Source organism: Setaria viridis, chromosome 1, assembly GCF_005286985.2.
Source record: "Setaria viridis chromosome 1, Setaria_viridis_v4.0, whole genome shotgun sequence".
Lineage (NCBI taxonomy): Eukaryota > Viridiplantae > Streptophyta > Magnoliopsida > Poales > Poaceae > Setaria > Setaria viridis.
This window is the reverse complement of record NC_048263.2, coordinates 9,421,342-9,695,734: the sequence shown is the minus strand read 5'-3', so window position 1 is coordinate 9,695,734 and position 274,393 is coordinate 9,421,342. Positions and strand designations below refer to the sequence as shown.

At 49.5% G+C, this 274,393-nt stretch overlaps 27 protein-coding genes, 2 long non-coding RNA genes, 4 other non-coding genes and 1 pseudogene across 47 annotated transcripts; 17 read left to right on the top strand and 17 right to left on the bottom strand.

The window, feature by feature from the left end:
• Nucleotides 1-33,350: 33,350 nt before the first annotated feature.
• Nucleotides 33,351-34,962, bottom strand: LOC140221588 (uncharacterized; annotated as a pseudogene).
• Nucleotides 34,963-40,957: 5,995 nt separating this feature from the next.
• LOC117842077 (uncharacterized) lies at nt 40,958-45,205 on the top strand. Its single transcript, XR_011897684.1, has 5 exons — nt 40,958-41,919; nt 41,996-42,167; nt 42,265-42,331; nt 42,510-42,977; nt 44,140-45,205. It is a non-coding gene; the product is annotated as an uncharacterized lncRNA (long non-coding RNA).
• Nucleotides 45,206-50,420: 5,215 nt separating this feature from the next.
• LOC117838408 (AUGMIN subunit 4) lies at nt 50,421-54,112 on the bottom strand. Its single transcript, XM_034718431.2, has 13 exons — nt 53,907-54,112; nt 53,786-53,833; nt 53,617-53,706; nt 53,055-53,405; nt 52,789-52,888; nt 52,573-52,618; nt 52,252-52,345; nt 52,066-52,137; nt 51,895-51,953; nt 51,673-51,741; nt 51,494-51,545; nt 50,767-50,844; nt 50,421-50,689 (listed from the first exon to the last, which is right to left on the bottom strand). Exons 1-13 carry the CDS (start codon nt 54,042-54,044, stop codon nt 50,612-50,614), a joined length of 1,275 nt encoding a protein of 424 aa, XP_034574322.1. The 5' UTR covers nt 54,045-54,112; the 3' UTR covers nt 50,421-50,611.
• Nucleotides 54,113-55,935: 1,823 nt separating this feature from the next.
• On the top strand, nt 55,936-58,280 carry LOC117842132 (butanoate--CoA ligase AAE1). Its single transcript, XM_034722524.2, has 2 exons — nt 55,936-56,301; nt 56,611-58,280. The coding sequence occupies exons 1-2, from the start codon at nt 56,089-56,091 to the stop codon at nt 58,132-58,134; spliced, it is 1,737 nt and encodes a 578-aa protein (XP_034578415.1). The 5' UTR covers nt 55,936-56,088; the 3' UTR covers nt 58,135-58,280.
• An 814-nt stretch (nt 58,281-59,094) lies between these two features.
• Nucleotides 59,095-64,216, top strand: LOC117863595 (metallocarboxypeptidase A-like protein MCYG_01475). Of its 3 annotated transcripts, XM_072292415.1 has the most exons (12): nt 59,095-59,419; nt 59,971-60,028; nt 60,121-60,231; nt 60,501-60,653; nt 61,311-61,380; nt 61,466-61,521; nt 62,134-62,259; nt 62,902-63,041; nt 63,193-63,265; nt 63,350-63,424; nt 63,506-63,797; nt 63,896-64,216. In XM_072292415.1, exons 1-12 carry the CDS (start codon nt 59,292-59,294, stop codon nt 63,910-63,912), a joined length of 1,299 nt encoding a protein of 432 aa, XP_072148516.1. In that variant the 5' UTR covers nt 59,095-59,291; the 3' UTR covers nt 63,913-64,216. The 3 variants fall into 3 exon arrangements, with proteins under 3 accessions (XP_072148516.1, XP_072148515.1, XP_034603293.1); XM_072292414.1 differs by having other exon boundaries at nt 59,097-59,419; nt 63,506-64,216; XM_034747402.2 differs by having other exon boundaries at nt 59,099-59,419; nt 60,516-60,653; nt 63,506-64,216.
• A 393-nt stretch (nt 64,217-64,609) lies between these two features.
• LOC117863605 (uncharacterized) lies at nt 64,610-65,839 on the bottom strand. The gene is made up of 3 exons (XR_004642267.2): nt 65,532-65,839; nt 65,073-65,236; nt 64,610-64,954 (listed from the first exon to the last, which is right to left on the bottom strand). It is a non-coding gene; the product is annotated as an uncharacterized lncRNA (long non-coding RNA).
• A 938-nt stretch (nt 65,840-66,777) lies between these two features.
• Nucleotides 66,778-71,253, top strand: LOC117843990 (uncharacterized). Its single transcript, XM_034724781.2, has 2 exons — nt 66,778-67,853; nt 70,083-71,253. The coding sequence occupies exons 1-2, from the start codon at nt 67,347-67,349 to the stop codon at nt 70,929-70,931; spliced, it is 1,356 nt and encodes a 451-aa protein (XP_034580672.1). The 5' UTR covers nt 66,778-67,346; the 3' UTR covers nt 70,932-71,253.
• A 2,331-nt stretch (nt 71,254-73,584) lies between these two features.
• LOC117841269 (uncharacterized) lies at nt 73,585-77,248 on the top strand. Its single transcript, XM_034721710.2, has 2 exons — nt 73,585-74,510; nt 76,066-77,248. The coding sequence occupies exons 1-2, from the start codon at nt 73,983-73,985 to the stop codon at nt 76,915-76,917; spliced, it is 1,380 nt and encodes a 459-aa protein (XP_034577601.1). The 5' UTR covers nt 73,585-73,982; the 3' UTR covers nt 76,918-77,248.
• On the top strand, nt 76,940-79,530 carry LOC117841376 (uncharacterized). Its single transcript, XM_034721730.2, has 3 exons — nt 76,940-77,377; nt 77,481-78,838; nt 79,312-79,530. The coding sequence occupies exons 2-3, from the start codon at nt 77,487-77,489 to the stop codon at nt 79,331-79,333; spliced, it is 1,374 nt and encodes a 457-aa protein (XP_034577621.1). The 5' UTR covers nt 76,940-77,377; nt 77,481-77,486; the 3' UTR covers nt 79,334-79,530.
• A 37,810-nt stretch (nt 79,531-117,340) lies between these two features.
• LOC117836944 (uncharacterized) lies at nt 117,341-119,008 on the bottom strand. Its single transcript, XM_034716506.2, has one exon. The coding sequence runs from the start codon at nt 118,873-118,875 to the stop codon at nt 117,709-117,711; it is 1,167 nt and encodes a 388-aa protein (XP_034572397.1). The 5' UTR covers nt 118,876-119,008; the 3' UTR covers nt 117,341-117,708.
• Nucleotides 119,009-119,610: 602 nt separating this feature from the next.
• Nucleotides 119,611-125,710, top strand: LOC117841388 (choline/ethanolaminephosphotransferase 1). Its single transcript, XM_034721742.2, has 18 exons — nt 119,611-119,943; nt 120,861-120,870; nt 120,963-121,013; nt 121,168-121,245; nt 121,503-121,578; nt 121,661-121,683; nt 121,767-121,867; nt 122,303-122,397; nt 122,945-123,013; nt 123,210-123,279; nt 123,802-123,865; nt 123,952-123,992; nt 124,133-124,217; nt 124,443-124,505; nt 124,615-124,673; nt 124,758-124,810; nt 125,137-125,209; nt 125,292-125,710. Exons 1-18 carry the CDS (start codon nt 119,807-119,809, stop codon nt 125,311-125,313), a joined length of 1,170 nt encoding a protein of 389 aa, XP_034577633.1. The 5' UTR covers nt 119,611-119,806; the 3' UTR covers nt 125,314-125,710.
• A 153-nt stretch (nt 125,711-125,863) lies between these two features.
• LOC117841387 (GDSL esterase/lipase At5g55050) lies at nt 125,864-128,638 on the top strand. 2 transcript variants are annotated; one of them, XM_034721741.2, is made up of 5 exons: nt 125,864-126,465; nt 126,698-126,864; nt 127,502-127,735; nt 127,859-128,108; nt 128,234-128,638. In XM_034721741.2, exons 1-5 carry the CDS (start codon nt 126,210-126,212, stop codon nt 128,452-128,454), a joined length of 1,128 nt encoding a protein of 375 aa, XP_034577632.1. In that variant the 5' UTR covers nt 125,864-126,209; the 3' UTR covers nt 128,455-128,638. The 2 variants fall into 2 exon arrangements, with proteins under 2 accessions (XP_034577632.1, XP_034577631.1); XM_034721740.2 differs by having other exon boundaries at nt 127,502-128,108.
• Nucleotides 127,325-136,715, bottom strand: LOC117841386 (pentatricopeptide repeat-containing protein At2g17033). The gene is made up of 2 exons (XM_034721739.2): nt 136,393-136,715; nt 127,325-129,704 (listed from the first exon to the last, which is right to left on the bottom strand). The coding sequence occupies exons 1-2, from the start codon at nt 136,666-136,668 to the stop codon at nt 128,547-128,549; spliced, it is 1,434 nt and encodes a 477-aa protein (XP_034577630.1). The 5' UTR covers nt 136,669-136,715; the 3' UTR covers nt 127,325-128,546.
• LOC140222214 (uncharacterized) lies at nt 129,996-132,346 on the top strand. The gene is made up of 3 exons (XM_072292402.1): nt 129,996-130,220; nt 131,108-131,971; nt 132,079-132,346. The coding sequence occupies exons 1-3, from the start codon at nt 130,181-130,183 to the stop codon at nt 132,123-132,125; spliced, it is 951 nt and encodes a 316-aa protein (XP_072148503.1). The 5' UTR covers nt 129,996-130,180; the 3' UTR covers nt 132,126-132,346.
• A 1,701-nt stretch (nt 136,716-138,416) lies between the features above and the next one.
• Nucleotides 138,417-144,520, bottom strand: LOC117841385 (serine/threonine-protein kinase STY46). The gene is made up of 16 exons (XM_034721738.2): nt 144,036-144,520; nt 143,834-143,948; nt 143,254-143,339; nt 143,011-143,130; nt 142,288-142,342; nt 141,884-141,994; nt 141,709-141,759; nt 141,227-141,399; nt 141,023-141,130; nt 140,765-140,838; nt 140,509-140,684; nt 140,294-140,389; nt 140,127-140,207; nt 139,964-140,017; nt 139,296-139,430; nt 138,417-139,125 (listed from the first exon to the last, which is right to left on the bottom strand). The coding sequence occupies exons 1-16, from the start codon at nt 144,248-144,250 to the stop codon at nt 139,054-139,056; spliced, it is 1,722 nt and encodes a 573-aa protein (XP_034577629.1). The 5' UTR covers nt 144,251-144,520; the 3' UTR covers nt 138,417-139,053.
• A 4,791-nt stretch (nt 144,521-149,311) lies between these two features.
• LOC117844841 (phospholipase D delta) lies at nt 149,312-152,327 on the top strand. The gene is made up of 3 exons (XM_034725644.2): nt 149,312-150,406; nt 150,516-150,632; nt 150,734-152,327. The coding sequence occupies exons 1-3, from the start codon at nt 149,357-149,359 to the stop codon at nt 152,249-152,251; spliced, it is 2,685 nt and encodes an 894-aa protein (XP_034581535.1). The 5' UTR covers nt 149,312-149,356; the 3' UTR covers nt 152,252-152,327.
• A 2,057-nt stretch (nt 152,328-154,384) lies between these two features.
• TRNAA-AGC (transfer RNA alanine (anticodon AGC)) lies at nt 154,385-154,457 on the bottom strand. Its single transcript has one exon. It is a non-coding gene; the product is annotated as a tRNA-Ala (tRNA).
• Nucleotides 154,458-155,487: 1,030 nt separating this feature from the next.
• Nucleotides 155,488-158,039, top strand: LOC117840979 (uncharacterized). The gene is made up of 7 exons (XM_034721540.2): nt 155,488-155,857; nt 156,340-156,444; nt 156,733-156,819; nt 157,000-157,050; nt 157,146-157,239; nt 157,396-157,480; nt 157,574-158,039. The coding sequence occupies exons 1-7, from the start codon at nt 155,513-155,515 to the stop codon at nt 157,728-157,730; spliced, it is 924 nt and encodes a 307-aa protein (XP_034577431.1). The 5' UTR covers nt 155,488-155,512; the 3' UTR covers nt 157,731-158,039.
• Nucleotides 158,040-158,355: 316 nt separating this feature from the next.
• Nucleotides 158,356-161,078, bottom strand: LOC117840989 (uncharacterized). The gene is made up of 7 exons (XM_034721549.2): nt 160,796-161,078; nt 160,103-160,151; nt 159,660-159,786; nt 159,509-159,579; nt 159,349-159,421; nt 159,010-159,148; nt 158,356-158,854 (listed from the first exon to the last, which is right to left on the bottom strand). The coding sequence occupies exons 1-6, from the start codon at nt 160,962-160,964 to the stop codon at nt 159,035-159,037; spliced, it is 603 nt and encodes a 200-aa protein (XP_034577440.1). The 5' UTR covers nt 160,965-161,078; the 3' UTR covers nt 158,356-158,854; nt 159,010-159,034.
• A 2,338-nt stretch (nt 161,079-163,416) lies between these two features.
• LOC117866487 (transcription factor TDR) lies at nt 163,417-166,209 on the bottom strand. Its single transcript, XM_034750718.2, has 7 exons — nt 165,947-166,209; nt 165,735-165,839; nt 165,536-165,617; nt 165,379-165,459; nt 164,574-165,104; nt 164,042-164,458; nt 163,417-163,934 (listed from the first exon to the last, which is right to left on the bottom strand). The coding sequence occupies exons 1-7, from the start codon at nt 166,093-166,095 to the stop codon at nt 163,689-163,691; spliced, it is 1,611 nt and encodes a 536-aa protein (XP_034606609.1). The 5' UTR covers nt 166,096-166,209; the 3' UTR covers nt 163,417-163,688.
• A 3,361-nt stretch (nt 166,210-169,570) lies between these two features.
• LOC117853709 (probable alpha,alpha-trehalose-phosphate synthase [UDP-forming] 8) lies at nt 169,571-172,314 on the bottom strand. Its single transcript, XM_072291339.1, is given in 3 exon segments — nt 169,571-169,843; nt 169,964-170,497; nt 170,500-172,314. Coding segments are annotated over 3 exon segments (2,622 nt in total).
• Nucleotides 172,315-175,570: 3,256 nt separating this feature from the next.
• Nucleotides 175,571-175,767, top strand: LOC117841806 (U2 spliceosomal RNA). The gene has a single exon (XR_004637388.1). It is a non-coding gene; the product is annotated as a U2 spliceosomal RNA (small nuclear RNA).
• Nucleotides 175,768-178,874: 3,107 nt separating this feature from the next.
• Nucleotides 178,875-179,071, top strand: LOC117841804 (U2 spliceosomal RNA). Its single transcript, XR_004637386.1, has one exon. It is a non-coding gene; the product is annotated as a U2 spliceosomal RNA (small nuclear RNA).
• Nucleotides 179,072-181,294: 2,223 nt separating this feature from the next.
• LOC117846087 (ubiquitin-conjugating enzyme E2 28) lies at nt 181,295-182,244 on the top strand. Its single transcript, XM_034727193.2, has 3 exons — nt 181,295-181,490; nt 181,611-181,738; nt 181,866-182,244. Exons 1-3 carry the CDS (start codon nt 181,421-181,423, stop codon nt 182,112-182,114), a joined length of 447 nt encoding a protein of 148 aa, XP_034583084.1. The 5' UTR covers nt 181,295-181,420; the 3' UTR covers nt 182,115-182,244.
• Nucleotides 182,245-182,367: 123 nt separating this feature from the next.
• Nucleotides 182,368-182,449, top strand: TRNAS-GCU (transfer RNA serine (anticodon GCU)). Its single transcript has one exon. It is a non-coding gene; the product is annotated as a tRNA-Ser (tRNA).
• Nucleotides 182,450-183,367: 918 nt separating this feature from the next.
• Nucleotides 183,368-186,847, bottom strand: LOC117846077 (rac-like GTP-binding protein 6). Its single transcript, XM_034727184.2, has 8 exons — nt 186,669-186,847; nt 186,390-186,582; nt 185,240-185,327; nt 185,029-185,138; nt 184,648-184,711; nt 184,119-184,183; nt 183,914-183,979; nt 183,368-183,824 (listed from the first exon to the last, which is right to left on the bottom strand). Exons 2-8 carry the CDS (start codon nt 186,486-186,488, stop codon nt 183,723-183,725), a joined length of 594 nt encoding a protein of 197 aa, XP_034583075.1. The 5' UTR covers nt 186,489-186,582; nt 186,669-186,847; the 3' UTR covers nt 183,368-183,722.
• Nucleotides 186,848-189,006: 2,159 nt separating this feature from the next.
• LOC117846067 (bifunctional protein FolD 4, chloroplastic) lies at nt 189,007-192,485 on the bottom strand. The gene is made up of 5 exons (XM_034727172.2): nt 192,123-192,485; nt 191,449-191,774; nt 190,583-190,819; nt 190,331-190,498; nt 189,007-189,589 (listed from the first exon to the last, which is right to left on the bottom strand). The coding sequence occupies exons 1-5, from the start codon at nt 192,328-192,330 to the stop codon at nt 189,419-189,421; spliced, it is 1,110 nt and encodes a 369-aa protein (XP_034583063.1). The 5' UTR covers nt 192,331-192,485; the 3' UTR covers nt 189,007-189,418.
• Nucleotides 192,486-193,401: 916 nt separating this feature from the next.
• Nucleotides 193,402-198,250, bottom strand: LOC117862550 (glutamate--tRNA ligase, chloroplastic/mitochondrial). Its single transcript, XM_034746046.2, has 12 exons — nt 197,843-198,250; nt 197,285-197,406; nt 196,813-196,995; nt 196,554-196,672; nt 196,408-196,456; nt 196,207-196,308; nt 195,904-196,006; nt 195,705-195,768; nt 194,807-194,921; nt 194,474-194,574; nt 194,141-194,297; nt 193,402-193,894 (listed from the first exon to the last, which is right to left on the bottom strand). Exons 1-12 carry the CDS (start codon nt 198,213-198,215, stop codon nt 193,664-193,666), a joined length of 1,719 nt encoding a protein of 572 aa, XP_034601937.1. The 5' UTR covers nt 198,216-198,250; the 3' UTR covers nt 193,402-193,663.
• Nucleotides 198,251-201,434: 3,184 nt separating this feature from the next.
• LOC117866286 (cold shock domain-containing protein 4) lies at nt 201,435-202,728 on the bottom strand. The gene has a single exon (XM_034750465.2). The coding sequence runs from the start codon at nt 202,614-202,616 to the stop codon at nt 201,867-201,869; it is 750 nt and encodes a 249-aa protein (XP_034606356.1). The 5' UTR covers nt 202,617-202,728; the 3' UTR covers nt 201,435-201,866.
• A 3,367-nt stretch (nt 202,729-206,095) lies between these two features.
• LOC117864922 (uncharacterized) lies at nt 206,096-211,686 on the bottom strand. 3 transcript variants are annotated; one of them, XM_034748993.2, is made up of 8 exons: nt 211,351-211,686; nt 209,667-209,872; nt 209,177-209,567; nt 208,882-209,089; nt 208,362-208,469; nt 208,101-208,223; nt 207,947-208,010; nt 206,096-206,817 (listed from the first exon to the last, which is right to left on the bottom strand). In XM_034748993.2, exons 1-8 carry the CDS (start codon nt 211,584-211,586, stop codon nt 206,747-206,749), a joined length of 1,407 nt encoding a protein of 468 aa, XP_034604884.1. In that variant the 5' UTR covers nt 211,587-211,686; the 3' UTR covers nt 206,096-206,746. The 3 variants fall into 3 exon arrangements, with proteins under 3 accessions (XP_034604884.1, XP_034604890.1, XP_034604895.1); XM_034748999.2 differs by having other exon boundaries at nt 209,667-209,882; nt 211,351-211,506; XM_034749004.2 differs by having other exon boundaries at nt 209,667-209,861; nt 211,351-211,506.
• Nucleotides 211,687-213,566: 1,880 nt separating this feature from the next.
• On the top strand, nt 213,567-214,531 carry LOC117864894 (peptidyl-prolyl cis-trans isomerase). Its single transcript, XM_034748964.2, has one exon. The coding sequence runs from the start codon at nt 213,679-213,681 to the stop codon at nt 214,201-214,203; it is 525 nt and encodes a 174-aa protein (XP_034604855.1). The 5' UTR covers nt 213,567-213,678; the 3' UTR covers nt 214,204-214,531.
• A 3,624-nt stretch (nt 214,532-218,155) lies between these two features.
• LOC117852855 (uncharacterized) lies at nt 218,156-220,323 on the bottom strand. 2 transcript variants are annotated; one of them, XM_034735173.2, is made up of 4 exons: nt 219,838-220,322; nt 219,637-219,699; nt 219,374-219,445; nt 218,156-218,930 (listed from the first exon to the last, which is right to left on the bottom strand). In XM_034735173.2, the coding sequence occupies exons 1-4, from the start codon at nt 220,192-220,194 to the stop codon at nt 218,583-218,585; spliced, it is 840 nt and encodes a 279-aa protein (XP_034591064.1). In that variant the 5' UTR covers nt 220,195-220,322; the 3' UTR covers nt 218,156-218,582. The 2 variants fall into 2 exon arrangements, with proteins under 2 accessions (XP_034591064.1, XP_034591144.1); XM_034735253.2 differs by lacking the exon at nt 219,374-219,445 and having other exon boundaries at nt 219,838-220,323.
• Nucleotides 220,324-222,203: 1,880 nt separating this feature from the next.
• On the bottom strand, nt 222,204-228,498 carry LOC117857246 (uncharacterized). Of its 6 annotated transcripts, none has more exons than XM_034739791.2 (13): nt 228,155-228,498; nt 225,560-225,783; nt 225,411-225,465; nt 224,898-225,025; nt 224,668-224,806; nt 224,346-224,583; nt 224,184-224,262; nt 224,028-224,094; nt 223,869-223,926; nt 223,705-223,786; nt 223,160-223,453; nt 222,904-223,074; nt 222,204-222,756 (listed from the first exon to the last, which is right to left on the bottom strand). In XM_034739791.2, exons 1-13 carry the CDS (start codon nt 228,168-228,170, stop codon nt 222,442-222,444), a joined length of 1,866 nt encoding a protein of 621 aa, XP_034595682.1. In that variant the 5' UTR covers nt 228,171-228,498; the 3' UTR covers nt 222,204-222,441. The 6 variants fall into 6 exon arrangements, with proteins under 6 accessions (XP_034595682.1, XP_034595671.1, XP_034595704.1 ...); XM_034739780.2 differs by having other exon boundaries at nt 223,160-223,465; nt 228,155-228,495; XM_034739813.2 differs by lacking the exon at nt 228,155-228,498 and adding an exon at nt 226,975-227,295 and having other exon boundaries at nt 223,160-223,465.
• A 1,732-nt stretch (nt 228,499-230,230) lies between these two features.
• Nucleotides 230,231-233,508, top strand: LOC117833261 (putative HVA22-like protein g). 4 transcript variants are annotated; one of them, XM_034712696.2, is made up of 8 exons: nt 230,231-230,419; nt 231,094-231,133; nt 231,230-231,328; nt 231,412-231,468; nt 231,579-231,642; nt 231,718-231,927; nt 232,015-232,101; nt 232,698-233,508. In XM_034712696.2, the coding sequence occupies exons 2-8, from the start codon at nt 231,102-231,104 to the stop codon at nt 233,085-233,087; spliced, it is 939 nt and encodes a 312-aa protein (XP_034568587.1). In that variant the 5' UTR covers nt 230,231-230,419; nt 231,094-231,101; the 3' UTR covers nt 233,088-233,508. The 4 variants fall into 4 exon arrangements, with proteins under 4 accessions (XP_034568587.1, XP_034568593.1, XP_034568615.1 ...); XM_034712702.2 differs by having other exon boundaries at nt 231,091-231,133; XM_034712719.2 differs by lacking the exon at nt 230,231-230,419 and adding an exon at nt 230,514-230,566.
• The last annotated feature ends 40,885 nt before the right edge of the window (nt 233,509-274,393 follow it).

Below are 274,393 nucleotides of genomic sequence, written 5' to 3'. Positions count from 1 at the left end.
AAAAGAGTCGATGGTGACGCAAGGAACATGATTTAGACAGGTTCGGGCTAGATCGCGTAAGACCCTACGTCCTGTGTGTTGGTTGTATTGAACTTGTGTCTGTTGTTGTACTTTGGAGGGGGGTCCCTACCCACCCTTATATAGTCGGGGGAGCAGGGTTACAGGGCGGATTGTGTATGAGTCCGAGTTGAGTACGTTACAGAGTCCTACTCTAACTCGGTAGAGTAGTTTCCTTTTGTCCTGACTAGTCTTCTGGGAGTCCATGAAACCTACGCGCCCTGCAGAGTAGTCTTCATGCCCGACTAGATTTTGGGTACGTTCCCTTGAGTGGATCCGTACAAGTCTTCTGGTGGGCCTAGGGGTGCCTAGCCAACAAGCCCCCGAGTACTTTGTAGTCGAGTGGAATAGTTCCGAGTACTTGAAGATGTTGCCGGAGTTTCTCCTGATGCTCCTCGAGTACTGCTCGATGCGGCCAATCTTCGAGTACCGGAACTGTTGCGTGACTGGAAGGTACTCTTAGCAGTTCCCGATGTTTACTTCGAGGAGTCTTGGTCTTGAAACTTTTTTTATATGAAGTAAGCCCCCGAGCCTTAGGTTGAATCGAAGAATCAGGCTGAGGGTCAAACTTGTAATTTCGCTTCGACTTATCTTAGTCTTCAGAAAAAGAAAACTTTCATCCAATGGGTACGGTATATGCAGCCCCCGAGCACTTGGGCGAGTACTTGTAGTCGGTGAAGGGATCAATGCCTTGGTCAGATTAGCCGTTGGACACTTTATGGTGGTAAATCTGAGTCATATCTGATCGTTGCTCAATCAACGGGTGGAATCCGGTAATTTTGCCGATATAATAGGGGGGCCAGCTAAGTATTGGCCTGCCTGTTTCAACAGATCTGTAATTTGCGCATTTTTTGCAACCCTAGCGCTGCTGCTCCTGTTTGCACCGCCGCTGCCATTGTTACCCTCACCTGATCTTTTGAAGAGAAATCGATGCGTCCTTCTTCATCCCCTTTTTTCCGCAAGATTAGTTGATGCGTACCAAGATGGGCTAGAAACCTGAGAAGATCCAGGGGGAGGCCACGACTCCTTGGGGTGCTCTTCGAATTGCCACACATTCCCATATGTGGGCCTCCACTTAAACTCCACCCTTAGTTGGAGCAGTGTCGCATCAACCAACGCCTGAACCGCTGGTTCCTTCATCACAGAATGCTTCCAGGTGACCCCAGGCGGCCCTGACGAACCAGACTACTTTGTGAAGCCTCTTAGTCTTGTAGAGATGAGTTGGCGAGAGTGTTGAAGCTCTGTAGAGCTGAAAAGCTTGAGTGGCTGTGGATAGCTGACGAGTTGTGATAACTCAAAGAGACTTGATGGAATCAAGTTGAGAGCAGAGCACTAGGGCTCGCAGAGCCGAAGAGCTCGGGTGGCTATGAATAGCCAACGAGTTATGATAACTCAAAGAGACTTGATGGAATAAAGTCGAGAGCGGAGTGCTGGGGCTCGCAGAGCTGGAGAGCTCAAGTGGCTGTGAATAGCCGACGAGTTGTGATAACTCGAAGAGACTTGATGCAATCAAGTCGAGAGCGGAGCGTTGGGCTCTCAGAGCTGGAGACCTCGAGTGTAACACCCGTAGAATTTACTAACTCTAATCACCTGCTAAAAATTTGTTTCAAAATCTTTCGACCGTTGAGCTCCCGAAAAATCTTTTCATTCCCGACGACCCCGCCGTCCCGGCACCCAACGTCGACAGTCATCTTTTCCGTTCCCTGCAAATTTCACCGCGTGCCCATCAAATCCGTTGCGCGTCCCGACCGATTCCACAATTTTCACTGATTTTCCCCTCCCTTTTTCCTTTTCCCTTTTTTCCCTCCCCTTTTTTCCTCTTTTCTTTTTTCCCTTCCTTCCTTCACTTTCTTCTCTCTAGCTTCTTCCTTCTTTTTCCTTCTCTCCTTCCCTTCCTTCCTGGCGCCTGGCGCTAGCACCTGGTGCTGCTTGCCCGTCCCCGCGCCACGCCTGGCCGCCCTCGCGCCCGGCCCCGCGCGTGCCGTGCCACGCGCCGCCGCCCGCGCCGAGCTGCTCACCTGGCCGCCCGCGTCCCATCGCCGGCCGCCGGTCGTCGCCCCTGTGCTCCTCGTCGACCGAGCCGGCCCCCACCACGCCATTCACGTGGAACTCCGCTCCGGCACGCCACCGGCCGGGATTCTCGGCCTCCGCTGACGCTTAGTTCCGATTGCAGCCCAGAGTTTGACTGGACTGCAACTTGGATTTGTATCGTTGTTGGTTTAGTTCTTTTTTGGGTGTTGCTTGCCCGCCCGCTCCTTCAGAAGTTGTACGGTTTTTGAACCATCTATTGAATAAATGTGTTATCAGCCTCCTGGACTGATATTTGTATCACATTTAGTCTCTACTTATGTGAGGATGCTTCAGGTGGTATCAGAGCCGTCATTGGCTGTAGGACGCGACCATTAGGATTGAAAAAACCTTTTTGACTAAAATAAATGATTTAGAAAATTTCTTGCTTCCCTTGCTCATTTGCAAAACTGATTTACACCTCGATTCTTTCCAGATGGAAGAAGAAGGATGGGTCAACAGCCACTGCCTGGAGGAGCCCGGTTTTCCCAGGTTGTTATTCGCCTGCATGGACCGCCTCGAGATTTATGAGCGCCCGGAGTACACCAGCAGGGAGTATGAAGACCGTGGGACACTCCGGTGTGAGATGACCATCTACGTCGGCAGGAGCAATCGCTACCCCGACATTCAACCATAGAATGTGTCTGCCACTGGTTTTCGGTGGAAAGACACTTACCAGGTGGCAGCCCGTAAGGCTCTGCGCTACCTGTGCCAGATTTATGAGAGGCACATCGGCCGCACACAGATGAGATTTTACCCGCCTGTCAAGAAGAACCACCCGGTTTGGCTGGCCCGGGTTAGGACTTTGGAAGGACGTGGACAACGCGAGGATGACCCCACCGTGCTCCACATGGCTGCCTACCTTCTCACCTTGGATGAGCTCTATGATGAGCAGATCGCACAACTGAAGCAACAGATTCGTAGAGCCAAGGACGCAAAGGTTATGGTGAGGAGGCTCTAGGTGAGGTTGGCAGCAGCTGAGGCACGAGCAGCGGCCGCCCAAAGTAACGAGGCCGTCGCCATTGAGGCCCTTAAGGGGGCCGAGGATCGGCACTCTCAGGAATTGAAGGATGCCCATCTCGCGAACCGCGCGAGAAGGAAGATGCGGGTTGTTGAGGACGACGAGGCCCCGATCTTGGATGGGATTCCCATTGCCCAAGGGTCCGGCAAACGGAAGAGCCCTGATGCTCTGCCAGCGCCACCACCTACGGAGACTTCCAGGAGAGACTCTGAAGTCGTCGTCCTGCCCTCGGTGGAGGATGATGTGCTGGCACTCCTCATCCTGCCTGAAAACCACTCCGCTCAGGATGAGGAATCGCCCCACGAGTAGAATGCCCCACCTAGAGTTGTACCCCTAGCCGAGAAGTCATCCTGAGTATAGAGTTGTACCCCAGTTTTGTTGTTGTACCGGTCGTGTACTGCGTGTTTTGGCTTCACCCCAAGTTTTGTAACCGCCCCGGTAAAATAATAAAATCATTTGTGCTGGTTATTTGTTAGTCTGTGTGCTTGTCAACAGGAGGTGGATTCTGTCTTTTCTAAAACATGAGCTAATTAACTAAACATCACTTTAAGTCCAAATCCAAGTCTCATGAAAGTTCTCTCAATCTGCAGATGCCTCCCATGCGTGCCACCAGGACCTCCCCAAGTCAAGCTCGTGCCACCCCTAGTGCAGAAAGACAGCCAGAAGGGCACGGACCACTACCAGTAGTGCACCATGAGGAGCAGGAGGTGAATCAGCCTGAGGGTAGGGGAGAAAGCCAAATGGGAGCACAGCAGCCACCGCCCCCACTGGTCATTGATCTACTGCAAGTGATGAACAACCAGACCCTTCTGCTGGAAGCCTTGGCCAGTGCCATTACTCGCTAGAGACCCCGCGGTCAGAGCATGAACAAAAAGTTGACGGACTTCCTCCGGACCAAGCCACCCACTTTTGGCGGGTCTGTCAACCCTCTGGACGCAGATGACTGGCTGCGGGTCATTCAAAGGAAGCTAGAGCCATTTGGTTGTGAGAGCAGGGATAAGGTTCTCTTGGCTGCCTACCAGCTCAATGGGACTACTCTAGCTTGGTGGGAGAACTACTACATCGCCACCCAGGATGCCTCCACTATCACCTGGGATGAGTTCATGACAAAATTCCACCGCTATCACATTCCCGCGGCCACCATGAAGCGCAAGGCGGATGAGTTCCGTGAACTGCGCCAAGGCAACAAGTCTGTGGAGGAGTACACCTATTAGTTCATGGAGCTGGCCTGTTACGCTCCAGAGAAAGTGGACAAGGACGAGAAGAAGTAGGATATGTTCAAGAAGGGTTTGAATGCAGAACTGAGGACCCTGCTTACTCCTCAGATCTACCCCGACTTCAACACTCTGATGAACATGGCCATCCTGACTGAGAGAGCCAAAGCAGACGAACGAAGGGACAACAAGCGTCGGTTCCTGGAAAGCAAGGCTCACCAGCAGGACTGGTTCCAGAAGCCGAGGAGCTTTGGTCACCCATTGCCCAGATCCCAAGCTTCTATGCAGTACCGAACCCAGTCCCAAAGCCTCCAGTTCTCATCAGCCTAATGTCCCATTCAGAAGCCAGATTCCTGTCAAGACCCCACAGAACAATGCCAGCCAAGTCACCAACAATAGCAGGGCATGCTTGAACTGCCGTGAGCTAGGGCATTTCATCGCCAACTGCCCATACGCCACCAAGCCAGCAACGTCGGCCTTCTCCAACGCAGTAACGGGACCGAGGGCAGCAGTGTCAGGAGCCAACCGTGTCCCAATCCGTAGCAACAACAACCCCAGCAACAACACTAGCCAGTAGATAAGGCCGCCCCAGTAGTCATTTGGACAAGCACGTGTCAAGCACATCAGCGCGCAAGAGGCTCGAGAGGCTCAGGGCGTGGTACTCGGTGAGTTTCTAGTCAGCTCAGTCTTGGCAACAATACTCTTCGATTCTGGAGCATCACATTCTTTTATATCATCAAGCTTTGTGGATAAGCACCACATACCTATAGTACTACTAAAGTTACCCCTATTAACCCAAACGCTTGGAGCCGACATCCAGTGTCGACTAGGTTGTTCCCGGGTAATGATCAATTTAAGTGGGGTAGAATTCTTAGCAGACTTAATAGTACTTGAGTCTAAGGGGATAGATGTGATCCTTGAAATGGATTGGTTAAGTCTACATGATGGTCACATAGGGTGTGCAGATAAGATAGTACATCTGGTCAATCAGGACGGTATGCAAGTAACTTGTCACACTCGGGGGAGTGGACCCGACCTGATGGTTTTTAGTATGGAGGCCAAGGCCATAGAAGGAGTCTAGGTAGTAAGTGAATACCCTGATGTCTTTCCTAAAGAACTACCTGGAATGCCCCCAGACAGGGATATAGAGTTTGTAATCGACCTTATTCCTGGAACCTCCCCTATAGCCAAGAGACCCTATAGAATGGCAGCATCTGAGTTGGCAGAGCTGAAGAAACAGTTAGGGGAACTGCAACAGAGTGGCTTTATCAGACCTAGCTCATCCCCATGGAGAGCCCCAGTGCTCTTTGTCAAAGAAAGATGGGAGCATGAGGATGTGCGTGGATTATCGTGCACTGAATGAGGTCACTATCAAGAATAAATATCCTCTCCCCAGAATAGATGATCTGTTTGATCAGCTGAAAGGAGCCAAGTATTTCTCCAAAATAGGTTTGAGGTCAGGATACCATCAGCTCAAGATCAAGGAAAGCGACATCCCAAAGACAGCCTTTGTCACCCGCTATGGACAATTTGAGTTCACAGTGATGTCTTTTGGACTGACCAATGCTCCTGCTTACTTCATGAATCTCATGAACAAGGTGTTTATGGAGGAGTTAGATAAGTTTGTCGTAGTCTTTATCAACGACATACTTATTTACTCCAAGAGTGTCCAAGAGCATGAACAACATCTACGGGTGGTGTTAGAGAAATTGAGAGCCCACCGACTCTATGCTAAATTCAGCAAGTGTGAATTTTGGCTCAAGAAAGTGGCATTTCTGGGTCATATTTTGACCACAAAAGGAGTAGCAGTTGATCCTGAGAAAGTTGAAGCTGTTTCCAACTGGCAGTAGCCCACCAATGTTAGTGAAATCAGACGCTTTCTTGGTTTAGCTGGGTACTATCGGAGGTTTATTGAAGGATTTTCCAAGATAGCCCAGCCCATGACGGGACTACTTAGGAAGGATAAGAAACTCACTTGGACAGGGTCATGTGAGAGGAGTTTTCAAGAACTGAAGAAAAGATTGACGACCGCCCCAGTATTAACCCTACCGGATATTCAGCGGGACTTCGTCATCTATTGTGATGCGTCCTGACAAGGGTAAGGGTGCGTCCTTATGCAGGATGGGAAAGTAGTGGCATATGCTTCTTGCTAGCTTAAGCCTCATGAACAGAATTACCCAACCCATGATTTAGAATTTGCAGCCGTAGTGCACGCCCTCAAGATCTGGAGGTACTATTTAATTGGGAATAAATGTGAGATTTACATGGACCACAAGAGTCTAAAATATATTTTCACCCAACCAGATTTGAATTTGAGGCAAAGAAGGTGGTTAGAGCTGGTCAAGTATTATAATCTGGAAATCCAGTACCACCCCGGCAAGGATAAGTGGTAGCTGATGCCTTAAGCAGAAAATCCTATGGACAGATCAGACCCAAGGATACCTGTTTGCAAGAGGAAATGGCTTGGCTAAATGTGCACATTATTCCTCAGAATACCAGCTGCAAGCTAAGTGTTCAGCCCACTTTGAAGGATAGAATCCGAGAAGCCCAAGGTTCAGATCAGGACTTAGTAAGGATTCGCAAGCAAACCGGAGAGAATAAAGCCCCAGGATTTAGAGTGGATAACAAAGGAACCTTGTGGTACAAGGATAGGATTTGTGTATCCAAGGAAGGTGATTTCCGACAGACCATCATGGATGAGGCCCATAAGTCAGCATACTCCATCCATCCAGGATCCACCAAGATGTATATGGACTTAAAGAAGAAGTACTGGTGGAATGAGATGAAAGCGGACATAGCCTAGTTCGTTGCTCATTGTGATATTTGCCAAAGGGTCAAGGCCGAACACCAGAAGCTAGCAGGTTTGCTGCAACCACTACCCATCCCGGTTTGGAGATGGGATGAAATTGGTATGGATTTTGTAGTAGGTTTACCCAAGACTCAAAAAGGAAATGACTCCATATGGTTAATAGTGGACCGACTCACTAAAGTTGCTCACTACTTACCTGTACGGACCACTTACGGTGGAGAAAGACTAGCTCGGCTCTATGTGGACAACATAGTAAAGCTACATGGTGTGCCTAGCAGAATTGTTTCGGATAGAGGAACCCAATTTACCTCTAGGTTCTGGAAAAGTCTGCATTAAGTCATGGGCACCAAATTGGATTTCAGTTCAGCCTATCACCCCTAGACCGATGGCCAAATAGAGAGAGTAAATCAAATTATGGAAGATATGTTGAGAGCATGTGTCCTTACCTATGGCAAAGACTGGGAACAGAGTTTACCCTATGCAGAGTTCTCATACAACAACAGTTACCAAGCCAGTTTAGGCATGTCGCCATTTGAGGCCCTCTACGGAAGGAAGTGCAGGACCCCGTTGATGTGGTCAGAACTAGGAGAGCGCACTCTAGTGGGACCTGCCTTTATCAAAGAGGTAGAAGACCGAGTGGCTGAAATCCGAGAGAAGCTGAAGGCAGCGCAGTCTAGACAGAAGAGCTACTCAGATAAAAGGAGATGGGAATTGAGTTTCAATGAAGGAGACTTCGTCTACCTCAAGGTCTCCCCGATTTGAGGTACCCGAAGATTTCAAGTACAAGGAAAATTAGCCCCTCGATATATAGGACCGTACCAGGTGCTAAAGAGAGTTGGAGTTGTAGCATACCGTATCCAACTGCCCGAAGAAATGTCAGATATACATCCAGTATTTCATGTCTCCCAACTAAGAAAATGCTTGAGAGTACCTGAAGAGCAAGTACCGGTGGAAACGATAGACTTGCAAAAAGATCTCCAGTATCAGGAGGTACCTGTTAAGATTCTAGACACTGCCACCAGAAGAACGAGGAATTTGGTGGTACGGAATTGCAGAGTCCAATGGAGTAGGCATAGTGAAGAGGAAGCTACTTGGGAACGCAAGGATGCGTTAAAGAAGGAGTTTCCCTATCTTTTCAGGACTCAGTTGAATCTCGAGGATGAGATTTAATGTAAGTGGGGTAGGTTTGTAACACCCGTAGAATTTACTAACTCAAATCACCCGCTAAAAATTTGTTTCAAAATCTTCCGACCGTTGAGCTCCCGAAAATCTTTTCCATCCCGGCGACCCTGCCGTCCTGGCACCCAACGTCGACAGTCATCTTTTCCGTTCCCCGCAAATTTCACCGCGTGCCCATCAAATCCGTCGCGCGTGCCCGACCGATTCCGTAATTTTCGCTGATTTTTCCCCTTCCTTTTTCCTTTTCCTTTTTTTCCCTCCCCTTTTCCTCTTTTCTTTTTCTCCCTTCCTTGCTTCTCTTTCTTCTCTCTTCCTTCTTCCTTCGTTTTCCTTCTCTCCTTCCCTTCATTCCTGGCGCACCCTTCCTGGCGCCTGGCGCTAGCGCCTAGCGCCTGGCGCTAGCCGCTCGCCCGGCCGCCCGCGCCTGCGCCCAACCCCACGCCTGGCCCCGCGCCGTGCCTGGCCGCTCTCGCGCTCGGCCCCGCACGTGTCATGCCGCGTGCCGCCGCCCGCGCCGAGCTACTCGGCTGGCCACCCGCGTCCCATCGTCGGCCGTCGGTCGTCGCCCCTATGCTCCTCATCGACCGAGCCGGGCCCCACCACGCCATTCACGCGAAACTCCACTTTGGCACGCCATCAGCCGGGATTCTCGGCCTCCATTGAAGGCCGCCGGTTGTCGAGCTCCTCCCGGCACCTATAAAAAGGGGGCCGAGCCCCTGCCGCCTCCACACCACCACCGGCGCTGCCCCCTTGCCTACCGCCCACACCCCCGTGGCCCCTGCTCCTTGACTGTGCCGGCACCCCCCCTCCTCCAACACCATCCACCCGAGGTGAGGCCTCAAATGGAGTCCCCTCGACCTCCTCTACCCCCTCCACCACTCGGCCACCGGCAGCGTGGCCCGGCCGACCCCCCCCCCCCCTGTTTCCTCCCTTCCCACCTCCTGTACCGGACCAAGGAAGAAGAAAGGGAAAATCTCCCTTCAATTTGGATCTAACCCGCCAGTTCCCTTATTTGCAAACCGGCCCTTCCAACTCCCTCAAAGAAGTCTCGCAGATACGCCCTCCTACCTTTTATAAATAATTACAAATAGGTCCCTACTTCTCGCAGTTCAGTCCTAAACCTTGTTTTAAGCCCCTAACACTCCTTTAACTCGTCATTTCATGCGTCAAACTTCCTCCAATTGATCCCAAATTCGACCATGGCCTCCTACCATATACTTACACCGAGGCAATTTCATGAAAATACTCACTCCTTCAATTTTCCGTTCGCATTTTCTATTCGTAGCTCAATGGGAAAAATTTTAATTCTCTTTTATTTATTGTGTGCTCGATTTTGTGTGCCGTAGATCGCGGAGTACCCGAGGAGGAGCACGAGGAGGAGTTTCACCGCGAGCCCGAGCTCGAGGACCAGTACCGCGACCAGGAACTCCCGGAAGGCTTTGAGAACGACAAGTCTAGTCTCACCCTTTGATGCATATTTATCCTAGTTTTTCAAACACAACCTATTATCCTATTTTTATAAAGTGCATATTATTTTACCGCTGAAACATGGTTGGATAGCCACCCGTTGATTGTTATGATTATTCCTTGCTTGTCCTATAATTATCTCTAAATATGACTTGCTCTGTTTGGATGATAATTACTGCTAGAATGCTCAATTCAATCATGACCACAATGTGTTTTGTTAAAGAATAAATGTGTGAGTGTTTTAAAAAGGGAAATTGGGTTCTTTGGAGGTAAAGGAAAGAGATGCTTAGATGAGATGGATGGGTGTTTCATGTGTGAAATGCCATTATGTTGGGCTCGTACCTTGGTGGTTGAGCAAGGTTGGGAGATATCCATGTTGTCATGGTTAAGGACCGAGTTGATGTGTCATCTTGCCTAACCCAACCTTCGTGCAACCACTCAACCATTGTATGCGGCAAAGGCTTAGCATAAATCCCACTAGCTAAAAACTGTTAGTCTTCAGGTGAGCTGGTGAGCAACGGGAGCCCATGGAAAAGGAGTAAGATCTTTGTGACTTAGGTCCCGGTTACGACCTCGTTGGTAGGTCGTTAACCCCTTGGTTGCTTCCGTGTGGACTAGTCAGTCTTAGCTAAGGTGGGTAATGGCTTTGTTAGGATCCGCACCGGCACTAAGGTGATCGTGCTGCGGTACCCTACTTGTGGGAAAAGTGTACGACCTCTGCAGAGCTAAAACCTATTCGGGTAGCCGTGTCCACGATATTGGACGAGTTACGGCTTGGTCACATAACTAGCACTTGGAGATGGATGGTTTTTATGGCGTGTGTTGGATTTTGGAAGTGTCCGGCAGTTGTGCCATGAGCTATGGCGGACGGGGAGTCCGATAGCAATAAAATTTGGATCCTTTGTGTAGGATCAACCCCACTTAATGTTCCGGTTACTAAAGGAAATGCTTTGCGAAAACTCTTTTGAAAATGAACCCTTGCATGTGTTGAAAATCTAGCTTTATTGCAAATGAACCTTAACCTCATCCTTGTTATATCCTGTGCATATTCTTGCTTGTATCCCCTTCCGTGGATGGGGTTGAACTTGTTGAATACTTTCGTACTCACCCTTGTTTTGTTGCTTTAGAGGAAGACCCGGACTACATCGCCGAGGATCTCGAGTAGAAGGTCGTGCCCGCACCCAACGCTGCCTGTGGTGTTGGCCTTTGCAGGATGCTTCTGCTGATGCTTAGTTCCGATTGCAGCCCTGTAACGACCGACCCCTAATCTCTCCCAGTTAGGTTTTGATCTCAGCCCTTCACCTCAGTCAGTTGTGCTGTTGACCGCACCCAAGTGCTCAGTCTTCCGCCAGTTCCGACCCCTGAGATCCGACCCCTACCGCTTCGTTCCTGTTCCCGACCCTGGCGAGTCCAGCCATCCGTCGGATCCTGCTAATCTTCCTCACCCGTCCGATCTTTTCCCCGGTGGACCCGCGAGATCTTTTCCAGATCCCCCGCATCAGCCGCACTCGAGTTGCATGGCCGCCTCAGAGCTTTCCTGCCACGTGGCTCGTCTTCTCCGACGCCACCGCTCAGTTTTGTCTCTGGCAAGCGACCGAGTGGGTTCCCGCGCCCTTTTCCCCAATAGCAGCGGAAGCCCTCTGCACCCCTTTCTGCAGAGCCTCGCTCCCCGCGCCCATCATCACGATACCAGATCTCAGCCCCGGAGACCGATGTCGCCCGTCTTTTCCGTCCTTTCCAGCAACAGTTGCGCCGCCCGGTCGTCGCTACACGACGATTCCCCCACCGCCAACCACGACCGCGGCCGCGACAGTTCCTTTCCCCCGCCCTGTCAGACGCTGCCCGACAATCTGTTGTTCCGCGCTCTCCCCCGCGCCGCGTCCGCTTGTTCTCCCACCTGTGCGCCCTCGATCCTAGCGCCGTTTAACTGGTCACTTCTATCACCTCTTCCGCACGGCGACGCCCGCTTTCCGCCAAATCTCAACTACCGGTCTACCCGCGCCTACGCCGCCCTGACGGAGTAGCGCAATGATCGCTGGCGTCACCCCCGGAGTTCTGTTGCACCGCCCGGTTTGCTCAATCGCCGCCACGGCAGAGCACTCCATTGCTTCTCCCTGGCCTTCGTGTCACTTCCCTTCTCTCTCTCCGCGACGCTTCCGTTCCTCTGCTCCCGCAGCTATAAAAGGAATGCCCCCATCGCCGGAGTTCCCTCCGCCTTTGTTGCCCTTAGTTCCCTCTAGCTCCCTGCTCAAGCTCCTAGTGCCATCCGCCCAGTCTTGAGAAGTTCTTCTCCCAGTTCCTTCTCAGTTCATCCAAATCACCCCGCAGCCTGCTCCCTTGTGCTGCGCAAGAGCTCTCTTGTGATCCGCAAGAAGCACCGCCGCCGGAGCATCGCCGGCCTTAGTCCCTGTTCCAAAGCTTTAGTTCCGTACCCAAGTCTGCCTCTTCCCGACCCCAAGCTTTCCTTTCAGGAAGAAGGTGAGTGCCGACCCTAAGTCTGCTTCGCCCGACCCCTTCTACCCGCCCGACCCCAGTTCCGTCTCGTCCGACCCTGTCTGTTTGCCGACCCTTGTCCGCCTCACCCGAGGGTCTGGCTATGATCTTTTTCTTCAACTTGAGGGTGTAAGTGTAAAACGTGGGAACCCCTCAGCGCCTACGTCTGAGGATCCCTGTTATCACATCCTCTAGTTCAAGGATCAGACCACTAGTTCCTTCCTACCCTTACCTGTTGATCATCATCAGCTCCCTCAAACAGTCTCCACCTCCTGCTCTTTGTCGCAAGTTTCTGGGATCAGGAGAGCCAGTGTTGCTGTCAAATCAAAACGTTTAAGCTAACCCTTGCATTGCATTCGTGTAGAGCTGCACCTCGCTGACGGCTTCTACGAGCTGCACCCGACGCCCGAAGAAGAAGCAGTAGCCGAGTTCCTGCCCGCTGAAGTCGAAGCCGCCCCCGAAGTCGAGCAGTTTCCACCTTCCTTGTTTGCAGGCAAGCCCCGGTTGCATGAAGATCCTATGTGTTCTTGTCAAACTTGCACATGCCTTCCGAATAGCACGTTTGTGCATTTACGTTTAGGAGTTGTGTGAAACCCTAGATGCATGACTTAGTAACCCTTGATATGAGCACTAGCTGTTGGACCGATTAGCTGCATTGCTTAATTAGGAGACGGTAAAAGCCGAGTGATCTCCTGTCACTCGCGAGTTGTAGGAGTTGCATGTTTTACTCTCCTGTTACAACTGTAAGGACGGTGGACGGGGCAGGGTTTGGTAACTCTTTGGTGGTTGGATGGTTGCCCCGTCTGTCTATGAAAACTTGCTAAGGCCCGACAGTGGTGGTGTTCGTGATCAAGTGTTTGAAAGTACTAGCCTCATACTTAGTATGGGATGAGGAAGCCTAATACCTGATTGAACCTAGACGTGAACGGTCGCCCCATTGTTCTTGGAACGGAGTTTCCCCTGCTGGTTGTCGCACGTGGTGGCAAAGAGTGGTCACAGGACGGCAGAGGCCGGGTCTGTGGAGCCTTGCACCAAAGGAAATGGGCCCGACACGGGTTAGGGGATCGATGGGGAAGGTCGACACAGGAAGCGACCTCCGGGTGCGCGGATGTCGTGGGGCTAGGTTCACCATGCATGGTTAAAGAACTCGAATCGATTCGTCTGCCTCTCACAGTTTGAGATTACTTGATCGCCATGTCACCCTGAGTAAATGAGGAATCTGATGATGGCAATGTTGTTGTTTCTATCTATACACTTGTTTGGCTCGATGTTTGCTTAGAATAGGTTGCACAACCTAGACTGGTAAGTAAATATAGAACCGGAGCTAAAACTGGAAAACAGGTTGCTTAGTGCTTTTGGCAAATCAAACCCCTCAGCCAAGAATCCTTGCATGTCTAGTTGGAAGAGTAGTTGGCTCCTCCCCGGTTAAGTCTTGTTGAGCTTAGTAGCTCAGCCTTGTTGTGGCTCCTGCTTTTCAGGTGAAGTTGCAGTTCCCGACCCCTCCCTTGTTGGTGCTTGGCCGCCCCAGCTCCCGCCAGGCTGGACGGTCGAGTGGGACCCCTCCTCGGACGGTGAGGAGAGGATTCAGTGATGTTCTGGCTGGCCTCGCCCGGACGTCCGACCCCGACGAAGTCTTCCGCTAGTGTTTTCTCTGTTGTTCTTTTGTTATAAAACTCTGGTGTTAAATTTTCTTCATGACCGAACTAATTGAGTAAGATTGCTTAAACTCAGTGGACTTGTTGTATTCTCTGTAACCTCTCACCTTCACGTGGGTTTGCTGAACTCGATCCTGTTTTAAGTGGTTAAATCGGACGAAATCCGACGGCACTTCGTGTTAACTCGGTTTAGGCAGTGGTGTCGCATGTTAGGCGGCTTAACCCTGCTTAATCAAGCTAATTCGAGGTGGTTCCGCCACAAGCCTGGAGTCCGACTGGACTGCAACTTGGATTTGTATCGTTGTTGGTTTAGTTCTTCTTTGGGTGTGGCTTGCCCGCCCGCTCCTTCGGGAGTTGTACGGTTTTTGAACCATCTGTTGAATAATTGTGTTATCAGCCTCCTGGACTGATATTTGTATCACATTTAGTCTCTACTTATGTGGGGACGCTTCATTGAGTGACTGTGAATAGCCGACAAGTTGTGATAACTCGAAGAGACTTGATGGAATCGGAGCGCTGGGGCTCGCAGAGCTGGAGAGCTCAAGTGGCTGTGAATAGCCGACGAGTTGTGATAACTTGAAGAGACTTGAAGGAATCAAGTAAAAAATGGAGTGCTGGAGCTCGCAGAGCTGGAGAGCTCAAGTGGCTGTGAATACCCGACAAGTTGTGATAACTCAAAGAGACTTGAAGGAATCAAGTCGAAAGCGGAGCGCTGAGGCTCGCAGAGCTGGAGAGCTCGAGTGGCTGTGAATAGCCGAGCGGAGGCAAAGATATTATTTGCCAAAGAACTTTGTTGTTTATTAGACTGTGGGTGAAGACCCGAGTAACAGTCTGCTACAGGTAGTAGCGACACGGATGCTCTATATTCCAAGAGTTTGGTACTTCTTCGCCTGAGAGTTCCTGTAGTCGGTACGACCCAGACCCTATGACCTTGGATATGATGTAGGGACCTTCCCATGGCGAGTTGAGTTTGTGCAGCCCTGTTGTGTCTTAAATGCATTTGAGGACCATGTCACCCACGTTGAAGGAACGTTCTTTGACATTACGGTCATGATAGCGTCATAGTCCATCGAGATATCCGGCTAACTGAACCAGTGCTGCACATCTTGTTTCTTCCAGACTGTCTAGGTATAGGTGCCTTGTTTCCTCTGATACTCCTTCATCATACTGCTCAACTGCGGGAGATTGCCACATGATGTCTGCAGGGAAGATGGCCTCTGACCCATATACGAGGAAGTAGGGAGAGTGCCCAGTAGGCTTGCATGGTTGAGTGTGTAGTCCCCAAAGAATATTAGGTAATTCTTTGAGCCATTTGCCTCCTTTCGTGTTGCCGATGTCATGCAACTTTTTCTTCAAAGCTTCGAGTAACATGCCATTGGCACGCTCGACTTGGCCATTGGCCCTTGGGTGAGCGACGGAGATGTATCGTACGTCAATTCCGCTGTTCTCACAGTATTCCTAGAAGTCGTGATTGTTGAAGTTGGATCCCAAATCAGTGATAATCCTGTTGGGGAAGCCGTAGCAATGTACGATTTCATCCAGGAAGTCAAGGACTCGGTCGGCCTTGGGGCAAGTGACAGGTTTGACTTCGATCCACTTGGTGAACTTGTCAATGGCTACGAGTACTCGATTGAACCCTCCTGGCGCAGTTGGGAGTTGTCCAATCATGTCAAGCCCCCAGCATGCAAAGGGCCATGTTAGAGGTATTGTGATGAGCTTGTAGGCGGGAACATGCTGTTGCTTGACAAATAATTGGCAACCTTGGCATCTGCGGTCTAGCTATTTTGCATCGGCCAGTGCCATGGGCTAGTAGAAGCCTGCTCTAAATGCTTTTCCTACGATTGTTTGTGAAGAGGCATGGTTCCCGCATATTCCTTTGTGTATTTCTTCCAAGATCTCTTGACCTTCTTTTTGGGTGACACATTTCATGAGTATCCCTAAAGATGCGCTCCTTCTGTAGAGCTTGTCTCTGACTAGAACATAGATCTTTCCTCGTCGTGAGATTTGTTCAGCTTGGTTCTTGTCAGATGGTAGGTTTTGTTCTTTGATGTAGTCGATGAACGGTGATCTCCAGTCAACTTCGATCATCCTGATCTCTCGGTTGGGTTCTTGAGGTTTGGTGTTGGTAGTTGCTGGAGTAGCTTGTTCTGGTATAGAAGGCTTGCGAAGCTCGTGTGCAAAAATACCTGCTAGAACTTCTGCACGAGTTGAGCCCATTTTTGATAACACATCAGCAGCTACGTTGTTGTCACGGATGACATGGTGAAACTCAAGGCCCGAGAACTTGTTCTCTAGCTTGCGGACTTCCTTGCAGTAAACGTCCATATTTTCCTTGTTGCGATCCCACTCATCATTGACTTGGTTAATGATGACTAGCAAGTCACCATATACCAGTAGTTATTTGATACCGAGTGGTATTGCAAGACGAAGGCCATGTAAAAGTGCTTCGTACTCGGCTTCACTGTTTGAGACTTCCCAAAAGATCTGGAGAACGTATTTTAGCTGTTCACGTTTTGGAGAAATCAAGAGTGCTCCTGCGCCGGCACCTTCAAGCTTGAGGGAACTGTCGAAGTACATAACCCAATGTTCTGGCCTTTCAACTGGTGTTGGTACTTGGTTTTCCCTCCACTCTGCCATGAAGTTGATCAGAGCTTGGGATTTGATAGCTATTCTGGGTTTGAAGTCTATAGATAGAGCTCCGAGTTCTACTGCCCACTTGGAGATTATACCCATTGCATCCCTATCATGAAGGATTTTACCAAGCGGAAAGTCGGTGATGACGGAAACGCTATGTTCTTGAAAGTAGTGTCGCAGCTTCCGTGAGGTAAGAAAGATTGCGTGGAGCAGCTTCTGCACCTGTGGGTACTGAGTTTTGGAGTCTGAGAGTACTTCACTGATGAAGTAGATGGGTCTCTGGACTTTGTACTACTGTGCTGACAACATGAGTAGTAGCAACTATGTATAGGAGCAAGTCCTCGTTTGGAGATGGAGACGTGAGGATTGGTGGTTTTGACAGAAAGTCCTTGAGCTGTGTCATGGCTTTGTTTGCCTTCTCTGTCCATTGAAACTTGTCTTGTCATTTGAGTAGCTTGAAGAAGGGTAATCCACGTTCTCCAAGTCTTGAGATGAATCGATTGAGGGCTGCCATGCAGCCTGTAAGCTTCTGCACGTCCTTGATGCTAGTTGGAGCTTGCATATTTGTGATGGCAGAGATTTTCTCTAGGTTTGCCTCAATTCCACGTGGCTAATGATGAATCCGATTAGTTTTCCCGAGGGTACACCGAAAATGCATTTAGTAGGGTTGAGCTTCCACCAGAATGCTCGTAGGCTTGCAAAAGTTTCTTCTAAGTCTGCGACTAGATCATCCGGATTTCTTGTTTTGACGACTACGTTGTCTACGTAAGCTTCTACGTTGCGGTGTAGTTGCTTCTCGAAACACATCTGGATGGCTCGTTGATAGGTCACACCAGCATTTTTTAGCCCAAAAGACATTGTTTTGTAGTAAAATGCTCCAAACTGGGTGATGAAAGCTGTTTTGGCTTGATCTTGTTCTTTGAGGGTTGTTTGATGATAGCCTGAGTACCAGTCTAGAAAGCAGAGCAAAGCACACCCAGCTGTGGAGTCGACTACTTGGTCGATCCTGGGTAGTCCAAAGGGGTCGTTCGGGCAATGCTTGTTGAGGTCTGTGTAGTCGACGCACATCCTCCACTCATTGTTCTTCTTGCGAACGAGTATAGGGTTGGCTAGCCAATCAGGATGGAAAACCTCTTTGATAAACCCTACCGCGAGTAGTTTTGCTAGCTCTTTTTTGATTGCATCTCTTCTGTCCTGGGCGAACCTTCGTAGTCGTTATCTTTTTGGGGTGGCTTTAGGGTCGACGTTTAATGAATGCTCAATTAGGTCCTTGGGCACACCGGGCATGTCAGTTGGCTTCCAAGCAAAGATGTCGTGGTTAGCCCGAAGAAAACTGATGAGTGCATTTTCCTATTTAGGGTCTAGCCCTATTCCAATCAGGGCTGTCTTGGATTAGTCACCAGTCTGGAGAACGATGGTTTTGAAGTCCTCACTTGCTGGTTTCACCTTAGTCGATCCCGACTTGTTTTCTGGGATCTCGAGTTCTGTGGGGCTGAGTTTTTTTTAAAGCTATGAAGACTTGTTGTATGGGATTGGGTGCTTGAGAAGTCGCTACGATCTCGACAGCTTCCGTGTCACACTCGTATGATCGCCTTAAGTCTCCACGTAGTGTTAACTCACCCATAGGTCCTAGCATCTTGAGTACTAGGTACACGTAGTGTGGTATGGCCATAAACTTGGCCAGGGCTGGTCGTCCGAGTATGGTGTGGTAAGAAGTTTCAAAGTCGGCGACCTCAAACCTGATATACTCAGTTCGGTAATGTTCCTTGGTGCCAAAAGTGACTGGTAGGACAACTTGTCCTAAGGGTATGGCAGCATTGCCTGGGACAATTCCGTAGAAAGGTGAATCTATTGGAGTAAGCATGTCTGTGATGTCGAGGCACATTTTCCTTAGTGTCTTGGAAAAAATGACGTTCAGTCCGCTTTCGCCATCGATGAGTACTTTGGTAAGTCTTGAGCCTGCGACGACAGGATCGAGTACCAGAGGGATTCGGCCTGGTTCTGAGAAATTGTCCATCGGTCCTTTCTGCTGAAAGTTATGGGTACCTCAAACCATTTGAGTAGTGTAGGAGTTGCTGGCTCGATAGCCATAATCTCTCGAAGTACTAGCTTATTGGACCGCTTGGACGCGGTACCCAGGATTCCACAAAAAATGATGTTATCGTCTTAGAGGCAGTTTGGAACTCACCTTCACCTTCATTAGCTTCGTTGACCTTTCCTTTACCCTTGTCCTTCTTCTGACCAATGCCTTCGGGAGGGGGTGGTGCGGGTAATTCTTGCATTACTAGACGCATGTTGTAGCAATCAATCGCCGAGTGTTTGCTGTTTGGGTGCCATGGGTATTGTTTCTTGAGTAACTCGGTGAAGGAGGGCCCGTCATTGCGTTTGTGTGGCCCTTTTTTGCCTGAGTTGGTCATAGCCGCGACAGTGTTGTTGGGTTTGCGCTTTTTTGTCTTCTTCATCTGCCCATTGTTGCACCATGATTTTGAGATCTTTGACGGTGGCTGGACGATGTTTGCCAAAGTCTTGGTATGTTCGACGATCATAAAGTCCATTTTGAAAGCACTCGATGATGTCTGCTTCTGAGATGTCAACTATTGTAGCCTTCTTTTCAAAGAAACAGCGTAGGTAGTTGCGAAGTGTTTTGCTTTCTTTCTGTTTGACTTGGCTTAGGTCAATTTTGTTGCCTGGGCGAGACATGGAGCCTGCGTAATTATCAGTGAAAGCCTTCGTCAAGTCTTCCCAGGAATCAATCGACTTGGGCTTGAGTGACTCGAGCCATGTTAACAGCGCAGATTCCATGCAAATGGGGAAGTGAATGACCTTTGTATCATCGTTACCCCTAGCTGCTTGAACGGCTAGTGAGTAGCATCGTAGCCATTGGACTGGATCTTGCTTGCCATCATACTTGATAATCCCCGTCGGTTTGAACTTCTCAGGTAGTTTAGTCTTCATTACCCGTGTGGTGAAGGCGGGGAAGCGATCAAAGTCATCGGCTTTGCATTCGCGTTCGCGGCGACAGTTGTTATTGATTACTGCTCTTAGGTCACTGAAAATTGAGGCTTCGCGATCGGTTTGAGGGCTCTTTGCAGAATTGGTGCAGCTAGCCTCTCCTACGTCTCTGTTTTGCCTTGGGGCCTCACGTTCAACTCTATTTTGCCTTTGGCTATGTTGCCTTGGCTGGTTGACTACTTCACTACTGTTTCTTGGAGCCTCGTGATTGCCACCGTAGACTGAGACGATTTGCTCTTTCGAGTTACCACCATTGACTCCTTGTCAAGTAGTTTGCAAGCTTGTGCTGTGAGTTGTGCTATTAACTCGTTGCCCCTTTCCGCAAGTTGTGCTGTTAACTCATTGTCTCTATCACGAGGTATGAGAGTTGATATGAGATTGATCGAGGCAATTTCTGCAAGTGGGGTGTTGTGCTCTCGAGCTTGTACTGCGTCGAACACTCTTTCGAGGTTCACAATAGGAATGTTCGTGGCTAGTAGTCGGCGATGATCTGCTTGGGCAGCACTGCGTGCCCTTCTTTGATTTCTCTATTAAGAGGTTTCATCTTGCGAGGCATTAGCTGACGATTCATCTTGTGAAACGTCATCGAGTTGTCCAACCCATCGAGGAGTTTTCTGGTGGCTGGCACCCGCGTCGTTGTTTGGTGACGTAATGACGATAATTTCTCTGTCCAGGTAGTAGCTTCCAGAGCTTGATGTTGCAATCTCCGTAGTGCTTCCCTCTTCACGGGTTGAAGTAAGCGGGATACCTTCTTGATACGGAGGTTGTCTATGTGAGCGACAAGGTGCGACTCGTAATTTTGGGCAAGGAACGATGGCTTCATCCCGGGTCAATAAACAAATCTACCTTGCGGAGTCGAAGTAATTACCAAGCCTTGAGTTGGGCCTGACAAAGGGATCTCTTGGATAGAGTCTGAATCGTAGTCGCAATTCTTAGCTGTCTCCAGTCCGGATTGGACTCGAGTAAGGAATTCTTGGTGGATCATGGCTGCGTTGCGGAGTTCGTGCGGGAATCAACTTCGAGTTGAAATCGACTTGCGGGGTGACTTGGTCATCAGCCTGTGTAGGCTAGTCCGAGTCAAAGTCGAGTCCGAGCTGTAGTCGAACTTAGTGTTGTTGACGTTGAAATTTTGGATTTCCTCGACGAGATTCTCTATTTCTTGATGAAGAAAATTTTCATCGAGATGCTCCTTTTCCTGGTTGCCGACGATGTAGTATTGAAAGGATCCAACACCGTCAGCGATGCAAAGCCAGGAACCAAAGACAAAAGTTGTGCCCGCCTCGAAGGCGAACGCAGGCTTGATGATGACCGGTGCCATTGATCTCGCGCAGAGAAACTCGACGACTCCCCCTACCTGGCGCGCCAGCTGTCGGTGTTTTAGACTGGCAACCTGCCTAGGATGTACCCCAGGTGGTCTTTTGTGCAGTGGGTGTCGTCAAGAATCAAGGAGTCGATAGTGACACAAGGAACACGATTTAGACAGGTTCGGCCACTAGATCACGTAATACCCTACGTCCTGTGTGTTGGTTGTATTGAACTTGTGTCTGTTGTTGTACTTTGGAGGGGGGTCCCTGCCCGCCCTTATATAGTCAGAGGAGCAGGGTTAGAGGGCGGATTGTATATGAGTCCTAGTCAAGTACGTTATAGAGTCCTACTCTAACTCGGTAGAGTAGTTTCCTTTTGTCCCGACTAGCCTTCTGGGAGTCCATGAAGCCTACGCGCCCTGCAGAGTAGTCTTCATGCCCGAGTAGGTTTCAGATATGTTCCCTTGAGTAGGTCCGTACAAGTCTTCTGGTAGGCCGGGGGTGCATAGCCGACAGGTCGAGCAAACCCAAGCAAGGCTCGACACACTGTGGCTTTGAAGCCTACAGGTATAGCTGAGAGCACCAGAGCTTGGGTAGCTGAAGCATTTTATTGGCAGCCGGCCATTGAAGGGGCTGTTCGCTTCAGCTTATAAGCCGGCTGAAAAGCTGAAACGGTTGATTTGTTGTGAGTGGAAAATACTATTTGGTGGCTGATAAGCCGGCTGAATAAGCTGAAGCGAACAGGCCGGAAAATTCTACAGGGAAGAAATCATCTAGCAAGCCATCTGTTGTTGAACTCTCTTCACATGCTGTCTCTCCCACACCTACACCCGTTGCTACAGCTACTCCCACCTGCAAGAGTGGAGGAGTGCAATGACAGCAGACCAAGAGATGGTTGAGAAGGCTGCAAAACTCAAAGCTCGAAAAAACTTAGAGGAGCCCGACAAACAAGGTAACGAGTCTTTTAATTCATTCCTTTCTTTTTATGATGATTTGGTTGTTAAGAAAATTAGTAAGGTGGGAATTTCTTTAGGCTCAATAGATGCTAGAACTTGTAAGTCAGTTAGCAACCTTAAGAATATTGAATGCAGTAGGCTTCGGGTTGCACCTCAAGTAACAGAGTTAAATAGAAATAATTTAGTCTTCACTCTAGAAAATGAAATTGATATAGATGATGAGCTTAATATCCTTGCACTAAACCAGTTTTGTGGTGAGGTGGTGGAGGGTTTGAGTGATGGGGAGGGCAGTGATCTTTTTGATCTACAAGCCGTTCCTAGAAAGAAAAAATCTAGTTCAAAAAAGAAAAAGAAAGAAAGTAAGAGTGGATCAAAAAACAACAAGAATAACCGATGAAAGGAATATTTTGGAATTGCAATGGGTTTGGAGAAAAAAATACAAATTTATTTCAGACCTTGTTCGTGAGAAAAGTTTAGATTTCGTGGCCTTATCAGAAATTGGGAGGAATAATTACTCACAAAATTTCCTCAAAAACCTTTGTGGTGGGAAGGAGTTTTTTTGGCATGGCAAAGCTCCTCACGGAAGATCTGGTGGCATGTTAGTTGGAGTTAATCTACTAACGTTTGATATTGGTGAAATTGAGGAAAGTGATTATTTTATTAAATTTAAAGTGATAAATAAACAGGATGGCTTTCGTTGGGTGTTGTTGTGTGTGTATGGGGCAGCACAACAACAGTACAAAGAGGCATTTCTAACAGAGCTGGTCCAGTTATGTACTAAAGAAACTTTACCTAGGGGTGTTTTCTTCCACTGACTTATTTTTAGCACGTGTCACATCGAATGTTTAGATACTAATTAGGAGTATTAAACGTAGACTATTTACAAAACCCATTACATAAGACGAATCTAAACGGTGAGACGAATCTATTAAGCCTAATTACGCCTAATTAATCCATCATTAGCAAATGTTTACTGTAGCAACATATTGTCAAATCATGGACTAATTAGGCTTGATAGATTCGTCTCGCCGTTTAGATTCGTCTTATGTAATGGGTTTTGTAAATAGTCTACGTTTAATACTTCTAATTAGTATCTAAACATTCGATGTGATGGGTGCTAAAAATAAGTCAGTGGAAGAAAACGGGGCCATTCTAGTAGGTGGTGACTTCAATATTATACGTGGACCGCACGAAAAGAATAATGCCAACTATAATGATAGGTGGCCGTTCCGGATTAACACAATAATAGATGCCTTTAATTCTCTTCCAAGAGAATTAGAACTTTCAGGGCGCCCGTTTACTTGGACCAATAGCCTAAAGGTTCCAACTTTCGAAAAGTTAGATAGACTCCTATCTTGCACGGAATGGGAGCTGGAATTTCCGCATACCACAGTACAAGCACTAACTAGAGAAATTTCTGATCACACTCCATTGTTCTTAAATACAGGTGAAACAACTTCAGTTAACAACACTCCGTTGTTCAAGTTTGAGCTGGGATGGTTGTTACTTGAAGGGTTTTTTGATACGGTTAGAGATGTCTGGCAAGGAGTGGCTAAAGGCAATACTCCCTTAGAGACCTGGTAAACAAAAATCAAATGCTTACGATAATATTTGAGGGGTGGGCCAAAAATATTAGTGGTTCTTATAAAAAAGAAAAAAAGAGGCTCTTGAATAAACTGGATGAATTAGATAAAAAGGCAGAAACTACACCTTTAGACACCAATGAGCTTAATCTTAAACACGCTCTTAATAATAGACTAGTAGAATTGCTACGAGAGGAAGAATTAAAGTGGTACCAGCCAGCGAAAGCTAAGGATTTGCTTGAAGGAGATGCGAATACAAAATACTTCTAGTTAGTGGCTAATGGAAAGCACAGGAAAACTCGTATCTTTCAGCTGGAACAAGAGGAAGGTTTAATATGTGGTGATATTGAACTTAAGAAATATATTACCAAGTATTATAAAAAGTTGTTTGGTCCTTCATATAACAACTTTGTGTCTATGGACGAGGCAATCCGTGATGATATTCCATAAGTTTCAGCTGAAGAAAATGAATTCCTAGTCACACCACTTTCGAAGATTGAGGTAAAAGAGGCTATTTTCCAAATGAAAACAATACTGCTCCTGACCTTGATGGATTCCCGCCAGAGTTTTATCAAGTTTTTTGGAGTGTGATAAAGGGGGACTTATGGCTCTATTTGAGGAATTCCATAAGGGCATGCTGCCTCTTCACAGCCTCAACTTTGGAACAATAATACTACTACCTAAACGAAGTGACTCAAAGCAGATTCAGCAATATAGACCTATCTATTTGCTAAATGTTAGCTTCAAAATATTCACTAAGGTAGCTACTAATAGGATTGTGAAGGTTGCCCAAAGAACTATTAAACCATCACAAACAACTTTTCTGCCTGGAAGGAATATTATGGAGGGTGCAGTGGTACTTCACAAAACAATTCATGAGCTGCATACAAAAAGACAAAATGGATTAGTATTTAAGATAGACTTTGAAACAGCGTATAACAAAGTTAAGTGGGATTTCCTACAACAAACACTTAGAATGAAGGGTTTTAACCCAATGTGGTGTGATTGGGTTAAAGCATGTGTTCAAGGGGGGTAATGTGGGGATAAAAGTGAATCAACAATTAGGACAATACTTCCAAACCAAAAAGAGGCTTAGGCAAAGTGATCCACTATCCCCCATACTTTTTAATATTGTTGTGGATATGTTGGCAATAATCGTGGCTAGAGCTAAAGAGGATGGTCAGGTGAAAGGGGTAGTACCTCATCTAATCAAAGATGGCTTGTCTATCCTCCAATATGTAGATGACATAGTTCTTTTTATGGACCATGATATTGAACAGGCAAAAAACATGAAGCTTCTATTATGTGCTTTTGAACAATTATACGGTCTTAAAATTAACTTTCAGAAAAGCGAAATCTTCTGCTTTGGGCAAGCAAAAGCCTATGAATCTCAATATTCACAGCTTTTCGGGTGCAAATAAGGCTCTTACGCCTTTCGCTATTTAGGGATCCCAATGCATTATAGAAAGCTAGGAAACAAAGACCGGAAGGAAATAGAGGACAAAATAGAGAAAAGGTTAATGTCGGAGTTATGAGCCCGGCAGTCCACCTGGGGGTTACCCAAATGGTTGATTTGTAGGCGAGGGTGGTCATGAGAACATGAAAGGGACACAAGGGTTTTAGACAGGTTCGGGCCTCGAAAGAGTAATACCCTATGTCCTTTGTGTTGGTGGATTGTATTCCTCACTGGTTTGATTGGGTTTCCTTTGCCCCTAGGGCATCCCTTGGCCGCCTTATATAGGCTGATGACCAAGAGCTACAAGTCGGTTTGAACTTAATCTACTTGGTAGTTACATGGATGGTAATCTAAGTCGGATTACAATACGCGTCCCATGAAGCCCGGGTAGATTTGGAGCAATTCACGATGATATGCAACATGGTGCAACAAGGAGTTCCGGCTGCTTGGTTCAAGATGAATCTTTTTCCATTCTCTCTTGAAGATGAAGCACGAAGATGGTACACACTTGCATCTGTTGAAGTGAAGGGAAGTTGGGATGAGTTCGTGAAGAAATTCTGCATGCGTACAATATTTTTCCTTAAGCGAAGTCTAAGATTTAAGGAAGCGATGATTAATTTCAAGCAAGGAGAAGATGAAGGGATCGATGAAGCTTGGAACCGATTTAATGGACTATTCGAGTAAGGCCCAAACTTGGAAATTTCTGGTGACATGATGTTGCATTCATTTTATTTTTCACTAACCCCTTACTCTTCCCAATATGTAAGAATGTGTGCAGGAGGTGATTTCATGGAAAAGACGATTAGAGAAGCCACACAGATCTTACAAAGGATAAGCAATGCAAAAAGAGTGGAATGAGAATGGTAGAAACTCTGCCAAAACTCTGCCAGAAGGAGCAAAATGACAAAAGCAAGCTTGAGATGCTTGCTGAAATTTTTGAAAAAGATGAACCAGAGCTCAAGGAAGATGAGCCGGCCTCACTACAAATCAAAGAACCACTTCCTGAGGTAAGAGAAGTCATTACACATATTAAAACTCATGAAACTAACATGAATGCAGGCCGAACTTTCGAGAATGCTAGACCATTGGCGGAATTCAAACAACTTGGCTGGATTCCAATTGATTTTGGCCATCTAAACAGCCACATACGACATAGGAAACATCAAAGCGAAGCTAGAAGAATTGATGATATATTTCATCAAGAGATGAGTGGGGAGTCGATCCAGAAAATATTTGAAGAAGAGGAGGATAGATGGATCAATCAAAATTATATTTGAGAAATAAATAATGAGGCCCGATAAGAACTGAACCATGATGAGCCTAAAAGATCCCTCTATATAGCATCATGCACACTAGTTGGAGAAGAAGAATTAGACTCATTAGAAGAACTTGATTGGTTGTTGCCTGACGAAGAAAGAAAGACAATAAAGAGAAGAGCTAATGAGATGGGAATCACTCCCGATGTGAAGACAACTGCAGAAAAATTTCAAGATCTCTTCTCTAATAATTCTAGTGATATAGTTGAAGTTTCAGAGGATAAATTTTAGAAAACAAGAGCACAAAATGTGAAGAACCCGGCATATTCATGCCAATCGGCTAGCATACATTTTGCACACATGGAAGCCCCCTCTACACAGGTTTATAGCTTGTATGCTATTGAAGCTGGAACACCAAAGAATCAGGACATGGTAGTGCTCAAACATGAAGAAAAGAGTGAGTCTACAACAAACAATCTTGATGACATGTGGCACATGGGAGATAATGAAGGTAATACAAAATACTTTGAAGATGCAGATGCAGGTGCGATCCCAAATAATGAAGACTTCAAAGGAGAGGTGACTGTTAATATTGCTAATGAACTGCATGATCCATATGATGGAGAGTTGGAGGAATTGCAAGATAATGATGAAGAACCACCTCCAATTGTTGAGATCAATCTATTTACAACTCCAGTAGACGAACCAAAAATCACTCTTGATGAAAAAGCTCCAAGGTTAAGGTACACATTAAACTCTCAAGGTACTATTGGTTTTTATGATGGTATCTTGAAATGCATATGTTTAATCAATAGTATGGATGATAAATTAAATTCTATGCCTTGCACCTATATTTATCATGTTGATAGGCTAGAATTTCTTGAGAATGATAAAGAGGCAATGATTGTGTTTGAACCTATTGTTTTTATGCCTTCGGAACCTTTGTCTTGTGGAGATGCTAGTGCTATGCAAGAAACATATGCTATATTTAATTGCACCATGATATTCTTTTGCAAATCAATTATGGTTGTGATTATGGATGCTTATGTTTACAATAAGTTTTTGCAAATCTCAATCTTGCTTTGCGCTTGGTCAAGCTAATGACCTTAAATGAGCACTTGTTGGGAGATTGCTCGAATTTCACTAACCATGCAGGATCATGAGATCCAAATGATGTGGTGAAATCATGCCCAAAGAAGTTGCAAGTTGGATCATCAACATTTCGGGATGAACGTTGTTGTTGCAATCACTTTTCTGCCCATGATCAGAGATGTACAACAGAGGAGAATTAGATATTCAGAAGCTTCATCAAGCCTTCATTCCAACGTACTAAGAATTGCTAATTTTGGAGATCCGTATAAACAATTATGATTAAATATTTCAACACTGCGCGTTTTGAAATCAGCTCGGGATAGAACGCAGTGCCGGAGTAAAACAGACGTAACTCTTTCATCCGGAGTTCGTTTTGGGTGAATGACCACTTATCGGAAAGGGAATTTGATGCAATTTGCAATGGAGTAGAATTTTAGTACATCTTATGAACTAGACGTAGAGGAATTCAGTGGAGAAGAGGCAGCAGCAAAGAATGACGAAGAAGGAGATGACGATATGAGAGAAAATAGCTTGGGCAAGTCTTCCATTGAGCCTAAGTAATCATGTACAGTATGGGTAGTGAATGAAAGCTGCATGGACACCTTTAGTTCTTACATAAAGAACAATGGCTTTGCAACAATGAGAAGGTATGTGAGAAAGTTGAGCTCTATGACTATAAAAGAAACGCTTTTCGGGAGGCAACCCGTTCTTTGAGTTTTGTTTCTTTTAGAAAATGAAAAAAAGAGCACATCACCATCTCATGATGATTAGCTTGTGTCTAATAAATATAGGTTTTGTTTTATCTTTAGACCATCATCATGTTCATATTTATTTTTCTACATGCATTGCATTTTGCCATCATCATAATGTGTGTATTTTATTGCATTCCATTCATGATTTGCATATAGTTGGCGTGGTTATTCCATGCTTTATGATGAATGCTTTCATATCCATGTCAGTGCCCCAGGGTATTTTTCCTTTAGCATTCTTGTGTAAGTGTGGTGTTTAAACTTGATTGCAGACCATCATCATTCGGTTATATAAACCTTGCTAGCTTTCCATTATGTTTTCATGTTACATTAGTTAATTTATAAGCTTTGCAATGCGCTTTGTTTTTATTGTGCTATAAAGAATTACTAATCTTGGGATAAACATGGTGTTTTGACTTTGGTTATTTAATATCTATGGTTATGGAGAAATTCAGCAACCTAGTTGTAAACATGGTGTTCAAAACTAGGCGTAAACATTGTCTTTGCTTGTATACTTTCCTCTCATATGCATTTGCACCTTGCACTCATGTACACCCATTAGGTTTTTTATCTTTGTTTTCACTAGACTAATTATACCACAAGTTAAGAATCCTAGGATGTGTTGTTACTTGTTGGCAATTGTTTCTACTCCCAATCGTCACCCTAGGAGTAGTATGTGCGCTTGAATTGTTTTGCAGGCATGATGAAGAGGCTCTCACGATAAAAAGATGATAAATAAGAGGGATATGATTCGATGTAATCAGATTTGGAGGCAATAAAATTTGAACCATTTTGGCACCACCAATATTCTCCCGCGAGATGTTCATAAAGTTCTACGGTGATTGTGAGGTGCGACCTAGGAAGAAGGCCATCCAAATCATCAACATGAGAGCCTACTATGATGCCATCACCTCGGTAAAAGCAAGAATTATGGATAAGAAGCACCAATTGCCACCATGTTAATTGTTGGTGCAGCAACGATGATGACCTTGAAGCCGAAGGATGCGTGACATGGTGCCCTAAAGACCACAAGATCAAGATCATCAACATCTCCAGAGAGACGTGCTCGAAGCTGCTATTGTCATTAAAATTTTGCATCACCTCAGAGGCAAACAATAGAAAATTTTTAGATATTCATAATCCCTATGAAGTTTTCTTTCCAATGAATCAAGCGGCAAGGCATTTGGAGATTCCTACAAGCGGTTATGGCCAAATCATCGAACGTCGCACGTCCTGAAATCAGTTCTGAACAGCACACTGTGCTGAAATAAAATGGGCATAACTCTCTCATATGAACTCCGTTTTTGATGAATGACCACTCATTGGAAAGGTAATTCCATACACATTTCAATAGATCTATACTTTGGTATATTTTCTATTCTGGATGTAGGGAAAATCCATGAAGAAAGGTGGTTGCAAGTTGATGGTAGCTGAACAAAGGAGATGAAGATGACGACAATGAGGAGAAGCTTAAGTGATGCTTCCATTGAGCATACACGATGAAATTCTAAAGCTTAGGATGGAATCACACCCTCGAGAGTATTTTCACATGGAAACACAGAGATGTTAGAGGGGAACCACGATGGACTATAAAAGACAGCATCAAGCTGAAGATCACAAGATGCTCTGTCTTCTTCTTCATACCTAGCAAAATGCTAAGCATGGGGGAGGACTTGCTGGACTAAAATGACACGTGATGTACAAGGATTATGCACCAAAAGATGTTATGCTTGGCACAATGCTTAAGCATGGGGGAGGCTCCACTACACTTCATCACAAGCATCAACAAGATGGTAAATTTTTCTTGCACATTCTATTTCCATCCCTTTCTAAATGCCTATATATATATAATCCTTCAACCTTCAACTTGGTGTGATAATAACATGGCTACTAGGAGGACAACCTAGATTTATTTTTATTTTCAATAAAAGGCATGATCATGTGCTCACCTTGATGTTTTATATTGCCTTTGCTTATGGAAAAATTATGAAAGTTGTCGCTTTGTTTTACCTACATGATGTTATATATGCTTTGACTAATTGCTCTCTAACAAATGATCTTAAATTGATTTAAATAACAGCTCTTTTAATTGTGGAGGCTAAATGACTATATTCTAGACCCACATTCATTCAGTTGCTCTCTGATTTAAGTTTACTGATGACCTGATAACTTGTCTTGCTTTTATTGAAACTTAATTCTTATTCTATCTATATTTGTGAATCTCTTGCAAAGTTCTACCTACTAGAGTCTTTATACATGCATGATCTTCCATGATGAAACCTTTAGATTGCAAACTTATGTTCTGATGAGTTGGATTAAAATTAATTTCTGTGGTATGAGACTTAGAAGCTGACCATTCCTTTGTGTAACCTTTTATTGCTAGCCTTTGTGTCCATGCATTATGAATTTCCACATCGGGAATCTCGCAAACCTCGCTGGGCATCCAACCTAAACCCAAATTATCATTTTTGTGACTACCTCCTTGACCACAACCTATTATTGAGTATGAAAAAAATACTTCGACAAAGATCCAGAAGATATATCAATACGTTTTCAAGAAAAATAATATTTAGAGGCATCTACCAGTGCGTGGAATAAAAATTGGAGGAAACGGAGGCAAGAAGGGCTAGGCGGATCGGCCTGGGTGGTTTTCACCCCTGGACGCTCTGAATTTTGGCGTGGATGACCTTCCAAAGGAATAGAATAATTTTTTGGTGAAGATTGAAGATTTTAGTACTTACCTCAGCAGTTTATCTTTCTTCCTCTTTCATGCTCGAGGATGAGCATCGCCTAAGCATGGGGGAGGAGTCATCGCATTATCACTAACTACTGCTAAGAAAACTACTATGTTGCAAGAAGTTCTAAGGAGTAAAAAGAAAAAAAATGTGGAAAAAGAAAGAAGGAAAAAGAAGTAAAGATGAAAGAAAAAGGAGTGAAATAAATAAATAAAGGAGAAAAAGAATATTGTGCTCCTCAGTTCTCTAAGCTTCATTAAAAGTTCCCAGTGCTTTCAAGATTAAGGATTGATCCATACTCATTTTCCAACCATGTGCAATCTGATAACGAGGACTTCATTTGTGCCTCAGGATTATTTATTTGCCACTTGCACATGTCCACATATCTAAATGTGTATGTTTCATCTCTCTCCCTCTCCAACATTTATTTTCCATGGCCTTTTTGATAAATCTCAGTGAATCCAATAGATCTCTCTCTTAGTTTGACAATATTTCAGATAGAATGTTTTGCTAGGATTATTTTTTACCTACCAAGCTCCACATAAGCCTTCTACTTTCATACATGAGTAGAATAGAGTGGAATTAATCTAATATAGGCTTGAGTGACTTGATGAGATAAGTGTTTCCATGAGTTTTTGCAACAGAATCTCACTTATGTTGGATATACATCTTTTTGAAAAACTCTTCACGATGAAACAAGGTAAGGGTCTGAGGTTCACTTAAGTTTGAAGCGCATTGCATTTATTTTATTGTGGCTTGCTCTTTATTGTTAGTCTATCTTCCATAATGAAAAAGAAGCTGGTCACAACTTGAACTCTAACACCATTTGAGAGAGAGTAATATGTCTTGTTATGTATAACTGAGTGCAGGGATTACATCGGAAGGCAACGCTGATTTCCTTCTATGCAAGAATTCACTTACTCGAGGACGAGCAAGGTTTAAGCATGGGGGGATTGTTGAAGCTCATTATTGACACACTTTTAGTGCTATTTAAGTGGCGTTTTCATACATATTCTTATACTAACCCGCTACTTGGCACTTGAAATAACCCCATTATTGCATATGTGTTGTATTTTGGAGCATATTGTAAAATCATAGGAAATACGACATAATTGAAGGGTTTTTCTACTTTGGATATTGGAAGACCCAAACATCAATATTGAACTGTAGGCCCGCAGGAAGAGCTGAAACTTGCACGGGCTATATCTTCCTCATCCAAACTCTGATTGGGGCGAATTACTAGATAAAATTTCATAGCTCGATGAAATCTACAACTTTCGTATGAATCACTTGAGCATTGGAGGCCAAAACAGGGCAGGCTGATCGGCCCAGAGGGGTCCAGGCCGATCGGCCTGGCCCATTTCTAGCCCTGATCATCATGCCCTTTCACCAGGAGGTTGCCTACGATGTTCCTAGGGTTATTTTCCAGATACTTGGCCTTGAAGGCATCCCAACCAATGCCACCGACTATAAATACCCAAGACATCCAACAAGAAGGGAGATCCCGACAAGTTTAGACCTAGCCGTCATCACCACAAGATGAAAAATAGAGATTAGATCAGATCCCCGTGATGACCAATGCCAGTAGGAGTTAGGAGGTAAGAGGAAGTCCTCAGGCCGATCGGCTTGAGGAGCCCTAGGCTGATCAACCTAGGGTGTTCCTGCACCCCCTCACCGCCATCTTCAGTGACGACGTTCACCAAAGTCTCCTTCACCCCATTTTGCGTCAGTCTCTGTAAGATGATAGGATAAAGTCTCTGTTCATCCCTAGGATTGTTTGGATCCTGATATGTAACTGCTACATGTACTTTATGCTTATTAATTCTTCATGGTCTATGTCATTGCAATACTTCATTCATATGTGTTTTGATTAACCCATGTTCTTAGTAAAGTTTGTGTTAATCGTGGTGATTAGCTTAACTCTACGGACGCTTTGGTACAGATGTGTGAGCGAGGTTGTTGAGTACCCCTATGTAGTGACGGTATGCAGGAGGGAAAGAGCAGAGCAAGCACATAACCGGTGTGAAGCTAGTGAAGGCAACACCCCTTTTGTGTAATAGATGCATATTCATGTGAACCTAGATCCTAGGGAGGGAAAGCATATGTATCTTTATTTTCTATCTTGTATCACCCTTTGCACTTTATTAGTTTAGATTAGTTTGTCTCTCTACACAACTTATATTGCCTAATTCTATTAGTAAGATTAGTATAAAGTGAGAGTCAGCATCCCACTTGTTCCACGGATTGACAACCTTGGAGGAATACTCTAAGGGAAAAGCTACAACTGATCCGTGCACTTGCAGTTCACAAATGAGCATGCTAACTGCCGTCAACAACTGCCTGGTCAATATCAACTGCACCAAGTTGAATAGCATACAGAATAGAATCATTTTTCTGTAACGCTCTGAGCTGTGTATTAGTGATAGTGGGACCAAGAGTAGCACTGGTCTATATACCTTGGAGTCTAACAATAGTGTCTTCATGAGTGAACATCATCCACTTGTGTTTCCAGTGAACTTGCATTAGGCTGTGACATTCTAGCCAATCCATTCCTAGTATCATATCAGAACTACCCATGGGAAGAATCTTGAAAGTAGTGTGAAATGTTTGGCCCTAAATTCCCAGATCAAGTGTGGGAGTTTATGAGTGCACCATAAGATATTTCTATTACTACTTTAACCTAAATAGGTTGATCTAAGGATTGGCATCCTAGAACTGTTGCTGCCATCCCTTCATTGATAAAGCAATGTGTACTTCCAGAATCCATCAACATAAATGCTTCCATATTGTTGATAAAGCACCTCAATCTCATGGTCTTGACCCCTTCAGTCCCGTTGATAGCTTGTAAAGACACATAAGTCATCGGCTGAATCTGAATCTTCATAATCTTGCAAGATATTGTCGGCACATAATTTCCAGACTCCTTCAATAGCATTCAGGGATACTGCTGGTGGACATTTGTGAGAGGGATTCCATTTTTCACCACACTTGTAGCATAGGCCTTTAGCTCTTCTATATGCTTTCAAGGCAATTAGCTTGTCTTCCACAAGTTTTGAGTTGACAGAGTCAAAGCCCTTTTTTGTCTTCAGGAGAGAACACTGAATGGGCTTTGCTGGTAGTAGGAGTCATAGGTAGGCTTGGATACTTGCTTGCATCAGGTTGAAATCTTCTAGCATAAGTATTGGTTTCAGATCTTTTATATTCTCTTTTTGGATGTTCAACAGCAACTTCTTCGTGCAATAATGCTAGAGAGCTCGAAGTATCCAAATCATGGGGACGATGAACAATAACTACTAATCTAATTTCATCTTTTAAACCATCAAGGAATTGGTAATCATGGAAGGTGCAAGGGTGGGATCATGTGCTAGGAGCTGGTGAACTAAATCTCCAAAGGTTTCAATGTACTCCATAACTGATGTTGTTTGATGAATACGAAAGAATTGCCTAATCAACTGATTATGTTCATCTCTATCAAACCTAGCACATATAGCAGCACAGAGTTCTTCCCAAGATAAGGAATCTAGTCTAGATTGGATAGACTGTAACCAAAAGACTGCAGATCCTATGAAGTGCATCGTAGCAAAACTAACCCACTGGTGTTTGGCTAAGGAATAGATACTGAACAGGGTTTCAAAACTAACCCATAATTCTGGATTGGATCCGTCAAACTATGGGAAATTGAGCTGAGGAAAAGTAGCATGTAATTGGGAAGCAGAACTCTGATCACTGTGTGCAACATCACCCAAATTGAATGAGATTGGAGAACAATTGCGGGTAATTTTTGCACCTGTGACCGGAGATGGAGGTGGGACGGTGTAAACCATCCCAAATCCAAACCCCCGGTGTGAGTTGTCGACGTGGTGTTCGTCAGTCCCTGACGTTGATGTCGCCTCCTTGGAGGTAGCCACCAGGTGGGCGGTGGCCGACACCTGTTGAAGCACCTTCGCCAGAGATAGCGGCGACTCCGGGTGGTCGATGAGCGAGCTAGACCTCTTGGTGGTGGAGAAGAAGTCGGCGGTGAGCTGCTCAACATGCTCTCCGAGATTGGAGAGGGCTTGCTTCAGATCAAAGACATTCTGCTCAACTTCAGGCTTCCATGTCTCGAATTCCTCTTTTGCGGCGGTCAACTCTCACATCGCCATCTTCAATTTGTCGATCCCTTTGTTGCTCTTGCCGAGCATGGCGAGGATCTTGTCGAACTGCTCATCGGTCTTCATCTTCATCGTGATTTGGAGGCGAGTCTGATATTCGTGTGGCGCTAGGATCTTGTTTGTGATACCAGTTGTTACCGTACTTCTAATCGAGTTGCAGATAGCACGATAATTTGGTGGAACCGGGTTCCCTCAGGCAACGGCGGCGACCGTCCCTACCAACGCCGGTGACGAAGCACTCGGTTCGATTCGTCAGGTACAACGAAGTTCAACTTCTTCTCCACGCAAGGAGCCAGCTTAACGACTATCTCTACTGGGCTTCTCGCTTACATGGGCCTAATCTTAGTTAACCCAGTCCGGCCCAAACAGCATGGCGTTTACCTTCCCTTGGCGCCTTTCTCCTTCCCGCCTTCCCTTCGCTGGAGGCGGCTTCTCTGCTGGTGCTGCCTGTACAGGAGGGTGACAGTATAGATAGCTAAACGGGCGGCCCGGCCCGGCCGGGCACGGGCACGAATAGGCCCGGCCTGTTTAGGACCGCCTATGTGTCGTGCCAGGCCGGGCCGGCCCGCGTGCCGAAAGAGCGGCCCAGGTCCGGCCTGCTAACTTCTTACGCAGGCCGTGCCGGCCCGCTGGCCCGGCGGGCCTTAACAGCCTCACCGTGCCCATGCCAGCCCGTGTAACGTTTTAATAAAAACCCCTCACCAGAATCTAATATATTCAAAGGAAGACATTTTGAATAGGTAAAAACTCACAAATTCAACTGATTCAATATATTCATAGATTCAACTGATTCACAAATTCACCAAGATTCACACAGATTCACAATCACAATAACACAAACAAATATGAATATTATTTTGAGCTGTTTGTATTGCTGCCTCATTAAAAACCTTTGTAGGTAAAAACTCACACCTCGTGAGAAAACCCTACAAAGGAAAAAAGAGTACAGCCAGCTCATAAGTTCATTGTTCAGATACACTATACACAATCACACAAGTTCACAACTCAACTGACAACTCACAACTCACAAGTCACAAGATCTACACAAGCACAACAGCACAAGGCTTCTCACTTCTGAGTTCTATCTTGCTCCTGAACACTGACAGAGCACCAACAGGGCAGCAGGCATCTAGCTTCTGTAAAAAATGATAGGAGGATTAGAGATCTTCAAGTAACAACTAACACAAGTATACTGAAGTAACAACTAACACAAGTATACTGATTAGAAGTAAATGAGAGTAGAAAACTTACTCATCAAGATACAAATCCTCAAATGACTCTTCAAGTTCGGTATCATCGACGGTATGCTGCAGTCTTGCATCTCCTTGCTCCCAATCCTTGATCAAAGCCAAGATCTCCACCATCTCAAGGGTCAAACGACATCGCCGCTCCTCAATGATCCTGCCAGTGGTACTAAATGCAGATTCTGAAGATATAGTAGAGACAGGCACAGTCATAACATCCCTAGCTAAGATAGATAGAACAGGATATGATAACTTATGCTCATGCCACCAGGTCAATATGTTGAAGTCATCATCATATTGATTGATAGTGTCACTGTCTAGGTAAGCAGACAGTTCAGAAGCAGCAGCAAGAGAGGCACCAGTTTGAGCAGCTTGCAACAAAGCACTAGCAGATTGTCTCCTAGACAGGGAGGAGGAAACAGAAGTAGAACCCAGGCCAGCACCAAGGCTAGCAGTAGAATAAGTAGATGAAGCAGCCTGGGAACCAAAGATCTTACCCCAAGCAGTCTTCTTCTTACCTGCAGGGCCTGGCTGAGTGGCCCTCTGCATCCTCACAGAACCATACTTAGCTTCATATTTGCCAAAGATTGTAGACAATTCAGCTCTTACATCAGTTAAGTAACTAGAATAATCCTTACCAGTTAGCTGAGACATCAGCTGAAGCACATTGCTAAAACCAGTAATCTTAGCTCTAGGATCCAATATAAAAGCAAAGGCATAAAGCATAGGTATATCAGCCCAATAAGATAAGAACTTAGACTTCATGGGTGCAACAACATGTTTCAGATCAGCATCATCAGCATAGAAATTAAGGTGCCCAGCTATCTCAAGAATATGATGCAAGATTAATGGAGCAGTAGGATAGTAAACACCAGACAGAATAACAGTAGAATCATAGAATTGTTCAAGAAATATCAGAATCTTTTCAGCAATATACCAGTGTAATTCTGTCAGAATTGTTTGACCTTCAACCAAACCATATTGAGTGGTTATGAACTGATGGAATGTGGTCTTATGGGGCAATAGATACTTCAACATGAGATAAGTTGAATTCCATCTAACATCCATGTCCAAAGCAAACTTACGAGGACGGACACCAACAGCAATGCAATATGACTTGTATGCCGCAATACGTTGGTTAGAACAATTCAGGAATGAAATTGCAGTTCTAAATGAACTAAGCATAGGAAAACATCAAGGCCAGCCTTAACAATAAGATTAATGATGTGACAAGCACAACGCTGATGAAAAAAAAGTCTACCCATGTAACCAGTCAGTGAAGGATGAAGCTTACCAATGGCGGCAGTGTTTGCCGATGCATTATCCAGTGTGATAGAAAATATCTTATCATTTAAACCATAATCAGTAGCAACAGCTGTAATGCGCTCAGCAATATTATCAGCATTATGAGAAACATCAATTAAGCGAAGGCCTAAGATCCTATTCTCTAGTTGCCAATCAGCATTCACATAATGAGCAACCACACTAAGGTAATCTTCCTTAGCATTACCAGACCATATGTCAGATGTAAGAGCAACAGAGGAAACAGATTGCAAAGAAGTCAGGAGTTTAGTACGACACTCATCAAAATACTTAACAAAATCTCTGGTGGTAGTTTGCCTAGACACACAACTGAATCTAGGATTATGAGCAATATTAATATACTCCTCAAATGCATCAGACTCACCAAAGCATAAAGGAAGGTCTAGTCTAGCAATCAATCTGCACAACTGGATACGAGCAACATCAGGATTGTACTCCCACATATGGAGAGAGCCATCAGGATTGTACTTGAGTTGGGACTGAGCCATACGTGAAGCACCTAGCAAGACTGGGCACTTTGGAAGGTGTCTATGCAAGTGTCCAGTACCACTAGCAGACTTACCAGAATAAATTTTCTTGCAATGTAGGCACTTAGCACCAGTTCTTACCCTCTTGTTATTCTTTACCTCGTACAGAGGCTCAAAGTCATCCCACACCTTAGAGGTGCAAGAACGAGTCCTCTTGCTGCCCGTACTCTCCGAGCCCGGACCATCACCAGAGCCAGCAGCAGCAGGTGCTGGAGAATCTCCAGGACCTGGCTGAGCATCGGGGACGGCACCACCGAGCAGCGCCCGCCGATCCGCCTCCAAATCAGAATCATCATCTCCGGTCTCCCCCATCAACCGCAACTCATCATTGAGGCAGGTTGGATAGTCGTCGTCCATCCTCGAGCACACCCGGAACCGGAACACACCCTCGAGCCCTCCACCGTTGACGTCGTCGCCTCGGCGGCTCCGTTCCTCAACGACTCTCGGCCCCTGTAGGAGACCTACACGATAAAAGAGAAGAAAGTGAGGGAGGCGGATCTGTGAGGTGTCGAAGAACGGAAGAAGAAGAGGAACGAGAGGAGTGAGGAACTGAGGATGGTGTTTACCTGCGCAGCCGGAGCCCGGAGCCGGAGAAGACGAACCGCAACGGTGGGGAACCAGGGAGTGAGGCGGATCTGCGAGGGTCGGGGGGAGGAGGCGACTAGGTGAGGAACCGAGGGAGGCGGAGGGCCGGAGGGGCTAAGGGAGAAGCGGGGTTACGGGGAGGGAGGCGGATGGGTTACCGGCGAGCCGGCGGCGGGCGAGGACGCCGGATCTGAGAGGGGACTAGGGGAGGAGCAGTTACAGGGGTAGGGAGGCGGAGCCGGCGGAGGGGCCACCAGCAAGCCGGCGGTGGGCGAGGACGCCGGATCTGAGAGTGGAGGAGCAGTTACGGGGGGGGGGAGGGAGGCGGAGGGGCCACCGGCGAGCCGGCGGCGGGCAAGGACGGCGGAGGATCTAGCCGGGAGGGAGCGGGGAGGAGGCGAGGAGCCGGGACCGGGAGAGAGCGAGAGAGAGATAGAGGCGAGGGCGCGAAGCGGCTCGATGCGGGGGGCCGGGGGCGAGAGGAGTAGGGTTTCAGCCGGGGGCGGTCGCGCGCCGGCTTATATACGGCCGTTGGCCGGGCCGAGGCAGGCCTTAACAGGCCGTGCCGACCGTTGCTGGCCCACGGGCCAAATGGGCCAGACCGTGCCGTGCCAGCCCACGTGCTGAGGTAGCGGCCCAGGCCCGGCCCGTGATGTAGGCCGGGCCGGCCCGGCCTGCAAGGCCGTCGTGCTGGGCCGTGCCTGTACCGGGCCAAAATGTCGTGCCGTGGGTTGGCCCACGGGCCGCGGGCCAAATGGAAATCTATAGGTGACAGAACGAAGCACCCCGCCCGGCCGAACTAAAACCCATCGCAAAGATCGCACATCCATCGCCGCCATGGCCGCCGGCGACGATGACGACAGCGTACGTCCTCGAACACGCCGCGGTTACCTTCGTCGATCATGACGACGGCAAGGGCCGTCCCATTCATGGCGATCGCCGTCCGTCGGAGGCTGGCGAAGGGTTGTACCCACCGTGCAAGATGGCCGAACGTACCCTGGGGTGGGCCGGGCGACCGCCGACCGGTCGGAGCAATTCAGTTCTTGAACGGCTGAGCGGAGGGAGAGAGGGGTTGTGCATGGCCGATCGCTCAGGAATATAATTGAGGGGCTGCCGGCGGCGGCGTCGTGGCCGCTCTCAGGGCGCGAGAGCCATCAAGGTTCACCAAAGAAGAAAAGAACCCAGCCCTTCTTGCTAGCCTACTAGCTAGTACTACGTACATAGCCGTTGAACTCAATTCGAGTTCGAGTCGGTTCCCTCCCGGCTCCATCCTCCTTTCATTCCCCGCCTATATATCCACCCCGCCCTACTTCTTCTTCTTCCCCCTCGCACGCTTCCCCCTCCTGCTTCTTCTTCTTCTTCTTCCCCCTCCAAGGCTCCAACCCTTGCCCTTCTTGCCACGTCCTGCTCCGTCTGGCTCTCAGCTCCATGGAGATGGATATCGCGGACGCTATGACGGTCTGGGGTTTCGGCAAGCCGTGCGTCTGCAGATGGTTCTGTTCGGCCTGCCGCGGGAGGACCTGCGTGATCTGCTGTCCTGATCACGCCGCTCGCCACCATGGTGATGCCGGCGCCGACCTCCTCGGGGTACGCTTCTTTCTTGGGCGGGATTCTTGTTGTTCTTGGGCGTTGGGCGTTCTTGGTTCTTGGGCGTTGGGCGTTCTTGGGCGTTGGGCGTTCTTGGGCTTAGGCGAAACTCTGACGCGCTTGTTCTTCGGCACGCGATTGTACGCGATTGTTCTTGCTGCTTCCATTTTGCTTTCGTTTTATTGCGACAACTTCCTCTCTACTCGGTTTAAACATTTGATCCTGCTTTCGTTTTCTTTTTCGTTTTTCTTGCTCCCCTTTTGGTTAATGATTTGATCTTTGCTTTCGTTTTATTGCATTGCAGATCCACATGTACAAGGACATGCCCGCGATTCTGGCTAGGCAGGTAAAGGTCTCCAATCTCGGGTTTGATTGGCGAGGGATTCAGAGGAAGAAGGACGCAGGGCAGAACAGAATTTTCATCCACCGGCAGCCGGCTGATATGCGGCTAAAGGGCAGATGCCACAATTGCGAGGACCGTATTCGGGCGAAGAGTGACTACTGCAGCCCCGCATGCAAGGCAAGCTGATTCCTTGTTTTGCAGTTGCAATATCGATTTCCCGCAGATTTTGTAATGTTCGTTTTGTTCTCGTGCAGATTGTGCGTAAGCCCAATGGGAAGAATGCAAACTTGGTTCGGGATCTAGTCAACGTGGAATTTGATGAAGAACCCGTTCGAGATGTATTCTGCCTAGGCTGCTTACGTGCATTTGCTTCTGCGCACTGCGCAAACCACACTCTTCACGTCCATGGTGCGGATGCAGAAGGCGGCGCCGCCCCCAACCACGCCCCCGTCCTGGTAGAGATCGTGGAGCAGGACGGGTGGAAGCTCATCGCCGAGGACGTCATCGGGCAGCCCGTACACTTGGAACGACTCAAGGTACGTGATCATGGTTCGCTTACACCCTGATTAATCTACATGTTGGGGTTTCAGAGGACCATCCTGATCAATCTATTGCAATGCAGAGGATCACAGCAAACGGTGTTCAGATGGTGGCCGTCTGCAGGCGCGACGTGCCAGATACCCAGGGCGCCAACAGCTGCGCGAACCTCTCATGCAACGAGTCAGTCGACCAGGCAGGCGACATCTGCTGCGTGGAGTGTTTGTTCGGGGTCTAGCTTTTTGGCAACGAAGATGAGAAGATGAAGACGAGGAGCCCCAATCTCCTCCGCAGGATTCGGACGACGAGGAAGATTAGAAGATTCTGCAGAAGCAGCTTTATTTCCCCCTTTGTTTTTGGTTACTCACAGTTATGATGTGCAGTTTGTCCCCCAATCGGGTGTCCATAGGAGTATAGGGCCATAACTGGGTCAATTTTTTCCCCAATTGGGCAAATTTAGTAGTTGAACCCGTCGGTGTTGTTCGATTTGAGGCTACAATTGTGCCATTTCGTTTTTGGATCCAATTCTTCAGTACCTGCTATTCTGCTTAGCCGGTCGGATTCCGGCGCCAGCCCTTCCCGGCTTCCGGCGCGCTGCAGTGTCGGTGCTCCCTCCCACGGTGGAGCACCGCGCCGACCACCATGCTCGCGGGGCGCGCGCAGCGCGCAGGATCCACCCGGCTCCTTTGCCGATGGCCTGGCAAAGGCGGTGGGTGAAGCGGCGGCGCTGTGGTCCAACGGCGACGAGCAGCACGCCATCCGGCTCGGTGGGACAACGGCGACGGGCGCCTGCCCGATTGCAGGTGCGGAGGCGGCGCAGCTTCTTGCTGGCCGTCACACGCTGGCGGTAGCACGCCAGGTGTTTGAGATATTGCCTAGGCAGGTTAGTATATCGCCTTCCAATTAGAATGTTGACAAATGCTTCTTCACGTGCCTGTGAACATTCATTTCTCTTTCAGGCCGCATAACGATCATTGGAAAGCTTCTGCAATAATGTACCGGAAGAAGATTTCTACCCTTCACTCTGGTGCTATATACAAGGGACGACGGTGATCTGAATGTCTCCACTCACCACCCAAAGTGAGCTGCTGGAACACCTCAAGTTCCAGTTTCTGAAGAATCAAATCCTTGGTGACCATCTCGTTTCAGCAACTGTCCATGAATTTGATTCAACCTCCATTATTTTCCATAAGGTATTCCTTTTGATCATTCTGTGGCTCTACTGCAGGCATGAGGAGGAGAGAAGGAATTTGATCATTCTGTGTATTTTTATTTTATTTTATTTCAGGCATAAGGTATTCCTTTTGATCATTCTGTGTATTTTTTTCTTTCATTTGCCATAGGAATTTGAATTAATTGAGTTGGCACTTGCCCCATTTCTCAACCACTTTCAACACAGCAGGTGAGAATATCGCACTTCTGTGTTGTTCATGTTCTAATCATCTATTAAGTGACTTTTTTTCTTTGTAGCAGTTTCACAGCTGGACAGCTCGGGGTTATGGAATTCATCAGGCATTATCAATTTTTCTTGGTTGTGGCATAATTTTTCCGATGACCAGCATATGGCATGGACAAATGATATAGGCTCTGTTTCTCTTGATGCTTGCACACACTTATTTTGTATTGCCATACGCTTGTTCCATATGTAGCAATATAGAGACAAGATTGAAGGAAATAAATTGAATCTAGAAGCGTTCATTGAAGAAAAGGCGGTTCATGCCAACCGACCCTTTGTTGTATCCAACGGCCAATGTGACCACTGTATGAGTACTTGGGGGATCATCTTATCTTGTTGTTGATGGAGGCGACGATCCAGTATAAATTGAGGGACCTGCAGCTCATGGGATAAGTCAGGTATTTCAGAACATACCAGCGTGGAGTGATGGACAGCCTTCTTCAATAGTAAGACATGAAACACTGGGTGAACAGTGCATCCATCAGGTAGTTTCAGTTTATATGCCACTTCACCAATTTTGTCTATAATCTGGTATGGCCCAAAGTATCTGAAAGATAGATTGTTAGATGACCGAGCTGCCAAAGAAGTCTGGACATATGGCTTGACCTTGAGATAGACATATTCTCCCAGTTCAAATGTTCTATCTGTTCTGTTCTTGTCAGCTTGCTCCTTCATATGTTTTTGAGCTCTGAGGAGATGCTGGTGTAAGAGTTGCTGCATCAGTGCCTTGTCTTTTAACCATTGTTGCAAATCAGGTATCTGTCAATGTTCCACACCATCTATGCCCAACTGCCTTGGCTCATGTCCATACAGAACCACAAAAGGAGAACTGTCCAGTGTAGAATGATATGAAGTATTATACCAAAATTCTGCCAGAGATAGCCACTAAGACCATTTTGTAGGGCAAGCATGAACAAAGCATCTTAAATAAGTTTCCAAGTACTGATTTACTTTTTCTGTTTGCCCATCTGTTTTTGGGTGATAGGCACTGCTCAGGTTTAGATCTGTGCCAACCAACTTAAATAACTCTTGCCAAACAGTACTAGTGAATATTTTATCTCTATCAGAGATTAAAGCAGCTGGCAAACCATGTAACTTGAAAACATTGTTCCTGGTTTGAAGATGCAAAAGGGTTATTTTAAATCCTAGATTTGTAGTTGCAGAGCTCCCCATTTTGCTTAGAAATTTAATTTTATTGCTCTGGTAGTACAAGAAGTAAGGATTCCTGTTATGTGAAGATCGTGATTACTTTGATGTAGCTATGGGATCCTCTTATTCCTTTCTGAAAAAAGACCAATTATAACTGAAAGAAGTATAGTGAAATATTTTTAGAAATACCAATTTTGCAGACTGGGAATACAATTTTGCAAAAATCTTACTTTGAATTAGTTTTATGAATGTAAACTCATGCCTTCATTTGCCTCCTGCTCTTTCTTGTTTTAGATTTTAGTGAAGTTGATGTGCCCTACCATGGAGTCTCATATAGTAGTTAATCCTTTTATTCCCAATTCAATGAGATTTCCAACATGATTTCTTCTTATAGCATAGCATATTTTATAGACTCTATAATCAATAAATGTTTCTATCACTGTGTTGCGGTGACAATGTACTGACTCTTGTACTTTACGTACAATTTAACTATGACAGGAACGTACTCGAAGAGGCTTATGAAACCCAGTATTAAGGAGGTACACACAATGTTGTCTTCTCCCTTAAACATCTTCTGGTAATGTTTTGAGCAATGTCGCAAATAGCCCGCTATAGCTGCTGGAGACGTGTGCCCCATCTGAGTGCCTGCAAAGTGGGTTAGATGCAGATTAAGAGAATCAGTTATGCGCTGCGATCACAATTTACAAATCATGCGAGCCCAACTATTGATTCGCTGCCATATGTACAGCGCATCCTTCCAACCAATGGAGCTGAATCGCTAGAGGCCCTTGGCTTCAAGCAAAGAAAAGATCAGTGCTAGGGCATTCAGCTTAATGAGACCACAACAGTGATGCCTGCACAACATGACTGATGTTCCCAGTGAGGCAAAGAACTTCTCTGTTTTTTTTTTAACTTTTCTTTTTGCTGCCAGAGCAATTGACCTGCTGAAAGACAAGGACTCTGTTTTTACACATTAGCTTCAAATTGCTACAAATAATCAAACAGGAGAGGTATAAGCAAATACTAGAAAAACAGAGGCAGCTGCGGATATCTGGACATTTTCACAATTCCGCATGTCATATCATAGCTGCATCTGCATGCCTGCATTACAGTACATTTTGTGAAGGGAAAATGAGCAGCCATAACAATGCTGATGCATTTGACAGAACCGGAAGTGATCAGGCAGTTCTTCAGAAAAGGAAGTTGGTTGTAAATTAGCTAATACCTCTTAGTGAATCAAACAGTATGGGAACCGACGCCCTCGCAAATTAAGCACTAGATAGAGATGGTTATGCAGCAGTTCATGTGGCATAGGTGTTATTGTGAATGCCAGCCAAAAGGTGCTGAGATATGCCGCAACAAAATTTCAGTAATATTCCAACATTTGATCTCACACCCTCGGAATCACAACTACGCAAAACAATGGTTAAAGATGACAGAATATTGTTATCAAGCATAGGAGTCAAGCAACAGCGATCTCCAACTTTTTAACATAAAGAGTTGAAGTGTGAATTTTTGTAACAGCAGAGGACAAGAGAGTCTATAGGCCTTCTGATTATGATTATCCTCACATCTGAGGTCTTCCCCTTTTTTGGTCCTTCACGGACGTGCTTGATGGCCGGGGGGGACCTCATCGGATAGCTAACGGCCTCCGCCGCCGCCATGCCGTCGCGTCGCAGCATCAGTTCACCGCCACCGCCTTCCCTGACGCCTCACCTCCCTCCGGATGAGATAACCTCAACCCGGCGCGGAAATCGCCGTCGCGCGGCGGGGCGGAATCGGTGGGCACGTCGGCGCGGACGCCGTTCGTTGCGCTGCGCGCTCGCCTGGGTGTCCATGGCCGCCGCCAACACGTTTTGCAGAAATCCCCTTATTTGAATCGCGATTAATAATCGCGATCCAAACTTTTACACAAAACCTCCAGTTTGGATCGCGGCAAATAATCACGATTCAAATCAGGTGTGTTTATGTAAATATTTGGATCGTGATTATTGATCGCGATCCATTTTAGGAGGTTTTATATAAGCTTTGGTCCCTGAGTTTCTGCAGAGATCCCCTCGTAGCCTGCGGCCTCCTAATCCTTCTCCTTCCCTCCCGGCGGCGGCCAACATTCGCGGCGTTTGAGCCTGATCTCCTCCTTCTACATCCGCTTCCGGGCCTCGTCACCCGCTGCGCCTCCGTACGCGGCCTCTTCCTCCCAATGTGAAGGGAAGCGAGGCGGTGGTCGGGGTCCGGGTTGGGCCGCCGGCAGATGACTCAAGCGGAGTGCTCCATTCCTCGGGTAGTGGCGGCGGTCGGTGCAGGGGACCTCGACGTCATGGCTGCTCTTGGGCGTGGGCGCGTGGCCAGGGCTCATCTTGCCTCTTCCGCAGCAGAGGCCTCTAGGACGCCGGACTTGGTCAGTCTCCCCTGCTTACTTCACCTCACCGTATCAAAAAGAAGCTCAAAGACTGAGCTTGGCAGGCAGAGGTTGGTGTCGGATTCAGAGATGGAGATCGTCGGTATACTGCGTCAATGCAAGTATGCAGCGTACCATCATGGATATCTGAATTTTAAGTAAAAACAAACTATGATCTAGCAACTGATGAAATTGCCATGTCACACGTTAAACTGGATCTCGGCTAGCCCATTTCGTGCCATCGTCCTGTGAAGCAACGGATCTGATCATCTGAACGCCTAAAAGCCCCGTAGCTTGAACCAAAAGAATACAGACACTGACCTACCAACGTTTCAAGTGGTGATTTTGCAAAACTCATGTTTGCTATGGTAATTTTGCGAAGCCTATTGTTTGTGATGGCGAAAATCCAAATTTCACGTGACGGAATGTCGCCCAGCATCAACCAGAAAAGAAACAAAAAGAAACGCCGTGACTTGCCATTCCTCTTGTCGATTCAGCTGCTATTAAGCCCACAAAGTACATGTTATGGGAAAAAAAAAGATGAAGCTGATGGTGTTTTCTTATAGGTAACAAGTACTGATCTCAAAGAACAGCAACATCATAGTAGACCCACTGTATGCATCACTGCTAGAAAGTATAAATTCTCAAACATGCCTGATGCGAGAAAAACAGTAAATAAAGAGTCACACTCCTCACCTGCAACATGTTTTTTCGAAACGAACCAGAAGAGCTGCCGATTATATTAAAAAGAAGAATAAACTCAGACTGGATAAACAACAAAGAAACAACACCAGTCGGTTAGATAGGGGCATCAACCCGCACCGTACCACACTAACGCACAACTCAAACTCAACTCAAGCACACAACATCTACCGATTGGATTGGGACATCAACCGGGTCTCTCTCAACTCTACCTGATCGGATTGGGACATCGACAAGAGCCTCAACGAAGACTCCGCCTGGTCGGATTGGAACATCGACCCAAGCCTCCACGAACTCTGCTCGGTCGAATTGGGACGTCGACACAGGCCACCACACCACCAGCGCCACATACGGGAATTTTTTTAATAAGGAAATGGAAAGAAAGGAAAAGAAAGAAAGCACCCCCTCAGGAGCCACCATCACCAAAGCAAGCTGCCTTGCCGGGAGTGCCTAACATCACCTTCAAGAAGGTCGAGACGTCGAAGATCTTGTCGATGCCAGCCCAAAGTGGGTTGGGTTTTCACCTGCCTCGTTCGACAAGGAAGCCAGACAGGAGCCAAGGCCCGTGCAAGAGATGCCCGACGTCACCTTTAGGAAGGACATGACGCCAATGGTGCCATCGACGTTGTCCCAAGGAGGGATGGGTTTTCATCCGCATCGTCACCATGGCGTAAAGAGACGGCCAGCACCACCAGCCCCACCACCATAGCACTGTTGGTGAGCCTCGCACGGTCGCAGTCAACGACACCACCACGGCGACGCTGGAATGCGCCCAAGCACACCATTGTCAGCCACACCACCACGGCGCCACCGACACACCGCTGCACAGCACCTTGGAGCCCGCCCGCCGTAGGGGCAGGCCGTGATGCCACTACGGGCACCGCCGTAGCCCGTCCCTACATGCCGGCCATACACGTCGCCGCGGCTGGAAACATCCGCTGCTGCCTGGAAGGCAGCCGCCACATGCCTACCGCGAGCGCCACATCCGAGCCACGCCCGCACCGGTCGTCGACGCCGTCCTAGCCGAGCCATGCTGCCCGAGCCGCAGCCACAGCGCCGCCGGCGACTAGGCAAAGCTCCGTCGGCGTGGAAGGCCGCCGTAGCCAGGCCCGCCACCGCCGCCGCAATCTCCGACACGCTGAGGCCTTGGGGAAGCAGATCCAGTGGCCTAGGGTGCGGATCCGGCCACGGCCGGCCGGCGACCGGCGCCTCCGCCATGGCCGCCACCAAGGAGAGCGCGAGGGGGAGGAAAGGAGAGGAGGAGGGAGGTGGAGCCCCGCCGTCGCCTTCCTTGCGGTCGTGCGGGCTTCCGGCGGTCGCTTAGGCGACGGCAAGGAGGGAGGCAGCGCTGGAAGGAGCGGCGGCGCTGGCTCTCGATTCCGCCCGAGCTGCCCCAAGGAGGGCGACGCGGGGGCCTATCCATTGATTTTCTTTTAGGAATGTGTATCCTCCACTGCAACATCATGCAGACTTGAAGTCACCATTCAAAGGAAACGGATGGATCCGTGGGGAGGTGTGTGGAGAGGAAAGGGAACAATCGGGGGGGCGTGCGTACCACATGATGGCGCAGAGGCCTTTGCCGGCGACAGTGTGTCAGCGCTTGTTGTGCGGGATGGTGTAGCCCATCGCCGGTGCTCGCCTCATCAGTCGTTGGCGCCATGCAGCTTGTCTGAATCTGAACCCTCATCGTCCATGGCGGCCGCCGCCGCTTTCCATGGGCTTCCGCGGAATGCAGCGCCAAGGGGCAGACGGTGCTCATCCGCTTTCCATGGGCTTCCGCGGAATGCAGCGCCAAGGGGCGGACGGTGCTCGCCGCCGGTAGAGGATCTCGCCAGCTGCCATGTCCCCCGGCTCGAGATATTGCAAATACCCCCCCCCCTTTAATTTTACATATTGCTCCCTGGTTTGGATCGCGATAAATAGTCGCGATCTGAGTTTTTACAATTACCCCCTTATGTTTTACATATTACCCCCTATTTTGGATCACGATACAAATATTTGCAGTTTGACCCCTCGTTCGGAACTTCAGTTCGGCTCTGTCCCTCCGCTCCTCCTTAGGCCCGTCCGCGGACGACCGGTGCCGCCGCTGCCCTCCCCACCTTCAGTGCCAGCCGGGAGCGCCAAGACCCGTATCGATCCGAAGCATTGAAGCCCCCAGGATCCCATCCCTCCGGCAGCAAGTCCCGGACATGGCGGACATCTGAGCCGAGCGAGCACGCCGAGCAGCGGCGCGCGCGCTTGAGTTCGCGCGGCGAGCCATGGCCGGTTGGTCGATACCGCACCTTCTCCCTATCCTTTGATGTTATGCAACAGCACGTCTATGAAGATGCTGATCCTTGTCCATGAGTAAATTTCTCTGCTCACGCCCGCTTGTGTTGGTCGTTTCTGACGAAACATATGGCATTTCTCAAGCATCAGTTTTGATCGAGCGCTGTCAACTCTAGCACTGTGCACCTGCAGTTTGTTATTTTTTCTTATATATACATTTTGCGTCATGTTATGCAGGTTCAGCCCTCTTTGTATCCAATCCTATCACCATGCATAAGTTACAACGGCATTGCCTCCACCATATCAAACTTTGACAAACCTGCCTTGTGTTCTGAATCCTGCTATTTCCTTGAAGCAATTTCTTCGAGACATCCAGCATGTTGTTCTCATGTATCAACAGTATTCTTCTGTGATCGCAGCTGTACCAAAATGTATTACTAAGTAGTAGTTTATATTTTTTTGCTCCATAAACTGAAACTGCTTGAATATGGCATACTTTGTGTGCTACTGATCTTGTTCACTGAAACAGAAACAAGTGGTTCTTCATGAAGATAGCATTTCTCTTTCAGGCAGCATAATGATCTTTGCAAAGCTTCTTCAACAATGTACCAGAAGAAGATTCCAAGTTTCCAACCCTTCACTCCAGTGCCATCTACAAGGGACCACGGTGACCTGAATGCCTCCACGCACCATACAAAGTGAGCAGCAGACAGAACACCTCAAGTTGCAGTTTCTCAAGAAACAAATCCTTAGTGAGCATCCCGTCTCTGCAACTGACCAGATTCTTCGCAATCAAGAAAGGTGATGCCGTGGTCGGTGCGGGCGACTGCTCAAGATCTGCCTCGACTTCATGACTGCACAAACAACAGGAGCCATTGCAAGAACAAACACACTTGAGATGTGATGAGTAGTGATCCCTCGTGTATTGTATAGCCATGAACTAACGATATCAGTGATCAGTGATAATATAGGAGTATGCCATACTGTATTTCTCATTCAGTCTGATGTTCTACTGTGCACCTTTTATGGCGTAATACTCTTAACTACTCTGTTCTGTATATTTTCCGCAGGGTGAATGCATCATCAATATGTCAAAGGACATAACATTACTCTTTAGACAATACGCTTTCAACGGACATACTGGTTTATAGGATATATAAAAGCACAAAATAGACTTATTCTGGGCAAAAGTCAGACTCAAAGCTCAAGTGAATATCATTTTACCATAGTCGTGCATGCTAGCACAAGCTAGAATAAGGTGTGACTAAAGGCTAGCAACCTCTCTTTCTTGCATTCAAGACAAGACATTTAGGAATCACAATTATCTGCAACTGATCATCATCTGGATGATACAATCATTGGCAGTGCTATTTTTCAATCTAGAAGATAATTTTTTTAAAAAAATGATGCGTAGAACAAACAAAACGTAACATTCTCCATATACATCGCGTGTTCAGAATAAACTTTACATAAGAGCGATCCAGCCTGATCGGTCTGCAGCAACAAAACAACACATCGTCAAGTCAAATCACTATGACCACAACCACTTACTTACGTCCACAGCATTCAGGTAACAAACATGGCTTCCAAGAAAAATGGATTTTAGACAGCTGCGTGATCATGGTGAGGTTTCAGATCCATTTCCACCTGGTGAATTGTCCACTGCATACCCTCCAGTTTCTGCAACTCGGCCAGTTTAGCAATGACCCATCAGCCACATGTTAATTAATGGAAAGAAATAATTTGAGCCAGATTACCTTTACAATCTCGTGGTACTGCCTTGCAATCACATCAAAATGTGGATCTACACCCTGATACTCACGTAATCGTGAAATCTGACACAAGACAAAATATTATTATACCAAACAGTTAAATGATGCGTAGCGAATACTGGATTCAATGATTCTTTCACACAATGGATGAATGGATGCTAAAAGATGGCATCCCTTCTTTCTCCATCAATCATAAATAGGCAGTGAATACTGGATTTGATTATTTTTTTTCAGACAGAATGGATGCTAAAAGATGGCATCCGTTCTTTCTCCAACATGCAGACAGAATACTGGATTTGATTATTTCTTTTCAGACAGAATGGATGCTAAAAGATGGCAACTGTTCTTTCTTCAACATGCAGTTACAAGTGGTAACTACAGACTACCACATGCCTGATTCTTGTTATGAGACTGCATACCTCCTGAAAGAAGTAAAATGTACACCAATTCTCCTAAGCTGAACTTTGTTCAATCATGCATGATTAATATATAACTGGTGCCTCTGATGTTTGCTTCTCCATGCAATCTCAAGGTATCACTGAATTCCTCATGTGTTTGTTTTTTACTCAAAAGCAGCAGCTAGTATTGGCTCTAGTGAACTTGTGGTCTTTACAGTCCTCTTTGTGAGCGGAAGCCAAAATTTTGAGAACTTTTGGCTATTTAGGACTAAACATAGAAAAATTACGAGAAATAGAGGAATCTTGTATCTTACCGCTTCATTATAGGAGTTGGATGCTTCTTTTGTGGCCTCTACAAGATACTTCCTGCAAAGGCAGTTGATATGTTAAGACGGTTCTTCATTGATGTGCTAAACAAATCAAATCCATCAAGAGAATAACAGGTGTGACTTAACTGTTACATCAACTTAAAGATCAAGTGCCTTTACTTTACCTGATCCTGTGAAGTGCTGGTACTGTATCCTTGGTGTAGGTGTCACGCAACAGATGATGCTCTAGATAGCTAGAACCAAATTAAAAAAATGGTAACTTGATCATTTAAACCTTTAGCACTTGAATAATAAAAAAAACAGTTGTACAAGGGAGAATCAGCTACATGAGTATAGCACAACATATGTTATACTACGGTCAATGATGTAGATCAGTAGATGCGAACCTTAATTTAGCATTCATTGTCCGACACCTTTTAATAAGCCAGGTCTTCTTCAGATCATCCTGTTAGCCAATATAAGAGGTTGAGCACTAAAAAGCAATACTAACAATATGAAAAGATTCCATTTTTTCTACAAAGAAGTTTAATCACAGAAAGGTACATGAGAAGGCTTACATATTGGTGCTGATGCTCTAATTTCTTGTCTTTAACAAACTGTATAAGCACAGCAAGAATTTGCTCCAGTACCTTTTGAATTTTGAGAGCCATAAGTAATTTGCTAAAACTGAGAAAGAATTCGAGCTAAGATAAAGTGGGTGAACAGATCAAATTTAATGAATTAGGAAAAACATACACACATACATTATAGTGTTCTGCAAATTTTCTATCCATTGAAGCAAGATCCTCCAGTAAATGTGCCTCTTCCTTCTCTATCTCTTCGATGATTAATTTCACCCTGTCAAATGGGAAGAAAAAATAATGGTAAATACTTTTCCCAGACACCTGTTCAGCCTAACTCCACATAAGTTTCAATTCCAAACAAGATGGAAAATTGGGAGCTGACACCAGGATAAGTTAGCAATGTTAATGGGCTTGCCCCAGAGAATGGATGGTAAGATGGTATTGATACAAAAAAAATGTGCTCAAAACAATCTGACGGAAATGTACGACAAGAGAGTTCACCTTTCTGGAAGCCTGGCACTTGAGATTTGACTGATGGATGATGAATCTGCAGCAAAGATGTTAAGATGAGATAACACAATAGCCAAAACAAGAATTCTGAGTGTTTTGATCTTTCTTAAATCGAGCTACCAAGGATATTTTGTATAAATAAGGAGGAAGAGAGGGTGACAATTTATATGCAAATATAATATCTATTCATCCCTTTTAGTAACTGACCCCTTTCATCCATAGCAAATAGATCAGCTAAAGCATCACACTTGGCTTCTAACCGGGCTTCAATCTCCCTAGCCAAAGTTCTCTGATAATCAACCATGTCCTGCAATCCATACCAAAGCAGATGCTTCAAAGGTGAGATGGCCATTTTTTATTTTGATTTTTCACTCTTTGACCAAAAAAGATAATTCATATTTTGCAAGGTACGTATTGGAATTACGTTCACCAAATCAAACAAGGCCGACTTAGAAAATTTGAACTGTTCTTACCACAGACATCGCTGGCTGCTCTTGTTGCACCTGGTAGAGATAATCAGATGTGATTCCGAGAAAACGATCAGGAACACCAACTCCAGGTTCAACTGCCTCCGAATTACCACTCCCATAGGCAGCACCAACAGTCACCGCACTAGCAGTGCTGCTATAATTATTGTAACTTGTCGAGATTGAACTTGAGCTGGGTGTGGCACTCGTCAAAGTACTATCAAATGAACTCCTTGACAAGGTGCTCAGTTTTTCAATCTCCTCCTCATGGACCTCCCCGTCCTGCGAGAGCAGTGGGAGCCTCAACCTCTGTGCTGCCTCTGCCACAGCCAAGCGGTGCTCCAAAGACTCATAAACCTGGATTCAGAACTGACATAGTAAGCTCGGTGACTAAATATCATTTTTGTCAGATAATTTGTTGATTACTATGCCAAATAAATGGAATCAACAATGAGGAATGTCCACCATCAATTAATCAGTCAATGAAATTGCTCACATTTCAAGCTCTATTTGCACCAGTCAATGAAAAATGGGGACTTGTCGGGACTAGCATGGGAGAATGCAGAACCTGTGGGGAGCAGTTGAGCTTCTTGCCGGCGCCGGCACCGCCTGCGGCATGGTACTCCTCCACCATGGCCACCGCCTCCGCGTACACCGCCTGCCGCATCGCGCCAGATCTGGTCAGAACACGCCCAACCCTAAAATGCAGATCCGACAAGCGGACAGGGGTGACTCACCAGCGCCTCGAGGTAGAGCGCGCGCTCCGCAGCGACCTCCTCGCGCGCCTGAAGCGGCAACAGGTTCAGATAAGCAGCGGAAAGTGCGGTAGGCGGGGGGAGCGGCGTGGGTTCGGCGTACCTGGAGGAGGTCGGAGTGCGCGGAGTTGGAGAGGAGGGACGCGTCGGGGGCGAGGTGGTGCCGCTGGAGCTGCTCCACCAGGTGCGCCACCTCCGGCGGCGGCGGCGGGAGGGACGCTGCGGCGGCGGCCTTCGACATTGCGCCGGCGAGGGTCGCGGCGAGTTGGTTGCAAGGTTAGCGTTTGAATCCGGTTGGAGAGGTGGGGCTTGTGAGATCAGGGGTGGTTGGTGGCCGTTGGATCGGGAAATAGACGGGTGAGATCGCGGCCGGCAGTTTCGTTCATCCCGAGAAACTTGAACTTGAAGACGGCGCTCGTGTGGTGTGAGATGAGGAATGCTAAGACACGTTTTACCTCTCATTGCATCAAAGGAAAACATGACCAATCACCTCTCAGTCGATGGCAACAAAGGAAGCACATTGATCCTAGTCCTGAAAGAAGCAAGGTGATCTTCAAGAATTTGTTTGCTTTGATGTCGATCAGGCAAAGAGTTTACATTTTCCTCTTATAAAACAATGGCTAGATAGCTTCATGTAATCTCTCCTCTCGTAAATATCTCATTTTGTACTCTTTCCTTACTTTTTTAATAGGTTAACCCTTCATGTTTCATCGAAAAATAGAGGAAGCTGGAATTTATGCTATATGCTTATATTATTTCAATATAAATGGATGTGAAAGTGATGCCGAGCCATCAAACTTGAGTTTACAAGTCAAGAACTTAATATATCCTAGGGAACGATATCTGAAATGGACCTGTCTTGAGAATATAATGGACTTTAGCATAGGTGTAATTATGAATTTTACAAGTGATCTGATATCCGAAATGGACCTGCCTTGAGAATATAATGGACTTTAGCATAGGTGTAATTATGAATTTTACAAGTGATCTTTAGCGGTTAGGATATCCACAAAATGGTGGCACTGTGAGAGATAAAGAAATGGCTATCGTGGTTTTTTTCTTTTTTAAAAGATGCAATTATGGAATCTCCACTAGCCTAACATTTAGGGGTTGTTTGGGAGGGATTTTCCTAAAATGGCTTCACCAGTGAAGCCAAAGCCCCCTCCACTAGCAATTATGAAGGCCAAAAATAGTAGCTTCACCCGACTTCTAGGTCATTTTAGCATCAACTTACGAAACAGTTTCACGCTACAGTATCTCGTTTTGCGCAAAATAGATTAAGTCAAAGTCGAAATAAGCCTTCCCCAACAAAACCTAGTACTTGCATATTGGGGGCGATATGGAACACTTATTTGTATAAAACACTTTGCGTCTTTTCATTAGGTTTTTTAAAAATACATTTGAATAAATTCTAGATCCATCGCTGCCTGACTGGACGAAAAGATACTAGAGGCATAATGCTAGGCTGGTAGAATTCATCGTGGATGCAAAATTATGAATCCTTCGAGTCGTCTTTAGTGATTGTGTGGAAGAAAGGGAAGCATAAGTATTTCATGGGTTAAGATAGCTGCAAACCGGTAACATCATGAGAGACAAAAGAAACACAATAGCATTCATGGTTTCAAAAAAAAATGCAATTATAAACTATCCACTAGCCTAGATTTTAGTGGTTGAACGATAGGATGACAGAACATATCTGTATAAAGACACTTTGTATTTTTCCATTAGCTTTTGAAAAGGATTTTTGATCCGTCACTGCCTAACTAACGAAAAGACACTGGAGGCAAGAGAAGAAAGGCCATTTCGTAGGATGAAGACAGCCTAGACAACGATACCAACACAACCACGGAAGACGAGAAACACGACGGCGTAGTGCATGATAAAATTGCATTTCTACAAGACTACAAGTGGCTTTTAGCGGCGCCACGTCACTAAGAGATGGGAGCGAGGAGAACTGCTTTCTGTTGAACAACATATTTGTCCCATAACATACAGTAATCACTAGTCCTGCACTGCTGCAGGATGACGACGACGGCTGGTGATGGATGGCGACGCCTGTCGTCAGCATCGTGTTCAGCTAGAGTGCTCGGCAATTACGCGTCGTCGTCTCCCTCTCTGCTCCACTCACTCGATATATTCCCCTGGGAAAGGAAAAGGAAATCTCTCCTCCATATATGCCTTGTTCAACGTTGGCTCTTCTATCCCTCCTCCATCCGTCGTCGCCGCGCGCCCCCGTTCTCTTCTGACTCGGGACCCCAGGCGCTGGCCGGAGGCGAAGGGGGGCGATGGAAGGCACCGTGCTGTGCGCCGCCAACCACGCGCCGCTCACGCCCATCAGCTTCCTCGAGCGCACCGCGCTCGTCTACCCGGACCGCCCCGCCGCCGTCGACGCCTCCGGCCCCGCCGCCGCGCCGTCGCGCACCTGGAGGGAGACCCGGGCGCGCTGCCTCCGACTCGCCGCCGCACTCGCCGGCCTCGGCGTCGCGCGCCATGATGTGGTAAAATCTCGAGCCTCATCGCTTCAATTGCCTTCCGTTTTCACCCCCCTCTGTTTTCTTCTGTTATTACTATGGAGCAGTAGATTCAGCAGCAGCCATTTCTTACCCCTTCCTCTGCCTCCTCCGAGCAGCAGTGACTTTTACTGCCTCTCAAAAGTTCAATCTTTTCACCGTTTAGCTAGTGTGCAGTGGATTGAGAGTACATGTTCTTGCCAAAATCAATTTGTTATTCTTATAAATTTGTGTCTGCTTCCCTGCCTAGGAATAATTCAGAAAGCTACAGCAATTGTCGTTGTTGTTGCTGTGCAGGTCGCCGTGTTCGCGCAGAACATCCCCGCGTTCTGCGAGCTCCACTTCGGCATTCCCATGGCCGGCGCCGTGATCTGCGCGCTCAACTCGCGCCTTGACGCCGGCATGGTGTCCGTCCTCCTCCAGCATTCCGAGGCCAAGGTGTTGTTCGTCGACGCCGCGCTGCTTGACACCGCCCAAGAAGCTCTCCGTCTCATGTCCAAAGCCGGAGCAAGGTCCCCCACCGTGGTCCTGATCAAGGAGGTCCTCGACGAGCCAGCCGTCCCAGCTGACCATCATCAGTATCACGAGTACGAGGCCCTCCTGAGCAGCGGCGGCGGCGGCGGCTCGCCGGAGTTCGTTATCCGGTGGCCTGCCGACGAGAACGAGCCGATCGCGCTCAACTACACGTCGGGGACGACGTCGCGTCCCAAGGGCGTGGTGTACAGCCACCGCGGCGCGTACCTCAACACCCTGGCGTCGGTGCTCCTCAACGATATGGCGGCGATGCCGGTGTACCTGTGGACGGTGCCCATGTTCCACTGCAACGGGTGGTGCCTGGTGTGGGGCGTGGCGGCGCAGGGCGGCACCAACGTGTGCCTGCGCAAGGTGTCGTCGGCGGGCATCTTCGACGCGGTAGCGCGGCACGGGGTGACGCACATGGGCGGCGCGCCGACGGTGCTGAGCATGGTGGTGAACGCGACGGCGGAGGAGCGGCGGCCGCTCCCCGGGGGTCGGCCGGTGACCGTGATGACCGGCGGCGCGCCGCCGCCGCCGCAGGTGCTGTTCCGGATGGAGGAGCTCGGGTTCCTGGTGATCCACTCGTACGGGTTGACGGAGACGTACGGCCCCGCGACGGTGTGCACGTGGAAGCCGGAGTGGGACGCGCTGCCGGCGGCGGAGCGGGCGGCGATCAAGTCCCGGCAGGGGCTCCACCACCTGGGGCTGGAGGTGGACGTGAAGGACCCGGCGACGATGCGGAGCGTGCCCGCCGACGGGCGCACCATGGGGGAGGTCATGTTCCGGGGCAACACGGTGATGAGCGGCTACTACAAGGACGCCGCGGCGACGGCGGAGGCGATGGCCGGCGGGTGGCTGCGGTCGGGGGATCTGGCGGTGCGGCACGCCGACGGGTACGTGAAGATCCGGGACCGGTCCAAGGACATCATCATCTCCGGCGGGGAGAACATCAGCACCATCGAGGTGGAGGCGGCGCTGTTCGCGCACCCGGCGGTGGCAGAGGCGGCGGTGGTGGGGCGGCCCGACGAGTACTGGGGCGAGACGCCGTGCGCGTTCGTGACGCTCAAGGACGGCGCCGCCGCCGCCGGCGTGGGAGCCGAGGAGGTGATGGCCTTCTGCCGGGCGCGGCTGCCGCGATACATGGCGCCGCGGACTGTGGTGTTCGTGGCGGAGCTGCCCAAGACGGCGACGGGGAAGGTGCAGAAGTTCACGCTCCGGGAGCAGGCCAAGGCCATGGGCAGCATCCCCCGATCCAGCTCCAGCTCCAAGAAGGGAGGAGGATCAGGGACGAGGAGCAAGCTCTGACCAATGTACTCGGCTGTCATCTCACTCCACCTATACCCGTGCGCGTGATGTAAAATCAGTTCGTGGCAGTAAGCTCTGAACTGTGATAAACTATCATCTAGCGACCTGCATTGATTCATGGCAGTAATAAAAACAAATTTACAGCACGTGCTAATCCACCACCCCCAACCTCATCCGAAGCCTTCTCTGAGTGCTTAAATGGAGGTGCATCTGAAAGCAATGGAAGCGGACCTTGTTGGCATCAGGGACAACTGTCCCCCCCTTTTTTTTTGTCAGTGCATTCTGACCTGCACTCGAGCTACCTATCGATCTCGTATTGAGGCCTTGTTTACTTCCCTCCAAAATCCCAACTTTGGCATTATGCAAAAAGAAGATTTCCCATCACATCAAACTTGCGGTACATGCATGAAGTACTAAATGTAGATGAAATCAAAAATTAATTGCACAGTTTTGTTGTATTTTGCGAGACGAATCTTTTGAGCCTAATTAGTCAATGTTTGGACAATAATTCACAAATACAAACGAAACGCTACAGTGTTGCTACAGGAATTTGGGTTGCCCAAAGTTGGGCAACTAAGGCCTGCATTGCGGCGCACAAGACTGCAAAGAGAAACAACGAAAAGGGGTTGGCAGCTTGGCATGGACACAGCCAACGAATGCTCGCACTTTCATCACACTTCCTGTGCTTCGATCCCTCTAAAATTTTTCTTCAAAATGGTGTTGCTTGGACCCTAGATGCTAGAATCCGCTTTTATAGTTGTTTGTAGGATAGATTCCTTTTATGCCCTTGCTATCTAAGAAGAGCGGAGAATGGCAAATCAAGTGATTATCCAGAAGGATGATGGGCAAAAAGGTAAAATACACGTGCATAAGCTGGTGGAAGCTAATCTTGAGCAGCTTTTAGGATTCTTATAATCCTCAAAATAGACTTGGTAATAATTTTAAACTGGATGGATTGTGAAACTGCCCCAAACCCAATCAAAAACTTCCCCGCTGCGGTAAACGATCCCGATCGGTTTGCTAAATTTGACAACAAATCCACTTCACCCACCTCCAAGAGCAAGAGAGCGACAGGTACACAGGGGCTCGCCGCCGACGAGCCTCCCCGTCCAACTCACAGAGAGGGGGAACGGGAGCAACCAAGGCCGCCAGCGGCGATGGCTGCCTCGCCTCCTCGTCCTCCTCTCCACCTCCTCCTAACCCTAGCCCTGGCTCTCACCGTGGCCGCCGCAGGCAAGATCTCGGCCGACCGCACCCCGATCTCGCGCGACATCTACCACTCCAGGTGAGCCCGCTGACCCGCTCCGCTCCGCCCGCCCGGCGTCCTCGCGCCCTCTCTGGTCACCTGAATTGCCATCTCGAGCTCGTCGGTTCCGTCCTTTCCGACGCCAATTCGCCCGGCCCGCCAGTAGTAGCTGCCCACTCAACAAAATGATGGGTGGATTCGTCACAGCTCACGCGTGATTGTTTTTACTGAGATGTACTCCCGCTCGCGCGCCATAATTTGGGCCTGGCCACCGTAAATTCGTCTTGTTTGTACCGCCTGACGCGGGCTTCAAGTTTCAACCCTGGCTTGGCTGGACTGAGCGTATCCAACCCCATTTCTTCTTAGTTTGTTAATAAGTACAAGCTAGGGTTGTGTAGAAATGCCATGCTACATGCATTTATTGGCTTGCCAGTTGCTAACGGATTGGCTACCCATAGTTTAGCGATTAGGACTTGAGAATCCTTCACCCATCTGTTTTGTTCGATAAATCTAGTTGAAATTGAATCCTGAAAGCTGCTCCCAGTAATCCTGAAATCTAGTAACTCGATTCTTCCTTCTTTCCTTGCTAGTGACTCCCTTCTTCGTGAAATCAAGGATTTGGTTGCTCGGCATTCCAATAAACTGAGTGTGAGTGCTGTGCCTATTCCTGTCCAATTATTCGTTCACTTTGCTTTGTTTTCAGTAGTCCCCTATATTCAATTCTGAACAATGTGTTGCAGATGGACACTATAAGAACAAGTAACAAAGGCTATTCTGCGGAGCTGTTTGTAGTTACTTTTAATCCCGTGAAAGAGAGTGTGGATAATGGATCAAAGGTTCATATCCTTCTGGTAAGTTTCCATCTAATATATCTTCACTCATTTTCTTCCCTAATCGTATGCATCATTATGCTTCCCTCAATCAGTTGCACCGCACAATTGATCCAATATCTCAAGATCAAATATGAGCATTCCACCCAAATATTCTCCGCCATCCCACCTCAGTTGAGAGGGCACACAGCATAAAATAAAATGAGACTAATAAAGCATTCATTTTGGCTTAATACCTTTGTGTTGATTTGTAAATTAAATTATTGATATCTTGCGGTTTTGACAGAAAGGTTATTGTCTTCCAGAGCTTTGGGCAGCACGGCAGAGAACTTATTACCTCTGAAGTTGCATTACGCCTTCTCTATATTTTAACGGAGAAGCATAAGATTGCCGGTGTGGATCTTTCATCCTTTGAGAAAGTGCTAGACAACCTTGTGATCAAAGTAAGTCCTTTGAACTTATTTTACATTCAGTCTTGACTAATTGTTAAAAAATTTATGGAACACATTTTGCAAATGTGCCCTTTGTTCTGCTATGCTCTGCATTGGACTAGCATAATTTATTTTCTATGATATGGAACCTAGGGACAAATACATTTTTTTCTTGAGGGGTGTTGCCCTTATGCTGGCATTATGATCTTGATCTACATTTTGTTGTACCCGCGTTGTAAAAAAATTTAGTGCACTATTGTTAAGTGCTATTGAAAGGGCATGCTTGGCGCAGTGGTAGAGTCTCTCCACTTGTGTCCTGGAGGTCCTGGGTTCAAACCAGATTTTTTTTTCCAAATTTTGCAAGGTGGGGGCTGTCTAGAAATTTCCTTGTGTGGGAGCTTCCAGCACTGGGTACACCCAATATATACTAATTAAGGCTCTTGATGGATAATCAGGATGATTATGATGTTGTTCTAGTTTTAACGGGATGGATTTGTCCTGGATAGTAGAAACACTTCCATTGCATGGCATCATTAGTATTGTCACCTTTACTACTGTATCATGTTCTTACACTTGTTTCCGCTCCCACTATTTTGTTTATGTTACTTCTGTTCTAAATCATTATTTCATTACAGGACTAATGTTTTTACATGTATCTTTCTCTTTAAGGTGGTGCCAATGGAAAATTTGAATGGTCGTAGACGCGTTGAAGAAGGGGAGCTTTGTGATAGGAGAAATGGTGATTGGTCTTTTATTTACAAATCCATTCACTAAAAGCAGTTTTTGTGCCAATTTTTTTTAAATATATATTTTCCCTTTGGCAGGAAGAGGAGTTGATCTTAATAGGAATTGGAGTGTTGACTGGGGAAAGAAAGAAAAGGTCAGTATCTTGGTAGTTTCTCACTGTGCACTGGGTGAAAAATCTAATTCCTCTTGGCGTTTGTTGTATGCTGATTCTTTTAAAGTATATCTTAAACTGAATCTTGACTACCACTAGTTCATTTGTGAATTTCCATGTTTACCAGTTAGTTCTGTGTAATTACTTGACAAGCTTCTGTACTTATTGTCAAACATATTAGAGCATTGCCCTTGTAAGCTCATCCAGGAATAGTTATTTTTAGTATAAAGCTATATCTATGCAGACTTGGACTGGATGAACTTTGATCATGCACAGCCTTGTATGTTCAATTTATGGTTGGATGATCAGAATTTTGCGGATCTTTTATGAATGTTTTTGTGATCATACATGTACTATAGGATTGCCCCAGAAAATTTGGCTGATTGACATGTATGATCACTAATTTTAAACTGGAGATTATATCTATATAAAATTGTACTTATGCATTTGGCATGCTTTACCATGTATATTCGTTGGTGATAGGTTCGTTATTGTTTTGTCTACATGATCCTTTGTTGTTGTGTCCCGTCAGAGTTTTACAAATATGCATACTATTAACATATTGATTTTTTTGTGTGTTTTCTTATATTATAGGACTATGACCCATATGAGGAAAATCCTGGCATAGCTCCTTTTAGTGAACCTGAGACCCAGATCATGAGGGAACTATCCAGGTCATTTAAACCTCATGTTTGGGTGAATGTGCATTCTGGAATGGAGGTAATGCTATTCTTTTGTTCTGTTGCTATCCTGTGTGCGACACATAATAACAAGTTAGATCAGAGTATTTATGCACCTAAGCCACAAAAGGATGGCATTTTGACCCTTCAGGAAAGAAGATACTTCCAAGCATGGTTGCCATCTAGGCACTTATAAATTTTGATTACTATTTTTTACTCAGACTGCAACGTACAAAATATTCTGTTTTTAATCATCATGTGGTCATATGCTAGTTTGTCATTAACTACACTCAAAGATAGAATAAAAAAATGATATGTATGAGTATTACAGATACCATTTCCCTTTATAAATGTAGCAAACAATATGCATATGGTTATATATCAGGTTCTGTCTCATGATATACAGCTAGCATGAAATGCTATGGTGTGTGGTTAGTTCATATTATTTATGGAGTGCAACTACCACCAAGATTAATTTGTGGAGTTCTGAAGATAGGTGATGGGACTAGGAGCGTGCTTTAGCAAAAATCACATTTCAACAATGATCTTAAAATTTAAACATAATAACCAAGGAAAGCCAGCATAGAAAGAGACTTGCAGTTGCACATAGCCCTACTGCTGTAGTTCTTGATTCTGCTAATTCATGTCTGTCTCATCTTATCATTCTCTTCTTCAACCGCAGGCCTTATTTATGCCATATGATCACAAGAATACCACACCAAATGGAGCATCTGCTCATTTGATGTGGTCAGTTTTGGAGAATTTGAACCATCGCCATTTCCAAGATAGCTGCCTAGTTGGGTCAGGTGGTGGATCTGTTGGGTATGTACATATCACACGTTTCATGTTTTCATATTTTTCAATTATATTCTTTTGTTGTTTGTCACCCTGTGAAGCTCGTTGACTATATCGCTTACTCTGAGAAATTGTATTGACATTAAACTATTTGTTTTTTTACCCTTTCCCTTACCAGATATCTTGCACATGGGACCACGACTGATTACATGCATGATATTGCAAAGGTGCCAATGCCGTTCACCTTTGAGGTTGGTCAATCTATTATCTCTGTTTGGAGTAGCACAGAACTGTATGGACACAATAGCACTAAGCTCATTTTTGCGGATATTCAGATATATGGAGATGAGAAAGCATCCACTGACGATTGCTTCAAGATGTTCAATCCTGTTGACAAGACAACATTTGATGTAGGGAAATCTAGCATCCCTGTTCCTACAATATTCTTAGTGGTGTTATTTCTGTTTGATAACCATCATTTCTGTCAACAGAGAGTCATCAACAAGTGGTGCATGGCATTTCTCATACTTTTTGAGGAAGGCTTGCGAAACCTGCAAGATTCCCAGATAGTATCACAAGGCGCACTGGACAACTGGGTCCCAATCGGAGGAGACGTTGAGAGAAATGTGGAGCGGAAGAGTTCCCGTGAGAGGAGGAAGCTGGAAGGGCTTGACCTTGGAATGCAGGAGCTAAGAACGTACTTTCGGCTATTTATGGTATCAACATTCTTGTTGATGTTCATGTTCTGCACAAGGATATCAAAGAACAGAAACAGAGACTCAGGTAACGCCTTTGATCCTTGAATACCAAGAAACTGATGATTGGAGCTCGCTGCCCAAATGAGTTTCAGTTCCAAGAGTGATAGCCATCTGTTGCCTCAGATGAACAAAGCGCGTGAAACATTCAACGTTGCAATGCAACGTTGGAATGCAATTCTGCGCCCTGCCATTTGGAGTTGGAGACAAGGCTGCTAGGATCAGAATGGTATCAGGCAGTTCCTGTTTAGGTTACAGTAGACGCCAGATGGTTTGGTTAATCATTAACAGATTGTACCTGTAAGTTGTAAAATTGTCCATATCAGCTTTCGCAATGCATAGGTTTTCTTACATTTCTGAAAGTCAGTGCACCCAACACTGGATTTGAAGGCTAAATTTTGTGCCATGAATTGATTAGTATCTCACTGCTTGAGTGATTTGTGATGAGTCGGGTGTGAAACTGTGATGGCGTAAATTACAGAGTGACAGTCATAAAAACCATCAAATTTGGATTTTAAGCTCCACAAATATGAGATGACGGGATGTTCGCTTGTATAATTTTTTTTTATCGGAACGTCGCAAAATTTTGTAGTATAAGAATTGCAGGCAGGCAAAGTTTGACTCAGATGAGCAGAGATGGATTGGGAATTGACAGGACATCAAGCAGGGTCTGGACCTTTGGTGCGCTTGTTCAGAGTTGCAAGCCTCTTTTTATGCGTGCTAAATGAGCAGAGATCTGCAATTCTTGAAAAAAAAATTACAGAATCAAATTCATATCAATGTGTTCTGATGGTCAGGGGTAGGATCTTAAAGAAAAGCTTCCATGGCTCCAGCAGAAGATTGGGAAGAAAGATTCAATCTATTGCTTGCCGTTCCAGTTACAATAGCCTTTACACATGTAGGCCAATGCCTTTGCCCTTCATCATGTAATAAGTCCACGAACAAGCCCTCTGGTAAACCAAACAACTATCCGAACTAACTAGTCTTCCCATTGCCAAACTCTAAACAAACTTGTAACAAACTAGATACCATCCTGTCATGCCTGAACCTGCAGACCTTGCCACGACCTGCATACTGCACGCCTGCCGTAACATCTAATCCTGCTGGCTTCTTGCACTCTCGTTCGCCTTCATTAGGGACTTGACGCTGTACATCAGTTGCCAGTTTATTGTCATCGACCATCATCTGAACAACAATTGGAGTTTTAAAGCTTGGTCAGAAGAACTAGTTAAAATCACGGAGCAAATCAAATGCGACCAAATAACTTCTGTCAGCACTAGCTCTAGTATTTTTCTGCTTTTACCTTCAGTGTCTCCTCATCTTCCCCCTTGTCTTCCTCCTCAACTTCATCCACCTCATCATCCTCATCTTCATCCTCACCAACCTCGTCGACCTCATCGTCATACTCTTCATCCTCTTCCTCCTCGCCCTCTTCTTGCTTGGGAACTTCCTGAATGATTCCGGATTCTGAATACATATTGCAGGAGTGTATGTTAGTGTATTTTATTGCAAGGAAAAATGAGTACAGCAATTAATTTTTATGTCACATCAGCAATTTTGCTGACGTGGCATGATCTTTACGAGAAGAGAGGGCTGGAGCTTCACGAAATGAGAGGAGTTTCATCCTCGTGAAACATATTTACCTAGTTTGCAGCAAGTACTGGTTCGAAATCAGATCGGATAAACCAAAGCTTATAATCCGAAAGGACCATACATAACAATCTAGACAGGAAAAGAGAAGCAATCGAACGAAGGAACGAACCTTTCTTACGATTTCCATCTGTTCCTTAACCGAGAGATGACGAAAGGGAGACAACATGCCAACGAGGCCAGGGATGTCGTAGTTGGCGATGCTAATAGCTCCATCAGACAACGGCATCAACCGCCCAGCGAATGGATGGATGGATGGAGCCCGTGGCTGCTTCCGCCTGCCATGGTTGGGCTGCCGAAGAGCGGCGGAAGAGGATGATGCGACGCGCCGGCGGCGGGGTTGCGCCCGGGAGGCAAAGGGAATTAATTATTAGGGGACGGATCAAATCAGAGCTACTGTGCGTGCGCTAGAAAGAGTAATTTTGGAACTTGGGCTCCTTTTATTGGGCCATGCTTTCCTCAGTGCAAACCACCGACCGGGTGTAGCTAGACAGAATGGGCCGGCCCCTGTGATTTGTGCCATGCTTTTTCTGTTTTTCTTTTTACCTGAGCAACATTTTATTACCATCATAAACAAAAATGTTGCTCCCGTAAAAAAACAGAAAAAAGGCAGAGATCAGCTTCCAAAAGGAGAAAGATCAAAAAAAATTTTATAATCATGACACCGGAGAGAATGTGATTAGGGTACGTACTTAGCTGGCACATGTGAGTCGTCGATCATGCACCGCTCCATTACATTACTGAGTACGTAGGAAGCCAGTGTCAATCTCCTACCCCTAACAATAGTCTACAAACACTCTGTGTATTTTACGTTATCCCAAAGATGCCTTCGTTGAGCGGGTGTTTGTTTCTTTAATCCCTCCTAAAATTCCTATCACATCAAATATTTAGATATTAATTAGGAGTATTAAACATAGACTAATTACAAAACCAATTGCACAGATGGAGACTAATTTGCGAGACGAATAGACTAATTACAAAACCAATTGCACAGATGGAGACTAATTTGCGAGACGAATCTATTAAGCCTAATTAGTCCATGATTTGATAATGTGTAATGATGGATTAATTAGGCTTAATAGATTCATCTCGTGAATTAGCCTCCATCTGTGTAAATAGTTTTATAATTAGCTCATCTTTAGTCTTCCTAATTAGCCTTCGAATATTTAATGTGATATGAATTTTAGTCCAGACTAAAAATCCTAGCTGAGTAACAGCTACATGGAGCATATGTATGGCTGACTTGTTCAGAGCTTGCTTGCATTCATGGGCTGTCTGAACCGAAAGACCGAAACCAGTGGCGCGCGGCTGCGAATAACCGGCCAGAAGTTTCCATGGAAGCATGCAATTTGATTACTGATAAACAACTCCTATCCTACTTGGGGTTGAGTCAAAAGACTTCGCTTCCATCAGATTATAGTATGGTTACTCATCCCAGATGAGCTGAAACCTGCACATGCATTTCACATGCACAACGCGGCAGCCGAGCTGGGGAGATCGATGACCCACAGCCCTTAATGGAACATTTTTTTTTCCTTCTAGTTTCGAAACATTTTCTTGGTGGGGGTTCTGACGCCTGACCCATACGCTTCACAACTACTGAGCGAAACAAAAAAAGTTCCATTATATTCGAGCTAGGTAGATGGAGTGCACAGCACGATCGTCCTCAAAACTTGCGCCTTGGTCAGCTTTCAACAAATTGTTGCCTGCTTCCAAACAAGACGCCACTTTCTACTAGGTAAAATTTTTACGAGTCGTGACAAGGCAAGGCATGCACCAAACATTGCATTGCATCGCAGCACATGGCATGGCTCACGCCAAGTCTTCCCTCCACCAACGCATCCCTCCCTCCGTCCAAGAAACCTCCCTCCCTCCCTCCCTCCCGCGCAACCGGCACCAAACTTCGTCCAGGAGTTAGCGCGCGGCCATGAAGCAGCCGGGCAAGGCCACCGCGGACGCGCCGCCGCCGCCGCCGTCGGGCCTCCTCCCCTCGCGCCGCCGCCGCCTGGCCGCCGTGCTGGCGCCGCTCCTCCTCTTCCTCGCCGCCGCGCTCTCCTTCCCCTCCACGCTCCGCCTCCCGCTCCTCCTCGCCGCCCTGCCGCCGACCCTGCCTCGCCAGAGCACTCTTTCCTCCCCGCCCGCGCCCCGGGTCGCCGTGTGCCTCGTCGGCGGCGCGCGCCGGTTCGAGCTCACCGGCCCCTCCATCGCGCGCCACGTCCTCGGCGGCAACCTCACCCGACCCGGCGCCGCCGCAGTCGACGTGTTCCTGCACAGCCCGCTGGACGGCGACGCCTACAAGCTCTCCCTCCTCGCGCGCGCCGCCGCCGCCACGGTCAACCTCGCCGCCGTGCGCGTGTTCCGCCCGGAGCACGTCGAGGAGACGGCCGACCGCGCGCAGGTGCTCACCGCCGCCAACTCGCCCAACGGCATCCAGGTCAGTATAAGCTCCTTGTCCCTCGCCTCGCTCGCATGCCTTGCCGTGCCTGCTGATTGCGTGCATCACCATGAACGCTGAGATCAGATTAGATTAGATTACTACATCGTGCCATTGCTTGCTTCTTCGACATGCTCGTGCATCTGAAAGATCATTATGCTTTTCGTCCTGCTGCGATCTTGCTGGTCAGGTGGTGCATGCTTTTCTTCTTCCTTGGTTAATGATCTTTATTTTAAAAAAAAATCTGTTCCGGTTTCACGATAGCTAGTAGCTAGATTTAGATTCCCTTGGGAATTTGGCATTGATCGTTTTCGTTTTGTGCTGCTACTTTGGGGGTATTTAACTCACCCCTTAATTAGATAGCAGATGGCGATGTTAATTGGTTAGCCGATCCATTGGTTGCTTGGGATAGACGACGATGAATCTCGCGAGGCCTACAGTTTCTTATCTCTAATCCGTGGATCCGGGTCGGTTCTCAACTGTTCTTCCTCATGTAGATAATAAGCTACAGTAAACCGCTGCAGCATGCTTTGATTTGGGTAATTAAGCATGGAACCCCAAGATTAATCTAGTAATAACCGCTGACCGACCTGACGTGGGCCCTGTCGTCGTCCTCTCCCTCTGGCTGGCAGCGTAGTTTTCTTTTCTTACACAATACTAGTAAGAGTCAAAATTAACATAATTTTCTTTGCTTTTTTTACAATAGTATATACTATTTTTTTATAAAAAAAAATAAAAACTGAAGTCAACGTGGCGTGTTAGAGGGTGGTGCCGCCGTCGCTGTTGGAATCGAATAGGAAGAGAGGGAGGGGTGGCCCTGAGTTGTGGTCATGTCCATGGAGCCTGCCTGCCTGCCTGCCTATCATCAACAACCACCACCCACAGAAAATAATCGGTAGATGCCTCACGGTTGGCGCGTGCTTTATTTACGATACTAGTTGCTAAAGATCGCAAAGAGATCGATTAAAAAGGAGAGGCCGATCGACTAGGCTCTGCCTGCTTAAAAAGGGGAAAACTACCGCTCAGATGAAAGCTTAGCTGCTGATTGGTGGATGGATCGAGCGAGCTAGCCGTGCCCGTTTGGTACAGAAATTAACCACACGCACGCATCGCGCGCAGCAATCTACTCCCTCCATCTCGAATTATTATTCGTTTTGGATTTTTCAGATATCCACCTAGTTATATGGTATGTCTGGATACGTAGCGAAAAGTAACGTACCTAGAAAAATCAATTTGGGACGAAGGGAGTAGATTCGAGCTTGGTAACCCGAAAGCGGCAGGTCAGGAATTAAATTGAAGGAGAAAGAGATGGCTGGGCTGCAGACGAGGATGGGAGCCGACGACGATGGGCGCCATTTCGATCGTTTGTCTGCTGCTTTACTTGTTTGGTTTTAGTCCGTGTAATTAATGTAGTAATAGCTTCTTGGATGCGACTACGCAAGCATTGTAGGAAGCCTAGCTAATCACTCTAAATCGATCGAACGGCGACGTGTCTGACCAAGTGTCATCACCGGCGGGCGATAGGTCGGTCGATCTGAGCCAAATATAGCTAGCTCTACTAGGTCTACGGCTGACGACGTCAAAGTTCAAAAATGTCGCCGTGTCCTTTTCTTCTTTTTCTTAAGAGTTCGTAGGAGTCAATCAGGTCCCAATACGATTTTGTGGAATTTTTACCTGCTTTGTGATCAGATTTCTGCCCGGGTACGTCCTTGGGGAACAAATTAAAGCATATGAGCACGTGAAAGCTGAAAATAATTCAGGAATACCTAGAGAAGATGCTTCTGCTTGCAAAGTCCGAGTCATGGAGAACTAAAGCAGCAGCACCTGGCTATCCAATTCCCTGCCCCTGCACTGCAACAAAGCCGATACGACGTAGTACTACCACTCAGAATAGATGCTTTAGTCTGTCTCTCCAAAGTCCAAACAAGTTGCTAAATTAGGCCTTGATTCGAGTGTCTTTATGCTCAAGGGAAAGCTCAACAACTCACTTCTTCTTCTTTTTTTAGAAAACTCTATATTTAGTTGTATACATGAATTTTCGATGATCAATTCATGAATCTTACAAGTCCTAGCTAGATTCGACACTTGTCGTTGTTCAACCGGGATGAACTTTGAGCGTGCTTTGACTTGGCTGAGCCATGCATGCATTGCATCTGGATTATTACTGCTCCTGTTAACTGTTCTACACAAAGCATTCAGTACATCAGCTGATGCATTTTTTCGGTGCAGGGCTTGCTGCAGTACTTCCGGCTGGTGGAGGGCTGCCTGGACCTCATCCGCGACCGCGAGTCCCGCGGCAACTTCACCTACGCCGCCGTCCTCCGCACCCGCGTCGACGGCTTCTGGTCCGCGCCGCTCCGCCTCGCCGACCTCCTCCCCGCCGCCGCCAACACCACCGCAAACGACGATTCCCACTACGCCGTCCCGGAGGGCTCCCGCTTCGGCGGCCTCAACGACCGGCTGGGCTTCGGCGGGCGGCGCGCCACGGAGGCCGCGCTCTCCCGCCTCTCCATGCTCCCCCGCCTTGCCGCTGCGGGGTACCATGGCCTCAACTCCGAGGCCGCGTTCCGCGCGCAGCTCGACGTCGCCGGCGTCTCGGGCCGCGAGCGCCGCCTCCCGTTCTGCGTGCTCAGCGACCGCGTCTACGCATTCCCGCCCGTGGCCGGGTACGGCGTCCCCGTGGCGTCGCTGGCGAGCCCGGGGCCGCTCAGCGGTGCAAAGTGCAGGCCGTGCCGCCCGGCGTGCCGCGGCGAGTGCGTCGCGCGGAGCATCGACGCGCTGGATAGCGGGTGGAGCTGGACCGAGCACCGGAACGGGACGGACGTGGAGCTCTGCGACGCCTCTGGCCCGTGGGAGGATGGGTGGGAGGCGGTCTTCGACGCGGCCGCCGGCACCGGTGCCGCCAAGGAGAGGAGGAGGGTGGCGAGGATGGGAGCCAGGGAGTGCGTCGCGGAGATGGAGGCGTTCAGGGCACGGACCGAGCGCTGGGACGCGCCAAGCCCCGCCGAGATTTGCCGGATCGGGCTCAGAGCCCGGACACCGGCGGCGAAGGCGACTACCTCCGGCGGCTCGGCGTAGTCTGTTGTCGGACGGTGACAGGACTAACCAACCTTGAGTCCATAGGAGAGTTGGGACCGTGACAGTTGGCTCTCTTTTCAGTTTGCCCCCTCTTAGTGTTAGCCAGAGGTAGTTTGACAGGATAAAAAACCAGGGGGCAATCAGAGAAAAGCTGGATCAATTGGGATAGAGGCATATATATATACATATACATAATACATGCATACTTGAGATATTCTTCTGTACAAAATTTGTACAGTTAGCACTAGAGTTTGTATCTGATATGGATAGAGAATGCAGTGGCACATGCATACGTGACCATCATCATGTGTTGAATTTTTTATATTTTCTGAGTTGGAACACAGTGAACATGCCAACAAGTCTTGCTTTGGCGAGTTCAAAAGTTTGCAAAAATTCACGTGTGAACCTACCAACAAGCAGTTTTGCTTTTGTGTGATAGACTGGCAGTAACATGTCAATTTATCATGCCTGTTTGCAAGAAATTAAAGGGTGGGTGGTCAGTGTTGGTCTTGGTCGGCACATAATCATATATCAGATGAGGCATCACATCGGTCTTTGCTGTACCTAGGTTGCTGCCAATGGATGCACATTCTTTTGGACATGGATGGAGGGAAGAAAAGGGCGGCAGTTCAGCTGCTGGCTGTTGCCCCATCACACCAACATTGATCTCATCTCGTTCGATCTGACATGCGTCCCCATCTAGCTTCCTTTCTGCTCAGTTTACGCCTCCTCGATTGGTCGATCCTTTCTTCTTCTTCTTTTTTTCCTGAAAACATTGACGCCTGACTGATTTTGCGAGCCCTGCCTGCAGGTAGTACTACTCTCTTTTGTGCCGTCACTGTCAAAAGCATGGTTTGGGTACTTGGTAGTGAGCACAGCAGGCGCTGGGTTTCTTGGAAGCTACGACGCATGGTGGCACACCAACTGAACAAAAAACCATTCTTCGATCAGCGTTCTAGGTTGGACTAGATTGGATTGGGGATGATGGATCGATCTAAGCGTTCCATGGCGGCGAACGCGTAGGAGCCGTATGCTGGCAACGAGAAGCTCTGCAGCCGGCACGGCGATGCCTTCGTGTTCCTGGCCGGGCGGCGCGACGCCTCGCTGGATCTGGATGGAGATGGAGCCCGGCGCAGCGCATCGACAAGGGCACAAGGCGGACGGCGGCACAGCGCGCGAAGACGTACCGTGGAGACTTAGTCGCCGCCTGCTGCAACTACTCAGGCCGATCTAGACCGCACGAGGCAGATCCAACGACCAGGAGAGTCTAAGCGCTGCTGGGATCGTCGACGGGAACTTCCGAGCGCGAGTTCCTGGAGCCCTTGCACAATACGCGCTCGGCGGCGGCGGCGCTATCAACGGACGGCGTTCCCGTTGCCGGACGGGCGCGCGGCAGGAGCCGCTCGTGTTCCGGGCCTGCACGGCGGCCATGAGGCCGCGCTGGACGGCGGCGCGGACCTGGATCATCAGCACATGCCTCGACGGCTACTGGACCACCCAGCTCGTCCCCAATGGTTCAACTTCGTGGTGGCCTTCCGTGCGCAGCTCAGGGAGGCGACCGTCCCCCGCCCGGGAGCTAGCCGGTCCTTGTGATTTGGGCCACGAGGTGGTCCGTCATCGATCATAAAAAAAAGATTATATCATGATGACAGATAGACCAGCTTCCAGAAATATTAAGAAGAGGGATCGTCATCGCCGTGGAAGAAATTAACAAGTTGGGTTGTGTAAAAAGTTCAGAAGAAACAAATAAGAGGTCGGAAAAAATAACAAAGCGATGTGAAGTCGATCATGCACCGGTCCATTACATTACTGTACAAATCATCTGCAAGTAGTTGCAGATCACCTCGCTGGAATCAACCAATTAACAAGCGATATGGAGCCTGGAGTTGATCTTTGTTTCGTGCACGAGCATGAACAACGCACGACGCGCGTACATACTCCTCCCCCTATACATTGCATGTATACTACTGTATACTGTACTATGCAATGTGTTCATTACGTTATCCCAAAGATCCCTTCAACCAACTGTTCGCCGGTGCTTAAAAGAAAAGAATTAACAGCTACGTGGGCGTCCAAGATGTTGCATGGCTGACTTGTTCAGAGCATGCATGCTTTGCATTCATGGGCTGTCTCCGAAACCAGTGGTAATCTTGGAACTTTCCATGCAACCAATTACTATTGACTAATGGAATTCGTATCCTACTTGGGTTGGGTTTGCGGCAGCCGAGCAGGGGAGATGAGACCAACATTTTTTTTTATTTCTTGTAGTTGTGAAACATTATCTTGGTGGAGGCGTGGAGCTCTGACGTCTGACTAAACGCTTCACAGCTACCGACGAAAAAAAAAACCATGTTCCGTTTAGAGTTTGGTAGATGGAGTGCACAACACGACCTCAAAGCTTGCGCCTCGGTCATGGTCAGACCAAAGCTTCACCGCTGGTGCCGAGTAAATGTCTTTTTTTTCTTAAAAAAAGAAAAGAACAAAGTTGCCTGAAACAGAAATAGACATACTCCGTAAAAGCAAGCATGCTAAAAATCGCAGAGTTTTACCAAGGCGTGATGCTCGTGAGATCAAAGCAGTACGAGACGCACACGTATACTTGTTGGGACGTCCATGACCATGGGAGAGAACAGGTTTAGCGACCGAGGATGGTTACGAGTCGTGGCAAAGCCCGGCTGGGGATGGGAATATGGGATTGGGCCAAGTCATCCATCCCCTCGACCCCCCTCATCAAGGCACCATCCCCCTCTTCCCTCCAAGAGTGAAACGAGACCTCCCTCGCTCGCAACCGCCACGGCAACGGCAGCAGCCGGGACAACGCGCGCGGCACCACCCGCCGGCCCAGTCCACCACCCCCCACGTCGGCGTCCCCATCCATCGTAACCTCTCCCCTACCTCTCCTTCCTCCCTCGCCACCACGCACGCACGCCATGAGAGCGCGCGGCAACTGCTCGGTGATCACCGTGTGGCGTAGTAGCCTAGCCGCGCGCTAGCAAGCAGCGTGCCCGCCGACCACGTACGTCCTGCTTAGCGTGTCGTGTCGTGTCGGCCATGAAGCAGCCGGGCAAGGCCGCCGCGGACGCGCCGCCGTCGCCCGGCCTCCTCCCCTCCCGCCGCGGCCGCCGCCTGGCCGCCGTGCTGGCGCCGCTCCTCCTCTTCCTCGCCGCCGCGCTCTCCTTCCCCTCCACGCTCCGCCTCCAGCTCCTCCTCGCCGCCGTGCCTGCTTCAACCCTGCCTCGCCCCCGCACCACCGTCGTCGCCTCCAGACCCCCCTCATCCCCGCCCGCTCCCCGGGTCGCCGTGTGCCTCGTCGGCGGCGCGCGCCGGTTCGAGCTCACCGGCCCCTCCATCGCGCGCCACGTACTCCACCAGAACCAATCGGGCGCCTCCGCCGCCGCGGTGGACGTGTTCCTGCACAGCCCGCTGGACGCCGACGCCTACAAGCTCTCCCTCCTCGCGCGCGCCGCCCCCGCCACGGTCAACCTCGCCACCGTGCGCGTGTTCCGCCCCGAGCACGTCGAGGAGACGCCGGACCGCGCGCAGGTGCTCACCGCCGCCAACTCGCCCAACGGCATCCAGGTCAGTTTGCCATCGCCCTACCATCAACCGCCGCGGCAGTATGGGTAGATGCATCACGGTTGGCGCGTGCTTTATTTACGGCAGCTGCTAAAGATCACAAAAGGGATCGATTAAAAAGGAGGTGCCGACTAGGCTGTGCCTGCTCAAAAGGGAAAACTACCTCTCATAGTCTCATCAGATGAAAGCTTAGTTGCCCTTTTGGTACAAGAGATTGAAGATTAACACACGCACGCACACAGCTTCTCGAGCAATCTAGCTAGGTTGGAGCTTGAAAGCGGCAGGCCAGGTAGGTGACGTCGTCCCTCGCCGGGAACTGAAGAAGAAGATGATGGCTGCTGACGAGGATCGGAGCCGACGACGACGACGGCGCCATTTCGATTTCGATCGTTCTTGGATGCGACTACGCAAGTACTTAGGTCGGTCGACCTGACCTAAATAGGCCCTTTTTACTTCACCCCCAATTCCCAACTTTAACACTATGCAAAAAGAAGATTTCCCATCACATCAAACTTGCGGTACATGCATGGAGTACTAAATGTAGATGAAATTAAAAACTAATTGCACAGTTTTGTTGTACTTTGCGAGACGAATCTTTTGAACCTAATTAGTCAATATTTGGACAATAATTCACAAATACAAACGAAACGCTGCAGTATGCTACAGTGCTGGCACAGTAATTTTGGCACTTCCAATTTTAGAACTAAACAAGACCTAGCTAGCTCTACTCTATGTGGTGAGACGTCAAAATCCGAAAATGTCGCCGTGTCCTGTCCTGCCCGGCCTGCTACGGTGTACACGCCAGCCGCCCATTCCCAGTCAAGACGGTCCGTGTCAAAATGCTACGTGCAGAACAACGAGCACACGGCATTGCAGGTGCAGAGGCAGCAGCTACACGGTACTCCTTTCAACGTCCTTTTCTTCTTTTTGTTAAAATTTCGTAGGAATCAGTCAGGTCCCGATAGGATTTTGTGGAATTTGCCTGCTTTATGATCAGATTCCTGCCCCGGTACGATCCGCACGTGAAAGCTGACAATCCTACAGAAGATGCTTCTCTGCTTGCAGTGTCCCCAGTGCAAGAAAGCCGATACAACGTAGTACTACCACTCAGAATAGATGCTTTTTTAGTCCGTCTCTCCAGATTAAAGTAGTTGCTAAATTCGAGCAGTGCGTCTTCATGCTCAAGGGAAAAGCTCAATGAATAAAAAGGAAGCAAACACAAAGCATCCAATCCAATTCCAAACAAAATTCTGCAAAACAAAGTGGACTACTGTTGAGTACATCTCACTTCTTCTTCTTCTTTTTGTTTTTTTAAAAAAGAAAACTATACATATTTAGTTGGTTACACACATGAATTTCGATGATCAATTCATGAATCTTTTAAGGCCAGATTACAAATCCTAGACCCGCCACTTCTCTCGCTGTTTAACCGTGATTACTTTGCATTTCTTTTTTCACTTGCCTGAACCATGCATGCATCTGGATTATTACTGCTCCTGCTTTTACACAAACAAGCATTCGGTTCATCAGCTGATGAGTCGCTGCAAAAATGGTGCAGGGCTTGCTGCAGTACTTCCGGCTGGTGGAGGGCTGCCTGGACCTCATCCGCGACCGCGAGTCCCGCGGCAACTTCACCTACGCCGCCGTCCTCCGCACCCGCGTCGACGGCTTCTGGTCCGCGCCGCTCCACCTCGCCGACCTCCTCCCCGCCGCCAACGCCACCACCGCAAACGACGACGCCCACTACTACGCCGTCCCGGAGGGCTCCCGCTTCGGCGGCCTCAACGACCGCTTGGGCTTCGGCGGCCGGCATGCCACGGAGGCCGCGCTCTCCCGCCTCTCCATGCTCCCCCGCCTCGCCGCCGCGGGGTACCGCAACCTCAACTCCGAGGCGGCCTTCCGCGCGCAGCTCGTTGTGGCCGGCGTCGTGGGGCGCGAGCGCCGCCTCCCGTTCTGCGTGCTCAGCGACCGTGTCTACGCGTTCCCGCCCGTGGCCGGGTACGGCGTCCCCGTGGCGTCGCTGGCGAGCCCCGGCCCACTCAGCGGCGCCAAGTGCCGGCCGTGCCGCCCGGCGTGCCGCGCCGGGTGCGCGGCGAGGAGCGTCGACGCGCTGGAGAGCGGGTGGAGCTGGATCAAGCACCGGAACGGGACGGACGTGGAGATCTGCGACGCCTCCGGCCCGTGGGAGGACGGGTGGGAGGCGGTCTTCGACGCGACCGCCGGCGCCGGCGCCGCCAAGGAGAGGAGGAGGGTGGCGAGGATGGGAGCCAGGGAGTGCGTCGCGGAGATGGAGGCGTTCAGGGCGCGGACCGAGCGCTGGGACGCGCCAAGCCCCGCCGAGATTTGCCGGATCGGGCTCAGAGCCCGGACACCGGCGGCGAAGGCGACTACCTCCGGCGGCTCGGCGTAGTCTGTTGTCGCACGGTGACAGGACTAACCAACCTTGAGTCCATACGGACGGTGACAGGCGACCGCGCAGCTCGTGCTCCGTCGCGCCGCTAGCTCGCGCATATGGACGGGTTCAGTAAATGACCGTGGCTATCAGCAGGGTACCAGCGCCTCGGCTCACAAGCCACACGGGATGCTGGCTCGGTGGGTGGCCCACTCCTAGTCCAATGGCCCAAACTGCATACAACCTCGTACACAAATAAGTAGCCCATCATCAGCGGCATGCGACATGTTGTGCATGGGTCAACAATTTGGGCCACCAGTAAACGAATTTGGCCCATTCGATTTCTTTCGATAGGTGGGTAACCGACCGATAGATACATAGGAGGAAGCCGCCGCTTCGCCGCTCCCGCACACCTGACCTCTCGCCGCCTCCGCCGCCGCCTCTCCTTGCCGGTCGCGGGTCTCCAGCGTCTTCGTCGGTAAGGCACCTCATCACCTTACAAATCCCCCGATCTATCCTCACAGAGGTCGCCATGTCCGCCGATCATCTAATTTAATTTCCCGATCTGCTGCTGTCTCAAGGTCGCCATGTCCGCCGCCGCCGCCGCCGGGGGGTTCCCCAACTGGGTGCTTCTGGAGCCCTACGTCTTCCGCAGGGACGACGACGAGTCCTTCCCGGACGAGACCCATGCGCCCATCAGGGCGTCCGGCACCACCTCCTGGGGCGCCGACTTCCGCATCGCCTTCTCCCTCGCCGAGCCCCCGCTCATCTCCCGCCTCTACGCGCAGCTGCCGGGCGTCCCGGGTCCCCGCAAGGCGAGGCCCTTAACCATGCTGAAGACCCACCGCCATCTTGCCCTGCTCGTCGTCATCTCCCCGATGTCTGATCAACCTGCAATTCACAACTTCTTCATCTTCAGAGCCGACGAGAACAACCCTTCCTCATCATCCTCGCTTAGATTGCTCCCCCATTGTACCGACACCAAGTTTGATTATTCCCGCCGCGATCACCGCCTACCTCGTCGTCGATCTTCCAGTGCTACTCCCCGCCTGCTGAATATGCATTCCTTGGGCCTATGGTGCGGAGACAAAGAGGAGTTCGTGGTGGCACAGCTCAATCTTTGCGTACCCACCATTGGCCGCAGCCGCATCAAGGCCTTCGCTGACATCTGCTTGCTGCGCTCCTCCGATCAGCTTGGCGGCAATTGGGAGTCCATGCGTGTGCCAATCCTCAACCCCTCTGCTGATGATCTCTGGAAACTCTCCCAGTGGCAGAACACCGCCATCATCCCCTTCCAACGATGGCTGTGCTGGATCGACTACAAACGAGGCATCCTCTTCTGCGACGTGTCCGATAAAGTGCTCGCCCCTACCGTCTCCTTCCTCTGGTTCCCTGAGGACAAGCCCTCTCTTACCAGAACCCGGAAAATAACCATGTGCGGCACCATCGCTGGCATGTCCGTCGTCGACCACGGCCGTTTGCTCAAGTTTGTCAAGGTCGCCCGCGATGATGGCCTTTACTATGAAGCGCTCAAACCCGGCACTGGCTTCACCATCACCTGCCACACCCTCGTGTTAGCAGGCGGCAGCATGGCGTGGAAGGAGGACTACACTGTCACCTCCGGTGACCTCCCTGACTGCTACCAACGCGGCATCCCCATGCACCCTCAAGTTGACATTGACAGGCCGCATGTGGTGCACTTCCTTTTCATTGAGTTTTTTGGTTTAGCCTACGAGAAGATGTCGGTGCTCTCCATTGACATGAGCACCAAGACCGTGGTGTCATGTTATCTGTATATGAATGGGAATGAGATCCTTCGCCGCGGCGATAAGTGCTGTCAACCCGACGTCGACATTGACTTCGTCATATCAAAGTGCTTGGCTCCCTCTCCATTGCCCTTCCCTGCTTGTGAGTTCCCCAGGTTCTGCTATTTATCAAGGTATGTGATATTGCTGCTGCATGCCCTTTTATAAATAACTCAATAGATTTTGATTCTGCCGGCCGGTTCCATATTTGAATATTGCTGCAAAAGTTTGTGTCCATGGCTTCAATCTTGCATTGTTGGCATCTCATATGTTGTAGTGTAGCCTCTTTCTCCAACCTGCAGAATACTAGCGTAGCCTGCAGCCTACTAAACATTTGAGCCTTGAAGCTTATGATTGGAACATAAGAGCTGCCTGCCAATATATATATGCCTTCTTTTATATGCTGTTGGAAATTACTAGCAGTTAATTGGAAGTCAAGTATACTACCATTTAACCTTCAATGTTGTCTGTTTGTTTGCAATTCTTTCCTAAGTAAACAACTTACTTCGGCTGTGCATTGCTAATCCTTCTCTTGGTCGCAGTACAGAAGCAAGTTTAATTTGAACATCTTCCATCTAGTTCATTTTTATTTATTTATTTATTGCAGGAAGAGGAAGGATATGGAATAATGAGTCACGGCTGCCAATAGTACTTCATCCTACTTGTCGTGCTTTCTTCTAAATGGTCAAAACTGAAGAAAGGCTTCTGTCCTGATCTCTCGTCAACAAAACTGAAGGAGCTATTTTGTGTTGTGGCCTAGGAAGCATCTATATATCTTATGGTCTTTACTTTCATGCTCTATGAACGGATAAGTTAGTTGTATCAAGTCTATCGTGTGCTCTGTATGGTCGTCAAAAACAAGTTCGTCGTGTGTTCTGTATGGGGGTACCGCGGCCTCAACTCCGAGGCGGCCTTCCGCGCGCAGCTCGACGTGGCTGGCGTCGCGGGCCGCGAGCGCCTCCTCCCGTTCTGCGTCCTCAGCGACCGCGTCTACGTGTTCCCGCCCGTGGCCGGGTACGGCGTCCCCGTGGCGTCGCTGGCGAGCCCCGGCCCGCTCAGCGGCGCCACTGCCGGCCCAGCGTGCCGCTCTGGGTGCGCGGCGAGGAGCGTCGACGCGCTGGAGTACGGGTGGAGCTGGACCGAGCACCGGAACGGGATGGACGTGGAGCTCTGCGACGCCTCCGGCCCGTGGGAGGACGGGTGGGAGGCGGTCTTCGACGCGGCCGCCGGCGCCGCCAAGGAGAGGAGGAGGGTGGCGAGGATGGGAGCCAGGGAGTGCGTCGCAGAGATGGAGGCGTTCAGGGTGCGGATCGAGCGCTAGGACGCGCCAAGCCCCGCCGAGATTTGCCAGATCAGGCTCAGAGCTCGGACACCGGCGGCGAAGGCGACTACCTCCGGCGGCTCGGCGTAGTCTGTTGTCGGACGGTGACAGGACTAACCAACCTTGAGTCCATAGGAGAGTTGGGACCGTCTCTCTTGCCCCCTCTTAGTGTTAGCCAGAGGTAGTTTGACAGGATAAAAAACCAGGGGGCAATCAGAGAAAAGCTGAAGCAATTGGGGTAGTGGCATATACATAATACATGCATACTTGAGATATTCTTCAGTACAAAACTTGTACAGTTAGCACTTAGCACAGCTTTTTTTTTTTGAAACGAGCCGGCAGGAGATCTGCTGCTTTATTAATAAAGAAGAATGCCGAGAGGCGAAACAAGATAGGAAACTTTACATGCTGTACACTGCAAGCTTAGCTAGCGGTCTGAAGAAATAAAAGGAACAGACACCCCTATATACACTCAACTACGCCTTGCGGAGTCAAGAAACCGCTCCAGGTACTTAGCACCTGCCGCTACCCACGTGATTACCTCGTCCTTTACCCGGGCCACTAAGCGAGGGATGGATTAGCACAACTTTGGATAGAGAAGCATACGTATGAATTTTACATGCATACGTGACAGTTTTTTTATGGTCGTGGGAGAGTTTTTTGAGAAGCACGTATATACATGAGCATCATCGATTTTTTGAATTTTTTTACTTTTCTGATGTGTTAGAAGACAGTGAACATGCCAACAAGTCTTGCTTGGGTGAGTTCAAAAGTTTGCAAATTTTCACGTGTGAACCTACCAACAAGCAGTTTTGCTTTGTGTGGTAATAGTAACACATATCTCAAGTATAATGCTTGTTTGCAAGAAATTATAGGGTGGATGGTTAGTGTTGGTCTTGGTCGGCACCTAATCATATATTAGATGAGGCATCACATCGGTCTTTTGTGATCCTTTTAAATGTTGGCTGTTGCCCCCGTCGCACCAACATCTTGCTTCCTTTCTGCTCAGTTTACGCCTCCTCGATCGATTGATCCTTTTTTTTTTCCTGAAAACATTGACGCCTGACTGAATTTTCGAGTCCTGCCTGCAGGTATCACTACTCTGTTTGTGCCGTCATTGTCAAAAGCATGGTTTGGGTACTTGGTTGCGAGCAGAGCACAGTAGGCGCATTTGGGTTTCTTGGAAGCTACTCCCTCCGTTCCAAATTACAAGTCGTTCTAATTTTTATGGAAAGTCAAAGCATCTCATATTTGACCAAATTTATACAATAAAATACTTAATATTCATGATACCAAATAAGTACCATTAGTTTCTTCATTAAATATATTTTCATAGTATATCCATTCGGTGCCATAATTTGAAACGGAAGGAGTACGATGCACGGTGGATGCATGGTGGTGGCACACCAACTGAGCAAAAATCATTCTTCGATCAGCGTTCTAGGTTTGGACTTGATTGGGAATGATGGATCGATCGATCTCCGGAAAGGACAATTGAGGGAGCTGGCTTGTGGCCATTGCTGCTCATCTGCCAGCAGCCCAACCGAAACGAGTACCAGGTCCCAGCGGCTGCTTTCTCCCCGTGAAGCAACCCCACTTCTTCCCTCGCCGTCCTAGGTTGCATTGCATGACATGACGTCTCTATCCATCCATGATCCATGTCCTTCCCTAAGGCATGACACTGACAGTGACATTGTCTGCGCCCCAAAACAACGACCTGGATCCTCGGCGAGGGGCCCGGCAGGGTGGTGCACGGCGGGCGTGTTCCGGCTCGACGCCGGCGCCGCCGCACGGTTGGACTCCGGCGCCGGCGCAGAACGCGCTAGGGGCAGCTCGCGCTCCGTCGCCGCCGCTCGCGCATATGGACTGGTTCGACGGCCGCGCACGGGCATTCGGGCAACGATCGAGCGCCTGCTCATGGGCATGGCGACGAACCGCGTAGGAGCCGTACGTTGCCGACGAGAAGCTCTGGAGCCGGCGGTGCTTCCTCCATGTTCCTCCGGGCGGCGCCACGCCTCACTGGATGGACGAGGCGGACGGCAGCGCAGCGCGCGAGGAGGTACCGTGGAGACTTAGTCGCCGCCTGCTACAACTAACCAGGCCGATCTATGCCGCACGAGGCAGATCCGACGACCAGGAGAGTCTAAGGGGGTGGACGGTATTTCATTTACCGTCCACCCCCCAGGACTGGGACGTCGCCGCCGGGATCGTTGAAGGGAACCCCCGGGGCACCTCCGCAGCTGCTACAAGCAGGTACGCGTCCACGGCACCTCCGAGCGCGAGTTCCTTTAGCCCTTGCACAATGCGCGCTCGGCGGAGGCGGCTCTATCGACGGACGGCGTTCCCACTGCCGAACGAGGCGCGCGGCAGAAGCCCCTCGTGTTCCAGGCGTGCACGGCGGCCATGAGGCCGCGCTGGACGGCGGCGTCAGACCTGGATCATCAGCAAACGCCTCGACGGCTTCTGGACCACCCAGCTCGTCCCCAATGGTTCAACTTCATGGTGGCCTTGCGTGCGCAGCTCAGGGAGGCGGCCGTCCCCGCCCGGGAGCTAGCGCAAGTTCAAGTTTCCGTTCTGCGTGCTCGGCGCCCAGACGCGGCGTGCCCATGGCGTCGCTGCTGAGCGCGTCGCTGAGCGGGCCCATGGGCCGGGCATGACGCCCGCGGTGGAGCCGGTCCGAGTGACGGCCGGAGCTCTGCGACGCCATTGGCCAAGAAAGTTCTCATTTCATTCATCGTTCATGGCGGAGCACGTCCGGCCGGCGTACCGCTGTCCGGCCGACGAAGGAGACCGCGATGGTGTCGCACTACCAAAACTCTGAACCGGCGTTGGATTTCTTGGAAGCTACGATGTATGGCGCACGAACTGAACTAAAACGTTGTTGGATCAGCTTTCTAGTAGCTTGAACCCGACTTTTTTTTATTTTGGTCCTTTTCGCGAAAAAATTTCACAAATAGGCTCTTGGCGAAACCAATTCTAAAAATGGACCCTTAGCTTGGCGCCAGGATGGCTGGCGCCAAGCGATAACATCTTGGCGCCAGCCTCCATGGCGCCAAGGTCCCCGCTATGCGTGCCCACGTGGCGGGCGGGACCTTGGCGCCAAGGCTTGGCGCCAGGGAGGCTGGCGCCAAGCCTTTTACCACATCATCGGGTCTCCTTCCTTTTGCGTGTCCGTTTCCATTCCCAATCTTTTCAAATCGCGCCGCCACCCTTGGAGACCGCCGCCGCCCTCGGAGTCCACCGCCGCCGCTGCCGGCCGCCCCCGCCCGCCCGAAGCTGCGTGCCTGGTCGCTCGGAGCCGCCCCGCGCCCGCGCCCGGCCAAAGGCCGCTCGGCGGCCGAAGCCGCCCTGCCCGGCGCCCCCCGTGCGGGCCCCCGCGGCCGCGCCCGCCCCCGTCCGGTGCCCGCCCGCCTGGAGCCGCCCCTTGCATGGCCGTCCGGAGGCCGCCCGCCCCGCGACGCCGAAGGCTACCCGCCCCACGCCGCCGAAGGCCGCCGGCGCCCGGAGCCGCCTGGCTCGGCGCCCCCCGCCCGGGCCCCCGTGGCCGCCCCGCGCCCGCGTCTGCCCGAAGGGCGCCCGCCCCCGCCCGGCGCCCGGAGCCGCCCCGTCCGTCCGGAGGCCGCCCGCCCCCAGCCTGGGCGCCCACGGCCGCCCCCACCGGTGGCCCACGGCCCGGCACCCACGCCCTCCACGGCCGGAGGTCGCCCGACCCCCACTCGGTGCCCGCCCCCACCCCTTGCCGCCGGTGTGCACTAGTGAGGTAAAACTCTAAGAAGAGTTATAGTTAACTAGATAGATAAAGAAGGTAAAATTGGTAGATAAAATAGTTAGATAGATAAATTAGAATTAGATTGTTAGGTAGAATTTAGATAGGTAGGTTGTCGGGCATACACCCCAGGTCCATGAGTAGGCCTTGGACAGCCCACCAAGGGACGTACTCGGACAAGATCAGAACAAGGATAGGCGTATCCTTCTCGGACTAGTCAAGTATGTTTATGGAAAACTACTTGGGCTGTTACCGAGTAGAACTCTGTAATAGTACCCGACTAGAACTCAGACTTGTAACCCTGCCCTCCCATATATATAAGGCCGAGCAGGGACCCCCCTCAAACAGACCCGAACAGACAGACATCATCTCAATACAAACCAACATACAGGACGTAGGGTATTACGCGATCTAGCGGCCCGAACCTGTCTAAATCGTGTTCCTGGCGTCACCATTGATTCCTTGATTCTCGACAACCCTTACCGCATAAAAGACCACCTAGGGTACCCTATAGGCGGGTTGCTGATCTAAAACACCGACAACTGGCGCGCCAGGTAGGGGGACTCGTCGAGTTTCTCAGCGCGAACTCAATGGCAAAGGTCATCATCAGGCCCGTCTTCTTCATCGAAGCCAGCGCCACCTTCATTTTTGGATCCTGACTTTGCGTCGCCGAAGGCTCGGGATCGTTCCGGCGCCAGATCATCGACGCTCAGGAGAAGAAACTAGAAAATCTGACCAGAAAAAACCAAGATTTCAAAGTCGATGAGTTCGAGTTCAACTACGCGTCGGATTCAACTTCGCCCCGGACTACTCCAACCCTCCGCTCAGGGGTCGGGCGCACTCGACCCCAGGACTCAGGGTCGGGCGAGGCAGAGTTCCACCCTCAAGGGGCCGGGCGCATCCAACCTCGGGACTCAGGGTCGGGCGAGGCGGAGTTTCACACACAAAGGGTCGGGCTCAGCCGACCCCAGAACTCAGGGTCAGACTCGTTTTGGACTCGTCGATCCCAGTCAGCATCCAAGTCGGTTTCGACTTGAAAGCGGTCCCGCACGGACTCCGCAACGCAAGCAAAGTCCACCAAGGTTTTCCTGCTCGAACCCGAGTCGAACTCGGGCATGACGAAGACGTCGACTCTGACTCGTCCTCAGAGATACCATTATCTGGTCCAACCCAAGGGTTGGTAATAACTTCGACATCACAAGGCAGATTCGTCCACTGGCCGGGATTGCGACCGTCTCTTCTTGACCGTGACTACGACTCGCGCCTTGTCGCTCATATAGACAACCTACCATATCAAGAAGGCGTTCCGCTCAACCGCGAGGAAAGTTACACAGAGATCGCAACATCAGGCTCCGGAAGCTACTACCCGGACAGAGAGATACTTGTTATTACTCAGAACAACAACCCGGGTACTAGCCAGTACAGAACCCCCAGGTGATTAGCACAAGTCGACAACATCTCTGAAGATGAATCTACCGCTGACGCCCCTCACGGTGAAACCTCCGAGCAGTGCAACCAACGAAGGGCGCGCAATGTGTTGGGGAGAAATATTAACGATCCCCTAAAACACCATTTAAAGAAGCAGACACGGAGGCCCGGGCCTACCTCAGCGTAATCAAAGCTCCGCCTCGCCCGACCAAGGCACCAGGATCAGGAAACGCCCGACCCCCCTCCGCAAGGTTTCCGCCTCGCCCGACCGCGACCCCAGGGTCGGGGACGCCCGACCCCTCACCACGGAGTTCCGCCTCGTCCGACCCCAAGCGAAGGGGTCGGGCGCGCTGGGGCCTCCGGGGCCGGGATCCCCCTCGGATGCGGTCCACATGGGCAAGACAGACAAAATCCTGTGGGTCCCCCCGTCGGCCTCGCCATAAATGCGCCGCAGATCTGGCGGAGGGTAGGGCGACCGCGCCCCTCACGCAACCCAGCGCAAGTACCCGTGCACGACCGCCCTGTGCAGGCTACAGTGCCAGCGGCCGGCTCCCATTCGTCGCAGGGTACTCATGGTCTGCGCCGACCGGAGCAAAGGAGAGAGCGGCCTGTCCTCGGGCCCCACACACCCTCGGGTCCCGCGCACCCAGCAGCGCGGATGTGACGCTCTCCCTCTCAACAGCCATCGCCTGAGCAGCGGCATCCACCGTCCTCCCTAACAGACGCCGGGGAAACGACGGAACGCCCTCATCATGATCTGGCACCTACGAGCATCGAAGTAGCTATATGCAGGGAGCAACAACACTTGGCGCACGGTGACCTCCTCCTCCGGCATGCGCGCCAACACTCGTCAAGGGCTGGCAGAGGCATCGGACGCCTAGGATCTTGCTCCTCCTTCCTGCCGTACCTTTTACCATTCTACGCCTGATTCTTTACAGTCCTTTTTACCCGATCCCAACTGTAACTCCGGCCACCCCCTTGCGATATAAAAGGAGGAACCCGAGGCCGGAGAGGGGATCGGCTTCTTCTCCCACAAGCCATAGCACACAACAACTCTTCCTGAGAGCGTGAGCACCAAAGAGACTTGGGATCAGTCCCTCTCTCGGTGATCTGTAACCCCCTACTACAGAACCCCGCGTGGGCAACACGAGCATCCTCGATACTGGACGTAGGGCTTCCTTTGCCCGAACCAGTCTAAATCCGTGTCTCCCGCGCAACCACCTGAGGCTTACGCGCATAAAAGAAATTTACTAGTCTAAGTCTTGATCCGCTGATCTTGACAACGATAGTTGGCGCGCCAGGTAGGGGACCTTTGCGCGTGCATCTCCAGCCTCAGATGGCCAATCACGATAGCAGCTTTGCTCCGGGCTCTCTGATCCGTTTCGGGAGCCTGGACTTCCTGGCCACCGGGGAAGGGATCGAGCTGATCCCTGTCCTCGTCTTGCCCGCTCGTCCTGCAGCCCTCGGCCCCGCGGCCAGGACGGCGGCGAGCGGCCGGTCGCCTACCAGAAGGACCTCGCCAGAGGAACAGCCCTTCGGGCTGCGCAACACCACGAGGGCTTTCGGACGCCTCCTAGCGCGGACCTTGACCACGTCGCCTGCAAGCAACGAGCCCGTAGGTGCGGCAAGGACGATCTCTGACGCCGGTTCCAGCAGCGGGAGTCCCCACCCCTCGCGCGAGTGCCTTGTGGTCGACGCACACTCCGAGGGGTCCAACGGCGATGGTGCCGAGGGGAGACAACGGGTTCCCCCCTCGCGCGCCGCAGCAACAACTGGAGCCCTACCCAGGGCCCCAGAGTGCTCTCAGCAACCAGAAGCGCGCGCGGGTGCTCGCCAAGAGGTAGAGCACCCCCACCACGAGGGGGGAGCGCGACAACGGGCGCGCGACGTCCAGGAACGCATCTGTGCGGACGGAGAGCGTCCGCCGCTCTTTGCCCGCGCTAGCCAAAACGTCGCCGCCGCGGCGGTGTTGCTCCGACAGCTCCCCGAGCCAGCGACGCCCGAGGAGCGACGGGCACGCCAAGAGATGCGCAACCTGCTCGAGTGCGCTGCCGTCCAGCAGGCGGAAAGTTCAGCGTCTCAGCGACGCGGGCAGAACGCCAGCCGGGCGACCCAGGGCACGCCCCCGGAACGGCGGGGGGAGAGTGTCCACCAACCCCCTCCGGGGGCGAATCAGGCCGCGTCCGCCCGACGAACCCCGCCACCCGCGGTAGGCGAGGCTCGATCCGTCCACCAGCGCGTTGGTCTCGTCCGCGACGCCCGCGACACCCTGAACGCGCGGAGACGCTCCCGCGCGGGCAGGGAAGATGGGGCGGATCGAGGCTACCACGTTCACCGTGGCGGGCGCTACGACAGCGGGGAAGACCGCAGCCCGAGCCCCGGAGCGGCTGGGCCTCGGGCCTTCTCCGCGCGCATCCTAAATGCGCCCTTTCCGCCGCGCTTCAGGCAACCCACGAGTGTAGCCAAATACTCGGGGGAGACAAACCCTGGAGTATGGCTCAGCGATTACCGGCTTGCATGCCAAGCTGGCGGGGCGGACGATGACCTGTTTATCATCCGCAACCTACCCCTTTTTCTGGCAGACTCCACGCGAGCCTGGCTAGAACATATCCCTTCAGGACGCATCCGCAACTGGAACGACCTGAAAGAGGTTTTCGTAGGAAACTTCCAAGGGACGTACACGTGCCCCGGCAACTCCTGGGATCTCCGGAGCTGCCGCCAGGGGGCGGACGAGTCCCTCCGGGATTACATCCGGCGCTTCTCCAGAAAGCGCACCGAGCTCTCCAACGTCGCCGACACCGACGTCATAGGAGCCTTCCTAGCGGGGACTTCTTGCCGGCCCCTTGTCCACGAGCTAGGGCGCCGAGGCCCGCGAACCATGGAGGAGCTCCTCAACATCGCCACTAGCTACGCCTCTGGCGAAGAGGCTGTCGGAGCGATCTTCGATCGTTCCAAGGGCAAGGCGAAACGGGAGGAGGACGCCGACGAAGGCACCTCCAACCGCCAGCAGAAGAAAAAGGGCAAGCAGCGGCGCGAGGCCCCCCTCGTGGCCGCGGTCGAACGCAAGCGGGGGCAGCCGCCCCCCGAAGGCGCTCCCGGCTTCTTCGACAAGCTGCTTGAGGGACCGTGCTCGAATCACGAGTTCCCCGTCAAGCACGCCTACAAAGACAGCAATCTCATGAAGAGGTTCTTTGTGGGCAATCCGATGAAAGGTGACCGGAAGCGGAAGCCCGATGAGGAAAAGAAGGGCGACGAAGAGAAGGAAGACGGCTTCCCTAAAGTTGACGGCTGCTTCATGATCTTCGCGGGCTCCGCAGCGTACGACACCAAGCGCCAGCAAAAGCTGGAGCGCCAGGAGGTCTACGCGGCCGAGCCTGCGACTCCGGCCTTCCTCGATTGGTCCGGACCGGCCATCACCTTTGATAGGTCCGACCACCCTGGACGCGTCCGGCATCCAGGGCGCTACCCTCTCGTCGTCGACCCCATCGTCGGCACAACGCGTCTCACCAAGGTACTCATGGATGGGGGCAGCGGCCTCAACCTCCTCTACGCCGAGACCCTCGACGCCATGGGGATCGATCGCTCCCGCCTCCGTCCTAGCAAGGCACCCTTCCATGGCGTCGTGCCAGGGAAGCAGGCGACGCCTCTCGGGCAGATCGACCTACCCGTCACGTTTGGGACCCCTTCCAACTATAGGAAGGAGGTCCTCACCTTCGAGGTGGTAGGGTTTCGCGGAACCTACCATGCCATCTTGGGGCGGCCGTGTTACGCAAAGTTCATGGCAATCCCCAACTAAACCTACCTCAAGCTCAAGCTGCCAGGGCCCAACGGGGTCATCACCGTCGGCACAACCTTCCAGAAGGCATACGAGTGCGACGTGGAGTGCTGCGAGTACGCCGCGGCCGTCACCCTCTCGAGCGACGTGGCGGTCCAGCTTGCGGAGGCGATCGAGGACCAGCTCGACGCCAAGCAGTCAGGTACCTCCTTTGAGCCCACCGAAGGTATCAAGGAAGTCCCTCTCGATCCCGGCTGTTCCAATGGTGGGGTTGTGCGGATCAGCGCGGCCCTATCCCCCAAATAGGAAAGCGCGCTCGTCGGCTTCCTCCGCGTGAACAGCGACGTCTTCGCGTGGAAGCCCTCGGACATGCCAGGCATCCCGAGAGAAGTCGCCGAGCATTCCTTGAACATCAGAGCCGGCTCCAAACCAGTGAAGCAGGGCTTGCGCCGTTTCGACGAAGAAAGGCGCAGGGCCATTGGTGAAGAGCTCCAGAAGCTCCTGGCGGCCGGGTTCATCAAGGAAGTGCGCCACCCCGAGTGGCTAGCCAATCCTGTCCTTGTACCAAAAAAGAACGGAAAATGGAGGATGTGTGTCGATTATACCGATCTCAACAAAGCGTGTCCAAAGGATCCGTTTCCTTTGCCACGCATAGATCAAATAGTCGACTCAACCGCCGGGTGCGAAACCCTCAGCTTCCTCGACGCATATTCCGGCTACCACCAGATCGCGATGAAAGAGGCCGACCAGCTCGCTACCTCTTTCATCACCCCCTTTGGTCCCTACTGCTACGTTAAGATGCCGTTCGGCCTCAAAAACGCGGGGGCTACCTTCCAACGATGCATGCTGAAATGCTTCGGAGATCTCATCAGGCAGACCGTTGAGGCCTACGTCGACGACATCGTTGTAAAATCCAGGAAGGGCGACCAGCTCGTTCCCGACCTGGAGCTAGCCTTCGAAAGGCTGAGGGATAAGCATATTAAGCTTAATCCCGAGAAGTGTGTGTTCGGTGTCCCAAGGGGCATGCTGTTAGGCTTCATCGTCTCTGTGCGCGGCATCGAGGCGAACCCAGAAAAGATAGTGGCCATCAGCGACATAGGGCCGATCCGGAACATAAAGGGAGTGCAACGCGTCATGGGATGCTTAGCATCCCTAAGCCGCTTCATCTCGCGCCTCGGCGAGCGGGGTCTTCCTCTCTATCGGCTCTTGAAGAAATCCGACCGCTTTGAATGGACCAGCGAGGCCCAGGAGGCACTTGACCGACTCAAGGACCTCCTGACAAAGGCCCCGATTCTAGTCCCGCCCGCCGACGGCGAGACCCTTCTGCTCTACGTCGCGGCGACCACCCAGGTGGTCAGCGCGGCCCTAGTAGTGGAGCGGGAGGAGGAGGGGCACACTCTTAAGGTACAACGCCCGGTGTACTTCATCAACGAAGTATTGTCCGAGTCCAAGGCACGATATCCGCAGATCCAGAAGCTCGTCTACGCCGTCCTCATCACGAAGAGGAAGCTGCGTCACTACTTCACCTCCCACCCGGTAACGGTCGTCTCTTCATTCCCGCTTGGTGAAGTAATCCGGAACCCAAATGCAACAGGAAGGATCGCGAAGTGGGCACTTGAGCTTATGGACCAGGGTATCACCTACGTCCCCCGCACCGCCATCAAATCCCAGGTACTTGCCGACTTCGTGGTCGAGTGGACGGAGGTACAAGCGCCGTCGGCGACAGAGGAGCAGGAGTACTGGACGATGTACTCCGACGGGTCACTGATGAGGGCCCGCACCGGAGCAGGCCTCGTCTTCGTCTCTCCATTGGGCGTGCACATCAGGTACATGATCCGCCTCCATTTTCCTGCATCCAACAATGTCGCTGAGTATGAGGCCCTACTCAACGGGCTCCGCATCGCCATCGAGCTTGGCATCCGTCGGCTAGACGTCCGAGGCGATTCCCAGTTGGTCGTCGAGCAAGTCATGAAGGAATGGAGCTGCCATGATCCTAAAATGGCTGCCTACTGCAACGAGGTCCGTAAGCTCGAGGACAAGTTCGACGGGTTGGAGCTCAACCACGTCGCAAGGCGCTTCAACGAATACGCTGACGAGCTAGCGAAGGCAGCGTCCGGCCGGATGCCCGTCCCCGACGGCGTTTTCGTTAGCGACCAGCTGAAGCCTTCAATCCGTTATCTGGAGCCAGCAGGGGTCGGCGAGGCATGCCCAGCCCTGGGGTCGGGACCCGAGCCAGGGGAGGTCGGCAGCGCGCCACCTGTCCCGGGCTCGAGCACCGGTCCCGAGGGAATCAACGCTGCCTTACCTGACCGGGCCCTGGAAGCCAAGCCATCCGACCCCGTGGTTATGGAAATCGAGGCGGGCCCCGCGGCGGGGGCCGACCCCCCGACCGACTGGAGAGCCCCGTACCTCGACTACCTTGTCCTCGACGCGCTCCCGGCAGACAAAACCGAAGCCCGCAGGATCGCGCGCCGTGCGAAATCCTTCACCATCATCGACCAGGAGCTCTACAAGAGAAGTCACACTGGGATCCTCCAACGCTGCATCCCGATCGAGCAGGGAAAGGCGCTGATCCAGGATATCCACGCCGGGGCTTGTGGTCACCACGCAGCGCCAAGGACGCTTGTTGGCAACGCCTTCCGACAAGGTTTCTACTGGCCAACCGCGGTCGCGGATGCTACCCAGGTAGTCCGCACCTGTGAAGGATGCCAGTTCTTTACCCGCCAAACTCACCTGCCCGCGCAGGCGTTACAAACCATCCCCATCACGTGGCCGTTCGCGGTCTGGGGGCTGGATCTCGTCGGACCCTTCAAAAGGGTGCCCGGGGGCTTTACCCATCTGCTCGTCGCTGTCGACAAGTTCTCCAAATGGATCGAAGCAAGGCCAGTGGCGCAAATCAGGTCCGAGCAAGCGGTACAGTTCTTCACCGACATCATCCACCGCTTCGGGATCCCAAATTCCATCATCACTGACAACGGCACGCAGTTCACCGGGAAGAGATTCCTCCAGTTCTGCGACGACCACCACATTCGAGTGGATTGGGCGGCAGTGGCGCACCCCTGCACAAACGGGCAAGTCGAGCGAGCCAACGGCATGATACTTCAGGGTCTCAAGCCACGGATCTTCGACCGCCTTAAAAAGTTCAGCGGACGGTGGGTTGCGGAGCTCCCAGCAGTCCTCTGGAGCTTGAGGACGACCCCCAGCCGGGCGACAGGGTTCACCCCGTTCTTCATGGTTTACGGGTCAGAGGCCATCTTGCCCACCGACCTAAAGTATGGGTCGCCGAGGGTCAAAGCATACGACGAACAGGGAAACCAGGCGTCACTCGAGGACGCACAAGATCAACTCGATGAGGCGCGAGATGTAGCCCTACTACACTCAGCTAAGTACCAGCAGGCCCTACGGCGTTGCCACAGCCGCAGGATACAAGGCCGCGCCTTCAACGTCGGTGATTTAGTGCTCCGCCTCGTCCAAGATAACAGGGGTCGGCACAAGTTGACTCCTCCATGGGAAGGCCCGTTCATCGTCGCACAAGTGCTACGGCCAGGCACCTACAAGCTGGCAACTCCCGACGGGCAAATCTTCAGCAACGCCTGGAACATAGAACAGCTAAGGCGCTTTTACCCATAGCTTTTACTTCCAAGTTATGCATAATCTTGCCGTCTTTTCCGTTCTTTCGTTTAAGCTCAGGGGCATCCGACCCTGGCCTCGTCCCAGGGTCGCATACCCCTCGGGGGCTACCAGTTTGGCTCAGGCCTTTTCCTGTAAGCTCAGGGGCATCCGACCCTGGCCTCGTCCCAGGGCCGCATACCCCTCAGGGGCTACCAGTTTTGCTCTTTCTTTTCCTCTAAGCTCAGGGGTATCCGACCCTGGCCTTGCTCCAGGACCGCATACCCCTCGGGGGCTATCAGGGGTTCCGACCCCAGCCGCTGGGCATCACCTAAAAAGAAAACGGTTTTTTCTTTTTCAAACCGAACCTCCCTTTCGAAAACCTTTGGATGCAAAAAAGATAAGGATGTGTAAACGGTGCTTAGGCAAGTTGCGATCGGACCGTGGAAAAACCTACGCCCCAGCGGCTACGGCACCTTCGCTCATCAAAACTTACTGACGCACCCGGCAACACATCCTAAAGCTTCCGAGCCCAAAGGAATAACAAAGGGAATCGAGTTCCTTTGTGCAAACAAAGAGTCATAAGAACAGGCCCGTATGGCCAAACGCGGAACGAGTTCAAAGGACTAACATAAGTACAAACTTTTTGGGCGCGAGCCCGGTACAGCTAATTCGCAGAAGGGTCGGCTGGAGCGGCGGCTTCGGGGTCGGCAGGAGCGGCGGCTTCGGGGTCGGCAGGAGCGGCGGCTTCAGGGTCGGCAGGAGCGGCCTCAGGGTCGGTAGGAGGGGCGGCTTCATCCTCCAGGAGCTTCGCGAGGGCCTCCGCCGACGCGGTCACCCCGACGTCGATCTCGTCCAGCTCGGCTTCGGTGTAGCCGGCGCAGTACCCTTCACTCATACCGACAAAGTTAATGCCGGAATAGTGAGAGCCGAAGACCCCGAAGGCTCGCCGCACGCCAAGGCGAAGCGTGTCCACGGCAATCTCGCGACGGCGACGGCGCACCTCGAGGACACGAGCCGGCAGGGAGCTCGATCCCTCCTCCGAAGCTACACCGAAGTCCTCGCAGATGACGCGGACCGCATCTCGCAGGGCGCCGTGCTCGCTGCGCTCCTCGTCGAGCAGAGCCCGCAACTTGGCGATCTCACCTGCAGGAGCCACCCAGAAAACCCCACCGAGTCAAGAGAGCAGAACACGAACGACGCAAGAACGCAGGAACGGAAAGAGCCTCACCGTCGGCTTGGGCCTTCAACTCACGCTCCCGGTCGGCGCTGCGGGACAAAGCGGACTGAAGCCCCTGCACCTGCAAACGGAGTTGATCGTTCTCCGTGCGGAGGGCTCCACGCTCCCCCCTTAGCTGCGCCAGCTCCTCAGCGTCGCGGCGGGCCCGCTCAGCAGCAGCGGCTTTAAGCCCCTCGGCATCGCGGCGGGCCCTTTCCACGACGGCCTGGAACTCCTCGAGGTCGAGGCGGGCCTTCTCGGCGACGGCCTGGAGCCTGGCCTCCGCACGCCGCGCCTCCTCTAACGCCGCCCGCTCACGACCCTGCAGGTCGCGGATGGCCCCCTGGGTGGCGCCAAGCTGCAGGGACAGATCCCTGGTGCGCTCCCTCTCGGTGTTGTAGTGCTCCCAGAGACTCTGCTGCCGCCGGAGGAAATCAGATTTCCCCCGGCTGCCCTCTTGGAGAGCCTGCAAAGCAACATGCCGTTAAAGCAAAAAAGCAAAGAGGAGATGCTCATCACCAAGCGGTAGGAATAACATACCTGGCCACCGGGGACCACGGTGTTGGCCAGAACGCCCAGTGCCGAGGTCAGAGCCGCCTGAACCTGGGCGACGCCGCCATGCATCGCCTGCCACCTATGCCACTCGGCGGTGGCGTCCAGCGCGAAGAGGTGCCTCGGCGGGTCATCACGGGATGACCAGCGGAGGACGGACCCCCTCCACGCCCTCGGGACGGAGGAAGCCGAGGTTGGGGCAGGGGCCGACCCCGACGTCGCCGTCGAGGACGGCACCATGACGCTAGAAGCCGCCGGATCCGCCGACGGCCCCGGCGCCTGCACGCTCGTCGCCGCCGAGGCCGCCAACGGTACCCCTGTGGGCACCTCCGCCTCAGCCGCCAGAGTCACTCCCGCGGGAGTGACCGGGGCGAAGACCCCTGCCTCCGTCACCGCTGCCTCTGCCGCCGCCGCGCCTCCGGGAGCAGGCGCCCCCTCCGCCTCTGGTCCCGCCACGACAGCGGGGGCATCCGCCCTGCCTCCCGTCGCCGCCGCCTCCTCCGCCTCGTCGGCGTCGAGGTCGATCACCTCCCCGGCCTGAGGGCCCGGGGGGATCATGCCCTGAGCTGAAGGGGCGATCGGAGGGGCCGAAGGCGAAGTGGAGTCCGCTCCCCCTCCCGCGGCTGACGTCGTCACCGCTCCACCAGCCGCCTCCGCAGGGGCCACCTCCACGGGGGGATCCGCGGCCGCACCAGGAACCCCGCCGCTCGCCGCGGGCGGAGCCGCGGCCCGTCCCCCGGAGGAGGTCGACGTCCGCAGCGCCTTCTTGGGCGCCAGCTGCAGGGTGAGGCCACAGGGAGAAGTGCTGCACATCGATGGCCAGGCGTCAGCAGAGACAAACGAAAAAAGAGGAGAAGAATGGCACATAGAGAAAGCCAACTCACGCCCTCAAAGCGCAGGGGCGGCGCGCGCGCTTTGACTCGGAGCCGGACGCCGACCCTGGGGCATCTGGCAGCGGCCGCTTGTCGCCGCCTCGCTGCTCTCCGCCAGCGGGCACGGCGGTGGAGGAAGTCTCCACGGACCCCCGAGGAGTGCCCCGAGCGGACTCCTGGGGAGCGCCCCGCGCCGGACCCGAGGCGGCGACGGGGGCAGGCTCTGAAGACCCCCCAGGGGCGCTCCGTGTCGACGCCGGGGGGGCATCCCTTGCCGACCCCGGGGGAGCGCCCCACGCCCGCTCCTGGGGGACACCCTGTGCCGACCCCGGGGGAGCGGCCCGCGCCCGCTCCTGGGGGACGCCCTGTGCCGACCCCGGGGGGGGGGGGGGGCGCCCCGCGCCCGTTCCTGGGGGACGCCCTGCGCCGACCCCTGGGTGGCGCCCCGCACCTGCTCCCGGGGGACGCCCTGCGCTGACCCCTGAGGGGCAGTCCGCGCCGGCTCCTGGGGCGCACGCTGTGTTGGCCCCTGAGGCACAGCCCCAGGGCCCGGGGGAGCCGAAGCCCGGGCGGACGCTTCTGCCGCTTCACCCCCCGCAGCCGTCTGCGGGGGCGCATCGCGAATCACCAAAGCCCCCGATCGGGGGGAACCAGCTCTTCCTCCTCTTCCTCTTCCTCATCTTCATCTTCTTCATCTTCATCATCGTCGTCGTCGTCGTCAGACACGACCGCCCCCTCCGCCGCCGCTGGAGCTCCTTGGCGGCCTTCTTCCGCCTCCTCTCCGTCTCCTTGTCCTTGCGGCGCTTCTGCGCCTCGGCCTGGCGACGGTTGCGAGCCCTCCGCTCGGCATCTTCCGGCACCGGCGGAAGGGAGTCCGCGACCCGGGTCAGCGAGCCCTGCAAACATAAAGCAGATCCGCGTCAGAACAACAAACAGCGGGACACAAGGAAAGAAAAACGATGTCCCAAATCCTTACCAGGTCGATGAAGCCCGGCTCCGGGCGCATCGGCGGATGCCCGGGGATCGGGTACTCGACGTCCCTGTCCTCCAGCGCCTCCCGAAGCCGTTGCCGGATCTCGGAGGCGGCAAGCGCACCCGTCGCCAGGACGGTGCCCTCGGGCGGCGCGTCGGGGGTCATGGCGCCAAGCGGCCGGGCCCGGAGCATCAGCGGCACCACCCGCCGGGCGTGGTACGCGCCGATGACCCCAGCGCCGGTGAGCCCACTCCGCTTCAGCTGCTCGATGGCCTGCAAGAAGTCGGAGAACCGCTTCTTCTCCTTCTCCACCGGCCCGTACGCCCATACCTCGGGCGCCGCGTCGATGGTGCGGCCGGTGAAAACCGGCAGGGGGGAGTCCAGGTAGTTCTTCACGTAGAACCACTGATTGTGCCACCCCTTGTGGGACACCGAGGTCTTCACCGTCATGTACTCCTTGGAGCGAGTGTGACGGAGATGGATCCCGGCACACCCGATCGGCACCGGAGGCGACCGCTGCTGGCTCCCCGCCTTTCCTGTCTTCTGGTACAGGCTCACTGTGAAGAAGTACTTCCATAGTGCGAAGTGGGGCTCGATGCCCAGGAATCCCTCGCACAGCGCGACGAACGCCGCGATGTGCTGGATCCCATTGGGGTTGAGGTGCTGGAGCTCGAGCCCGTAGTGGTGGAGGAGCCCGCGGAAGAAGCGGCTTGGCGGAGAAGCGAATCCCCGCTCGTGGAAGTGGGCGAAGGAGACGACGTAGCCGGCGGGAGGCGACGGGACCTGCTCCGGCCCCGGCAGCTCCCACTCGCCCGCCTCCGTCCTCTCGCAGAGGAGCCCCTTCCGCACGAAGCCATCGCCGGAGGAAGGAGGAGATCGACGAAGGTGGAAGAAGAGCGCGCGGCTTGGAGCGAAGGAAACGAGGCGAGCGCGGATGAACTGAGTAGGAGGCAAGAAGGCTCGAATGCGAGAGGAGAGAGGAACCGGCGCAGCAGGCTCCAGCTTTTATAAGAAGGATACCGGGGAAGCCAAATCGACGCCCCGACCACCATAAATGCGGCGCCAGGTATGCCCCTGCCACGCCCGTTTCCTTTTCGAAAACCGTGCGCACAATCGGCCGCGAAAACATCCTATCTTCCTCGATTCGCGGGACGGCGCTTCCATAACTCCGCTTCCCGGGTAACGCGCCCACGACGCCCCCCACGTTCGGCCCAGGCGCAACAACCGCTCCGCTCTGGCCCAAGGCCCACAGGGAGGTAAGAAAGGGATACGGGGCTGAAAACGCCCCTACGGCCCATTACGGTCCAGAGGTTTGAAAGCTGGCCCAACACGGGTTCGACAGCTGCCTCAGGACATCCCCCGAGCAAGGGGTGAGAAGGGACGGGTCCGCTAGCGGCCAATACCCAGGCGAGTGAAAGCTAAGGGCGTCCCAACCTCACGTTCGAGTCCCGGCCGGTATAAAGTTCATGGTTTTTCCACGGGGAAAGGCGACGAGCCCCCAGATCCGGTCGAACGGGTCCGGGAACTATATGGACTAGCCGGCGGGAAATTGGAGTACGCCACCAGCTTGGCCCGAGCCGGACCCCCCCGAACGGGGACCGGGACTCCACTCGAACTTGCCCGTTTGCAGCTCAAACGAGCACCACGGTTCGTCCAACGCGGATAACATGGCCCAGCTCAACCCCTCCGTCCTAGCGAACGGACGCTTGAGGGGCAGCGATCAAAAAGTCGACCTAGCCCCCCGATCGGTTTCCTGCAACGAGCAGGACCTCGGGGGCTAGTCTCGCAACCAACCACCACGCGTGTGGTCACAAATTGCAAGTTTCCCCCAGCCAGGCTGAAACAAAGCAAGCACAGAACCCGCGGCAAAACAGCGAAAAAAAGCCTCCGGAGGAGCACTCCTGCTCCACCACAGGCTCGGGGGCTACTGTTGGGGAGAAATATTAACGATCCCCTAAGACACCATTTAAAGAAGCAGACACGGAGGCCCGGGCCCACCTCAGCGTAATCAAAGCTCCGCCTCGCCCGACCAAGGCACCAGGATCAGGAAACGCCCGACCCCCCTCCGCAAGGTTTCCGCCTCGCCCGACCGCGACCCCACGGTCGGGGACGCCCGACCCCTCGCCACGGAGTTCCGCCTCGTCCGACCCCAAGCGAAGGGGTCGGGCGCGCTGGGGCCTCCGGGGCCGGGATCCCCTCGGATGCGGTCCACATGGGCAAGACAGACAAAATCCTGTGGGTCCCCCCGTCGGCCTTGCCATAAATGCGCCGCAGATCTGGCGGAGGGCAGGGCGACCGCGCCCCTCACGCAACCCAGCGCAAGTACCCGTGCACGACCGCCCTGTGCAGGCTACAGTGCCAGCGGCCGGCTCCCATTCGCCGCAGGGTACTCATGGCCTGCGCCGACCGGAGCAAAGGAGAGAGCGGCCTGTCCTCGGGCCCCACACACCCTCGGGTCCCGCGCACCCAGCAGCGTGGATGTGACGCTCTCCCTCTCAACAGCCATCGCCTGAGCAGCGGCATCCACCGTCCTCCCTAATAGACGCCGGGGAAACGACGGAACGCCCTCATCATGATCTGGCACCTACGAGCATCGAAGTAGCTATATGTAGGGAGCAACAACACTTGGCACACGGCGACCTCCTCCTCCGGCATGCGCGCCAACACTCGTCAAGGGCCGGCAGAGGCATCGGACGCCTAGGATCTTGCTCCTCCTTCCTGCCGTACCTTTTACCATTCTACGCCTGATTCTTTACAGTCCTTTTTACCCGATCCCAACTGTAACTCCGGCCACCCCCTTGCAATATAAAAGGAGGAACCCGAGGCTGGAGAGGGGATCGGCTTCTTCTCCCACAAGCCATAGCACACAGCAACTCTTCCTGAGAGCGTGAGCACCAAAGAGACTTGGGACCAGTCCCTCTCTCGGCGATCTGTAACCCCCTTCTACAGAACCCCGCGTGGGCAACATGAGCATCCTCGATACTGGACGTAGGGCTTCCTTTGCCCGAACCAGTCTAAATCCGTGTCTCCCGCGCAACCACCTTAGGCTTACGCGCATAAAAGAAATTTACTAGTCTAAGTCTTGATCCGCTGATCTTGACAACGACACAATGCTACTCGAGCCGAGCGACGACAGTTGATGGCTACAAATATCCCCATTACGAATCTTGAAAGGGCTTTCAACGTAGTTCAGGCTCAGGAGCACAATAATCCACTCGCGGCCATCGCCTCAATCAACCTTTTAACTACGTTGATACCTCAGGATAGGGACAATGCAGCCACAACTCAACTCGTGCAGCGCGGCAACGGACTGATCGCACAACTCGCGGAGCAAGCTTACAAGCTACTCGACAAAGAATCACCAATCCCGTCTGTCCCTCGTATCACATCCCATCAAGAAGGTAGTAGGGGAGCTGCAGACAAAAATGCCGCCCCACGAAACGATGATGCAGTCAACCAACTTCGGCAACACAGCCAAGGTCCAAGCAAGCATAAAGCTCCTACTCGACATAAGGATGTTGGTGAGGTCAGCTGCACCAACTCGGTTAAAAGCATCCGCCCCAATCGGAAGATCCGCGAAGTGTCCAACTTCAGTGATCTGCGAGAAATTCTCAACAGTCGGCGCGAACGAGAAGTCGACAGTTACAACCATTTTCCTACTTTCACAAACCGGGTAATGAAAACAAAATTACCCGATAAGTTCAAGTCAACCGGAATCACCAAGTACGACGGCAAGCAAGACCCAATTCAATGGCTACGATGTTACTCGCTAGCCGTCCAAGCAGCCGGGGGCAATAACGACACCAAAGTTATCCATTTCCCCATATGCATGGAACCCGCACCACTAACCTGGCTTGAGTCACTCAAACCCAAGTCCATTGATTCTTGGGCAGACTTGACAAAGGCTTTCACCAACAACTTCGCTGGCTCCATGGCTAGACCAGGCAACAAGATCTACTTAAGACAAATTAAGCAAAAAAAAGGCGAGACCTTACGCGACTATCTGCGACGGTTCTTCGAAAAGAAGGCTACCATAGTTGACATCTCCGAAACAGACGTCATTGAGTGCTTCCAAAATGGACTTTATGATCGATGAACATACCAAGACTTCGGTCGCCGACGACTAGCTGATGTCAAAGAACTCAAAATCATGGTGCAACAGTGGGCTGATGAAGAAGACAAAGAGCGAGAGCGGTTCGGTTCCCACTGTAACCGCGGACGCGACAACAATCACAACAATGAACCAGATAGAACTCGGCATAACAATGCTCGGAACTCCTATCCGAGTAACCACAATCGCAAAAGGAAGCCCGATATTACCGTTGCTGCCATGACCAGCTCCGGAAAAAAGGGACACCGCAGGAACAACGAAGGGCCAACCTTCACAGAGCTACTCAAAAAGCAGTGCCCATGGCATCCGACTAGCAAGCACTCGGCGATAGACTGCTACAGCATGCGCCGAGTTATGCAGGACTTACCCGCACCCCCCCCTAAAGAGTACATCAAGAACAGAGATAAGGGCAAAAATAAAGCCCGCAACGATGAAGATGAGGAAGGCGACTTCCAAACAGCTTCAAAAACCGTCAACGTCATTTTTGGCGGTATCCCAGGCACTGCATCCAAGCGAGCCAACAAACTCGTACTCAGGGAGATCATGGCCATCGAGCCAACAGACCCCACACCGTTAAAATGGTCAGAAGTTCCAATTTCTTTCATTAGAAAAGATCAATGGACAAAATTTTCAGAACCAGGCCATTTCCCACTAGTCCTGGATCCAGTTGTGGTAGGATCAAAGCTAACCAAAGTACTCATCGACGGCGGAAGCGGCCTCAACGTTATCTTCGCCAAGACATTAAGGAAGATGTGCCTCAATGTTACTGAAATGCTTACCCCAACGGATTCACCTTTCTACGGCATCGTGCCCGGAAACGCGGCTATACCACTAGGAATTTGCGCTCGTCGGTTTCCTTCGGGCTAACCATGATATCTTCGCTTGGAAGCCGGCCGACATGCCAGGTGTGCCCAAGGAACTGATCGAGCATTCTCTCAACGTCGATCCCAAAGCTACTCCAAAACGGCAACGACTACGCCGGTTCGCTCAAGACAGACGAGAAGCAATCAAAAAAGAGTTAGCCAAGCTACTCACGGTAGGGTTCATCAAAGAAGTCTTTCATCCTGACTGGCTCGCCAATCCCGTTCTTGTTGGTAAGAAAAACAACGAATGGAGAATGTGTGTTGACTACACCGACCTCAACAAACACTGCCCGAAAGATCCTTTCGGGCTACCCAGGATCGACCAAGTGGTTGACTCCACCGCTGGATGTGCTTTGCTATGCTTTCTCGACTGCTACTCCGGCTATCACCAGATAAGCCTCAAAGAAGAAGATCAAGCCAAAACAGCGTTCATTACACCCTTCGGAGCTTTCTGCTACAAAATAATGTCCATCGGACTAAAAAATGCAGGAGCAACTTATCAAAGGGCCATAATATGTGCTTTGAAAGGCAACTACACCGCAATATCGAAGCTTACGTCGACGACGTCGTCGTCAAAACAAGAAACCGGGAGGAACTCATTGCTGACTTGGAGGAAACTTTCTCTAGTCTCCGCGCTTTCCGATGGAAACTCAATCCTACTAAGTGCGTCTTTGGAGTACCTTCCGGTAAACTACTCGGGTTCATCATTAGCCATCGCGGCATTGAGGCCAACCCGGAAAAAATATCTGCCATCACAAACATGCAGGCACCAGCCAGCATTAAGGATATGCAGAAACTCACAGGCTGCATGGCCGCTCTCAACCGGTTCATCTCGAGACTTGGAGAACGGGGACTACCCTTTTTCAAGCTTCTCAAACGGCAAGACAAGTTCAAATGGACGGAAAAGGCAGATGAGGCATTAACACAACTCAAAGACTTTTTGTCAAAGCCTCCTGTACTCACCGCTCCCTCTCCGAATGAAGACTTGCTCCTATACATCTTCGCTACTACTCATGTCGTCAGCACGGCAATAGTAGTCGAACGGTCTGAACCAGACCACGCTTACAAGGTCCAACGACCTGTCTACTTCGTTAGTGAAGTACTCTCGGACTCCAAAACTCGGTATTCACCGATACAAAAGCTCTTATAAGCTATTCTGCTCACCTCCCGGAAGCTGCACCATTACTTCCAAGAGCACAACATCACAGTTATCTCCGATTTCCCGCTCGGCGAAATTCTCCATAACAGAGATGCCACTGGTAGAATCTCCAAATGGGCAGTTGAACTCGGAGCTCTCACTTTAAACTTCAAGCCAAGGACAGCCATCAAGTCTCAGGATTTGGTCAACTTCATAGCTGAGTGGACTGAAAATCAAGTTCCAACACCAGTCGAACTTGAAGGAGCCGGCGCAGGCGTCTTACTCATCTCTCCCAAAGGAGACCAACTCAAGTACGTTCTGCAAATATTCTGGAAAGCATCTAATAATGAAGCCGAGTACGAAGCACTCCTACACAGCCTTCGCCTCGCAATCTCCCTCGGCATCAAACGACTAATGGTGTACGGTGACTCTCTAGTCGTTATAAACCAGGTCAATGATGAGTTGGACCGGAACAAGGACAACATGGACGCTTATTGCAAAGAAGTCCGTAAACTGGAAAACAAATTCTCAGGCTTGGAGTTTCATCACATTGTCCGCGACAATAACGTTGCCGCCGACGTTTTATCCAAAATGGGCTCAACTCGCACAGAGGTTCCAGCAGGAATTTTCGTACATGAACTGCACAAGCTGTCCATACCTGAACAAGTCACACCACCAGTAGTCTCGGCTACTGACGTCTCTCGAGAAATCATGATGATAGAAGTCGACTGGAGGACACCCTTCATTGACTACATCAAAGATCACCAGTTACCATCCGACAAGAATAAAGCTGAGCAAATCTCTCGTCGAGTAAAGAATTACGTTCTAGTCGGAGACAAGCTCTACAGGAAAGGTGCATCATCTGGAGTACTCATGAAGTGCGTCACCAGAGAAGATGGCCAACAAATACTAGAAGAGATTCACAGAGGAATCTGCGGCAACCACACCTCTTCAAGGACACTAGTTGGCAAGGCTTTCAGAGTAGGCTTCTACTGGCCAATGGCTCTGGCCGACGCTAAACAACTAGTTCAGAAATGCAAAGGTTGTCAATTTTTCACAAAACAGCAACATGTACCGGCCTACAAGCTAGTCACAATACCTCCAACATGGCCATTTGCCTGCTGGGGGCTCGACATGATAGGTCCGTTACCAACTGCGCCAGGAGGATTCAACAGAGTACTCGTGGCAATCGACAAATTCACCAAATGGATCGAGGTCAAACCAGTCACTTGAACCAAGGCAGACCGGGTCCTCAACTTCTTGGACAAAATCGTACACCGCTACGGTTTTCCCAATAGGATTATCACTGACCTAGGGTCAAACTTCAATAATCATGACTTTTGGGAATATTGCGAGAACAGCGGTATCGACGTCCGCTATGTCTCGGTTGCTCACCCGCGAGCCAACGGACAAGTCGAGCGTGCTAATGGCATGATACTCGACACTCTGAAGAAACGACTACACGATGTTGGCAACACCAAAGGTGGCAGATGGCTCAAAGAGTTACCCAATGCCTTGTGGGGCCTACGCACCCAACCGTGCAAGACTACGGGGCTATCACCCTACTTTCTGGTATATGGCTCGGAAGCCATACCACCCGCTGACATCATGTGGCAATCACCATCCGTTGAACAATACGACAAAGAACTTGCAACCGAAACACGGCGAACAGATATAGACAGTCTAGAAGAAATAAGATGCGCAGCACTAGTGCAATCTGCCAGATACCTTGATGGTTTAAGGCGTTACCACGACCACAACGTCAAGGAAAGATCTTTCAGTTCGGGCGATATGGTCCTTAAGCGTATCCAAGACACGTCAGGATTGCATAAACTCAATTCACCGTGGGAAGGTTCCTTACATCATATCAAAGGTTAGGGGACTCGGATCTTACAGACTCCAAGAGCTCTCAGGAGAACAAGTGCCAAACTCCTGGAATATAGAACATCTCTGTCGCTATTACCCATAGCAGCACACGAGTAATCGCTTCAAGGCAATAACCCATGACAACTACTCGGGCCAACTGCCCGACTACCGACTTCAAGATATCTCAACTCCGACAGGAGCTTTCAGCTCAACAAAGATCATTGCCCTGGTTCAAAATCTCCATATCAATATTTCTTTACTGAAACAAGGGTACATCAGGTTACATACGAGTACAAGTACTTGGAATACATGAAGACTACAAGCAACTGCCTACTGGCGGGCTGCATTTAAGCATCAGGCTTTTACTATATCACAAGGCCACTCAGGTCTGCCGACCACAAGAGGAAGGGCCCACACGCAAGGAAGCTGCGCAAAACGCAGCCATGCCCAGGTACCCTACCCAAGGCAATGCCAGGAACTCCAGCATCACCACTGCCTTGACAGCGGCAACGCCAAAACCGGCACGACGCGCCTAGAGGGAACCAAGGCTGCTCTTTTGCTAGGCGCGTCGTGCCGGTTTTGGCAAGACAACGAGCTTCAAAATTCAAAGGCTTGATATTCAAAAGTATCAAACTATTCGGTACAAGAACAAGAGTACACACAAAAGCTCAATGCTCCTCTAGGGAGACAAACTCTGACATCTTGGCTGCGATAGGCTTCGCCTCCTCGAGGTACTGCACATATGCTTCCTCTGTGCAGTTGCGAGCCACGCCATCTCCAGCTGCCGCCAAGTCTGCCCTCGGGTAATAGGACTTCACAACTGCAAGAACCTATTTGCAAACAGTCTTGCAAAGTCCCGCCACTTTACTCGGGGCAGCTCTAGTCGCTCAACTAGCGATTGCGGCCCTGCGCCTTCCTCCACGGGAGCTATGGCGTTCACCAAGTCTTCGGCCGCTCCAGATAGCTCTTGGAGTTCGTCCCGAAGCCTTCCCAGAGTCTGGGCATGGTCTCTGCATGCCACCATGGCCATGGCAAGCATCATGCCATTTTGCATCTTTCGGTCCCGCTGATGCTCGCAAGCAGCCTGTGCTTCCATCAGCGCGGTCCGAAGATGTTCGGCTTCATCTGCCACTCGGTCATGAGCGTTTCTCCAGTCGATGACTTGGCTCATTGCAGCCGCTTCCTGCTTCTTGAGCTCTACAAAGCAAAGAACTTAGGCCACAACCAACTACAGTTGGACACACCGAAGAGTAGTCGAAATGCTTACCTTGATACTTCTTGTTCAAGGACTTGTAGCGGCTCTCCAGTTTTTCCTGCAGAACCGCGTGATCCGCGCGTTCCACGGCAAAGGACTCCGTCCTGACTTCATGAACCCGCAAAGCTTCTGTCAGTCGGGCACATTCCTGCTCCAGCTGATGGCTTCTTTCCTGAAAAAATCCAAGTATGGTGCGGTGAGTTTCAAGCCTCAACACTACTCGGGTCATGCAACAAACTGAACAGGGACATCTACCTGGAAGCTCCGGAAAACATCGATGGCCCTCTAGAACTCCAAATCAGAAGGCAGGCTAAGCACTGGCCTCTGGGTACTCTCCACAAGATGAGGAATCGTACCCAGAGTAGCACCTACAACATTTATCATGTCAGCTACCGGCTACGACTACAATAAAAAGACTACAGAGACATACCTGGAGCAGTCGTTTGTTTGGCTTTTTCGACTACTGCAAACGATCTGCCAGAAGATGATGATAGGGCAGCACTTCCCGAGCCCGATGCAACGGCAGGAACCTCCACCGAGCGAATTACATCTTGAAGCATCGACATAGTAGCTCCAAGACGACCGACGTCAACCTCAGGTACCTCTTCAACAGTCAAGTCCTCCAAAGGAACAGATATTGTAGTCGAGGGATCCGGTACTACCCCTGTCTCTACAGGGATAGTCTCCTCTGCATCTCTGCACCAACAAAGTGTGACCACATGATTTCAAGACAACCCAACATCATTCAAACAGACAAGAAAGCTCACCGGGTTGAATGTGGCGGTAGTCGCACACGCTTCTTCTCGGCGACAAGAGGTCGAGTACTAGGAGCCGTGGGAATAGCCACCGGCGCTGTCTTCTCGCCAAGGTCTACAAAACCGAAGTCAAGACTACAGTACTACTCAAACGAATACAATCGGAAGGGACAATGCTTACCACTGGCGATCACATTGGACAGCAAAGTGCCAGTAGCAAGTACTAGCGACACCTCCTTTGCAACGCCCGCTACTCCAGCAGGCAGCCCCAAGACCGCTTGGTCAGCAATGGGCGGCATGGCAATTGATGGAGTAGGCGCGGGTAGCTCGGGGGCTACGCCAGTTTCTGCTGATGGCGCCTCCAACACCATGTCAACAGACACGTTACTGACTTCTAGGTCGATCACGGCCGTTTCTTCAGAAACAGCCTCATCTTCAACAACCGCTGTTCTACAGCCTTTACGAACAAAAAAACAAAAGTCGCCACAATCAATCACGAGTTCAAATCCATCAGTAACAGATGAGTTCACGATTACATACCTTGGTACCCCGAGACTTCTCAAGAGTTGAAGCAGACTTAGCCGCAGACATCTTGCGGACTACTCTGCGTCTCTTAACAGGAGGAGAAGGCTCGTCCTCCGACTCCTCGACAGCAGCCTCTGACTCTTCTTCCGACTGCGCCAAGTAGCCGGCAAGAACTCGAGACTACAAACAACAAGTCGGTATCAGCAACAAGAATCACAAGTCAAAAGAGAATAAGTCAGGAGTAAAAGACTTACCATTTCTAGCTCGTACCAGGCGTCATACTGACGGAGGGTTGCAGGGATTACTGGTACTCCCTGATAGTTCCTAAAAAACTTAGCCAGCAGCGCCTCTACGTCATCATCGGATATGTCCTCATCGGACATACGCGATGGATCCTTCAGACCTACGTACTCACTTCCCGAGTGAGCACGTTGTTGGAGCGTCTGGACCCTTCTCTTCAGGAAGCTGGCCGCCACGTTGATCCCAGTCAAACCGAGTGCCTTCAACTTGGTGATCTGCTGCATCAGGTGATCGAGCTCAGGGGTGTCCTCGGGCTCGCTCACCCAGTTTTCCGCGTGCTTGGGCGCGTGACCAGTCACCACGGGCAAGCGAGGGTCATGGTTCCCAATGTAGAACCACCTTTTCTTCCACTCCCTGTGGGAGTCGGTCAGGTTATAGTCAATATACGCGCCCGAGTTCCTGAGTTGGAACCCGGCGCCTCCAAAGACTTCCGTCCGTTGGGCACTCGGCTGAGGCTTACAACGGAACAGCTTCCTAAACAACTCGAGGCTGGGAGGAACTCCCACGTAAACTTCGCAAAGGTGTACGAAAATAGACACGTGCAGTACACCATTGGGATTCAAATGGACGAGCTGAAGTTTATAATACTCAAGAATACCTCTAAATAAGTCGGAGGTAGGCACCGCCAACCCCCTTTCCACAAAATGCGCGAGCATCACTGTCTCACCTGGATGCTCCTCAAACTGCCACGCATTGGGGAACGCGGGGTGCCACTCAAGAATCTCCTTCGGCTGAAGGAGCCTGGCTTTGACTAGCGCCTGGACCGCTTCCTCCTTCATCACCAAGTGTTGCCAGGTTGCCCCGGGCGGCGGAGGCGCAGTTTGGTTCGTCAGCCCCACCTTCGGCGCCGGCAATACCAGCTGCTTCCCTTTCTTAGATCTCACCTTGCCGGTCGCCGGAGCCTTTTCCTGAATCATCTCGGGTTTCTTGCCCATCTTGTTGGTGCGCATTCGACGGACTCAACCTCAAGATAGAAGGCGCTCACACTCGGATCTTTCTCAAAAAGAGGCAATAGCGGCGGCGGCGGCGAAACAAAGAGCGGAGGCGCAGAGGAGGAAGAAAAAGAGATCTGATTGCCGTACGGTGTAACAGCAACCGAAAGGGGGGCTTCCAGTTTTATCTCCGCCAGCCCCGGTTTCCACGCGTCAGTTGCGCAACGGACAGATCAATTGCGTATTAATCGACTTAAACATCCAATGACTACTCTATTCAACGGACTGCTGACCACTTCAACGACAAAGATCGCCTAAGTGCTTGGGGGCTGCGGGTACCGTACCCGTTGATCAGTTTTTTCTTTTCCCAAGATCTCCAAGGGTAAAACGGACAAAGGCTGGTTTGACCCTAAGCTTGACTCTTTGACTCAACCTAAGGCTCGGGGGCTACTCCATATGCAGTGCGATTGACATCGCAGTACCATATAAAATTACTCGGGATAGAAACAACTCGAAAGGAGCAAAAAGAGTACCTTCCAGCCACGCGACAGTACTCGAGCACTTCGGTCTGCAACCTCTACGACCAAGCTACTCGGATAGTGCCCGCAGTGCCCAAGATTGTGGCGCACGACTACAAAGTACTCAGGGGCTTGTCGGGCATACACCCCAGGTCCACGAGTAGGTCTTGGACGGCCCACCAAGGGACGTACTCGGACAAGATCAGAACAAGGATAGGCGTATCCTTCTCGGACTAGTCAAGTATGTTTATGGAAAACTACTCGGGCTGTTACCGAGTAGAACTCTGTAATAGTACCCGACTAGGACTCATACTTGTAACCCTACCCTCCCGTGTATATAAGGCCGGGCAGGGACCCCCCTCAAACAGACCTAAACAGACAGACATCGTCTCAATACAAACCAACACACAGGACGTAGGGTATTACGCGATCTAGCAGCCCGAACCTGTCTAAATCATGTTCCTTGCGTCACCATTGATTCCTTGATTCTCGACAACCCTTACCGCATAAAAGACCACCTAGGGTACCCTCTAGGCGGATTGCCGATCTAAAACACCGACATAGGTAGAATTGGTAGATGAAATAGTTAGATACGTAAATTAGAATAGTTAGGTAGAATTGTTAGATATGAAAGTTTATTTTTATGAATTGCAATGATAGAAGGAATAGAGGATACTCATGACACTATTTAACTAGATGGATGTCCAATTTTGTTTACGTAGTTAGATGTATAGTTAGTTACATAGTAAACTAGTTATTTAGTTAAGTAGTTATTTAGTTGAGTAGTTGTATAGTTAAGTACATAGGTACATATTAGGTGACATAGTTAGCTAGTTGTATAACATAGTTAGTTAGTTGTATTTGGTAGTGAGTAGTCAATTGATACTAGCTCATTTCATACTAGAGACCTTGTACTTAGAATGTTTCATTTATTATGGACTAAATGAATTGTGCGTCGTTATATTGATGTACTAGATCGAGAGCGTAGTGAGCATATATCATAGAGGCACCATGGAAAGGGATGAATATGGATGTGTTAAGTTTGTTGCCATGCGATGCGAGGTTGTGATATTTGATGAGAAACCCTCGTTTAGTGAGTTGCTTGCAAGGGCTCGGGAGGAGCTACATTGTCATGGAGATGATGAAATCACAGTCGAGGGCATACTTCACCTAGGCTCCCCTCTCAACATTCAAAGGAAGATGGTCCCAATTCGGTGTGCAGGCCAGTGGGAAAAATATGTGAGAACGGTTATGAATGATCATTCCCCAAGTGTTGAAGTGGTTGTTCATCAGGTGGGAGTTGATCCAAATCCTCGTCGGTTTTCCCGACCCATGGGTCAACGGGCACACTTCGATCCTCCCGTCCCATAACCTGTTATGGACGTGGATGTTGCACCTACTATTCTCGATGCTGAATCTGCCCCCAATGAAGTAGTTGGACATGGTTGTCGGGTTGTTGATGATGTGACGGACTCTCCTGATGAGTTCCTTTTCACTCAGAATGATCCGAGTAAGTGTCTTACCAGTTTCTATTGTTGGGAGCTAACCCTATTTGTTCCATCAATTTCTTCTTTACTCATATTTGTACTTAATGTCGCAGGAGATATTCCAGAAAATATGGATGTGCCTCTAGTTGCTGCACAAGTGCAATGTGGAGATGGATTGCGTGGCTCCAATAGTGTTGAAATTTTCAATGATGAAGATGCATACGAAATGGGAGTGGATCTTGATTCTGATGATGATCGCCCTGTTGGAGAGATGACAGAGAGTGATATTGAGATGTTCAGGCGTATCTTCCTGGACGTCGTCATCCGATAGTTCACGAGTTTAGCGATCTTACTCTTTTCGATCAAGCGTTTGCAGAATGACGTGATGATGAGCTCCTAGATGCTCCTGAAGTTAGTCCTAGTATGGTTATTGAAGAGGGAAGGGTATTTAAGGACCTTCCCGCATTGAAGAGGTGGTTGCAAGCGTTTACGGTGATATGGAAGAGACCTTACAATCCTATTTGAATTATTTCCATTACCATTAACTTAATTTTTCCTAGCAGTAAGATCTAACGTGACGTGCAGCGTGGATCGTAAGAAGAAACGGAAGATCTCTGAGTGGCACGCGTTCCACCAGGCTTACATTGAGGAATGGGAGCAGGTCGAGGACAACGTGGACGAGAACGACGAGCCGCACACAAACAGTGAGTATAGGTAATACCAGACTTGGTACCAAGGTGCGACGCGTCACAGGCTGAGGGTACAATGGACGCAAGATGACTACGCCGACATCCAATCGTCCGACGATGAAGACACGGTGTACGATCAGAGTACTCGTGCTGGAAGGCAGGTGGAGACAGGACCAATCCTGGATAGGATGGTAAGACAATTGCTTCACTTTTCTATGTTATATGTTGAGTTACTTAGTGATTTAGTTAGTTCGATAAGGACTTAATGACTTATTGACTTAACCATTTAGTCATGTAATGACTTAGTGTGTAAGTAAATTAATGACTTAATCATTTATTGCTTAAGTGACTACTGATTTCTGAAAATTTGTTGTAGGGTCGTACGCTCCAAAGCTCGGTTAGAGATATTGAGCATTTTCATCCTAGAGTTACAGACCCCGAGACGCGAAGTTTTCTGGACGTAAGACTCAAATTGTTCTTTCAAATACTTTATTAACACGTTAAATTCTTTCGTTTAACTAGTTTTTCCACAACAGCAACTGTCTAGTCGGCTTCGCCGTGCGGCTGCTCGTTGTGTTTGCAGGACTGCCACGACGCGAGACGTGCACGTTCCATCCCCACGCGAAGGAGACGTTGGTACGTCTAGGCAAGGCACCTCAGCGTCGGAAGCAATTGCATCCGAGGATGAGGACGACGACAACGACGACGATGACCAGAGGCCCGACAAGCTTGGCCCGTCTTAGCTCCACGAGGCTCCCTTGACTTAGCCCACACAGGTTGTAGGCACTAGACTACGTCGTCCACGTTCTCCTTACACTCCAGGCACCGACGCCCTTGGTCATAAGGGTAAGGGTAAGACTAGCAGGCAGTGATGGTTCTTATTGCGAAATTTGTGTTATATGGACTTTCATTCTGAACTATTGTGGATTTTATTATGAATGTTTCATATGAACTATTATGAATGTTTCATAATTTATGTTCACTATTCATCTCGTAATTTTGTATGGATTGCATCAAAAAGTAGGGGAAATTTTGCCGAAATTTCGCTAACAAGTACCCTTTTTATTTTCTGCGGAAATTTCACTAGAGTACAACTTCGAAGTGCATTACATCGCAAGATAAACATAGGTCGTCTACCACTTGCATGTCCATACTTAAAGTGCATCATTACATGACAACATAATAAAAGTCTCACAGTAAAAAATATTATTCATAAATAAACCATAGAACTAGAAACTAATTATGACTACTGAGTGCAACGAGGCCACTTTCCCTTTCTCAAGGCATCGGGATTCTCCTCAACCGCTGCTTTCGCTCGGCGTGCACACTCAAGCTTCTTCTCCCTCTCCTCCTTGTTCGCAGCAACACGCCTCCTTTCCTCCTCTTCCTTGTGCTCCTTTTCCGCAGCCTCCTCTCTGAGCCTCTTCTCGTACACCTCCTTCCTCTCTGTATCCCAGCGCATCATATACTTCAAAAACTCCTTGTCTTCAGGATTGATCTCAGTGTCGATCCACTGCTCAAAATCACATAGCGGTGGAGGGGTCTACAATAAATGCAATTGTTATAAAACAAAAATATTATGGTCAATAATTATAAGACAACAACAATTCCTTACCAATATGTTAATGCGGCGCTGACGAAGTGTAGGTTCAAACGCAAAGTTGAAACACATCCAATACCTCTGCCTATACGTGGCATGTTCATTGGACTTGGCTACCTTGCAAGGATCGCCGCAAAAGCACATAGGCACTGGAACATCACTAGGCAGAGGCAATGGATCGAAGGCATTTCCGGTCAGCTTGGCGCCATAACTACAATTTAGTTTATTTCGTTGTAACAACCAAACACACTTAATAATAAACCTACAATTAAGGTTTTTTCATTTGATCCACAACAATGAGCATATAACATAACTACGTGCGCAGGGGTTACCTTAGTTTCTTAGCTTTTCCACGCCTCGGCATCCTACATTTGCATGAAACCCTAAGTTCAAAAATGCAACAAATATATAGCGAATCGATGTGAAAAAAAAGGTACGAGGGAGAGAGGATACCTTGCTCTTCAAGATCCACGGATCAAATGAAAGTTTTCTAAGCTAGAATGTCGATTCGTAGTAGAGGGCGAAGTAGGGAGAGTAAAAACCCGAGAGAGTGAAGAAGAATGAGGAGGAACTCTCGGGCAGGAAGAAGGGCCAGCTCTTTATTTAAGGAGGCTTGGCGCCAAGTCTTGGCGCCAAGATCTATGGCACCATGTCAGAGGCCCGGCGCCACGTCGGAGGCCCGGTGCGGGGATCTTGGCACCATGAAGGCTGGCGCCAAGATGTTATAGCGTGGCGTCAGCCATCCTGACGTCAAGCTAAGGGTCTATTTTTGAAATTGGTTTCGCTAGGAGCCTATTTGTGAAATTTTTTGGCGAAAAGGGTCAAAATAGCTTGAACCGTGGAGACTTGTCGCGTCCAGCAACTAGTCAGGTCGATCTTGGCCGCACGAGGCGGATCCAACGGCCAGGAAAGACCAAAGGGGTGGACGGTATTTCATTTACCGTCCGCACCCAAGACCAAGAGTCCGACGCCGCCGCCGGGATCGTGGAAGAGAAGCACCGGGTCATGCTCACCTCCATCTCCGCAGCTGCTGGCCTGCTACAACGTGCGCGTCCGCGGAACTTCCGGCCGCGAATCACTGGAGTCCTTGCCCAACGCGCGCTCGGCGGCGGCGTGCGCTATCAACGGGCGCCGGCTGCTCGGACGGCGTGTTCCCGCTGCCGGACGGGCGCGCGGCACGAAGCGGCTCGTGTTCCAGGCGTGCACGGCGGCGATGTTTCCTGGATCATCAGCGAACGCGTCAATGGCTTCTGGACCGCCCGTCTCGTTCCCGAGGGCTTCCGCTTCGGCGGGCTCAACGAACGCCTCGGCGCGCGGTCAACGCCGACTCCGTCGCCGCGCTCTCTCTGCTCTCCGTCCGTGCTCCCGCACCTCGCCGCCGCGCGAGGGTTACCGGGACGAGTCCCACTTCGAACGTTCTGCGTGCACGGCGGCTGGAGAAACGAACGAGTGCGCTCGCACCGTCGCTGGGGTACGGCGTGGCCATGGCGTCGCACCGGTCCTCTGAGCGCGCACGGGCAAGTGCCGCCCGGCGTGTGCCGTGCCACCGGCATCAGGGAGTGCTTGGTCCGGCGGTAGTGACGGACGGAACGGGCGGAGCTCTGAGCAGAACGGCGGGCCGAGGCGTAGATGGTCAGATGGAGGTGTGAAGGCGCGGGACGGACGGAGCGGAGACTTGCTGCCAGGGGCCCGGAGCACCATCTCAAAGTCTAGAAAGCAGTTTAGCCGAATTGTTCATGCAAACGCAGTCCTGAACTTCACAACGCAAATTTCTCATCAATACATTATTTACGGCGAATCCAAAGCCTATATATGCTCTAGCAGGGTTGAATATCTGTTATGGATCATGGCGATCGTTAGGCTGTGCCTTTCTCTGATCATCTACAGAGGTTGACAGTTGGATGCATACTTGTCTGCAACATAAAGACGGCAGATAAAGCCATGAAAGGCTGTCTTGCTTAATGGAAGAACAATTAGATGAGAATGCGAGCAGCCGAGATATCTCTGTCTAAGTTTGTTTTACTCCGGAATATGCTGCATGAGACTTGGATGGAAAATGGTGGACTCCTGAAAATATGCCACATAGACTCCATCTACTCCTGTTCAAGTGTAGTTTTATTTCTTCTATACATAATGCAGTTTTCTGTAAAATAATTGCAGCTTTTGACACTTAAGATGACTGGTAATCCTGCATACCGGTACAAGTACTTGCTGTACGCTGTCACTGTGAAAATCACGACTTCTGTTTTCGATTGCATGGTTTATTCAGTATACTACAGTACCAAGCACATGCGTCTTTGGCTTTCTTCAGTTCAAAGCCAGTGCCAGCGGCCCAACAGAAACAAGTACAAGGTCCCAGAAGCAGCAGCAGCAGCATCGATCGAAAGCTTGCTTTATTGCTTCTATCTCCTCCTGAAGCAATCCTTTCCCCGCTCTTGTCCTTGGCTGCAGGCGTCTCCATCCATGCGTCTTTCATGGCGGACGGGACGGGCGTCAGAAAACATAGCCATGATGTCAGTCGTCCATGCATTACAATGAATCGCGCGCACCACGATGGTCACAATCCTCAGCGAGGGGCCGGGTGTTCCGGCTCGACGCCATCGCCACCGCGCGGTTCGTTCGACGGCCAGCTCCGGCGCCGACCGCGCCAGTTATGGCCAGCCCGTGCTCGGTGGCCCTGCTCGCGGCGGCCAATGCGCGCGTGTTCATGGTGGCGAAGCGGCGCCGTCAACCTGCGGACGACCATGGCGACGAACCGCGTGGACGCGCAGCGTTGCCAACGAAGCTCCGCAGCCGGCGGCGCTGCATTCCTGGACGGGCGGCGCAAGGGCTCACCGGATGAAGTTTCGCGCAGCGCATCGTCCAGGTCAACGGCGGCCCAGCACGCGGGGACGGTCGGCGGCGACGAGTATCGTCTCCTGCTTCTTGATGACAGTGATACTAGAACTGCTGAATGCATAATAGCGTACTACAAATAAAAATGGAACCCCTGATAAAGAATTGGGGACATGGTATTATATGCTCGAAATTTCTTCTGAACAAAACCTGCTCAGTTTCATTGTTCAGATCAGCTATGAAGATATATAGTAGATGCACACTGCAGTGGCATGTGTGTTCATCTAATTCCATTCGGTTCTGTCTGCTTACTTGCGATTCAGTCTGCTTACCGACTGCGCTTTTACTTCCATTCGGTTCTGTTGTGCCCTGTGAATTGTGATTTTGTCCTCCCTTCCATCCTGACACCACGCCGTTGCCGCCCATCAGATCAGTAGATAGTAGATACAGATGTGATCTCGGTAGCCTTGAGGAGGAAGATGAACGCCCAGCCTCGATGTCTTTGTTTCATTCAGATATAACTTGTTGCAGCAATTGGCTATACGTGTCCCCTGTAGCCCAAACACCCTGTCACTGTCACTGACCACTCCGGTCCACCCACCACGATGCCGCTTCCTATACTTCGCTGGCGTACTCCTCTCTTCCGTTTTCTTCATGCTGTTGTGCTTGCTGCAGAGGTCAGTGCTGGGACACCATCTTACCTGATCGTCTTGGTGCCCTCCTCGGTCTCGATGTATTCAGCGTATTATTCGTATGCATTTAGTTTCTGATGCTCGACGCACAGCTCAAAGAAGGCTCAAAGCTGATTCTCCACACAACAATCCATCAAAATCACAAGCCGTTACCGGGAGAACAAAATTCTGAATTCCTTTTTACCACAGAAGAATACACAATAACATAGCATATGAACCTCCCAAGTACATTTTGTAGATGGATATTCAGACAGGCACAGCAAATCTGAAGATCCTCCGGTGACCAAGCCACACTGGTAGTGCTTTCAGGTAGAGCGAGCCCCTTCCATAGCAAGAGATCCCAAACTCTTCCCGAAGATGAACCAGCACTATAGAGCATATGGTCATTGTTCAGTATCAATGAACAGTTCAAATCTGCAATGTGTATGATCAGCCTTGTGCTCTTCTATAGTTTTATCCACTGGTTGATTGATTATCTGCAAAGGTGGGTAGCCAAGTGTTTTTTTTTTGAAATGAGCCAACAAGAGAGCTGCTGCAATATTAAAAAAGAGGGATGCCCGATGGACGTTGTACAAAAACTGTACACTGTACACACTTTACATCCTTGTGGAGAAATACGGAGACTCCACTAGTATACTATACATGCAACTATAAAAATCACACCGCTAAAACGAAAGCCGCTAAATGCTTAGCTCCCGCTGCATCCATATAGCTACTTGGTCTTTAATCTTCTCGCATACCCGCTGCTCTGTTTGCTCTTTATATTTGAAAGTTCTGTGTTTCTTTCTGTCCAAATCTCCCATAGGACCAGAATAATAAGGCTCCGTAAGCCTTTTTTTATGTGCCGTGTTAGCGGCCCCAGAGCTGTCCACCAACTATGGATGGAGTCATGTCCTCCCCAGGTATTCGGGGATAAGCTTGCACATCCTGTCCATGTAGACATCTGCGCCCAAACAGCTAGCCAAGTGTTGAAGCACAAAGCAGAAAACTGTAGCATGAGTTGCAGATATGCTGTTGAACCAGACAGTCATACAAAAAGGCGTGACAGTTCATAGGAAATTAGTCATCATCTCCCTACGAGCCCTTCAAGCCATGGTAGTCCTTTGCCAATGGGAGCTGATGGGAATTGCTAAGGTCATCACAGAAGTGACTCAAAACATACTGAATGACAATTCATTACTAGGTGGGGAAGATGACAGATCCTAATAGGTTGGTGAAGATTACTTCCAGGAAATAAAAGATATTATTGGCAGGGAATGGTAAGTAAGTGATCATGGACCAAAACTACACTTGCCTCTGATTCCCAGGTACACTTGCTGGATGCTGCAGGAAAATCAAGACATCAATATCAACCCAGCCTTGTAATTTTGCATGATTGTACCCAAGGGGACACCATGAAACAGGTAAAAGTGCTACATCTTATTATCAGGTACTGCCTTGGAGTTAATTTATCCAGATCCAATAGACATATTTACAGCAGCAGCTCCAATAGACATTACAACAGTTTCTTACCTTGTACTTTTCACGGTAATCATTGAAAAGAAATCATTCCTCATAGGAAGAACATAACTTCTGTGTTTATGTAAAACATTTCCCAGAGGATAAACATAATACATGTTTGTTTACATCAAGGTGCTACCCACTACATGACCATAGCAAGCAAAGGCATACATGACTAAAGCTTGTGCCATCTCTACCTCTAAATGACTCAAGGTGCAATTTTTTTTTCTGGACATCCCATCCTTACATTTCGGATGAGCAAGAAACAACATGATCAGTCCCCAAAAATATAGCCTGAATCCAAATGCATTCGTAGATATTCATTGTATCAGCCTGACAATGTTTCACTAAATGAAGAAACCAAGTACCAGCAGCAAAGAAACTGCCACCTCTCATTTCCAGATACTCTCCTTCCAAATTCAGTCATGACTTCATCTTGCGCAGCCACTTGAGCGAGTTCTCTAGCTCAGTATATGCCGTGACCTCTGTGAAACTCTTGGTCTCAATGGCATAATCAAACACCTCATAAGCATCGGCAACGCTCCCCGATCGACACAACACCCTGACAAAGGTGGCATACGCCGGCGCCTCCATCTTCATCCCAGCCTGTACCATGGACTTGTACACCTCAACGGCCTTGTCCAGCTTCTTGTTCTTGCAGAGCCCCATGAGCAGCGTGTTGTAGGTGCGCTCATTGGGCTCACACCCCTTGGCTTCCATCTCATCAAGCAATTTAAGCGCCCCAAGCGCATCACCCTTGACGCACATCCCGTTCATGAGCGAGGTGTAGGTGATGACGTCAGGGAAGTGCCCCTGCGCGGCCATGGTGTCGAGGAATGTCCTGGCCTTGGCGACCATCCCCCCGCGCGCGAGCCCGTAGACGAGCGTGTTGTAGGTGACGAGGTCGGGCTCGACGCCGTCGGCCTTCATCCGCCGGAGCACGGCGAGGAGGCCGGCCGTGTCGGAGGCCGCGACGTGCGCCTTCATGAGGGCGTTGTAGAGGTGCGCGTCGGCGCGGACGCCGTGGTCGGCGAGCACCGGGAGGAGGCGGGAGATCTCGCGCGGGTCGCCGCGGTGGCAGACGGCGTCGGCGAGCGCGAGCAGCGCCCCGCGCGGGGCCGTCGAGGAGGACGAGGGGTCGGGCGGGGACGGGGACGGGTGGAGCTTGTTGAGCAGGTCCCGCGCCGCGGCGACGGAGCGGTGGACGGCGAGGCGGCGGAGGAGGAGCGCGAGGGAGTAGGTCGGGAGCGGGACCGCGGGGGGCGCCTTGAGGGCCAGGGCCACCGCCGCGTCGATGTCATTGTCCGCCGTGGCGCGGATGGCGGCGGCGAGGTCCGCGGGGGTCCTGATGGGCTTCCGCTCATCCTGCACTGCCGGGGCCGCGTCGTTGGCGTCAGCGGGGGCAAGGGATCCCGGGGGTTTGGGGCCCTTGTGGGGCTTGCGGTGGGGTTTGGCAGTGTTGGCGGGGCGACGCGCGGGCGGGGGAGCCGGCGGCGGCGCGGAGGAGGAGGCGGCGTGGGGTTTGGACTTTGGGACGAGGGCGACGGGGAGCCTGGCGGCGGCGCGCATGGCGTGCGGCACCTTCCCCATCCTCCGCCTGCCTCCTACCTATTCGCGGGTAGCGGCGGCGACCAGTAGGTTTGGGCGGCGGCGTGGAGGCGTGCGGAGCCAGCCGCAGTGGAATGGAATGGAGGAGACGACAGACGAGTTGTGTTGTGGGCTGGGCGTGTAGCAAAGCGGAAGGCCGGTTTGAGCCCAAGAAAAGAGTTGTGGGCCTGTCCGTGGAGACTGCCCCGACCCAACCGGCGACGACAACGGCGAGTGGCCCGCCGTTCACGCGACGGCAGCTCGCCGGCTCACTGACGGCGCCGGGCCCACTTGCACAGCCGCAGATAGCTCATAGCTGGCCCTCGCTTCAGTCCCCCTCCACTTTCCGCGATTCTATTCCCGTGGTCCCCGGCGATTGTTCCTCTGCTCGTAAATCACCAGACATGCCTGCCAAAATTCTCACTCATACTATATGTTTCCTTTCAAATTTCCTTTTAAAAAAATCTTTGTTAACTTGCTGTGATAAATATTAGGTTTGCGCTGGACTTGCCCTACTTTTCTCATATTCTTTCAATTTTCTATAAAAAAAATTTGGAATTGGATCGAAGCCACACGCCCGCACGTGATTGACTGACTGGCGCCACCCGACAGGAATACCGTAGATGCGGAGGGACCAGATCGCAAAAGCGCGCGGCTCCATTCCGCTCCCCACCCTTCGTTTCCTTTCGTCGTCGTCCCGGCGCCGGCGGCCACCCCCCCCCCCCCCCCCCCCCCCCACCCCACCCATGCCTCATTGAAAATTCCGTCCTCCCCCAATCGCATCGCGGCTCGCTCCCGGCATAAATTCCTCCTCCCCACGCGCCCTCCCTCTGCTCATTCCCTCCCCCCATCCGCCGCCTCATCCCTCCCTCCCGGCTGCGGATTCGGATTTGGGGATTGCGGCAGCGCGCTTCCAAGGGAGAGGGAGAGGGAGATGGGTTACATTGGCCACCACGGCGTCGCCACGCTGCGCCGCTACAAGTACAGCGGCGTCGACCACTCGCTCGTCGCCAAGTACATCCTCCAGCCCTTCTGGTCCCGATTCGTCAACATCTTCCCGCTATGGTTCCCGTAAGCACCGCCATCCCCACCTGGCTACATCCCTCCTCTCCTCTCCTCTCCCCGTTCCTGCTTCCGTCGACGTCAACCTCGAGCTCTCTCCCGTGCTAAATGCGCGATGCGAGCGACTGCCTCTGTAAGGATAAGCTACAATTGTTTTCGTACCCAGAGTGTCTCTGCCTCCACCATCTCGCCAGCCTGTTTTCCATTGGCTACTAGCGCGATCTGGTTCTGAATCATTTGCTTGTGCGGCATGGCATGGCATGCTTGTGATCTGGGTAATTTGAGCTTAGCTGCTCCTAATCTTCTGTAATGCGGAGTCCCGAGCTTTAGCATAGCATGAGGAATCATCTTTAGCTTTGGATACCATCTTGCAGGGCGCTGCATACACTGAGAAAGCAGCAGCTTTTGCTTAGTGGCTCCTCCTTGCAAAGCTGATAAGGACTGTTTTCAATATGTTCTAAGTTCTATAGATTAGTTCCTGCTTAGTTTATAAAGCATGCCTTCAATGTGGCACATGAGGATTACGATCCGTGCCTTTAATGCTGACATCTTTACTTTCTTTATGTAGGAGCAAGCAATTAAAATCTTGCCATTCTTTGATTTTACTGCTGTAATTCAGTTGTCTCCTGCGAGCTTAATGCACATTGTGCGTTTTATTTTATCCCGTTGTTTGCTGTTTAGCTGCGCAGTTTACCACTCTTGATAAAGCACACCATATCTGCAAATTGTGCGCTTTATTTTATCCCGCTGTTTGCTAATTAGCTGCAAAGTTTACCACTTTTGATAAAGCATACCATATCTGCAGTCTAATCTTCAACCTAATGCTCGTGCGCATCGAGTTGCATCTTTTTCTTAGTTTTGTGCATTGAGTGCTAACCTTCTTTATTCTTATCTTTTGTGGGTATCCATGTTGGGATGATCTGCAGACCAAACATGGTGAGAATTCAATTCGCATGCTGCTACTATGAGCTATGCTGCTTTTTTTGCAATCCTGATACAACATTGGCGCTTGCTTCGTTTTATTCCAGATTACGCTGACAGGTTTCATGTTTCTACTGACATCGGCATTCCTTGGCTTTGTAAGTATCTTACGGCAGTAAAGTTGTCAATACGTATGATATTGTATTTTTCTGACTTATATATGTGAGAGTTCTCTTTCTTCTTGATCACAGTACTACAGTGCTAATGGTCCAGTAACATTGAGCCTTATTACCGTTTCCATTTTACCTGCAGTTATATTCACCTCATCTAGATACAGCGCCCCCCAGATGGGTTCACCTTGCTCATGGATTGCTTCTCTTCCTTTATCAGGTCACTTCCTTCGCAGCGTAACATAAGTCTGTCATTCAGCTAGCACTCCAATTTGTCAGTCTGCACTAGTAGCAATTTTTAAATTTCAAGGCATCTGTTCACCATGGTACCTAGGTTTTGTAATTAATTTGAATATCTTTCTGAACATCTCATGGGGTTTTCCTCTTTTCCTGGGATTTAATAGCTTCATGTTTTTTATGAATATATCATGTCAAACTTTCAATTATTTTAGTTTAAATGGAATGATATTGATGCAGACATTTGATGCTGTGGATGGAAAACAAGCAAGGCGTACCAACTCATCAAGTCCTTTAGGCGAGCTTTTTGACCATGGTAATCTCTCCTTTAAACTTAAGTTTGTGGACTTAGTTTTAAGAAAGCCCATATGATGCTGACAAGTTTTTATTCCATGCAGGATGTGATGCTCTTGCCTGTGCTGTAAGGCCACCTGTCAACTTTTTCCTTTCAAGTGCAATGATTCTGAAATTGTTGTGAACTAATTATTGTATTTTATCTATTAGTTTGAGTCCTTGGCTTTTGGAAGCACGGCAATGTGTGGAAAGGCTACCTTCTGGTTTTGGGTTATTTCAGCTGTCCCATTTTACTTCGCAACCTGGGAGCAGTGAGTTCTTGTGTTCTTGCCCAGTGGTCGTAGTTCTATATTCTTACAATCTTGCGAAATGTGTCGTTCTGTAGATTGATGTCTTACAAGACTGCAAGTCTTCTGGAGGCTTTCTAATTTTCAAAAGCCGAACAAATTCTATTTTTCTTTCACCCGTATGGACCTTAAAACTTGATGTCTTACATTTGTTCTAGTGGTTCATTATGGATGATTTGGTCTTGTTCATGAATATGTTTGTCATGTGGGAAGTGCATTAATGCTTTTGGAAAGTGAATACACACTTGTGTAATTAAAAATAGGGATATATTGGAACTACCCACTGCCCTACTGAGATTTGCATACTTTTTGTTGTTTATTATGATGCTTTCTTTTCAATTTTTGTTGCAATGGTTTCTTTTTTTATCCTGTAATCTCACACTTCATTGCTTTGTGCAGCTTTTTCACAAATACACTTATTCTTCCTATAGTAAATGGACCAACTGAAGGCCTTATGCTGATCTACTTGTGCCATATTTTCACCTTTTTCACAGGTATTAGAGCATCTCCAAGAGTGCCCAATATATAATTCCAATAATTAGTTTTGGGAATGAATGTGGAAAAAGAATGCTCCAACAGTTGTCTATTTAAGTTTCCAATTTTTCCGCATGTCCAATACATACTCCATCTACAGCTAAATTTGCCCTCCTCTCCATGCTCCCAAAACTCGCGGTAAAAAAAGGCCAAGAAAAAAGAAATCCCGCAGTTACTGTTCACAGCTAGAAAAAAAAAGTTTTGGCCCCACACATGGATGATGTGGCAAGAATTGAATCTTTTTGGGACTAATTTTTTGGTAACTGTTGGTTGTAAGGGGTATTTTTTCCTCCCAATAATTTTTGGCAAGGTCCCAAAACTATATTTTTTGGACTTTATTTTTTAGGCACTCTCGGAGATGCTCTTATTTGATTTAAACTGTCAATTTTCATGCTTACCTGGTCTCTGTGGAACTTAGAAAAAAAATGTGTTCCCTTGCTAATTCACTGTACATACTCATGTGGACTTCCATATGGCTGTACTAATAGTTCATCATTCCTTTTGTAGGAGCTGAGTGGTGGGCACAGGATTTCCAGAAGTCAATGCCCCTACTGGGTTGGGTTCCTCTTATTCCTGGTATAGATGCTACCATTTTGTTGTGTTTATATTTATATTATCATATGGTCGTCAAGTTCTTTGATTCTATCGCCATCTATATCACCTATTTCCGTTTTCCCCCCTATTAATACTCTATGAAAGCTTCATTGTGAAGTCGCAAGACAAAATGACATTTCCTATACTGAAGTTTATTGCTCATTGCCTCTTTTCCCAGAAATCCCTGTCTATGACATCGTGCTGGGTCTTATGATTGCTTTTGCTGTAATCCCAACAATTGGATCTAAGTAAGTTCAGTATACATGTATTATTTTCTAGTGGTGTTTTCTGCTGCTGGATGTTCTATATGGTTCTTCTGCATATTATATGACCCTTTGATATTCTCTTTAACGCCCTCTAAAATTACATTAGATGTTATATTAATTTAAGTCAAAGAAATAACAAGCATATTTTAATCTGTAGTTTATTATATTGCTTCATGTGTAAGAAGATCAATTCATCTTTCTGATAAAAAAGGAATAGTTTGTCTTTAATTGAAAATTTGTCCATGAAGTAAATCTGCTAAAGAGATTGATAGTGAAGTTACAGTTGCAAATTGGACAACCAGATGGGCTGATACATGGAATAGCATAGTCCTAGATCAAGTTAATGAAGCAATTGATACTCTTTTAAGCTGATACATATCTCTGCACAATATATCTGAGTTGAATGAGTACCTTATTTGCTTAATCTTTGAGCTTATCATATTTTATAATTTTGAATCGGTTGAACATACCAATGTCGACTAAGTTAATATTGCAACTGTACAGCATTCACAATGTGTATAAAGTCGTTGAAGCAAGGAAAGGAAGCATGTTGTTGGCACTAGCCATGGTAATCTCTAAATTTATCTTTTTTTTAGTCTACTGTTGTGATTCTCTTTTCTTCATTTGATATTCTGCATTCTTCATTTGTGTCAGCTCTTTCCTTTTGGTTTGCTCTTGGCTGGAGTTCTTGTCTGGTAAGGCTGTTGAAACCTTTCCTTGCTTTATGTATATGAAGTTATGCATCACTCTACCTAGAACTTTGAGCTTGGCAGTCTAAGCTACCAGTCTAGGTGAAACCTCTAGTATATCACTTAACGATCATATTTTTATGCAGGTCCTACCTATCTCCTTCAGATATCATGAGAAATCAGCCGCATCTGCTAATTATTGGAACCGGTTTTGCATTTGGCTTTCTTGTGGTAAGGCTTTTATGCTGATTTTTATAACTAATGCCTTGTATATCTGTCCATTTCTGTGCCTATATGTGCACCTGCTCATTTGTAAATGGCACTTCCATGTTTAAGACTTAAAAGCATCGTGTCTTCATTTTTCCTTTTGATGTAATAAATGCCCTGTTTCAGAGATATAGCAGTACAGTGTAAATATATGGACATTACCTGATATCTGTTTATATTGTTCCACAGGGAAGAATGATTCTTGCTCACTTATGTGATGAACCCAAAGGTTTGAAAACAGGGATGTGCATGGTACTTTCTTGGAAAGCCAAATCCTTCTTTGTTCTCTTTTACACCATCCTTATATATGGGCATAAGGCCTATGCTAGCATGCTGAAAAATTGTGCTGTCCTTTTTACAGGCCCTTGCTTATTTTCCATTTGCAATTGCTAATGCACTGACTGCCCGGCTTGATGATGGGTGTGTGTCTGACTACCTTTTTCATTTGTTTTGTTTGTAATAGTTTCCTGGCTCAACTGATTTTATGGTCATTGATTGTTGCAGAAATCCCCTTGTTGATGAGCAGCTAGTTCTCTTAATGTACTGCTTATTTACAGGTACCGCATTATTCTCACAGCTTATCTTTTCAGTAACAAGCTACAGTTGTGCGCTAAAGTACTAATTTGATCTTGTTGTTGCTCAAAAATTAATATTTCTTTTTGCTGTTCTATTTATGCAAGATTAAATCCGCTAATTCATCATGATTTAAGGGTGTTTTACTGGTTGGTGGCTTGCAAACTTTAGATCAGTAACTCAAAGCTATTCATTCTGTTAAATTGCCTACTTACAAGAAATCATGAGAAATTGGCTGTAGTTTTTTAGCACGTCTTGCCTTGTACGAGCCCATGCAGTCTGATCTCACTATTTTGTTCAATCCTTGCAGTGGCACTGTACGTGCATTTTGCCACATCTGTTATTCATGAGATCACCAATGCACTTGGGATTCATTGCTTCAGGTTTGTTAGCCATCAGTTCATTACCATCTTCTTTTCCACCTATTTTTATCACTCAATTGGTTGATATTTTGGCTTGTGACAGGATCACTAGGAAAAGGGCATAATGCACATCCATGAGCATCAGAGTTGCCCTGGATCGTAATCGATCACAACTGGTGACTGCCAGACAAGGAACATATTCTTATTTATCTCCATTACACGGATGCTGATTCCCAAATCACACATTTGCATCTGCCATTATTGGGATGGTGTCCCCCCTGAAATTCACTTCTTGAAGAACTTGCAGACAGGAAGACAGACGAGAAGAAAGTGTATTTTCGAAACATTTAGTAGTATTATGTTGTATCTTACCCTGAGCATGGTACTCATGTAATGCTCGGCAAGAATTTTGTGGGATATATTGAGCTGGTTGATAGATGCTGCCTCTGATATATTTCGACTGTAAGACGTATTGTTGAAACAATGTCCATCTTATATTCTTAAAAGAAGCATCACACACTACCACTGCTGTTTGATTGTAAGACGTATTGTTGAAGGAAGCATCACTTCCTTCAAGTGTGTCCATCCTATTTCAAGTGTCTTGTCAGCTGTGTTAGTTTATTGAGAACTGTTTGATTTTTCAAAAAGAAGAATAATACAAGCATTCGGTTCTCTCCTGTCCTCAAAATGAATTCTCCTCATCTCATAAGAATGTAATCAAATCAGTGCATCAGAGAAGAGCATTCGATTTTTATGGGCTTGGGCTACTTACTTCACTAGTTGAGTACCAAAAGAACACAATGAATTGGTAAACAACTACGAGGAGTCGCACTGCCAATGCCATTACTGGCACAAACGGAACGTGACAGCTAATGATCAATTCATTCGGTTAGTTGAGTTTTGTTTACTATTTACCTCTGGCAAATTAACTTTTCGTGCAATCACATCCGTATAAATATGCCCACATGCTTGCTGGATCGTGCAACACACTGACACACCACTCCCGCGGCTGTGGCCATCCATGGCTGTGCGACAAGCTGCTGCTGCTGCGGCGGCGGCAATTCTTGTGGCAATAGCGGCGGAGGCGGCGAGTGTGGCCGCCGGGGCCAAGGTCCCGGCGATGTACGTGTTCGGCGACTCCACGGCCGACGTGGGGAACAACGACTACCTGCCGTGGAGCATCGCCAGGGCCGACTTCCCCCACAACGGCGTCGACTTCCCCGGCGGCAAGCCCACCGGCAGGTTCAGCAACGGTCTCATCGGCGTCGACTTCATCGGTGAGTAATACAATGGCCACTGTAAATACTTAACTACAACGCTCATGAAGACAGCTCACAGAACAATGCAGCAAATTAAAACTTCGTTCAGAAATATTGATGCAGCAAAAGTGCGTTGAATTTACAGCGGTTGATACTGATTTCTGCAACATTTCTCTGACAGACAGATAAGCTCCGATGAATGAAATTTTGAACGGATGCGTTTTGTTCTTGTTGTGATAAAAATTTTCAGCCATTGCCATGGGGTTCAGCAGGAGCCCACCGCCATACCTCTCACTCTTGGCCAATGCTGCCAACAGCAGCAGTGAGATGACGAGGAACATGACGATGGCAGCTGCAGCAGCCTACGCTACCGGAGCTAACTTTGCTTCTGGAGGCTCTGGCCTTCTTGATTCCACTGTATGTCCACCTGCATATTTGTTCCATCTCTCATTGTTCATTCTATGTTTTTTGAGACTTGATCTTATCCTCAACAGATACCTTAAGTGACATCATGCTATAATTTATGATTAATCAAAATCTCAATTAACTTGGTTTAGCTGTCTAGGAGGCTTTAGCTTTTTTAGGCTTATTTTTTTTAGATAAAGGAACAAACAAGGTTCCAGCCTTTTACATTGTTATGTAGCAACCTCCAAAATTATTACATCGTAGCAAACTTAGGCTTATGGTACGCTTCAAGCACTATATGTGTGATGACTGGACACACTTTTTGGTAGTAATGACTGGACGCACTTTTTGGTACATAAATCTTTAATGGTAACTGTACATCAAGTGAACTTTTTGGTACATAAATCTTTAATGGTAACTGTACATCAAGTGATTCATTACTACCTAAAGATGAAAAGATTGGTCACAAAAGTTCAACCGAAATAGCATCTTTTGTACTCAGCTCATGAATTTGGTGAAACGCATATGTGATTGTCAAGAATTTTTCTCCCTTACAAATTAAATTGCTAGTACAATCAACATTACCTAGTACCATAATTACTCCGAAGAAAACCACTAACACCAAAATTCCAAATGGTCAATACAACAGGGATCTACAATCAGCATGACGCAGCAGATAGAGTACTTCTCAGACCTTAAAGACCAGATGTCAACCAGACTGAGTGCTGGCAGAGTGTCAGCCTTGCTGTCAAAATCCATCTTCCTCATAAGCGCTGGGGCGAATGATGCCTTCGACTTCTTCTTACAGAACAGATCACCAGACTCCACCGCCATTCAGCAGTTCTCTGAAGCTATGATTTCCACGTATGATAGCCATGTCAAAGTAAGAACTCTAGTCATCATACGTTATCATACTCGGAAGATGGAAGTCAGGAGCTCTAAGCACAAGAGCGAAGTGGATGCTTTTATCAACTATAACTGTATCTGTATATTTACTTTTCTGCAGACACTGTACAATTTGGGAGCGAGGAAATTCGCGGTGATCAATGTGCCACTAATTGGGTGCTGTCCATACTTGAGAAGCCAGAACCCAACCGGAGAATGTGTTGAGCCCTTGAATCAGTTGGCCAAGAGCCTGAATGATGGAATCAGGGACCTGTTCAGCAATCTCAGCTCAGAAATGCACGGCATGAAGTACTCCATTGCCAGTGCTTATGAGCTTGTCTCTAGTTTGATTAAAAAACCCCATGCGGCTGGTAAGTTGCAAAAACTGAGCAGGAGTATTCTGGATATGAAACCCACACATCGAACATTGTAATAGCACTGATTTGTCGCATCTTTCTCCAGTATTTCTGCAGCGTTGATCACTTTTTCCCTGCAGGGTTGGAGGAGGTGAAGAGTGCATGCTGCGGTGATGGCAGATTCAATGCTGAGAGAGGGTGCACCCCCAGCTCCAGCTGCTGCAGTGACCGCAGCAAGTACCTCTTCTGGGACCTTCTGCACCCTACTCAGGCTACTTCCAAGTTTGCGGGCCATGCCTTCTATGATGGACCAGCACAGTTCATCAGTCCCATCAGCATCAAGCAGCTAGTTGAGGCATAACACTCCCGCATCAGAACAAGGATTAGGCCAACACATATTTGAGCACCTTATGTAGACTTCCTATCATTCTACTCTGCAATTCATCTGAAAACCTACACGAGGGTGGAAAAAAATTGTCCAAGTTTTCTGAAAAGAGTAAATACAAATGGTTGTTGGCTCGATGCATCAGGTGATTTATCTGAAACCTCATCAGGCACTGGAAGGCTGGCAAGCCATCGCGTCACCCTATCTCGCTTTGCCACAAGACGCCCTTTGTTCCTTGTGGATAGCCGAAGGGGGCTCCCCATCCGGCTCAGAACCTCTTGTGCCAGCTCCCGCACTTTGGGTTCACCTCGGACATCACTGTGCTTCCCAATGCCACACACAACAGACACCTCCAACGGTAACGTACGGCCCTTAATCACATCCACCCACTGCAGCATCAACACATAGGCAGCAATTGTACTGAATCCATGCAGATTCAGCTTCACCTCTGTTTCAGACCACTCCATTGCCTTGTCCAACACTGACGAGGAGGCTAGAAGCTCGTGCACCAGTTCAGCTTCTGATGCTAGTGTAGATACAGACTTGAGCTTTTTGACCAACCCGGTCGTTGACAGTGGGAGTGAAGGATTCAATTCTTGAACCACTGAAGCAAGCGTGGGACATGAATTGAGCACAAAGTTGTATGCTTTTGTAGTTGGCACAATGCGCAGTTTTTTCATCTTCTTTAACCATGCCAGCATCTTGGAATGATCACGGCAGGAGCTGTAGCATGAAAGCACGATGTTCGCTGCGCCAGTGCCCAGGCGGATACCAGCATCTGACATGGATGCAATAACCCTCTCCATCTCAACTAACGAACCTGACTTGCCATAGCATTTCGCGACCAATCCAAACTGGAAGGCTTCAGGCTGGTAGCCGAGAGAGACCATCTCCCTAAGCGCTTCCTCAGCCTCAGTGGCCAGACCCATCAGGCACAAGGATTTTATCATGGCTGTGTAGGTCTTGTGCCTGGTGAGCGGCATTGACCGTAGCTCAGTGTAGAAATCCACTGCCCGATCTTTCAGCCCACGCGAGGAGAAAGCAGCCATGAGATCACAGTAGAAGAGAGCCACCTCATCGGTGGACTGGAGGTGCTGCGAGATGGAGTCAGAGATCAGGGACCTTGATTCTCCTGTGCTTCCATTTACTTCAAGCAAGGCAGCAACTGCAGCAGCATGAATAGAGCTCCATTTGAACCACCGGGCCATTGTGACTGCCTCATAGAACTGCGATAACAATAAAGATAACAAATTCGACGAATCAGATGATAATTTTTACTGCGAAGCCCATTTTAGATTAGAGTTCAACAAGGCTAGACCTTTCAATATGTCCTTGGCATGCACATGCACAAATTATGAAATGACAGTTCATCATGAAATGGTGAAAAAGGCACTCAGACACTACAGTGTTAGATTGATCTCTTTCCCGATTGGCCCAAAGGCCAATCAGGACCTTGATCTGCGCCCTGATCGGGGGCGCTTACCCTATCAATGGGTAGTGGGCCCCTGTCGCGCTGCGCTATATAAACAGGGTGGGGGACCCGGCTCGGCTCACGAGGTTCGCCGTAGCCAGCCGCCCCACCGACATACCTACCGATCTAGGTTGCGCAGTAGCGGCGGGAAGCACCACCGCCACCTCACCGCCGACCGGAGTCGGCACTGCGCGTCGCTGCCTTGCGCAGACTCCGTCAACAGAACCCGCGATGGCCAGCAGCTCTGCTGCTCCCACCCCTAGGGGTGAAGGTACCCCAATCTCTCTCACTCTCACACTACGCACTCACCAGGAACTCCTTGTCCACTCATGTCTCTCTCGAACCCGACTAGATGTGCTCCAGTGATCCTAGGCTAGGCCCTAACAATGGTATCAGACACCTCCTAGAAGCTATTCTAGATCGGGAAAAGCAATAGATCGAGAAGAGACGGCCCAGGCCCAGGTTGCGGCCTGCAGCCGCGCGCCGCGCGCCGCGCGCTAGGCCGGCGACGAGCCGGTTTTTAGCGGGCCATTTTCGTGGGCTGGCTACGCAGCGCGTTAATGGGCCGCCTGCGTAGCGCCTAAGCGGGCCGGTTGCGCCGCGTTAGGCCGCCGGCGTCGCGCGAGCGGGCCGCGCGCGGGAACGGGCTGTGGGCCGTTTTCGCGCGTGGGCCGGTTTTCGCGATTTGCACAGTAACTCCTGGTATTTTGTTTTTTCTATTTTCAGAAGCATTTAATTAATAGTTTTTACACAGTTTTAGTCTCTAATCTAATTTGAACCAACGGGATAATTTGTATTAGAGATTAATAAAGTTTTGTACAGTGTCTTGCTTCTGAAAATAGATTTATTTCACAGTTTCCGCTGCAAAAGTCATTTTTATTGCTCCATTTAAATTTAATTTTGAACCAACGGGATAATTAAATTTATGTGAGAGCATGATAAAGTTAATTAGATCATGGTGCTGTTATTTTCTGACCAACGTTGTTAATAACTGTATCATGATTTAAAAAGTTATTTTGATGCTTTTATTTCTATTTCTGCCCAACGGTGATATAGTTTTAAATTGCATCAACAGTTGTATGTTTTATTTTTTGACCAACGTTGGAAATGAATCATGCAATTGTCGTTATGATCTCACTTATGGATTGTGAATTTCAGGATCATTCAACTTAATGGCGTGTCTCAAAGAGATACCCATTCTCAAAGGCAACAACTACACAGAATGGAGGAAGAAGATTGAGTTCTCCTTCGTTTGTGGAGAAGTTGACTGGGTGCTGACCACACCGCAGCCACAAGCTCCACAGAAGCCAGTGAGGGCTGATGGTGATGATGATGCTGCATGGCAGCAAAAGGAAAGGGACTATGCTCCACTGGAGTTGGCATACACCCTTGAAAACAAACAGTGGACCACTGCCAACAAGAAATGTATGGCTTTGGTAAAGAATACGATTGAGCCTGCCATCTTGGGCTCGATCGCAGAGTGTGACTCCGTTTCAGAGTACCTCGACAAGATAAGGAATCAGTTCACTGGTTCCTCAAAGATATATGCTACTCAGCTGTTCAAGCAGCTGGCCACAGAGAGGTACAATGGCGGAGGGACTGGCATAAGAGATCACATCATGAGGATGTATAACTTGGCAGCACAGCTGAAGCCTATGGATCTTGAGCTCAAGCCTGGGCACATTATGCATTTGGTTTTTGCTTCTCTGCCTAAAGAGTTTGACACTTTTGTTGTCAATTACAACATGCAGCCAGAACAGTGGGACATGGAGAAAATGATCGCCATGTGCGTGCAGGAAGAGGACAGACTTAGATCCTCACATGGTGGCTCATTACACTATGTTAAGGATAACAGGAAAAAGATTGCTAACCCCTCTTTCAAGGCACGTGGAAAAGCTCCTATGCAACAGAATCACCAAAAGCTTCTCCCAGTAGACAAAGATCAATGTCTACATTGCAAGAAAAAGGGGCACTTCAAGAAAGACTGCCCCGACTGGTTAAAGTCAATAATGGCAAAAAGAGGTGAGAATACTATTTCTTTTGTAAATGAATCCTTGTATACACAGTATTCGAAATCTACTTGGTGGATTGACTCAGGTGCAACTGTTCATGTTGCAAATTCTTTACAGGGATTCCATTCGACGAGGACTACGCAAAGAAGCGAAAGATGCGTTGAAGTCGCAAATGGAGTCCAAGCAGAAGTTGAAGCTGTTGGCGATGTCTCTTTAGAGCTAGTTGATGGTTTCATGCTTGTACTTAAAGATGTGCTTTATGTTCCCTCATTACACAGAAACTTAATAAGTATTTCACGTTTGGACCATGATGGTTATGAATGTCATTTTGGTAATGGAAAGTGTGCCATTTGGTTCGATAATGCATGTGTTGGTGTTGCCATCCTTCACAATGAGTTATATTTATTATCATTGCGTGAAAAAGTTAATTCTGTGTGTGATGTGAATATGAATGTATCCTCGTCAGAGACAGAAACAAAGAAAAGAAAGAGAACTCATGAAATATCGTCGAAATTATGGCACTGTCGTTTAGGCCATATTTCGAGGGGGAGAATAGAAAGACTAGTTAAGAATGAAATTCTTCCTCAATTAGAGTTCTCAGACTTAGAACAATGCGTTGATTGCATTAAAGGAAAATTTGTAAAGCAAATTAAAAAAGGCGCTAAACGTAGCACAGGAATTTTAGAGATAATCCACACTGATATTTGTGGACCTTTTCCTGTGAAAAGTGTGGATGGCTATGACTTGTTCATAACATTCACAGATGATTACTCCCGTTACGGTTATATTTATCCTATCAAAGAAAGATCAGAAGCGTTGGATAAATTTAAGATATTTAAATCTGAAGTTGAAAATCAGCATAACAAAAGAATCAAAATAGTAAGATCCGACCGTGGGGGGGAGTACTATGGTCGGCATACCCCATTCGGCCAAGTTCCTGGACCTTTTGCAAGGTTCTTGCAGGAAAATGGCATAGTAGCCCAGTATTCAATGCCGGGCGAACCTCAGCAAAATGGAGTAGCTGAAAGGCGTAACCATACACTGATGGATATGGTGCGCAGCATGATGAGCTATTCCACCTTACCATTGGGACTGTGGATAGAGGCGCTGAAGACTGCCATTCACATTCTTAATAGAGTACCAGGTAAGTCGGTGCCCAAAACACCGTACGAACTATGGACAGGAAGAGTACCCTCACTAAACCACTTACGTGTGTGGGGGAGCCCAGCTGAGGCCAAAGTGTTTAACCCAAACATCGGGAAACTAGATCCCAAAACAGTAAGTTGCCACTTCATTGGCTACCCGGAAAAATCAAAGGGTTTTCGTTTCTACTGTCCAGACAGATTCACAAAGTTTGTAGAAACGAGACAGGCGATTTTCTTAGAGGATGAGATGGTGAGGGGGAGCATGGTAGCTCGAGAAATTGATCTTGAGGAGAAGCGGGTGTGTGCACCTAATCCGATGATTCAGGAACCATACTTCTCACTACCTATTATTCCCGCACCGATAGTTCCTGAGGTCGTGGTGCAAGCACCCGCTACAGTCCCTGATATTGTGGTGCAAGCACCTACTGTGATTCCACCCGTGGAAACGATGAGTGAAGTTTTGGAACATGTCCTTCAGGAGCCAACCGAACCCATCATTGCACACGAGGAAGAGTTACAGCAGCCACCTCAGAATAGTGTGCCACAAGCAGAGGCACAGAATATGCCTGAAAGTGAGGGGCCTAGAAGGTCTCAAAGGGTCAGAAAATCAGCCATCCCTGATTGTTATAAAGTTTATAACACAGAAGAAGTTCATATAGAAGGTGATCCCACTTCATATGAAGAAGCCATGAAAAGTGTTCACTCATCGAAGTGGCTAGAGGCCATGGAAGATGAGATGAAATCGATGAGTTCCAACAATGTTTGGGAACTTGAGGAGATTCCTAAAGGAGCTAAAAACAGTAGGCTGTAAATGGGTCTACAAGACTAAACGTGACTCCAAAGGGAACATAGAAAGGTATAAGGCGAGACTTGTGGCAAAAGGTTTTACACAAAGAGAAGGAATAGATTATAATGAGACTTTTTCTCCTGTCTCATGTAAAGACTCCTTCAGAATCATAATGGCGCTAGTTGCACATTTTGATTTAGAGTTACATCAGATGGATGTAAAGACGACATTTCTAAATGGGGATTTAGAAGAAAACGTCTACATGAAACAACCAAAGGGTTTTGTCATGGAAGACAAAGAGAATATGGGATGTCGTCTAAAGAAATCCATTTACGGATTAAAGCAAGCCTCTAGACAGTGGTATCTAAAGTTTAATGATATAATAAAGAAATTTGGGTTTCAAGAGAATATAGAGGACAATTGTGTCTATGCAAAGTTCAAAAATGGGAAATACATTTTCCTAATCCTGTATGTGGATGATATTTTGCTTGCAAGCAGTGATATCAGTCTTCTGCAAGAGACAAAGAAGTTCTTGTCCTCAAACTTCGATATGAAGGACCTTGGTGAAGCAACATATGTTTTGGGCATAGAAATTCACCGAGATAGATTGAATGGGGTTCTAGGGTTATCGCAAAAGGCATATTTAGAAAAGGTTCTAAAGAAGTACAATATGCATGCGAGTAAAGCCACACCTACTCCTATAGTCAAGGGCGACAGTTTTGGGAATTTTCAATGTCCCAGGAACCAGTACGAGATCGATCAAATGAAAGCGGTTCCATATGCTTCAGCTGTCGGAAGCTTACAGTATGCCCAAGTGTGCACTCGCCCTGACTTAGCTTTTGTCACCAGGGTTCTCGGTAGATATCAAAGTAATCCAGGCATAGAACACTGGAAAATGGTAAAGAAGGCGTTGCGCTACGCGCAAGGCACGAAAGAACTCATGCTTACATATAAGAGATCTGATTCCCTAGAGATAAAAGGGTATTCAGATGCAGACTTTGCGGGAGACAAAGATGATAGAAAATCCACGTCTGGATACGTATTCACTCTCGCAGGAGGAGCTATCTCATGGAGAAGCTCGAAACAGAAAGTAATTGCGTCATCAACGATGCATGCAGAATTCATAGCATGTCATGAGGCCACGGGGCAGGCAATGTGGCTAAAGAAATTTATACCCGGATTAAGAGTGGTTGACTGTATTCACAGACCACTAAAGATGTACTGCGACAATGAACCAGTAGTATTCTACGCTCACAACAACAAATCAAGCAATGCTTCCAAAGCCATTGAGATAAAGTTTTACGTTGTGAAAGACAGAATCCAGGATCACACTATAAGTCTCGAGCATATTAGAACAAAAGATATGCTTGCGGATCCGCTCACGAAAGGCTTACCTCCCAATGTGTTCAGGGAACACTTAGCCGGCATGGGTTTAAGGGAAAGCCTATAATTCCTGGATTGGATAAGGCCCAAAAGAAACAGAATTGTTTCAAAATAGAGAGGTGTGTTGTAGCTGTTGATTCTATCGGCAATCAAGCTGTGACGACGAAACATGCTCTACATATTAATCTATGATGAAACGAATAAAAGTGAAAAGTATAAAGCTAAAAGTAAATGATGAGATCAAGGGGGAGAATGTTAGATTGATCTCTTTCCCGATTGGCCTTTGGGCCAATCAGGACCTTGATCTGCGCCCTGATCGGGGGCGCTTACCCTATCAATGGGTAGTGGGCCCCTGTCGCGCTGCGCTATATAAACAGGGTGGGGGACCCGGCTCGGCTCACGAGGTTCGCCGTAGTCAGCCGCCCCACCGACATACCTACCGATCTAGGTTGCGCAGTAGCGGCGGGAAGCACCACCGCCACCTCACCGCCGACCGGAGTCGGCACTGCGCGTCGCTGCCTTGCGCAGACTCCGTCAACAGAACCCGCGATGGCCAGCAGCTCTGCTGCTCCCACCCCTAGGGGTGAAGGTACCCCAATCTCTCTCACTCTCACACTACGCACTCACCAGGAACTCCTTGTCCACTCATGTCTCTCTCGAACCCGACTAGATGTGCTCCAGTGATCCTAGGCTAGGCCCTAACATACAGTAGCTGGAATTCAGAGCTAATAGCTACCAAAAGTTGAATTGGTTGCTCATAGATTATGATGCTACTTCAAGGACAGGACAGGCATCAACTTTCTGCACACAAGTCACCAAATTATGCAGGGGAAAGAATCAAGACGCTGCCTTGGTACGGCTAGCCATAAAGACGTTGGAATTCAGAGGTAATAACTAGTGAAAGTTGAATCGGTTGCTCATAGATTGTGATGCTACTTTCAAGGACAGGAATGCATCAACTTTCTACAGACATGTCAGTTGTCACCAAACAATGCAGGGGAAAGAATCAAGAAGCTTTCTTGGCACGGCTAGATTCACACGGCTTTCCCCCAACGAGAGATGTGCGAGCAGGATGCAGAGGTTCTTATTAGCTCAGAGAGAGGACGCGGGGCGCACCGGGATGGCGAGGGGGTCGGAGTCCATGAGGAGCCTGGAGAGCGCGGCGAGGGCGGCGCGCTCCGACTTGGTGCCGACGTAGCTGCGGATGACGCGCTCGGCCGCGCCCGCCGTGACCGTGCGCTCCAGCTCCGACATGAGCCGCCGCTCGCTGCGCCAGCTGGAGCCCCCGCCCGACGCGACCCGGCGCAGCGACGCCGAAGCCGCGGGGGAGAACCTCCGGCGCCGCGCAGCCGCGGCCGGCGCCGGTGTCGATAGGGACGCCACCGCTGGCATTGCTGGTTGGACGGTGGCGGAGCAGAGCTCAGAGCTGTCCTGTGTCTTGGAATCGGATGAGATGACGATGCCTTATCGTATATCAGCACAGGCCCTACATACGAATATCTGGTCAAATTAAATATGTTTTACAAATGGTCAAATACTCTGATTTCTAAACACTCAAGTACATATTCTCGAAAAAAAATACTCAAGTACAAGTATAAGATATGTTTAAACACTCTGATTTTTAAATTCGGGTACATTAAAATTGCAGGGAAATATAACATGTAAGCTGAAACTGAAAGCGATGGCAACCGGCACATTTTTAGATGATTCTTTGTCCAAAATAATGCTTATATTTGCCACTGATTTTCTACTTACAGTTGAAATGTGGGGGGGAAATTGAATAGGTCCAAAATTTTCTACTTACTGTTTTACATCTATCGTGGATTTGCCAATTTATTTATCGTGTATTTCATTTTTGTTTAAGCAGCTAGCAGTACCAGTATCAGTGCCAGAAGCAGGAGACGATACTCGCCGCCGCCGATCGTCGTGCGAGCCCGACTGCCCGAGCCGGCATGAACGCCGCTTGGCTAGGCAGTGGACACGTCCACCCGCGTCTTCCAACGCCTCCATCGCCTCCGCCACGCACTCGTCGGAATTAACCCAGCCGCGCGCGGCACCCCGCGCCGGACGGCGGCGGCATCGTTGTCGAACGCCTCCCGGCAGTAGTTCCAAACTCCATTGACGTCGCAGAGCTCGAGTGCCCCGCGCCACGCACCCGCCGCCTCCCGTGGCGCGCCACGCCGAGCGGCATGGCCCCGGCTGTTAAGCTGGCAGGGACTCCCGGCGACGCCACTGGCGCGCCGTACCGGCCGACCGAGTGCTGGAACATGTAGGTACGGTCGCCGGGGACGCAGAACGGGAACCGGCGCTCCCCGGCGGCGAGGAACGCCGGGCTCGGGGGTGGATGGTATCTGATTTCTCGTCCGGGGGTGGACGGTAAATGAAATACCGGCCACCCCCTTGGCCTCTCGTGGCCGTGGGATCAGACTCGTGCGGCCGAGATCGACTGCAGAGCCTCGCTGGCAACGCCGGCTCCTGCGCATCGGCATTGCCCGCGCGAGCAGCGCCACCGAGGTCGGTCGGCGCCGGAGCTGGCCGTCGAACGAACCACGCGGTCGTGACGGCGTGGGGACGGCCGCCTCCCTGAGCTTCGCGCGAAGGGCCACCTCGAAGTTGAAGTCGTCTGGGAAACCACCGCGTGGCAGCGGCGTGCGGGAGTGCGGAGACTAGGGAGAGAGAGCCGCGGGCATCGGGACGCAAGCTAGCTGGGAACGGAAGTCGTGCTCTGCTCCGGCGGCCTTTGCCCGTTGCCCCGGCCGCCCGTCCGCAAGCTACAGCGCTGCTGGCTCCTGCGTCGTCCGTCGCCATGAGGACGCGTGCATTGCCCGTGTGCGCGGCCGTCCAACCCTTTTGTATGCACCGCCACAGAGCGCGCCGGCACCGGAGCAGCTGACGCCGAACCGCACGGCCGCGACGGCGTCGAGCCGGAACACGCCCGCCGCGCACCATCCTGCCGGGGACCCGGGGAAGTAGGTAGGGACATGCTTAGGCAAGAACAAGAAGCTGGACAAGGCCGACATGGTGTACAAGTCCATGGTAGGGGCTGGGATGAAGATGGAGGCGCCGGCGTATACCACCTCTGTCAGGGCGTTGTACAAAGAGGATTACTAATTATCATCAGAAGATAATATTTCAGCACATTCGAACAATAGCTGCTTGCATATATATAACTTTTGAAATACAAATGAAGTATACATATGGGGTCCACAAAAATTGCAGGAAACAGAATTCCTCACTGAAACAGCTGACTGATGTATACAACCATGTTCAAGAAACCGGTGGTAACCTGTACAAACCACCCTTGAAATCTGCAAATAGTTCTAATGGAATCTGGAAACAGGGTAAAAGAAGGTTCCAAGTACAGGAAGAAGACAACAGAGGATGGTTACAAGATCCCTCCATTCTCAACCTTTTTTCTTAAATCTTGTACGCAACAACCTCCTGGTTCAGGCCAGCTTCTCGCCTGCCGTAGTTTCCATTTAAAAAATCAGACATGAAACAATGTCATCAGATACTAACAGCTCGCCTCTTCAATCTTATGAAAATTCAACAAAACTGGAACAAGAGCAGATTAACAGGGGCAAAAAGAAAAAAGAGGAAGAAAACAAAGTAGATTATAGCAAAAAAAAAAAGAAAAGAAAGAAGAAGACCAAAACAGCTGCAGTTACATGAAGTTATGACTGATTGACTGTACACTACAAGGCACGCTCCCCCAGCAGGATGCTGCAATTACACTCTGCATCAAGCACCAACATTGGAGTAACTATTATGTGCCCTTCAGCGACCTCTCTTCAGGGCTGAAAGAAAACCTGTCTTCGCTTTGTGGCGACCCTCAGTGTCAGTTCCCACCTGTTTCAAAGTGAGGTGAGAATCATGATAGAGCATTACATTCGACAGGATACAATAGCGAGGACAAGCTGAGCAGGGACCAACTTTTCGAGTTACAGAAGAAAATCACGATAACTATATCTAGACATGTGATAAGCCGGTGGTGAGAACCAAAAATGCAGAGGGCTAACCTCTTTGGAGAGTCTCTGAAGAATTTCCAGTATCTCAAAGAAGTCAGGCCTTTCAGCTGGATCTCTATGCCAGCATTTCTGAAGCAACTCGACGAGCTTGGGGTGGGTGTCTTTTGGGATTGTTGGCCTAATGCCCTGCAGAGAATGCACACAGGTAAACGGAGTTCTTCATAACGTGTAAGTGAAGAGTATGGTCTACCAGCCCAAAATTTACCCAAACTACTATGGACTGTAAAAATCTCTAGAAAACCCTGTAAGCACTGGAACAAAAGTTGTTTTCTTCAAAAGAACTGGCCATATCAGTTTCACTTAAAAATAGAAACTGGTCCTGGCTAGCTGTTTTAACTTGTTGTATGTACAGTGAACTTGTTTATAATATATTGTATAATCTGTTAATAAACAAATGCACCACAAAGGAAGACAATCCAGTACTTAAATGACTCTTCCTTGAAAGAGCAAAGCCAGCATCATTTGTAAAAGACTCTTCCTATAAAGAACTGCTCCCCTCCCTCTTCCCAAGTCTCTGCACATGTCCTTACCTAAAATAAGAACTAAAGAAATACAATGTCTTCTAGATGTAGCTGTCTATGAACTCCATGAAGTTATATCCTTTGTGGGCGTACTAATGTAACTGTGGAAACCAAGCAGAAATGTTGAAATGCGCTTACCTTCTGAACAACACCAATTGCTGCTTGCAGTGGTGTTAGGTACTCATAAGGGATCTGAGAAATTGAACAGTTATCGACGTCAACCTTCACAGACAATTATATACCAACTAAAAGTAAGAGAAATTGAGGGACTAATCATGCCAAAGAATACAAGTGCCATCACCTTGCCGGTTAGCAGCTCCCACAGGACAATTGCAAAGCTAAAAACATCTGCTTTGTGATCATAGGGCTTATGTTCTATGACCTGAAGTTTCAACAAAAGCATCTGTTTGTTAGGACAGACAAATAGGCATTACTTTCTTATGAAATATGCATGTGGACGATGTACACCTCAGGTGCCATCCAACGGTAAGTTCCAGTCTCTGCAGTCATCACTCCAGATTGATCTTTCACACGAGCAACACCAAAATCTGCAACCTTTACAACCTGCAAAATATATTCCTTTCAGGTTTTGAGATCTAGTGATACCAGCAAAGATCTATGTTCACATTCTTATAATTGAACAAATAATATGAATTATGACTTTATGAAAAATTAAAGCTGACCTTGTTTTCATCCATGAGAAGATTTGCAGTCTTGAGGTCACGGTGAATTATGTTATTCTGATGCAGATAGTTCATTCCTTTAGAGATGTCAGTTGCCACTCTTAGAATTTCTGGAAGCTTGAAAGCACTGTTCTTTTTATGGAGGTAATCATAGACACTCCCTCCTGACATGAAATCTAAGACAAGGATATGCGAAAAAAGGTGTAAGGGGATCAAATAAGAAATTTATTGGCATGGCTACTACAGAATAGTATACCTGTTACAATATATAAGTTTGGTTGTCTTGTAGAGGCACCGATAAACTGCACAACGTTCCTGTGACGAACCTTTCTGCAAGCATGTATAAACCAAGAAACAATTACATAATTATCAAAGTTGATAGGCAGATAAGTTTAATTTGTAAAATATAGAACCTACACTATGACTTGAAGTTTTCAATACTAGAGAAATTCATAACAAATGGAGATGGAACCATTTCAGTAAAGCTAATGTCAATAAACAATTTCAAACTAACCTCATAATGTACACTTCCTGTGCAAAATCTTGGTACATATCCGCACTGATTCGCTCAGGCATCACTACTTTAATGGCAACATCCTGACTGCAGTACGATCCACGGTACCTACGGAAGCCCAGCATCAAATTCAGCTCTGAATTTTCTTCTATTTCCACTTTATGACTAAGAAAAACTTAAAACTTTGCTTCAGATTGTACTTACAGGTCGCCATTTGATCCAGAAGCAACTTTGTTTCCAAATTTGAGCAGTTTCAGATCAATTTCCCAAACATCTGCACCATCTGTTGGTATTTCCACACTAGTAGATGGCATACTTTCTCCACCTTGAACTTGTGATGACGGTGATGATCTGTTAGATACAGGGCAAGCCTGTGCCTGTACACAACGTTAACTTAACACAGTTAAACACTTGCTTGTAATTTCAGAACATCAGAATAAATGTTTTTAGAAGCACTGCTGTGCACATGTAACAATAAAAGTATACATTTTTCTGGTGTCATCAATGGTTGAAGACCGCAAGACCTTTTAAATTATTAGATCCCAATAGGTGATCTGCTTTAATAAACTAAGAACTTCTCTAGAAATAAGAGGACAATTTAAGTAATACCAAGGTAGCCAAAGGCAGATTATATTTTGTATGACTGGAGTTTCTAATTTCACAAAACGAGGGGAGGAAATGAGTACCTCAATTTTGTGAAATTTCTGGAGTAACTTTCCTTGTAGCTCCTCAGTACTCTAGAAATTTCAGGAAAAGAATATATTGTTATTAACAAAAAATCACACATTACTGAACTAATAGAATACTTAAAAGCAAATAATCAATTGCAATGATGTACTGAAGCAAAGAGGAACTCCATACCCCAAGATGCCACCCAGTAACAACAAATACATCCAATGAGTAACCATCAATTGTTGAAAATGCATGTGCTTCTTGGATGTCAAGACCGAGCTCAGCAAGCAAACATGTCAGCTGCAAATAAACGGATAAATGACAGCATAAGACCGCAGGCAGTTGCTGACAAAGGTCTACTCTGGAAGTGACTTAACCTGACTTCAACTGATTTATTGTATATTGTTAATTTCTTTACCCTATTATCAAGATTTTTATATAATATTTAGTTTTATTCATTGTGCTTATTGACTAGTACATGCTAGCTTCTAAATTTACTGAATTTGATTATCCCTATTAACTGTATGCGTTGGCTAATTGTGAGTAGCCTTAACTGAGAATTGCACATTCCAAGGAAAACGAAGATTGCCTACCTGACTAAGAAGTTTTGGCTTATCAACTGTTGCAAAAGTTATCTCATGCATAGGCCTGCACCATTCAGAACAGAGAGAACTATCAAGTAGCAGAGAAATTATCTTCTCAAACTGTTTGTATATCAACAAGATATATGTCCCTAAATAGTAACTACTTCAGGTTATGTGCTTTGTTTTTTTTTGAAATAAAAGGTTATATGCTTTGGACAAATGAAGGCTTCCAAGCATGACCATTTAACAGTTTCATACTATGCAAACAAACCAGAACGAAACTCAAAGATGCTAGCTCAGGTGAGTAACCTTGATGGAGATATTTGGAACCCCAACCAAGTTTAAGATATATGTCACCTCAAGAAAGTACAAATTTTCTTGCATTCAGAAGAAAATTGTACATATCCTAACATCTTAAATAATTGTTTTTAAAGAAATAACATCTCAAGCCACATTGGGAGCTGATTTGCAGCTAAGCATTAGCAAATATTGTATATTGCAATCATTTGTTTAGAGTAACACATGTAGCCATATCTGTCATTTTCGAAATTGCAACATCAAAATATCACAAACAATATATTGAGGTCCAAAAAGGTGAATTGCTTCATTGTTAATCTGCCAAGAAATCCTGAAATGCTACTTCTTTTCTCGAGGAATGGAAACACTAAACCGAAAAAAAATAGATCAAAAAGCAAGCACGACACTATAAGCACTGCAAAGGAAATTATTTACCTGGAAATGAGATGTACACTGTGATCAGTATCGTTGGTGCTTCTTACATCACCCTCACTTGTTTCAAGCCCAAGCGCCTCTAGATTGGAGGAAGAACCAAATGCAGGAGGTGGGTGGACCCTGAAGAATTGTACACGTCACAACATTAACAGGCCAAAAAAACACGAAGAGCTATATCAGTAGAAAGCTATCAGTACATAAAAGAGATTTTTTTTTATCTACAAATATATAGGTCATACGTACAACTGACTCGGCAAGTGATTAGAAGCAACCATCTCCATGTCAGGATCGATAGAATCACCCATATCCCCGTCAATAATTCTAGAAACCTGATGATCAACCATGAAACAAACAGGTTTGCTTCAGAAATCATAGATAATCACATATCAGGTTAATACATGAAATGCCTTTAATAACAACAAAAGAACAAATGATATGCAAGCTCTTGTAAACTCCGGCACCATCGAACAGATCAAGAATGAACATATTGGTGAAACGAGAACAAGAACAACCAACAAAAAGGTGCATCTTTACAATAGCTCTACTCGTTGGTATGATCGAACATGTCAAAAGAGTTGCTAAACTCCTGGAACAAAGAACAACATCCTAAAAATTGCATCTTTTTGCGAGATCTATTCTTCCGCATATATATGATCGAACAAGTTACTTTGGTACCTGCTGGTCAGAACTCAGAACTCAAAAGACGTTGCATAGATTCCTGAACGAGAGGAGCAAATGAAGGACGCGTGTGGGGCATGCAACTACGCAATTAAGCATGTGATGATGACAGTGGATAGGAATACGATGGGTGTGGATCTCTGACCTGCACGACGCGCACCGACAAGGCGGGCCGCCGCTCCGGGTCGCGCGCCTCCTCCAGCAGCCGCTGGTGCGTGACCACGTCGTCCGCCCTCTCCGCGTTCACATCCAGCGCGTACCTGCGCGGCGGATCGTACGCGCGTCAGGCGAAGCAACGATCGCGACAGGAAATCACCGGGGGGCGAGCTGCGGCGGCGGCGGCTCACCGTGCGGGGAGGCGGTGGAAGTGGGCCCAGAGCGCTTCCTCGAAGGCCGGCGAGATCTCGGCGGGCGCGGCGGCGGAGGAGGAGGAGCGCAGGCGGGCGAGCACCTCGTTGTATACCTCGAGGCGGCGGCGGCCGTGCTTGTCCGCCCGCCGTCCCCACGCGCCAGCCGCGGACTGCCGCGGCGGCGCCGGCGCCGGGGGATCCTCCACGGCCATGGATCTGATTAATTAACTACGAACGTCAATCGAGAAAGTCGACTCGCAGAGGCACGAGACGGCCGTGCTAGCTGCTAGTGCCCTTGCATGCATGGAAGGTGGTGGCGCGCACGTGAGGAGACGGCGGCAAAGGCGAGAGCTTTATAGCGATGGAGAGGCAGCAATAGAGAGTAGTGACTCGGAGTCGGAGACGGACGCCTAGGCGAATCCAGAGAGGAAAAGAGAGGCTTCCTACAAATTCAACCTCGGATTAACAAGAAACCAGAGAAGATTTTGGGAAGAAATTGCTGAGCTCTAAATTTCGAGTAAATACAGTTTTTGGAAATCAAATATTTGGTATACTAACTGGTTTTTGGAGATAAGGTTGTCTGAGGTGGCTAGCCCACCCCTTCTTTGGTAGGATTTGGATTTGGATGCCCACGATGATGAATGAATTAAATAATCGGAGAAACTAAGTCAAATGTGATGTGGCGAATTGAAAATGATTACAGGGACAACAAGCCACTGTTTTTCTCCCCCTTGTTCATGAACAGCAGGTCAACAACACCCAGCATCACACACATGGACATCTGCTAGTGCTAGGTCTACAAGGCGTCTGCAACCTGCAGATGTGCATGAGGAAGAGTTCAAGACTTTTGGCTGTTATTGCTAATGCGTTGGTTAAGGCACGGTTGGGATTCATCTCAGATTAGCATTAGCTGCAGGTTCATCCCTCCTGGACCCCCAACGAGCTGACTAGATGGGCACCCAACTTGGAGTAGTATGGATTTTTAGCGTCACAGGACAGCATGATATTGTAAAGTACTCCCTCCGTCCTTTTCTACCTATTGTTCTCGTTTTTTTAAAATTCAAATATAATCAATTTTGACCAAATACATAAAAAAATATTAATATTTATGATACATAATTAGTATCATTAGAGACCAACACGCTTCGCACGATGACAGATATTAAGAGACAGGTGAGTACATGAACAATAGTTATTTAAAATTAAACAGCTGTTTTTGGAACTTGAGCACCTGCATGGATGAAAAGCAGCGTCTAGCTTACACTGGCTACTTCGGTAAGTTCATGAAATTCGGACAAATTAAAGACAGATCACCAAAAAATCACTAGGATTAGCCACCAAATCATGACTTACATTCTCTGCTCTGGAGACGAATTATAAGACTAGTTAGAATTCATGAAAAAAATGGAGAATGGTAAAGGATATAAGGCTCTTTCAAAGGCAAAGAGAAAAAAAGAAACACGAGAAGAGAGAGTAAACCAGCAAAAAGATAAAGCTATGGGTCACTTTCAAAATTAATATCCCACCGTGTAGAGGTAAAATATGAATCAAATCAAATGGAGTTAGATACTAGATATGAGTGTTGCATGCATGAATGAAGTACTGCATTACCTCGATCAACCTCATTCTGGATGAATTTGTGTACGCTGTCAAAAAAAGAAACCTAGAGGAGGATATGCCCGTACCGATCCGCCGCATCACAGCACATCCACATCAATATATGAATTAAGAAGGCGATTAGTTAATTCATTAATAATAATCTATTCGAGGATAAGCATTGCTACGCGTGCCCACATGAGTGAGTTAGAATATGCCTGTGTTTCTTGACGGATCATACGGTTCTCCGCATCTCAAATAGCTCCTACTTTAGCTCCCGTTTGGTTCCAGGAATAAAGTTTAGTCCTATCATATCGAATGCTTAGATACTAATTAGAAGAATTAAATATAGATTAATTACAAAATCAATTGCACAGATGGAGACTAATTCGCGAGATGAATCTATTAAGCCTAATTAGTCCATGATTTGATAATGTGATGCTACTATAAACATGTGCTAATCATGAATTAATTAGGCTTAATAGATTCATCTCGCGAATTAGCCTCCATCTGTGTAATTAGTTTTATAATTAACTCATATTTAGTCCTCCTAATTAGTCTCCGAAGATTCGATGTGACATGGACTAAACTTTAGCTAAGGATCCAAACACCCCTTTAATTGAATTAATCCAGAGATGAGGTGTTGGATGAGCACTCCAGCCCAGCACCGGATCCGCTGGTTTATCGTTGTCTGACTTTCAGAAGGTACTGGTACCAAACCAGTTAGGAAATCAGACACCAGAATTGGTTGAGACACGAAGAGTATTGCAAAGTGTGCACCTGTTTAAACACCATTTTTTCTTATCCTACATAATATAATTATTGTCATATATAATAATTTTTTAAAAAAATCTCTTTAACCAAACGACTGGTAAAAAAATTGCTGCAGATTTCCAGTCTCCCCCACAGTTAATTATCTGGTGGACTGTGTTATTGTTTCCAGTAATTTTTTTATATATAGTTCAATTAGGGTGTCTGTCCACAATGAAAGATTTATTGGCTATGAAACAAGTACAAACCAGATGATTGCAATAGGACTAAAGGCACATAAAAAAAGGTAATACTACAAAGTTACCAACATATTGTGTCTTGTAGCGGAAAGTACAAAGTTACCACCAGCTAGGTGTTGAAAACATGAATATTCTTACAAATCATACCAAGTTTTATTTCAAATATCTTGAAAAAAGATCACCATATTTACATAGGTAAGGTTATGTTATGCTTGACACAAAAAAAAAACCCTCCAAATTCAACCTGTTCGAGATATACAACAATGACAATGAAGGCACAAATGTCTTTGGTTAAAAATAACTCCAAGGCACAAATGAAATAAAGACAAAGAAAAATAGACAAGGATACATTTTCAGACATATACATCCAAAATTATTATCATTATTGTATCTCATGAACTGGCGCGATTTTGGAGTTGATTTCATAATATAACCTAGAATGCATATGGTGGTTCTTTTAACAAATATTATTGAAAGAGAAATATATGATTTGGGAACCTGTTCTAAATTATACGCCGTTTTGAATTCTCTGGATACATATATTTTAACATGTATCTAGACATAATGTAAGGTGCAAAGAAAAATCATACATTTAAAAAAATTTAAAATAACATACAATTTGAAATAGTAGGCTAGCCATATCATGTGAACCATTGGTACTAGCATATGCATGCGTCATGCATGAGGTAAGCACCAAAGTTATTCTGAAAATAGAAGATAAAAGATGTATGACACGTGGTGTGATCTTGGGTGCATATGGGTGGCCCCGGCCCCACCAGATGTCGACATGAATATACTACATGGAGTTGACTAGAATTGTAGATTATATCTCTTTTTTTTACTATTATTATCCTGCTGAAACACTACTACAATCTCTCTTCGTTAATGAAGATGCACGGTGATGGTACAGTACACAGAGAATGAGGAGACAGCGCAGGGTGGTGGTAGCAACTGGACGGCCTCGACGGGCCGCGTCGCAACCTCGACTCGACGACATGCATGCGTGGACGGCGCCGGCTTTCTAGGACAGGACAGTGGCCGCAGGCCACCATTATTTTTTTTCCGACTAGTAAATTAATGCGTTAATTAGCTTTGGATTTCGATTTCTCTCTCTCCATCACTGCTCCCTGCGTATGTGTCGGCATACGATGATAAGAGTACGACCGTAGAACATGTATCAAAAAATGTTCTACGATACAGATACATTTTTCTGATACCGTAGTTCGCTGGAATGGGGTATATTATTAGGATTGGATTTGCGGCCCAATTATAGACTTAATTGTAGAGGCCCAGCGGTATAAGGGCCGGAGGCCTAGCGGCCTACATCTTCCAGCCCAAGAAGGTTGCTGGCGGTCAAGTTTTTGGACCGGGTAAAGAGGATCTCTACTTTCCTGTCAAGGTTTTTCTTCCTATCATCATCCATCTTCTTCAGAGATGGTTAACCCATGTTCCTCCTCAACGTTGTTTTTTCTTCTGCCAGAGTCCAGATTACTTCGGAAAAGGAAAAGGAAGCCCAGGGACAGGCAGGGAAGATGACCTGTTCTCTTCTTTTGCCATTTAATTTTTGGCGGTATACCTATCATTTTGTAGATCTGGAGAACTGGAGATCTAGCTAGAGCTAACAATTAGCTAGGAGTATTATGTAACAATTAGCTAGGAGTATCTTCCGTGAGCTACAGAACTTTGTTATTATGGGTTGAGTTTATAGACATCAAAGATCTAACAGTAGTTTCATAGTATATTTTTGTTATATTTTGTAGATATATTCCAACCGTCCATATCATTACCCATGCCGTTCTTCCTCTATTGCCCTATATCCCATGCCTTGCCCTCGTCAGCCCACCGCTCATGCCCAACTGTAGTGCTACCACCTTTACCGATCTATCCCGGATAAATTTTCAAAGAAGGTGTTTGGATCCTGAAGCTAAAGTTTAGTCCGTACAATGAATATTTGGAGTTAATTAGAAGGACTAAATATAAGTTAATTATAAAACTAATTACACGGATGATGGAGGCTAAACGGCGAGACGAATCTATTAAGCCTAATTAATCCATCATTAGCAAATGTAGCAGCATATTGTCAAATCATGGACTAATTAGGCTTAATAGATTCGTCTCGCCGTTTAGCCTCCATCTGTGCAATGAGTTTTGTAAATAGTTTATATTTAATACTCCTAATTAGTACATTCCATTCCATGTGACATCCATGTGACAGGGACTAAAGTTTAGTCCGGGGATCCAAACTTCCCCTAATTAGAAGTATACCATGGCTCCCCCTAATTAGGAGTATACCATGGCTGTGTGCGGTCGCAGAGAGGCCGGTATTCCATTTTTTTAAAAAAAACAACCCCTCACCCAGGCAACGTGAGGGACTAGGATGTGATTAGATTAGAAGGAGTACTAGCTTCCGAATCAAGCTTTGCTTTATACCACGATCCTACGTACAAGTTGCCATTAGCGGAAAGCACAATCCAGATGTGCCGCTGGCTTGTCGGCCGGCCACGCCAAGAATCGCATCCCCGTTCTTTCACAAAGCCACACGCCACCTCGCCTTCGGCAATTGGGCTCCGCTGCCGGCGCGACATTGACACTGACAACTGGGCCCGCCCAGGGCTTACAAAGCTCTGCTGCTTCCCGCCACGCTCTCAGTCTCCAGTAACGCGCCACCGCGGCGGCCCCAGCCAGAACGCGAGCTCCGGCCGGCATCCAATAATGTACAACTCCGGCGCCGGCGAGGCGCTGCTCCTCCACGGCGACCTCGACCTGACCATCCACGAGGCGCGCGGCCTCCCCAACATGGACCTCCTCTCCACCTTCCTCCGCCGCCTCTGCCTCTGCCCGCCGGGGATGGCGGCGAGCCGCGGCCGGCCTGCTGCTAGTAGCCGCTCCATGCCCGACGACAAAAGCACCCACCACCGCCACCACCACCACCACCTCCACGGCCTCCACCGGCACCACGAGCGCCAGCCGCACGGCCACCTCCTCCACGCGACCTCCGACCCCTACGCCGCCGTGGTCGTGCCGGCGGGGCCCCACCACGAGACGACGCTGGCGCGCACCTACGTCTTCCGCAACTCCGAGGCGCCCAAATGGGAGGCCAGCTTCCTCCTCCCGCTCGCCCACCGCACCGCCCGCCTCGACTTCCACGTCAAAGACGCCGACCCCTTCGGCTCCGACCTCATCGGCACCGCCTCCCTCCACGCCGCCGACATCCTCGCCACCGCCGGCAAGCCCGACCGCTCCGAATGGTGTCTCAATCTCGCCCGCCCCGACGGCCGCGGCCGGCGCCCGATGCCGTTGCCGGGCTCCACCATCCGCATCTCCGCCAGGTTCGTCCCGGCGGCGAGGATCCCGGCGTTCTGGCGCTCAGGTAGCGGTGGGGTCCCGGCGTACTTCCCGCCGCGGCGCGGGTGCGACGTGCGGCTGTACCAGGACGCGCACGTGGCGGCCGGCGAGCTCGACGGCGTGCCAGGGGTGTTCGAGCCGGGCCGGTGCTGGGAGGACCTGTGCCTGGCAGTGCTGGGCGCGCAGCACCTCGTGTACGTGGCAGGGTGGTCGGTGTACACCAAGGTGAGGCTGCTGCGGGAGGCGATGTCGCTGGAGATGACGGCGAAGGCGGCGGAGGTGATGGCGCTGGGCGGCGCGGCGGTGGAGAAGATGAGCCTCGGCGACCTGCTCAAGTACAAGTCCCAGGAGGGCGTCCGGGTCCTGCTCCTCGTCTGGGACGACAAGACCTCACACGACAACTTCTTCCTCAGAACGGTTTGGACTATGGACGAATTGTTAGAGATCGATCGAGTTCGATCATCATTTGCAGATTGCAGGTGCAGATTTGATGATCTGATTCCTTTTTATGCATGATGAGTTGCAGAGAGGGGTGATGCAAACGCACGACGAGGAGACGAAGAAGTTCTTCAAGCACTCGTCAGTGATCTGCGCGTTGTCTCCGAGGTACCCGAGCAGCAAGCTCAGCATGGTGAAACAAAAGGCAAGCTTCTTCTGCTACAGTAATATACGAGCAATGTCTCTATGAACTAGTGGCCCAATCCTTGCAATTGAAATGCGACGCCTCCAGCCTTGGCCGTGCAGGTTGTGGGGACGCTGTTCACGCACCACCAGAAGTGCGTGCTCATCGACACGCCGGCGTCCTCCGACAGCGCCCACCGCCGGATCACGGCGTTCCTCGGCGGCCTCGACCTCTGCGCCGGTCGCTACGACACGCCCGGCCACTCGCTCTTCCGCGGCCTCGACACCGTCTTCCACGGCGACGTCCGCAACCCCACGTTCGGGGGCGGCGCGGCGGCGGAGGGCCCCCGGCAGCCGTGGCACGACATGCACTGCCGCCTGGACGGCCCGGCGGCGTACGATGTCCTGACCAACTTCGAGCAGCGGTGGAGGAAGGCCACCAAGCTCCGGGAGGTGTTCGGCAAGGCGTCGCACCGCCGGAAGGACGACTCCCTGCTCAAGCTCGAGCGCATCTCCTGGATCCTCAGCCCCTCCGCCGCCGCCGGCGCCACCGACGACGAGCAGCGAGCCCTGCACGCCTTGCCGGAGGGCGACCCCGAGTGCTGGCACGCGCAGGTGTTCCGGTCGGTGGACGCCGGATCGGTGAAGAGGTTCCCGCGCCCCTGGGAGAGAGCAGAGATGGAGCGGCGCCACCTGCTGTGCGACAAGAACCTCGCCGTGGAGCAGAGCATCCACACGGCGTACGTCGCGGCGATCCGGGCGGCGGAGCGCTTCGTCTACATCGAGAACCAGTACTTCATCGGCTCGTCGTACGCGTGGCCGTCGAACGGTCACCCGGGCGCCGCCAACCTTGTCCCCATGGAGCTCGCGCTCAAGGTCGCCAGCAAGATCCGCGCCGGCGAGCCTTTCGCGGCGTACGTCGTGATGCCCATGTGGCCCGAGGGGGACCCCCGCTCCGCCCCCGCCCAGGAGATCCTCTTCTGGCAGAGCCAGACCATGGAGATGATGTACAGGGTCATCGCCGCAGAGATTGACGATAAAGGGCTCAAGGACGCGCACCCGCAGCAGTTCCTCAACTTCTACTGCCTCGGCAACCGGGAGCCGCCGCCGGAGGAGGTCGGCGGCGGCGACGACCCCGCGGCGATGGCTCGGAGGCACCGGCGGTTCATGGTGTACGTGCACTCCAAGGGGATGATCGTGGACGACGAGTACGTCATCGTCGGCTCCGCCAACATCAACCAGCGCTCGCTGGCCGGGTCACGCGACACGGAGATCGCCGTCGGCGCCTACCAGCCGCACCGCGCCGAACGCCGGCCGCGGGGCAAGGTGTTCGGGTACAGGATGTCGCTGTGGGAGGAGCACCTGGGGAAGGAGGTCGTCCGGCAGTGGCCGGAGGCGGTGCGGCGGCCGGAGTCGCGGGAGTGCGTCGCCCTGGTGAACGGCGTCGCGCGGGAGAACTGGGAGAGGTACACGGACGACACGGGGCGGGCCGGCGAGCTACGGGGACACCTCATGAGGTACCCGGTGCTCGTCGGCGCCGACGGCAGCGTTGGGGTGTTGCCGGGGCACGAGACGTTCCCGGACGTCGGCGGGAGGATCCTCGGGTCCCCCAACAACCTGCCGGATTACCTGACAATGTAGCCGTGTGTAGGTCACAAGAGCGCTCACAATGCATGCTTCAATGCAGCACAACCTACGACTGCATATGACTTTTTTCCTTTTTTTGGAAAAGAACGCTAACACATTCACCGTGTGAGATGATGAGCAAAAAAAAAAAGATGCTACATTTGGTAAGACAAGCACAATGCCTTCCTCTTTCAAAAAAAAAATACTGTATCATATCTATTCCATTTCAGAAGATGATTTCTCGTGCCAACACCACCACAAATTTTGATTTGGATTTTTGCAATTTTGCTTTTAAATACGCTACATACCGGAAGTTGGGCTAGTTTGTGAATATTGTAGGCACAACCAACCCCAAAAGGCACGTACGAAAGGTGTTGTTAGGAGGACGGTTGGATTACATTTTCACGAATAACATTTTTTATACGAAGTAGAACATTTGTTTATTTTATTTTTTATTTTTTTGAAAGGAAAAGGGCACGAGAGTGTGCCTACTTCATTGATAGAGGAGGGTTATAGCCGGCGAACCGGGCAAAAAGAGGGGAAAAAAGGGGAAAAAAAAGAGCAGGGAGGCACCCAGAGTGTTGTGTTTACAAAAGAAGGGCCGCTAGGCCTCTCGCTCCCGCTGCTAACCACATGTTGGTTGAGGATTTGATTTTCGCCATTAGTGATGTCGTCGGGGAACCCTGGTGGCGGAAGATTCGGGAATTTTGCTCGTTCCATATTTCCCACATAATGAGGAGGGCGAGGCTTCTGGACGCTTTACGCGGGATCCCTGTTGTTGATGTGATATTGGTCCACCAATCTATGTCCGTTATGTTGTGCTTCCATTGACCCGGTTGCAGGCTTTCTTGTGACAACCATTGGGCCACGAGTTTCCAAATTTGCTTTGTGTATCTGCATTCGGCTAGGAGATGATGCGCAGTCTCCATCGTGCATCGGCATAGGGTGCATGTTGGGGTGTGGTCCCAGCCCCGTTTTGCTAGTCTGTCCGAAGTCCAGACCCTATTTTGAAGAATTAGCCAGGCAAAAACTTTGCATTTTGCTGGTGCCCAGGCTTACCACACTGTTGCAAGATTAGTCGTTTTCACGCTACCTAGGAGTTGAGCCTTATATGCTGAAGCGGTGGTGTATTGACCGCTCTGGGTGAATTTCCATGTAATTCCAGAACATTTGTTTATAAAGTTGGAACAAATGTTCAGAAGAAATTTGTTCCCGCTTCACAAGAAAATTGTTTTAGGTTCAGAAAAAAGAAATTGCACATGAAAATGGTTTGGTTAAGAAAATGTTTCAGATTTACGAGAAAAATATATCGATTTTGTAAGGAAAAAAGTTTGAATAAATACCGCACTAACAAGTCATTTGTGACATTCATCGTGGTACCCATGTAGCTTGAGGGGAGTCTTGCCTCCGGTTGCACCATGAAATCCTCTCATAGTTCTCAGGAAGATAATGTACAAGCTATCCACAAGGGACATCAAGTGTGTCCTCATCGACCATGTCAATATCAATAGAGTTCTCTTATTTTGACATTAGGGTAAAATAATACCAAATTGTTCTGATACCAATAACTGAGCTTAGAGGAGAAGGTAGGGGTGGAGGGCACATGCCCCTCTCAGTTTATTTCAAAATATAAAGGAAAATGTGTATTTTTCATACCTTAAGTGACTATCATCCCTTATATTTCAATCAGTACTAAATCAGTACACTAATCATTCATATCGTAGTTTATTAATGGTTCGGTGCCATTTGATAATCTAACTAACAACTTTTAAGACATGTCATAAAAGATGATGGGACCAAGAGCGGTCTGTTATGATAAAATATAAAATATAAGTTTCATGAGAAAATCTTGTAAACTAAATCAGTACATCATGTTTCAGTTTATTAATGGTTTGGTGCCATCTGATAATCTAACTAACAACTATTAAGATATTTCATAAAAGATGATGAGGCCCGAGCACGTTCTGTTAAGATGACGAGGCCGAGCATGTCATAAAAGAATCACATTCGATAACCCACAATTTCAATTCTTACACCCGGCGGCGCATGGGCGCACGGCCTCCCTACGCCGTCTAGATCTTACACCCGAGATTATGAAGATTTGCAAGAAAACTAAAGCAAAAGGGAAGAAAATGACAAAAAGATAAATGGAGATGCGGGGTATCGATCCCCGTACCTCTCGCATGCTAAGCGAGCGCTCTACCATCTGAGCTACATCCCCGTTGTTGTTCAGCGGCGAAACAAAATACTAATCACAATATCTCTCGGCCAGGCCGTGCGCTATTGTACATTTTGTGTTCTCACGAGGTGCTTTTGGTTGGTTTACAGAATATTGAAGAGGACTACGGCATGTTTGTCTGGCCATGCAGTATCATTCTGGCAGAGAATGGCTACCCTGAATGTTCGTGGACAGCGACCAATGTGGTCCATTTGTAACTGTCAGCTCGCTGAACAATCTTAGCTCAATTTCTCCAAAGTCCCAATTCCTTGGCTCAAAACTCAAAGAGTCTCCTCTCGTAATGTATTCCCGTGTTCCTCCATGTTGAGGTTCCTGTTGGATGGGACAAAACTACAGCTATGCCAGTACGGAATAACAGTAAGTTTGAAATTAGTATTTTACGCTCATTTCTAATTTTCACTTATGATTTACGGCTTGGTGCTGGAAGCTCCTACAAGGATTAGTAGCTGCAAAGGGCTGGAGCAGATGTACACTGACAGACATTGCACACAATACAGAATTTTGTTCCAATCCATCTTACGAATCATTGTTATTAGATCCTTGCCAATGTTTCAGTAGTTGATTTCCTCTTTGTTTCCAAATTGACTTGGTACTGAAAAACATCAGAAGAATATGTGCTCTCAGTAATGCCAGCTGTACTGTACGGTTTGATTTTGAGAACAGAATTCTACATGTTTGTACCCCACCAAATTCAGAGGACTTGAATTACTCCATAACCATGCAGATTTCAGGAATATGGATTATCGTTTGGTGGTCCATGCATTCACTTGGTTACCCATTTCAATTTGTGCGTGTTCTCATTGTTTTGGCTGAGCTACATTGGCTGCATCTATTTGATAAGATTTTGATGATCTCTTCGCCATGGTGGCCTTTCTCCTGAAAACTCTTCCGGGGCAGTGTTCATAACCACTTACCACAACCGCAGGTACCAAGGAATTGTCTGTCCCTTTTTCACCTGGAAGAGATTTGGCAACCTACATTTCTGATAAATCAGTTGGGTTTCTCTGTGCAGTGATCATCATTTGATAGAGTTTTTGATGGGCAAGAAGGTTTTGAAGTATTCGGAATTCTGGATGGTTTCTCCTTCCCTCCGTCATGCAAGGCTGCTTCACTACAGGGAAAAACATAAAGGATCCTTTTTGATGGTCTTGGCACAGAGAAATCTAATAAGCACAGAGCACGCCGCCTATTTCGCTGTCCTCCTCGAGTCCACTCTGCGTCGTGGTCCAACGATCAGAGATCGTCGCGAACTCGCGATGGAAGGCGTCGCCTCCGGTGCCCGGGCCGCTGCCGTTCCCGCGCGTATGACCACCGTGTCGCGGCACTACTTCGGCGGCGACGCGTCCGAGAGCGACCACGACCTCCGCGTGGACATCATCGAGGTACCCGCGCCGTGCCGCCTCGTCCCTCCCTCCCCAGTCCCCACGCGCGCTTCGTACGGACAGGCGCTGCGTCGAGGTTAAAGCATCAACCCTCTCTAGGCGGCGATCGAGTAGCAGCGCTACGGCTGGCGGTTGCTAGCGATGCCGGGGTAGTGTTCGGTGAAATGCCGCAAAGGAAGGACAACATTTTTTTTCTGTGACTAACACTAGTTTCTCTTATGTTATCTTATCAATTGATATGAAATCAAAATATGTTCAAACATATTTGAAATACGAATCTGTTTATACATATTTTGTGTACTAAAGTCTAAACGTGTGTTTTGGTTTGATTAATCATTGGCTACAAATTTATATTATTTGGCTTTTTTAGAACCCTAAGACGCCCTATGTTTTGAAATGGAATGCCGGTTTTACTTGCTATTGCTGGCTTCCTGTGTTCTATATGTTGTGTCCTGACGAGCTGCTTTTGGTTGGGTTTACAGAACATTGAAGAGGACTACGGCATGTTTGTCTGGCCATGCAGTATCATTCTAGCTGAATACGTGTGGCAACAGAGGTCACGGTTCTCTGGCTCTAAAGTTGTTGAGGTACTACTTCTCTTTGGGCTACCCTGAATGTTTGTAGCAAGTGACCAACATGGTCCATTTGTTAGTGGGGTAAAGTGTAAATGGCAATCCACTTAACAATCTTAGCTCAATAGCTGGGAAGTGCCAATTCCTTGGGGTTCAATAGTCTCTTGTAATGGAATTCTGTATTTCTCTATGGTGAGGTTATTGTTCAGCGAACGAAACTACAGCTATGCCAATGTAGAACAATAATAATGTTGGTAGTAGTATTTTATGCTCATTTCTAATTTGCATATATATGTCTTACAGCTTGGTGCTGGAACCTCACTACCAGGTTTAGTAGCTGCAAAGGTTGGAGCAGATGTGACTCTGACAGACATTGCACACAACACAGAAGTTAGTTCCAACCCGTCTTGGAATCCTTATTGTTTTTATCCTTGTCGGTGTTTCAGTGATTGATTTCAGACATTGCACACAACACAGAAGTTAGTTCCAACCCATCTTAGGAATCCTTATTATTTTTTATCCTTGTTGGTGTTTCGGTGATTGATTTCCTCTTTGTTTTTCACTGACTAGGTTCTGAACAACATCAGAAGAATATGCACTCTCAATGATGCCAGCTGCACTGTATGGTTTGATTTGGAGGACTGAATTTTACATGTCTGGGCGTCTGGCAACCTATAAGAATTCAGAAAGCTTACAGTTAGTCCACAACCTTGCAGGTATCAGGACTTACCTGGGGAGACTGGGATGAACCAATATTTGATCTGCATCCTGACATCATTCTTGGAGCTGATGTACTTTATGATTCAGCAAGTGAGCTACTGCTCTATTCTACTCTGTTCAGTGGATTACAGTTATTATTTATTTTAGGATAATCATTTGGTGGCCCATGCATTCACTGGCTACCTGTTGCTATTTGCATTCTTGTATTTTTGGCTGGCTGACATACCAGTGCATGTATTTGGCAAGATTTTGATGATCTCTTCGCAACGGTTACTTTCCTCCTGGAAAATTCTCCTGGGGCGATGTTCATAACCACATACCACAACCGCAGGTACCAAGGAACCATTTCATACCTGTTTCACTTGGAAGGAGTGTGGAAAGCTATATTTCTGATAAATCAGCCGGATTCTTCTTTTATATGCAGTGGTCACCATTTGATCGAGTTTTTGATGGTCAAGTGGGGTTTAAAGTGTTTGAAACTGCTGGATGGTTTCTCCTTCCTCCCGTCATGCAAGGCTGCTTCACTGCAGGGGAACATTCAGCTTGTTGAAATCGCGCTGGACAAGGAAAAACGTAAATGAAACTCCCATGAGGTAACTGTATCTCATGGATCAGAGATCCTGTAACTCTGATTCAGAATGGCCTATGTTTCTTACTGGCAGCACAGAGGAACAGCATGGCATTTTTGGTCCTCTGCATAGAGATATTGTAATTCTAGGAGCGACGCCATGCCATGTCTATGTTTTAGTAAAAGAAAAACTTGTGCCTACAGCCTACTATTTGATGCCAACTGTGAAGATGCAAATTGCCTCAAGTGTAACATGTAAAGCATCATGACACCAGTGCCTTGTACATGTGACCATTTGAAGAGTACACTAATTTTCTGTTAATTTTTCGAATGATGTGCTAATGTGCTCCCATCATCCATTGTACATCAACAGTTCAACACACAGGATATTGCATTACGAAGTAAATTTAAGGAAATATTTTTGCTCATATATGTCGCAGACCCAATCACCCAACCCAATGATCAGAAAATCAGTAGCTTTGAGCCTGTGACTAATGGCTTATAACGTTTCATCTGTTACAATTTTACAGCTATGTGGAGTCATCCATACGGACTTGAAAACAGGTTGAAGCGTGTAGTCTAACATTTTGTATACTCTTTGGTCCCCAAGTCCCAACCATGAAAAATACGCACAGATGTAAGTTTGTTCAGTCACCGGAAGCAATGCTCCAGTCACAAGAGCATGAATCATTCGATTTCAAAACTCGCTTCATCTGTGTACCTCAAAAAAAACAACTGCTTTTACAGTGCATTGATCTTATACCAGTTTTGTATGGCTAGAGATGGAGATGGCTAACTTTGATAAATTGGTGCCAACGCATCAGTTGATACATTGGGAAGTAAGGCATAGCCACAAATGACCGAGTCCTTGTACATCAACTTTCCAACAAAAGGAATAAAGCAAACATTGTCAGCGCCTTTTCATCAAATGAGCCGACATATGAGTCACTGATAAGTTGAATAACATGAGTCCAGTCCAGTGTAGATACTTGGGAGGTCAACAGGGTCCCAGTTTCCATGTTTTGTAGGCTGAGAAGCACCGAGTAACAGTATGCAGTAGCTAACTGATGAAACTTATAAATATACCATCACACCGTGGTTGAATCACACCTAAGCACTGGCTTATCTTCAAAACTCCTGCATGGACAAAAATAATTACACTGAACACTGTAAAAAAAATGATGCAATAAGACAGTATGACTACAGAGTTTCATATTGACAATGTTTGGAACACGTGTTGCTCCAAGTTCATTGCAACGTAACACAAAGGTGAAAAATACGGTACTAGATACCTTTTGAATGTCTGGTGTCAGGCTGTCAGCAAACTCCTCTCAAGTTCCTGTAGTCCTCGTAACTAAGAAATTTATCCTTAATTTTGAGCCAGTCAGCTGGTTTTGGCTGGAAGATTGCTATATATCCTTCTCTATCAGCCTAAATGTGAAAAGGGATAAAAGTGTTAAGATGTATTCTGCTGGTCTATGGTAAACAAAACAAACATACCAATAAAAAGAGCAGCAAGAGTCTCATATTAGTATTCAATCCCAAGGACAACTAAAAGAGAAAAGGAGAATGAACAAAGAAGTGTACAAAGAGTCAAATAAATACTCTGCCAGATAACATGATGTACTCACAGCAGTATTAAGAAGATCTGGTTGTTTGATCAGTCTATCATTAATCTCCAAAAGGGAGCCTTTAACACAGCATCTGTAAGAGTTCAGAATAAGCAACTCCAGTGCAGAAAACAATGATGTCATGCATACTTCCTAGGTTTGTAAGATCAAGGGGACCAACCTCACAACAAAAGACTTATCATTTACACAAACTTTGCACAGCGCTGAGTTTTCTTGCAAATGTTGTGCATTCTGCAAAAAAAAAATCAACATCAACTCATGCTGCCATTTATTTAACTAAACAGGAAACATGATTCAAGCATTCTAGTTACCCTTTTGCGTTTGCCCGTGACTTTCATCTCACTGCGATCTGACTTGCCAACATTGAAGTCAACAGCGGTTATACCTCCTTCCTCTTTAAATGCAACGTGGGCTGGAGCTAAACCAACCACACACAATCTAAATTTTTCAACAAAAAGGAGGCAGCCATGAGAATGCATATTAAGGCTCATTAGAAACCTCAATATGAACTATATCAGGAAAAAGGAAGGTATTGGAACATGTCAACTAGAGTTACTGCAGAAAATAAGTACCTGACACAAGAACAGATCAATTGTTCACAGATCAAAGCAATACAAACATTATGTAATTAAGCACACGTTAAGCAGTGTTAGGCACTTAGCACTACCACCGTTGCATTCTTATTATATGCAAATAATTTCCTTACTTTTTCACTAAAAAGTGCAATATGGACTCCTTAAAATGAAAAACCTACCCATTTGGATGACGGTACACATACTGATCATGCCCTGGATTCGGAAAATCTGCCCAAGAAAGTGGTGGCGTTGAATTAGAGTAGTTGAAGCAGACCTCTTGAAAGCAGTAAAAACATTTTGTTCTTCTGGCTCAACTACACAGCATGAAGTTCTGAAACATTCCATTCTGTTAATAACTAAAGTTTGAGAACTAACTAATATTTTTAGCTATGAATCACATAGTATATTATGTCGTCCTCCACTTACAATGGGTTACATAAATATGCTCCAAGAAAGAAATAAGTTGGATGGTGAATTGCTGATACAATACTCCCACAGTGATTGAGTACACCAATTTACACCCAAAAGTCCCAGATGCTGTTGTTAATTGATTAGACACTTCATTAACCGTGAACCGAAACAAAGATATCAAACTCCAATTACAAAAATGAATCAGTATTCCAAGAATACACTAAAAATTGACATCAGAATCGAATTATAAAGCAGTTCAGTTTCAAAGATCAAATATTCATCTGGAACACTTCGGTCCTATAACAGTAATTATTTAAGCTACTCGGCATTCTTAATTGTTGCTTCCATAGACTTGCAAGGACGACGCATTTCACTCTCTAAAAGAACAAGCATACCTCAAACTCAAAATAAAAGCTGAGAGCTTTTACACCCATCAAGTATGAAAAAGTCAAGCCTTTTACCAGCGATGAAGTAGCGCGCGAAGTTAGCCTCGACGGCGGAGGGGGGAGACGCCGGGAGGTCAGCAGCGTCGGGGACGACGAGGGCCCGTGTCTCGTCGTCGAGGGTGGCTTCCCGCGGTGAGGGCCTCTCGAGTGACGGCGCTTCTAGGGCTGCAGCCTCCGCAGCCATTCTCGCCGCCGCAAGGGAGGCAGGACGCGGATGGAGACGTGGCCGGCGCCCCGCACAGGCTGGCCGCGGACGGATAGGACGTCCAGGCGGCGGGCGGTCGAGGGTGGGGGCGACGGGGGCTGGGGCTTAGGGCTTCACCGTGGCCGTGGAAGCGTATTCCAGATTTACGCTAATGTTCTTACAAAACGTTTAACGTTTTCACACGAACAAATTTATCCAGAAAATTAAATAATCTATCTACTATAAAACTAGGAACTTTGATTTTATTCTTTCTGCTCACTATCAAATAATTTTATTTGATATTAGGCCACGTTTAGCTCTTGACCAAGCTAACCTCGTCTCACCTTACTTTGTTGGATCGAAAAAAAGACCTTGACAGTCCAAGTGAGGGACGTTTGGTAGGCTGAACTACCTTAGGCCAGCCTCACATAGTGCAGGTAACTGTATTCGGTAGTTCGGATAGGGTCACAGGCCAAACCCAGCATATGCAAAAAAAAGCTTGCTGGCCTGTACTGCGTGGAACGTCAAAATCGATCGTTCTGCAGGCTCGAAGGGGCTCTTATGAGCAGTTGCGGTGACCTCCAGTCATTTTTTCCTCACGCACCGATGTGTCACCACTCTCCCACATGCCACCACCGCTGCCTTCACCCGCGACTAGTAGCCCCAGCCCCCTGCTCCTATGCCACTTGAGAAGCTGGCTGGGTAGGCAACGGCTGTGGCGGCACAGCCGCGCGTGGAGAATGCGCAGGGCACCGGCATCGGCACGACCATGGTCCGCGAGCCTCGAGTAGAGGAAGAGGAACGGCTGGCGGCCACCATAGGGCAGCGCCCGGCGAGGAGGACTCCATGTGATGGGCGTGCGGTGGTGCGGGCAGCGTGGGAGCCGTCGCGGAGGATGCGGCCGGCGAGTCCCAGGAGGAGAATTCCACTGGGCTTCAGCGTGCAGCGGTGCAGCGAGTGGCGTGGTACGGTGCTTGTCGTATCTCCTATCCTGCTCTACGGCAACAATAGATTGCAATCTATGTTCAATTTTGCTTAATTAGAGCTTAACTGGACGCCGGCCACACGTTTGATCCATGTTATTAGCCGATTTGAGGGCAATTTAACATATTGGCAGTCAATTCATGCTTAATTCTCTCCATTTTGTTCCTTTATTGATGTATTAGCTAATTCGGCCAAGGGGATCGAGAGCAGGGCAGAGTAGCTCCAGCTTGCGCATGTCCTCCTACACCTAGCTTTGGGTATCTCTGGATGCATGCGCTGCGCATCCTAGCGATGATGAGGTTGACGGCCATGCCGACGGCATTTTCGCAAGCAAGGGGTGCAAAATCCCGACTATCATCGGTGATTTTGTCTATAATCGACCATGGAAGCAGAAGAAGCGGCGGCAGCACGACAGTTGATTGAAGAGAAATGGATAGATTGGTAATTAAGGTTACCATATACTCAATACAAGGTAAATATAAAGCTACCAAACACGATATGAAGAAAGCTTGGTCCATAAGATGCAAATTTGTCAAAGAACATCTCTGGATCCCAAGAGCCTCGCTGAGCTGGCCAGAGCCTAATTAGTCCATGATTTGACAATATAGTGCTACAGTAAACATTCGCTAATGATAGATTAATTAGGCTTAATAGATTCGTCTTGCGATTTAGTCTAGGGGTTCCATAATTAGTTTGTAATTAACTCATGTTTAGTCCTCCTAATTAGCATCCGAATATCCGATGTGACACGGACTAAACTTTAGCTCCAGGATCAAACACCCTCTTAGCTTACTTCTGACAAGAGAAACAAATAGCTCCGTAATTAACTTCAGTTAGTACTAAATTGGTTCGTTGATACATTAATCCATCCTTAATTTCCAAATGAAAATACTTACTCACAGTGATTACCGAGTAATAAAGTTTATCTAGTAAGGATTTGTGCGTTGAAAATGAAATGTATGTTGATCAACGACATTTATTTTGGCTGAAATAAAATTACTCAATTTTTTGGAAGAGCTTAATTTTCAAATTCCGATCACAACCGCTCGTGAGTACCAAATAAGGGAGGAATTTAGATGCTCTAATAATTGGCATAGAAGAAAATGACGCTTTATTTATGTACGTGTGATGTCATGCACACTCACCTTTGTGTGGGTTGTGTGAGTGTGATGTAGTACATTTTCAGCTCGTGAGTACCAAATAAGGGAGGAATTTAGATGCTCTAATAATTGGCATAGAAGAAAATGACGCTTTATTTATATACGTGTGATGTCATGCACACTCACCTTTGTGTGGGTTGTGTGAGTGTGATGTAGTACGTTTTCAACTATTAGGATTCAAAACCGAACATGAATTTTTCACATATACATGTGATCACATTAACTATTGAAGCTATTTATTTTTTTTGAATTAACAGTGAGATGTATGGTAAGAAATACATGGGATAGGTGGTGGATCAACGATGGCATGAAGAGAAGTTAATGTTTAAGATAAGCCATGTCATATACATGAGGTTTTACATTTTCCTTCAAAATCTAGTACACGCAATTGATTTTAGTAGTTTATTTGTAGATGTATAAGTCTCAAAGAAAAACGCAAGAATGTTCAAAATAAATAAATAAAACTAACTCATTTTGATGACACAATTCAACAGTAGTGTTCTACTTGCATGAAACCCGTTTTATTAGTTGATCCCTTTGATTGAACACGAAGGATGATCCATGAACTGGTGGCGTATGATCAGGTGAGGTACTGGAGGAGATGGTTGTAACCGCCGTAATGGTCTTCCGCCGCAGCCGCCGGTGCCTGCACATCGACGCCACCATCGAGCTTCACGTCGACGCAGTCGAGCTTCACGTCGATGCTGCCGCTGCTCCCCACCGCCGGTGCCGCCGACGACCAGACGCCGCCGTAGGACTCCCGCGTCACCTCCAGCAGCGAGTCCCTCACCCTGTCCGCCTGCACCGCCACCTCGTTGTCCCGCCTCTGCAATCAACCAACCAATGCAAACGTTCTTGATGAGCACGTGCTGTATACGAGCTTCATCAATGGCGGTGGCGAGGTAGCCGCAGTTGGTTATAATATACACGTACGGCGACGTGGAGGACGTTGAGGACGAGGGTCTTGTAGGAGGTCACGTTGACATTGGTGACGTCGAGGCCGAGGGCGTTGACGGCGTCCATGAGGCGGACGAAGCGGCCGGGCTTGTGCTCGCACAGCACTTGCAGGAAGAACTCGTTCGCCTCCACTTGCCGCACCTCCACCTGCGGCTCCATGTCGTGCCCCTTCTCCTCCTCCGCCGGCGCCGCCGCCGCTACCCGGGCCCTCTTGCTCGCGCGCGGCGAGTCGTCGTTCTCTAGCCCCACCAGGCTCGCCGGCGGCGGGTGGTCCAGGAGCACGTCGGGGGCGCCGTCCGCCGGGTCCTCCAGCTCGTCCTGCAGCGCCTTCACCTGGTTCTGCAGCCCCACGATGTAGTCGATCGCATCTCCGAGTATCGAAGCGCGGTCCATCTGAACGAACAATGCCAAGGATCAGCCAAGGATCAATCAATTCGCATCGCAGCCAATGAATGTTTGATCAAAGAAGCTTGGTGATGTTGGGGACGAGCGATCGAGGGGTACGAACCTTGGTGATGTTGGGGACGAGCGACCTGAGCTTGTAGAGCCGCTCGTTGAGCTTCTTCCTCCGCTTCCGCTCTGCCAGCAGGTTCTTGCACTGCTGCCGCTTGCCGCCGCCGCCGCCCCGCCCCTGCACGTCGTCGTCGCCGTCGTCCTCGGGGTCCCCCTGCAAGTCGCTTCCCTCGGACCCCGAGTCCGCGCCTCCAGCGCGCGCCGCGCCGTGCTGCTCCTGCTGCGCCGCCACCGACGGCTCGCTCCCGGCCGCCGCGACGTACTGCCACCCTGCCGCCGCCGCGTCGTCGACCACCCCGGGCGGTGGCGCCACCAGGAACGGGTCCCCCGCGGCGTCGAATAGGCTGAGCGACGGCGGCACCGCCCCGAACATACGCTGCGGGTCGGCGCCGTCCCACGCGAAGCCTGGCGCCTCCGGCCACGTGTGCACGGCGGCGCCGCCCTCGTCCCCCTCGCCCTCTGTCGCCCGCGCCGGCACCCCGCACTGCGCCATGACCAGCTCCGCCATCTGCTCCTCCTCCGCCATCTGCGCACGCACGCACGGCGCGGCGCGCCGGCATTATAAAATAGAGCGTCAGGTGTGTCATGTGTTTGTGTGCGCCTGTGCATCATCCAAATGCAAAGGCTGTGGCTGTTGCGTGCGGTTCGCCGCGACATCTCGGCCGGCGTCGCTAGCTCACGCTGAAGCTGTATGCTCTTACAACTCTTTAGCCTAACTGAAAGTTTCGCCTAAAATAATAAGTTTCTTGAACTTTCTGATGTCGGCAAGAAATCAAGGTGTATGTTCAGACGTCGCTTACGTATCTGGCGGCGAAGAGCTCGACGAGGCCACCGGCGATCGGCACCAGCAACCGCGTCCTAGGTCCGGCGGATCCGAGCTCCTGCATCGTGTCATGGGGTAGTTGGTTAGGCAGTTCGATGCTTAGGCAGTGGCGGTTAAAGATGAACTGTGCTTACAGTGGAATAACTTGTTGGGAGCTCTGGCACGCAGCTGGTCTGCCAAATCGGCTGGTTGGACATCATTGCCTCGGCGTGCATCCTGATCCATGCAAAACAGCAAAGATTAACAATAAAAAGAACTTGCAATCTATCCTGAATTCCTGAGTAAGAATTGATTTGGGGGAAATGAACGGATAGTAAGGACTGTGTGAATTACCCTGCAGATGAGGAATCCAGTGGGATAGACGAAGGCAGCTCACCAAGTGCAGAAACCTGGGCCTCGAACTCACTGCTGCAGCACAACCCAGCCATCTCCAAGAACCTGCATGCAGTTCGTGTCACAGAGGACGATGAATCACTGAATCAGAACAATTCCAGGAAGTGTCAGAGTACAGGGAGCATGATCACAGTCAGATCAGGCGGTGCTACCTCTGATCAGGAGACAGCCTCCAGTAGATGCAGTAGTCCCAGGCGTTTGCACCAACAAGAGGCCTCAGCGCAGCCTCCACGCTGCCGCCTCCATCCCCGGCAGAAGCGGCCGCCGTGGCGGCCATGCACCGGTGATCTCCCCCTCCCATGGCACCGAGCACTAGTGATCACCTAGTACTAGGAGTAGCTGCAGGCACATCGAAGCAAGAAGCTATGTAATGTAAGCGTCAGTTGGAGCATGCGCAAGTCGCTTTCATGCTGTCAGGAATCAGGATTTGTTTTTTGAACGAACATGCAGGAATCAGGATAGGATATGTTGATGTCATCGGTGTGAAATAAGGCTGCAAGAAACTTCAGGCTATGGATGATTCATGCAAGGGTACAATCTGACCCGATGGACCGGTTCATGTGATGTGTGCCACGTGTCATCACTACTTGATGTTACTACATATATGATCACAAGCAGAATCATACTTGGGCAACTAAATAAAAGTAGCTCAGTCATCTGAACATTCATATCTGAACTCTAAACTGAAGCAGTCTATAAGTAGCTGTAACTTTTATGTGCTAGCAAAATGCAAGAAGCAAAGGTACATAATTCCTTGTTATTCACCTGGATGATGATGTCTAGAGTCCTGCCTAGGTAATCTCTGGCAACAATAAGCAGAGAGAAAAAAAGCTTTCTAGCTTCCAGGTGACCTCTTCTCTGAAGGCAGTGACGAGATCCGGTAATGATTCAGCAGAGGGGGAGAAGTGAATCAGCTGAAAGCTATTGCTAACTGAAAAATCATTTCTATTGCATTTCTATTGCAGGACAGTTGCATCATGAGTGCCAGTGTGAGCACCGTATATATATAGAGTCACTCACAGCCCCACCTGTGTCTCTTCTCTGAATTACCCCTAACCTCTTCCCTAAAGCAGATTTGTTCACCAAAATCTTGGGATTAACTGAAAGAAAACCATGCTTTGCTCGATTAGCACACCTGTATTGTTGTGAGGGTTGTTATGGTTAGGTCAGTTGCAAAAAAAGACGTGACCGTATTTTTCTCAATTGTTTTCCCAATTCCATGGATTTGGCTATACAAATACACATTCTCGGGTATCTAATCTGTTAAGAAATAAGAACACGCAAGTCTGCAATGTTGATGACCGATGAGTTCTATGCCATTTTTTTATAAAAAATATGAGTTCCATGTCAGACTACATGCATCATACATGGTGGTAAAATATTTTTGCTGAATACACAAACGCTGAATGAAATAAAAACTTCCATTGTAGTAGAAGCGATGGAATTAGCATGCACTTACGACTCTGAAAATCACAAGTGTTGTGAATTGTGATACACCGATACATCAGAACCATATGCAGATTTGTCATAGTTGGTATGAATTGTTACTTGCGCATGCATGGTAATACGATCACCTGCATAATCCGAGGCAGAAACATCAGAAGAAATAAAATTGCAGCAACATACGGCTTCCTTCGTCAGGTACAATAGCGCATATGGTGAGAGTTGCTATGAGTGGACAGAGTGCGAGAGCGCAGTGCTTACCAACCTGCCATGGCCGGCTGCGTGAGCTCAAGTGCGTGCGCCTCGGCGAGCTCGCTTGGCTCCGATGACTGCCGCCATGTTAGGGACTTGCTGGGGGAGCAGAGAGAGTGAAGGTAGAGATCCTAGAGTTTGACTGCATCGGACGGCGATGGGGCATCGAGCTCCTGCTGGCGCGGAAGGCGGGGAGGGTGGCGGCGAGGAGCCGTCGGCAGACAAGCCAGAGGTGGAGTGGAGGGACCGAGAGCCGAATTCGATACGGAAACCGGGGGGATTTTGCATATATTCGGATCGCGATTATTAATATCGCGATCCAAATCAGGAGTCTATATGTAAATTCAGGCTTCACCCTCGTTTCAGCTGGCGTTTCTTGGAAATTTGCGTGTCCGCTCACTCCGGCGAGTTGGTTCAAATGGGCAGGGGGGGGGGGGGGGGGGGGGGGACAATGGACATGGAGCCGCCCTTCTGGTCCCTTGTCAGACGCAAGAGGTTGTTGGAAGGAAGAAGAGATCGCGATTTAGCTGGTGGTGATATCTTTGGTGATGCAATGTCCATGCGTCAGAGCTCTCAGCCCAACAGTGACAGAAAAAGGACAGGCACAACAGAAAAGGCGTTGCGAAACATTTCAGATTCAAAAACGCATGGTCAAGGTGATCGTGTTGATCGCTCACTCTTGTGAATTCTGATTACTTCTTCTTGATCTAGTACTGCTATTTGACTGCTCAACTCCAACTGGTGCAAGATGGCGGCTGTGGAGGGGCGAACAAGGCGGGAAGAACTACTGCTGAAGCTGAAACAGGAATTACAGGGGATCTGATGGCAGAGCGTGGCGAGGTGATCTGTCGAAGCGACGCGCAAACTATAAGATGATGGCGTGGTGGCGGACGGCGAGCGACGGAAGCAAAACAGAACTACGACGCAATCTTTTGCCTTTCCTTTTTCTGTTAAGTAGATTTCGATGGTAGAAACATGGAGTACCTGACAAAAGCTAGTTCTTGTGCCGGCGTGGAGGTGTGATTGTAATGGTGCTTCTTCTGTAAAGCTGGAAACCCCAGCAGCTACCCGATGCTTTCAGTATAAGCAGGACCAAGAGGTCTTTGGTCTATATTCTCCACTAACGGGCCTACAACCTGATGGGCTGCATCGTGTTTCTGGGCCGCCGGCCGGTCACAGGCTCACATCCCCTATATGGAATTGAGCTGTATCCTCGGAAGAGCAGAGTGATCGATCATCTAGATTGGTAAGAGTCATACATAATAGAGACACCGGCCACCTACTTGTATCTATCTATCTATCTAGTAGTTGCCAATGTTGCATACGAAAGCCATTCCAGGTGTAGTGTGATAGTGTCTGTCCGTGCCTGCGTGTCACACGTACTCAAGGTGCTCGTCGCCGGCGGTGGTGCGGTGGCCGGTAGTTGCTCGATCGGCTGTGTAGTAAGGTCCGGCGGTCGACCCGGCCGGCCGGGCAGTGTCATCATCTTCGTCATCGCGGAAGAGATTACGTCCTAATTTCCGGCGGTCGGTGGCCTGGCCGATGATGATGAGCGTGCCGCTTCCTTGTAGCTTTCCCTTTCCTTGCCTTACTTGTCAGGTATCTGACGACCTGGTCCGATCCGCCGCGTATGCAATGTGCCTGCGGACAGGCAGGTGTAGATCCTAGATGCAGGCACTCCGATCCACTCTCCAGTCAGCTACAGTGGCATGCAGCCCATGCGTGCATCATATCATCATCAGTCCTCTTCCTCTTTCGGTCTTTAATTTCCTAATATGATGCATATATTATATATACACACATATATAACAAAGCCAAACAAACATATATTATATATATTATATTATATGTATTTTTGATTTTGATGATATGTATATAGCTCCACAACACCACTAGCTAGGTAGTTCGTTCATGGAGTATTGTTCTTGCACACACCGGTAATAACAATCGACTAACAACTCTTCTTAATTTCTCGATCGAGATCGATATTGGACGATCCGATCGGCTGGATCCAGGAGATCCCCACCGGCCGCCGCGGCTGGCAGCTTTAGCGCCGCCAGCCAGCCGGCGATTCGGCCGAGCTAGTAGGAGTAGCAGCGTGCCAGGGCGCGGAGCAGGCCGACCACGTCCGCGGGCTCCTCCACGTAGAACGCCGCCTCGGTCGCCTTCTTCCCCACGGTGCACGCGAACACCCTCGCGCCCGCAGCGAGGCGCGCGCCGGACCTCGCCAGGGCCTCGAACATGTCCTCGTCGGCCTCGCCGTCCCCGAAGCACAGCGCCAGGTCCGGCGCCGCCACCCCGCGCCGCGACATCGCCGACAGCACGCCCCTCACCGCCACGCCCTTGTTCACGCCCTGCAATTTTAATTTTCACGCGGACAAAAAAAGGAGAAATCAGTACCAACTTGTCGGTGATCGAGACAAACAAATTAAACGATGAATTGAAATTGCATTGATCGATCGGTCAACACGCACCTGAGGGTTCACTTCCACGATCTGGCTGCCGATGGCCACGGACGCCGGCTCGTCGGCGAGCAGGCCGACGAGGTGGTCGTGGAGCTCCTTGGCCTGGCACGGGCCCACCACCGGGTCGGCGTTCTGGTAGTGCCACGCCAGCGCGGTCTCCTTCGTCTCCATGTAGGAGCCAGCGGTTGCCTCCATGTACTGCCTCATCACTCGCTCAGCTACCGCCTTCCATCCAGATCCAGTGCCGCCAGGCACCACCTGCTTGTTCATCACCTCCCATGGATCGCCCTTGCTCCACCTGATGCATATTTTATATAGACATGTCGCAATGCAGTCTATCTCAATCTCAAATCTTGATCGGTTCTTCACAATAATCTCAAACCTTTGACCGAGATCAGTAATAACTGAAGGAGCTTTTTCAAAAAAAAAGTAATAACTGAAGGAAGGCAGTGAATTGTTGAATTGTTGTTTCACCTTGTGAAGTAGCCATGCTCCGCGCAGATGCCGAGCTTCTCGCAGGAAGCGAACCACGCCGCCAGCTGATCCTTGCCGCGGCCGCTGACGAGGAAGACGACGTTCTTCGGGTCGGCGCAGAGCTCGTTGAGGAGGCGGACAATTCCAGCATCCGGCGCCCCCTTCCTCTCGTCCTGCTGCTCGGGCACCATGGTCCCGTCGTAGTCCAGCAGGATCAGCCTGCACGCGGCGTCGCGGTACGACGGCCGGACGTGCTCCGCCGTGAGCGCCTGGAACCTCGGCCGGAGCGCCATTGCGCGGTACCCCAGCCCGAGCCCGAACCCGACAAGCAACAACGCCGCGTGGTCCCTGCAGGCGAGGTTCAGGGCCTTGTCGAACGACCGCGCCCAGTCGGCGACATCGTGCGCGCGGAGGTAGCCGTAGTTGGCGCTGTGCCGCGCCTGCCTCTCCTCGGCGTCCATGGTGACGGCGGCGCGCATGGCGTCGGCCAGGGCCGCGGGGTCCAACGGGTTCACGCGGATCGCGCCGCCCAGCGACGCTGCGCAGCCGGCGAACTGGGACACGACGACGGCGCCGCCCCGCCGCGCGCCCTCCTCGCGGCACACCGTGTAGAAGTAGGGGATCCGGTTGAGCCCGTCGCGCACGGCGGTGACGACGCAGCAGTCGGCGGCGGCGTAGTAGGCCGCCTTCACCCACATGGGCACTGGCCCGTCGATGGCGACGACCAGCTCGCCGCCGTCCCCGAAGCGCCTGTTGATGCGCCGCTCGATCTGCGCCGCCTCGCTACGGACGTCATCAGCATCGCCGCCGGCGCTGCGCGCGGGGTTGTTGATCTGCACGAGGACCACTCGTCGGCGCATGTCCTGGTCCGCTTCGAGCATCTTCTCCAAGGCGAGGAGCTTCAGGCCCACGCCCTTGAAGGGGTCGACGTCGTCGACACCGACCATGAGGACGCGGCCGCGGTACGCCTCGGCGATCTCCTTGGCCTTGGCGGCGGCCTCCGGCGAGGCCAGCGTGGCGCGGAGCCGGCCCATGTCGACGCCAACGGTGAAGGTCTTGACCAGCACGGTCCGGCCGTGGTAGTTGATGCCCACGTGGCCGCCGTGCAGGGAGGAGATGTTGTAGGAGACGCCGAGGAGGCCCCAGCAGCAGGAGACGAATTGGTGGGCGTAGTAGGAGGTGTGGAAGCCAACGAGGTCGGCGTTGAGTAGACCGCGTAGGAGTTCGTCGCAGACGGCGACGGAGCTGAGGATCTCGGCGGAGGGGAACGGCGTGTGGAGGAACAGCCCGACGGCGGCGCGCGGGCACTTGCGGCGGAGGAAGGTGGGGAGCGCCCAGAGGTGGTAGTCATGGACGATGACGAGGTCGCCGTCGTCGGGGGAGAGCACCTGGATCACGCGGTCGGCGAACTGCCTGTTCGCCGCGATGAACGCTCTGTACTCGGCTTCGTCGAAGTACAGGTTGCCGGCGTCGGCCACCGTGAACGGGAGCAGGTAATGGAGAAGCGGCCACAGGTAGCGCTTGCAGAAGCCGTCGTAGAACTCGGCGTGGCGGCCGCCGTCGAGGTGCACGGGAAGGCAGGAGAAGTTCTCCATGAGGTAGTCATTAAGTTCGTCGGAGGGGACGATCTTGGATTCGACCGAGGCGGGGAGGGTGCCGATGTAGGTGACGGGCGCGGGGGAGAAACCGCGCGAGAGCTGGAGCGAGGGCGCGTCGGGGTCGAGGGAGAAGGCGAAGCCGAACGGCGAGTCCGGGTCCGGCGACGCGCGGAGGGGGAGCCGGTGGGCCGCCACGATGCGGCGCGCCGCCGGCGGGCCATCGGCTCCGGGGACGGGCGGCGCCAGGGAGGGCTTGTTGACGCACGAGGAGCTTGAGCTTCCTTGCATGGGAGGAGAGAGTGAGCTTCCTTCCGGTGGTGGTGGTGGTGGGGAATGCTCTGTGGGGGAGAAGCGGCGGGGTAGATATAGCAGTGGCAGGGGCGGCTGGAGGTGCATAGCTGCTAGGGAATTTGCAAAATGGGGCCTAGATTTTGTAGCAATTTCAATAGAAGGCTCTTCTCAAGAAGGGGAAGAATATGTTTGGGGAGGAGAAGAGGAATGAAGGGTTTAAAAGGGCTCTTGTGTGCAAAAGAATGCCGCCATGGAGAACGTGGGATTCACGATTTCGAGGTGAGCAACGGACATCTCGTTAGAGAAGCTATCCAGTCAGGTACTACAGCTTTGCGCGCGCGATTTGCGCCCGTTGATGTTTGGCATCACACTCGTTGTCCGATGTGGTTTTGGCATATCCAGAGGTTGTTGAATCAAATTTGGAAGTATTCAGGAGCCGTTCTTTTAGTTGGTACACGCTACGCGGGAATGCCAGGTAGATCGAGCATATCGATTAAATGTATTCGTCACAATATCAACCAATAAAAGTCGTGGAATGTCATGGCTGCTTCGTTTGGCTCTAGCATCATGTCGCATTTTGGCATTCCCGAAGACAATGATGCAACGATTTCATGTTTGCGGGTGATGGCACTTCACGATATCTGGAGAAGCATGCCGCGTGCTTGGAATATGTTGGTTCCAGTATCTTCTTCCAATTATGCTATCGTCAAACATATCTACTAATTTATGATGATACGCCAGTCGATCGCTATATGCCAATTTGACCTTTCAACACGACAATAATTGAGTTACCTGTATTTATAACTTGATTTTGAACAATGGCCAACATTTCTTATAAACTACAATTAGGAAGGAAAATACCCAACCACATTACATAGGTTAAATTTTGCAATATGTGTATCATTTCTTTTACATAAGATTGTACAAGTCACAAGGACCAAATTAAAACTTTGAAATTTTAAAGAAGTTTGGGTGGAAAGTATAAAGTGAACAGATATACACTTGTAGCTTATTAATGCAAACCTTATAGAAAAAGATATACCCAAAAACATCTAAAAATGATGCCCAAAAGATACGCATATTGCTTTTATAATTCCACCACAATTAATGTGGGACATCCTTGTTCTCATATTTCTCTTGTGGATTTGGTATAATGAAAAAGGATGGTTCCATGGCTGCAATAATAAATATGGACATAACATTTCTTTTGCACTTGGACTGATTATTTTGAATCGTGCATTTATGCAGGCTCTTCCTTTGTGGACAATTTGGATCTGTTGCTTATTTCATAAATATGGCGTAGCCAACTTATATTTTATTCAATGATATATACATTTTTTGGGCTACAATATTTAATGACTAGAAAAAAAGATTGAGAAAACTTTGTCATTGTAGATACCCGTTCGAGATGATATGAATCCAAAGGATAAGATGCCAATTTCTGATGGAAGAAAAGGATGTGTGTGGTAATGTTCAATTAACGTAGTAATCCTACTTTGCTGGCTTACAACCATAAAGTGGAACATTGATCTCTTGAAACATATTTCTTTTGCTTGTTCTCTTTTTTTCCTGAGTCTTTCTTCGTTGCTTTTGACAGCTTTGTATACAAATATAATGCATAAACCTATGTTCTTTAAAAAAAACAATTACAGGTAAATCTTGTGATACAACAATTATCATATGGAAATAGATAGTTCTGAGAACACTAATGTTTAAATCATACTGTACGATTCTTTGACAACATCAAACCGTGCAGAAATCACGTGGAAAAGGATTTCAAGCTTCTGAGCAGGTGTTTTGGTCATACGGGTAAAAAAACGTTAGTTGCTCACCACGCTCTATCTTTCCTGTACCTTGATACCACAACTTCCTTGAATTTCTCATCAACAACAACCCATGTTATTTCACTTGGTATTTCAAGAGCTTCCTGTCCATCAGCTTATCTTTCTTGCTCAATTTCTTACTCATGGACAGTCCTCATCACCATAATCACCTAGCTCTTATGATTTCGACATAGTCAACTTACCAGGATCTTCAATCTCATCCCCTCCATCCACATGCATACCCTTGTCATCCTCCTAAGCTTCATCTTCAAGATGCTCTTCGTACTGCTTGTTGTTCTTCTCAAGCTCTTCTTTTATCACATCCTGCGCCTTTCCCGTTGCTTGGCTCATCTTCTTCCCGGCCTCCTTGTTTGCCTTGAAATGGCTTCAGAAAGGAAGTCCTCCTCCAGTAACACAAGAGCTAGCTCTAATATACATTCTTTCGAAAAGATCTGGGTAGATTCTTTGACACGATCAAAGGACCCTCATGCAAGATGTTTGCGGAGCTTCTTAAAGCTCTCCTGCCTGCAGGCTAAACCAGTCACTGATCTTCATGGCTTTACACATATTAATTATCAATGATATATCTCATCTCCTCATTGTGAGCTCTGTCCTCCTCAAGTTGCAAAGAACCAAGCAGTAAGCATGAAAAATTCTTTCAATCAACAACAACTACTGTATCTATATATTACTGCAATACATATTGGACTCAACGAAAATGCTGCTACCCTTAGGTCGTTGCAAGAGAGAGAAATTACCCGTGTCTAGAAACGGGGCAAACAACATGTTCTGAGCCCTCACAGCACAAGTGAGCTCTGAAACCCAGACCTGACTATATACAGGACCAACGATAAAAAACGATACAACGGCATGGCAATTATGGGTCCCAATCGAAGAAAAGGAGATTGGAGGAGAGCTATGGGTGTTGGAAGGAGAGATCGGACGAGAGGGACTGATGTCTGAGGTAGGGTTCGGCGGCGACCTCGCGCGGGTTGGGGAACGGGAGGAGGAGGAGGATGGCGAGGTTGTGCGGGCTTGTGGGCCATGTGGCCACAGCAGAGGCCCAACACAAGGCAAACCCACACACGCCGCCAGCCCAGAGATACATTTTCCGAATAAAAGTCGTTATAGTCATTGGGGCTGGCAAAGAACAGACAATAAAAAAGAACTGAAAAGAAGAGCATCCGGTGTGCTGGGCTTCGACGTCCTGCCGTTTGGTAGTGGTGGGCCTACGTAGAAGTCAAAGGATAAGAGAAGGCGGCAACACTTGATGGGCCGCGGCCCATTACATATGGCACGGCACAGCGCTCGGCCGAAGCGCTGATCGGCAGCGGCGCAGCGCGTTGACCTGTTTGTCCCACCTCGCCAAGCCTAGCAGCACGGAGGCGTCGACCAGCTATATAACGAGACCCAGGGCATCCTCCCAGAGCATACCTTTCTCGGCCTTTTGGCTAAGATCAAGTGTAGTATCTGTTCTTATCAGTTTAATATCTGATATGTGGGTCATGTGCCCACTTCGATATTAAATTTATTTTTTGTGGGGGAGGGCCCACTACAGTGGCTTGCCACTGGGGTCCTCGAGCGTCGCCCAGCCGTTGCACTGCTGGCAGGGCCTGGCGCGCCCCAACCAATTCAAATTAAATTTTAAATTGAAGTTTGCAAAATTCGGAGAGTTATGTTCTCTGCTGCTTCGAATCAAAGCATTATCCAACTGGAGTTTGTTATGGCGGAAGTATTCCCGAGTTCAGCTTGGCCCAGATGAGCCCAGCCCGCAATGCCGGCCGCATGGGCTTGCTCTCGTCACCGGGGCAGGCAGTTCGAGCACCAAGGCTTCGGCCCAACGAGCGCTGTTCAACTTTCTTTTTTTTAACGAGATTATATTAAAAAGTAGAATAAGCCCAGCCTGTGGTCCCCAACTCCAACCAAACTTAACTGAGCAACACAACATCATCGCACAACATCATCGTCGGTTGGATTGGGACATTAACATAATTCAGCAACACAACATCAGCTCCAAACTTAACAACATAACATCGCCGGTTGAATTGGGACATAAACATATTGGTTGGATTGGGACATTAACATGTTGGTTGGATTGGAACATCAATAAACTCAACTTAACGACACATCGTCTGTTGGTTGGATTAGGATAACAAACTCAACACAACATCAGCCAGTTAGATTGGGACATCAACTTAGATTGGGACGTTGGTTGGATTGGGATATCGACAAACCCAACTCAACACCACATCATCGACCGGGTTGCATTGGGACATCTCTCTCGTGACTCTGCCGGGAGCAGTCGCCGCAGCCGAGCCATGCCGCACGCCAGGCGCGGTCGCCGCCCTTATCGGGCAACGTCGCTCGCCAGCCGCCATCGCCGGGCCAAGCCGCGCGCCCGACGCACGCGCCGCCGTATCACGCTGCCTCCGGCTGGATCTGGGCCGCCGCTACACGAAACTGCAGCACCAGCGCCCACCGTTGCGCAGGCAGGGGAGCAGCAGCCGCCGCCCAGCCGCGCCCGACCCGCACCGGCCGCCACCGAATCCGAGCGAATCCCTACTCATACCCTCTTCTCATGAGCATCAGTACACACCCACAGAGACTTGGAACCGGCTTCCTTCTCTCGCCTGTTTGTAACCCCTACTGCAAACTCTGCACGAGTAACACGAGCAGCTCCCCGCACTGGACGTAGGGCTATTTCTGCCCGAACCAGTATAAACCTCGTGTCCTCTCGTGCATCCATCCGGGCCTTACGCGCATAGAAATAAATTCACTTGCCGTAGTCTTGACTCGTAATTCTTAGCAACGACAAGAACCATCCAAAAATTGGGTAATTCTTAGCAACGACAAGAACCATCCAAAAATTGGATTAAGCTCAAGGAAAACGAGAATAAATTTTAGAAAAAGCTGAAAAATTCTTAGAAGAACCTGGTCATCGTCTAAATGCATTTTAAAACCTTTTGCACTCAAGAAAAACCAAGATGCATCGGCATGAATGCACAGACAAAAAACAACATTATTTAATTCCAAAAAACAAACAATTATTTTTTCGCATACTAAATTTCCTGCAAAGAAAAATAAATATTGGAAAAAAATTTAAATTCTGAGAAAATCATTATTTATTTATTCTTTTTATTCACCTCCTAAAAATTTTAGGGTGTGACAAATACCATCGAGTGAATTTATTTGTGATACCTCATCTGATGCTCCCCGTCTTCTACCATCTACAACTGCTTGAGCAGCCGTTGCTACACATGATGAATCTGGCAGCTTTCATTCTTAAATTAATGATTGAGAACCATATCTTTCATGTTCGTCCCATCTTGTATCCAATAGTTCTACGGTTTCGACTTTTGAGTGGTTGTTCGGTTGAGAGGGTAAATGTTCGGTTTTGACAGGGTAAATTAAGAGTAAAATGCACCACGTCCATCAACTTGTAAGTGAGTTAAAAGTGCATTTTTAGTTTCATAAACTTTTTATGTTGTACCATCTAGGTCCATACCCCTCCACGTGAGCATCTAACGGTGACATGGCACGCTGACCGGACATTTTCTCTTTCCTCCCTCTTCTTTCCTCCCTCTCAGGCATTTGGTCGAGCACATCGTGAGCGCCGTGACCTCCCTTCGTCTTCAGTTGCGAGCTCCATCAACGCCGCCTCAATCGCCGTACATTATCGGTCGCGAGCTCCATGTAGCGGCGCCGTTGCTAGGTGCCCTTGTGCCACAATGCCGCCGCCACCGAGTGCGCGAGCGCACTACGCTCGCCCACGCGCCGCCGCCACGGGCCACGACGGCAGCGCTCAGTCCAAAGAGCAGCAGGCATGCTTACCCACCATGTCGGCCGTCACGACACCATTGACCAGTGCGTGCGGGTTCCGCATAAAGCTGGGCCAGCGGCCGAAGGCGGCGGCGGCGCAACCACGGTAGCAGAGGCTGATGCATCTCCTTCGTGGGGTTGTGAGATGAGAGCGACCACCACGACTAGCATGGCTTGGGAGGATTTCTGTTATAAATCTCGCTGGTAGCATGCGAAACATCCAAATTTGAGAAATACATAACAACGAATCCTACAGGAACACCAAATCACTTGCGTGTCTTCATTCCAGAGACGCGCACGATTCAATCAAGCATCAGTGAATCGATTTAAGCAGGCAATAAATTTAGCCAGCGCCACTGCATCATTTATCACCTTCCTCAACCAGGAGGCCTCCGCCTCTTGCACTGTACGGGAGGAGTCTTCAGCGCCGTCAAGGAACGGAGTTAACTAAGCAGCAGCTTGAGCAGGCCACCATGAACACGGCCACGTGCCGTTGTGAGCTCCCAGCCCGCGCTCTCGCTTACGCGGACACCGCCCGTCTCCTTCCCCGCGTGCACCCGCCCGCCCCCTTCACCTGCAAGCCCAAAGAAGATTAATTAATTAATTACTCAGGCCTTATTCCCGTCCCTGGGCCTGAAGTGGAATTGCTGCGGCCCAAAGAAGAAAAATGGACTGCTGGCTGAGGCACAAAGGAAATCCTATGGGCTGTTTTATGGAAAAATATGCTAGGCCGCGCTTATGGGCTGTAATAGTGATAGGTTTGTGTTCAACACGATAGCATGGCCCGGCTCTTCACCCCATAGATTATCTGCAAACCCCTGGAGTTAGCACAGGATTTGTGCCATACTGCTAAGCCAAGGCAAGTGAGTCGGTGGAGACCAATACAAAACAATGGGCACCGCAACGTAGCAACTCATACCTTTCTCGGCCTTTTGGCTAAGATCAAGTGTAGTATCTGTTCTTATCAGTTTAATATCTGATATGTGGGCCATGTGCCCACTTCGATATTAAATTTATTTTTTGTGGGGGAGGGCCCACTACAGTGGCTTGCCACTGGGGTCCTCGAGCGTCGCCCAGTCGTTGCACTGCTGGCAGGGCCTGGCGCGCCCCAACCAATTCAAATTAAATTTTAAATTGAAGTTTGCAGAATTCGGAGACTGCTGGCAGGGCCTGGCGCGCCCCAACCAATTCAAATTAAATTTTAAATTGAAGTTTGCAGAATTCGGAGACTGCTGGCAGGGCCTGGCGCGCCCCAACCAATTCAAATTAAATTTTAAATTGAAGTTTGCAGAATTCGGAGAGTTATGTTCTCTGCTGCTTCGAATCAAAGCATTATCCAACTGGAGTTTGTTATGGCGGAAGTATTCCCGAGTTCAGCTTGGCCCAGATGAGCCCAGCCCGCAATGCCGGCCGCATGGGCTTGCTCTCGTCACCGGGGCAGGCAGTTCGAGCACCAAGGCTTCGGCCCAACGAGCGCTGTTCAACTTTCTTTTTTTTAACGAGATTATATTAAAAAGTAGAATAAGCCCAGCCTGAGGAAATGGTCCCCAACTCCAACCAAACTTAACTGAGCAACACAACATCATCGCACAACATCATCGTCGGTTGGATTGGGACATTAACATAATTCAGCAACACAACATCAGCTCCAAACTTAACAACACAACATCGCCGGTTGAATTGGGACATAAACATGTTGGTTGGATTGGGACATTAACATGTTGGTTGGATTGGAACATCAATAAACTCAACTTAACGACACATCGTCTGTTGGTTGGATTAGGACAACAAACTCAACACAACATCAGCCAGTTAGATTGGGACATCAACTTAGATTGGGACGTTGGTTGGATTGGGATATCGACAAACCCAACTCAACACCACATCATCGACCGGGTTGCATTGGGACATCTCTCTCGTGACTCTGCCGGGAGCAGTCGCCGCAGCCGAGCCACGCCGCACGCCAGGCGCGGTCGCCGCCCTTATCGGGCAACGTCGCTCGCCAGCCGCCATCGCCGGGCCAAGCCGCGCGCCCGACGCACGCGCCGCCGTATCACGCTGCCTCCGGCTGGATCTGGGCCGCCGCTACACGAAACTGCAGCACCAGCGCCCACCGTTGCGCAGGCAGGGGAGCAGCAGCCGCCGCCCAGCCGCGCCCGACCCGCACCGGCCGCCACCGAATCCGAGCGAATCCCGCAGGGAGAGCACAGATCCGGTACCCTACCTCGCGGATCCTGCCACCAACCATGCCGAACTGCCGCCGGACCAAGCCAAGGATGAAGGGGAAGGAGCAGGAGGGGTTGGAGAAGGGGAAAACGGGATGAAAACGCGGCTGCCTCCGCTTGGGGGGCTGTCGCTGGCCGCCGCCGCCACCGTCGCCGTCGTCGGCAAGGGATGACGGCGGCGGCCGACGTGCGCTCCCGAGAGAGACGACGCGGGGGTCAAAAAAGATGGTCCCCAGCCGCGCTGTTCAACTTTCGTTGCATTCACAATTTTACTGACGCAAAGGATTTCCATTTCTCAAGATTGGCAGCCGAACGGTGTAGTTGGAATTGGTTGAATCTGATGTTGTCTCAATGCTTTTCCTTGCTAACCAGACACAGCAATGAAATTGGAACCCATTTCGATTGCCACACGGAAATCGAAGTTGAGCTACCCCAATTCCGTGAAACCAAATGGAGCCTCAAAGTCTTGCTCTGAATCGATTGCTCAACGAGAATCGAACCAAAGTTCTACCGAAGATGCTCCATACCGAAGAACCATGAGGCAGTACTGTATGATTTGGCCTCAAACAGCCAAGATTCTACTTGTGATAAGCTAGAATATTTCGACAGTTCAGGCCCATAAGCATATGCTACCAAGAACACACACCGACCGGATGTCCGATGATATTAGATGCAAAGATGATTTTTTTTCTATTTTTTCTTTCTATGGGACATCTTCTCTTCCATTTTTGTTGCCACTGAAATGAACATCACGTTCGACGAACCAGAGCCGTCGGTTGTACAAGTTATGTTATGGCACTACTTTTTCCCACTTGCAATCGCCCTTTCGGTCAGAATCTCACCTCTTCACTAGCTTCACGGTGAATACATTCCCTTGGAACCCTAAATTCATTTCAAGCACAAGCGCAAATGCGCGACCGCTAGTTTGATCTTCACGGAGAATATTTGGTGTGATATTGTCATTGTTTATTATCATTGCTCTAGCCTTTTGCTTTCTTCTTCCATCTCATTCAAGAATCTAATGCCATTGACCATGGCCAAAAGGTTCTTTTCAGCGGGCAAGAACAAAATTCTTTCTTTCTGTGGGTGTATATATAGAGGCCCAGCGATCCTCGGTTCCCGGACACCGAAGCAAACCGGTTTCGTTAGTTGTGCAGTTTGAGACTTTCAGATCAATAAGGCACTCTTCATTCCTTTCAAGAGCTGTTCAGGAGCTAGTGCAAGGATCCGATATCCATGGCGCTGCGGAGAATCATCAAGGAGCTCAAGGACCTGCAGAGGGATCCACCGACGTCCTGCAGCGCAGGTATCAATCAGTTTGGTGTACACATGGTCAGGCATACAATTTCAGACCCCAAAGAAAAAGGAAGTTCAAAGTTGAATTTTCTTTCTTCTGAATTCTGGTTCAACTGTTCTTTGTGATCAGGCCCTGTGTCTGATGACATATTCCACTGGCAAGCGACGATCATCGGCCCCAGCGACAGCCCCTACTCTGGAGGCGTGTTCCTGGTCACCATCCACTTCCCTCCAGACTATCCATTCAAGCCTCCCAAGGTACTCACCCACTCTTCATCTCCAAAATTTCGCTGAATTATGCAATGTTATGAAGTCTGAGCTGAGAATCTCATGCTCATCGACGACGACGAACTGAATGAATGAAAACCACGAACAAATGAAACAGGTGGCGTTCAAGACGAAGGTGTTCCACCCGAACATTAACAGCAACGGCAACATCTGCCTGGACATTCTCAAGGAGCAGTGGAGCCCGGCGCTGACCATCTCCAAGGTCCTGCTCTCCATTTGCTCGCTGCTGACGGACCCAAACCCGGACGACCCGCTGGTGCCGGAGATCGCGCACATGTGCAAGACCGACCGCCTCAGATACGAGTCCACGGCAAGGGGGTGGACGCAGAAGTACGCCATGGGCTAGAGCTCTTTCAGCTCTCCTCACTCAAGCAGCTCAGGGAGCATGAGTGGCGGAGTGAGAGAGCAGAGCAGGCAGGGGACAAGATCACATGTAACCAACATCCATGAACAATAAGATTGCTTTAATTCACTAACTAAGCCTAGAGTTGAGATCTCAGGAAGGATGATAACTAAGAACGATCATATGCACGATTTTGATGGCCTTCCGTGTCTGAATCCAAATTATAATAAATTTTATCTCGTACGCTCCCAACAACGACGCTTTGGCCGAGTGGTTAAGGCGTGTGCCTGCTAAGTACATGGGGTTTCCCCGCGAGAGTTCGAATCTCTCAGGCGTCGTAATTCTTTTTGCATTTTTCCTTCCTTTTTAGAAATATGATTTTAAGATGTACTCATCCCAGTGTCTCAACCTTCCGTTGTAGTCTAGCTCTCACCCGAGAGACCCGGGTTCGAAAGCCGGCAACGGAACTTTTTTTTTGCTAATCCGTCATAGGAAAGTACCGAAACACCCCTCCACTCACTGCATTGCTCGGGGACAAGTACGTAATTGTACACAGCATAATAGGATTTAAGGTTTCCTTGTCGCTCGAAATTGTTTTTTGTTTTAATTTTTTTTTGTTCTTATTAGCTCTGGTGCTGATTTTGCATTTTGCCTCGGTTCTTTGCAAGACGCTCCATTAGAACAGAAACCAACGCAAGGGTTTCCAGCGTACCGTTCTTCGCCCCCAACACTTTATTTCAAGCAATGGCACGTGACAACAAAAATGGAAGAGTGAAATGGTTCCCTAAAACAAATTGGTTCCAGTCTGCTGCTGCACCAGCAAGTTTCACACTGAAATGTGGTGGAAAGAATCAACCAAACGAAGCACACGTTGATGAAACCATCCAAATCCTACTCAAATCTTTGGAACCTGGACGTGTGCAGCACCACATTCCCCGGCTATAGGAAGAAGTTGTTGCCCTGTCCACATGGCTTTCTAAAGATAATACTGGTTTTTAAGGTCTGTAACCTTCTGATATCGTATCAGACGAATGGATATTCTTCTGTTGCAACTGCTACTTGCAAACATGCTCTCCATGATCTACATGGTACCACATACTATAATACCAGTGCAAGCTGTAAACCTTGGGATCATTGTTGTATCCAAATGAGCAAAGTCAAACCACTAGGATGCTCCATTTGCCAAACAAAATGCAGTAAACATGACAGGAAGGCATTCTTTAGGAATGCATTGGCGTACAGGCATGACCATCATGTGAAGGGAAGCATAATTTTCCATTGAAGTGAAATAAGTAAAAATAAACTTAGTACGATTACATCATGTCTACTTATGGAACAGAGATAACAAGATATTTTTTTGCTCAAACACGGGAAATACCTTCTAAGCAAGTTACCTAATTGCCACGACTTGTCAGTCACACCCACATAATCACAAGGCAGGAAGGAGGAAATGAAACAAACGGATCGCTCAATGCCTCGACAAAGAGAAGAACTTGCTGCAGCTGCCAGTAAACCTAGGGGGACCCACCAATGCTGTTTCGCTGAAGCAAGACGCGACGATAATAAACCATGGCAACTTCGCCCTTGTTTCTTTGTCTACTGATGATTAGATCACAAAATGGAGCACGCCCCCCTCTGCGCCTTTTTCTTCTTCTTCGCCTTGGGTGGCTGCAGCACAACCTTTATCGCCGCATCGAAGACACCCTTTACGTTCTGCAATTCAGGTGGAAACAAAAGAGAAAGCCTGTTAGTATCTCACATGATATTGCATGATCAGAAGATGATTGAGCAGATAACAATACTAGTTGGGTCTTTGAGCTGCATTCGATGTAGTATGGCGCGCCTATTTGCTTTCTTAGCTCCTCTCCCTACAGGTGGCAAGGTAACAATGTGAGTTAGACAACAGTGACTGGGCAAGAAGAAAATCAGGACAAACTTGACAAAACTCACTAGATGTACAAGCATTTATCTAATACTCATAAGGGCAAACAAGGCAGTAAGCCATACCTGAGCAGTAGTGATAGGAACAGCACCAGGGTGGTCCACAAAGAACTGCTTGTCATCTCGAAGATCTGTTAGTGCAATGCACATTGTGAAAATGTGAGATACAGTGCAGCTGGCAATCTGTAGCATTATGCATACATGGGTTATCTAGAAGTTATGCCACTAGTTAAATATTATAAGCACTACGGAAACCAGAAGAAGAAAAAATCGCTGAACCCAACAGGACAACAGCAAACTGAGGGGCAGCTAACCATTAGCTGTTGCATTAGTTTCAAAAAAAACAGGAACAGAAACTAAACAGTCAATTCAGACAGGTATATATACAATATTTGCAATCCGGGTAGCAGCCATGCTTTTATAGTGTACAGACTTTGTCATCACATGATATTATAACAACACGGCCAAATTCATGCAATTTTATTGTTATCAAAATAACAACCACCAACAACTTCTTCCCTCAAAAATTAACATAATGAACCTTACAAGCACAGAAGGATGGATTTCTCAAAGTTTAGGACTGCATCATTCTTACCAAGCTTTGTCCCCACGAGAATTATTGGCACACCGGGTGCATAATGCTTCAGTTCAGGTATCCACTGAAAAATGGAAAGGGTTTGGAGTCAGTAGACAAGAAGTCAAGATATTTAAGTTTGGAAACCATCTCTGTATTAAATCCTATCCAGAAATTGATTTTGGAAATGTGTTTCCAGACAATATAGTAGAATTTCTTTACTGAAAAAAACAATCACTCAGAATGTGATGGACAAATCAGAGCAATGGAGGTTATCACAAATCAGCTAAATGAAGACTATCACATAAATGATCTAAAAACAACGATGTCCATAGAAAACGGCATAAAGTAACAGGTAGCTCAAACAAAAAGAAATAGAGAAAATAAGAATCAGTGTCTTGCCTTCTTTGAAACATTCTCATAACTAGCCTTACTGATCAGTGAGAAGGCCAGAAGGAAAACATCAGCTCCACGATAGCTCAGTGGTCTCAGTCTGTTGTAATCCTCTTGACCTGTTGTAGTTCCCAAGACGAAGTTTAACCACCTTGAATCAGGGGGGGGGGGGGGGGGGGGGAGCGCCATAAGTAGCAAAACAAGACAGATAGCTAGTCACCTGCAGTATCCCATAGCCCGAGGTTGACAGTGTTACCATCAACCACAACGTTCGCACTGAAGTTGTCAAACACCGTCGGAACATAGTCCTGGCAAAGCAATGGTGACAACAGTAAGTACACACATAACATATCACTAAATGCACAACTAAATCATAAGCTGAAAAATGGGCACAAGCCCATGGAAGAGAACAAGAGGGAATGAAGGCACAAAGCATCCCCGCATTAAACGAAAAGCAACTAGAAAAGTTTGTCATTAGACCCTCCACGAGCATGGAGGGCGGTCCACCGTGGTCCTGCGGATATACTAGTCCGTGGTCACACTTACTCAGGGCTCCAAGCTAATCTACCACAAAGCGCGCGTGAAAATCAAAATCGCATCTTCTCTCGAAAAAAATCTCCAGTGCTATGGATATGCTACTACATGGTCAAAAAAAACTTTCGTAAAGAGGAATACTATATTTACTGTAGGAAAAGGAAGCATGCGTGAAAAGCTAGCGATGCTTTTGTTGCAACAACCAGTGTGGAATTGCGTGAAGTGAGACAATGGCAATCCATTTCACCAACCACACGGAAGGCGTGGGTGGCGGAGGAGGGTACAGGCAGGCAGGGTAACTAAAAAGTCGGGAAAGCGATCCTGGTCTGGTCGAAACGGATCAAGAGGTGGGGGCGGAGATTGGCGAGGGAATCTACATTTCCCCCAATTTTTTAGCAACTCCTATAAATGAAGTAATTTGTAAACAAATTTCAAATTTGAGACTCGCCGGGGGCGATTCCCCCCAACCCTAGCGTGCTAAAGGCGCCGATTCGGGTCTGATTTGGGAATAGCGCAGAAAAGATCCCCTTTCTCTGTGACGAACGGGCAGCTGCTGTGGTACGCGACCCAACCCTAACCATGAAAAGATTGCAGCAATTCGCAGCCGCATTGTCGTAACTAGGGACAAATTAGCAGGCGCGGGGCAAATCAGCCACAACGGCGTTTGATTTCCCCCGATTTGTCCCACAAATCCAGCACCCAGATCAAGAATGCGGCCGGAATTCCACATTTTTTCCCAATCGAGACCAAAATCCCGGCAGAAAAAAAGGGACAAGGAAATCTTTGCAGATAATGAGTGAAAAAAAAAAGGAGAGGGAAGGGGGAAGTGGGCGTACGGTGGGGAAGGTGTTGGAGGTGTAGGAGATGAGCATGCAGGTCTTGCCGACGGCGCCGTCCCCGACCGTGACGCACTTTATGAACCTGGACGCGCTCATCCTCTTCCGCCCTCCCTCCTCCTCTTGCTACCGGTGCAGGGGGGGAGAGGCAGGCCTCCTGCTTCTTCTTCCTCCTCCTCCTCCTCCGCGTCCTCTGGGGGGAACAAGAAGAAGAGAGATGGAAAGTTGGGGGCAGCCGAGCGTTTTGGTGGTGAGGGAGGGGGGGGAAGGAGGGCGGACCAGAGGAAGCCGGGTGGCGGGAGCGCGCGGCGGGTGGTTAAGATCGGGAGGGAGCGGGGCGCGGACAAATGGAGGGAAGCGCGGAGGAGGCGGGCGGGGGAGGAGAGGGTTGCGGGGGTGGGGGAAGGGAAGCGGTCTCCGCGCCGGAACGGTGGGTGGTGGTGGTGGAGGGCTTGAGGAGAGAGAGAGAGAGAGAGGAGAGAGAGGGGGTGGCCACGGTGTGCGCGCGCATCATTTCCTTCTTTATTGCCCCCCTCCCTGCTGCCCTGCCCCTGCCCCCGGGGTATTATTACTGCCCTTACGCGGCCACACCTCGCACCTCCTATGCTCTGTTATTATTATTGCACGAATTAATCGAAATTATTAGTCAATTAGAAGTAGTTAAGTAAAGAATGTCGTGGCAACGCTTGGTCGTGAGTGTCTCGAACTCTTGATGTTAGTTTCAGAGGACTCGTTCTCGTGCGGAAAGAACGTGGTATATTAGTATATGGTGCACATGAGATAGTTCTAAACTTATTTGGATATTTCTTATCAGCTTTATGTTCGTTCTCTCTTTCTCATCTCTCATCTTTCATTTTCAACTCTCATCTTTCAATTTCAAGATCTCATCACAGATGGTGATGAAGAAGAAATGTTGTACATAATTGTTGCAAATATAAGAATTTTTTTTTCTACCTCTACCTTCTCCTCGAAAAGCTCCAAGAGATAGGGGGCCTTGTGTCCCCTTGTTCTAGTTTGGACAATGGAGGAGGATAGTAGACATGGAGGCGAAACAATAGGGCACTATCCATCCGTGTGAGAGGGGATGATCGGTGCAAATACGCGTCCACGGATAAGCAAATTAGCACGCTGAGAGTGGAAGTAAATTCGACGACAAGTTTGGTTGAATATAGCGAGAAAAATGTCGGGATAGAGATAACAATGTATTATTCGAGCGTCCGTATCATATACAGTTCATATTAGATGTGGGAGCAAGATTAAAATAACAAGGCGTGATATAGGATACACATCACATCCTCATATCTCCCATTTAAAATTTGTAGAAGAGCTTATACGCATGATAGTGTTACGTAGGAAGGTGAGTTTTCCTTTTCTTTTCTTTTCCTTCTTTCCAAAAAGATCTCACTCGCCATTGGAGATTCTGGATGGCAATTATTTTCTGAGTTCAATGCGCGCCGTTCGCTTGAGATTTTTCATCTAAAAGAAGTGGAAACATTACGATATTGATACCTAGGCACGATAGGCTAGAATGCATGCTTCCAGATGACGTATATTCAGCAACGAAAGCCATTAAGCCACAGCCATTTCCCAAATGCTACTTAAGGGCATTCTCCAACTGCCCTACTGTCTCCTCCTCTTGATGATGTCTTTTCCCTAATCATCCCAATCTTTTCCTTTTATATGTGTCTACCAACTGCCCACACAATACATATAATTTATTTTATTGTGCCTTTCATTTAGGGTCACCTACCAACTGCCCACACAATACACACAATTTATTTTATTGTGCCTTTCATTTGGGGTCACCTAGGCGCTAGGCATTCTTGCTTCTTCTTCCAGGGAACGACTCAACTGCCACTGCGTTTAGGTAAACGTTTCTGCAGCATAAAAGATGCTCCTCTCCCCGTTTCAAATTGTATGTCGTTTTAGTTTTTAGGTTCACGCATCTAGATATAGTGTACGTCTAGTGCATAATAATATATATGAACTAAAAAAATTAAAACGATCTGCAATTTGGAACGGAGGGAGTACTACGTATACGTACTGTATCCAACAACCAGCAGGTAACACCATCGAGAATGTCCAGAAGATTTGTTTGTTGCCACAGAAGAAGATTCCAGCGCTGGACATCCATCTGCTATGATGTATGAACTAAGATTACGGATAATGCTTAGTTTAAAACTTTGAAATCATGATGCATATACAAGATAAAAATAGCGCGTATTTGGCTGGTGCCTTAATGAATAGACCAAGAGCTACGCCACACAAATCGTACATTCCATTTGATTCAAAATTGTAGTACTAGTAATTCACATGACACGGTCTAAATCGTACATTCCATTTGATTCAAAATTGTAGTACTAGTAATTCACATGACACGATCTGTTCGGCTGGACTTATAAGCCGGCTGAAAAGCTGAAACGGCTAATTTGTTATGAGAGAAAAACACTGTTCGATGGCTGATAAGCTGAAGCGAACAGGCTGACAAACAATTCTCATAAACAAACAGCAAACCCCATCCAGCTGTGAGAAGGGAGCAGTTGGGAAGAACCAAATACACCATCATGTGTGTGCAGTGCAGTGTACCACACATAAAAAAATGGGTGCAGACAGCTAATAAAATACAGGATCCAACTGGACAGATTAGATTGGAGCGCTTGTCAGCATTATCCCACATCGACAATGGCACCCACCAGTCACAGTCAAGACATGGAAACAAATTTTGCTGATTTGGTCTGATGCATGCAGCAACATTCATCCCAGCTTACTGACACCTCGACTTACTGACATCTCAGATTCACCTGATTCTACTGGTGCCAAAGGTATGGTTCCATGGCACATTATCAAATACAATACTGTATCAAGCCGGGATACATATCTCATCTGTGTCAAAATTTATTTTTTTAGGGCTCCTGTTGCACTTTTCTGGTCCAACAGAAGACACAGAAAACAGTTGAGCAAACCCTTTGCTTGTAGTCTACATCAAACGTTAGGCACCCATCCAAACTTCTTTCTGTTGGATTCTGCAGTTATTTAAAATTGTGGATTCTTTTAGCTGACTCAAGTGTGTTTGACAAAAGCATTGCAATGGTCATCGGCCCAACACCACCAGGAACCGGTGTGATCGCTCCAGCAACCTTGGAGGCCTCCTCGTAACAGACATCTCCGACGAGCCTATAACCCCGAGGGCTTTCTGGGTCCTGCAGCATTCCCAATCAGTAAATCATTAGTAAACATATCAAGCAAGAAAAGCAATATGAAGCCGCAAAGGGCTTGGAAAAGAGGCAATAGCCACTGAAAGATGGCTCATGGATAGGACAAATCAATATAAAGAGTATTAATTGATTGATCATCACATGCTGCACATGCATATAATACAATGTGAAGAAATATAACCTGGAACACTCTAACATGGGGCTCATAAATTTAAGAAGCCAATTTAAGTATTAATAAATGAATTCTGAATGGGGGACCACAAGAATAAGTAGGCCCTTTCTAGATTTGATCGATGACAGGAAGACAGTGGAACCCCCACCCCACCCCACCACCAAATCCCAAAATGTAAAAGTTCTGCATATCTGAACCAGATGTAATAACAAAGGTGCCCAGGAAAAACAAAGAAACTAAAACAAAATCACAGGTACATCAGCAGGTCATGTAGATCACATAAAATCTAGTATCTGGAATTTGTAGTTGATACAGTCTTCTGCTCCCATTTAGAAATATGCATCCCGTTAAAGCCACTAGATTTCTTGAACATCAAATGAACAGACAGAAAAAAAAAGGTAAAGGTATTCAGAACAACAGTAAAGCCTTCAAGTCCCCCAAGCGCAGGGGTAAACTAGAGATGAAACCCAAAAGGAGTGACACAAACAAGAAAACGATAGAAATAACATAAAATAGCAATATGCTACTAGTAATTTATGAAAAGGGTGTCTTACATCAACTGGGTTGATGCCAACATCAATAATAGCTGCTCCAGATTTTATCCAATTCCCTCTGACCAAGTTCGCAACTCCAACAGCTGCGATGATTATATCCGCCTGTCTTGTTATTTCCTCAGGGTTCTTAGTTTGTGAATGCACAATGCTGACAGTTGCATTTGCTTTCTGATAAACATATAAAGATGGATTAATTGAACACCACAATAAAATTGCTCCAACTATTAGAAATAAAGAAGAATCAGTTCATACTTGCAACAACAATGCAGCAGGCATCCCAACAATATTGCTTCTTCCGATTACGACAGCTCTCTTCCCTTTTATTTCAACTCCATATCTGTGCAGCAACTCCATGCATCCTTTTGGGGTGCAAGGAACAAAGAATGGATCTCGACCTTGCATCGCAAGTCGTCCAATGTTCAGGGGATGAAAGCCATCAACATCCTTTTCAATACTGACAGCATTCAAAACGTTCTCATCGTTCATATGCTGCAAATAATTTCACAACAGAAATGTCACTGGTTGATGAAAGCCATGTACTCCTTGATACTAAAAGCACTTGAAAAATGTTCTCACATTTGCTACTGCAACTAATGTAGTATCTAGTAGCATGCAAATAAAGTTAAAGCTTCTGCACAGAGTACGATACTGCTAAGAATGAAGACAACTTACTTGCAACACCACATAATACACGACTCATTAGACAGTGTACCATCCTAAGTTTATTTTTTCAAAATTAACCAGAGGACTACTTTTAACACTTCAAGGACATCAGTGAATGGAAAGTTGGAAACATTTGGGGCTCTATTGTTAAACTCTGCCGTTCAATCAATTAACCAGAGGGCTGATTTTAACACTTCCAAGACAAGACATGGAAACATTTGGACTCTGTTGCAAAACTCTACCATTCAAGAAGATTTAACCGGATAGTACGCATAAAACATATTACCCTCTTATGCCATATACTGTCCAGGTAGACAATCATTAACAAGCAAAATAAAATAAAACGTGAATATTCCAGGTGGCAGTTGTTAGGAGGCAAAATGCAGTTCTTGACTCCTATTTTGTTGGTTATATAGCTACAGTAGCCAATAGAGTAACCACAATCGCAAACTCACCCGAGGTAACGGCAGCTGAACCAAGATGCCATGCACAGATGGGTCACTATTAAAGCTTGCTATGTGCTGGATAACCTCCTCCTCGGAACTGTCCTCTGGCAAGTTGACCTCATACGACTTTATACCAACCGCTTCACACGCTTTCTTCTTGTTCCGCACATAAGTTTGTGAATCCTTCCTTGATCCAACAAGAATGACTGCCAGGCCAGGCACTATGCCGATCACATCCTTCATCTTGGTGACCTCAACAGCTATTTCTTCTCTCACTTGCTTCGCCACTAGCTTCCCATCAATCACTTTGGCAGATGCATCAGCTGCGACGGTTGCTACACGTGAAGATAACAAAAAAAAATATAGTCAGGGTGACACAAAGTAGTGTAAGATTTAAATAAATATTTAAATCTTACACATGCCAGAACAATATTGATCGTTTCGACGTTTCACTTATTGCTACATCTAAACTGATAAATAGCCATTCCTTCCAGGGAAATTCTCGGTTTCATTTTTAGCATCACCTAAATTTCTCCACACTAGCAGAATCTATCTAAAGGCTTTTCACCTTCCCCCACGTCACAATCCTTGCCCAAAATTCGACAGAAGACAATACACACTAGCGTATCAAGTGTACGGGGGTGGAAACATCATCTGAAGTTAGCATGCCTGAGGATGCGCACCTGACTCAGCGGAGGAGGCGGCGGCGGCGGGCACCGAATCCATGCGGGGCGGGCGCGGGAGCAGCTGCGGTCGGGCGGCGGCGAAGAGGCGCCTGGAGGAAGCTAGAGCCGGGCAGGGGCGGATGCGGGGCACCCGCTGCGGGAGGAGCGCGCGGCGGAGAGGGAGGAGGCGGGCGGAGGAGCAGTCGGAGAGTATGGAGGACGCCATGCCTAGGGTTTAGGGCCCCGACGCTGCGGGGGACGAGGCGGCGGCGGCGGCGGCGGCGGCGGCGAGGTTTTCGCTGGGGAAGAATAGGCGAGAGCGCAAAAAGTTGCCTGCGGAAAGAGGGGGCACAAATTGTGTAGCGTGGCACGCTTCTCCAAGCACCACAATAACAAGGGTCTACGAGGGTTTAAGGTCTATCTATCTGTAACGAGAAGTAATCAAGAAAAAAAATGAAATCTAATGATATCATGTGTTTTCTTTCTCGTCAATAATAAGTTTTCTTTCTTCTCTCTATTCTTTGTTTTCTTATATCCTGATAAGATCCGAGCCTCCTTCGATGAGACGATGACATGGATATTGGAAGATCCGACCTCCCTCGATGAGACGATGACATAGAGATCCTTATATTCCAGCAAGATTCGAGCCTCCCTTGGTGACACGATGACATAGAGAGAGATAATCGGAAGGAAAATCAGCTCGACGATAGAGGTGGCTGGTGGGTGCATAAACCATGCAAGGATTAACGTAAGATAGACCGGTTCCATAGTAAAAATGGTGAGTGTATAGGTAGTAGAGATTGGCGGAAGGAAGATTGACTCGGCGGTGATGATTATTGTGGGTGGGGTAGAGATGATTAGTCGGTAGGATACTAGGGTGTGAAAATATGACCAACTAAAATGAAGTGACGTGAACACGCGCAATAGAATGGTGTTATATGTAAAGTGGAAGAAAGAAAGGGATCAGGAGGATGTAGAAGGTGGACAGTTAGATTAAAAGATAGGTGGATGGGGCAGACAAATTTCATGCATTTTGGGATTCAAAACAACCGGCTGCGCCCTCCCCGTGAGCGTTTTGCCGGTGGTGCGAGCGGCCGCCCCACCCGCCCCCCCCCCCCCCCCCCCCCCCCCCCCCCCACACACACACACACAGAGTTTAACATTTTGGCCAGCTGATGGTAATTGAAAAGGTTGGTTTCATAAGCATGCCACACCGAGATGAGAGAAACAAGGTTCAGCTCTTGCGATGAACACAGTAATTCAATCCTTCGTGGCCCAGACTAATTCTCATACCATGTTTAGGAACAGCACGCCAAAAAAGGGCGGCCCTTATGAAGATCTAGAAAACAAGATCCTCGTCTCACCTAATCATTCAACATTGTCCATTACAGAATCAACCTAAGATCAAAATTCCGCATTATTAACCACTGAACTGCCACTGGGTGGAGCTCCAGTCAGCCAAAATACAGGAAAAATGGGCAAAACTCCTCAGGCTCAACATTGCCCGTAACAAAACTCACCACTGACTGATACAATCACCTACAAGCACGATCTATCTTCTATGAAGCAGCGGGGACAGCTGATTCAGCAGGGGACTCATGCTCCTTCACCAGCGATTCCCAGTCAACCTCCTTGAGAATCCTGAACCGCTCATCTAGAGTTACAAAATTCGACTGAGTCACCGCTCCACAGATGCCAGCTTTGTGTATAAGGGCGATGCTGCCACCCATATCAGGCCCATGAAGCTTCCCGGTCAACAGTACTCGGAGCGGCATAAAGAGCCCTTTGCCCTGGTCACAGATGGATGCAAGAAAAAGATACAGCGTGTCAAATGTTTGCTACTAATAAGTTTGCTGCTAAAAGCTTGTTAGAACTCTCTGTAAAGGTTTGCATCAAATGATTCTGCTGCAATTTCATGATTCCTGACATCATTGTTCAGGTGAGACAGGTCACTTGCAGAAGAAGTCACCGATCCAGTGGTAACAAAGTCAAAAGCACAACAGAAGAAAAAAGGAAGTTACAGAGTCACAACGGACCTTTCTTTTTAGAGATTTGCCAAAACCTTTCACCCACTTTTGCCAACCATCACGGCCTTCAGCTAGTGCTTGAGTGAGTTCACCGCTATCGTATGCAGAAATAAGACCCGAAGCAACCTCGGAAATCTTGTCTTGCACCACAGGTTTAGCTTCATCACTGGAGAATACAAACACGAGTAGTTCATTTAGTGAAGCTGGCCAAGCACAACAAACAACTTAATCATCGGAATTTATCAAGATGACCACATTGCCAACCATGTGCAAGGAAGCTGTAGGGAATAAAACAGGAACCACAAGCCAATAAAATTAATCCAGTATATTGTTTTTACGAACCTGCTTAAAGTAGCATGAAGGGGATATGACAACAAATTTGTAAGAGCTGCATCAGCCTCTGTTATCAGATCAATACCATCCTTCAAAAGCTCGGCAGCTTCCTGAGTACAGTTGTGTATAGCAAAATTAGTGTTTTCCTAAGAAGTAACTTTTCAGATAGCATATAATCCTAATTACTCTCTTCTTGGTAGCTTTATTATGCTTACCATAGTAATTGTCAAAAAGAACTGCTACTGGAACCAAATAGTGTGTTGGATGCTTTGGCATATATAACCCTTTAACATGTACTTCCAATATAGAGGCACCCCAGGTGCACGGGAGAGAGAATTTTACCTTAGCAAAACCACTTTCAGATTCTTGGAGAATGCATGTTTTCTTCCACCGATCTTCTAAAGCCTTGATGAGTTCATCTGGTGGAAATGATCTTAAATGCTGTCCATTCATCCATCTAGAAAAGTACAGAAGTTCAGTATCAAAATATAATGGTGAAGCACACAGAGATCGCACCTTTTAAAGGGAATACTGAACAGGCCAAGAGAGTATAAAAAATGTGGCAATAAGTGAATGCTATGTGTCAATATTAGCATATAGTTTAATGCGCTTCAACACACAACAGAGAGCAGACAACAAAACGTGCATTGAGCGTATCTCTTTTAGCTCATACTATTTAGACAGCTTATGAATCAAGTGGTTCAATATCTTGAAAGTGACTCTAGAATTTAGCGGCTTTTTAGCTCAACTGTCCAGTTCAGCTCATTTGACATAGGTACTCTCAGGCAGCTTATTTAGGACTCCATGAAATAGCCTCCGAGCAAGTTCATCATAACTCATAATTATAGTTCTCATATAACCAAAACCTGATTATATGACTTGAAGTTACCAAAGATTAAGGGGCAGCAAACCCCTAGGTTAAATCAGTGTCACTGAATATATCAAGCAATTCTAGCATCCTGACAGTTCTGTTGCAAAGGGGCTGCTTGCTTCCCAGCCATAGTCTGCCACGCCGTAACTGCGGCGTGCTGAAGCTTTGGCGGACAAAAACGGCACCGCAGCTGTAGCGAAAATTTGTACCGCAAATCAACTAAAATGCTGTGGCGTGCCGCAGCTTTGTCAGAATCCAAGTGCTGGCCTAGCTTTTTGTGGCAGCCGCAAAGTGCGGTGTGGCAATCGGAGGCGGGCAACCAAGCAGCCCCAAAATCTCTAACAAAGAGAAACTGGAAAATAGGCTTACTTTAATTTTGTTGCATCAAATACTGCTCCACTTTTATTGACACGATTGATAGTGAATTTTTCAACTGCAAATGAAAAACAGCACCAAAATAATAAGAATGAATTACTAAACAAGTGATCGTTGACCATTTGGGGGGGGGGGGGGGGGGGGGGGGGGGGGGGGGGAGTAAAACTGATAGAATGAATTATTGAGAACTAACCTAGATCATCAATAGTGAAGAACTCATTTTCAGTACCATCACCCCAGCCCAATAGTGCTAAATAATTTACCATTGCCTGAGGTAGATAGCCCATCTCTTTATACTGTCCAAAGAAAAAGAAGCTTTGTGTTTCATTATATACCATTTAAAAGGAGATGACGTTAGGAAACATGTGAGATTTGAAAATAATTACAACCAGCAACAATAAAGACAAATGAATAGAGAAGAGCACTAAGAGCATTGCCGCAATCAAATAATCTGATGCAGATAAACAAGTGGCCTTGTAAATGATCAGTTAGTTACCTGCCCCACAGATGTAGCTCCATGACGTTTTGACAGTTTGCTTTTGTCAGGAGCGAGAATAAGTGACACATGGGCAAATGAAGGCATTGGAAATCCAAGAGCCTGTAGCAGATCATAACGGCATATTATGTTGAGATTGCTTTTAAAGGGTCAATACTACAGATCATGGTATACAAGATAAAAGCAGGTAGAGGAAATTACTTTATAAATCAGAGCTTGCCGCAGTGTGTTTGGTAAATGCTCTTCAGCTCTGTAAGAAAACATGGTAGTCATCACAAGGGTGCTAGTCTGCTAGACCGTTCAAAAGAAAGACTGAAACAAGATTGCTTTTCCTTAGTCCTTACTACCTGATAACATGAGAGATTTGCATGGTAGCATCGTCAACCGTCACACAGAAGTTATACACAGGTTGTCCATTGCTTCTCATAATCACAAAATCACCCAGCGTGTCTAAGTTCCAACTGACCTTTATGAAACTATCCGTTGATCAGTTCATGTATATCACTTTTGAGTTTTAACAATATGCAATTATCATCAATGCAACCTTAAAGGTAGTACAATAGCATGGTACTGCCAAAGCTTATGTTCTGGAATTTTCAGTATTACCTCTCCACGAATAAGGTCATTAATTTTCAATGACCCTTCCTTTGGCACACGGAACCGATAAGTGTAAGGTGTCCCCTTCTCTAGCTCCTGCTCCACTTCGACGTCTGAAGCAGTTGCCCACTTGCCCATGTATACAGGAGGAAGCTGCCTCTGCTTCGCGACTTCCTTCATTTGCTCAAGTTCCTGAAGTAATGATAACGATTATGAAACCAGACAACATATGAGTAGTAGAAACTACTGCAAGTCATGTCAATGACTTCAAGTTTAGTTATTCCAGTTTGAATCATGATAAAGTTGATCGCTAAGAACTTTCTCTAGAACATAATGGATGAAATGCTTTGCAAAAATCTTTTAGAAGAACTAAGTTCATTGTTCACAAATAGAGCGAACAGCACATGGAAGGGAGATCATAGAAATCATCAGCGCTTAATAAGACATGTATCATGCAAGTCATGCAAGAAGAGAATGATACCTCATTGGAGCAAAAGCAGCGGTAAACCGCACCAGAGTCCAAAAGCTTCTCAGCATACTGCTTGTACAGCGAATTCCGCTCTGATTGGCGATAAGGCCCAAACTCCCCGCCAACATCCGGACCTAACCATATACGCCAAGTCATTTCCTCTACCGTTGTGCGCGTAGCATTGCTTTACAAAAAAAAGAATTAACATCTCTAACGTTGGATCATATGCTTAGCAACCAATGTTTCTTAAAGCATCTGAGTCACCGAGCAGAGACCAATTCACCAAACAAGTTGACCCTCTGCACCTACAGAATTCGACTTAGGTTGACTCCTAGACCCACCACAGTAGATGTGACTAGCAGAAGGCGTTATGATAACAGCATTAAGAATCGCGGCACCAGGCGCAGAACTAAACCTACGATGCAGTAATCAAGTCAAGGACAGTGCTCCAATTGCAGGACTACGAACGAGGTCGAAATGCGTCAACCACATGAAGCTAAGGCTCCCGAACAACAAGATGACAAGCGATCCGGGACCGTGAAATACGCGGTGGAAGAGAGAGAGGTCGACCTTCGTCCCACTGGAGTCCGAGCCACGCGAGGTCGGCGAGTACGGCCTCCTCGGACTTCCTGGTGGATCGCTCGAGGTCGGTGTCCTCGACGCGGAGCACGAACCGTCCGCCCTTGGAGCGCGCGAAGAGGTAGTTGAAGAGCGCGGTGCGGGCGCCGCCGACGTGGAGGTTGCCCGTGGGCGAAGGCGCGAAGCGGACGCGGACGGGGCCGGCGGGCTCAGCGTCGGCGGCGGCGGAGGAGGCGCGGACGCGGGCGCGGGCGGAGAGGGCCCGGCCGAGGTGGATGTGGCGGGCGAAGGGGCGCGCGGGCGCGTCCGCGCGGAGGCGCAGGCGCAGCCACGGCGAGCCCGCCAGCAGCGTGGTCGCCGCCATCTCTGACGACGAGGATTGGGGGATAGCGAGGGAGAAAGATGAGAAGAGAGCACGGTGGTGGATTGGAGGATAGGAGGGAGGAGGAGGTTGGGGCGTTGTTGGGGGCCCAGTCGAGACGAGAAGGCGGGCGGGCCGGCCGTACGTGGCCCACGACCATGGTCGGACGAGACCCAGCTGCGGCAGGTAGGTGCGTGACTGACATGTGGGCCCCTCTGGCAGCTCGACCAATTGGTAGGGTGTGGGATGGGAGGAATATAATCCTGCCCGCCGATCGATCGGGCACAGATTCATCATCCATCCAGACATATCGATGCGCGTGCATCTCTCTCCCCCTGGCTAGCTGCGAATGCGATGCGCTGGTTGTTGAAAAGAAACGAAAAGAAAAGAAAAGAAAAGGCGAGGTGAGCATATTTCCCTGCGTGCACTTTTCTTTTTCTTTTTTCTTGCAGCTGAGTAGAGGAATCATGTCCATCATCCACTTGGCAACCGACGCCACCCCCATTGCTAGCACAAGGAAGCAGCCATTACTTGTGCTGCTAATTGCTAGCTACTGTTGGAGCACTGGGTGACCGGTGTCCGGGGGAGTGAGTGGTCAAACAAAGCCGAGCGTTGGCTACTGGCGCGTACAGGCTCTCCCTCCCTCCCTCTCCTTGTCTTTCCCACATCTGGAAGGAAGAGCACGGGCGCGCAGAGAGGCAGCGGATAGGATCGGCCGGCCCGTCGCGTCGACGGAGGCAGCAGAGAGAGAGAGAGGCAGGGGGGGGGGGGGGGACAGCGTCGCCAGGTCGCGGGAGGGAAGGACGGAGGAGTCGACGGCCCACGGGACGCACGAGTGTCGCCACCAGCCGGCGGTGCAGTTGGGCTCAGGTAGCGGCACATGACCCGCCTGACACGCGGCCCTCCGGTCCAGTCTCCTCCCCCTCCTCCTGCTGCAGCTGCAGGCCTCGGCGCCGACGGCTTGCTTGCCCGCCAGGGGGAAAGGGTACGGCCACGCTTCAGCCGCGGCCACACACCACCCACCATTTATAGCAAGCAAGGCTGCTGACCAACCCGCCTTTACCAATTACTCCTCCCTCCATCCGGATTTAATCAATATATTCATTTCTCTTATCAGCTACAGTAATATCCAAATTACCCTAAAATCTACGACCACACTAGGACCCCGTTTGGATGACCAGATATTTTGAGAATCCAAAATCCAAAATTTGGCCGGTTTCCAAACGGGACAGATTTTACCTCGAATTTTATGAAGCCAGATTATGGATTCTCAGAATCCAGATTCTTAGAATCTGATTTTGCATCCAACGGGGCCTAACCTAGCTCACTCCAAAACCTATGTCTCTATTACCGTCCCTTTTACCTCATCGACATCGGTAATTTGATCCTAAGATCCTAACCCCTGCATCCTCTTTCCCCGTAGTGGCGCTTCGACATCGTCATGACAAATTGTGCGCTGACGCTTCAAGGTAACAGCACGGCAAAATTGTGCACCCAGAGGGAAACACTTTAGGACAGCACCACGACGAATTGTATGCTAGAAAGGAATAATTCGAGATGTCACCGAGTGCGTTGGAATAGTGGAAACGTAATGCAACACCCATACAGAATATGGACATCTAAAAATATCGCGGTTGTAGTTTCTGCTTCGGAAGAAAGTAGGATGCCCTCCACAACTCTACTAACCTAACCCTGAAACCATAACCCCCAACGGCCTCCTTCGTGGTGCCGCTTTGATAGCGTCACGGAAAATATCGTATAGTTGAAGGAAAACACTTGGGGGCGTTGCAAGTGTACCGGAGCAGTGGGAACGTAATGCTATGCTACGTGCGTGTAGGGCTTGTTCGCTTCAGCTTATTCAGCCAACTTATCAGCCACCAAACAGTGTTTTCGTCTCACAACAAATCAGCCATTTCAGCTTTTCCTTATCAGCCACCAAACAGTGTTTTCCTCTCACAACAAATCAGCCGTTTCAGCTTTTCAGACGGCTTATAAGCTGAAGCGAACAGAGCCAAAGTGAGGAAATAACTCTACCACCGATTGGTGATGACACTACATTTCACCCTCCTACAGTGCAAGAAAAATGATATCCTAACAAGGACGTAGTGTTGGGCAGTGCAAGAAAACTCGGTGGTTCAAAGAAGAATCTTATGTAAAAATACGGACGAATGCAGAAGAATGAAGTCCTCATTCTATCCTTGATATGTCAAAAAAACAAAGAATCTTATGTGACATTCATTCAATTCAACATGATACAATGAGCTGCGAATAAACTCGGTGGTTCGTAGACATGGGCTTAGCACAATTATCAACCATCCATTGTGCATAGAGGATGGATAGGCATCAGACCACTTCAATTTTCAAGTGCGGATCGAACGCCCACTACAACCAGTAGCCACCCGACAAAAGCAGGGGTGCTCCAACGAAGGTATAATAATCACACATCTAAGCCGGCATCCAGCAATATGTTAATCCTGAAACGAACTCGATCAGTACAGCACTTGTTAATCCTCGTGCTCTGCACTGCCAAAGGAGGCATCTCAAGGGTACCATTTGACAAATGCATATGGCCATAGGCAGTGGGGCTTTATTTGGTCCTAAGATTCAAACTGGATTAAGTTAAGCCAAGAACAGAGTCATGGCGCCCGTGGAAATGTGGAATGCAATGGATCAAGCAGGGCAACAAGCCAAACGATTAACTAAGCAGGGTAAAAAGCCTATCAGAGAGAGAGTAAAGCTAAAGCCCCCAGACAGAAGACAGAAGAGAACATGACACCAGGCAGGCGGCCATGGCCGAACTGACACCCGTGTCACCCAGATTCCATGATGCAGCAAAAAGCTAAACCGCACGCACGACACGAGCAGAAGACCTTTTTTTCCTCCACCACTGTAACCACACAACAAAACAAAACAACCTCTTGTTGTTGTTGCAAAGGCACAGCATCATCACTCTCGCTCACATCCAGCTCCAGCCAGATGAATTCAGCTGCAGCAAACCAGCAGTCCAGTACCACAAGAACAGAGGATTATGTTACTGACTGTGATCTAACCACTGCCACAAGCATTTCGCCATGCACATCACAAACCAATCCTCACAAACCATCATGCAAGAAAATGGAGCAAATCATAAACACAGTGGCCTAACCACTGCCACAAGCATTTCGCCATGCACATCACAAACCAATCCTCACAAACCATCATGCAAGAAAATGGAGCAAATCATAAACACAGTGCACTGCAGGTACTGCAAGGATTAATAATGATAACAATCTTTTCCATCTGGAGCAGCAAAGCACAAAAAAAAGGAGGCAGATTTTGTCATCCCCTCAGCGACACAGAACCAATCCATCTCTCACTTCTTAAACTTCTTCTTAAACCTTGACGACGAACAACGACGACGACGACTCACCAAGCACACGATGATAACTGAGCAGAGCAGTTCCCCTACGAAACCGAACCAAATCCAAAGCGAAACGAAAAGAAAAAAGGCGGCTGGCTCCTCTATAGCAAGGAGGCGGGCGCTCGGGCCCAGATCGGCAAAACTAAAGCAATACTCCGACGAACGAGACATAAAGAGTGAGAGGCTTGGGCGAGATCTAGACGGCGACCACCACCGGGTAGTAGTGGCGCGATGCCGATCCGATCTGATCCGCCTCACGCGCGGCAGTCGCGGGCGATGTGGCCGGCCTCGCCGCAGTTGTAGCAGGAGCGGTCGCCGCCGCCGCCGCCACCGCCAAACCGGCCGCCGCCGCCGCCGCCGCCGCCGCCGCTGGAGCAGTCCCTCGCCATGTGGCCGGTCTGGCCGCAGTTGTAGCAGGCGCCGCCGCCACCACCACCGCCGCCGCCGCCGTAGCCTCCTCCGTAGCCACCGCCGCCATAGCCGCCGCCGCCGCCGCTGGGGCAGTCCCTGGCTATGTGGCCAGGCTCCCCGCACTTGAAGCATCCACTGCCGCCGCCGCCGCCTCCGCCATACCCGCCGCCGCCGTCAGCGCTGGGGCAGTCCCTAGCCATGTGGCCGGGCTCCCCGCACTTGTAGCAGGCGCCGGCGCCGACCCCGGCGCCGGATCTCCTCCCGCCGCCCCAGCTGCCGCCGTAGCTGCGGCCGCCACCGCCAGATCCGGTCCCGCCGCGGGAGCCGAAGCCTCCCCCGCCGCCGCCGGAACCGCCCTTGACGAAGGATCCGTCGGGGCCGGTGACGTCGACGGCCTTGGTGCGGCCGTCGTCGCCCTCCGTGACGGAGAACTCGACCTCCTCGCCCTCGGCGAGGGAGCGGAAGCCCTCGGACTTGATCGACGACTGGTGGACGAAGAGGTCCTCGCTGCCGTCCTCGGGGGAGATGAAGCCGAAGCCCTTGGTGTCATTGAACCACTTCACCGTCCCACGCTGCCTCGCCGCCGCCGCCATCTCCGCCCGATCGCTCGAAACCCTAACTGCCTGGTGCTAGGGTTAGTTTGATGGGAGGAGAATTTTTTTTCCCCCGAGCTCGATCTTATCTGCTCGATCCGTGGACTCGGCAAGAGGAGAGGATATTTATAGAGGAGGGCGGCGCATACGAGGAGGGAGGGAGGGCGGATCGGACGGCTGGGATCGCTCGGAGGATGCGCGTGGACGGTCGGGGAGGGGCGCGCAGGCGCGGAGGCGGGAACTGGCGGGGTGGGGCCCGGCCGCGAGTCTCACGTGCGGCGTGGCCCACTTGGCAGGGGCACGGTCGGGCGGACGGGGTGGACTGGACTGGACTGGATCGACAGCCCGCGGCAGCGCCAGCTCTGTTGTTGGTTGCTGAGGATTATGACGCGTGGGCCCGGCACGGATGGACAGTTGGATCCGGTATACACGGGGGTGAATGGCGCTCGTGCTCCTCCTCGCGATTGGTGATCTCGTCGCCTATTATGGGTTCCGGTGACGAATTCTGGCCTGTTGTTGTTTGTCCTGTCCAGGGAGAAGAAACTCTAACTCTGTTGTCTATGATTACATTATAATTGTACTTTCAGGTAAAGAAAAGTGAAAAATGTTGCTATCTAGTAGTAGTAGATTAAAAAAAAAATGCAGCACTACATGTATTCTCCTATTCCTTGGTATAGCATACTAAGCAACTCATCTTGATCATCCAACCTGACCAGACAAAAGTCGTGCCGCGTTTCCAAATCAATTTCACCCTACGCGATGACATCTAGGTTCTCATTTTGGTGATACCATCAATAACAAAGGTGATACAGTTTTGTTACGATTACTTAGATACAATGTCAACGCTGTTGTAAAATAAAACTCCATCTAGGATATCAAATAGCCTACAAGATGACACTTTTAAGTATCAATTATATGTGAGGAAGCTATCTAAATAAAAGGTCTTATAATTATGAAAATATTCTTAACGGTGTGCTATTAGCATGGATTTCAATTTTTTTATGGTAAAAAACAACCGTAGAAATTTTTGCGGAGCGCCACACCAAGTTATATTGTCGCTTCTCTTTCTTTTATCTTTGTAATCTTGAGTACCTTCTAAGAGTGTAATTCTAACAAAGTGTGAGAGTATTCGAACACAGCTACACAAGAGTGTTGTGTGCTAAGCATTAGGTGGGATGGTGATGGATACTCCTCAACACGCGATCTTTAGCGCTTGTCGAAATACTGACAAATATAATGGCAAAAATAGATAACATAACAAGGACAAGAGGAAGGGATAACCAAAGTGACGTGCAACAAACATCAAACTACATGCGGAAACATGCTCTTGTGGAGGTGCTGAAGATGATATATTGTTTTTCCCTCCAAACGGTTGAGGGTTTTTTTTTTCTAAAAAAATAATGGCAAAAAAGAGCACTGGCGTTTTCACCTTAAAAAATAGCGAGAAACCTTTTCATTTGTTGAAGCCTCATGAGCTGTGTAAGGGCCGTTTGGATCCGAAGGATTCTATAATCCAGAATTAAAAAAAATCAGAATCTGAACCAAACAAACTGGATTGTGTTGTAGAATTCCAGAATCCCCACCCATAATCCATAATCTCCTCGTCCCTAACTCTTTTGGGATTCTTGGATCGCAAATTACGATTTTGCCGTCCAACTCATAGAAGGGTGAACAAGCTAGAGGTACTGTAGTCATTTTACCTTTATAACCCACCCACTATCCAGATTATAATCAAGAATCCAAACAAACTAGCTTTTTATTATTTTGAATCTAGATTGTTATAATCACTATCTTCTTTGTAGATTCTCATAATTTATGGGTGCGTTTGGCAGAATTCTCAGAGCTAATTCTCTGCTGAATCCAGCAGGAGCTCTGCCAAACAGCTTTTTAGAGAGAAGTGATTCTCTGAAATGAACTAAAAGGCTGGGAATTGGAAAAAGTAGCTTCTCCTGATTCTGTGAAGTGATTTTCTATTCTGAATTTAAGAGTTTATATTAGAGAATCAAAGAGAATCATTTTCAGCCACAAAATCAGATAATTAGACTCTCTTAGAGTTAACAGATCGAGAATTTAAGAGTAGCTTCTCTTAGAGAACCAACTTCCATAGATAATTAGAATCAGATGGAGCTCAACCAAACAGACCATGTATGTCATCCAAATGGATCTGAGTTAACAGATCACGTTGGCTAGTTCTCACAACCCATGAATCATGGGTACGAATGGAGATGCGCAAAAACCCACATAGGACAACAAAATGTATCAGGCCTTACAGTTGAACAATGCTGTGGTTTCGAACGTAGGGACAATTACATTAGCCTCTGGCAGCACACAACAACCGTTGTCCAACAAACATAATTTAGAAACTCATCAATTTCAATGCGGCAGTCTCTTGCACTGTCCCATTTACTCAAGTTCGAATCTTTAGTGACTTGAACCTGGTCGCAACCAGATCGTCGAACAGAGGATGGTGATTTTTCAAAAAAACATCCCGAACTTTGTCAAAATTGAACCAGCAGTCCAAGGCCCCATAATTTTTTTAAAAAAATCCAAACTTTGTCAAAATCCAACCTTCAGGTCATTGAACGGAGGCCTGACAATTTTTCAAAAAACACCCCAAACTTTGTCGAAATCGAACCACCCATCCAAAGGCCTAACAGAAAATTTTTCAAAAAAATCTCAAACTTTATCAAAATCCAACCTGCAGTCTAGATACAAATAGCCCTGGTAATCTTTAAAAAAAACCCGAACATCATCGGAATCGAATCTGCCATCCAAGGCCTCTCACACAATCTTTTTAAAAAAACCTATACTTTTTTCGTAGTACAACCCGCAGTCCACAGACCTCACGCAATTTCCTAAGAAAACCCTCTACCTTTAACGAAATCACCTCGCCATCCAACCCACAAGTAATATAAATAAAGATGTAAAAAATGATAGAGATGCAAACTGAGAATTTACTGCCACTTTGCAAAATAGAAACAAAAATATAGAAAGTGATAGAGATACAAATTGATAATTTGTTAACTATTAAATCGAATGTCACTTTGGCTTATATGATGCACCCAGACACTCTGAAACATAGAAAAATGATAAAAATATAAGGACCTATCTGGCTCCCACATGCTAAAGTTTAGCACTTATCACATTATATGTTTGGATACTAATTAGAAGTATTAAATATAGACTAATTACAAAACTAATTGCACAGATGGAGTCTAATTCACGAAACGAATCTATTAAACCTAATTAGTCCATGATTTGACAACGTGGTGCTACAGTAACCATTAGCTAATGATGGATTATTAGCCTTAATAGATTCGACGAATTAGCATAGGGGTTCTGCAATTAGTTTTATAATTAGCTCATGTTTAATCCTCTTAATTAGCGCTCAAACATCCGATGTAACATGACTAAAGTTTAGCACCTGGTATCCAAACACCCTCTAAGTTAGCTTTCGTTGGCTTCGTTACAACCAGAGGTATCCAATAAAAAATTAAATCTAGCAAAAAAAACAAAATACAACATCTCGATACATGCATGAATTTATGTACAAGATACTTTTCAAAGTTCACTCTTTGATATTGCATAAATATTGTGTGCTCCGTTTAACCATAAAAATATAAATTCCAAATTCCAAACCAAATAGATGGAGGGCTATTTCTGCGCGGCACGTCGTTCGTGTCCCTCGTCATTGACCTGGGAAGCCGGTAAAAAAAAAAACTGGAGGCAATACAGTGAATCGGGTTTGTATAGGATCACCAATGTTCTATTTTGTCACTTACTCAATGCCGTTCAAAGGTTTTATCGTGCGTGCCGTTGCAGGATCTTGAAAGCAAAGACTCAGTTTTGGCCGTTGTCAAGTCGTTCTCCAAATCCAGATAAGAAAATAAGGCAAGCACACCAGGCACTGTTCCTGGTGTTTTCACAACCTTGCTATCAGCGCACATCAAGTAAAGATGTGAGCAACAGTGACTTCCGCAGTGAAGTGCGAGTTTCCATCACAGCTCAGCATCTCTGTTTGTGGCTTCTGGTTAAGCTGTTGTTGTCTCATGATTTCGTCTTGCACGTTCATTGGCATCCAAATGATTTATTAGTGCAGAGGCAGCTGATGCATTCGTAAGGATCTTGAACTATCGCGCCTTACTGAGACATTCCATCCTTAACGTATCCTCCAGCTGAGAGAATAATGATGAGAAGGTACCTGCAGGGAAAAAAGAGGAAAATAAGTGTCCTTGTCACCACAAAAAACCAACCAACCCTTATGTGCTTTACTAAAAAGCAATAGAGACAACGCTGCTAAGATATCATAGTGTTGTTCGGCTCAGAATTTCTGAGTCCTATTTTAAGTTCTTAAGAGAATCCATTGGTATAACAGTAATTATGAGCTCAATGTAATCTCTGTGACTCGTCTCTATGCATAGCACATGAGAACAGTGCATTATGTAGCAGTTTCAGCTTCCTGAAACAAATACAGAAGAATAATTACAAAAGAAAAAAAAAACAATGATGTTGCTTGAGAACTTAGCTGGCTTGTCCTATTTTCCAGTTTTGTCAATTTCGTTCTGCAACCTGAATAATTGCATCCTCAATAACATAGACAGTTGATAACAAAAGGACTTGAAAACCAAATGTCATATGATCCGGGACTACAGGCTCTGCCTCCTACAGACCAACACCCAATCTCAAAATGGTCCCTAAGATACCTAGTGTCATTTATGTCTCCATCGTGGGATTAGCCACTAGTGTCTGTCTAGAGCCAGTGACAAGCCATATGCAAGAGCCAGCCAGACATCAGTACCACTGCCACTCCCTCTTTACTGGATAGACAACTATTCTTCAGGACCATTTCATGACTATCGGCCCAGCACAGCTTGGCAAAGTTGTACCAGACATGCTACAGTATTTTCATATGCCAGCCTGTACATTTGGCGTCTTATTGGTGCAACAGATTTCATTATAATAGAGGGCACATGGAGCAGTAAAAGCATCAATTACAAATACAAAAGCAAGTCATCATTCTAGACATGCAAGGGTTACTATCATTAACATAATAAATTCCAGATCACATGTGCCATGAATTAGGCATATTAGATTGTTCATTTGATTCCACTGCTCTATACAGTAGATGGGAAGGACAAACAGCTCCACAATCAAAATGGAGGCACAGCGCTATTTGAGCTGGATTGGATATGTCTAATAGTTACACATGAAACTACAAGAAGACCGAGAGCATAGATACATGTCATATATTAAAGCAATCAGATAAAGGTGTTTCAGAATTCAAAAGATCATGACATATGCCAATAGTCACCTAGAGACCATGGGAGTACCTGATAATGCTTTATTCAATAATGAACCTTTAATTACGAGGGTCCCAGGAATTTGTTCAAACACCTACACGAGGAGAAAAAAAGATCACTGATAAATTACTTTTAACAAGAAAATTAACCCAAGTATCAGACACTTAATTTGCAGTCAACATACCGTAATGCGAAAGGATATTCCCTTAACAACACTTTGTAACTTTGCAGAGCTGTTTTCTAGAGATCCAGCATAATCATCACCATGCAATATTGCAGCCTCAGTCTGCTCATCCGACAACGTGACCTAAACAAATATTTCATGCAAGTATTAACACGACAACGACATGCAAAAGTTACAGATCTCAAGGAGAACAGTGTACGCATCTCTGTTCTGATAAAATTTAAGAAATTGAATTGGTGTCATATTAACAAAGAAGCTTACATCGACAGAAAAAGACAATGTATCAATTTTGCATGACAGCTTAGAAGCTATAAAAAAAGCCTCAGTTGACTTCAGAACTTGGAATGCTCCATGTTCACGTCGAAGGCCCTGATTTCATTATGTCAAATAGAGATTTGAAAACAGAGGTTAGATAAAGTGCAAATAAAGTAATAGACTAGCAATAATTCTGACATAAAGATAGCCAACAAGAAATATGGGAAGTAAACAGGAAGGTTTATGAATGAGCTTAGTCAATAAGTTTACTTCAACCTTATTGCAAATTAACTAGGCAAAATAAGTAACAAAACAATCTAAACATCTCGAGCATGCGAAAGTGTGGATACCCGGAGCTTTGAAGAACAGATATTGTAATGTACCTTATGACTGTACCAGTTGTAGCCAAAATACAGTGCAAATTTGAGCAGAAGATTTTTTTTGGGGTCAATGAGTGTTATTGGGCAATTTATTGATCCGAACGACATACACATGGTAAAGGGACAAAAGGTGACATGACACCAACCTGAAGCATAAAGGAATGGTGGTTTTTTGCTGGAGTACTAGATCTGAGGACCTTATTTCCTGGAGCAATGAATGACCAAGCAAGACCCCATCTAGCTGTATGACCTTGCACGAATTCAGTAGTTTTCACGACTGAGGCCCCAGCCTCGCGAGCTTTTGACATCAATAACTTTAAGTTTGCTTTTCTGCCAACCATCGATGTAAACCACCTAAATAACAAAATAGCAAAGCCGTCATAAACAGATGAACACAAAAACATAACATGCATTGCCATTGTAGGGAAAGCTTTGAATCACCTGAAAGAGTTCTTAAGGGAAACACTGTCTTCAATAATACGTGTTACAAAGGCCAGCTCGCCACCAGGGCAAACCATCTCTTTAACTGTCCCACCACATGATGTTTTTGGGTTAAGACCAGCTTCCTCTATGCTCTCAAAGAATGGAGGATTGCACATACAGAAATCAAAGCTCTCATTCTCCTTTACAACACCCACAAGGACAGGTGGCTTTTGCATCTCTGCATCCTCCACAGGCTCCAAGATGTTCTCAGTCTCAGCTTCCTTGACAATAGCTTCAGATTCAGAGGAGAAGGACGCTGCATTTGCATTTCTGATCTCAATTAGCTCTGCTAGGTGTGGGTTGCTCTCCACATTCTTCTTAGCCCATTCGAGACCAACATCAGTCACATCTACAAATGAAAGGCAGTTGCACACTTGTGGTTAACATCTTCAAAATTTAACTAGCCAATGGTTAACAGAACTTGTAGTGCAGAAGCTCAAAAACACACCAGATCCAACAAAGCTCCATCCCAGTAAAGATGCTCCAAGGAGAGGGTAAATGCAATTGGCACCAGTTCCTATGTCAAAGCCCCTAACCATCCCACTTGAGCTGGGTATTGGCGGTATCAGATTTGAGGAGAGAAGATCCTCAATCCAGTGAATGTAGTTGGACCTGTTTGGAACAGTAGGGCAAAGCTGTCCATCTGGAATCCACCTAACAGAAGCTAAGATTAACATCATGTTTAAACAATGGTCTGGCATAAACCATATTGCATGAAAAGTACCTCACCAAGCAAACAGTGTGCACACATGCACACTTTTAAACAAACATTTCTTATTTTTAGCTAATAATTTCTGCAAGCAAGGTTACTTGCATTTTGGTCATACAGCAAGTATTTCTACATCAAACAGCCTACCCTTTAAGAGCAGTGAGAAAATTTACTGAAATGTCTAAGCACAAAAAATGTGCATAAGAAGCATAATGAAATACTATGGCAAAATAGGCATTTTGGTCCCAGAACTTTACACCAAGGGTAGAGTTCATCCCTCAACTTTTGGATAGGTCAATTTAGTCCCTCAACTTTCATTTTCGGGTCAAACTCATCCTTGTGCTGATGTGGTGCTATATCTTATATGAGACTAATTGAAAAGTCCATTTTACCCTTGGCTCGTGTAGGTCATACATGTATGTATATGCTCATACTCCCTTGATAAGTACTCACAGCAATATATTTTTTAACTGACATAAAATATAGTTTCTAAAAAAATGTATGTACTCGTACTCTTTAAAATCATGCATGTGCTCATACGAATTAAATTTTGATATGAAAAATGTATGTACTCATATTTTTTCATCATATATATACACAACTTAATGTATGTACAGTATACAATATAACACGTGTCAAAGACTAGTTTCATCTACTATCTAAATGGACATGCAAAATTCAGGGGGCACTGCCCACCTTGGCCTGTACAAAGCTCTGCTCTATGCTCATACTTATTTTGGATAATAAATATACAGAGAAAAATAAGGAGGGGAAGAAGGAGTCAAGGGGAAAAAGGACTTTTCGCATTAGTTTCATGGTAATATGGAGCCTCATATCATCACAAGGACATGTTTGATCCAAAAACAAAAGTTGAGGGACTAGATTGGCCATTCTGGAAGTTGAGGGATGGACTTGACCCTAGGTGCAAAGTTCAGGGACTAGAATGGCTATTTTGCCAAATACTATGGAGTATAGCACAATGCAACAAGCATGGATAACGTGGTTAAGACAATTTACAATTTAGTCATATCTGACAACTATGAGAAGTTTCAAAACATAGCATCAGCATCTTTTATTTTATTGTGGGCACCGCTGCAGAACAGCCTAGGAGATCTCTTCCAGTTTCGTTTTTAAGAAATAGGTAGTGGTAACCGGATACTGAATTTTAAACCAAAACATTAAAAAAAAATCGCCCTCTGTTATCACTTCAAAGAGTAACATCGGTATTTGTAAAACCAGAATTGGGCACAAGTACTGGAAGCAGATAAAATTGAAGAAATTCAACCTTCATGCATCACAGTACTTGTTGCTTTCAGGGATCATTAGCAAATTGGAGCAAACAGTTGCAGTCAGCAGCAAATTCGGCATAGGGAATAGGTTAGGGTTCAGTGAAAGGGCTGAAGGAGTAGCCAGTGGCACCCACCAGTTAACGCCATGGTCGTGGAGGAGGAGCACGCGCGTGAGCTCCCGCGTGGCGGAGAAGTCGGTGAAGTCTACGGACGCGTGGCCGCGCTCGGAGACGGAGACGAAGGGGCGGAAGGAAGGGTAGAGCTCCGCCAGCGCTGCGAAGTCCGGCGCGGCGGCGGCGTACCGGTTCCGCGGGTGGATGGAAGGCGCATCCGAGCCGTCGCGCCTCCGCCGCTTCCTTCCGCCGCCCATCGCTTGGTGGAGAGCGCCGGACGCCGGCGAGGAGCGGCGGCCTCGAGGAAGGGAGAGGCGCAAACCCTGACGTCGTCGGACGACGGGCGGGCGGGCGACGAGCCGGCGAGCGGCTAGCGAATGGTGGTGTAGTAGCACTCGATTTTCTGGGCCTCTCAAACTTGCACGTGGGCCTTAGCGTGCTTTGGAGACTAGGCCCACATCTACATTGCGGAGCCTCGTCTGGCCCATTCTTCATTTCCATGTGAATTCTGTCGTTGGCCTCGTTGCGCAGCACATAAAACTTTGCTTAGATTTGGATTCTCTATCAAATCTGTTCCAAAAATTGACCCAAAACTATAACCGTGTCCTGTCGTAATAGTTTATTGGGTTCAGTTTTGAGCATACATTTGGAAATGAATTGACCGTGAGGTGATCACCCTCCTATACTACTCAATTAACCAACTGTGTTAATTCTATTCAAACAAAGTCGCCGTTGCCGTCGCCGTCTCCATGTGGCATCTTCTTCATCTCCATGATGAAGATGGTATTTTGAAGGCTTCTCTCTAGCCTGAGAAGATGGCAATTGGAATCACAGGGAGCTCGCTACCTTGCCACATGTATGCACTTAGCTTACTAGATTATATTATCTTATAATCAAAATACAATAAAATTAAGACACGTTACGCCGCTGCCACACCTTTAGCATCCCGTGATTCCATTTCCACTCGATTGATTGAACAGCCAGGCAGTGAGGCAGGCAGGTATTCTTGTTCCGGGGATATATGAACATGAAAAAGAAATACTCCTGGAGATATGGGCATCAGAAAAATGTCCGCTTCACAAGTGAGAATGGAATTGCCGACGCCAAACGCCATTTGCAATTATGCTTCGGAATCTTGACGCAACGGCGCAAACGCGTTGGGAACACGAGCAAGGAAAGGCAAGCGAGATGTCGAGTTGCATCTGTATGCAGGTGACCGATAATGCACCTCATAAGCCTGAGCACTAAACTGATGGAAATGTGATCAGTGCACCTATACTTATCCAAAAATAGACAATGAAAAAAGCAACCAATGTGTATGTTTTTAGAAAACAACCAGTGCTGACTTGCATTTGGATTGAGAAACCGACATTTTGGAACCCAAAGTATATCTCACGAGACCGATGTGCAGCACTATATCTTTAGAAAACTTTTGGAAATCCTTCGCGTGTAAGCAGAGCCTTCTTCGTGTTCTTCTCGCCGAGGTTTCCATGCCGATGACGCATACGGTGGATGCTTGGGCCATGGGCCGGAGGAACCTCCTCCTGGCTTGTCTGTTCCGATCCGATCCAGGTCGCGTGGATTCCAAGCGGAGCGCCACATGCCGTCCGCGTGCGTGCGCGCCCCTCCCCGCCGGGAATATCTCGCCCACCGGCACGCGGCATATCCCCTTCCCTCTCTCTCTCTCTCTCCCTACCACGCAGCCACGTCCGTGAACACCGCCCATGCACCGCGCACCGCTAGCCCAAGCGCAGCTGCGCCTGATACGGGCCGGTTCCCCTGGACCATGTCCACCGACCCATACAGACAAATATCCGTGGGTCAGCCAACCAACCCGAGGTCTCGGTCCTTAACCCAACCCGAGTTACCCACCCACCCACCGCAGTTACCGCCCCACGAAAGAATCCAAAGCCCACACGCACGCAGCCCGCCGCTACCGCATCCCGCTGACAAGACCGGCCCACCTACACCCGGCCCACCCTCTCGTCACCAGCCTCCCAGCGCCCGGCCGGGCCGGCCTCGTCAGCGGCGGGGCGGCCGCGGCGGGCCGGGAGCGTCACGTGCTCCCCCTCCGCTAACCAGAGGCCCTAAACCCCGGTTCTCCTAACCCCACCGCCTCGGCCCCCAGGTTAGCCCTCCCACCGCCCGATCCCATCACGCGTCCGCATCCGACGGCCCATCCGCCCCCCGCCATGGATTTCCGACCTCCGAGTTGGCTATTTAACCGCCCCGGTTCTCCCCTTCCCAGATCACAGACATCCCCACAGCATCAACCAAAGCCAGAGGATTTCCTTCTGCCCCAACAAATCCCTAAACCCCTCCTCCTCGATCCCCACCGCCTCCCCACCCATGGCCTCGGCGAACCCGCGCGTGTTCTTCGACATGACCATCGGCGACGCCCCGGCGGGTCGCATCGTGATGGAGCTGTACGCGCACGAGGTGCCCAAGACGGCGGAGAACTTCCGGGCGCTGTGCACGGGGGAGAAGGGCGTGGGGAAGAAGGGCAAGCCGCTCCACTACAAGGGCTCCACGTTCCACCGCGTCATCCCCGACTTCATGTGCCAGGGCGGCGACTTCACCGACGGCAACGGCACCGGCGGCGAGTCCATCTACGGCGCCAAGTTCGCCGACGAGAAGTTCGTGCGCAAGCACACGGGACCCGGGGTGCTCTCCATGGCCAACGCCGGGCCCAACACCAACGGCTCCCAGTTCTTCATCTGCACCGTGCCCTGCCCCTGGCTCGACGGCAAGCACGTCGTCTTCGGGCAGGTCGTCGATGGCCTCGACGTCGTCAAGGCCATCGAGAAGGTCGGGTCACGCAGCGGCACCACCGCCAAGGCCGTCAAGATCGCAGACTGCGGCCAGCTCGCCTAGATCTGCTGGTGCTGCCGCCCTCCATCCCCCGTCGTCGAGTCCTGTATTGATTGTATCCCTCCGTCCCCCCTCCTCCCATCCGCTCCCGCTTCGCGATGAATAAGATGACGGTGATCTCTGAATCGCGTCGTGTCGAGTCGTTAATCGTGTGCTGTGCTGGTGGTGTGTCTCTAGGGTTTTATTAGGTGGTGGATCTGCGAATCCAATGGGTGATGGGATGGTGTCTCCGCCTAATTTCTGCTCGTTATTACTACTATGTGGTATGCTGATGAATTGATGATGATGCTACGAGAACTGAATGAAATTTGGCCTCGAATTTGCTTGGCAATTTCTTGTCTGTTATCAACTGCGATTGAGTCCTACTGAAGTTGTTAGCTTGGGGAATAAAGAAAAGAAGGGACTTGAACTCTGTTCAATTGTTCATCATCAGCTGCTCTGTTTAAAAACACGATTGAATGGTTGTGCTTATCTTATCGATCAAAGCAGCCACTTATCTGACCGACAGTTACTCTGAAGAAACTGTAATCGCACCCGGAGGAAAGTGATTGACTCCTTATCTGTTTTGGCTCCTGAAAGTACAAGCAGTGGCTGTCTGTAACGGCCGAGCCGAATTTGTTACTGCAGTTAGTACAGGCAGTCGCATATCATATTGTTTTTCCTGTAGGTACGGCGGTGGCAGTAGCTGTACCGTAATTCATTTTTGCTCCATCAGGTGAAGATAACAGTGATCCTCGCATGGCATTGTTCAGGTGACCATATTCCATATTCAGTGAGGGAGTAGTCACTGTACTCTGAATTTCCAGTGTTCCTCTTGTTACCATTTACCAAGGCCATCGTTGTTCCCCCACCTCATGATATCGTTTCTTTCTGAATACAACGATTTCGATGTGCTCCTCTTTCTGAAAGTACAGAAAGCGCCTGACCGACGCTACGGCCGAGCCGGACGGACTCCAGTTCGTTGGGGTATTTTATTAAGCTCACTTTTAAAGTTTGGAGCACTTTGCAGCGAAGAGTTTACCTGATAATAATATTGCTCCCTGACCCTGCTCTGATCTGCTCTGATTAACGGACGGGGAACAATTTGTTTTTTACTTTGTAGTAATAAAGAAAAGATTGGGGGCATCCCGCGAAAATCCCTTCCGGAGCTTCTCTACCGGGGAGGTGATCTGCAGTTACCGTTAGATTTAAGATCGATGGTGAGAACTAAAGTGAGGGTAGAAACATTAACAAGGGCCTGTTTGGATCCAAGGGTTAAAATTTAGCTCTGCACTTAGTCCAAAATTTAGCTCTTGGGATCCAAACAGGAGGGCTAAAAGTGACAAATAGCTAAATTTTTGGAGCTAAATTTTAGCCCCCAAAGAGGCCTAAAAGGAGCTAAAAGTGAACCTGGACCACAAATTCCACCCCTGCCCCCTTTCCTCTCTCCTCCGCCTCCGTGCCTTGCCCCTCCCGCACTTCCTCTCTCCTCCGCCTCCCACACGCCCGCCGCCTCCTCCGCCCCCCGCGCCCTCCGGCCGGCCGCGCCGCCTCCGGCCCCCCGCCTCCTCTAGCCGCGTACGCGCAGCTGCAGCTCGCGCAGTTCCCCTACGACGCGGAGGCGATCCAGTCTGCGGACGCGACTGTCGTCGCCGAGCTCACCAGGCTGTCCGACACCAAGCGCAAGTACCTCAGGGACCCGGCCGCCGCGGCTCGGGGTGCGGCGGCGGCGGGCCACACCACCCTTGCCGCCCACGCCGAGGAGCAGCGGTGAAGGGGAGAGGAGAGAGAGGGAGAGGAGGAGGAGGGAGGGCAAAACAGTCATTGTTTGATGAGGACTAAAATTTAGCCCATGGATCCAAACACCCCAGCAAAACTAAATTTTAGGAGCTAAATTTTAGTTCGTGAACTTTGGATCCAAACACCACCTAAGGTAATTATTATTTCCTTAATGACGTATTGACTTGTCTGTTTCACCGGCTCTCTCCCCCTCATTCGTTCTCTCTCTTTCTCTTTGCCCTCATTCCAACGGCCGGCGGCGACTGGCAGCGGCGGCGCACCGGAGGAGGCCGAATCCTCTCTCTCTCCGTTTTTTCAACGTCGCCCCCCTCCCCCATCTCTCTCCTCGAGCCTGCGGCGCCGGCGCACAGGGAGTTGCCAGCGGTCGCGATGGCGACCTGATCCCAGCATCTGGATCCATGGAGGCGGGTTCCTCGGTCTTCCCCACGCGCCACTGTGGAGATAGCAGGTCGAGGTGAGCCCTATTCTGGTCGAGGTGAGCCCTATTCTCTCCGGACAACACTGTGGTGACTAGCCTCCCTCCATAGAAGGACGGGGAAGGTCAAGATCTGCCCGGAGTGCTCATCCTTGCCGGATGCCCGGATCTGAGCTCCTCCTCGAAGAATCCGTTACAACAGCCGCTGGATGTTTTGATTGTTAATTAGGAGTATTAAACATAGACTAATTACAAAACTAATTGCACATATGGAGTCTAATTCATAAGATTAATCTATTAAGTCTAATTAGTTCATGATTTGATAACGTGGTGCTACAGTAACCATTTACTAATGATGGATTAATTAGGTTTAATAGATTCGTCTCGCGAATTAGCACGGATTCCGCAATTAGTTTTCTAATTAGCTCATGTTTAATCCTCCTAATTAGCATCCGAACATTCAACATGGCAATAGAGTTTAGCATTCTAGAGTTTAACACTGCGTCTATACATTTGAGCGTCAAAACATAAACCCACGCACAGTAACAGTTCTCTAGTCCCACATGCATTAACAGTTCCATGGTAGTACTTTCCTTCGGACGGTTGCTTGGGTCCCACCATTAGTCTCTCTCCGCACCGTGCGTGGTGGGGCAAATGCTGTGGAAGCTCGTGGTCGGGGTTGGGGTCCGGTCCGGCCCGGCTTGCCCGTGCGCGGCAGCCTGCTGTATTTTTGCTGCCTGCAACTTGCAACCACTGAAACACGGCACCTGCCAAGAGCACAAAAACTAACTACTCCAGTCAGTTTCTTTTTCAAGTACTAAAAAGTTACTGCTCCAGTGACAATACTACCACCACCGTCCACCAAACGCCCCCATCCAAGAGGCAGAGAGGTAGGTAGGTAGATTTGCTGCAACCAGTTGCTGCCTTCTAGAAGAGACGACCCGTCGTTCTCCTTGACGTCCCTGTTGCGAGCCTGGCTAGGCGCCCATTTTAGCTTATGAACACGCACGCGTCGGACTGTTACGACTTGTGCATCGTCGCGGCACGTCTCCGGTGTGACGCGAGTCGTTTTAGCAGGCAGTGGCTCAGTGCCAACTGCCAACCAAAACTAACCGGATTAACCCACAAAATCAGACAAAAAGGAAAAAGGGCTTTGGGTCGGCTGTTGTTTCACCAAATGGGCCGCAAGCCCATCACTGACTGGAGCACAATGGAGGAGTTGACTGGGCAACCTTTTTTTTACTTTCGCGCGCGCGAGACCACAGGTCCGGCAGATATATGTAGTGGGCTGTATGTACACAGTCGGCGTTGTGGACCACCCCCCGATCTTGGGCTTCTACAGCAATCAAAGAGTCATGCTTTGGTTGGTTCCCGACCGCGCGAGCGAGATGAGGGAGGATTAAGGAAATACTGCGTGGCCCATCGGAGGACATGCAGAGCCCAGCCCAAAGAAGAGAGGAATGCAGAGCCCGGCCCAGTAACGATTCGTGAGCAAAGGAAGGCCTCATCGCGAAGAAAAGAGAGACAGATCGATTAGCATGGGCGCATAGCACACTCCGTCTGACCGTCTCTGGCTCGAGCCGTCCACGCCCTGGAACTTCAGGAATTTTTACTGCTTGCACAACCGTTGTACTCCTACTCAGCAGATGAAAACTGCATGCTCGCTTCAGCTTATAAGTTGGTTGAAAAGTTGAAACGACTGATTTGTTGTGAGAGAAAAACACTATTTAGTGGCTAATAAGCTGAAGCGAACAGACCATAAAAGAAAAATCCGAACCATGTTGAATTTGCTGATACTGTTGTTTGACGGGCTGCATTGCCAATCCATACATACAATTAATGTAATCAATAATAATGGTCACTAGTGATATACCGATCAAAATCTCACAATGTTCCAGGCCGACAACCAGCTCATTTGCCTAAACCAACCTACACATGAATATGAATGGGCTTCAATTCCTTCCTCCTACACTCTCATCGCAAAACAGTTTGCGTTTAATTTAATTGCACTACTATATATTACTACTAGTAATCTTAGTATAACAAATACTACTTACTACTACTACAATGCTAGTGCTACACTGGCTAGTCCGATTCGACTAGCCTTGCCACGCTCAAAACTTCCGCGCGTCAATGGAGGACGCCGTCGTCGATCCTCGGTCAGCGCTACCTGCTCAGTGCTCCGTGGTCACCCCACGCGCCGCGGCCTGCTCGACACCAGCGGGCACGCCACCTTGGCCCGCAGGATCTCCAGCCGCCGCCGCCGCGCCCCCGCCGACACGGCCGCCTTCCGCATCGCCGCCTGCAGCTGCGCCCGCCGGTACCACTCCGCCGCCGCCGCTGCAGCCGCGGCCGCGGCCGCCTGAGCCTGCTGCGCCCGAGCCTGCGCGTCCTCCACCGTCGCCCGCGCCGGCTCGTTCAGGTCCAGCCCCAGCCCCAGCGCCGCCGCCGCCCGAGGATCCGCTGCCGGCGGCGCCTGCGCCTCCACCCGCGGCCTTTTCCGCGCCTGCTCCTGCTCCTCCTGCTCCCGCTTCACCTGCAAGAGCGACACGTAGCACCGCCTCGTCAGTCCGGCTTTGCTATGCTTTCCCCTTTTCACCTCGCTCACGTACGCATCGGCCATGACGACATGGCATCCAGGCCTAAATCGGGAAACCCATCGCCCAAAAGGGGGAAAGCCAATCACCGCGATGGAGATTCTTGGCACTCGTACTATCTATGGCCAATGGCGGCCGCGACGGGATTGGGAAATTTCCTCTCAGATTTTTCTCTCTCTGCGTGTGGCAACGGACGCTGGATCGGAAAGGTGCCGTCTTTCTCGGGGGAGTAGAGTTGGAGTGGTTGCCGTCCAGCCAACACGCAAGCGCCCCAAGAATTGAGCAGCAAGAAACCCTGCTGCGCTCGCCTCCGTGGCAATCACTAGTGCCCGATGTGGATGTGGATGGAAACTCGGAGGGTGAGGGAGAGAGAAAATCGCACCTTGTGCAACTGTTTCAGGCTCTCGTTCGTGCTCCTCGAGCTCTCCAGCCGAGCTCTGTACTCCTCGATTTGCTGTTTTTTTGAGGAGAACACCGGAACAGAATCAACAGCCGGGAATCAGCTTTTACAGTTAGAAACAAACCATGCCGAATTCTAATCGCTCCAGCTCACTAATCGCAAGACTAATTACGCAAGCAAGCAACCTACGGGGGTAAAGAAAAAAATCTAATCTCCCGAGGAAGAAGATAAGAGGAGCCGCTGACCTTGAGGAGATGCGCGTTCTCCTGGGACAAGCTCGCGACGACGCCTTGCTGCTCGTGCACCCACTGCGAACGGAGACAGATTAATTAGTTTCTTTTTTTTTCCAAAAAAAGGAATCGGAAAGCGAAGCGACCACGAAGACTAGCAGCAGTCGCGGCGGCGGCGGCGGGGGCGCGCGCGCGCAGATCTCGCGGCTGGCTCACCTGCTCGTGCGAGGTGGGTTTCTTGGCGTCCTCCTCCTCCGCCGGCGCGTCGTCCCCGCCGCTCTCCGGGTAGGCGAGCGGGGTGTTGGGGCTGGCGGCGCCGTCCCTCTCCGCGACCCCAGAAGCGGCGGTGGGGGGCGGGGCCGGGGCGGGAGCGGCGGCGGGCTTCTCCTCCGGCATCGACCGCGGCCGGCGTCGCCCCCACGAAGGGATCTCCGGGGCCGCCGGCAGGAGCCGCTGCATCCGCCGCCGCCACCGCCGCTCCCGCGCCCGCAGGACCTTCTTGAGGTTGCAAAGAATGTCAGCCACCTCCACCTCCTCCTCCGTGAACTCCTCCTCCTTCGCCTTCGCCGCCATGGGGATTGCGGATCTTATCCGGCCCGGAGGCGAATCGGGGAAGACGAGGCGCGCGGCGCAGCGGCGGCGGCAGCAGAGCAGCGCTAACGCAATGTGAGAGGATTGCTTGCCCGGCACCAGGCCGTGTGGTTTAATAGGGGCGGGCGCGCGGCGTGGCGCCACGTGGCAATGAGGTCGTGGGGATTGGGTGGCCGCGGGGATCGGGCGTGGAGGATGACATGTGGGGTCCAGAGGTCGGGGGCACGGGGTAGTGGCGCGGGGTGGACTCGCTTGCCGTGCGGGCTGCGGGCTGCGTGTGGGGCCCACCCCGGGTCGGCTGGCTCTCGGTTTCCCTTTGCTCTCCCGGTCTCCGCTGGATTTTCGGTTCGGTAGTGGTAGTGGTAGTGTACACAGCCCCCGGTTTAGGGTCTTTTACACATTCTGTTGGCCTTTTCATATACGAATATCATTCTTAGATTTATCTAAAATCATATACTCGTGATGAATTTTGTTTCACGGCAATCTAACCTCGATAACCGTTGCCAATTGCACGTTCATTCATCCTTCGCACCACTAGATACAAGAATAGTATTTTCAGCAGCAAGTAACATAAGAACTTAGCTGGGTACATTTAAATATATTGGGAATTTTGGTTTATTGTAAAGTGCGGTGTTAGGATCTTGTGATAAAAATGAGCGAGTGAGATATGACAAGAAATAAACTGAATGTTGCAACTTAGAACCGATCTTAGTGCAAGTTCATTCCAACCAATAGGAAAACAAACTGAAACACTATGTTCACTTTTCGCACATGTTTACGTCCATAGTATCAACCTTTTTGGAGAAACTCGCTACATGCTTTGAAGATATTATAGATAGTTGGTTTCAACACTTTTTATAATCATGAATTTTGTAACGGCAATCTCACACTTCGAGGACGGCACATTACTAGAGACATGTGACTCTATCCCTATATGCATTAATGATATATTCTTGGTGTTTAGGTAGCATGTATCATAAGAACTTAGCCAATTAGATTTCATTGATGTATACTAGGAACCGATCTATTGTAAAGTGCAACGTTGGGATTATGCAACAAAAACAGCGTGAGGTATGGAAATAAATAAGTTTGAGCGTTGCAAGTTAGAATCGACCTCGGTTCAAATCGATTCCGACCAATAGGAGAATAAATTGAAAGCACATGGTTCACTCTTCCAATGGGTTCAAAAGGAAACATTGGGATTAGCAACCCTTATTTATTGGAGAAGTTTAAACTTGAAGTCATCACCGCTGAAGTCATCACCGCTGAGTGTGCCAATGACACGTGGCACTAGCAGAGCATCATGTTGTCCATGCAGTCACGATGTTTTGAGCGAGACGTGAAAAGTAAGTACTTAGTTGTGTACATTTAACGAATACTAGAAAATCGATTTATTATGATAAAACAAGCAAGGTACAATGAAGTGGAATGTTGCATGTTAGATCTGACCTTAGTTCAATACGATTGTTCACTCTTCACTCGTGTTCGCAAAATAAAGCAGTTACTCGAGCTTGGGACACGAGTCATTGGGATCGATCAAGCTGATCACTGGGGTTGTACACCACCACACACACGGATCCGCAAAATCGCACGGCCACACGGTACGCCGCAACGCGTGCCTGCCCGGCCCACATGTCAGGCCGGCCTAGTAGCTCCCCCCGGCAACTCGCGCGTGCGTGTCACGTGATGCTTGCGGCGGCGGGCGGCGGGGGACACTGTTTGCTCCGGAGAAAGCCGAGACGGAGGCGCGCGACCGCCGCGACGTGCACGTGGAAGCAATGCTCGACTACCCAAGCACGCCGCCGGCGACTCCTCCTGGCCGGCCGGCGGTGCCACCGGACCTGAAATCCCCCGGCGACATCCCCCGCCACCGTGCGGTACTGGATCCCCTTCAGAGCCCTATGTTTACCTTCACTCGCAATCTTTGCAGTTGATTTCACACTCTTTCTCCTCCACGTTTAAACTTTTTAAACAACGATCGGAACGGAAAATGCTAAAACTGGAATAGAGCCTTTGCATTGTATTATGCAACTGCGCACGGCAATTTTTGTTAATTACAGTTCAGCCCCCAGTTCATCTCTAGCACAAATCTTCCCGCCAAGTTAAACACAGTAGCATGGATTCCTTTTCTTTTTTTGTGAATTCAACATCAGCAGCATCCCAGTTCTATATAAACTTTAGTATAGATTAGTAGTGCGTCTATCTGAGACAGTGACACTAGAAGGCTAGCTAGATCAGCCTGAGCTGCTGTGGCTGCCGGCTGCCGCCGCCGGCCTGGTACGGCGCGCAGAAGAGCTCCATCTGCGGCGGCATCGCCGTGGGAGGAACCATGGCCATCGTCGGCCGCAGCGTAGGCATGCCGTACCACGCTGCCGGCGGCGTGGCGTCCGGCCTCGGCTGGTACTGAGAAACATGGTACTGCCACATCTGCTGCTGCTGCTGAGTTGGTATCAGCTGATGGAGCGGCTTCATCATGGCTGACGAGCTCGCCGGAAGGCCCGGGCGCGGAGCGCAGCCCATGTTGCTCATGTACTGCTGCGGCATCTGCATGTTCACCCCCGACAAACAAGATATGTAAGAAATCAGACCTATGATCATCTTTAAGTTGGTAACAGACTATGATCAGCTCTCTGCTCTGTGAGATCCTGACGTGTTCAGAAGCGATGTGCAAACTGCACAGGAAGAACCTACCTGTTGGAGCGCTGCAGCAGGTGCTAAATTCCCTCTGTTGTAAGGAAGATGCGAGAACGGGTATGGCATTGGCCCCCGCGGTGCGATCTGAGGATGCAGATACTGAAGATGCTGCTGCTGCGTGGCCGGTAACGCCGTTGAAGTGGGCAAGTTCAGAAAATTACCACTGACCTGAAAGATGCAGCACAAGAGCTTCAGTTGAAAAGTTCAGAGGAATTCAGGTAGCAGTTTAGCAGCACAACAGCACAACGCTCACAATCTTTTGCCGACCAGCACTCATGTCGCACAAGCCAGCGGATGGCTGAACCGGGACCCGGACGTCGAAGTGCACGGTGTAGAACTTCTCATCCCGTGGGTTGTTGTTGTTCTTCTGCATGGCAGAGCCGTCTGGAGACCTTGAAAACCGGTCGTGTGGTCTTTCCTCCGGTTTTACTTGGTTCTGGGGTGCCTTCTCCTTGTTCATGTGCATCTGGATCACATGGCTCACATAGACATGGGTGATGCTTCTCTTCCACGCTTTTGTTGAGCCGACATTTTTAACCAGTGAATGCTGCAGATAAGACTGTAACATCTGTCAGCTAAATATTCAGAGTTGATTTGTGGGGAAAAAAGAATATTCAGTGTTTCAGGTAGCTAGATTGTAGTTCGACCACAACAAATGCACAAAAGGAAAATATGAAAGCATCCACAATTCGATCGTTTGAAGATGAATTTTTGGAATCAACTGAGGTCATTCCTGTCAAAGTTGTTGAATAAGAAAATGGAAGTGTGTAAGCACAGAATAAAGGAGATGATATGGACCTTGCCCTGATTTCCAGGTGCAATAAATTTGGAGGCTTCAGAAATAGTATTTTTGTGAGCAGCTAATTTGCTTGAAGAGGGCCTGAAAAGAGACATACATCTTCTTAATAACCCAACTAATATCTCTAGGGGAAAATATGTTATTGGTTTAAACAGAAAATTACTTTATTAAGTACCCATCTGGGGTATGCGGCAGTGGAGTCTGGACCAGAGGCACAATTTCTGACAAAGTAGCGACAGATTAGCAGATTGGTAATGATAATAACAACAATATTTAGAAAAATGAATTAAGCTGTTATGGCATTCTATAATTGTAGGAGTACCTTGTGTGCTGCTATTCTTGGCGTTTTCCCTCTCATGTGGTGCGATATCAGATTTATTAGAATTTACCTGTATAAAAACCATTTTGAGGAAACCATGAAGTAATAGGACTAAACGGAAAGTACATCAGTACTTTCAGACAGATAACAGTGCAGTACCAGCCAAAGAGGAGCCTCTGGTTTCTGTGCTGGATAACTTTGGCTATCATCAAATTGCACTTTCTGCTGCTTTAGCGTGCTACAAACAGAAATAAACATGAGAATGCAGTTTACATAAGGACAGGATAAGGGACCAGAGGGCATCCATGAGCAGTTCTGTACCTGTTATTGGAAGAGTCTTTAGACGGGCTTGGCAAATTCACAACAGTTCCCTGCATTTGCTCATTTTCTGTTGACGGTGGGTTTATGCTGCTGGATTGATCTGTAGCACCAGGCACTGGATTTACATATGGAATGCTGTTGGTTCGTCCCACTACTTTATCTATGCAGGTAGCTTGGCTAGACAAATCTTTAGCAGCACTTGGCAGTATGACTATTTCGTCTCCCTCCTTAGTAGCTCCTGCAGGGGCAATCACACAAGAACTATTAACATTTTTCTAAAATTGTAATATTTAGTATGATAATATAAAAAGTGCAGACCAACCTTCTGAATAAGAAGTTGAAGCAACATTTGTGTTTGAGGTATCTGCTGTAGCCTTGTCAGCCGTGAGCTCACTAAGAGAGGGTATTTGAGATAGGGACAACAAAACGTCTGCGATTACCTCCTCCTCTTCTGTAAATAACTGCGAAACAAGAATGTGTATCTCACCTTCAGTTCTCAGCCTTGTGTCATGAAAAAATGATGAAATCATTGCAGCAGGAAAAAAAAAATACCGAGTTTCCATTGAATCTTGTTTCCTGGCCGATAAAAGAAATTTGAGCACTGATAGCTGAAAGATGACGTCTCTTTTTGACATGCCGAGATGATGCAGAAACAAATCGACCGACTTGCTTCTTTATGGCTGAAAGTAGGAGGGTAAAAGTTGAAATATTATCTTTGAGCTTAAAAACCCCAAATGAAACTACGCATGGCATTGTCACAGTTTGCAACCAATTGCACCATAACACATTGAAAGAGACATTAGTCGAATATTTAAGTACCACGAACACATAACCTCCTAGGTTAAGTTTAGGTAATCACTAGTAATTATTCCCTGCCTGACAATACATGGTAGAAAGCAATTAACATATTAACAATGTGTGTTCACTTAAACTTCAAAATTCGTTCAACCAAAAGTAATAGTATTTTTTGTCGTTGATACTTGTAAATAAACAAAGACAGATAAGGAAGGCAAAATCCCTTTTCTCCAGTCATGTAAAAGAAGAAATACAGTGGTTAATTGGTACCTGATCTTAATTTTCTTGGAACTGGAGGATCGACAGCATCACACTGCTCACCTACCTTTGAAACAGCAAAACGAACACAAAGATTAAACATAAGAACAGAAAGCAAATGACTGAACATGGGCAGGGTACAGGGCCAAACAACAAAATACCTTTCCAAGGTTCCTCACTCTTTTCCGACTAACCAGGCTGCTGAAGCTGGCTGTAGACAGCGAGCAGAGGACTGCATCATCGTAGACTTCATCAGACCCCCCTGCCCCTACCTTGCTGTTCATGTCGCTGTTGCTTGATCTCCACTTCAAGGACTTAGCCTTCAATTTCTTCTGCCTCAATGCCAACTTGAGATCTCCGCCTTCACTCTCCTTTCCATTACAACCTGGAGACAACACGAGATGGCAATTGACGTTACAAACCACGCGGTAATTTAGGAGTTAAATCAGCTAAACACAGTTTTGAAAGAGGTTTCCTAGCTAATTCGGAAAACAAAAAAGAACACTTGATGTCATCCAGGATAAAACTATATGCTGAAAAACAAGACAGCTATACAGTGGATCATACAGAACTAAGCTACATGATTGCAGTACCCAAATCTGAAGAACTGGAGAGAAAAACTCCGAAAGTTGCATGCGTTCACGTTTCATCAGGCTGTGTGGATCTATGTTCCATAAGGAGAATCTGTGAAAAGGACCGGAAGCTGTAGCTAAAGGCTAATGAAGGCTTGCGTGCATATCTATCTACACGTAGGCAGTAGCCAGTAGGTGACAAAGCGTTACGACCCAGGCCAACATCACCATATCTCGGAAATTTCTTCACGAAAACTTCACCGAACCGAGCCACCCGAAACCAGAAAAATCTGGAGCAGCCCCACAGGAAAGAAAGGTTTCTCGTGGCCAAGGATCACTAGGAACACAACCCACCACGTCAGAGCAAAAGGAGCACCACGACTAACCCAAGAAGGCAAAATTCATCGTATGGTTTTATTACATCTACTGCTAACTCTTTAAAATTTAAGCTTATCAATATCTATACTATCGAAAACAATTCGAGAAGAATTTGAGCCACTGTATACTCATCTAGTACCGTAGTACGACTGACAATTGCTGTGGTGGTCTCTACCCAACCCCTAGTAGGCTATAGAGTACCTCACATGGTAGTACCAGCTCGCTAGGCTCTAGCCAACGCTCCTGAGTCATAGATGGATTAGCTTAGTCCTGTCCAAACCAATAACAAACGGGCCAATTTTCCAAGGAAAGAAAAAAACAAAGAGAAACCTTAAAACCAATCACAGGAGCACACTATATCAAGGTGAGCAGTGGGGCCCAGCGCCCCCACCAGGGCGAAGAAAAGACCAAAAAAGTTTTGATCTTTCGAGGGCGCATTAGGAAAAGATAAGGGGCATTTTGGGGACGACAGAGATGGAAAGCCGCAGAGTTAGTTCAGTTCACTGTGTGTGTGTGACCATCTGTTCTGAAGATCGGGGAGAAAATGAAGCACCAATGCTTATTTCAAAGAAACAAAAAAGAAAAGAAGAGAGAGAAGCATCAATGGAACAGCACGCGTATACCACCACCAGCAGCAGCAGTTGGAGGGGACGGAGAGGAGCAGCCACTCCTTATCGCGTGTCTCCTTGCGAGCTGCCCAACCACCAGCTTCTCCCTCTTCTCCATATCCACCATCCAATCCAAAAAGGGGGCTCGCTACTAGCTCCAAAAAGATCTCACAGCTCTCTATCTCTCTCTGGCCTCTTTTATCTTCTTCTATCTCTAGTCTCTACACAGTCACAGTGCACACAAGAAATGCTGGGAGAGAAGGGGAGATGAGGCATGGGCGGATAGACATGGTTAGGGCAAAGTGAACAACATCTGGGGCTTGCTGTGACTGGGACAAGGAGACAGCATCTAGAGGCCAGCAGTATATTGGAAGCAAAGGCGGCAGCAGGAAAAGATAGGATAATAAAGGGGATAAAAAAAAACAAGCTGCTGATGCTTGGTCCTATGAATGCAGAGGAATCAGATACCGGGAAAGGCTGATGGAAAGGTGGTGAGATGGAAAAAAAAAAGAATGGAATTCTTTTTCTGGTGGTCTTTTCTTGCCTGAAAACGATTCATGGATCTTTAGACCCCCACCCCCACACCCCCAAGAATCTAAAAAGTCTAGTGCATTTCCAAATCTTTATCCAGATCCAACATATAAAATCTTTCCTGAACCTCTTCAGAGGAAAAAAGGAAAGGAAAATCAGATTTTGATCCCGTTAGCTGTGAAAGCAGATGATGATAACTTCTGACACGCATGCTCATACCTTACCCAAACAGAAGAAATGAGATGATGATAAACTCTACTTTTTTGGGAGCAAGTTCATATCATAGGGATCGAATTAAGCCCCTTTGTGAATCGTTACATTTGACCCCAAATGCTAGGTTCTTTTTGAAGCGGTAGATTCCATAGCAACTGCCGAATTACTCCCGACAGATAGATACCTGAGGTCCCCATCTTCACGATGGGCCGGCATGCAAGCAAAGTTCATCGAACAAAAAGGGCAGGAAAAGAGGAGAGCGAAATTGGAGTAGCAAGCTGCAAGAATTAAGAGGAGGAAAAAGAAGAAGCTGCAACCGTCGCTTGAAATCCGCGCACGGTTCCAGACTTCCATCCATGAAATCGCAAGAACAGAGTACACGAAAAACCGAAGCCTTTTCCCCCCAATCCGAAACTGAAAACCCCAAGCGTGCGAGCACACGAAGAACACTAACCTCCTCCTGTCTGCATCTCCTCGAATCGTTCTCGCAGCCTTGCAGGGGCACGAAGAGCAGCCGCAGCGGCAGCAGCAACAGGGGGCGGCGACGAAGACGCCGGGCAGGGGAGGAAGAAAGCGGCCGGCTGCAGGGGAAAGGGAAAGCGGCATGCGAACAAGCACTTCTCCTTTGTCCTGCCTGGGTGTTGATGAGGCACTGCAGCAGCAGGGAGGTCGGAGGTGGAGGAATTGAGGGAGGAGGAAGAGGGTGAGTGTGTGGTAAATGCGAGGCGAGGACGAGGGGCAGGCGCTGCTGCGGCGTGCTGCGGGGAGGACGTGGCCCTTTTTGTTGGCCGCTTGGCGTGGGCGCAAACGGAAAGCTGCAAGCCCTTGCACTTGCCTAGTTGCCTTTGTCCTAGAGCCTGCCTCTCTCTCTCTCTAGAGCCTCTCTCTCTCTCTCTCTGGAGTCTCTCTGTAGGACTGACATGCGGGATGGTGATTGGTCTCTCTGGAGTCTCTGATTTATCTGCTGCAATCAAGAGAGGCAGGCTACGAACATGAATTCCATGCATCCACCACCTTCCATCTGCTTTTTTTTTTAATCTTTGAGATGCATCTGTAAAGCTCCTGATCAGCCTGCCTGACAAAGAACGAAGCTGCAGTAACAGGCATAGTGATTTTGCTCTCATCTCATCTCAATTCTCATCTTCATCGCTGTACATGACATGCGTACCCTTCTCCTCCTCCTGTACTGTACCGCAATCTTCCCATTGAAGGCGAACATGCAGTGTTGGGTTCCTCCTCCAGTTTCTCCTCGTGAGCTTGCGTTAACAAGCATTCGCAAAGCACCATGGTTCACTTCACGCGTGGTTCGGTTGGTAGCTCCTGCACAAGCATTTGCAAAGCAAAGCACCATGCTATCGCTTGCTGTCTGGAACAAGAGACCACAACTCCTGAAAGCCAGGGCAAAAAATGCACACACTTTTTGATGGTGTCAAGGGTGTCTGGATACACATCCTAAAGTTTAAGTACTCATCACATCGGATATTTGATACTAATTAGAGTATTAAACATAGACTATTTACAAAATCCATTGCACAGATGAAGTATAATTCGCGAGATGAATCTATTAAGACTAATTAGTCTATGATTTGACAATGTGCTGCTACAGTAAACATGTGCTAATCATGAATAGGCTCAATAGATTCATCTCGCAAATTAGTATAGGGACTTTGCAATTAGTTTTATAATTAACTCATATTTAATTCTTCTAATTCGCATCCGAATATCCAATGTGACACTGCTAGTACCCTACGTTAACCCACTGGTAATTTGCTTTCTACGCTACTAGGCTCTCTTCTCGTTTTATCAATAGAATTTCGTTGTAGGTGTCCAATTATCCATGGTGTGCCTTTCTGTAATGCCCCGTACGGCACATCAGTAAAAAGGCAGGTGTGATGTGATGTGCACTGCATGCTCAGGCAGGACAACAAGACAAAAGCGTTGCGGCAGTACTCTGGTCAACAGGGTCTGTTGTTTGCTGATGCTCAAGCACAAGCACAATGGGCCGGGCCGTCAGTGATGGGACCATACATTGAGCAGTACAGTCCTTTCTCTGGCTCTCTCAGCTGCTCTCCCCTTTCTTCCATGACGCATCTCTCTCTTTGCTGTGCCTGAAAACTTCAGTCGACTGTTTGGAAGATGCATTGAACAGCAGCATTTTTTTCTCTCAATATAAACGGATTATTATCCGGCCTATTTATAAGCATGCACTAGCAGTGGTACATGACCATCAGATTATCAATACGTGCAATTAACCGAAATCGAATGAATTCTCAGCATTTCTTCGACCTCTGGGCCCATTTTCGTGGCCCTGCCGGCCCAAGACCATCGGGCCTGGCATCGTTTCACTACAAACAGCCAGGCAGGCTTTTCTAGCAGGCCCATCGTCCTCCTCCTCGCTCGGGGTCAAAATTAAGGCCCAGCCCAATGTCGATCCCAAGCCCAAGAATGGATCGCGCCTTGGCAACTTGATTGAACTCTTGAAGCGCCGCAACGGAGGAAAGGATATGCTTGTCCTCCCCGTGTCGGCCTGCCTCTCACTCGCTGGCGACTGGGCCCCGCCTCCTTCCCTAGCACACGCCGCCTCTAATTCTTCTCCCTCCCCCTCCTCCTCGTCTTCCTCGCCTCTGCTGCTGCTGGGGTTGCCGTGGAGCGGCGGGGGTTCCATCTCCGCGGCCTGCTCCTCCTCCTCCCGCCGCCGCGCCGATTCCTTCTTCCCCCGGTAAGGAACCCTACCTTGCTTGCGTGGATACGGATTCTCTCGCGCTTAGTTAAGACTAGTTCGTCCGTCTGTTGCTTTGAATGTGAGCAACCCACGCAAATGTTTCGCCCTCCCCATCCACTTCGGCGCGGGTTCCTCTGCTGCGTGGTACGGCACTAGTCTAATCTAATCCATCCGTCCGTCCTTGCTGTTCTTCCTCTACTGCGGTTGCTTCCTCAGAGCGCGCGCGCGAGATCGATTTGAGTTGACCCTACTGGATAGGATGCATTAGGTAGCAGGATGCCTTCTTCCCTGAGCAAGTGCTAGCGCGAGCAGTTTGTTTTTCCAAAAAATAGTTTGGGGGTTCAACCGTGCCCCACGTGAACCGCCCTGCCCCTACCCTTTGTGGCCTCTGCTACCATGAATCCAACTCTAGCTGCTAAAGGGGGACCCGTGAAGTATGTATGAATGGCTACAGGCATGATTGGATGATGATTTCTGAATGTGTGGTGGTTGCAGTATTGAGTTGGATAGAGGCCTATTAGTTACTGGTGTATTAGCCGCATTCATTTTATCTGCGTTTGCTGCTGTGGGGGGATTCTGTGGACGGATATGGCGTTATCTCTGCTATCCTTGTTCATTGATTTTGTTTTTATCTGTTTCTAGTAATATAATGGATGTTTAATTCACAGCAGGGCTCAAGATGATCGGTTCAATCATTACCGGAGCTCTAACGTAAGCATTGGCCTGACCCTTTTTCCTTTTCCATTCATTGCGATGGCGCAATGTTTGTGGTCAGACCTGTTTGATCTACATTTTTATGCGTTGCAGACTTGTCCTTGGATATGCATACCCAGCCTATGACTGCTACAAGACGGTGGAGCTAAACAGGCCTGAGGTCGAGCAGTTGCGTTTCTGGTGTCAGTACTGGTTCGTCGATTGCGCACCCTTCTATTTTAATGGGGAATTGCATATGTATTTCACTTCCATCTCATAGTTCATGATTTTTGCAGGATTTTACTTTCAGTTCTCACTGTACTGGAGAGAGTTGGGGAAAATTTCGTGTCATGGTAATGTCATCCATGCTCATTTTGTAGTCGCCATTTTTACTAACCTTTTAAAATGGTTGAAATTGGAGGAAAAAGCTTACCTGCTTGCTGATTATTCTGTTCTTAAACAGGTTACCTATGTATAGTGAAGCAAAGCTGGTATTTATTGTGTACTTGTGGTATCCAAAGACACGTGTATGGTATTCTGTCCTTTTTAATTTCTAATATATACTTTCCTCCTGGTTTGTTTGTAACAAAGTCTTGTTTCAGGGGACTGCTTATGTGTACGAGTCTTTCTTCAAGCCATACATTGCAAAACATGAAACTGAGATTGATCGAAATCTGCTTGAGTTGAGGACAAGAGCCGGTGACATGGCGGTTCTTTACTTCCAGAAGGTTGCAAACTATGTCCAGACAAGGTCCTATGAAATCTTGCAGTATATTGCCTCACAGTCACAGTCTCAAAGACCTCGCTCTCAGGTATTGCTTCCTTGCTTGCCATCTGTCTCTGGTATTAGAATTATTTCAGCAACTAGAATTGTAACTCATGCTTCCATTTCCTACAAGTTTCTTTTTCAACATACTACAGTTTTGTTGCTGGCACATCTAATTGCTGATGGACCAAATGGAGTCATAATTCATCTAGGTTGTGAGGTGTGACATTTTACCCTTGCTGGCGACTAGTCCTGTCATGTGAAGTTCTTTGGTATCTTTTTTATTTTTCTTTTTTATCTGTTTCCTTGATTAAGTCTGAGTCTAGTTCTATGACTGTTGAGTAAGTTTTTTTGAGCATTTAATGGTAGGCTGTGAATATTCTTCTGTGTGGATAAATGAATGCTTGATTGATGTGTTGCTCTGTGCTGGTTTTGTCTATACATAGTTTTGGTTATGCATTGATATTATGAATAATAGTAACATATCTAACATGTACCATTATCTGGAGTGATTGACTCTAGAAGCACTGATATCTACTTTACCATTTCATGATGCCATTTTCTGTTCATTCTATTGACGAATGATGTGTGTTTCATGATTGTCATCACATTATCAGTGGACCTTAATCATGTGGTTATGCTTGCTGGTGTCTGTACTGGATAATGCTCTACTGGTTCCAGGACTTGCATGATTATTTGAACCCAACTGAAGTTTACAGGAGATTCAGACAATTATTTAGGGCTGTGTAAGGGTGCCAGTTTACATACTTTTGCACATACTATTAACTTGTTCTCACTGTCTTTTCCATTCTGCAGGGACAGCAACAGCAGCAGCGCCCACCTCCACCACGGACTCGGCAGGTGAACCCTGGACCTCCACCCGTTCCCGCGCCATCAGCGCCTCCGATGCCACCACAGCCTGCCCAAGCCCAAGTTCCTCCAGCTCCACCAAGGGCCCCAGTTCCAGTTGCCCCTCCTGGTGCAGTGCCTCCTGCCCAGCCACAGCCACCACCTGCTCCTGGAGCTGCCGCCACCAATGGTCCTCAGAACACCGAAGCCATGCAGGTCGACCCACCTCGAGCATCCACGAGCGCCGCACCGCCATCACTACCATCTGAGGAGACTCTCATCGAGGAGGCGATCCGGCTGACGCGGGGCCGGCTCAGGAGGCGCATGGCCGGAGGATCTGGACCACCGCCGAGTTAGCATTGACCAAGGCTCATCTCACGCGTCGCTCTACAGACTACACTGAGCTGGTTCTGTTGCTCAACTGAAAAGAGATGGGGGGAACGCTGAGTTGGTTAAACAGATTTCAGTTTCCTAGCATTCGTTCCTACTGTGCAAACTGGAATCAGTTTGGTGTTGTTGCACGGCTCAAATTGTGAATAGATCCCAGGAACAAAAGTGGATGCTCATAGATCGGTCCACAGGATAGCACTAGGAAATGCGATTGGGCACATCTGTTGCAGACATGTCTGAACTCTGAAGTGGGCGGATGCTGCAGGTCTGAATACGTGTGCTCTGATCTGGTCCTTGAAGAACAAAAGATTTATTTGTACGCATTAGCAAAGATGATAGTAATGGATACTGTAGTTTTGAATCCAAATCTGAAGACGTTGCAGCACCAGCGAGTGGCTATGTTTGCATCCCCGGTTCGGTGTGGTGTGACCCAGCATGTGAATCACGTGCCGGCCTGGTGTTGCAGGCCACTGGAACCCATTGTTCTTCTACCACCGTTAGAATTTGTTATTTCTATGCGAAATATTTGAAGATGATAGAATAAAAAGTCGTGGTCGGGAAGGATATAATGGCAAAAGCCACTGGAATTATGTTATTAATTGGATGCCCTGATCCGGAGCTTAAGCATGAAACCGTTCGAAACATAGCCACTATGCTGGGCAGCATTTGTTTTATTTTCCACACTCCATGCTTGTCAACTGCACGTTCCTCGTTGCTTCTGTTGGATATTAGGATATGCATATTGGCATGCTAAGACATGCAAACGTTTTTTTTAAAAAAATACATCTTGACATAAATATAGCACGAAAATGAATCAGCACCGCAAAATATCCATTTTTCAGTTATTAGTGACGCGTGTGCCTGTGCGTTTCTTGAGGATCTAAATATCAAATGTCAAGGTGGGGGGTGATGGGATTGTACACCTAAGCTGATGTTGCTCTAAACTGGTTTGAACAGCAGGAGATTTATCTCTAAGCAAATCAAAGAACCCAAGAACACTCAATTAAACAAACCAGTGCAAAACGTCAAAATTGTAGTACTGCGACCGTGGAACATAAATCTGCAGTAGAGCAGAGCTCAAAACTGTTTCCCTCCTGGAGAGCAGTAGAGCAGAGCTCAGATAATATCTGCACTTCTGCAGCAAGAAAAGGGTAACAGACACTAGAAATTGATTGAAGGAGATGTAGAGGGTTGTCTAGCATAAGCCAAATGAAAAGCAATGGCGGGCCCGGACATCTATGCCGATGAACACCTCAACCACGCCGTGGCTGCCACGGCCGCCTCCTCCCGGCCGGAGAGCGCTGCCATTGCTGCCCCCATCCAATCCGCCGGCGAGATTGAGCGGCCGCGGATGGCGGCAGGCGCGGGGACAAAGCAGCGGAAAGGGGCGAGGGTGACGAGCGAGGGAAGAAGGGAAGAGACGCATGTCCTGACCGTACGCTGCAGATCCAACGGCTCCGTGATGCGCTGACTTGTATGCGCATGCAGCCATGCAGGAGATGAGAATGGGACAGCGCTGTGGTACACAAAAACCGTAGGTTTATTTTCGCAGAAAAAAAAAACGTAGGTTTATAATGGACAATAGATTCTCGCACCTTTTGTGAAGGGATGAAAGTTGCGTCAACGGTGACGTATTTGTTGGTTCTATCGAGAGGAAGGCAAAACGATAGACAGAGCAGAAGATGCAATGATGTGGCACCTATCACAATTCAGAATGAACACACGTGTCTTCTCACGTGTGCACTAAAGTTTTCCCACATTGAATCTGCTTTGAAGCCATAAATGCATAACTCAAAACTTAAACATAATGATCCTTCCATCTACAAATATAAGCATCAAAATATCTAAAATTTATCCACATGTATAGGTATTCCTAGGATTTTATTTCTACCTCACAAACGGATCGGAAACGGTATTATAATTTCCCATATTTATGAAATGAATAAATACAAAATGATAAAAAAACGCTATAATTAATTGGAAATGATAATTTTACATTTTACTAAAAATGACGAAATGATATCATAATACATTTTCATCAATTCACCCCTCCATCCATCAATAGCTCTTCCTATAGGCTCGCACATTTCTAGCGCTTAATCTGACTGATGCATGCAGACACGCTACATGTGCATGCATACAGTAAGACTTGAGCACAAACATGTGATTAGTTGCCACTTGGCAGGATCATATCACACTCAGCCGCGCCATCAACAATTTTTCCTATCGTTTCCTACATTTCTAGCACTTAATTTGGCTGAAGCACGCTACATGTACTGCTCACAGGCAGTCAAGGCATGCGCACACACGTGATTATTTGGCAGGATCATACGCGTCTTTTTCTTGCACTTATAATTTATATGAAAAGTTCAAAGAATGCTTATATTTGTACATAAAGGGAGCAAACATATTTTTTATGTAAAAGGGGGAAAGAAGAAAAGCACACATTTTTTTCTGTGAAAGGGGAAAAGAAGAATAGCGCGCGCACACACATATATATCGTGTCTTACGACATAACTTGGCGCAAACAAATAAATTTGCCCCATTTTGTACACGAGAATGAAACCATTTCATGTAAATTCACGTGTTTTTCTTCCAAATAATCACTCTTTTTTTTTGCCAGACGAGAAAATTTAGAATAATCGGAAAAAATGAGAGCCGTCCATTCCGAGAAATCTAACGGTGTGGAAATAAAGAAAAAGAAAGTATCATGAAGTAACTAGAGAGAAGTACCAATTTGGTGGGACCAAGTACCAAAAATAATCCTTAAACTTATTTTTTAATTACTTTTTTTGATATGACGGTGGAAATAAATGAGGTACTTGAAGCACTAACAAGTACCGATGTGTACTTTTAAACCAACCATCGTAAAAGAGCTCCAGACGAGAAAAATTAGATTCATGCCGTAGATTCATCACACTAAGGGGTGTTTGGCAGCATTCCACCTCACAAAAACCAGCTCCATACTTTCCCAGCTTCACTCCACCAACTCCAGAAAAACATGGAGCTGATGTACGTGTTTGACTGATTGCAGTGCTCCAGTTCCAAAAATACGAAGATTTGTTGTGAATAATCTATTTTACCCATTGTAAATGGACATACGTATCATCCTATTCTCTTTTATCCCCTCCTCTTCCTTCCTCTTCTCCCCTCCTCTTCCTCTCTCTTCCTCTACTCGCGCTCGCCTTAGTCGTCTCCCCGCAAATCTCCTCCACTCGGCGGCAACGGTGTCGGGGCCACGGCGCGGGGCAGCGGCGGCAAGGCCACGGCATGAGGGTGGCCGTGGCGGTGAGGCCACGGCGCGAGGCAGCTTTGGTGGGGCCATGACGTGGGTCCTACAGCTGCGACTGCGCCCGCTGAGTTGGTTACACAGATTTCAGTTTCCTAGCATTCGTTCCTACTGTACAAACTGGAATCAGTTTTGTGAATAGATCCCAGCAACAAAAGTGGATGCTCATAGATCGGTCCACAGTATAGCACTAGGAAATGCGATAGGGCACATCTGTTGCAGACATGTCTGAACTCTGAAGTGGGTGGATGCTGCAGGTCTGAATACGTGTGCTCTGATCTGGTCCTTGAAGAACAAAAGATTTATTTGTACGCATTAGCAAAGATGATAGTAATGGATACTGTAGTTTTGAATCCAAATCTGAAGATGAATCCAAAAGTAACATGATAGTAATGGATAGCTTTTTTTTAATTTTTTTTCGAAATTTTCTAGTCCCGGTTGGTAAAGACCTTGGATGACCCGGGACTAAATGATCCCTTTGTCTTGAAATTTTTTATCCCAGATAGTTTTTAGAGAGATTTGACCCCTACCAACTGGGACTAAATCCAAAGTTTCTAGTAGTGTTGGAGCTCCTTTAGTACCAGTTGGGAGCTCCAACTGGTACTAAAGGTTACCCATTAGTACTAGGTGGAGACTCCACCCGGTACTAATATGCTTGAAGGTCTTTAGTACCAGATGGAGCTCCCAACCGGTAATAAAGGAGGTCACAGGGAGTGCTAGCGTTAGACCCGGTACTAATGCTCACATTAGTACCGGGCCTTATTGCAATCGGCACTAGTGTAGTGGACGAAAGGTCCATTCTCCAGTAGTGTTCATCTCACTGTATAACTATGAATCAAACAAGTTTTGCCACTAAAATTGGCAACAGCATGGTAATAGACGGAAAAAGTTTTACATACAAAATCAAAAATCAAAACTGTGACCGGCACGCAGTACTTTTGGGAAAATATATAGATGTTCAAACATTAAACAGTTTCTGGGCGCATCGCTATGGTTTCACCTAGAGATATTTGTAGCGATGTTAGTTTGAATCTCATTAGCTTGTGGCTCTGGCTATGATGGAGCGAGAGCTCGACGACGCTCTATTTCCTATCGGCTTTCTAGCCAATGGTTTTTGCTATTTTATGGTGAATCGGCTTGGATAGCCGACGAGACACCCACGCTCATCAAGATACTGGAATCGGCTTCATAGCCGATACATTTATTCACCATGCTTTATTTTCCTGCATCATTATTACCACTGGTGCCATGATCACATCGGCCTGATTGGCCAGTTGCCTTGGACTTCAAAGGATTATTTTCACCTTGTCAGTTAAATGGTCAAACTGACTGGCACGCCCGCGCACACCACGCGCGTCGATCTACAGGACCTGCACCGGAGTGAAGCAAATCTCCCAGACCTCTCGTGTGTTAGTACGTAAAGGTCACCGCCCGATTTTTACGCCAGAGAGATGCAAGCTCTAGTCGGTGTTCAAATCGACGGTAGAGTCCCTCTGGGTGCTGGCAACGTGGCCTGGGATGTTCCATAGCAACTCCACATCCCGAACCACACGTTGGAGGTGGGGTCGGCCACATTCATTCTGTGGTTCGGCTCACCGGAGTTCCGAAACAGCGTGCTGGCAATGCGCACATTGCTGTCGGGGAACACTGGAATTCGCCTAATGCCTTGGAACAGATGTGCCCGAGCCACGGCGGGCTCGCTGCGCTACAGAGCGCGCATCTGTCTCGAAGGCGTTCCAAGCCATGCTTGCCATCCGGAGACAGTAAAACAGCTCCTCAACCCACCTTCTTTCATAGATGAGATTGACTATGAGGTGGTTAGAGAGGTAGAAATGTCTTGCTTCAATCTGTGGGTCCGGATGTCTGATCCAAATGGTTTAGCAAAACAAGCAACACTTAAAATTGAAGAGCCGTATATTAGAGTTGGGCCATCTGGGTTACCGATCTTACGCAATGAAGCTGCCAGAACTTTGGATTATGGAGTGTTCTTACATTTGGGCAGAGTGCTCGATTATGCTCCTCTACCTAACAGCCCGTCACACGCAAGCTACGAGAGCAACATCAGTGGCATTCCTGTTGAAGAGACAGAAGAAGAATGGCCAGTGCGTCACTACTTTGCTTGGGTTCCTGGTGTTCCAGATGGTGAGCGCTTGCCCATTCAGGGTGGCCGAGTTCCGGCACATGCTCGCCTTGGGAGTCGCCGGGATCGTTCACCGCCGGGAGGTGGTGGAGCAGGAGGTTACGGTGGCCGTTCGAGAGGCGGCGGTGCTGGAGGTTCAGGGGGACGCTCATTCAAGCAGAGACCACCGGCAACGTGGCGGGAGGTCCCACGCAGTCAGGGTGGTGGTGGCCAACGGCACGGTGGTCGCCGGTGTGACTCCGGTGAGGAGAAGTTACTGCAAGATGTGCAGGTGTCCCCACGGATTGCTTTGCAGGATAGCACAGATGGAACAGTGCTAGCTGAGGCCATGTTTAGTTACCTCCCAACTCCCAACTTTGACACTATGCAAAAAGAAGATTCCCCATCACATCAAACTTGCGGTACATGCATGGAGTACTAAATGTAGGCGAAATTAAAAACTAATTGCACAGTTTTATTGTACTTTGCGAGACGAATCTTTTGAGCCTAATTAGTCAATATTTGGACAATAATTCATAAATACAAATGAAACGCTACAGTGTGCTACAGTGCTGGAACAGGAATTTTGCATCTCCCAAATTGGCCAACTAAACAAGGCCTGAGAAGGGGAAAGAAGTGATGGCTTTTGCTTTTTTCCGAGTGACAGATGACAGCTTCCATACTGATGAATCACTGGCATTGAAGCAAGCTATGGACCCTATGTGGGATGAGGCAATGCTAGGGAGCAGGCAGCAGAAGGGAAGGCGCGCTGAACAGTCAACGATGGGCGGCACAGTGCCCGCAGAGATGGAGTGCACTGTTGGCCATCGGATTGCAATCTATTGTCAGACCGAAGACCCAATGGTGGCAGAAGTGACCAAGACACTGCAGGCCAAGCAGAAGGGGACAAATGAAACCTAGAACAACCAAGAAGCAGCAGACACTGAAGCTAATGCAGTGGCTTCGAAAGAAGGAGAGCTTATCAGTGAGGGAGCCCTTTCCGGACGAGCTACAGGAAATGGAGATTCAGGCATTGTTTAGTTGCCAAAGTTTGGAGGTGTCAAATTACTGTTACAGCACTGTAGCACACTGCAGCGTTTCGTTTGTATTTGTGAATTATTGTCCAAATATTGACTAATTAGGCTTAAAAGATTCATCTCGCAAAGTACAACAAAACTGTGCAATTAGTTTTTAATTTCGTCTACATTTAGTACTCCATGCATGTACCGCAAGTTTGATGTGATGGAGAATCTTCTTTTTGCATAGTGCCAAAGTTGGGAGTTGGGGGTGAACTAAACAAGAGTCAGCAATTTCAGCCGTTTCAGCACAAGAAACACGCCAGGCCGAGTAGATCTCAGATATGTTTAAGGTTAGAGAAAAGGGTCATCTGGCTAATAATGAGGACAGGAATGATGACCCAATGTAGGAGAACAGATGAATGCTCTGAGCCAAAATATGCAGCAGGACAGCATCCCAGTTCAGAGGAAACTCAGCCCTTGTTTACTTCCCAAGTTGGGAGGTGCCAAATTGGCATTTTGCCATAAATGCGACACTGTAGCGTTTCGTTTGTATTTGTGAATTATTGTCCAAATATTGACTAATTAGGCTCAAAAGATTCGTCTCGCAAAGTACAACAAAACAGTGCAATTAGTTTTTGATTTCATCTATATTTAGTACTCCATGCATGTACCGCAAGTTTGATGTGATGGGGAATCTTCTTTTTGCATAGTGTCAAAGTTGGGAGTTTGGAGGGAAGTAAATAAGGGGTCACATTTGCAAAGAAGCTGTCAGATCCTATATTACCCTCCACCAGACCACAGCAGGCACCAGAGACCACCCCATCATCCAGGAAAAGCGCTAGAATTGCAAATAAAGGCAAGACCACATTAACCATGGAGGAGCAGGCAACTGCACTTTTGATGAAGAAAACTGGATTTCTCAAGGGAAACAAAGCACCTGATTCGGCTACTCAGCTCAAGTTCAGTACACAATTTGTCTTCAACCTCCTGCACGGACAGGAGTCACGCGCTGCTCGCGTGAGTGCGCACTACCGCGGCGGGGAGCTGGTGCGGCGAGGCTCCATAACCTTCCCCGCGTGCAAGGACGAGGCTGCCCCTGCCGGCTACCAAGCCCCGCAAGCTCAGCCGTCCGATGCGCCGCAAAACACCTGGAGGCCGAAACCCTAGCATCCACGGCCACCGGCAATCTTGGTCCTCCACCGCCTCCGCTGGGCTATAAAATGGGGCATGGGGGTCGCCCTCAGGCCATCCTCAAGTCCCGGGCTTTGCCCGTTCCCAGATACGGAGTGTTGAGGGCCGGGTTGAGAGGGTGCCGGGGGTAGAGGGGTGGAGGAGGAGGGGTGTTCCGCCGGGAAGGAGGAGGCGCCGTCCGAGGGAGCTGCTCGTGGGGAAGAAGAAGCCGTCCGAGGGAGCCGTCCGCGAGGAGGAGCCGCCGCCGGAAGCTGTTCGCCGGAGAAGAAGCGCCGCCGTGAAGAGCATCGCCGCTGGCTACCTCGTCTACACCACCGCTGCCCTTCTTCCTCTCCAGCTAGCCGGTGAGCCGCCCAAGCAGCCTCCTTTTTACCTTCTGCCGTTAGCTTAGATCATTTTAAGCCTGCCTAGCCCTGGACCGAGCCGCCGTCTACCGCTGAGCTCGCTCGCTGCTCTTGCGCTGCGCCTGTGCCCTGCGCCGCCGCTCCGCAACCTGCTCGCTCCAGCGCGCTTCGCCTCGCTTCGCACCGCGCGCGCGCTCGCGACGCCGGCGCTCGCCGCAGAGCGCGGTCACCGCGGCCACGCATCGCGACGCCGTGCGCGGTCACCGCCGCTCCATGCTGCGACGCCGCGCGCCGTTCGCGCCCACGCGCTCGCCGCAGCCGCGCCGTCCGCGCCCACCGCTCGCCACGGCGCGCCATGCCGCGCCATGGCGCGTCAGCGATCGCCGCCGCCGCCACAGGCCACGTGGCAGGTGGGGGCCCGCATGTGGGGCCGCAGTGGGGCCCAGCTATGGGGCCCACCGTTGATCAGTGGGGCCACGCGTTGACCGTTGGTTCAGTCAACACGTGGATCAACCACAACCCGCCACGTGTCACCCCCCTAATTTCCCTTTTAAATGTTAAATAAATGTTTACTAAATCATTTAAACTTCTAAAATTCATAACTAATTCACCGTAGCTCAGAAAAATATGAATCTAGTTGCGTTAAATTCGTAAAATGAATTTAACATCGAGCCTGTTCTGTTTGTAGCTAGTTTGGATTTATTTGGATCTTCCAAATTATGTTTATTGGAGTTTTTGCCTAGATGTACTGTCGAGTTATTTACGTTTCGCTGTATATTGTTCTGTCAGACGCGAACTTCGACCGAGGACGACCTGCACGATCGAGGAGGACGCGAACAACTTCGAACAAGGTGCTATGTCACTCCCAAACATATAGATCGTATCCATGCTTAGTTGCTAGCACTTTACTATTGCTCGCTTGATTGGTGGATTGCATAACCAATGTTTTATCCATGCCTTGATAATTGTTATATGGTCTTTCTATTTCTCTTTCTCTGTGTTGTACTAGAATCGTGCCCGTGCGTTGCTACGGGCAAAAACAAATTACCTTCGTAAGCATCATTTTCATCATATGAAATATTTGACATGTCATAGAGAAAGCATTCACTTTGCCTTAACATATAAATTGTAGTTTGTATAAAGACAGGAGCTTATAAGGATCACATTTCAAATATAATTTACTACCAACACAACATTCACAGTAATACTTAACTTAGCAAATCACAGCTCTGTTGAAAAAAGTAACTGCAAGATAGCATAGTGTGTACATATACAAATTCCATCAATTACCAAACTTGCTAAAAGTTGAGGAAAATGTGTACATATCAACAAAAGTGTGTATTCCCACGGTGAACAATATGAAATTTTGCAAACAATTGAAACATGAATTTTAACATCTAATTTTGTAAGATAACATGGATTTTGACATCTAATTTTATCTTAGCAGTTCACCTGAGCTGAATTACAATGCTCCATCCCCAGTGAATTGAGCATTTGATGTTGGTACATGAAAACTTAAATATGTCAGCAAATCTTTTTGCAGTCAAAGCAAGAGGAGTTGAGCTGAGTTGTATCATTTATAATAATCAAATAAAGACCATCAGAACTGCAACTATTTTTATAATAATAAAAACTTCAGTAATCATCATTGCATTTGCAGCTATTCGGCCAAGTTAGATACTTGAAAACTTTATCTGAAAATCACAGAGCATTTACTGCTTTACCAGGATTTTTTTTTACTGGCAGTGGATCATTGACCATTTTAAGAGAGCCTTGTTACATGCCTACAAAGACATTGGAGTACTTAGAAATATCAAGAGACATAAATAACCATTGTTTCCGCTTTGCAACATAACAAGACATGACACAGATGAATCTGCAAGCTCTCATGGTTTTACAATATAGATAAAGTATAAGCTATTTCAGATATCTGGCATAGTGCAATTACTACTAATGTTATCTGTCACAGTTCTGACCTGTTGTTATAAGCTTCAAGACCCAATATTAGGAATTTTTTTAATCCACAGTCATCTCCTGCTGTGTAGAACCACTAAAAAAGCCCCATAAAAGCTAAACACGAAGTACTTGCCCAGTGTCTTTACTTGCTTCCTGAAATGTATCATTAAAATTGTAAGTGGAATTGTTCAACATGAACCAGGTGCTGAGAACTATTTTTTCGCAAGCTGAAAGTTGCCAAAAGTAGAATGGTGTCTGAGGACCTATGTGCGTCAGAGATGTGTATTATCAAAAACCTCTTTAACCTAAAATTTAATTAACAACAGGAACACTTCCATGTGTTAGATGGCATGATATGAAATGGATAGATGTCAGACTTAAATGTGAGAACTATGGATTAGGAGCGATAAATTTCAAAAAGGCAAGCGGAAAATGCATCAACCTGCGCGGCTAAATCCCGTGTAGGAAGCACAACCAGAGCTCGCAAGCACCTTACTGTCCGGGTAGAGAGGATTTGCACAATAGGTAGGGCATAAGCAAGAATTTTTCCAGATCCAATCGTTTCCACCCAAGCTGCTTCTTGAACAGGGAAAAATGATTCGATTCCCATTCTCTGCACAGCCTCTGCCAGTCTATAATGATAAACATACACACATCAGATTGCTGTAACACCCAAAGAACACATGCATGCCCATCTCAACATGGTCTCCTTGCCTATCAACAAATGAGCCAACCTTGGCGCCAATAAATGGCCAGCACTCATAAATCAACCTTATCAGGAGATTTCACCCAAGCATCTGAACCCTAGTCACCTCCTAATCACCAACATCTCAAATAACGTACATTAACCAGGAAAACAATTTTTAAATATGCATGCTTATAGTAAACAAAACCTAGCAGAGGACCCAGACGATAAAGATTCTACTTTTTTTTTCCTTCCATCCAACCTCTGTAGAACCTAGATAGACAAAGAAGCCTAAAATTATCCTTGATTGAGTATATACCCCTTGATTGTTATATAACTCTTTGAATTTCTACTATTACTACCTTCTTTCACTCTGACTTGCTAACTACTGTTACCAATGTGTTTTAGATGTCAACGGACGACTGGCGTACATTCGAGGGTAGTGGACCACACTACGGGGGCTTCTGCACTCTCCTTCGCGAGTGCTTGGAGCGCGCCGGAGTTCGCACTTTCCGCGTGCTCTACGAGGGCTGCAAGCGTGGGAGTGGAGACTCTGTGCCCACGGAGGTGCGGCTGACCGTGCCGGCTGATCCCTGTGTGCCCGAGTTCAAGCAGGTGGTGGTCTTCGCCTTCGAGCTCTCAGTCGCAGAAGCACACCAGACAGCAGCAAGGAGAGCTGTGCGCGAGGTTCATGCTCAGCTTCGGGATCGCTTGGCTCGCACCCCGTACCGCTTCCTGCCTCGGGGGTGCCGCGGCCCAGGAGACCTTGAGCGTGAGGCTCAGGAGTTCCACCACGACGCCTTCGAGGAGTCCGACGAGAGGCTCCGAGTAGCTGCCCGCTGCATCCACGCCCAGGATCTCACTCTCTGCCACTACGTGCGCGAGATGGAGGTCCTACGCAGGGGATGGGATAACAGCATTGGGCACAACACCATGTTGGAGGGACAGCTGGAGGGGCTTTCTTGCTGCCTAGAGCGGTTGGATCAGACTAACTGCCGTCTGCGGGATGAGAGCAATGCCGCTCCAGACGTGTTCAAAGATGCTGAGAAGATCGCCATGCTTGAGGCCAAGATCGTTCAAATGGAGGAGGCTCTACACCTCAGGAACAAGTTGATTGATAAGAAGAGTGCTCAGCTTAGGGACAAGGATGAGTTGGTGGGAAACTTGAACACCGTGCTTGCTACCAAGGATGGGGCCATCAGCCAGCTCCACCACAGACTCCACCGCAACTACGACAACATCGTACATTTTAGCTCCCGATGCTACAGAGACAGGGACATGGTTGAGAGGTTGTAGGCAGCTTGGGAGCATTCGGACCGCAGGCGGAGGATGTAGCTAGAGGAGTTGAGCGCTTGGATTCCTGTCAAGTATAGGAAGGAGCCTTGGGAGGAGACTCCACCTGCTCTACGAGGGCGGCAAGCGTGGGAGTGGAGACTCTGTGCCCACGGAGGTGCGGCTGACCGTGCCGGCTGATCCCTGTGTGCCCGAGTTCGAGCAGGTGGTGGTCTTCGCCTTCGAGCTCTCAGTCGCAGAAGCACACCAGACACCAGCAAGGAGAGCTGTGCGCGAGGTTCATGGTCAGCTCCGGGATCACTTGGCTCACACCCCGTACCGCTTCCTGCCTCGGGGGTGCCGCGGCCCAGGAGACCTTGAGCGTGAGGCTCAGGAGTTCCACCACGACGATTTCGAGGAGTCCGACGAGAGGCTCCGAGTAGCTGCCCGCTGCATCCACGCCCAGGATCTCACTCTGTGCCACTACGAGCGTGAGATGGAGGTCCTACGCAGGGGATGGGATAACAGCATTGGGCACAATGCCATGTTGGAGGGACAGCTGGAGGTGCTTTCTCGCTGCCTAGAGCGGTTGGATCAGACTAACTGCCGTCTGCGGGACGAGATCAATGCCGCTCCAGACGCATTCAAGGATGCAGAGAAGATCGCCATGCTTGAGGTCAAGATCGTTCAGATGGAGGAGGCTCTACACCTCAGGGACAAGTTGATTGATAAGAAGAATGCTCAGCTCTGGGACAAGGATGAGTTGGTGGGAAACTTGAACACCGTGCTTGCTACCAAGGATGGGGCCATTAGCCAGCTTCACCATAGACTCCACCGCAACTACGACAACATCGTCCACCTCAGCTCCCGATGCTACAGAGACAGGGACATGGTTGAGAGGTTGCAGGCAGCTTGGGAGCGTTCAGACCGCAGGCGGAGGATGGAGCTAGAGGAGTTGAGCGCTTGGATTCCCGTCAAGTACAGGAAGGAGCCTTGGGAGGAGACTCCACCTGCTCTACGAGGCCAGCAAGCGTGGGAGTGGAGACTCTGTGCCCACGGAGGTGCGGCTGACCGTGCCGGCTGATCCCTGTGTGCCCGAGTTCGAGCAGGTGGTGGTCTTCGCCTTTGAGCTCTCAGTCGCAGAAGCACACCAGACAACAGCAAGGAGAGCTGTGCGCGAGGTTCATGCTCAGCTCCGGGATCGCTTGGCTCACACCCCGTACCGCTTCCTGCCTCGGGGGTGTCGCGGCCCAGGAGACCTTGAGCGTGAGGCTCAGGAGTTCCACCACGACGCCTTCGAGGAGTTCGACGAGAGGCTCCGAGTAGCTGCCCGCTGCATCCACGCCCAGGATCTCACTCTGTGCCACTACGAGCGCGAGATGGAGGTCCTACGCAGGGGATGGGATAACAGCATTGGGCACAACGCCATGTTGGAGGGACAGCTGGAGGGGCTTTCTCGCTGCCTAGAGCGGTTGGATCAGACTAACTGCCGTCTGCGGGACGAGATCAATGCCGCTCAAGACGCGTTCAAGGATGCAGAGAAGATCGCCATGCTTGAGGCCAAGATCGTTCAGATGGAGGAGGCTCTACACCTCAGGGACAAGTTGATTGATAAGAAAAATGCTCAGCTCAGGGACAAGGATGAGTTGGAGGGAAACTTGAACACCGTGCTTGCTACCAAGGATGGGGCCATTAGCCAGCTCCACCACAGACTCCACCGCAACTACGACAACATCGTACACCTCAGCTCCCGATGCTACAGAGACAGGGACATGGTTGAGAGGTTGCAGGCAGCTTGGGAGCATTCGGACCGCAGGCGGAGGATGTAGCTAGAGGAGTTGAGCGCTTGGATTCCCGTCAAGTACAGGAAGGAGCCTTGGGAGGAGACTCCACCTGCTCTACGAGGGCGGCAAGCGTGGGAGTGGAGACTCTGTGCCCACGGAGGTGCGGCTGACCGTGCCGGCTGATCCCTGTGTGCCCGAGTTCGAGCAGGTGGTGGTCTTCGCCTTCGAGCTCTCAGTCGCAGAAGCACACCAGACACCAGCAAGGAGAGCTGTGCGCGAGGTTCATGGTCAGCTCCGGGATCACTTGGCTCACACCCCGTACCGCTTCCTGCCTCGGGGGTGCCGCGGCCCAGGAGACCTTGAGCGTGAGGCTCAGGAGTTCCACCACGACGATTTCGAGGAGTCCGACGAGAGGCTCCGAGTAGCTGCCCGCTGCATCCACGCCCAGGATCTCACTCTGTGCCACTACGAGCGCGAGATGGAGGTCCTACGCAAGGGATGGGATAACAGCATTGGGCACAACGCCATGTTGGAGGGACAGCTGGAGGGGCTTTCTCGCTGCCTAGAGCGGTTGGATCAGACTAACTGCCGTCTGCGGGACGAGATCAATGCCGCTCCAGACGCGTTCAAGGATGCAGAGAAGATCGCCATGCTTGAGGCCAAGATCGTTCAGATGGAGGAGGCTCTACACCTCAGGGACAAGTTGATTGATAAGAACAATGCTCAGCTCAGGGACAAGGATGAGTTGGTGGGAAACTTGAACACCGTGCTTGCTACCAAGGATGGGGCCATTAGCCAGCTCCACCACAGACTCCACCGCAACTACGACAACATCGTACACCTCAGCTCCCGATGCTACAGAGACAGGGACATGGTTGAGAGGTTGCAGGCAGCTTGGGAGCATTCGGACCGCAGGCGGAGGATGTAGCTAGAGGAGTTGAGCGCTTGGATTCCCGTCAAGTACAGGAAGGAGCCTTGGGAGGAGACTCCACCTGCTCTACGAGGGCGGCAAGCGTGGGAGTGGAGACTCTGTGCCCACGGAGGTGCGGCTGACCGTGCCGGCTGATCCCTGTGTGCCCGAGTTCGAGCAGGTGGTGGTCTTCGCCTTCGAGCTCTCAGTCGCAGAAGCACACCAGACACCAGCAAGGAGATCTGTGCGCGAGGTTCATGGTCAGCTCCGGGATCACTTGGCTCACACCCCGTACCGCTTCCTGCCTCGGGGGTGCCGCGGCCCAGGAGACCTTGAGCGTGAGGCTCAGGAGTTCCACCACGACGATTTCGAGGAGTCCGACGAGAGGCTCCGAGTAGCTGCCCGCTGCATCCACGCCCAGGATCTCACTCTGTGCCACTACGAGCGTGAGATGGAGGTCCTACGCAGGGGATGGGATAACAGCATTGGGCACAACGCCATGTTGGAGGGACAGCTGGAGGGGCTTTCTCGCTGCCGAGAGCGGTTGGATCAGACTAACTGCCGTCTGCGGGACGAGATCAATGCCGCTCCAGACGCGTTCAAGGATGCAGAGAAGATCGCCATGCTTGAGGTCAAGATCGTTCAGATGGAGGAGGCTCTACACCTCAGGGACAAGTTGATTGATAAGAAGAATGCTCAGCTCTGGGACAAGGATGAGTTGGTGGGAAACTTGAACACCGTGCTTGCTACCAAGGATGGGGCCATTAGCCAGCTCCACCACAGACTCCACCGCAACTACGACAACATCGTCCACCTCAGCTCCCGATGCTACAGAGACAGGGACATGGTTGAGAGGTTGCAGGCAGCTTGGGAGCGTTCAGACCGCAGGCGGAGGATGGAGCTAGAGGAGTTGAGCGCTTGGATTCCCGTCAAGTACAGGAAGGAGCCTTGGGAGGAGACTCCACCTGCTCTACGAGGGCGGCAAGCATGGGAGTGGAGACTCTGTGCCCACGGAGGTGCGGCTGACCGTGCCGGCTGATCCCTGTGTGCCCGAGTTCAAGCAGGTGGTGGTCTTCGCCTTCGAGCTCTTAGTCGCAGAAGCACACCAGACAGCAGCAAGGAGAGCTGTGCGCGAGGTTCATGCTCAGCTTCGGGATCGCTTGGCTCGCACCCTGTACCGCTTCCTGCCTCGGGGGTGCCGCGGCCCAGGAGACCTTGAGCGTGAGGCTCAGGAGTTCCACCACGACGCCTTCAAGGAGTCCGACGAGAGGCTCCGAGTAGCTGCCCGCTGCATCCACGCCCAGGATCTCACTCTCTGCCACTACGTGCGCGAGATGGAGGTCCTACGCAGGGGATGGGATAACAGCATTGGGCACAACGCCATGTTGGAGGGACAGCTGGAGGGGCTTTCTTGCTGCCTAGAGCGGTTGGATCAGACTAACTGCCGTCTGCGGGATGAGAGCAATGCCGCTCCAGACGCGTTCAAAGATGCTGAGAAGATCGCCATGCTTGAGGCCAAGATCGTTCAAATGGAGGAGGCTCTACACCTCAGGAACAAGTTGATTGATAAGAAGAGTGCTCAGCTCAGGGACAAGGATGAGTTGGTGGGAAACTTGAACACCGTGCTTGCTACCAAGGATGGGGCCATCAGCCAGCTCCACCACAGACTCCACCGCAACTACGACAACATCGTACACCTCAGCTCCCGATGCTACAGAGACAGGGACATGGTTGAGAGGTTGCAGGCAGCTTGGGAGCATTCGGACCGCAGGCGGAGGATGTAGCTAGAGGAGTTGAGCGCTTGGATTCCCGTCAAGTACAGGAAGGAGCCTTGGGAGGAGACTCCACCTGCTCTACGAGGGCGGCAAGCGTGGGAGTGGAGACTCTGTGCCCACGGAGGTGCGGCTGACCGTGCCGGCTGATCCCTGTGTGCCCGAGTTCGAGCAGGTGGTGGTCTTCGCCTTCGAGCTCTCAGTCGCAGAAGCACACCAGACACCAGCAAGGAGAGCTGTGCGCGAGGTTCATGGTCAGCTCCGGGATCACTTGGCTCACACCCCGTACCGCTTCCTGCCTCGGGGGTGCCGCGGCCCAGGAGACCTTGAGCGTGAGGCTCAGGAGTTCCACCACGACGATTTCGAGGAGTCCGACGAGAGGCTCCGAGTAGCTGCCCGCTGCATCCACGCCCAGGATCTCACTCTGTGCCACTACGAGCGCGAGATGGAGGTCCTACGCAAGGGATGGGATAACAGCATTGGGCACAACGCCATGTTGGAGGGACAGCTGGAGGGGCTTTCTCGCTGCCTAGAGCGGTTGGATCAGACTAACTGCCGTCTGCGGGACGAGATCAATGCCGCTCCAGACGCGTTCAAGGATGCAGAGAAGATCGCCATGCTTGAGGCCAAGATCGTTCAGATGGAGGAGGCTCTACACCTCAGGGACAAGTTGATTGATAAGAACAATGCTCAGCTCAGGGACAAGGATGAGTTGGTGGGAAACTTGAACACCGTGCTTGCTACCAAGGATGGGGCCATTAGCCAGCTCCACCACAGACTCCACCGCAACTACGACAACATCGTACACCTCAGCTCCCGATGCTACAGAGACAGGGACATGGTTGAGAGGTTGCAGGCAGCTTGGGAGCATTCGGACCGCAGGCGGAGGATGTAGCTAGAGGAGTTGAGCGCTTGGATTCCCGTCAAGTACAGGAAGGAGCCTTGGGAGGAGACTCCACCTGCTCTACGAGGGCGGCAAGCGTGGGAGTGGAGACTCTGTGCCCACGGAGGTGCGGCTGACCGTGCCGGCTGATCCCTGTGTGCCCGAGTTCGAGCAGGTGGTGGTCTTCGCCTTCGAGCTCTCAGTCGCAGAAGCACACCAGACACCAGCAAGGAGATCTGTGCGCGAGGTTCATGGTCAGCTCCGGGATCACTTGGCTCACACCCCGTACCGCTTCCTGCCTCGGGGGTGCCGCGGCCCAGGAGACCTTGAGCGTGAGGCTCAGGAGTTCCACCACGACGATTTCGAGGAGTCCGACGAGAGGCTCCGAGTAGCTGCCCGCTGCATCCACGCCCAGGATCTCACTCTGTGCCACTACGAGCGTGAGATGGAGGTCCTACGCAGGGGATGGGATAACAGCATTGGGCACAACGCCATGTTGGAGGGACAGCTGGAGGGGCTTTCTCGCTGCCGAGAGCGGTTGGATCAGACTAACTGCCGTCTGCGGGACGAGATCAATGCCGCTCCAGACGCGTTCAAGGATGCAGAGAAGATCGCCATGCTTGAGGTCAAGATCGTTCAGATGGAGGAGGCTCTACACCTCAGGGACAAGTTGATTGATAAGAAGAATGCTCAGCTCTGGGACAAGGATGAGTTGGTGGGAAACTTGAACACCGTGCTTGCTACCAAGGATGGGGCCATTAGCCAGCTCCACCACAGACTCCACCGCAACTACGACAACATCGTCCACCTCAGCTCCCGATGCTACAGAGACAGGGACATGGTTGAGAGGTTGCAGGCAGCTTGGGAGCGTTCAGACCGCAGGCGGAGGATGGAGCTAGAGGAGTTGAGCGCTTGGATTCCCGTCAAGTACAGGAAGGAGCCTTGGGAGGAGACTCCACCTGCTCTACGAGGGCGGCAAGCATGGGAGTGGAGACTCTGTGCCCACGGAGGTGCGGCTGACCGTGCCGGCTGATCCCTGTGTGCCCGAGTTCAAGCAGGTGGTGGTCTTCGCCTTCGAGCTCTTAGTCGCAGAAGCACACCAGACAGCAGCAAGGAGAGCTGTGCGCGAGGTTCATGCTCAGCTTCGGGATCGCTTGGCTCGCACCCTGTACCGCTTCCTGCCTCGGGGGTGCCGCGGCCCAGGAGACCTTGAGCGTGAGGCTCAGGAGTTCCACCACGACGCCTTCAAGGAGTCCGACGAGAGGCTCCGAGTAGCTGCCCGCTGCATCCACGCCCAGGATCTCACTCTCTGCCACTACGTGCGCGAGATGGAGGTCCTACGCAGGGGATGGGATAACAGCATTGGGCACAACGCCATGTTGGAGGGACAGCTGGAGGGGCTTTCTTGCTGCCTAGAGCGGTTGGATCAGACTAACTGCCGTCTGCGGGATGAGAGCAATGCCGCTCCAGACGCGTTCAAAGATGCTGAGAAGATCGCCATGCTTGAGGCCAAGATCGTTCAAATGGAGGAGGCTCTACACCTCAGGAACAAGTTGATTGATAAGAAGAGTGCTCAGCTCAGGGACAAGGATGAGTTGGTGGGAAACTTGAACACCGTGCTTGCTACCAAGGATGGGGCCATCAGCCAGCTCCACCACAGACTCCACCGCAACTACGACAACATCGTACACCTCAGCTCCCGATGCTACAGAGACAGGGACATGGTTGAGAGGTTGCAGGCAGCTTGGGAGCATTCGGACCGCAGGCGGAGGATGTAGCTAGAGGAGTTGAGCGCTTGGATTCCCATCAAGTACAGGAAGGAGCCTTGGGAGGAGACTCCACCTGCTCTACGAGGGCTGCAAGCGTGGGAGTGGAGACTCTGTGCCCACGGAGGTGCGGCTGACCGTGCCGGCTGATCCCTGTGTGCCCGAGTTCGAGCAGGTGGTGGTCTTCGCCTTCGAGCTCTCAGTCGCAGAAGCACACCAGACAACAGCAAGGAGAGCTGTGCGCGAGGTTCATGCTCAGCTCCGGGATCGCTTGGCTCACACCCCGTACCGCTGCTTGCCTCGGGGGTGCCGCGGCCCAGGAGACCTTGAGCGTGAGGCTCAGGAGTTCCACCACGACGCCTTCGAAGAGTCCGACGAGAGGCTCTGAGTAGCTGCCCGCTGCATCCACGCCCAGGATCTCACTCTGTGCCACTACGAGCGCGAGATGGAGGTCCTACGCAGGGGATGGGATAACAGCATTGGGCACAACGCCATGTTAGAGGGACAGCTGGAGGGGCTTTCTCGCTACCTAGAGCGGTTGGATCAGACTAACTGCCGTCTGCGGGACGAGATCAATGCCGCTCCTGACGCGTTCAAGGATGCAGAGAAGATCGCCATGCTTGAGGCCAAGATCGTTCAGATGGAGGAGGCTCTACACCTCAGGGACAAGTTGATTGATAAAAAGAATGCTCCACTCAGGGACAAGGATGAGTTGGTGGGAAACTTGAACACCGTGCTTGCTACCAAGGATGGGGCCATCAGCCAGCTCCACCACAGACTCCACCGCAACTACGACAACATCGTCCACCTCAGCTCCCGATGCTACAGAGACAGGGACATGGTTGAGAGGTTGCAGGCAGCTTGGGAGCGTTCGGACTGCAGGCGAAGGATGGAGCTAGAGGAGTTGAGCACTTGGATTCCCGTCAAGTACAGAAAGGAGCCTTGGGAGGAGACCTTCGCACTACCGGTGTCCCTGCTGTACGTAGACGAGTTGTGCCCACCAGCTAGGGTCGCGACAGAGGAGATGACTCGGGCTCTCACCATACTACAGCAGCTCTACGGAGATGGCCCGTTGGAGTTACCTGTCGACTCTAATGGTGAGTCGTCGGGACTGTGGAGGATGAGGATTTTCCACTCTCCGACTGAGGAGTCGCTTCAGCTATGAGATTAGATGAGTTAGTCCTACCATGAGGTCTTAGCCTAGTGTTGGGGGGAAATATTAACGACCTCCTAATACTGCTTAAAGCGACAGTCATGAAGGCCCAGGCCGGCCTGTGGTAACTACGATTACATCCAACCCAGTGAAGGCAGAGAACATCCCACTCCGTCTCGCCCGACCTAGGGCCCCGGGGTCGGACAATCCCGACCCCTCGATGGAGGGACTCCGCCTCGCCCGACCGCGGTCCCAGGGTCGGGAGCGCCCGACCCCTCGCCGCGGGGTTCCGCCTCGCTCGACCGCGGTCCCAGGGTCGTGAGCCCCCGACCCCTCACCGCAAGGTTCCGCCTCGCCCGATCTAGGGAACCGGGGTCGGGAGCGCCCGACCCCCGCCACAGAAACTCCGCCTCGCCCGTGTTGGAGGTATGCCCTAGAGGCAATCATAGAGATGATGATATTCCATTTGTATCCATGATTTGTATATTGTGTTCATTGAATATCCATTAAAGGCTACTTGAATTGATTTGCAATTATGTGAATTGTATGTGAAACTCTTTACTTGTATGGTTATTCTAAAGTTGTCCCTAGTCGGAGTTCATGTGAGGACACACATGAATATTAGACTAGCACATGTATTAGTTGATGACTATGTTTCACAAGTCATGGACATGGAGATGTTGAACTAATAATGTGGACACATGTGGAGACATGTGTTAGGACTGACCCAACACGAGAAGTAGTTCTCTCTTTAAACAACATATACGCTTTGTCCTTAGACCTGAGATTGTCGCATGTATTCTAGATGTGGATCGACCTACTTAGGGGCTATCAAACGCTACGCCATAACAGGGTAGTTATAAAGGTAGCTTTCGGGTTTGTCAAGAAGCATGCTATGAGACATGGTCAATCAAGATGGGATTTTCCCCTCTCTGATTGAGAGTGATATTTCTGGGCCCCTCGAGTGATCGGATCCGAAAATGCATGGCCATGCTACGTACGGTTAAGAGTTAACCTACAAAGGGATTCCGAATCACAGGATCGAGAAAGAGCGGTCGGCTTGAAGCTAGACCAAATATCGTGAGGCAAAGGGAATAGCATGTATATTATGTTGTGATGGTTCATCTGATATGATCTTCGTGTGCGTATAGGAGTTGACACGTCTTGCTAGAGGCCGCTACCGACTATTGGGCCGAGTAGGAGTACTCGGGCCATGTCTATACGTATCCGAACCCATAGGGTCACACACTTAAGGGGCTGGAAGCCCAATTCGGATCTGATCCGAGTTGGATTAGGTTTAGGAGTACTAATGGGCCTCGGATCCAGAGGCCCATCAGGAACCTCTATAAATAGAGGGGTGGGGGCGCCCTAGGGTTGACACCTTTTTGGCGAAACACACCTGCCGCGCTTCCCACGCCCTCGCCTATTGCAACTCGCGGATCTAGCAATCCGGCTTGCGACGCTTCCTCCCTGCACGTGTGGATACCTTGGAGGTGTTGCGCCTGCAGCACTTGGACGAGCCATCGACGAGCCGCCGACGAGCCACGACGAGCCGACGACGAGCCGCGGCACCGGAGGCGATCTTGCTGCACGTGGACGATCTGCTGAGGAGCTGCTGGACGTGATCGACTACGTACAACTACGTTGATCGACTACGTACGACTACGTGATCGTCTTCACTGCATCGACGCATATCTACATCTTCCGCACCAGTAGTGCGTCGAGTGGTAATCCCGTGATCCTTATACGGCAGTTATTCCTGGTTTTACGCGGTAGAAATTTTGATTTGCGCTAGTGTAGCCTACCTCGTATCCCGACAGTGGTATCAGAGCCGTAGCTGCTTAGTTCTGGATTCGGGATGTGTGCATATGGAGATATGCGAGTTTTCCGTTTGATCTATGTCCTGGTTTCGTGCCCTTGCTGCAATGGTAGTGTAACGACATACTCCTACCGGTCGGTTTCCGCCATCGGAGTTAAGTGATACACGTAAATCCAGTTGCAGTGAGCGAAGATCAATATGATTGGTCGAATCGAAATCCAGGGTCATACGCCAGGCGCATTAGATGTGCAACAGTAGATGGGATCTACTGCCGGGGTCGGAATTTTTGCCGTTTGCGTATGCTTCGGTAAATCAGCTGTAACTTTTCGGTACGATCTCGGATTGGGGCGATTTTTATATGAAAATTGATCTACAGAAAAAGTTACGGTCGGTTTTCGGCGAGATTAGATTTCCCAAATTCGGCTTGGAAGATGGAGTTTCGGGCCTCCGAAGTTTGGAACGTTAGGACGCCTAACTCTGTTTTGCAGGATGTATGTATGTATCTTGTGATCAGTATGGCCCTCTTGTGTATGTGATGCATGTGTGTAACTCATTCGTGACCTACGTGTCGTGCGTACGGCAACACGGCAGGAGCCATATGTGTTGTCACTTTATTGTATTTAATGGTCTGCGTACCAATCTGTGATGATCCAAGCAACTATGTAATCTTCATTACTAGATTCTTTACTAGCTATTAGGCGTAATAGCATGCTCTAGTTCTTGGAGGACTCATCACCAGGAGGATGGCGCACATGGAACATGGAGATGGAGATCACCATGGTGAACAGGTTCTATGGAGATGGAGATCACCATATGAAAACGGGCCATACTGTGTCACAACTGTGTGAATGCTATTATGTTTATGTTTTACTTTCTGCATGCTGTGATGTTAGAAGTAGAACAATCCCTCACAAAGTTTAAGTTAGTATGCCCTCCCAACTAAAACTTGCACCGTCCCATGTCTTGTACAATTAGTGGTGGGTCTATGAAATTAGGGTGCCACTAGTTTTCCTTGACTAGACGGGTTTGTGTCGGACACTTACACGCATAAGGGTTGGTTTGCTTAACAAGGTTATCTTAACGGTTAAGGTCCTTGGGGCATAAAGGTTGGGCGCCGAGACATAGAGATGTCACCCAACAACAGGAGTCATATGTGATATGATTAGCAAAAGTTGCTTACCGATCTACCTCGTTTGCTAGCGGTGATGCTAAAGCTCACTAGTGGACTTGTTAGTTGTGGATCTTGAATCACTAAGTTTCAATAGAGGGATATTGATTTTAGTGGGAGTAGATTCTGTTAAAATAGTTTAATGTAATTTGCTCCATCATGGATACGTTTGTCTTAGTGTATTTTGCATTACTTTTGTTGTAGATTAAATGGCACCTAGCAACACCACCACATCATTTGCTTTGCGTTCGGTCCTTGAGAAGGACAAGTTGAATGGAACAAACTACTCGGATTGGATCCGTAACCTGAGAATTGTTCTCAGGGCTGAGAAAAAGGAAGATGTTCTAGACACCCCACTACCACCAGTACCTGCTGATGATGCATCTGCTGCCGTTAAGGCTGCTTACAAGAAGGCATTTGATTCTAATCTTGAGGTAAGCTGCCTTATGCTTGCTTGCATGGAGCCCGAGCTGCAGATGCAGTTCGAAACAAATCATGAGGCACACGATATGATCGTGGCGCTCAAGGACATGTTCCAGACACAGGCTAGGACCGAAAGTTTCAATGTGTCCAAAGCCTTTCTGGAGTACAAGTTAGCAGAAGGCGCAGCAGTAGGACCACATGTAATCAAGATGGTTGGTTACACTCAGCGATTGGAGAAGCTGGGCTTCCCAATGGGCAAAGAGTTGGCCACTGACTTCATTCTTTCATCTGTTCCGCCTAGCTATGGGAACATCATCTCGAACTACCATATGCATGGGACGGAGAAGGGTCTGAATGAATTGTGTGGTATGCTCAAGACAGCAGAGGTAGACATTAAGAAAAGCGCTAGTACCAGCCATGTGATGGCTGTACAGAACAAGCCTACCTTTAAGAAGAAGGGCAATTCTTGGAAGAAGAAGGGCAAGGCTGGAGTGTCCAAGCCAAACCCAGCGCCCAAGGCTAAAGCTGGACCTGCTCCAGATAAAGAGTGCTTTTACTGTCATGAACTTGGTCACTGGAAGAGAAACTGCAAGCAACACCTAGCTTCGTTGAAGAACGGCGGAAGTAAGAGTACTTCTACCTCAGGTACGCTTGTTGTTAATGTTATAGACAACATATTTCTCGCTGATACAATTATTAATTCTTGGGTATTTGATACCGGATCAGTTGCTCATATTTGCAATTCGATGCAGGGAATGATAAGAAGTAGAAGCGTGGAAAGAGGAGAAGTTGATTTCCGCGTGGGCAATAATGCAAGAGTTGCTGCTTTGACCGTCGGGACGATGCAACTCCACCTCCCGTCAGGATTTATTATGGAGTTGAATAATTGTTATTTTTTTCCTAGTTTAAGTCGAAACATTTTGTCTCCTTCATGCTTGATGAAGGATGGTTATTCATTTGCGAGTGAAAACAATGGTTGTGTGATCTCTAAGAATAATATGTTTATGGCTTTTGCACCCATTGTGAATGGATTGTTTGTTTTAAATCTTGATGGTTCACCTGTCTATAATGTTAGTGCTAAAAGGCCTCGGCCTAATGATTTGAGTCCTACCTACTTGTGGCATTGTCGTTTGGGTCATATAAGTGAAAAGCGCATGAAGAAGCTCCATTCTAATGGACTTCTAACCTCGTTTGATTTTGAATCATACGAGACATGTGAGGCTTGCTTGCTAGGCAAGATGACCAAGACGCCTTTCACAGGATTTCCTGAGAGAGCAGTAGACTTGTTGGAACTCGTACATAGTGATGTATGCGGACCAATGAGCACGACGGCTAGAGGAGGATTCCAATACTTCATAACTTTCACTGATGATTTTAGTAGATATGGCTATGTCTACTTGATGAGGCACAAGTATGAAACCTTTGAAAAGTTCAAGGAATTTCAGAATGAAGTTGAAAATCAGCGTGGCAAGAAAATTAAGGCCTTACGATCTGATCGTGGAGGCGAGTATTTGAGCCACGAGTTAAGCAATCATCTAAAGAGTTGCGGAATTGTTCCACAACTTACGCCGCCTGGAACACCTCAGAGAAACGGTGTGTCCGAGCGACGTAATCGAACTTTGTTAGACATGGTTCGATCAATGATGAGCCAGTCGGACCTACCGTTGTCATTTTGGGGATACGCTCTAGAAACAGCAGCTTTCACACTTAATAGGGTACCATCTAAATCCGTAGTTAAGACACCATATGAGATATGGACTGGAAAGGTTCCCAGTTTGTCTTTTCTAAAGATTTGGGGATGTGAAGTGTTTGTCAAGCGACTTCAGTCGGACAAGATCACACCCAAGTCGGATAAGTGCATTTTCGTGGGATATCCAAAGGAAACTTTGGGATATTATTTCTACAACCGATCAGAAGGCAAAGTGTTTGTCGCTCGGAACGGGGTTTTCCTAGAGAAAGAGTTTCTCAAAGGAGAAAAGAGTGGAAAGACAGTGCATCTTGAAGAAGTTCAAGATGAGCCGATCGGGCAAGAATCAATGAGTGATGCTAACGTAGCAGATCAAGTTGAGATACCCATGGCAAGAGAAGCACCGCCACAACCACGAAGGTCGGCAAGGCTCCGCGAAATGCGGGAAATATTATTGTTGGACAATGATGAGCCTGCGACATATGCAGAAGCAATGATGGACCCAGACTCCGAAAAATGGCAGAGTGCCATGCAATCCGAAATAGAGTCCATGGGAGACAATCAAGTTTGGAACTTGGTTGACCCGCCTGATGGTGTTAAAGCCATAGAGTGCAAGTGGATCTATAAGAAGAAAAAGGACATGGATGGAAATGTTCACATCTATAAAGCATGACTTGTCGCAAAAGGTTTTCGACAAGTTCAAGGAGTTGACTACGATGAGACCTTCTCGCCCGTAGTGATGCTTAAGTCCATTCGGATTATTCTAGCTATAGCTGCATATTTTGATTATGAGATATGGCAGATGGATGTCAAGACAACTTTCCTGAATGGAAACCTAGCTGAGGATGTGTATATGATACAGCCCGAGGGTTTTGTCGATCCGAAAAATGCTGGAAAGGTATGCAAGCTTCAGAGATCCATTTATGGATTGAAGCAAGCATCTAGGAGTTGGAACATTCATTTTGATGAAGTGGTCAAAGGGTTTGACTTCACCAAGAACGAAGAAGAGTCTTGTGTTTACAAGAAGGTTAGTGGGAGCTCTGTAGTATTTCTAATCTTATATGTGGATGACATATTACTGATTGAAAATAACATTCCTATGCTTGAGTCCGTAAAGACTTCACTGAAAAATAGTTTTTCGATGAAGGACTTAGGGGAAGCGGCATATATTCTGGGCATTAAGATCTATAGAGATAGGTCGAGAAGGCTTATAGGTTTAAACCAAGATACTTACATTGATAAAGTGTTGAAGCGGTTCAGCATGGAAGAGGCAAAGAAAGGGTTCTTGCCTATGTCAGATGGCATACATCTCAGCAAGACTCAGTGTCCTTCGACTGCTGATGAGTGGGATCGCATGAGTAGAGTGCCATATGCCTCGGCTATTGGATCTATCATGTATGCAATGATAAGTACTCGCCCAGATGTTTCATATGCGCTAAGCATGACAAGCAGACACCAATCTGATCCAGGTGAGAGTCACTGGACAGCGGTGAAAAACATTCTTAAGTACTTGAGAAGGACTAAAGATGTGTTCCTCGTCTATGGAGGTGAGGAGGAGCTCGTTGTAACAGGTTACACCGATGCTAGTTTCCAATCCGACAGAGATGATTCAAAGTCACAATCAGGATTTGTGTTCACACTGAACGGTGGTGCTGTTAGTTGGAAGAGTTCCAAGCAGGAGACGGTGGCCGATTCTACGACAGAAGCCGAGTACATCGCGGCTTCGGAAGCCGCGAAGGAAGGTGTTTGGATAAGGAATTTCCTCATTGAGCTTGGTGTGTTCCCGAATGCGTCCAGCCCATTGAATCTCTACTGTGATAACAATGGGGCAATTGCGCAAGCAAAGGAGCCAAGGAATCACCAGAAGAACAAACACGTAATGCGGCGATTCCATCTCATTCGAGACTTCGTTAACCGGGGTGAGATCAAGATATGCAAAATACACACGGATCTGAACATTTCTGATCCGTTGACAAAACCACTCCCGCAGGCTAAGCATGATGCGCATGTAAGAGCTATGGGTATTAGGTACCTTCTAGATTGACTCTAGTGCAAGTGGGAGACTGTTGGAGGTATGCCCTAGAGGCAATCATAGAGATGATGATATTCCATTTGTATTCATGATTTGTATATTGTGTTCATTGAATATCCATTAAAGGCTACTTGAATTGATTTGCAATTATGTGAATTGTATGTGAAACTCTTTACTTGTATGGTTATTCTAAAGTTGTCCCTAGTCGGAGTTCATGTGAGGACACACATGAATATTAGACTAGCACATGTATTAGTTGATGACTATGTTTCACAAGTCATGGACATGGAGATGTTGAACTAATAATGTGGACACATGTGGAGACATGTGTTAGGACTGACCCAACACGAGAAGTAGTTCTCTCTTTAAACAACATATACGCTTTGTCCTTAGACCTGAGATTGTCGCATGTATTCTAGATGTGGATCGACCTACTTAGGGGCTATCAAACGCTATGCCATAACAGGGTAGTTATAAAGGTAGCTTTCGGGTTTGTCAAGAAGCATGCTATGAGACATGGTCAATCAAGATGGGATTTGCCCCTCTCTGATTGAGAGTGATATTTCTGGGCCCCTCGAGTGATCGGATCCGAAAATGCATGGCCATGCTACGTACGGTTAAGAGTTAACCTACAAAGGGATTCCGAATCACAGGATCGAGAAAGAGCGGTCGGCTTGAAGCTAGACCAAATATCGTGAGGCAAAGGGAATAGCATGTATATTATGTTGTGATGGTTCATCTGATATGATCTTCGTGTGCGTATAGGAGTTGACACGTCTTGCTAGAGGCCGCTACCGACTATTGGGCCGAGTAGGAGTACTCGGGCCATGTCTATACGTATCCGAACCCATAGGGTCACACACTTAAGGGGCTGGAAGCCCAATTCGGATCTGATCCGAGTTGGATTAGGTTTAGGAGTACTAATGGGCCTCGGATCCAGAGGCCCATCAGGAACCTCTATAAATAGAGGGGTGGGGGCGCCCTAGGGTTGACACCTTTTTGGCGAAACACACCTGCCGCGCCTCCCACGCCCTCGCCTATTGCAACTCGCGGATCTAGCAATCCGGCTTGCGACGCTTCCTCCCTGCACGTGTGGATACCTTGGAGGTGTTGCGCCTGCAGCACTTGGACGAGCCATCGACGAGCCGCCGATGAGCCACGACGAGCCGACGACGAGCCGCGGCACCGGAGGCGATCTTGCTGCACGTGGACGATCTGCTGAGGAGCTGCTGGACGTGATCGACTACGTACAACTACGTTGATCGACTACATACGACTACGTGATCGTCTTCACTGCATCGACGCATATCTACATCTTCCGCACCAGTAGTGCGTCGAGTGGTAATCCCGTGATCCTTATACGGCAGTTATTCCTGGTTTTACGCGGTAGAAATTTTGATTTGCGCTAGTGTAGCCTACCTCGTATCCCGACAGCCCGACCCTGGGCGCGGGGGTCGGACTCGCTCGGGTCTACAAGACGAATATCCGCCTCGGGCACGGACTGGAGGATCAGGATGACATCTTGTGGGTCCCCCTATCGACCTCGCCATAAATGCGCCGCGACCTTGTCAAGCCGAAAGGGAGCGGCGTCCCCAACGTACCCAGTCCCGAATACCGGTGCGCGGCCGTGCGGCGCGGGCTGCAGTGGCCGCGGCTCCTTCTGATTCGCCACAGGGTACTCATGAGCCGCGCCGAACGACACAGGAGGTCGTATCGCTTGCTCTCGAGCCCTGTGCTCCCAACGGCAGTGTCAGGGACATGACATCCGAGTCTTACGGTAATCGGCGGGGCAACAGAATCGGGCCTCCTCCCCGGCAGGCACGGATGCCGAGGTTGAGGCTCATCATCACGCTCGACGGTGACGGCGACCAGGGAAATCATCAACAAGATCAGGAGGGAATCGCCCTCCCTCGTCGGGCGCGTTGACAGGGACTGGGGGCCGGAACGAGAGCGGCAGCCTCGGGGCCCTCCCTTGTATTATTTTTCTATTTGGCTTATCATTTCTACTTCTTCTCCTAACGCCCGGCTCAACTGTAACCCCGAGCTCCCTCTTGCGTTATAAAAGGAGGACCGGGGGTCATGAGACGGGGACGAAGACTTTTTCCCTCAGGCCCACAGTACACTCTCGCACTCCCTTAGAGCACAAGCACACTCAAGAGACCTGGGATCAGTTCCCTCTCTCGCCCATCTGTAACCCCTACTGCAGAACCCCGCGTGGGTAACACGAGCAGCCTCGATACTGGACGTAGGGCTTCCTTTGCCCGAACCAGTCTAACCCCGTGTCTCCCACGCCACCATCCGAAGCCTTACGTGCATAAAAGAAATTTACTAGTCTAAGTCTCGATCCGCAAATCTTGACAACGACAGTTGGCGCGCTAGGTAGGGGACCTTTGCGCGTACGTCTCCAGCTTCAGATGGCCAGCCACGAGACCAGCTTCGCTCCGGGCTCCCTGATTCGCTTCGGGAGTCTGGACTTCCTCGCCACCGGGGAGGGGGTCGAGCTGATCCCTCTCCTCGTCTTGCCCGCTCGTTCCGCCATCCCCGGCCCTGCCGCTGGGACAGCGGCGAGCGACCAGGCGCGTGCCGGAGGGCCCTTCCCAGGTGGTCGGCTCTTCGGGCTGCGCAATGCCGTGGTGACTTACGGTCGCCTCCTGACGCGGTCCATGACCATGTCGCCCGCGAGCAACAAGCTCGCAGGTGCGGCGAGGACAATCTCCGATGCCGGCTCCAGCAACGGAAGTCGCCACCCCTCGCGTGAGTGCTTCATGGCCGAAGTGCACTCCGAGGGGTCCAACGACGATGGCGCCGAAGGGAGACAGAGGACTCCCCCCCCCGCGCGCCGCAGCTACGACCGGAGCCTTGCCAAGGGCCCCGGAGCGCCTTCGGCAGCCGGAGGCGCACGCAGCGTCCCGCCAAGAGGTCGAGCACCCCCGCCACGAAGGCGGAGCGCGACAGCGGGCGCGCGACGTCCAGCAACGCATCTGCGCGGACGAGGAGCGCCCTCAGCTCTTCACTCGCGCCAGCCAGAACATCGCAGCCGCGGCGGCCCTACTCCGGCAACTCCCCGAGCCAGCGACGCCCGAGGAGCGACGGGCGCGCCAAGAGATGCGCGACTTGCTCGAATGCGCCGTCGTCCAGTAGGCGGAAAGTTCCGCATCCCGGCGATGCGGGCAAAACGCCACCAGGACGGCGCCTGACGCAACTCCGGAGAGATGGGGGGAGTCTGTCCACCAGCCTCCTCCTAGGGCAAACCAGGCCGCGTCCGCCCGGCGGACACCACCACCCGCGGGAGGCGGGGCTCGATCCGTTCATCGACGCGTCGGCCCTGTCCGCGACGCCCGCGACACCCTGGACGCGCGGAGGTGCTCCCGCACGGATAGGGAGGATGGGGTAGATCGCGGCTACCACGTCCACCGCGGCGGGCGCTACGACAGCGAGGAAGACCCCAGCCCGAGCCCCGGCCCGGCGGGGCCCCGGGCCTTCTCCACACGCATCCTGAACGCGCCCTTTCCGCCGCGCTTCAGGCAACCGGCGAACGTAGCCAAATACTCGGGGGAGACGAACCCTGAGGTTTGGCTCAGCGACTAACGGCTCGCATGTCTAGCCGGCGGGGCGGACGACGATCTGTTCATCATCTGCAACCTACCACTCTTCCTGGCCGACTCGGCACGAGCCTGGCTGGAACATATCCCTTCGGGACGCATCCGCTGCTGGAACGACCTGAAGGAGATATTTATAGGAAACTTCCAGGGCACGTACACGCGCCCCGGTAACTCCTGGGATCTGCGGAGCTGCCGCCAGGGATCGGACGAGTCCCTCCGGGACTACATCCGGCGCTTCTCCAGGAAGCGCACCGAGCTCTCCAACGTCGCGGACGCCGACATCATAGGGGCCTTCTTAGCGGGAACCTCCTGCCGACCCCTCGTCCACGAGCTAGGGCGCCGAGGCTCGCGAACCACGACGGAGCTCCTCAACATTGCCACCAGCTACGCCTCGGGCGAAGAGGCCGTTGGAGCGATCTTCGACCGCTCCAAAGGCAAGGCAAAGCGGGAGGAGGATGCTGACGAAGGTACCTCCAACCGCCAGCAGAAGAAGAAGGGCAAATAGCGGCGCGAGGCTCCCCTCGTGGCTGCTGTCGAGCGCAAGCGAGGACAGCCGCCCCCGGAGGGCACTCCTGGATTCTTCGACAAATTGCTTGAGGGACCATGCCCGAACCACGAGTTCCCCGCGAAGCACGCCTACAAAGACTGCAACCTCATGAAGAGTTACTTTGTAGGCAATCCAGTGAAGGGCGACCGGAAGCGGAAGCCCAATGAAGAGAAGAAGGGCGACGAAGAGAAGGAAGATGGCTTCCCCAAGGTGGACGACTGCTTCATGATCTTCGGCGGCCCGGCGGCGTACGACTCCAAGTGCCAGCAGAAGCTGGAGCGCCGAGAGGTCTACGCGGCCGAGCCGGCAACGTCGGCCTTCCTCGACTGGTCAGGACCGGCCATCACCTTCGATCGGTCCGACCACCCGGGACGCGTCCGGCATCCAGGACGCTACCCCCTCGTTGTCGACCCCATCGTCGGCACGACGCGCCTCACCAAGGTGCTAATGGATGGAGACAGCGGCCTCAACATCCTCTACGCGGAGACCCTCGACGCTATGGGGATTGACCGCTCCCGCCTCCGCCCCAGCAAGGCGTCGTTCCACGGCGTCGTGCCGTGAAAACAGGCGATGCCTCTCGGGCAAATCAACTTGCCCGTCACTTTCGGGACCCCATCCAACTATAGGAAGGAGGTCCTCACCTTTGAGGTGGTGGGGTTCCGCGGAACCTATCACGCCATCTTGGGGCGACCAGGCTACACGAAGTTCATGGCCATGCCCAACTACACCTACCTCAAGCTCAAGCTACCGGGGCCCAACGGGGTCATCACCGTCGGCACGTCTTTCCAAAAGGCGTACGAGTGCGACGTGGAATGTTGCGAGTACGCCGCAGCAATCACCTTCACCGACGATCTGGCGGTTCACCTTGCGGAGGGTGCCGAGGACCAGCCCGACTCCAAGCAGTCTGCTGCCTCCTTCGAGGCCACTGAAGGTGTCAAGGAGGTCCTCCTCGACCCCAGCAGCTCCGACGGCAAGACCGTGCAGATCGGCGCTACCCTATCTCCCAAATAGGAAAGCGCGCTTGTCGGCTTCCTCCGCGCGAACAGCGACGTCTTTGCGTGGAAGCCCTCGGACATGCCCGGCATTCCGAGAGAAGTTGCCGAGCACTCCTTGAACATCAAGGCCGGCTCCAAGCCAGTGAAGCAAGGACTGCGCCGCTTCGACGAGGAGAGGCGCAAGGCCATCGGCGAGGAGCTCCAGAAGCTTTTGACGGCCGGATTCATCAAGGAAGTGTACCACCTTGAGTGGCTAGCTAATCCTGTTCTTCTACGAAAAAAGAATGGGAAATGGAGGATGTGTCTTGATTATACCAGTCTCAACAAGGCGTGCCCAAAGGACCCGTTTCCTTTGCCACGCATAGATCAGATAGTCGACTCAACCGCCGGGTGCGAAACCCTTAGCTTCCTTGATGTGTATTCCGGTTACCATCAGATCGCGATGAAAGAGTCCGACCAGCTCGCTACCTCTTTCATCACCCCCTTCGGCCCCTACTGCTACGTTAAGATGCCATTCGGCCTCAAAAACGCGGGGGCTACGTTCCAGCGATGCATGCTGAAATGTTTCGAGGACCTCATCGGGCGGACCGTTGAGGCGTACATTGATGATATCATAGTCAAATCCAAAAGGGGCGACCAGCTCGTCCCTGACCTCGAACTAGCCTTCGAAAGGCTGAGGGATAAGCGTATTAAGCTCAATCCTGAAAAATGTATTTTCAGAGTTCCAAGGGGCATGTTGCTAGGCTTCATCGTCTCCGTGCGCAGCATCGAGGCCAATCCGGAGAAGATAGCGGCCATCAGTGACATGGGGCCAATATGAAACATAAAGGGGGTCCAGCGTGTCACGGGATGCTTAGCGGCCCTGAGCCGCTTCATCTCGCGCCTTAGCGAACGGGGGCTTCCTCTCTATCGACTCCTGAAGTAGTCTGACCGCTTCGAATGGACCGGCGAGGCCCAGGAGGCACTTGACCGACTCAAGGACCTCCTGACGAAGGCCCCGATCCTGGTCCCGCCGACTGACGGCGAGCCCCTCCTGCTCTGCATCGCGGCGACCACCTAGGTGGTTAGCGCGGCCCTGGTGGTGGAACGAGAAGAGGAGGGACACGCTCTCAAGATGAAACGCCCGGTGTATTTCGTCAGCGAAGTCTTGTCCGAATCCAAGGCGCGCTACCCGCAGATCCAAAAGCTCATCTACGCCGTCCTCATCACGAAGAGGAAGCTGCGCCACTACTTCACCTCCCACCCGGTAACGGTTGTTTCGTCGTTCCCCCTAGGCGAAGTGATCCGGAACCAGGATGCCACGGGACGGATCGTGAAGTGGGCGCTCGAGCTCATGGACTAGGGCATCACCTACACCCCCCGTACCGCCATCAAGTCCCAGGTACTCGCCGATTTCGTAGCAGAGTGGACGGAGATCCAAACGCCATCGGCGCCGGAGAAGCAGGAGTAGTGGACAATGTACTTCGATGGGTCGTTGATGAGGGCCCGTGCCGGAGCGCGCCTCGTCTTCGTCTCTCCTCTCGGTGTGCGCATTAGGTACATGATCCGCCTCCACTTTCCTGTGTCCAACAACGTCACCGAGTACGAGGCCCTCCTCAACGGGCTTCGCATCACCATCGAGCTGGGCATCCGTCGGCTAGACATCCGGGGCGACTTCCAACTAGTCGTCGAAAAGGTCATGAAGGAGTGGAGCTGCCACGACCCCAAGATGGCAGCCTACTGCAACGAGGTTCGCAAGCTTGAGGACAAGTTCGACGGGCTGGAGCTCGACCACGTCGCAAGGAGCTTCAACGAGGCCGCCGACGAGCTGGCGAAAGCGGCATCCGGTCGAATGCCCGTCCCCGACGGCGTCTTCGTCAGCGACCAGTTCAAACCTTCAATCCATTACCAAGAACCGGCGAGGGTCGGTGAAGTGCCACTGGCTCCGGGCTCGGGTCCTGACCTAGGGGAGGTCGGCAGCGTGCCACCTATCCCAGGCCCGGGCGCCAGCCCCGACGGGGTCGGCACCGCTTCGCCTGACCCGGCCCCGGAAGCCGACCCCTCCAACCCCATGGTCATGGAAATCGTGGCAGACCCCGCGGCGGGACCCGACCCTCCAACCGATTGGAGAGCCCCATACCTCGACTACCTCGTTCGCGACACGCTCCCGGCAAACAAAACGGAGGCCCGTAGGATCGCGCGTCGCGCCAAATCCTTCGCCGTTATCGACCAGGAGCTCTACAAGAGAAGCCACACCGGCATCCTCCAGTGCTGCATCCCGATCGAACAGGGAAAGGCACTGATCCAGGACATCCACGCTGGAGCCTGTGGCCACCACGCTGCGCCAAGAACCCTCGTCGGCAACGCCTTCCATCAAGGTTTCTACTGGCCGACGGCGGTCGCCGACGCTACCCAAGTAGTCCGCACCTGTGAGGGGTGCCAGTTCTTTGCGCGCCAAACTCATCTGCCCGCGCAGGCACTCCAGACCATCCCCATCACGTGGCAGTTCGTGGTCTGGGGGCTGGATCTCGTCGGGCCCTTCAAGAAAGCGCCAGGGGGCTTCACCCACCTGCTTGTCGCCGTCGACAAGTTCTCTAAGTAGATCGAAGCAAGACCGGTCGTGCAAATCAAGTCCGAGTAGGCGGTACAGTTCTTCACCGACATCATCCACCGCTTCGGAATCCCCAACTCCATCATCACCGACAACGGCACACAGTTCACCGGGAAGAGATTCCTCCAGTTCTGCGACGACCACCACATCCATGTGGACTGGTCGGCCGTGGCACACCCCCGCACGAACGGGCAGGTCGAGCGGGCCAACGGCATGATACTCCAGGGTCTCAAGCCACGGATCTTCGACCGCCTCAAGAAGTTCGGCGGACGGTGGGTCGCCGAGCTTCCCGCAGTCCTTTGGAGCCTGAGGACACCGCCCAGCCGGGCGACTGGCTTCACCCTGTTCTTCATGGTCTACGGGTCTGAGGCCATCTTGCCCACCGACTTGGAATACGGATCGCCGAGGGTCAAGGCGTACGACGAACAGGGGAACCAGGCATCACTCGAAGACGCACAAGACCAGCTCAACGAGGCACGCAACGTGGCCCTGCTGCACTCGGCTAAGTACCAGCAGGCCCTACGGCGTTACCACAGCCGCAAGGTGCAAGGCCGAGCCTTTAACGTTGGCGACCTGGTGCTCCGCCTCGTCCAGGATAACAGGGGTCGGCACAAGCTAACTCCCCCGTGGGAAGGTCCTTTCATCATCGCGAAAGTACTACGGCCAGGCACCTACAAGCTAGCGACCCCTGACGGGCAGATCTTCGGCAATGCTTGGAACATAGAATAGCTAAGGCGTTTTTACCCCTAGTTTTCGTTTCCAAGTTCTATACATAGGCTTGTATGTAATTTTGAAGCCTTCTTTTTGCGGAAAAAGGAATTTCAAGCCGCTTCTCTTCAAGTTTTTCCCGTCGAGCTCAGGGATATCCGACCCTGGCTTCGCCCCAGAGTCGCATATCCCTCGGGGGCTATCAGGGGCTCCGGCTCAAGCCACTTGGCACCGTCTAAAGAACGTTTTTTCCCTTTCGAACCGAGCCTCCCTTTCTGAACTTTTGGGCATAAAAAGGAGAGAGTGCACAAACGGTGTTGTTGGCGCTAGAAATCGGTCAACCGAATCCCAGCGTCCGACACACGACCCGGGAGAATCTGCTTAGCTCCTGTTCGGGTGATTGCCCTGGTGCGATTCGCGCGGCGTGCCAGCCAATCTGACCTGTTGATTGGCAAGGAAGAATACGTGTCAGGTCCAGAAATCATGATCGGCTAAGTTTCCGATCTCGAGAAAGCTTATCAGCGAATCGGCTGATTTGCCGTAATAAAGGAATCGGCTATAAAACAGCCGATCACTGTAGCCTTGTAAACAGAAAACCACTAGAGTAACTGATACAAAGCTATGATAACAACACTAGGAATAGATCTAATCGGCAATAGATGAATTTGATAGCAAAACGTAAAGAAAGCCGACACTACCGATTCCTAGCTGGATAGTTGGTGATAAAACTAGAAAAAAACAGGCAAAACCCTATGATTCTAGTAAATATCGATAACTAGTGAATAAATCTAAACGAAACAACAGCGATACGCCCGAAGTTAAAGCTTAGATATTACTCGATAAGCGGAACTTACAGAATCGGCCGGAGATCAAGATGATGCAGCCCTGCCAACCCGTACGAACTCGTGAAAAAGAGGAAAGTAATGGCGAAGTCGCCTGCTTGAAAGTAAGTACGAGGAAAAAGTAGTTTGTTGTATTGATTGGTTGATGATTACAAATTTACAAAGGTAGCTATTTATAGCCCCGTACAGATAACTTCTTAACCGACTAGAATTCTATCCCTAATTCAAACAGAAAACGAATATCTACAAGCACGATTCGTGCTAGGTTGGTTACTCCACGCTTCATGGGCTGATCTCCACCTCATCCCTCTATTCCTTTCCAAGCCCACGCAGGCCCAATTAACCCATCCTCCTAATCGACCGATTCCTCATCGGCAAAAGGCTATCGATTGGGACTCCGGCACGTTCGACCCGAAGCGAGACAGAAGTCACCGGCCGATCTCACACTGTAGCACCATTTGGCCGATTCCCAACCGTGCTTCTCCGATTCCCTCTCTTCTTGGCGCCGATTTTACTAGTGACGAAATCTGGCGTCAACAGGTGTTCAGGCAAGATTGATCGGACTGCGAAAAAACCTACGCCCCAGCGGCTACGGCGCCCTCACTCGTCAAAGCTTACTGACATACCCGGCAACGCACTCCAAACTTTCCAGTCCAAAAAACAAGAAAGGGAATCGAGAACTTTTTTACGATAAGTTAGGGAAAAGGCCCCCATGGCCGTTACAAAACGAGTTTGAACCTAATGTATTTACAACTTGGGCGCCAGCTCGGTACAGTTAGCTCGCCGGGGGTTCTTCGGGAGGGACGGCTTCATCCTCCAGGAGCTTCGCCAAGGCCTCCGCCGGGATGAACACCGACGCGTCGATCTCATCCAGCTCAGCCTCGGAGTAGCCAGCGGCGTATCCTCCGCTCATCCCGGCGAAGTTGATGCCGGAATAATGGGAGCCAAAGACCCTGAAGGCTCGCCGCACGCCGGTGTGGAGCGCATCAACGGCGATTTCACGGGTCCGGCGGTACATCCCGAGGACAGGAGCCGTCGGCGAGCTCGACCCCTCCCCCTGGACCACGCCAAGGCCGTTGCAGACGACGCGGACCGCATCCCGCAGGGCGCCGTGCTCGCCACGCTCCATGTCAAGTAGATCCCTCAGCTTGGCAATTTCGTTTGCAAAGAACCGCCCGGAAAGACCTACCAAGTCAGAAATGGCTGCAACACCACGGAGACACGGAAACGAAAAGGAGTCTCAATGTCGGAGCGGGCCTTCAGCTCGCGCTCCCGGTCGGCCCCCTGGGACACAGCGGTCTGGAGCCCCTGCACCTGCGCCCGGAGCTGACCGACCTCCGCGCCAAGCTCGGCCGCCATCTTCTCCGCCTCGTTCTTCCGGGCCGCCTCGGAATCCCGCTCCTGCCAGGCCTTTTGCCGCTCGCGCCGGATGCGCTCGACGGTCTTCTGAAGGGCATCAAGATCTCCCCTCAGCCGTCCGAGCTCCTCGGCATCAAGGCGGGCCTTCTCGGCAGCAACGGCCTAGAGTTCCTCGCGGTCAAGGCGGGCCTTATCGATGACTACTTGGAGTTTGGCTTCCGACCGCCGCACCTCCTCCTGCGCCGCCTGCTCGCGCCTTAGCAGGTCGTTAATGGCCCCCTGGGCGGCAGTAACCTGCATAGTTAGGTCCCTGGTTTGCTCCCTCTCCAAGTTGAAGCACTCCCAGAGCCCCCGCTCCAGCCGGAGGATATCCGATTTCCCCCAACTGCATTCTTGGAGAGCCTACAAAGCAATACACCATCAGGGGCAAGGCAACGGGAGAGGGACAATCACCGACAGGAGAGATAACGTACCTGGCTACCAGGGAGGACGATGTTGTCCAACTCGCCCAACACCGAGGATAGAGCCGCGCAGGCGTTGGCGAGGCTGCCCTGCACCGCCTGCCACTTGCGCCACTCCGCGGCGTCATCCAGGGTGAAGAGATGCCTCAGCGGGTCCTCACGGGACGTCCAGCGCAGGACAGACCCTCTCCACGTCCTGGGAACGGAAGTGCCCAAAGCCGAGGTGGGAGCCGATCCCGACGCCGCCGTCGAAGCAGGCTCCATCATCCCGGAAGCCGCCGGGTTCGCCGACGGCCCTGGTGCTTGCGCACCGGTCGCTGTCGGGGCCGCCGTGGGCCCGCCCGACGGCGCCACCGCCTCCGACGCAGGCGGCGGAATAAGTATCCTCGCGGCCACCTCGCCCTCCGCTGCAACCGCCGAGGGAGGCTCTTCCGCCCCTGCCAGAGCCCCTTGTGCAGGCACCTCCGCCTCCGCCACCAGTGCCGCCTCCGTTGGGACCCTCGGGGTGGAGGTCCCCGCCTCCGTCACCGCCGCCTCCTCCGCCGCGGCCGCGGAGGCAGGCCCTCCCTCCTCCATCGCCGCCGCCATCCCCGTCGCGGCTGCAGGGACATCCGTCCCTGTTCCCGTCGCCGCCGTTCCCTCCGCCTCGTCGGCGTCGAGATCGATCACCTCCCCGGCCTGAGGGCCTTGGGGAACGACGCTCTGCGACGAAGGGTCGGCCGAAGAGGCGGACGGCGGAGCGGGGCTCACGCCCTCTCCCGCGCCTGATGGCGCCACCACTCCACCGGTCGCCGTCACGGGGGCCGCTTCCGCGGCAGGATCCGCGACCTCACCGGGGACCCCGCCGCTCGCCGTGGGTGGGGCCACGGTCCGCTCCGCAGAGACGGACGACACCCGCAATGCCTTTTTGGGCACCAGCTGTAGAATGAGGCCACGGGGGGCGGCACTGCGAAACAACAAACAAATGTCAGCGGAAACAAACGCAAAGGTGGGGAAAGGAATGAGGTTCACGAGGAAATCCAACTCACGTTCCCCCGAAGCAAGGATGGCGCGCGCGTTTCGCCTCCGAGCCGGACGCCGACCCTGGGGCATCTAGCAGCGGCCGCTCCTCTGCTCTGGGGCCGTAGGCGCAACTGCGGGGGCGGGCTCCGAAGACCTCCGGGGAGCGCTCCGCGCCGACTCCTGTGGGACGCCCCGCGCCGACCCCTGATGGGCGCTCTACGCCGACTGCTGGGGGGCACCCCGCGCCGACCCCTAGGGGGCACTCCGTGCAGACTCCTGGGGGGCGCCCCGCGCCGGCTCCTGGGAGGCACCCCACGTCGACCCCTAGGGGGCGCCCCGTGCCGACCCCTGGGCCATGCCCCTGGAGCCTTGCGGAACCAAGCCCCGGGCAGACGGTCCGCCCGCTTCATCCCTCGCGGCTGTTTGCGGGCGCGCCTCCCGAATGACGAGCGCGCCCGACCGAGGGGATAAGACAAGCTCTTCCTCCTCCTCATCATCATCCTCATCCTCCTCCTCCTCCTCATCATCATCGTCATCGTCGTCCGACATGACCCGCCCTTGCCGCTGCCGTTGGAGCTCCTTGGCGGCCTTCCTCTTCTTTTTCGTCGTCTCCTTGTCCTTGCGGCGCTTCTGTTCTTCAGCAAGGAGACGGTTTTGCAGCCGCCAATTGGCGTCCTCCGGCACCGGCGGGTGCGAGTCCACAACCCGGGTCAGCATACCCTACAAACACAAAATGGCCCCGCGTCAGAGTGACGACCAAGAAACACGAAAAAAGAAGGTCGGCGTGCAAATTCCTCACCAAGTCGATGAAGCCCTCATCCGGGCGCATCGGCGGGTGCCTGGGCACCGGGTAGTCGGCGTCCTTGTCCTCCAATGCCTCCCGGATCCGCTGTCAGATCTCGGAGGCGGCGAGCGCACCCGTCGCAAGGACGGTACCCTCGGTCGACGCACCCGGAGTCATGTCGGCGAGCGAACGGACCCGGAGCATCAGTGGCACCACCTGCCGGGTGTGGTACGCCCCGATGACTCCGGCTCCGGTCAACTCCCTCCTCTTCAAGTGCTCGATGGCCTGCAGCAGGCCATGGATCCGCTTCTTCTCCTTATCGACCGGGCCGTACGCGCACATCTCCGGCGCCACCTCGATAGTGCGGCCGGTGAACTCCGGCAGGGGGGAGTTTGAGTAGTTCTTCACGTAGAACAACTGATTGTGCCACCCCTTGTGGGATGCCGCGGTCTTCATCGCCATGTACTCTTTGGAGCGAGTATGGCGGAGGTGGATTCCGGCGCACCCTATCGGCACCGGGGGCGACCGCTGCTGGCTCCCCTTCTTCTCCGCCTTCTGGTATAGGCTGACCGTGGTACGCCCCGATGACCCCAGCTCCGGTAAGCCCTCTCCTCTTCAATTGCTCGATGGCTTGCAGCAGGTCAAGGATCCGCTTCTCCTTCTCAACCGGTCCATATGACCACACCTCCGGCGCCACGTCGATGGTGTGGCCGGAGAACTCCGGCAGGGGGGAGTTCGAGTAGTTCTTCACATAGAACCACTGATTGTGCCACCCCTTGTGGGACGCCGCGGTCTTCACCGCCATGTACTCCTTGGAGCGAGTATGACGGAGATGGATCCCAGTGCACCCAATTTGCACCGGGGGCGACCGCTGCTGGTTTCCTCTCCTCTCCATCTTCTAATACAGGCTGACTGTAAAAAAGTACTTCCACAGCGAGAAGTTGGGCTCGATGCCCAGGAACCCCTCACACAGTGCGACGAACGCCGTGATATGCTGGATCCCGTTGGGGTTGAGGTGCTGAAGCTCGAGCCCGTAGTAATGGAGGAGCCCACGGAAGAAGCGGCTCGGCGGAGTCGCGAACCCCCGCTCGTGGAAGTGGGCGAAGGAGAC

Excerpts from the sequence above, each read along its gene's own strand:
- LOC117838408 (XM_034718431.2), bottom strand. The coding sequence starts at position 54,044 with ATGTCGAAGGCCGCCGCCGCAGCGTCCCTCCCGCCGCCGCCGCCGGAG. Across the intron at positions 53,406-53,616 it reads AGCTCAACTGCTCCCCACAG|GTTTATGAGTCTTTGGAGCA; the intron begins GTTCTGCATTCT and ends TTCTGAATCCAG. Across the intron at positions 52,889-53,054 it reads AGCAGCCAGCGATGTCTGTG|GACATGGTTGATTATCAGAG; the intron begins GTAAGAACAGTT and ends TATGGATTGCAG.
- LOC117842132 (XM_034722524.2), top strand. The coding sequence starts at position 56,089 with ATGGAAGGCACCGTGCTGTGCGCCGCCAACCACGCGCCGCTCACGCCC. Across the intron at positions 56,302-56,610 it reads GCGTCGCGCGCCATGATGTG|GTCGCCGTGTTCGCGCAGAA; the intron begins GTAAAATCTCGA and ends GTTGCTGTGCAG.
- LOC117863595 (XM_072292414.1), top strand. The coding sequence starts at position 59,292 with ATGGCTGCCTCGCCTCCTCGTCCTCCTCTCCACCTCCTCCTAACCCTA. Across the intron at positions 63,042-63,192 it reads TCAGGTGGTGGATCTGTTGG|ATATCTTGCACATGGGACCA; the intron begins GTATGTACATAT and ends TTCCCTTACCAG. Across the intron at positions 63,266-63,349 it reads CAATGCCGTTCACCTTTGAG|ATATATGGAGATGAGAAAGC; the intron begins GTTGGTCAATCT and ends GCGGATATTCAG.
- LOC117843990 (XM_034724781.2), top strand. The coding sequence starts at position 67,347 with ATGAAGCAGCCGGGCAAGGCCACCGCGGACGCGCCGCCGCCGCCGCCG. Across the intron at positions 67,854-70,082 it reads ACTCGCCCAACGGCATCCAG|GGCTTGCTGCAGTACTTCCG; the intron begins GTCAGTATAAGC and ends TTTTCGGTGCAG.
- LOC117841269 (XM_034721710.2), top strand. The coding sequence starts at position 73,983 with ATGAAGCAGCCGGGCAAGGCCGCCGCGGACGCGCCGCCGTCGCCCGGC. Across the intron at positions 74,511-76,065 it reads ACTCGCCCAACGGCATCCAG|GGCTTGCTGCAGTACTTCCG; the intron begins GTCAGTTTGCCA and ends AAAATGGTGCAG.
- LOC117841376 (XM_034721730.2), top strand. The coding sequence starts at position 77,487 with ATGTCCGCCGCCGCCGCCGCCGGGGGGTTCCCCAACTGGGTGCTTCTG. Across the intron at positions 78,839-79,311 it reads AGGTTCTGCTATTTATCAAG|GAAGAGGAAGGATATGGAAT; the intron begins GTATGTGATATT and ends TATTTATTGCAG.
- LOC117836944 (XM_034716506.2), bottom strand. The coding sequence starts at position 118,875 with ATGGGGAAGGTGCCGCACGCCATGCGCGCCGCCGCCAGGCTCCCCGTC.
- LOC117841388 (XM_034721742.2), top strand. The coding sequence starts at position 119,807 with ATGGGTTACATTGGCCACCACGGCGTCGCCACGCTGCGCCGCTACAAG. Across the intron at positions 121,868-122,302 it reads TACTTCGCAACCTGGGAGCA|CTTTTTCACAAATACACTTA; the intron begins GTGAGTTCTTGT and ends TGCTTTGTGCAG. Across the intron at positions 123,280-123,801 it reads ATCCCAACAATTGGATCTAA|CATTCACAATGTGTATAAAG; the intron begins GTAAGTTCAGTA and ends GCAACTGTACAG.
- LOC117841387 (XM_034721740.2), top strand. The coding sequence starts at position 126,210 with ATGGCTGTGCGACAAGCTGCTGCTGCTGCGGCGGCGGCAATTCTTGTG. Across the intron at positions 126,466-126,697 it reads CATCGGCGTCGACTTCATCG|CCATTGCCATGGGGTTCAGC; the intron begins GTGAGTAATACA and ends AAAAATTTTCAG. Across the intron at positions 126,865-127,501 it reads CTGGCCTTCTTGATTCCACT|GGATCTACAATCAGCATGAC; the intron begins GTATGTCCACCT and ends TCAATACAACAG.
- LOC140222214 (XM_072292402.1), top strand. The coding sequence starts at position 130,181 with ATGGCCAGCAGCTCTGCTGCTCCCACCCCTAGGGGTGAAG. Across the intron at positions 130,221-131,107 it reads TCCCACCCCTAGGGGTGAAG|GATCATTCAACTTAATGGCG; the intron begins GTACCCCAATCT and ends TGTGAATTTCAG. Across the intron at positions 131,972-132,078 it reads GTCAATAATGGCAAAAAGAG|GGATTCCATTCGACGAGGAC; the intron begins GTGAGAATACTA and ends AATTCTTTACAG.
- LOC117841386 (XM_034721739.2), bottom strand. The coding sequence starts at position 136,668 with ATGCCAGCGGTGGCGTCCCTATCGACACCGGCGCCGGCCGCGGCTGCG. Across the intron at positions 129,705-136,392 it reads CCGACCCCCTCGCCATCCCG|TTCTATGAGGCAGTCACAAT; the intron begins GTGCGCCCCGCG and ends TTGTTATCGCAG.
- LOC117841385 (XM_034721738.2), bottom strand. The coding sequence starts at position 144,250 with ATGGCCGTGGAGGATCCCCCGGCGCCGGCGCCGCCGCGGCAGTCCGCG. Across the intron at positions 143,340-143,833 it reads TGTCGGTGCGCGTCGTGCAG|GTTTCTAGAATTATTGACGG; the intron begins GTCAGAGATCCA and ends GTTGATCATCAG. Across the intron at positions 139,431-139,963 it reads CAATTGGTGTTGTTCAGAAG|GGCATTAGGCCAACAATCCC; the intron begins GTAAGCGCATTT and ends CATTCTCTGCAG.
- LOC117844841 (XM_034725644.2), top strand. The coding sequence starts at position 149,357 with ATGTACAACTCCGGCGCCGGCGAGGCGCTGCTCCTCCACGGCGACCTC. Across the intron at positions 150,407-150,515 it reads ACAACTTCTTCCTCAGAACG|AGAGGGGTGATGCAAACGCA; the intron begins GTTTGGACTATG and ends GATGAGTTGCAG. Across the intron at positions 150,633-150,733 it reads TCAGCATGGTGAAACAAAAG|GTTGTGGGGACGCTGTTCAC; the intron begins GCAAGCTTCTTC and ends TTGGCCGTGCAG.
- LOC117840979 (XM_034721540.2), top strand. The coding sequence starts at position 155,513 with ATGGGCAAGAAGGTTTTGAAGTATTCGGAATTCTGGATGGTTTCTCCT. Across the intron at positions 156,445-156,732 it reads CTGGCTCTAAAGTTGTTGAG|CTTGGTGCTGGAACCTCACT; the intron begins GTACTACTTCTC and ends TATGTCTTACAG. Across the intron at positions 157,481-157,573 it reads ACCACATACCACAACCGCAG|TGGTCACCATTTGATCGAGT; the intron begins GTACCAAGGAAC and ends TTTTATATGCAG.
- LOC117840989 (XM_034721549.2), bottom strand. The coding sequence starts at position 160,964 with ATGGCTGCGGAGGCTGCAGCCCTAGAAGCGCCGTCACTCGAGAGGCCC. Across the intron at positions 160,152-160,795 it reads CGCGCGCTACTTCATCGCTG|ATTTTCCGAATCCAGGGCAT; the intron begins GTAAAAGGCTTG and ends TTTCTTGGGCAG. Across the intron at positions 159,580-159,659 it reads TCACGGGCAAACGCAAAAGG|AATGCACAACATTTGCAAGA; the intron begins GTAACTAGAATG and ends TTTTTTTTGCAG.
- LOC117866487 (XM_034750718.2), bottom strand. The coding sequence starts at position 166,095 with ATGGGAGGGGGAGATCACCGGTGCATGGCCGCCACGGCGGCCGCTTCT. Across the intron at positions 165,618-165,734 it reads CTGGATTCCTCATCTGCAGG|GATGCACGCCGAGGCAATGA; the intron begins GTAATTCACACA and ends TGCATGGATCAG. Across the intron at positions 164,459-164,573 it reads TCGTCCCCAACATCACCAAG|ATGGACCGCGCTTCGATACT; the intron begins GTTCGTACCCCT and ends TTGTTCGTTCAG.
- LOC117846087 (XM_034727193.2), top strand. The coding sequence starts at position 181,421 with ATGGCGCTGCGGAGAATCATCAAGGAGCTCAAGGACCTGCAGAGGGAT. Across the intron at positions 181,491-181,610 it reads ACCGACGTCCTGCAGCGCAG|GCCCTGTGTCTGATGACATA; the intron begins GTATCAATCAGT and ends CTTTGTGATCAG. Across the intron at positions 181,739-181,865 it reads ATCCATTCAAGCCTCCCAAG|GTGGCGTTCAAGACGAAGGT; the intron begins GTACTCACCCAC and ends CAAATGAAACAG.
- LOC117846077 (XM_034727184.2), bottom strand. The coding sequence starts at position 186,488 with ATGAGCGCGTCCAGGTTCATAAAGTGCGTCACGGTCGGGGACGGCGCC. Across the intron at positions 185,139-185,239 it reads CGGGCTATGGGATACTGCAG|GTCAAGAGGATTACAACAGA; the intron begins GTGACTAGCTAT and ends GAACTACAACAG. Across the intron at positions 183,825-183,913 it reads GCAGCTCAAAGACCCAACTA|AACGTAAAGGGTGTCTTCGA; the intron begins GTATTGTTATCT and ends CCTGAATTGCAG.
- LOC117846067 (XM_034727172.2), bottom strand. The coding sequence starts at position 192,330 with ATGGCGTCCTCCATACTCTCCGACTGCTCCTCCGCCCGCCTCCTCCCT. Across the intron at positions 191,775-192,122 it reads CGCCTCCTCCGCTGAGTCAG|CAACCGTCGCAGCTGATGCA; the intron begins GTGCGCATCCTC and ends CTTCACGTGTAG. Across the intron at positions 190,820-191,448 it reads TTCAGCTGCCGTTACCTCGG|CATATGAACGATGAGAACGT; the intron begins GTGAGTTTGCGA and ends AATTATTTGCAG.
- LOC117862550 (XM_034746046.2), bottom strand. The coding sequence starts at position 198,215 with ATGGCGGCGACCACGCTGCTGGCGGGCTCGCCGTGGCTGCGCCTGCGC. Across the intron at positions 196,007-196,206 it reads GAGCTACATCTGTGGGGCAG|TATAAAGAGATGGGCTATCT; the intron begins GTAACTAACTGA and ends TTCTTTGGACAG. Across the intron at positions 193,895-194,140 it reads GCAAATCTCTAAAAAGAAAG|GGCAAAGGGCTCTTTATGCC; the intron begins GTCCGTTGTGAC and ends ATCTGTGACCAG.
- LOC117866286 (XM_034750465.2), bottom strand. The coding sequence starts at position 202,616 with ATGGCGGCGGCGGCGAGGCAGCGTGGGACGGTGAAGTGGTTCAATGAC.
- LOC117864922 (XM_034748993.2), bottom strand. The coding sequence starts at position 211,586 with ATGGGCGGCGGAAGGAAGCGGCGGAGGCGCGACGGCTCGGATGCGCCT. Across the intron at positions 208,011-208,100 it reads GAATATCCTTTCGCATTACG|GTGTTTGAACAAATTCCTGG; the intron begins GTATGTTGACTG and ends CTCCTCGTGTAG. Across the intron at positions 206,818-207,946 it reads ATTGAATAAAGCATTATCAG|GTACCTTCTCATCATTATTC; the intron begins GTACTCCCATGG and ends TTTTCCCTGCAG.
- LOC117864894 (XM_034748964.2), top strand. The coding sequence starts at position 213,679 with ATGGCCTCGGCGAACCCGCGCGTGTTCTTCGACATGACCATCGGCGAC.
- LOC117852855 (XM_034735173.2), bottom strand. The coding sequence starts at position 220,194 with ATGGCGGCGAAGGCGAAGGAGGAGGAGTTCACGGAGGAGGAGGTGGAG. Across the intron at positions 219,446-219,636 it reads AGAACGCGCATCTCCTCAAG|CAAATCGAGGAGTACAGAGC; the intron begins GTCAGCGGCTCC and ends TCAAAAAAACAG. Across the intron at positions 218,931-219,373 it reads GCCTGAAACAGTTGCACAAG|GTGAAGCGGGAGCAGGAGGA; the intron begins GTGCGATTTTCT and ends TCGCTCTTGCAG.
- LOC117857246 (XM_034739802.2), bottom strand. The coding sequence starts at position 227,083 with ATGGTGGATATGGAGAAGAGGGAGAAGCTGGTGGTTGGGCAGCTCGCA. Across the intron at positions 223,927-224,027 it reads CAAGAATAGCAGCACACAAG|AAATTGTGCCTCTGGTCCAG; the intron begins GTACTCCTACAA and ends CTACTTTGTCAG. Across the intron at positions 223,466-223,704 it reads CACCTGGAAATCAGGGCAAG|TCTTATCTGCAGCATTCACT; the intron begins GTCCATATCATC and ends CAGATGTTACAG.
- LOC117833261 (XM_034712696.2), top strand. The coding sequence starts at position 231,102 with ATGATCGGTTCAATCATTACCGGAGCTCTAAC. Across the intron at positions 231,643-231,717 it reads TGTGGTATCCAAAGACACGT|GGGACTGCTTATGTGTACGA; the intron begins GTATGGTATTCT and ends GTCTTGTTTCAG. Across the intron at positions 231,928-232,014 it reads CTCAAAGACCTCGCTCTCAG|TTTCTTTTTCAACATACTAC; the intron begins GTATTGCTTCCT and ends ATTTCCTACAAG.